This window comes from Antechinus flavipes, chromosome 3, assembly GCF_016432865.1.
Source record: "Antechinus flavipes isolate AdamAnt ecotype Samford, QLD, Australia chromosome 3, AdamAnt_v2, whole genome shotgun sequence".
Lineage (NCBI taxonomy): Eukaryota > Metazoa > Chordata > Mammalia > Dasyuromorphia > Dasyuridae > Antechinus > Antechinus flavipes.
The window spans coordinates 516,479,493-516,767,850 of record NC_067400.1 but is presented as its reverse complement, the minus strand read 5'-3'; the positions used below and the strand labels follow the sequence as shown (position 1 = coordinate 516,767,850).

Here is a 288,358-nt window from a genome sequence, read left to right as displayed (position 1 = left end):
CACATCTCCCAGTGTATGTGTAGGGCACACCCTTCTCAGCACCCTCAGGCTTTCTGTCACAAGGCAATCTGGCCATGAAGGCAGCAGGCTGATGTGGTGGATAGAGTGTTGGGCCTGGGGTCAGGAAAATTTGAGTTCAGATGCAGCCTCGGATACTTACTGGCTATGCAGTTCTAGACAGATAATCACCACTACTGCTGCTTCATTTTTCCTATCTGTAAAATGGGAATAATAACAGCCTCTACCTCCCAGAGTTGCTGTGAGGATCAGAAGAACTAATGATTGCTTAGTACAGGGCCTAGCACGTAATAGGCACTTAATAAATGCTTATTTCCTCCCTTCCATATTTTTTTTGACTAGATCAAAGAGGCCATTCTTTACCTCAATCTCTACCTAATCTTAATCACTGAATGGGTGCGACCTCAGACAAACTGTTAAAAACCTGAGCTTAAAAAGGCCAAGGTATCCAGGGCCATCTCCAGTTATCCTGACCTATATCTGGATCCAATGGCTCTGGAGGACAGTGAGGCAGGTGACCTTACACAGCCTCCCTCACTTAAATCCAAATTCATTTGCAGGTCATGGCACTTAGGAGTTCCCACCATCAATAAAATCACGAATCCTGAGTATTCATCTTTTCTTGCAGCTTTCTCAACCCAGAATATCCCTCTGCCATACTAGTCCCCTTCTCCGATTGGAGAGTTCTTCCTGAGTGTTTTTAGTCCAAGGAGGAAACCAGACCAAATTTCATTCTCCCAGCTCTGCTTCTGACTTTCCCAACTAATACTTAGCACAGTGTCTCATATATAATAAGAACTTATTGTTTTGTTGCCTACCTAGCTGTCCCTTCTTTGTTTTATTTTTTGGTAACAAGTACAACACTCTTCCTATTATATTATTACCATATTACTCAATGTAACCAGTTTCATCTGTTTTTATTCTTTGTTATCCAGACTTAGTTCTTATTTTTTACACATTGTTCCAATGTTCTAAGATTTCATGTTAGAGTGTAATAATGGGAATCACTTGCTCATCTGCAGTTCCAGCAGACACAGGAGTGCATTCCAAATATGCAACACAAGCAGCAAAAAGGCACAAAAAAAAGGCACAAAGACGAAAGATACAGCTTTATATGTAAGGAAGAGTGTGAATAAGAGAGTAATATGTAATTAAGTTTGGAAAGGTGGATTGAAGCTTCTTTGGGGAGGATTTCTTTTCTTTTTTTTTCTTTTTGCTGAGGCAATTGGGGTTAAGTGACTTGCCCAGGGTCACACAGCCAGGAAGTATTAAGTGTCTAAGACCAGATTTGAACTCAGGTCCTCCTTTCTTTAGGGCTGGTATTCTATCGTCTGTGCCACCTAGCTACCCTGTTGTGGAAGATTTAAAAAGCCAAACAGAGAAGTTTATTGTTAAGCCTAGAGGCAATAGGGAAGCACTGGAAGAGATGTCATGGTCAAACCTGCATGTCTGGAAAATCACTTTGATAGCTATAAGAAGGGAATGGATTGGAAAGAGGATAGATGAGTCAGTTAAGAGCTTATAAGTAGGCTGAATACAGGCAGCAACGCAACTGAACTCTCCTAACATTCCCCTCTAAAGTATTTAAAATAATTCCTCAAATCAAATTTTGGAGTAGCAGAGCATTGTTTCTTGATGTCTCACAGAATCATTAGCTTTCACATGCTCAATTTTAATTTTTTGAGGAATTATTTTCTTCTGTGAGTTTTTGTACCTCTTTTTCCATTAGGCAAATGCTACTGTTTAAGGAGTTCTGTTCTTCAGTAAAATGTCAATGTAAGATATGCTTCCAAGGTAAGACAATTTAGGAGGTCCACAGGAGAGATCACTGACACTTGCAGCAGCAACAACTGCTTTGGGAGTTCTCAGCACAGAGATGGTAAAGGGGTTATACAACTTGTCAGAAAAAGATTACCTAAGACTCTTTGAGTGCATTGAGTGTGGCTGGCACTGATGGACAACACTCATGCCCATACACAATTCTGGATCACAGTTCTAAGGCAGAGACTCAAAAGGGAGCAGAGGCTCTATTCACAGTTTCAAAGCAAAAAGGCAGCTCTGGTATTTGTTGCTACAGGAAAGCAAAGAACCTGGTAACAGGTTCCAGGGCCAAGAAGAGTATTAGTATTTGCAGCTGCAAAGGAGCAGAAATCCTCTCTGGGTAAAAACAAGAGTGCAGACCAAGAGCTCATTGATCATTCTTCTGCTTAGATCACAGCACCTTGGAAGCACCAAAAATTCACAGAGCCCTAGAACTGGCTTTGAAAACAGTGGCACAAAAAAAGTCTGAACTTTGTACATTGTCTCCCTATCCCAAAGTGAGCAAAGCTTGAGGACAAGGAGGATGAGGAAGAAATTGACTATTAAAAAGCTACCACAGTGGCAGAAGTCAATACATAAACTCAGAAGAAAACAATAATGTGAAAATAGCTACAAGCAAAGTCTCAAAAAAACTGCCAATTGGAACTACACCAAAGAAGAATTCCTGGAAGACTTCAAGAAGGAGATGAGTGGTACAAGAAAAATAGAGTAATTAAATAAGACTAATTCAAGAAAATTATGTAACAAGATTTAACAAATTACTAAAAGAGGTATAAAAATAAACAAAGAAAATAACACCCTAAAAACAAAGTTAATCTAATGTTATAAGAGTCACAAAATTTTACTGAAGAAAACAACTCCTTAAACAATAGCATTTGCCAAATGGAAAAAGAGGTGCAAAAGCACACCGAAGAAAACAATTAAAATTGAGCATGTGAAAGCTAATGATTCTGTGAGACATCAAGAAACAATAAACCAAATTCAAAAGAATGAAAAAATAGAAGAAAATGTAAACATCACAAAAACAACTGACTTGGAAAAACAGATCAGGGTGAGATAACTTAAGAATTACTTGACTACCTGAAAACCATGACCAAAAAAAGCCAGACATCATTTTTAAAGAAATAATCAAGGAAAACAGCCCTGATATGCTAGAAACAAAGGGTAAAATAAAAATTGAGAAATCCACCAAGCATCTCCTGAAAGAGAACCCAAAATGAAAATTGCCAGGAATATAACAGCCAATTTTCAAAACTCCTAGAGCAAGGAGAAAGTATTTCAAGTAGCCATAAAGAAACAATTCAAATATCATGGGGCCACAGTCAGGTTCATAAAAGATTTAGCAGTTTCCATTATTTGTTGTAGGATTAAATCAATGCTAACCTAGGTTTAATCATTGTCTCCTCAATTCCACTCGGTACCTTGTTTCAAATTCTGGCCCATAACAAGGAGTAAGAAAGAGGGATGTACTAAGAAAAGGCAGAAGGGAGAAATAGAACAGAAATGAGGACAATATTCTCATATAAAAGAGGCATTTAAGGAAGAACTTTTATAATGGGAGGAAAATGATGAAGAGTGAAGCAACACTTGAATCTCATCAGAATTGATTCAAAGTTGGAAGAGTATCTATAAACATTAGTTGGGTATAGAAATCTATCATATCCAATAGGAAAATATGGTGTTCTCTTCTTTTGTATAATATGATAGGTCTCTGTGGGAGCAGATTTTCCGAGGAGGTTCTGGAGGCAGCCTTACTTTTGGTTCAGAGTAATAATCACCTCAAATGCAGCCAGGTGTTAAAAGTTTAAATCCTTTATTGTCTCCTTCAAAATAGCCCGATTAATTTTCTTAGAGGCCTATCTCCCTCCTTGGTTCCAAGAACTTTTACAACTTGTCTTTTAGCTCTTCCGGCTTCTGCCTTTAGCTCAACTCCAACTCATGGTTTCTCAATCTCCAAATGACACTCCCCTCTCAATCTTTTTTCAACCGACTGACTGACTGAAGCTCTAAGAGCTTCTTTATATATGATCTCTTAAAGGTGTGAACCCAAAGGTTGACTCCTCCTCTGAGAGTGGAATTATGGGAGGTGTGAATTCACAAAGTTACAAAGTTTTGTGTATCTCCCACACTTGTAAACTCCAATGTGTGAGCTAATGTGTGAATTCTCAAAGATGTTAACTTAAGCAGTGTTTCTATCAATACTAGTGTCTTAACACTTTGTAAGGATTTGCTCTAATGTGTGAACCAATAAGCATTGTATCAATTCCATTGAGTTAACACTAGGATTCTAACATCTCCCGCTTTCTTTTGATTTAGAATATAGGTGGTCATGACCTCCCTGACTTTTCAAGGAGGTGAGAACCCCAAAAAAGAAGATGGTCACACCCTCCCTGACTTCTCAGGAAGGGAAATAAAAACACCACAAGAAATAGGAAATCAAATCAGATTAGCAGGTTTCAGAAGGGGCTCATTTGAAACAGGTATGCATAAATCCATCAATATGGGAGGCATTACACATAAGTACATAAATTACATAACACATAGCAATATAACACAGGTTAGTAGTAATGTAACAAATAATATGAATCAATATGAGAATTTATACATGTCCATAAATAAGTCCTAGAAATAGTCCAAAAGGAATCCATTGTCCATTAGTTCATGTGCCAGGAATCCAATAATTCCTGCAAACTTTCAAGTACTGCAATAGTGTCATCAACAATTTTTCATCTCAAAGAATCCAATGATTCCTGCTGGTTTTCAAGTCCTTGAAACAGTCTCATCTTGTGTTAGGGAATCCAATGATTCCTGAAGATTTTAAAGTTCTTTTAATGGTTTCATTGTCAGCCCATGCTCTTTCAGTGTCAGATGTTTCTTAAATCTTCTCCTTTGTTTTGAGGTTTTTTCTCTTTTTCTGTTTCTCTCTGATGGACAAGGCGAATATGGCTCATTGGCACCCATCTGATTCCTTCTCCACCTGTAAAAATGCAAGCAAATCCTCTTCCCCAAGCAGTTAGCCTATCTGGTCCCTTCCATTCACCACTTTCTGGATCTCTCCACATCACCTGGCGATTATCTAAAGATAGTGGAGCTGCTCGCACTGGACACTGCCCTTCTGGTGGGTTATAAAACCTGTCTGCTGGAGCCAATGCATCTTTATCAAAAATTTAAAAAATTAATGGTATAGAGAACTAAATTTAGAAGTTCTCTAGTAGAGAAGTTCTCTACTCGTGGTTCCCCCTTTCTTTTGTTTTTGGAGGAATGTCTTAATGTCTCTGTTTCTTCTCTCTACTATTGCCTGACCTTGAGGATTAAAGGATATGCCAGTAGTGTGTAAAATCTTATACTGTGCACAAAAGTGTGCAAAATGTTTAGAAGTATATGCAAGTCCATTATCTGTTTTTATTTCTTGTGGCACACCCATAATTGCAAATGCTTGGATGAGGAATTCAGTGGCCACTTGGGCTGTCTCTTTTGCTGTTGGTATCACAAAAGTGAATCCTGAAAAGGTGTCTATCACAACATGGATAAAAGACAGACAACCAAAAGATTTATAATGGGTCACATCCATTTGCCAGATTTCAGTGGGTCTCAAACCACAAGGGTTCTCTCTGGAGGGAGCTTAGGAGCATGGAAAGGAAGGCAAGCTGTACACCTTTTTACTATGCTCCTAGCTTCCTCTTTTGTTATCCCAAATTGTAAACGTAAAGCTCAAGCAGCCTGATAGTATTTAGAATGAGATTCCTGGGCTTCCTGAAATAAAGGAGTATTGGCTAACATAGTTAAAAGACTATCTGCCTTTGAATTTCCATCAAAAATAGGACTTGGAAGCCCACTATGTGAGTGGACATGCAAGATATAAATCTTACCTGGATGCTTTTTCACTTGCTCTTGAAGCTTAAAGAGCTGATATATATTAGAAGCTGCAAATTTTATTTGGGCTGTGGCAATTCTTTGTATCACACCTACTGAACAGAGAAGAAGTGGATAATAGAAATAGGAGGGAAGGAAGAATAAAAAAAAGAAGGGTGTATTAAGGGAGGCAATGGTCAGAAGCAAAATACGCTTTTGAGGAAATATAGGATAAAAAGAGAGAGGGAAATGCATAGTCATCATAACTATGAATGTGAATGGGATGAGCACACTCAAGTGAAAGCAGATAAAAGAATAAATTAGAAACCAGGATATAACAACATGGTATTTACAAGAGACACTTGAAACAGGAAGACATACAAGGAGCTAAAATAAAGGTCTGAAATAGAATTTATTGTGTTTCAGCTGAAATTTTAAAAAAGCAAGGATTTCTCTGATAAAACCCTCATTTCTCAAATATAGAATTGAATCAAATTTCTGAGTTGCAGAAGTCCTCAGCCTCATTCTCTCTTCCAGAGTCATCAAAGTCTAATGACAATTGGCAATGGCCCAGAATGCAGTGGGTCCTGCATATCTTTGATTTCTGACTAAGTTCTAAGTCCTCTGTAGCAGCTACTTCGGCTGCCTTTATAGCCATTGGAACAAACTATTCTCATCTACCCTTCTGCTAGGGGAAGTCTTCATATACTTGGAGTAGACCCCCCCTCCCCCACTAACCAATGGGTTTGAAGGCTTTTCGTTACCTGGGTTAGCCTGTCTAACAAGATGGTTTACTAAGGTGTGGCTATTGTGTGTGCTACAGCTTCTTGGAGCCACAGGTGAGAGTTGAGTTCCCTCTGTTCCTTAGGTTTCTGCCCTGCACCTGCAATTCAGAGTTTTGCAACGCTGGTGCTGCCAGGTCCTCCCCCCCAGGACCAATTGTTCAGAGTTTAGTAGCACTAGTGCTACAGGGTCATGGTCCCCCAGCAGGTTTTTGTTCCTGAAGGGCTGGGGCTTCTCTGGTTGGCTGACATAGCTTAGGCAAGCTTCCACATCCTGGAGCTGAGTTTTCATTGGCATTACAAAGTGGCAGAGAGACCAGGGTGCAAGGACTGATTTTGTTATAAGCCCAAGCACCAGGTCCTTGAGTCTGCTAGGGCAGCTCACTGCCTTTAACATCAGAAGTGAGTCAATGAGTATCAATTAATAGATTTTCGGTTTTCTCTTTTTTTTAACCTTCTTTTGGATTATGGGTGTCCTAGATCATGGAGACAACTAAAATTGGTTTACATTTAGAGCATAATTTCTACTTCAGAAATATTTTAGAGATCATGAGGATCAAAGAAAATATTTAATCCTTCATCTCATTGGTTGTGTGATCTGAAAGACTAGTGATAATCTTTTAATCATAAAATGTAATGGCATTTTCTTAGCCTCTTCCTTCTTGACTCTTCTAAAAACTGACATCTTCTTCTCCTCCACAGGCTTTTTCCTCTAGGTTTTTGTGATACTGCTTTCTCCTATTTATCCTCCTACCCACCTAATTGTTCTCTCTCTGTCTCTTCTTTGATCTTTATCCAGGTCATGCCCAGGTTTCCCCTAAAACCTTGTCTTGTGCTTTTTTTGCTTTGTATTTTAAACTATTTCTCACATCAGCTTCCAAAGATTCAATTATCCTATCTATGCTGATGATGACCAGGTCTACTTATCCACCTCTCTGCTGACCTCTGGTCTCACATCTCTGACTACTTATTAAACATCTCAAACTGAATACTCTATAGACATATTAAACTCAAAAATTGAACTCATTATCTTCCCCCCAAAAAAAATACCCCTCTTCTTAATTTTTTAATTATTCTCCAAGACACCATCTTCCTCCATCATACAGGTTTACAACCCATATGTCATCCTCAGTTATAAATCTTCTGTTTCCAATCTGGTGACAAATCTCATTGATATTACCTTTGTAACATCTCATATACTTCTTCTCTCCTCTGATATTCCCATCATCACCTCATGTCTGGACTGTTGCAATAGCTTGCTGGTTGGTTTCCATACCTCAAATCTCTTCTCCACCCAGTTGTCAAATTGAGGTTTCTATTCATGTCACTTTCCAATCACTTCCTACTCAATGAATTCCAGGGGCTCCATACTCAAATGTAAAATCCTCTCTTTGGCATTTAAAACTCTTCAAAACCTGACTTCTTCCTGCTTGTCCAATGTTTTTACATCTGACTCCCCCATAACATACTACTCTAAAATCCAGTGACATTAGCTTCCTTTTTTGCCTTACATTTCCCATCTTTTCATTCCATTGCATTTCTCATATGCTTAGTCCCTATATCTAGAATAACCTTCCTCCTCTTCTCTGACTGACTTTTCCAACTTCCTCCAAGTCCCAGTTAAAATCCCACAGCCTTTCCCAATCCTTGTTAATACTAGTGCCGTTCTTCTGTTAATTATCCTATACATATCTTGTTTGTATGTAGTTGTATGCATAGTATCTCCCCCATTAGAATGGGAGCTCCTTCAGAGTAGAGGTTGTCTTTTGTATCTGTATCCCCATAATTTAGCACATAACAGGCCTTTAATAAATGCTTTTTGACTAACTGTAGGTGCTAAGTACATTCTTGTAGAATTGAACTTAATAAACTGGCAGAAATATAAAAAGCTAATTACAGAGGAGCAATGTTGGAGAGTCCCGAGGATCAGTGATGAGAAGATCACCATCAGTCTAATGCTGTTTAAACTTTTAGTAAGGGATTAAAGAGGAAGAGGACGTGAGATAGACCATGGAAGGAACACTGGAAAAAACATTGGACTTATTACAAAGACGTGGTACTACAATTGATTGCTTATATTATCTTGAGTTAGCTACTCCATTCTAGGCCTCAGTTTCCCTCTCTGTGAATTGAAGAGATTCAACAAAATTGCTTTCAATTTCCCTATTGGTTCTAAGTGTCTGTGAGTCTAAGGAAGGTGATAATAAACAGAAGAATTTATCAGAAAATTAGATCATAAGGAAGCAAAGACCCTGAAAGACATTTCTTTCAAAGGGAATGAGTGAATCCATAGTTATTCTGCACCCTGAATAGAAAGTTGGGCAAGAAGTATAAGGAGCCTACAGCAATACTACACTTTGAATAAGTACAGAATGAATAAGAAATGACATTTCATGGGAAAACTGCCTAAAGATTTTAGTTCATCACAAGCTCAATATGAATCATAGTACAATGTGTCTAGAACAATCTTAATTTCATTGATAATTGAAAGAACTGTACATATTTAATCTAGAAAAGAGAAGATTTATAGAGGACTATATGCAGATATTTAATACTGAGCCTCTTCAAATATTTGAAAAGCTACTTACATGGTTCCAAGGAACAGACTTTGTGCCAGTGCTTTAAAAGAAAGTATCTTTCAATGCAATATAAAACCTAAGATAGGAATGAGAATCCAGTGACAGAATGGGATGCTTTGTAAAAAAAAAAAAAGTAAGCTCCCTGGAAAGGTTCAAGCAGAGGCTTGAATAACTATTTGGGTTATTTTTTTAAAAAAAATTTTAAATTGGGTTAAATTTTTAAAATTTAAAGTTAAATTTAAAAATTAATTTTTAAATAGGAACATAGAATGTGTAAAATCAAAAGGGACCAAGACACCATTTAATCTAATCCAAACCTCAATTAATAGAGGAGAATGCTAAGACCCAAGGGATGAAGTGAACTTATCTAATGTCTCACAGCTCATAAATGACAACTGTCTATTCAATGTAGGAGGCTCCACTACAAATAAATTATGTAGGGGCAAGACTACTGGAATCAAGAGTCTCAAGTCTTACTTTTGCCATTTATGAGCTGTCCCTCTAAGGCTCCTTCAGATTTTAGATTATATAACCTTTCTGTTATTTTGAGGAGAGCGTGGGAATTGGAAGGGTGGCTGCAATCAAGGCTAAGTGACTTGCTCAGAATCACACAGCTAGTAAATGCCTGAGGTCAGATTTGAATTTAGATCCTCCAGACTTCAGAGCCAGTGTTCTAGCCACTGCATCTCTATTTAGGTCTATCTAGCTGCCCCTAGACCTTTCTTGTCTATAAAATGAGGAAGGTTGGACTAGAAAGTGACTCTGAGATCCTTCCCAGCTCTACATTGATAACTCTGTGTTGTCCAGTTTCTCAACATCTCTCCTAAAAGGTGATTCAAGAACTAAACAAAATATTACAAGTATATTCAGTCCATGGCAGATGATTGTTACCACCATTGTTCTGGACAGTCTCTCTGTTAAAGCACCCAAGGATTTTTTCTCATGATAAACTTCTAAAATCTATAAAATCTCAGAGTCAGACCCCTTCCTTATAGAAAAGATCTCATTAGTTCCTTCACTTGCCACATCATACTGTTGATTTGCAATGATTTTTAATACTCCTTTAAATCTCCCCCTTCTGGATATCATTTAGATATTGTCTCTCTCCTCTGGACATTCTCTCGGCTCCTTCTCATGTCTGGAATGCACTCCCCCTTTACTTTGACTACTGATCTCCCTGTTTAAGTCCCAACTAAAAATCTAATTCCCACAGGAAGTCTTTCTCAACCCTACCTAATCTCATTGCCTTTCTTCAGTTAATTATTTACTAATGGGAACTCTGGACCAGCTTGTGGGCTTGAATCAACTTCTTCTCAGGAATTGCTAAAAGACAGTCCATGCTGTTTCTTTATTAATCATAATGAGATCAGTTCTCCCAGACTTTCCTGTTTGTGTAGAATGATGTGAAGCTGGAGTCCATCCTATCTCCAATCTTTAAGACAGCCTTGGTGGGAACTTAGTTTTAAAAGAGTCCCAACCTCTCAACACGCATCCTTCTCACTACCTACATCATCAACTACCAAATTCCTTCCTGGTTCCTCCCCTTATTCCCTAATTCTGCCCCCTCCATTCATCCATATCTCCTGAGCTATGAAAAGTTGATTCCCCAAAAGCAAATTGCTCAAATCACCCATGACTTTGCCTTGTTTAGTTCTGGTTGGTTTGAACCAGTGTGCTATTCACATAATAAACAGCAAAATCTCTGTTATCTGTGATGGAGGCCTCTGAAGTATTTTTTTTTATGCCACGAGCCAAATCTCTATTATTTTTATAATATTATATTATAATTATGCTATTCATATTTCTACTCCATATTACCACTCCTGGTATCTTTATTACTGCTTCATTTGCTATTTATTCTATGTATGACTTGGTTTGTATATATTTATTTGCATGCTATTTCTCCCATTTGATTGTAAGCTCCATGAGGGTAGGGACTGCTTTTGCATTTTTGGTATACCCAGAACTTAGCACAGTGCCTGGAACATAGTAGACTCTTACTAAATGTTTATGAAATTGAATTGAATATTGTACAGAAGCCTAAGATGGCATTATCTTTGTAGTATGACTTGTGGAGGAAGTAGGGAAAAGTCTGGTGCATTATGTGATACCCAATGGGTGATATAGTAGGTGGTCCAAGCAGTTTCATAAAAGTACATAAAAGTGCATAAAAGCATAAAAATACAAAAGATTGTATTCAAAGAAGAAAAAGCAAAGAGAAAGGAAATGTAGCATTAAGGAGTTTAGAGGTAGGATCAAGAAGTCTGACTTTCAGTTTTTGTTCTGTCATCTTGTGTGTGTGTGTGTGTGTGTGTGTGTGTGTGTGTGTGTGTGTGTGTTTGTAGTTATTTGTTTCCTGCATCTCTTGTTAGAAGCAATTAAATCAGGAAGACCTGAGTTCAAATCCAGCCTCGCTTATTTACCTGGGCAAATCATTTAACCCTGTTTGCCTCAGTTTCCTCATCTGTAAAATGAGCCATAGAAGGAACTGACAAACCACTCCAGTATCTTTGCCAAGAAAAGCCCAAATGGAGTCACAAAGAGTCAGACAGACTAAACACCGTGCTAGATTCTGGCTTCTCTTTTTAGAAGATGAGCTCCTTAAAATCAAGGGCCATGATTTTGCCTTTCTTAAATCCCCAGTGCTAGGGGAAAGAGAAAGAAGCATGCATTTATTAAGCACTTGCTATGTACACTCTCCCTAAGGGCTTTACAAATATTGTCTCATTAGCTCCTCATAACAACCCTGTGTCTGCCTGGAACGCGGTGAGTGGTTAATGTTTGTTGGTTAATGCTTGTTGACTGCCTCCAATTAGCTCTGTTATTCTGGACAAGCTATTTTCCCTTCCCAGGTTCAGTTTCATCATTCATCATCAGAATGAAGCTAAGGCTTCTTCTCCTAGCTCTGACCACAGGATTCTTTGAAGATCACCAGAGATTAATATTGTTTCCTTCACTATTGTATCCCGTCTTCTGGGGCCCTTGGTAATACTCTTTAAATACAAACTAAAAAGCACTAGGGTTGAAAATCCTGCTTTAGTTTCTTTTTATGTCTGTGCCTATAGTCAAGTCAATTCAATTGCTCTCTGCCTCACTTTCCTAATCTATAAAATGGGGATAATAAGAGCACCTGTCATCCAGAGCTGTGAGGGTCAAATGAGATAACTACATCAAACCTTTAAATTGTTCCTTAAAATGCTGGCTGTACCTAAGTCATGGCATTATAGAACAGGGAAGGAGGGTGCAGGTATAGTACACTGAAGCTGACAAAACATTCCCTTGTTAAGTGATTAATTTTAAGAATGTCTGCATGAAAAATGCTTCTTTTGTCACAATTTCCAGGCCAAAAATACTCATCAGATGGGCCCAGCCCAACCTTCATCTTGTGGAATGGATTTCCACAATGCTTTTCTTTTTGGAATCACAGCTCCCTTGAAGGGAAGCATTACCCCAGTTCTTGAAAGGAACAGGGCTCAGTGGGGAATGATTCTAAGTTGACTCTTCCCCCAGGGGATTCAGATCTGCCTCAAACACTTGACAGGGGGGAAGGCCAGCTCATTAAGGCAGAGCCACGGCTTCTTCTCCAGGCACCAAGGGGTGTTTCCAAAAAGTTGGAGATGTAATACTTTTCTTTCATATGCAGAGAGAGGGAGGAACAAGAAAAAGGGAGGACAGATTTTTAGTTTTGTTTTTGGGAAACCGAAATTTCATTAAAGGCCAGATGCAGTCTGTCACTTTGGGGCTGAGTTTACAAAGTGGATGTGAACAAAGCTCAGTTTCCAAAAGGTGGGGCCCAGGGGTGCCTGGATCATGGCTTTATTGGCAGAGTAGCAAGGCTTCCTGTGAACCCCATGAACTATGGTTCCCTCAAATCATAGCATGTGCTCTGCCATAGACTGAGCTACAACACTGAGCTACAAAGATATCCCAAGAGTCAAAGGTATCTGTGAGCTCATTAACAGTGATGTTCCCTCCAGGAACAGACTACAATCATCCCAGCCTGCTCATCTCGGGACACTTTGGTCCCCTTCCCCACTAGGTTCGCTGCAGGGAGTTCATGTGAGCTCTCTATTGCTCAAGAGGTTGCCTATCACTGGAGCACACGATCAGCTCTCCTTTGCTCCCACTGTGGCTGGCCCATCTTTTTCAATCATACATTTTCTTCAATGACATCCTTTACTGTGAATCACCCTGGTAATTCACTCGTGGTGTGTTATTACAGTCTGCTTGTTCCTGCCTATCATTCCACTTTCCTCTGGGTGCTTTTAACTAGTTTTGCCTAATTTTAACTCTTCACATATAGTATAGTCCCATGATCCAAAGCCATGTAATACTGGTAGAATATTGGTTTCAATAGCTTAGACCTATGATCCAGGGAGAAGTTTGGATCAATAAAAGAATTCTGCCATTTCCCAAAAGCAGTCGAGCCCTAACTCCGCTTTTTGCTTAATTCTGGACCCAATTTATTGTCTATTTGCTATGTTTGTCTAAGACAGGTATACAATGATGGATAAGCTTTATAGGTTGCCTTAACTGCTTCTCATAGGAGCAACAAGGTGGACAGTGATAGAGGGCCAGATCTGGAGACAGAAAGCCCTGAATTCAAATATGCCCTCAGAGGCTTACTAGCTCTGTGACTCTGGGAAAGTCACCTTGTTTGCCCCATTATTTTCCTTATCAGTAAAATGAGCTGGAGAAGATAGAGTACCAGGGGTAGAATGAGCTTTGGAGATAAAGAGCTTTTAAGGGCATGATAGAGTAAGTCCCATGGAGAATCAGGAGTGCAGGCTGGAAAATGAAGCCATGATTAGTCTGCATGGATTTCCTCGATGACTATGACAATCTTGGCTAGCAGGTATCATCATCTTTAGTCATATTGGTGCTCAGAGGGTTCAACAAGCTTATCTCAGTCATATCTTTCAACAATTGTGTGACTTGCTTAAAGAGAAATTTTAAGCTAACTGCTTAATCAAAGGCTTTTTTTCTTTTTTTGTTTTTTTCACATTTCTTTTTAATAACCAACAAACTATAAGCACTGAGATATCTTGTATCCTACACATTTTTCAGTCAATTATGGTAAAAAAAAATATGTGCTCTTATGAACTAGCACTTTAAAAGTCTACTTAATTCCCCACTAGTACTCTTAAGTAGTTTTTCAATGTGGATAAACTTTATAGAGACATTAAAATATGCTTATAGATTAGTAATTGTGTATATTTCCTGAATTAACCCTTTTTATGTCAATAATTTTGGAAGTTTTTTTTTAATACCTTTGCTATTTTCCCTTTTTCAGATACTTTGTAAGCTGATCCTTCCATACCCTTATAAATGTTTGCTAGGATCTCCTTTATGTTCAGTTCTAAATCATCTGCTTGTTTGATCTTTATTCTTTTTAGTACCCTTTCAACGTCCTCTTTCAGCATTTGTAGATTAGTGTTTTAAAGGAATAAATGGTGTGACTTGTTTTTTTAACAGTAAAAAAAATGTTATATAAGCCTTTGCAGATTTGTTCCACATTTCTTCTGTGGGTATCCTTCTGGTTCCATCTGTAAATACCTTTGGGATGACTTTTCTTAGTTGAATCTCTCATCCAAATTTCTTTAGAATAATCTCATCCTTCTATAGAAGCCTATTTTAAAACCCTTCTAGTTCAACTGAAAATATTAAAAAATCATATTTTCTCTAGTGTAAAAATTCTTCCTAGAATTTTCTCTTTATGGAAATTCATAGAGGAGACCTTGGAAAATGGATTAAGAATGGAGTGAAAGTTAGTTCCCACCTACAGAGAGGGAATGCTCTGGCAACATCACAAAATGATCCCACAGAGGCAGATCTCACAGGGGCTAAGACAGTAATTTTGTGTTCCTTCATTGCAGAAGAATAAAATTTCAGAAGAACAGCTTCTCTAAGCCATGTTTCTGTTTCTTAGTATTAATTCCCACAATGTGGAAGGAAGCATTATGATTATGATATTGAGTAGGAGGTCATAGATTTTGAGGAAGCAGCATAAGATGATGTAAACAGTACTCAATCTAGATCCAAAGGACCTACATTCAACTCCTGATTTACAATAACTATCTAGTTAACAATGAGAAAGTGAATTAATCTCTTTTGGCTTCAATTTCCTCATTTATAGAATGATGGGGTCAAACTAAGTGACCTCTACTGTCTCTTCTAGCTCTAAATTTATATCATAATAAAATATGAGCCTATAAAAGGGAGGATGACATGATACAAAAAGCATATGAGGGAAAAGTCAAGGAGTAGGAACAAGGCCTGAATGAACTTGGGATTGTATAAGAAAAGGAAAGAGGGAATTGGAGGGGAAATCAAGTTCAGATTATTGTAATAAAATAAGTCATAAGCCTTAGGATAAACAGAAGATAAAAATACATCCATCAAAAGAATTTAATAGAAAAAATAAACTTAATAATTACAATACTAAATATGAATGGATTAAATTTCCCAATAAAATGAAAGAGAACAAAAAAATAGATTAAAAAAATTCAAGAAACATACTTAACATGGCATATAGCACACAGGGAAAATGAGGAGATGATACCAATTTTAAAATGGCAAAATACATTTTAGTACATAAAGGTAATAGAATATTAATGCACTATAACAAACAATGAATATGAAGAATTTTTAAAAGTATAGGAAAACAGGCTCAGTAGATAGACCACCAGCTCTGAAGTCAGGAGGACTTGAGTTCAAATCTGGTCTCAGATACTTAATGTAGCCTAACTATGTGACCCTGGGCAAGTCACTTAACCCCAATTGCCTCAGAGGAAAAAATAAATAAGAAAGAAGAAAAAAAAGTATAGGAAAAACAAATGAACTGATACAATAAAGAAATATAAACTGAATATGTTATTGGAAAAACTAAATCTGATTAGCATATGACAACTTCTTATTGGGAATATTATAGAACATATCCATTTTTTGTTGTTTTCAGTCATGTATGATTCTTTGTGACTCCATTTGTAGTTTTCTTGGCAAAGATACTGAAGTGATTTGCCACTTCCTTCTCTAGTTCATTTTAAAATAGGAATCTGAGGCAAGCAGGGTTAAGCGACCTGCTCTCAGTCACACAGTAAGTATTTGAGACCATATTTGAATTCACAAAGATAAGTCTTCCTGATTGCAAGTCCAATGCTCTCTCCACTGCAGTCTTAGAGTAGCTCAGCTGCTTATGAAAAGTACTACAAAACAATGAGCTTGCCTCCAAAGCACTTACTGTCTTACCCCCAGCCACTATTTGGCATCAAAGTGCAATTCAGAGATTTCTGTGGGTTTCTGAGGCTCTTTCTGAGTTTTAATCTCTAATGTGGTATCATCAATAAAAACAATCCACATAAACCAAAACTCTTAGGGGGCAGGGAGATGAGGGAGAGGTCCTCAATATTTGTAGAAGTATAAACGGGTCGGGGGAATGTAACCTCATTCAGTCCATTTCATCCTCAGGGAAAAATTTCAAAACTGCCAGCAAGAAGAGCTTAATTGATGTTGTTGTTGTTTTTTTTTTTAACTGAGGAAATCTGAACCCCAAAGCCACTTGGTGGTTATTGGCCAAACGGCCATTCCCCAGTTATGACCTTGTTTGTACTGATAAAAGTTTGGGAAATCCACTGGATGTCATCATATGTTAGAGTGAGGTCTCTCATCAAGGGGGTCCATCCCTGTCAAAAGAAGAGGGTTAAACTTCCATTTTCCCACCTCCTGCCTGATGTTCCAGCAAGTCTCATAAAAGGTAATGGGAGAATGGGACTGGAGATCTTCTTGCTGCTCATCATCTGTTCTTCCTGAAAGAGCAATATTCCAGCTGAGAACTATCAGAGAAGCCTCTCCAGCTGTGCTGAGTCTGAGGGGAGAGCCATTGCAGAGGTGTGAAGGGGAGCCATCATGAAGGCTGGTCCAGACGCAGGGCCCATCCTTTCACTGACTCACAGCAGGGGGCACTGTTAAAAAACAAAACAGATTAACCAAGAAAAAGTAAAGAATCTAGGGAAGAAGGAAGTTTAATGAAGGGGGTAATAAAAAGAATTCTCCTTCCCAGAGAGTGTTTGATGGATGCTCAGGACAGGTTCTGGGAGGGAGACGGGGCTGAGATTATTATCCCCTTTTCACAGAGGAAGAAACGGACTCAGAGGAATGAGGTTCCATCCCCTGAGCCCCTTCAGTCTCCACCAGCTTTCTCTGCTGCTGCCCCCCTCATAGTAACCATGGAAGGTGTGTGAGGGCAATTTTCTAGGACCCCTGGAAACTGGCTGTTATAAAGCCCCAGGGGAGGTCTTTCCTTATCCCTCATTAGCTTGGTGGAAGAAAGGAGAAATTTCTCATCAAATGAAATAATATAATATTTCTAAAATGCTTCGGATAGTGCCTGGCACCTAATAGGCATTTAATAAATGAGTTCTGGAGCAGCTAGGTGGCTCAGTGAATAGAGCACCAGCCTTGAAGTCAGGAGGACCTGAGTTCCAATCTGGTCTCAGATACTGGGTGTGTGACCCTGGGCAAGTCACTTAACCCCAATTGCCTCAGTTAAAAAAAAAAAAAGAAGAACAGATGCTTGTTCCTAGGGCACCTAGGTGGTGCAGTGGATAGAGTTCCATTTCTACAGAGAACCTGATTCAAATCTTGCCTAAGATACTTACTAAGATGACCTTGTACAAGTCATTTAACCCCAAATGCCTCAAAAAAAATTCTTGTTTCCTTCTTTCACTCTCATGCTGAAATAAGTTCTTTGTAAACCTTAAACCACTTTAGAAATATAAGCTATTATTGTATCCTTGGAGCTGAATTCTCCCTCTTTCATCTGTTGGCTATGTCGTATGAGATAACATTTGTAAAGTATTATTTAATTATTTGTAAAGATAATATTTGTAAAATTTATTCTCTTTCCTTTTCCATGTGTGATCCTGGCCAAGTCATCTGACTTTTCTCAGCCTCAGTTTCCACATCTGTAAAATGGGAATAATAATGCCTATCTCCCAGGGTCATAGTAAGGCTCCAGTGAGATAATCTTTCTAAAGTAATTTGCAAACCTTAATAAACTAAATAAACGGTAACTATTGCTGTTCTTACCTCACCATGGCCCAAAGGTGACCCTGGCTCCCTGAAAGCCATGCCAGCAGAGACCAAGTTCCAACAGGTCCCACTGGGCTGCAAAGGTGTCCTACATGAGCCAAGTTAGATAAGTGCACCTGGACTTATCACCAGAGGGTTGGTCACCAGCGAGTCAGTTTTTCCAGCCTCCTAGGGCAGGCAGTGACTGAGGTCTCTGCCAGGGGAAGAAGTCCTTCCATTGTTTTGAAGAATTTCAGTGCTATTTTTTTAATTAGTCATCTCCTCCCCTTTCCCTCCTCCCATTTATTTGCCTGTTGAAATTCTAAGCCCCTGATTCAATGTCACCTCCTTCTCGAAACCTTTCCCGATACCTGAAGCTGGAAATGCTTCTGCCCGGCTCCGAGTCCCCACCCTTCCTTTGACCTCCTCTGCTTTATGTGGAGGATCTGCCATTAGAACCCAGGCTGCAACTCCGGGCTTCTTCTCTTTGTGACTTTCTGTGTAACCCCAGGGCTTATTAGCACAGGCAAGCAATTAATGAATCTCATTGACTGATTAAGTCTTTACCTCTCACAAGGTACTTACAAGTGTATCTTTTCTACTAGACTATGAGCTGCTCACTTATGGGGTAGTTCAACTGATGAGGCCCCACACTGAGACAGAGGAAATCTTTCCTGCATTCATCAGTGAGTCAGTGGAGTTCTTGGTAAAATATTTTGTTTCTTTCCCTCCCTCCTTCCTTCCTTTTTTCTTTCCATTCTTCTTTCCTCCCTCCCTCCTTCCCTCCTTCTTTTTCCTTCCTCCCTCCTTCCTTTTTTCCTTCCTCCCTCCTTCCCTCTCTCCTTCCTTCCTTCCTTCTTTCCTTCCTTCCTTCCTTCCTCTCTTCCTTTCTTCATTCCTTTTTCTAGACTAGAAATGATTTCACTTTTAAAAAGTTTGATTGGTGCGTTTTATTTGAACATTACTACCATATCAAAGGCCACTTATAACAAAGAAGGGGGAAACTGGCTATGAAAAACAACAGATTAGGTAATATTTGACAATGCAGATTGTACCACCATCCCTGCCCTTCAATCCACCTCATCCCCACCCTCACTCCCTTCACCCCACCATTCCATCCAGTTATCCATATTTTCAAGAAAAGGAATGATTTCTTCCTCCTATTGTCTCATAATACTTTGTCTGAAGCTCTTTGTACCTTCCTTTTATTATTTGTTCTTTATTCACATTCCCACCTCCTTTTTTGGTTGTGAGCTCTTTGAAGGCCAGAGCCCCTTATTTTCTATGGCACTGGAGAAAGTGTGGATATGGGGTGATGGGAGATCTGAGTTTGAACCTGCCTCCTCCATTTACTGTATGGATGTCACAGATGGTGTGATGTGGGAAAACTCATCTAAAGCCCTTTGGAAACCTCAGAATGCCATAGAGGCACTCACTGTTTTATTATGGGGTCAGGCTATTTTATACTGAGTGTCAGGCCTTGTATACATGAAGCACTGCTGTGCTGATTCTATGTATTCTGAATGGTAGAGTCCTACACACATAAAACAATGATAGCCAAGATAATGGTAATATTACTAATGGCGTTCTCCCTCTCCCTTTCCCTTTCCCTCTCCCTCTCCCTCCCCCTCTTCCTCTTCCTCTTCCTCTCCCTCTCCCTCTCACTTTCTCTCTCTCTCTCTCTCTGTGCCTATCTCTGTCTCTGTCTCTCTCTCTCTCTCTCTCTCTCTCTCTCTCTGCCTGTCTCTGTCTCTCTCTCTTTCTCTCTCTCTCTCTGTGTGCCTGTCTCTGTCTCTGTCTCTGTCTCTCTCTCTCTCTCTCTGTCTCTGTCTCTGTCTCTCTCCTCTCTTCTTCTCTATATTTCTGTCTCTGTCTCTCTCTTTCTCTGTGTCTCTGTCTCTCTTTGGAGTTTCAAAGGCAGCATTTTATTTATTTCAAAAGGCTAGTCCCTTCCCTAATTCCCATAAATTGTATGTTACAGAATTTACTAGACTTGAATCTCCACCCCACATAGTATAGCCAATTCCTGCTCCCAAGGAGCTTCCCTTCTAGAAAGGGGAAGATAGCAGTGGAAAACTAGGGACAAAAAACAAAAAATTCTTTTCAAATCTCAGGCCCCCAGCCCTGATCACAAAATCCAGGTCCTGCCCCCAAGGAACTTATATGCTTACATTCTTTTGGGGGAAGATAGCCTCCACTCTTGTTTATTCTTTGATATTCTTGTGGACTTCAATTTTCCAATTTAAGTTTCATTTCTCCAATTTAATTTTCATTAACTGTGGAAACCAAATAAATGTCCAACCATTTCTCATGGAAGGAAGGAAGGAAGGAAGGAAGGAAGGAAGGAAGGAAGGAAGGAAGGAAGGAAGGAAGGAGGAAGGAAGGAAGGAAGGAAGGAAGGAAGGAAGGAAGGAAGGAAGGAAGGAAGAAGGAGAGAGGAGGGAGGAAGGCAGAGAGGAAGGGAGGAAAGGAAGGAGGGAGGAAAGGATTAAGGGAGAGACAGAGAGAGGGATAAGGTACTACCTATCTTAGGAGAAATATAACAATAATTCTAAGGTCCCCTAATCTTAGAGTGCTAATGTTCTAACAATCTGCCAATTATTGTAAAAGTCTTCTGGTCTAGAAATATAATATACTTCTTCCCTTAGACTTTAGGGAAGCTATATCAGTGATCCTGAGGCCCTCTGATCTTAGAATGCTATTGTTCTACAATTTTGTCTGTCAATGATTCTAAAGTCTTCTGGCCTTAGAATAGTCCTAAAAACATTATTGACTGTCAGATAGATAATCTGTTGGTCAGTGATAGATAATCAAGTTCCTGAGATAATAGTGAATAGACCACTCCTCAAACTTGCCTGTAAATCATAAAATTAGCAAATATGTAACATAAAACACTTTATTTATAGGACACTTTGTCCTATAAATCTATCTTCTTTCTCTTGATTCTTTGCTAAATTCTTTTGGAACTTAGTCTGCTTCAATTGGCATTACAATTACAATTAACTTTGCCCCTTGACTTGGAGATGGGTTCAAGCCTATAAATTCTTTTCAGACATCTCATGACACCAGTCTGTGACCCCAAGATTTTGGGATCTCCCTCTAAACTATAACAGAAGGAAGGAAGGAGGGAAGGAAGAGAGGGAGGAAAAAAGAAAGAATGGAAGGAGGAAAGAGTGAAGGAAGGAAAGAGGGTGTATGGAATTAACTGAGTGAAGACTCTCTCATGGGACTATGACCTAATTATGATGTGAGACTTTATAATAACAAGTTGAGCTATAGCTAGAAAGCTGCAGGTGTTCCATTGTCTTGAATGAAGATTCTCCTCCTATTTCCCATCACCTCTTAATTAGCATTTAAGTACTTCTTTTAAAGGTGACTGAGGGCTTTGAGTTCTCTAGGGAAATTTAAATTAAGGGTTTATTATTGATTTGTATTATTTTATTTCTGGAATTGATTTCTGGGTTTACGGTATAAGTCTGGACTTGATCTGGGAAAAAAGTCAAGGCGGGGTGGGGTGGGGGGTTCTGGGCTATTTAATCTTATGCTTTGCAGTTTGTACTCTCCACTCCTTTACTGACAAACACCTTGTCAGATGGAAGATGCTCTTTCTCATGAGATAGTAATAAACCTCTTTTTGCTTTTTCTTACTCTGAGAATCTCTGATTGTATTTCTGGTCACTACTGTCCTACGAAGAGGGGAGAGAGGAAGGAAGGAAAAGGGACTAGAAGAAGGGAGGGAGGAAGGAGGAAAGCAAAGAAAGAAGGGGGGAGAGAAGGTGGGAAGACAAAGAAAAGCAAGGAAGGACAAGAGAAGGAAAAAAGGAAAGAAGACAGGCTTTATTAAGCTCTTAGTATGTGTCAGGTACTTTGCTAAGAGTTTTACAAATGTTTCATTTGACCCTTGCCCTGGGAGATAGGTACACCTGGAAAGTAGCCCTTAAGGTGGGACCTTGTACAAAGGGAAGGATTTCAATTGGATTTGTGACAATAATTACACAAACCCTGAAATGTGAGGAGTGTTGGCTGCCAATATCCTCATTTCTCACAAAGTAGCTCACTATAGCCTGTCCTACAAGAGTCTAAGAATTTCCAGGTTTTCTCTTCTTATGATATGGTGGTTATCAGAAATTCTAGAGCAGGACACCTCTATATGCTTCACTGGCTGAGTCTGTAGACAGCTCCAGCCTGGCCTCCCACTTTAACATCTCAGATTGCTGACCACTGACAGCTTTCAACAATAATAACTTCTAAGGTGCCTTCCTCTTTAGGAACTTATGAGCAACCCATCTTATTGACTCAGGTTGAAAAAATTAGGAAAAAGAGGCCTTTGAATAATCCAGAACCTAGGATGCTTTTTCTGCAGTGGGAGAGCAGGTTCCATAGGTAAGAATTACCTGGACACCGAACTGGTTTCTCAAAGGAAAAGATTTGATTGTCCTATAAAGCAGGATGGGATCAAGCAGCATGGGAAGACTGGTTGGTCTAAGGGAATACTTCAGGATAGGTATTTTATAGGGAAAGATAGGGTGGAACAGATAGGAGGAAGAGGGGAAGGTGTTTACTCTTTGCTTATTGTTACTAGTGTTTCTCAAACTTTTGTTTTCAGTATCTTTATCCTATTAAAAATTATTGAGGATCTCTCCAAAGCGTTTTTGTTTATCTGGGTTATATTTATAGACATTTACCATATTGGAAATAAAAACTATTTTTGAATTTATAGACCCTCTAAAAGGGTTTCAGAGATCCCCAGGATTCTCTAGACCATACTTTGAGAACCACTGGGTTAAACCCTCTCAAAGGAGATATTTATTTTTTAACGTTGTCCAAATTTTGAAAAAAACAAGAAATATATATGTAGCAAAACCCACATTTCCTGGCAGCCTGTTTGCTAGGACCCAACCCCCTGATAGGCAACAACAACTTGCTTTTCTTCCCCTACCCTAACTACAACAAAGGCCCTATTGGGGTCTGTTCCCATTTTCAATAGTACTTCCCAGCAAAACCTGCCTTACGCCAATCATTTCCCTTGGCTGCCAAAATGCTCTTACTTAAAGCATAAATCCGACCATGAAACACCACACCCCCCCACTTAATAAACTTCAGTGACTCCCTATTACCTCTGGGATTACTCCTGTTTGACCTTTAAAGCCCTTCACAACCGGGTTTCTTCCTACTTTTCTAAGTCTTCCTCGGCTTTTACTTGCCTCTCCACAGATTCTACAATCCAGTAACTCTGATCCATTTGCTGTGTCTCAAACCCAACCCTCTGTCTCCTGATCCTTGGCACAGGTTACCCCCCAACTAGAAGTCTCTGACCCCTCATCTCTTGGAGCCTCTTGATTTCATATAAAACATCTCAAATTCCTCTTTCTGCAGGAGGAATTTCCAGGTGTCTTTCCCCAATGCCCACACACCCCTAGTGTTTTCCCTCTGAGATCACATTCCATTTACTGTATCTTGTTACTTTATGTACTTTAGGACATGAGCTTCTTGCAATTTGGAACTATATCGAAAAAGTTAGCAAACTATGCATAATCTTTGATCCAGATCCTTTATTCTAACTACCCTTTGATCTACTGACCTATATCCCAAAGAGATCACAAAAAAGGAAAAAGGACCCACCTATGAAAAAATGTTTATAGCCACTCTTTTTGTAGTGTCAAGAACTGGAAATTGAGTGTATTCCCATTAATGGGGGAATGTCTGAATAAGTTATAGTATATTAACATAATGGAATATAATTGTTCTCTAAGAAATCATCAGCAGGATGATTTCAGAGAGACCTGGAGAGACTTACATGGACTGATGCTAAGTGAAGTGAGCAGAAACAGGAGAATATTGTACATAGTAACATAACATAACAGTAACACATAACGATTATGTGATGGTCAACTGTGATGAATGTGGCTCTTCTCAAAAATGTAGTGATTCTAGGCAATTTCAATAGACTTGTGATGGAAAATACCGATCACATCCAAAAAGAACACTATAGAGACTGAATGTAGAACAAACGTGGAAAGTGGAACCTTTTTGCTTGTTTTTCCCCTTTTGTTCTGATTTTTCTTGCCCAACATGATTAATGTGAAAATGTGTTTAGAAAAATTGCACATGTTTAATCTGTGTTGGATTGTTTGCTTTCTAGGGGGAAAGGGGAAAAGAGGGAGAAAAATATGAAACACAAGATTTTGCAAAACTATCTTTGCATGTACTTGGAAAAATAAAATACTATTTTTTTTAAATTAACTCCTTGAGGTCAAAAACTGTGTTTTTGTCTCTTTTGTTGCATTCTCAGTGCTCTCATACAATGCTTCAAATATAGCAAAGTGTTTAATCAATGCTTGTTGAGGACAGCTTCTAGAAGTGGGTATGGGCATTGGAAATCAGGAAGATTTTTGTTGTTGCTGCTATTGTTTTATTTGTTTGTTAAAAAAACCCTTCTGAAGTGCAGAGGTTAAAGTTGATGCTAAGGAGGACTCAGGTAGCCTCAGGAAGTGGGGGGCACCCTTTCCTTCTATTAGTCTTTTCAGAGAATTCTGAGACCCTGCTAAAATGAGTGATGAGATTCTTTATTTGTGTCTCTGCCTGAAGTTGGGAATGATAGTTTCACTAATCAGAAAGTTTTTATTAAGTCCCTACTATATGCAGACACTGAGTATGATTCTGATTTTTTCTCTTCTATTTCTTCTGTACTTGCACATCGAGAAGTTTGTATAGGATCACGCACATGGATGCCAAAAGAACTTGTCAAGTCATGCTTTGTTTGACCAGCTTCTCTAAAACTTATGCCAGATCTCATGGGAGTGAGAGAGGAAGTTGCAGCCTCTTGGCTTAATTATCCATCTTTTGGGGTGAAAGGGGAAAAAAGAAAATGACTAAGTTGTAGCCAGAGAAAACAAAAACTCCTGGACTGAGAGATGATTTCCAGCAGGGAGGTTGGGTTTCCTCTTAACTATCATGTCTGAATTATTTGTAACCTGCCATTTTCTTGTGTCTTTGAAAATACCAGAGGAATTGTGTGCACAAGTCAATAAACATTTTTTTTCATTGCTTACCATTTGCCAGACATTGTGCTAAACTAATCTGAATAGAAAAGGAAGAGACCTGACTTCTTCTTTAAAGCTAACTCAATGTGTTCCTGGCCAAAAATCCCTTCATCGCCCTGAATTTTGGTTTCCCCAACTATAAAATGAGAAGTTCAACAAAGATGACCTAATAAGTCTCTTCCAACTCTAATTTTCTTTGTTTTCTCTGTTCTAAGGCCCTTTTTAGTTCTGACATAGGATCATAATAAGATTTAGAGCAAGAAAGACCTGGAGAGGAAGAAGTATATCATTTTCGATCTTCACATCTCTAGGTCCAACACACATTCTAGCAAAGGACAAGTGCTTAATAAAAATATTTGTGTTGAAAAATTATTCTTTTTCAAGTAACAAGCATTTATTCTCTCTCTTCTACCTCCACCATCCCACCCTGTGAAAAAGCAAAAGAAAGCCTTTGTAACAAATCTGCATAGTCAGGCGAAAGAAATTCCCACATGGGCTATTTCTGAAAATGTAGGTGCCATTGTACATATTGAATCTATCGTTTCTCTGTCAGGAAGTGAGGAATAGGCTTTGTCATCAGTCCTCTGGAATGGTGGTAGCCATCAAGAGCATAACAGTTCTTAAGTCTTTCAGAATTACAAAGTTTACAAGGTTATTGTTATTACACAAATTGTTCTGGTTCCACTCACATTAATGTCAAAGTTGCAGCTTTTACTGACCTTTATATTCCCTGCCTGAAATCTCAAGCAGCTTACAGCAAAATCCAAATACAAACAAGGGGAAAACAAATACAGACCCACAGAGAAAGTCACCCATATTCCCCACAATCCTGCAGCTGCAATATTTGGCCATAAAAGAGTATTTCCTCATTGTCTGCTCAGAACTCTTTGGGTGAGTGTCCCAGCATAAAGAGCCAACCTGAGGAGTATCTGTTTGCAGATTTCTCTCTTTTTTCTGTTGTCTACAAGCAGACTCAAGAGTTCTAAAGACTCAGCATCAGCTGTTGTCTTCCTGCCCCCACAGTTCACTGCCTCTGATTTCAGGGACACGGAGTCCTATCACTATCTTTCAATCACTTAATAGGAATGACAGAAAGCCTTTATCTGACCTTTCTGGAATGTGTAGTTTTTAATGAATTCTGATTTCAGAATAACATTCACTTTGAGTTTTCTCTTCCTTTCAGAAAACAAATTAATAGAACACCATCCTGTGGGTTTTAAATAGTTCCTTATCACCAACGACCTTGATGATGTTGCTGTGCCCAAGAATTTCACATTTTCAATTTTCTTTAAAAGGTTAAATTTCTTTATTGCTTTCTCATTTCCATTTCCATTTCAGATTTTATCTTTTTGATGGCGTCCTTAATTTTATTGGAGTTGATGTGATTTAAAAAAAATAATAATTTTCTAACACTAACTTTTTGAATCTATGTAAGTCATTTCATTTTGCTAAATTTCATTTTCTTCATCTATATACTGGAGATAATCTTTATATACTATACCCCAAAGTGCTATTCTTCATATATTTTAAGGCAATGGAAAAATGTGACCTATTATTGTAATTTGATAATAATAATAATATATGAGTTAATACTGTCACTTTCCATTTCTTACTTTTCAATTACCACCATCATTCTCCTGCTTCTGCTTCTCCTTTGGCTGAATTTAAAGGATAAATATTCCAAAGTAGAAGAAGGCTGGGAACACAGTGTATAGAATGTATGACTAAGAAACCAGGAAGATGTGAGCTTGAATCCTGCCTCAGACACTTGTGAGTGTGGACAAATCATATAACCTCTTTAGGCGGCAGTTTCTTCATGTGTAAAATGGGGAAGATAATAGTACCTACCTCCTCGGGTTATTATGAACACTAATTGAGATGACATGTATCCTCTCCATTAGATTGTAAAAGTGTTCTTACTTTTCTTATTTTTGTCCCCAACACCTGGCAAAGTGTTTTGCTCATAGTAAGCATTTAATAAATGTTTCATTCATATGTAAAACACCTTATGTGTTTTAGAGTGCTTATGTAAATGACTATTTAAAAAAAAGTATTCTAAGGTCAATGTTCTTAGGAAGGGACATGATAATCCATTGAGCCCAACCCCTTCATTTTACAAACAAGGAAATTGAGTGACTTGTCAGACCATTCAGCTAACAAGTATCTATATGAGTCTGGATCATTGAATCCAGATCTCTCTGACTCCAAGTCTAAGATCCTCTTGACTACACTAACCTAAGATGAATCATAAATTCTCTGACCTAGTCCTCCTCACCTGCCTCGTAGAACACAGAGCATCCAAGCCAGAGCTTAAAAGATTATCCTGTCCAACTCCCTTCTTTTTCAGAGAGGAAAATAAGAGGCTCCATATCCAAGACCCAGAAAAGTGAGGTAATTTTTCAAAAATCACCCTAAGAAGTCAGCAGTGAGAAGCAGAGTTCAAACTCAAAATCAGGTCACTACATTTAACTCCTTACTGACTAGCAAGGTCCTGGGCCTCTCCCTCTGTATCTCATTGTCATTCAAGGGCCACTAGAATTTCTCCATCACTAGCCAAATATTCAGAGAATTTAAGAGTCCCTGAGTTGGAGAGGATTCTAGAGGGTAGATAATGCTACTCATAGATTAGACAACAAAAGCAGACGGCATACGTTACCTGGAAATGATTCCCCCAAACTTCTACCACAGAAAGAATACTAAAACTGTCTATTTATCACATTTCTTTATTTAGATATTTTTGGATTAGGAGAAAGAGGAGATTCTTTGCTTCATGTGCTACTTTGCCTTAATCACTAAAGACATAGATAATCAAACTAAGACGATTGAAGACCTTAGCTTGAAAAGGTCAAGGTCTCCCATTTTGTCCAGGGCCATCTCCAGTCCTCCTGCTCTAAATCTGGCCACTGGACTCTGATGTCTCTGGAAGGGAAAATGGGTCAGGGGTCCTTACCCATCCCTCCCTCCCTTAAATCTGATTCACCTGTATGTCATAGCATCTCCTTCCTGATGTCATGGTCCCCTTGGAGAACAAAGGACAAACAACAATCTTTGTAGACTGTTGGGAAATGAGGTACGGGCATGCTAAGTCAGGGAAGGGAAGCAGGGCAGAGTAAAAGGAGAAAGCACCAGGAAAGTAAGTGAGAAGAAGGATAATGTGATGGGGATTCGGTCCATAGCTAGATGCCCAAGATGGCATCCCTTGGCTGGAAGATATTGGGGCCCTGCTTTCAGGAGCCTGGTGTGTGACTAGACCTTGCCCCATGGTTGGGAGCAACCTTTCCCTATGACTGACTAGCCCGGACTGCTTTTTTGCTTTAAAGTGCTCCAACTCAGCAACAGCAGAGGCTTTTGCCATTGGGGTCTGAGGATGACCCTTACTTGGTGATACTATGTGGTGAGGGTGGGACTGAGGATCCCTGCCTTCCTCTTCACCATCTCTCCTCCCGCCCCCTCCTTAGCACCTATGACCTTGAGAAATAGACAGGGTCTTTTTCACTTATTCTTTTCCATTCCAGGTACAGAAAGTGGAGCTTCCAATCCGACCCACCAGGAGTCCCATCTCAGGGGTCCCAGAGGCCAGGAATCTAGGTTAGATGTTGCAGTCACTTAGCAATAATTCTGAGGGTACTCCAACCCAGCAGAAGCCTACGCTGCAGGTTTTGGACTTGAAAATGGTTTTGGGGACTTCCGGTTAAGATGGCGGAGAGGAGGCACACATCTGCATAAGCTCCACGCTTTCTCTCACTATCCATTTCATTACAAGCCTCTGAATTAATGCTTGACTGAAAAAAAACCCACATATAGTTACCAAGAGAAGCCATCCTTGAGATCCGCCACGAAAGGTCTGTCTTTACTGGAGGGCTGGGACGGTTTTAGATCGGGCGCAGGCTGAGGGCAGCGGCAGTGAGAGCACAAGAGCAGACTGGAGAGGGGGTGGAGAGTGATCGCAGCCATCTCTGCGGGGAGAGCTTCGCTACAGGACTGGATACTTTGCTCCGGCAGCAAGTCAGCAGCCCAGCAGAGAAGCTAAAAACATCGGGGCTGAAGAATACAACCCCAAACAGCTGGAGTCTCTCGGGACCTGGCCACCCTCCCCTTCCCCCCCCACAGTGACTCAGCACGCTTTGGGATCTCAGAGCGCAGGCGCAGCACAGTCCTGCTAGTGCCTCACTGCTGCCCCCCGCAGTCTGGAGAGGAAGCTTGATAACACACCCAGCCCCTCCCCAAAGAAAGACTCCAGTTTTTTCTGTTTTTCTTTGCTAGTTTGTCTCTGATTATTAGACAGAATGAGCAAGAAGCTGAAGAGGACTTTAACCCTTGACAGCTTCTATACAGATAGAGAGCAGACTCTAAATCCTGAGGAGACTAAAAACAGACAGTCTCCAGGTGAATCCCCAAAGGAGGAGATCGTCTGTTCCTCAGCACAGATGAACCTCATAGAAGTGATTAAAAAGGCTCTCACAAGGGAGCTAGAAGAAAAATGGGGAAAGCAGAGTGAGGCTTGGCAAAAGGAGAGGGAAGCTTGGGAAAAGGAGAGGGAGCTTGGCAAAAGGAGAGGGAAGCTTGGCAAAAGGAGAAGGAGGCTTGGCAAAAGGAGAGGGAGGCCTGGCAAAAGGAGAGGGAAGCTTGGGAAAAGGAGAGGGAAGCTTGGGAAAAGGAGAGGGAAGCTTGGCAAAAGGAGAGGGAAGCTTGGCAAAAGGAGAGGGAAGCTTGGCAAAAGGAGAGGGAAGCTTGGCAAAAGGAGAGGGAAGCTTGGGAAAAGGAGAGGGAGGCTTGGCAAAAGAGCCTGGAGAAGTCAGTTAAAGAGAGAGTGGATAAAGAAGTAAAATCCTTGAAAAATAGGATTGGTGAACTGGAAAACAAAATTGGCGAAATGGAAAAAAATTCCACAGAACAAAAGAACTCAATTGGACAATTAGAAAAAGATTTTTAAAAAGTGAGTGAAGAAAATACTTCACTGAAAATCAGAATTGAACAAGTGGAATTGAATGACTCGAGGAGACAAGAAGAATCAGTCAAGCAAATCCAAAAAAATCAAACAATGGAGAAAAATGTGAAATACCTTCTGGGGAAGACAACAGACCTGGAAAACAGATCCAGGAGAGACAATCTGAGAATCATTGGACTCCCAGAAAAGAATGATGAAAAAAAGAGCCTGGACACTATTTTCCAGGAAATTATCAAAGAGAACTGCCCAGAAGTCATAGGAACAGAGGAAAAAATAAACATTGAAAGGATTCATCGATCACCCACTGAAAGGGATCCTAAAATCAAAACACCAAGGAATATAGTGGCCAAATGCCAGAACCCTCAGATGAAGGAAAAAATATTGCAAGCGGCTAGAAAAACCCAATTCAAGTATCAAGGAGCCACAATAAGGATCACCCAGGATTTGGCAGCATCCACATTAAAAGATCGAAGGGCCTGGAATATGATATTCCGAAAGGCTAAGGAACTTGGTATGCAACCAAAAATAACTTACCCAGTGAGAATGAGCATCTTTTTTCCAGGGAAGAAGATAAACATTCAACGAAGTAAGCGAATTTCATCTATTTCTGATGAAAAAACCAGAACTTAACAAAAAGTTTGATCTACAAATGTAAAACTCAAGAGAAATCCAAAAAGGTAAAGATTAATCTTGGGAACTATATTTCGGCTATAAAGATGTATAAAGAATACATGTATACCTTGTTCTAGAAATTGATGTGGAAAGGACATTGTACCAGAAAAAGGGAAAGTGGGGGTAGTACATCTCATGAAGAGGCATAGGAAACCTATTATATCTGAGAGAAAGAATGGAGGGGGATGAATATAGTGGGTATCTTACTGCCTTCAGAATTGGCTTTAAGTGAAAAATCTTAAGACATATTCAATCTATGGTGAAACTTCTCCCACCTCATTGAAAAGTGAGAAGGGAAAAGTGAAAAGGGAAGGAATAAGCTAAGCGGAAGGGAATACGGGAACTGGGAGGGAAAGGGGTAAGATAGGGGGAGGAACGCTAAGGCGGGGGGAGGGATACTAAAAAGGGAAGGCTGTGAGAAGCAAGTGGTGCTCACAAACTTAATACTGGGAAGGGGGGGCAAGGGGGAAAGAAGGGAGAAAAGCATAAACCGGGGTTAACAAGATGGCAAGCAATACAGAATTGGTCATTCTAACCATAAATGTGAACGGGGTAAACTCCCCCATAAAGAGGAAGCTGTTAGCAGAATGGATTAAAAGCCAGAATCCTACAATATGTTGTTTACAGGAAACACACCTGAAGCAGGGAGATACATGCAGGTTAAAGGTAAAAGGTTGGAGCAAAATCTACTATGCTTCAGGTGAAGTCAAAAAAGCAGGGGTAGCCATCCTGATCTCAGATCAAGCTAAAGCAAAAATTGCTCTAATTAAAAGAGATAAGGAAGGGCACTATATCTTGCTAAAGGGTAGCATGGATAATGAAGCACTATCTATATTAAACATATATGCACCAAGTGGGGTAGCATCTAAATTCTTAAAAGAGAAACTAAGAGAGCTGCAAGAAGAAATAGACAGTAAAACTATAATAGTGGGAGAGCTTAACCTTGCACTCTCAGAATTAGATAAATCAAACCACAAAATAAATAAGAAAGAAGTCAAAGAGGTAAATAGAATACTAGAAAAGTTAGATATGATAGATCTCTGGAGAAAATGTAATGGAGACAGAAAGGAATACACTTTCTTTTCAGCAGTTCATGGAACCTATACAAAAATTGACCATATATTAGGACATAAAAACCTCAAACTCAAATGCAGTAAGGCAGAAATAGTAAATGCATCCTTTTCAGACCACGATGCAATGAAAATTACATTCAACAAAAAACCAGGGGGAAGTAGACCAAAAAAAATTGGAAACTAAATAATCTCATACTAAAGAATGATTGGGTGAAACAGCAAATCATAGACATAATTAATAACTTCACCCAAGAAAACGATAATAATGAGACATCATACCAAAATGTATGGGATGCAGCCAAAGCGGTAATAAGGGGAAATTTCATATCTCTAGAGGCCTATTTGTATAAAATAGAGAAAGAGAAGGTCAATGAATTGGGTTTGCAACTAAAAATGCTAGAAAAGGAACAAATTAAAAACGCCCAGTCAAACACTAAACTTGAAATTCTAAAAATAAAAGGTGAGATCAATAAAATTGAAAGTAAAAAAACTATTGAATTGATTAATAAAACTAAGAGTTGGTTCTATGAAAAAACCAACAAAATAGACAAACCCTTAGTAAATCTGATTAAAAAAAGGAAAGAGGAAAATCAAATTGTTAGTCTTAAAAATGAAAAGGGAGAACTTGCCACTAACGAAGAGGAAATTAGAGCAATAATTAGGAGTTACTTTGCCCAACTTTATGCCAATAAATTCGACAACTTAAATGAAATAGAAAAATACCTCCAAAAATATAGCTTGCCCAAACTAACAGAGGAAGAAATAAATATCCTAAACAGTCCCATCTCAGAAAAAGAAATAGAACAAACTATCAATCAACTCCCTAAGAAAAAATCCCCAGGACCAGATGGATTTACATGTGAATTCTACCAAACATTTAAAGAACAATTAACTCCAATGTTATAGTTTATATATAAACTATTTGAAAAAATAGGGATTGAAGGAGTCCTACCAAACTCCTTTTATGACACAGACATGGTACTGATACCTAAACCAGGTAGGCTGAAAACAGAGAAAGAAAATTATAGACCAATCTCCCTAATGAATATTGATGCTAAAATCTTAAATAAAATATTAGCAAAAAGATTACAGAAAATCGTCACCAGGATAATACACTATGACCAAGTAGGATTTATACCAGGAATGCAGGGCTGGTTCAATATTAGGAAAACTATTAGCATAATTGACTATATCAATAACCAAACAAACAAAAACCATATGATCATCTCAATAGATGCAGAAAAAGCATTTGATAAAATCCAACATCCATTCCTAATAAAAACACTTGAGAGCATAGGAATAAATGGACTTTTCCTTAAAATAGTCAGGAGCATATATTTAAAACCATCAGTAAGCATCATATGCAATGGGGAAAAACTGGAACCTTTCCCAGTAAGATCTGGAGTGAAGCAAGGTTGCCCACTATCACCATTATTATTTAATATCGTATTAGAAACACTAGCCTCGGCAATAAGAGTCGAGAAAGATATTAAAGGAATTAGAGTAGGCAATGAGGAAACCAAATTATCACTCTTTGCAGATGATATGATGGTATACCTAGAGAACCCCAGAGATTCTACTAAAAAGCTATTGGAAATAATTCATAATTTTAGCAAAGTAGCTGGCTACAAAATAAATCCCCATAAATCCTCAGCATTTTTATACATCACCAACAAAACCCAACAGCAAGAGATACAAAGAGAAATTCCATTCAGAATAACTGTTGATACCATAAAATATTTGGGAATCTATCTACCAAAGGAAAGTCAGGAATTATATGAGCAAAATTATAAAAAAGTCTCCACACAAATAAAGTCAGACTTAAATAATTGGAAAAATATTAAGTGCTCTTGGATCGGCCAAGCGAACATAATAAAGATGACAATACTCCCTAAACTATTTAGTTTTATTTATTTAGTGCTATACCAATCAGACTTCCAAGAAAATATTTTAATGATCTAGAAAAAATAACAACAAAATTCATATGGAACAATAAAAAGTCGAGAATCTCAAGGGAATTAATGAAAAAAAAATCAAATGAAGGTGGCCTAGCTGTACCTGATCTAAAATTATATTATAAAGCAGCAGTCACCAAAACCATTTGGTATTGGCTAAGAAATAGATTAGTGGATCAGTGGAAAAGGCTAGGTTCACAAGACAGAATAGTGAACTATAGCAATCTAGTGTTTGACAAACCCAAAGCCCCTAACTTCTGGGAAAAGAATTCATTATTTGATAAAAACTGCTGGGATAATTGGAAATTAGTATGGCAGAAATTAGGCATGGACCCACACTTAACACCATATACCAAGATAAGATCAAAATGGGTCCATGACCTAGGCATAAAGAATGAGATTATAAATAAATTAGAGGAACATAGAATAGTTTATCTCTCAGACTTGTGGAGGAGAAAGAAATTTGTGACCAAAGATGAACTAGAGACCATTACTGATCACAAAATAGAAAATTTTGATTACATCAAATTAAAAAGCCTTTGTACAAACAAAACTAATGCAAACAAGATTAGAAGGGAAGCAACAAACTGGGAAAACATCTTCACAGTTAAAGGTTCTGATAAAGGCCTCATTTCCAAAATATATAGAGAACTGACTCAAATTTATAAGAAATCAAGCCATTCTCCAATTGATAAATGGTCAAAGGATATGAACAGACAATTTTCAGAGGATGAAATTGAAACTATTACCACTCATATGAAAGAGTGTTCCAAATCATTATTGATCAGAGAAATGCAAATTAAGACAACTCTGAGAAACCACTACACACCTGTCAGATTGGCTAAGATGACAGGAAAAAATAATGATGAATGTTGGAGGGGATGCGGGAAAACTGGGACACTAATGCATTGTTGGTGGAGTTGTGAACGAATCCAACCATTCTGGAGAGCAATCTGGAATTATGCCCAAAAAATTATCAAATTGTGCATACTCTTTGATCCAGCAGTGTTTCTATTGGGCTTATATCCCAAAGAAATACTAAAGAAGGGAAAGGGACCTCTAAGTGCCAAAATGTTTGTAGCAGCCCTATTTATAGTGGCTAGAAACTGGAAAATGAATGGATGCTCATCAATTGGAGAATGGCTGGGTAAATTGTGGTATATGAATGCTATGGAATATTATTGTTCTGTAAGAAATGACCAGCAGGATGAATACAGAGAGGACTGGCGAGACTTACATGAACTGATGCTAAGTGAAATGAGCAGAACCAGGAGATCATTATACACTTCGACAACGATATTGTATGAGGACATATTTTGATGGAAGTGGATTTCTTTGACAAAGAGACCTGAGTTTCAATTGATAAATGACGGACAAAAGCAGCTACACCCAAAGAACGAACACTGGGAAATGAATGTGAACTATCTGCATTTTTGTTTTTCTTCCCGGGTTATTTATACCTTCTGAATCCAATTCTCCCTGTGCAACAAAAGAACTGTGTGGTTCTGCAAACATATATTGTATCTAGGATATACTGCAACATATCCAACATATAAAGGACTGCTTGCCATCTAGGGGAGGGGGTGGAGGGAGGGAGGGAAAAAAAAATCGGAACAGAAACGAGTGTCAATATAAAGTAATTATTAAATAAAAATTTAAAAAAAAGAAAAAAAGAAAAAAAAAGAAAAAAATTAAAAAAAAAAAAAAGAAAAAGAAAATGGTTTTGTAGGCATTGAATTAAATTGAGAGCTTAATCCAATTGGAGGGAGAGACCCAGGTTCCAAGGGTGCTTCCAATACCTTTTTTACACCTTCCAGACCCTTTATTACACATGCAAAAGATCCCATGTACCTGTGGGGGTAACCCAATCTTGCCAAGCCCCATAGTTTCAAAGAGCACGGAAATGTTTACAGACTCAATTCTGGACAATGAGGAATGAAATATGACTCATGATTATTAAAATATGGAAATCTCTATGGCTCAACCCTTGGCACGCACATCTGGGAAATTTTCCTACTCTCTGCTGACCAGCAACCACATTCATAAGAGTCAGGCAAATAGCATCCAATATAGCCTTGGGGGATATTTTTCTGCAGACTATGTTCTGATTCCTCTCCCAAACTTTCTTTCCAAAAGTCCCAGAAATCTTTCCATCCTGGAAGCTCAGTCTAGCCCCAACTTCATACTTTAGAAGTGAAATACCTTTGCAGTGGGTATAGTGCTGGTCCCGAGTCAGGAAAACTCAACTTCCTGAGTTCAAATCCGGTCTCAAGCACTTACTAGTTGTATGACCCTGGACAAATCACTTTACCCTGTTTGCCTCAGTTTCCTCAGCTGTAAAATCAGCTGGAGAAGGCAATGGCAAACCACTGCAATATCTTTGTCAAGAAAACCTCAAATGGGATCATGAAGAATTGAACACGACTGAACAACAGCATAGATATCCAAGCAGAGGCTGGATGACCAGTACAGAACTAGATGTGAAGTAGAGAGGACTCTTTCTGAGGTATAGGTAGATGGCCTCTGAGCTCAGACATTCTGTGACTCTAACTCAATATTTTTGAGTGGACAGACATTTCCTATCCCTTGGCTCTTACCCTACGGGTAGCCCCCTACTCTGCTTAAGTGCAGAGCCAACCATAATCAGAAATAGTCACAAAAGGCAGAATCTCCTCTTTATTCGTATTAATCCACCAAGCCTAAGAAATGTCTTTCCTCTTTCTGACTTTTTATCCCTCAGCATTTACCAAATACTGTCCATTCCGTCTCAGCATCACGTCTCATATCTGTTCCCAGCTCTATTTTTATGATCATTTTCCTGATTCAGGACTTCTTTAGCAATCCATTGTCTCCCCCTTCTAAATGTCCTTCACCAGAAGTATATTTCTAATTGATGTGATTTCATAACTCTTCTGCCAGAAATACTCAATGGCTTTCTAATGCTACATGAGTAAAGTTCAAACTTCTTTACCAGCTACCCAAGCACCTCTATAATTTCATCCGCTCATCTTTCTGGTCTTCTTTCAGATTACTCTTCCTCATGCACTTTATAATCCAGACAAACTGGTCTAATCTCTGATCCTTGAAAAGAGACAATACTTTCCTTCCTCCAAGAGAAAGTGAGGCAGGTGATCTTTCCCAGCCCTCCTTCATTTAAATCCAATTCACTTGCACATCATGGCATCCCCTCCCTGATATCATGGTCCTCTTCAAGAAGGAAGGACAAAAAACAACCTTTGCACAGGATGATAACTATGTCTAAAATATCTTCCCACAAAACTCAGCTCTTTATTTGTTAAATTCCTCTCTATCCTTCAAAGCTGAGACTCATTCAAGAAACCTTCCCAGATTCTATATCCTTCCCCTTAGGAATGGATTTTCCTAGACAAGAATTCTCTATAAAATATTCTCAATGAGTTAATCATTCAGTCTTCACTTAAATACCTCTAAGTGACAGAGAATCTACCAGACAACGCCATTCCACTTTTGCATAGCTCTGATAGTTAATAGGTAAGTAGGGAGACGGATAGAGATAGAAGAGAGAGACAGGGAGAAGAGGAAAGAAGAGAAAAGGAGGAAGAGAGAGTGGGGAGGAGGAGAGGAGAAGAAAAAGGGAGAAAGAAGGAGACAGAGAATGGAGAGGGAATATTGGAATAAGCTGCCAGTGATATAAATATGAGCTAATAAAAAAGTCCCTTCCATCAAGGAGCTTACATTCTATGGAGGAAATCACAGAGAAAAGGGGTTGGAAAAAGAAGAAGGAAAGATACCTACCTATAATTCTGAAGGGCTGGATAGTAAGAACACCACACTGCAGTAGACAAGTAGAGGGGTCAGACCTTTTCTTTATATCAAACTGGAATTTACATCTCTGCAACCTCCAATCCAGTTACTTCTAGTTCTGTGCTCTCGGCCGAGGGGAACACTCCAAATTCCTCTATTACCAAAATAACTCTTCAAATACTCAAAAACAGCAATTTTGTTTCTAAGTCTTATCTTGTTCAGACTAAATTTTCCTTTTCCTTTTCTCTTCAAAAGATTCTAGTTTAACATAATATCCAGTCTTCTCTCACCATCTTGTCCATCCTCCTCTGAATGCTCACTGACATTGTTCCTACAATGAGGTGCCTGGAACATAACACTCACTTAGAAGGTGATCAGAGCTAGAACAGGATCAGCACCTCTTGGGATGTTGTCCCTGGGCCTGTTCACTGACCACAAACATCAGTAGGCGCAGCCCTCCATTTCCTTCCTTCCATTAAGGGCCAAGAACCTAACATTCTGCATTCCCCATTCCCAGCTCTAAAAGTGATCTCGAAACTCTTGAACCAAAGCTCAGTGAAGGAAAAAATAAAAAACAAAACCTTGGCTTGCCTTCTTGAAGGATTAAATCTCATAGTTCTTGATTATTTCTGTCCACTGGAAGTTTGAGGCCTTCACTTGACAGCTACAGAATAAATTGCCTATGGATAAAATAATTTTCTAACATGAAAAAACAAAGTACTTCAAGGGATCCATGACCTCATTTTTGTGAGTTCTCTATCCATTAATTCTTTTATTATTTTTGCCAATTTTCTGCTTTAAGTGTTTAACATTACATAGATTTTTTTTTTTTGGCCAATTCAGCTATCTAAATGGAACACCATTTTTCTGGCTCAATACTTCATGCTACATACTTACTTCGTACCTACTATTTATTTCAACAAAAGCCTAAAGTTAGCGCCACACCAACTAATGATTAAGAAATGAAGATGAGAAAGTATAATAAGTAACTTCTTCCAGTCCAGAATTGTACCAAAAAATCAGCTAAATTCTCCCAGACAATAGGAAAGGGGGTCTGCTAGCCAAGTCAGCATCAGAGTAGGGTAACCTCCTAATATAAAATGATGAGCCAAGGACACACGTAAACTGGAAGGTTCTGTGTCTAAAAGCAGCAAGAATAGATATCTCCAATAAGAAGACTCCATTAAGGCCTAAAAGCTCCCTGGTGGGAACATTTAAGGGCCTAGAAGTGTGAGTACAGAACCAAGAACATCAACCAGCGTGGCACACAGACTGGAACTACTAAGCATCAGCGACCCTAAGGTTCCTCGAAACCTGTCCTAAGAGACTGAAGTACAGTAGGGAGAAGAGCTTGGCCAGGATCCAATGCCTCAATTCAAGAAATAAAGGTGGAAAAGATAAGTAAGTCAAAGAAAACACTGACCAGTATAAAAAGTCATTGTAAATCTAAATTAAATAAACCTTACAAGTATAAATATCATCTTTGTAAGTCAAAATTAAACAACCAAAAATTAAATTAATTAAAACAATTAAGTAACATAATTATTAATATGATTAAATCAAACAAATGCTGAGATTTCATTTCATGTTCAGCAAATTGGTAAAGACAGGAATATTCAGTGAAGGAGGGATTATGGGAAAATGGGAAGAATAATTCATTGTTAGCAAAGCTCTGAATCAGTATAACCATTCTGGAAAGCAATATAGAAAATCCTGCAAATAAAGTGGCTAAAAGGTTCTTACCCTTTGACCCAATGATTTCGCTTCGAGGCATATACCTAATGCAGGTAACTAATAAAAAAAAAGTCATCACACACTCTAAAATATTAATAAAAGCACTTTTGTGGCAGCAAAAAATAGAAAATAAAATAGATGCTCTTTGATGGGGAGATGGTTAAGCAAGTTGCAGCACAGAATATAATGGAATATTGCTTTGCTTCAAGAAATAACAAATCTGATGATTACTGAGAAGCATTTTAAGACTTATATGAATTGAGGCAGAGTGAAATAAGCACAGCCAAGAAAACAATATACACAATGACTAAGTGGAAAGAATAATCATAAAATCATTTTAAATGAATATTGCAAAATTACAAATAAATTTGATTCCTAAAAAGAGATATTAGAAGATAATTCCTTCTGCTTCCTTACAGAGTTTAGAGGGTAGGCAGATAATGGGCGTATAACCTTATATATATTATAAATTTTTTTTTCCTTTGCATTGATTTTTTCTTCTTTCTTTTTTCTTAGAAAAATTCTTTGTTAAAAGGATGGTTCTCAGAGACTGGACAGGGATTCAGGAAAAACTTAAATGATGTAAAAACAAAAGATATCAATTTAAATTCTCTCAAAAACAAGAGCAAGTAAATCCATAACTATAAGCAAATCAAAGAAACAAATATAAAAATCAAAGACATACATAGAACAAAAATAAAGGGTTCCAATAACATTTCCTAAACATTAGGGGAATACAAAAAGAGGGGGGGGAGGGAGGAGAGAGAGAAGTTACAATTATTCTCAGACTAAGAAAAATCAAATATCAAAATAAAGATAAATAAAACAATGATAGTTTTCTAAAAGGAAATGTGATAACAAAACTATTAAACTTTTATGGTCCAAGTACCATAGTATCAAAATTCACAAATGAAAAATTAATAGAATTTCAAGAAGACTGTAACACAGTAATAGTAGAAAACTTTAATGTCTCCTTTTCCAATCTGGACAAATCTAACAGAAAAATAAATAAATGAGAGATAGACTTGAACAAATTTCTGGAGAAAGTAGGACTAAAAGACTTATGGTGTCTTCTAAATAGGACTGCTAAAACATATATTTATTTCTTATCATATGGGAATTTACAAAAATTGATAGTATATTAAGGAACAGAAACATTGCAAATAATTGTTAAAAAAGATAAAAATAGTAAAGAAATCTTTTACATATCATAACACAATAAAAAATAATTAGTTGAGGAAATACAAGCGAAAGTTGCAGACCCAAAAGAAGACTTCCCAATGAAACCCTAAAAGTGACAGGCTAAGTATGTAAAATAAATAGCATTTTTGAACACAGTATCATGCATTGTTACACTGTTTTGTCTTTTGGGGACTGGAAGAGAGAAAAAACAAATGATAATTGAAAAAGTAAAATTAATTTCAAAAGAGTTCATTATTACATTTTGGGTTACTCAGTTTCCTAACTTCTTTCTTTCCTTATATTATTTACTTTTTCAGATACTGTTCCTTAGCATCTCAACCAGGAACTGGCCATGTCATTCAATTCTTCTATGCTTACAGGAACTTTGATAAAATATCTGGTCAGAGGAAGGACTGATAAAATATATATAAAAGAAGTTTGGATATTACCTATGGAATTAAATCACTCATACAATTCTGGAAAAAAATTATAGTTCTATATTAGAGAAACCCATGTTGATTTTTCTCAAATGTTAGTCATGTGTATTAGAATTGGAGGGAATGATATTTTCCACTATTTGAATTAAATGAGATAAAAACTTTTGTCATTTCCCTATTTCTCTTTTGGAGAAATATTCTTCAAGCTATTCATCCATACTTTCTAATAAGAGACTCTGAACCAAAACGTAAAAATACAATTGAAGTATGGCTGAATAACTCAACAACTTCTCTCAGTTCCTCAAATCTAAATCCAGCTATGTATAGCTCATAAAAACTACAAGTTACAAAGGAATTAGAGTGAGAAATTAGAATATAAACTCTGCCAACTGGGACTATTTTTGCACTTTTTTGTATTACCAGAAATTAGAATAGTGATTGTCACATAGCAATGCCTATTGAATGAATGCCTATTGGTGGCTTGATTGACTGTATACACACCAGAACATAAAGACTAGGAGGGTGAGCTGGAATAAATGGGAACTAGCAGCATGGGCTTTCTAGGGTTTACCATAATTGACCACGGTGAGAAACAGGATACCCTTACCTAGAATAAAAAAGACTAGAGTGAGCTAGACTTTTAGTACTTAAAGGTGGGACAAGTAGAATTCAGTTATGTGAGACCTAGTTAGGTAATGACCTGTGACATTTTGTCACCTCCAGAGTATGTCTAGGAGCTAGTAGTAAGCATTCTTCTTCCCATTAAGAAAGTTCTGACATCTGGTCCAAAATAACGGTTGATCCTTTCATGCAGACAAGGTGGCCCAAACTCAATGATCAGGATTTACAATGCTTAATTACAGTAAACTGATGGATGGAAGTTTCTCAGTGGGGACAACTGAAAGTGAAATATCTTCCCACTAGACCCTCTTTGGGCTGAGGAAGCCAATAAGTGCTGGAAGGCCCATTCAAGGGCTCCATGTTTGGCCCATTCCTGGCCAAGAAGGAGGTAGGAGGGAAGGAAAAGTGACAGGGAGGTAGGAAATTGTAGGCTACAGCTACAACGGCTTCATCATCACTCTCTCCTATTATGATGGTATATGCTATATCTGCTGTACAAATCATACTCCACACCAACAAAGATACTCATGAATTTCTCATAGGAGTCACAATGAAGCTACAAGGAGGAGTAAACATCAGGAACCCCAACACCCAAACACAGCGGCTACCCTTTCTCCCAGTCCCTCCATATTCTCATCACAAGTGCTCCCTTTCTTACGCATTTGCTAGTCTGCAATGACACAGTGGCTTTGCTCACTGCTAAATACCCTAGTTTGCTGCAACCATTAGTAGAATCACCAGTGAAAGAAAACAACCTCTGATTTATCAAATGGACAATTCAGGGGAAGAGTTCTTAGGAAATCTCCTTCCGTTAGTCAGTCAACTAGCACTTATGAAGTACCTACTATGTGCCAGGCACAGTGCTAAGGACTGGACATTACTTAGGATCATAAAAGAGTGTAGACCAACAAGTGAAAGGGACCTTAAGAATAAACATGATTGAATTCTACTTGTTCCACTTTTAATTCAAGCTTCTTTTATTTAGTCTTTTATTGTTCCTAGTGACCATGGCTCAATTTATTGTTGCTCAGTTATGTCTGGCTCTTTGGACTCTATTTAGGATTTTTTTTGGCAAAGATACTGAAGTGATTGGCTCTTTCCTTCTCCAGCTCATTTTATAAACGAGGAAACAGGATAAAATCATTTGTTCAGAGTTACATAGCTATGTCTGAGGGTGAGTTTCAACTTAGGAAGACGAGACTTCTTGACTCCAGGCCCAGCATTCTATCCACTGCCCCACCTAGGAAGTCAAGAAGAGGCAGGTACCTAACTGCATGATACCTTGCCCTTTCCCCCATAGCCACTAAAGCTTCATGTACACCTGTGTGACCTTAGGCAGTTGTAAATATGAAATGAAATAGAGAACCAGGACAGAAGTCAGCAACCCAGAATAAGGACATCAGTCAGGTGTACAATGAATGAGTAAAGTTTTTTCTTGAATACCTCTAATGAATGCCAACCAATTTCCTACTAATTCAATATGTATCACTTTTGATAGCTTTAACTGTTTTTGGTTTGGAATTTGGGTTTTTTGGTGCTGTTGTATTGTTTTAATGTTATTTTATCTTTAAATAATACAAAATTTATTTTCTTTCTCTTCTCCCCTCCCTCATCCCCACTAAAAAAAAAAAGAAGAAAAACTCTTGGAAGTGTTTTAATTTTTAAAAAAATTATTATACAAATTTAATTTAAAGTTAATTCCTTCATTGTCCACATTCACAAATTGTCACACTTCTAGAGAATATATCTGGCAAAAATATACCTCCCTCCCCTAGACTTGGATGGTCAACTCTCCCTTCATAAAACCCCACACTTAGGTGTAGTTTTCTCTCTGTCATGAGATGTCATGGTGTCTCTAGTACCTACTGACTTCAAATAGAACATATATCCTCTTTCTTCATTCATCTGTAGCTATTTCCACTGCCACTGGCCATTATCACTCCACAGTCCACGGCTGCTACTACTCCCTACCAATGCAGTCTATTCAGCTCCAAATGCTCATAGGACCTATGAATCTTTTCTATTCAATTCAATTTTCCTACCAGCTCTCTATCATGGATCCTCATATTCAGAATACTCATTCACGGAGGTGAGAGATAAGGAGGACACTCCCATACCTGACAGCTCTAAATAGTCCTGTCTCCTTGCAGCTACAAAGGAAAGCAGAGTGATCCAGTGTGGACTGTCCTATTTCTACTGCCATCAGTTCTGATTTGGTCATCAATTCTTGGCTCCAAAGCCAATTACAATTTTTTTTAATAGGTAGTATAGTAGATAAGAGCAATAGACCTGAAGTTAGGAAGACTGGAATTCGAATCCAATCTCAGACACTCATTGACTAAATAATCTTCAGCAAATCATTTAACCTTACCTCAGTTTGTACTTATGTAAAATAAGGATAATAGTAACACTTTCTTCCCTGGACTGTTGTGAGGATCAAATGAGAACATATTTATAAAATACTTTGCAGTCTTTAAAGTACTATATAAATGCTGTTTTGTTGTTGTTGTTAGTATTACTAATAATAATAAGATTTTTTTGTTGCCACACAATACAAACTTCTGAGTCATCGTGGCTGGAGGTGGCTCACCTTAAACTTCCATAGGGCCAGTTGCACTGGACTAAGGCATTAGTATCCCTATTTTTCCATAGCATTTTCCTCAGAAATTTTAAGAGTTTTGGACCATTTTGGGACTGACTCCCATTGTAGAATTTCATCAGTAAGATTACCTATCTTTTCTCTGCACCTTTTAAAATCTACTCTGTCCAAATTTAGATACCTGTCAGACTGTATCCAACTTTGCTCTAAAACTATCACTAACTTTGAGATGAAGTGGTCACTTTTCCCACAAGCTCCCTATCATTTCCATTCCAACAGCCAGTTCCTTCTCGCTGGTGAGAATTCAACCCAAAATAGAAGTTCCTTTTATTGATTCTTCCTCTTTTGGAGAAATGAAATTTTTATCCAAGCAAAATAAGAAATAACTTGATTGCTTTGTTCTTGGCAGGGGAAAAATGTCTAGAAAACATTCAGATAATCTCATCACTACTATAATATCATGCTTCAGTGTAAGGTTATTATCTGTTTCCTGAATTCCTCATCTAATCTCTTTTTACCTAGGTGGTTTGTAATATACTCCAATGCACACCCTGTTCATGGATCAGTACATACCTAAGACAACAGCAACTCTCTTTCTATTGCTATTCATCTCAATCCAAATGCTTTCTGCTATATTTCCTCTGGGGTTGCTAGACTTTTTATATAAATGAATGAATGAATAAATGAGGGGAAAATTTTATTAAGCTATTACTATGTGCCAAACACTATGGAAAAATGCAAAAGTAAATAGTCTTGGTCCTCATACAGTATACATACTAATAGAGAGACAATTCCTATAGGTAAGATGTGTTTTTGTGTATGTACACAGACACACATGTCTATATATAAGTACCCATGCATTATATACATACATGCGTATACATATATGTGTACGTCGACATACCTCTGTGTGTGGATATAAACACACTCATACATAGTTAAGTAGCACATCTTTGTTGGTTTACTTACAGGCAGATACAAGATTGGAGGTTGTAGATTTTATTGCTGGCTCCTTTCTTGAATTCTATTTCCTGACTCTCCTGTTATTTCTCTTTTCCATTTACTTCTCCATAATATCTATCTTAGTGGATATGCACTAGCATATCCCTTTCCTTTTACAGTTTAAAATACTTTCTATTTTTCAATTTTCAACCCTCATTAAGGCCATTCCATTCCTTGCCAAGAAAATGTCATCCCTATATTTGTGCAGGGAACAGAAATCAGATTTGCAGTTAGGTCCTAAGTCTGTCACTACTTAACTCTTTAACCTGGGCAAATCATGTGAGTTCTTAGTATCCAGGCCTGTAAAAAGAAGAATTTTGATGGCCTCCAAGGTGCCTCCAGATCCTAAAATCTATGCAGCTAAACCATTGTTTTAAATTCACCAAATGGCAGCTCTAAGAAGTTAGAGCTGTGTCTTTGCATAGTATTTAACATTATCTATTTTTACCAGATTGTAGACTAAGTGAAGAAAAGGGTTCCTCATTCAAATTTTGTAATATTTAGATCCCCAAAAAAGCAAGTATTTAATCAGTGTATGCTGATTTGTACTGAATTAGAGAATTAAAAAAAAAATCCTCAAGGACAAAATTGTTGATTTAATATCTTCAATTTAAAGTTCAGCTAAATTTACAAGTACAACAAGTTCAAGGTCAAGAAGCATTTTGCATTCATGGAAAGAACACTGATTTTGGAATCAAAAAAATCCTGAGATTTAAATTGTGGCTCCAACAGGTTACAGATTAAGTGACTTAACTTGACACTTAACCACTCTTGAGTCTCAGTCTCCTTGTCTATAAAATGAGAATAATAATACACTTTTCTATCTCAAGGGATTATTCTGAGGATCCAATGTGAAAATATTTGTTAATCCCTTTTTAAACTTTGGCATGATTTAAGGGTTGGGCTAAATTATCTCTAAATTCCCTTCTACCTCAGATTTTATGAACTCTAAAGTTTATCCCTTGAGAAAAGTCAAGCCTAATTCAGCAAACCCTAGCTGGAAAAACAGCTCCCTCCCTTCCTTTGTTTTCCTTGATAGCACCCTAATCCAGATTAGCTAGTTTGCCTCTAAATCTCTCCGTGACTCCCAACCCAAGGGACATGTTTCTTCCTTCAACATTGCTTTAATCATATGATCCCACTAAAATTTATAAGAGGTCCCCTATTGTCTCCTGCATCTAATTTAATGTTCCATACCTACCTTGCCTTATTGAACCTGAGAGTGGTAGGAAGATTTAGTAGAAAGAACCCTACTGGAGCTAGTTAGGGGGTATATGTTTCATTTCTGGCTCTGCTCCTTATTAGCTGTATGACTGAAAGTGAATTTCTTCAATTTTCTGAGCCGTAGTTATCTTATCCATCAAATGAGAAAGTTACAATGTGCACTAGGTTCTTTGGGAAGTTGTCCAAAACCAAAAAAAAAAAAAAAAAAAAAAAAAAAAAAAAAAAAAAAAAAGGTACAACAATTTAGAACAAAAATTCTTTCCTGGGGTTCATGAACCTCTTTCTTTTCTTTTTAAGAATATTTTATTTTTCCCAATTACATGTAAAAACAATTCTAACATATTTAAAAACATGAAATTTTTAAAAATTTTTAAATAAAATTTCATAACTTATTTATTTGATAATTTATTTCAATATAATTTGTTTTCTTTTTATTTCTTTGCATTTAGTTCATTTAAAAACATTATTATAGGAAGATATCCGTCACACACACACACACACACACACACACACACACTTACATACATATACAAACATACATACACACACACACACACACACACACAAAGAAGTTTTACAAAATCTTATCTAAATAAATGACTTATTACCAAATCTGTCTTATCATGAACTGTAATTCTGCTTCTCAAAAGATACCCTTGGCTAGTTGATCTCCTCTGTCATTCCAGGGCAAAGACCTATTTATTTTGATCCCTCTTCTGTTTTCTAACCTCCAATGGTTTCCCTTCTCCCTTCATCTCTCTAGGTTCTCTCTACCCCTTCTCTAAGTCCACTCACTTTCACCACGCAGCCCACATGCATCTCCCATTTCTCCACCCTACCCACTCCCACTGAACTGTTCCTGGATATGTGTTTTTTTTCAGAGTAAAGAGATAGTTCCGTGTTGAGAGAGGAAACTCCTTGTTTCGAAGCAGATTTGCAGCTAGTCTGAAAGCTGGAGTCTACCAAGGGACATTTGGATATTTATATTCCAGCTGAGATTATAAAAATGGAGGAGTCCACTGTTAATTCAAAAGCTGCCTGAAATTTTTGAGATCATTTGGCAAGAAGAGGTTATACCCTAGGAGTTCAAGGATGTCCATCTCTATAAAAATAAAGGGAACAGATTGTCCTGTGACAATCCTGGGGAAAAGGAGGGAAGGACAGGGGAAGAGCTTCTTTCTTAGTCATTGCTGGGAAGATTCTTGCCAGAGTCCTCCTACTCTGGCTCATCCTACACCTGGAAGAAAGTCACCCATCTGAGAGTCAGTGTGGCTTCAGGTGTTGGAGTCCAGCTCCAGTAGTGAATTAAGGGTGTGGAAACATATAGGAGCCAGGTGAAGTAGTCCAGATTATGAACTTTTCAAAGTTTTTTGATCAAAGAGACAAATATATATACCTCAAATGCTCATAGACTTAATACAAAGTATACTCTTACAAGATCTACTGAGACGTAAATGATTAAACTTGGTTAATTAGAGATGCAAATAGTTGAGATACACATCAGGATAAAGTTTATCACACCACTGTCTCAAATATCTTTCTCCCAGATGCCTTTAGTCTCTGTTGTGGATCTTTTTCCTGTCCTAATTTCAAAGGATTACCTTTAATCCAAGGAGAGGCGTTTGCATTTTGCTTCAGTCGCTAGATTATTAATTTATTTATTATATTGACAAGCAGTCTCTTACCTCCTGGCCTTCTACAAGAAGGAGTTGAGGAATAGTCAATAAATATGGGGTTTGCTGCCCAACAACTCCGGGAAAAATTCCAGGAGCAGAACAGAGGCATGAAAACATTTGTAGATCTGAGCAAGGCCTTTATTGTCAGTCAAGAAGGTTTACATAAAATTGTCAGAATTTGGCTGCCCAGAGAAGTTCCTCAGTATAGTATGTGGATTTCTGCCTGGGTTCTGGACAATGGACCGTGCTCTCCAGCTTTCCCAGTCACTAGTGGAGAGAAACAAGGCTGAGTGCTTGCTGCCATGCTTTTTAACATGATTTTTCAGCCACGTTTTCAAATGCTCTCAATGAGAGTAAACATGGTGTCAAAGTCAGCAGAAATGGTGAATTCTTCAACTTGCAAAGGCTACAAGCCAAAACTGATGTAGGAGGAGTGTTGATGGGCACATAATTTTTGTTTGCAGATGATTGTGCACTCAGTGAAGCCTCTGAAACTGAGATGCAATAAAGTATGGATCAATTCTCCGCTGCTTGTGCTAATTTTGGCCCAGTGATTAACACCAAGAAAACACAGGTCCTCCATCAGCCAGCAGCACACCATCCATCTGTGGAACCATTGGTCCAGCAAATGATGAAGGTTTTTTTTTTTTAATTAATATTTTATTTTATTTTATTTTATAATAATTTTATATTGACAGAATCCATGCCAGGGTAATTTTTTTTACAACATTATCCCTTGCACTCGTTTCTGTTCCGATTTTTCCCCTCCCTCCCTCCACCCCCCTGCCCTAGATGGCAAGCAGTCCTATACATGTTAGATATGTTACAGTATATCCTAGATACAATATATGTTTGCAGAACCGAACAGTTCTCTTGTTGCACAGGGAGAATTGGATTCAGAAGGTAAAAGTAACCTGGGAAGAAAAACAAAAATGCAGATAGTTCACATTCGTTTCCCAGTGTTCGTTCTTTGGGTGTAGCTGCTTCTGTCCATCATTTATCAATTGAAGTTCAGTTAGGTTTCTTTGAAATGACGAAGATTTGAATGCTGTGGAAAAATTCACTTGCCTCGACAGTATTCTTTCTGAGGACGCACACATTGATAATGAGGTGGACACCAGAGCTGGCTCAGGGCTGGGAGGCTCTGAAGGAAAGTGCGGGAGAGGAGAGGGATCAGACTGACTCTCAAACTGCGGGTCTGCAGAGCCAGTGTGCCCACCTCACTGTTGTGGGCCTGTAAAACCTGGGCAATGTGCCAGCACCACGCCAGGAGCCCAAATCGCTCCCATTTCAATTTTCTTAGGAAGATTCTGAAGATCACCTGGCAGAATGAGAGACCAGATACTAAGATAACTTTCTCCCACTACACTGCCAGGTTTTCAAACTCTACTGCAGAGAGCACAAGCCCATCAGGCTGACCACACTGTCTGAATGTCAAATGTATGATTGCCAAAAAGAGTATTTTATGGAAAACTCACACCAGTGCTCACACAAACATTGACAAGGTGTCAGAAAAAGTCACCAGGACATTCTCAAGGTCTCTCTCAAGAACTTTAGAATTGATTATATAGCCCAGGACCGCCCAGCCCTCATCAGAGAAGGTGCTGTGCTCTGTGAACAAAGCAGAAATGAAGTGGTTCCAATCTTTTCCACTTCATTTCTTGGTCACTTCCCCCTTCTCTCATTTTAGCCAAACAGGAGAGAAAGGCAAAAGAGAGAAGGCAGGGAGAGGGAAAAGGAGAAAAAGGGAGGAGAAGAGAGGAGAAGGAAGAAGAATTTGGGGGAGGAAAGGGGAGAAGAAAAGAAGGAACTGTATTGCCCAACTGGCCAGTTCCAGTTGGGTCCCCAGTGGGGCAGTCTCTCCTCTTACTCACAGAGGTTGTTGCTTGTCCTTCGTTGTCCAAGAGGACCATGACATGAGGAAGATGATACCTATGTCATGCAAGTGAGTTGGATTTAAATGAGGGCTGTGCAAGGTTACCTGACTCATTTCCCCTCTAGAACCATCTGGGTCCAGTGATAAGATTTGGATCAAGAAGACTGGAGATGGCCCTGGATGAAAGAGGAGACCTTGGTCTTTAATAGGTCTTAGTTTGATCAAGTCTGTACCCATTCAGTAATTAAGGCTCAGTGAGCAATGGGAACCCATTGTTGGTCAATCACTGAGAGCCAGAATAATTGGGTTTAAGCCCTGGTCCTAATCCACAAAACCTGAGATATCTTGAGACAATTCAGTGAACAGAATTTACATTCCTCTGGTCAAAGAACCAGCAAGTAAGGTTATGATATCTTATGTTGACAGAAGGCAGGGAAGGGAAAAGAAGAGAAGAAAAAAACAAAAGAAAGGAAAAGACAAAAGCTGTTGAAGATCTTAGCTTAAAAAGGCAAAGGTTTCCCACTGCATCCAGGGCCATCTCTAGCCTTCCTGATCTATACCCAGGTGGCTCTGGAGGACAAAGAGAGTATTGTCCAAGCCTCTCTTACTTAAATCAGGTCACTTGCATGTCATAATATCTCCTTCCTTGACATCATGGTCCTCTTGGAGAATGAAGGGAAAATAGTAACAACAACCAAGACTTAATGATCTTTTAATTTAGAAGCTGCTAGGTCTTGTTAAATTGGTTTTCTGAAGTATTTTAATTGTTTTTTTTCCCCTGTTGCTTGAAATATTTTCTTTCTAATGTGGGAATTTCAAAGCCAAATTTTGAAAGTTCAAAATATTCAAAGTTTTTTGTTTATATAGTTAGCTTATACATAATGTATAAGGAGTCTCTGAACTCCATGAAAGTGTTTGTTCTTCATTCATTTTCAGTTGTGTCCTATTCTTCATGTTTCTTTTAGAGTTTTCTCGGCAAAGATACTGGGATATTTTGCCATTTCCTTCTCCAGATCATTTTACAGATGAGCAAATTGAGGCAAACAGGGTGAAGTGACTTGCCCAGGGTACACAGCTGTTAATCACTGAAGTCAGATTTTGACTCAACAAGATGAGTCTTCCTGACTGCACACTTTGCACTCTGATCACTGGGCAACTCAGCTGCTCTTCCTATATTTTTTACCTTTCTTTGTATCCTCAACACTTAGCACAATTCTAGGCACATAGTAAATACTTAATAAATGTTTAATGACTCACTAATTGACAGCCAAAAGGTATCAAAAATGGGACTGGAACCTGTCAGTTCTCCATTCAATATACAATGGTGAATAGTGGGAGCCAAGATTTCTAGGAGGCAGCATGACTTAATGAAGCTTATAATTTAGATGGGGGAGACATATAAACTTCATAAGGTCATTTAATATTTATTTATTAAGCATTTCAGTATATAAAAGACACTGAGCTAAGTGCTGTGAATTCAAAGAAAGGCAAAAAGGCAATTAGGGGAAAGAACATGAAAATCACTTTGCATATATAAGATATGTACAGTGTATATGGAGGATAGGGATTAGCTTTTGGAGGGGGACTAGAAAATTGTTCTGGCAAAAGGTAGACAAGAGCCAGGGAGGTCAGGAGGAAAAAGGTGAGGGCTAGCATCCCAGGCATAGGAAAGAGCCATTGGAAAGGCACCAAATTAGCAGATGGATCATGTCTGTGTGAGAAGAGAAACAAAGAGGTATGTGTGTCTGGATTGAAGAGTACGTAGAGAGAATAAAATGTAAGATTTGAAAGGGACAGACTATGAAAAACTTTAAATGCCAGAGGACCTCCTATCTGATCCTAGAGGTAATAGAGAGCCACTGTAGTTTATAAAGGGAAAGAGTGACATAGTAGGACCTGCACTTGGAGAAAATTACTTTGGTGGCTGGGTGGAGGATGGTTTGAAGTGGAGAAATGGAGGCAGGGAGACCAGTTAGGAGACTACTGTAGAGGTCCAAAAGAGAATGATATACTCAGATGTTTTGAGTGGATGTTTAAGAGAAAGAGTTATGAAGTTAGAAATGACAATGTCAATGAGAGATTAGATCTTGGGGCAAGGAGTTATTCATCAATTGGAGAATGGCTGAACAAATTATGGTATATGAAAGTAATGGAATATGATTGTTCTGTAAGGAATGATGACCAAGCCTATTTCAGAAAATCCTGGAAAGATTTACATGAACTGATGCTGAGTGAAGTGAAAAGAACCACAATAACAGCAACATTGTGTGATGATCAATTATGATAGACTTAGCTCTTCTCAAAAATGCAATAATCTAAAACTCAAAATCTTATAAAAATAAATGTTGATAATTATCTTTACACGTAATTGGAAAATAAAATACTGTTGAGAAAAATGTATATATACTTTTTATATATGTATTATTGTAGACTTGGGATAGAAAATGCTATCTAATTCAGAGAAAAAACTATGGAGACTAAATGGTGGATCAAAGCATACTATTTTCACTTTTTTCTTTTTTTGTTGTTTCTTCTTTCTCTTGGTTTTCCCCTTTTGTTCTGTTTCTTCTTTCACACTATGACTAATGTGGAAATGTGTTTCCTGTGATTATATATGGATAACCTATATCAGATTGTTTACCATCTTGGGAAAGGAGAAAGGAAGAAAAAGTGGAAATCAAAATATTATAAAAGGAAATGTTTAAAACTAAAAAAATAAAAAGAATGATTTAAAAAATGTGAGGTAAGTGTAAGTGAGTTTTTGAAAATGATTTTTTAAAAACATCTCTGGCCAGTCTTCAGAGAGCTCCACAATGTGATATAGCTAGCTCCAACTACATTCAGACATCATGGTTCAAAGAAAGGAGGGGTAGATTTGAAGTCAAAGAATATGGATGTGAAGTCTGGCTCTACCACTTGGTGTGGGGCCTTAGATAATGCATTTCTTTTGATTGGAGAATGGGAGGACCCTGAGTGCAGACTGTCAGACACAATCATTGTATCAGTTGGTTTTGTTTTAACTTTTTCTTTCTTTCTTATTATTTATTTTATACTTATAGATATATTTTAGTTTTATTACAAGTTTGTTGGATGGCAACCTGGTTTCTCTGTATGTGACAGGGATACAAGAATAGAGGACTTTGATAAAACTTTACTTTAAGAAAAATAAATGGATTTGACCAGGTGACCTCTAAGGTCATTTTTATGACTGTTTTATGACTCTGTTTTACCCTTCCATGTATCCTATGCATAAATAAAAATGGATTGCTCATTACTCCAAATTATGAATCTGGAAATAGCATAGTAGATAGCGTACCAAGGTTGGACCCAGGAAGGATTGAGTTCAAATCCAGCCTCAGATACTTGCTAGCAATGTGACCTTGGATAACCTGTTTGCCTCAGTCTCCTTAACTGTAAAATGGGGACAATAAATAGTAGCATCTAAGTCACAAACTTAGCAAGATGCCTATGGCCTTTACTTAAGCTTTTTCTCTTCTCTAAATGCCAATTTAAATGTTACTTTCTACATTTAATCCACTCTAAGAATTTTCTTCCTATAAATTCACATCACTATTTGCTTCTCCATCAATCCACAAATCTTTATTTAGAATTGGGCCAGTGATTCTCTTGGTAATCCTGGAAAAATCACTGTTCTCCTATGTAGGCATCAAGTTCTTTGCTTATAACACCTCTCATTCCACCCCCCCTCACATTACCTCCACCCTTACAAATGCCCCAACCATTTTTGGGGGGTTGGGTTTTTTTTTTTTTGGCTGAGGCAATTGGGGTTAAGTGATTTGCCCAGAATCACACAGCCTGGAAGTGTTAAGTGTTTAAGGCCATATTTAAACTCAAGTCCTCCTGACTTCAGGGCTGGTGCTGTATCCACTACACTAACTAGCTACCCGGGTTTGGTGTTTTTTTTTGTGTGTGCATTATAGTTACTAAGTCTGTATCTTATTGGCCAATAATGTACCAAGACTTCAAGAGCCTGATTTTATCTAAACTTTGTACCTCTTATCTGAATACAGTGTGTGCTTATTTAATCTTTGCTCAACTAAACTAGATGAAATAATTTAATTTCCTTAAAGCCCACATTGTCATCAAGCTTTTAGTAACTTCTACAGGAGTCAGCCCAAGAAGAGTTCAAGCAGGTTACATCATAGAATGTTTAAGTGGGAAGTGGGCTCAGAAAACATTAACCCTCTCCTTTTACAGAAGATGATAAGGTCAAGAGAATGGGAAGGGAACTTGCCCATGGTCGGAGAAGCTACCCGTCAAATTTTATTTATTTATTTATTTATTTTTATTATTATAACTCTGTATTGACAGAACATATGCCAGGGTAATTTTTTACAACATTATCCCTTGCACTCACTTCTGTTTCAACTTTTCCCTTTCCTCCCTCCACCTCCTCCCCTAAATGGCAAGCAGTCTTATACATGTTAAATCTGTTATAGTATAGCCTAGATAAAATATATGTGTGCAAAACCAAGTAGTTCTCTTGTTTCACAGCGCTGGGTGTAACTGATTCTGTTCATCCTTGATTAATTGGAACTGAGTTAGATCTCTTTGTTAAAGAAATCCACTTCCATCAGAATACATCCTCATACAATAATATCGTTGTCAAAGTGTATAATGATCTTCTGGTTCTGCTTATTTCACTCAGCATCAGTTCATGTAAGTCTCTCCAAGCCTCTCTGTATTCATCCAGCTGGTCATTTCTTACAGAACAATAATATTCCATAACATTCATATACCACAATTTACCCAACCATTCTCCAATAATAGGCATCCATTTATTTTCCAATTTCTAGCCACTACAAACAGGTGGCACATACAGGTCCCTTTCCCTTCTTTGGCCTATAAGCCCAGTAGTAGCACAGTTTGATAACTTTTGGGTCATAATTCCAGATTGCTCTCCAGAATGGTTGGATTTGTTTACAACTCCACCAACAATGTATCAATGTCCCAGTTTTCCTGCATCCCCTCCAACATTTGTCATTATTTTTTCCTGTCATCTTAGCCAGTCAAATTTAAAACAAAAATTTGTCAGCTGCTGGAAAAACAACCTTAGTAATAGTTCAAATTTCTGTAGTACTTTGAAATTTTTCCCTTTTCTAGATGAGAAAGCTGAGTTCCAGAAGTAAAGGTATTTTTTCCAAAGTCACACACTTATTAATAATAAATGATAAGTGGCCTAATAAAACAAGAATTTGAATATAGACCTTTTGACTCTAAAAGTCTGTATTATTTCAGCTATGCTATAGCTGTCTCTGAAAATTTTAGTAACCCACAATTCACATAGCATTTTCTTGTAGCAACCTTAAGAGGGTAATAGTAACCCCATTTGTATAATGTTTTAAGGTTTGCAATGCAATTCCCTCAGGATAACCCATTGAAGTAGGGGTTATTATTCCCATTTTACAGATAAGGAAATAGAAGCTCCTAACAGTTGAAATATTCACAGGTCCTAAAGGTAAGGTTTGCCCAATGTATAATATTACATTCAAACAATCAAAGTTTATTTCCACCATTCCATATATTTAGGAGGCCAAGGGTATGGAGAGGGATTCCCTGAGAACCCCCCAATGAATTAACTTAAGTCAACTTCCTGAGCATCTGCTACACTTCTTGGTTGTTTTTGTTATTGATATGGTCAATTATGGTTATGGTTCTCCTGATATTGACCCAGCCCAGCATTCCTGGTATAAGTTCATTCTGGTCACAGGATACTCTTTGTGCTAATATTTTATTTAATTTTTTGCATTATATTCATTAGGGACTTTGTTCTATTGTTTTCTCTTTTTTGACTTTCCCTGGTTTAGATAGAAAGGCTATATTGTGGTATAGAAGAAATTTGGTTAGACTTTTTATTTTTCTGTTTTTTCAGATAGTCTATGTAATATTAGAATTAGTCATTCTTTAAATATTCAAATAGAATGAATAAATAGAATTCACTTCTAAATCCATCTGGTTCTGGCTTTTATTTTTTCCCTTTGGGAATTCATTTATGGCTTGTTTAATTTATTTTTCTAAGATAAGGTTATTTAAAACCTCTACTTCCTATTCTGTTAATCTGGAAAATTTATATTTTTGTAAATATGCATCCATCTCATTTAGAGTGTCAGTTTTATTGTCACATAATTGGGCAAAATAGCTTCTAATTTTCTTTTATTTCTTCTTCACTGGTTGTGAATTCATCTTTGTCATTTTTATAATGGTAATTTAGTTTTCTTCTTTTTTTTAAATCAAGTTAGCCAATAGCTTATTTATTCCTGCCTTCCCCCCAAAAGAAGAAAAACCCAGTTCCTTGTTTCATTCTTTTAAAAAATTACTTTTGCTTTCAGTTTTGTTATAACTTCTCTTCTTGGAACAGATTCATGGGATTTTTACTGTCATCCTCAGAGTTTTCATCTTTCAGGAAGTTTTAAATTTTCTTGATCCCTCAGAAGCCCTCAAGTTATTATTTGTTAAGAAAATAGGTAACTGATGAGAAATAGAAATAGTTCATTTATCAGGGTCCAAGAGAAAGCTCACAATCAAAGTTCTCAAGCATATGAGAAGGGGAAGGACAAAAGGAAGGAAGTGAGAGATACAAGAATTCTAAGGATGAGTTTATATCTCGTTTCTAACATCAGTGCTGAGGGATTTGCCAACTTTGCAGTGACAATATGGATGTGAGGATAGCAAAGCAAGGGTAGAGATAGAAGTAGAGAGCCTCTATTTGAACCTGATTAGCTCCCTGTATTCAGAGTTCTGCTGCCCCAGATCCCTCCTTGCCACTTTTCTCTGCTTGTAAGGGTCTGAAACTCTGAGTTGATGCACTGGAATCAAACAAGCAAGCACTTAAGGCTAATTACCAATTGAACAATACTCTATTAGCATATGCTTAGAAAATGGCCCTTCCCACTACTCTGTGCTGGCTAGATCTTTTGCTGTATACAGAGAATTGTAGAAGGGATTAGGGGGTGGAGTGAGACAAACCAGAGTCACTTTGGCAGTAAACAAGAAGAAGGGAGGTGGTGGAGATCCTGCATCCATCCAATTCACTTCTATCCCTAAAGACCAAGAATAAAGACCAAGGACTTTTGCTTATCCTGACTCCAGTTGATTCTAAGGTATCCAGGGTGCTAACTCGGTATTTACAATTAGTACCCACACTGCATTCTTTCACGTTCTTTCCCATCTCCCCCAACCTTGACACTATTTAGTCCCAGCTAGGTGAACAGTGGATAGAGTGCTATAGAGTGGATAGAGTGCCTACTATTAGCTAGACCCATGTTCAAATCCAGCTTCAAATATTTTCTAGCTGTGTAATCTGAGTAAATCACTTTATCTCTCTCTACTTCAGTTTCCTCCATTGTAAAATGGCTATAATATTAGCTATTATTATATGACTCAGGATTGTTGTGAAGTTCAAATAACAATAATATTTGTAAAGTGCTTAGCACAATGCCTGTCATAGTAGATGTTTAGTAAATGTTTATTTCCTTCCTTTTATACCACAAGAATGAATTTTCTTGGATTCATTCACGAGAGAAAGAAAAATAAATAAATACAAAAATAATATTACAAAAGTAAATTAATTAGGTGTTCCTATTCAAAATGAAAGCATTTAACTCAATCCCAGACTGGCTTTTTCTCTTAATCTTTTACTAAAATTAAATCCTAACCTTATACACTGTGTTCCATAGGCCAAGATCAAAATACTTAGGATCTTTCCCTCTAAACATACTCAAACCAAATCTGAAATTTGACATTCTCAGTTCCTGAGGTCAAGTCCATTAGAACCATTCTGCCAATTCTGTTATCTTTCTCAATCAATGCTTTTCAAATCTTGCCCATAAGATCATGAGTGGCTATCATAGAATCATACTTAAGAGCTCAAAGACATCTTTGAAATCATCTAATTGATACCTCTCTATTCCCTATTGTGCCTATCTCTCCCCACATTTTATAATTGAGAAAACTAAGACACAGAGGAGTAAAGTGGATTATTTGATATATATCTATCAGTCACTATTGTAAATGGCTAAGCCAGGTTTAAAACTCAAGTACTTGGATGCCAAATCCAGACTTCTTTCCATTACTACCTACGACATCAGTCTTCCAGTTCTAGACAAGTCCAAATATTTTTTCCATTACAATATATCACGGCTGGCAACTACCCCAAAGGGACTATGATCATCTCTGGGTACCCAAATTTATTAAACAACAAGGTCTCTTTCAGTATGTCTTGGGTCAGTATGAGTTCACTGTTGCTCTTATCATGTGAGAGTATTTTCTTGGAAAGGCGAATTATTGAAACAGAACCATAGAACTCCAGAATGAAAATAATCTTGAGAGTAGAAGCATACCTTGATGAGAACCATAGTTCATTGAACTTATGGTGTCAAATTTAAGTGATATTCACAGTGCTTGCAATACTTAGTTAGTAAGCATGTTTTATTGCATACTTCAGTGAGTCCATGAGTTCATCAATATGTATATTTCCTGCATTGCTAATGATCAAAACCCAACAATTCCTGCCCACCCAGAACAACTTACTCATGTTCCCCACAGGAAGTCCATGCACTATTTCAGAGGCCTGCTTTGTGTGCTCCTGACATCATGAGGTTACTGATAGACCCTATGCACTGACTTTTATCTTGTGTTCTCACCATATGGCCCAGCTTCATTAAATTAGGAAGCTAGTAAACGGCAGATTAAGATGAGCTTCTCCACTTCCCCCTTTCATTCTATGCTAGGAAACTTTCCCAGCAGTGATCTATCACCTACCTCTCCTGTCCCCTCACATGAGGGAGCTTATTCAGACCAAGACATATCTTGTGGTGCTTGACTCCAGTTGAAAATGGTTTTATTTATTTTATAAATGTATTTATTTGTATGTATAAATTTATTTATATGAGGAAAATGAATTGTTCATAGTTATACAATGAGCTAAAATGAAGCTAGGTCTTTTGAGCCCAAGTGTGACTACATTGTGCCATGAGGAAGCTGTACAACAATAGCTTTACTCTGTGCTCCTTCCATTCCCATAGCTTTTCTTCTGTCTTATTTGAAGCAGACATTAGCACAAGTATTCATTTTTTTTTAAATTTTTTTTTATTGATAGAACGCATGTCAGGGTAATTTTTTACAGCATTATCCCTTGCATTCATTTCTGTTCTGATTTTTCCCCTCCCTCCCTCCACCCCTTCCCCCAGATGGCAAGAGTCCTTTACATGTTGAATGGGTTATAGTATATCCTAGATACAATATATGTGTGTAGAACCGAACAGTTTTCTTGTTGCACAGGAAGAATTGAATTCAGAAGGTATAAATAACCCAGGAGGAAAAACATAAATGCAAGCAGTTTATATTCATTTCCAGTGTTCTTTCTCTGGGTGTAGCTGCTTCTGTCCATCTTTGATCAATTAAGGCTCTCTTTATCAAAGAGGTCCACTTCCATCAGAATACATCCTCAAACAGTATCATTGTTGAGGTATATAATGATCTCCTGGTTCTGCTCATTTCACTCAGCATCAGTTCATGTAAGCCTCGCCAGTCCTCTCTGTATTCATCCTGCTGGTCGTTCCTTACAGAACAATAATATTCCATAACGTTCATATACCACAATTTACTCAACCATTCTCCAATTGATGGACATCCTTTCATTTTCCAGCTTCTAGCCACTACAAACAGGGCTGCCACAAACATTTTGGCACATACAGGTCCCTTTCCCTTCTTTAGTATCTCTTTGGGGTATAAGCCCAGTAGAAACACTGCTGGATCAAAGGGTATGCACAGCTTGATAACTTTTTGAGCATAGTTCCAAATTAGCCCAAGTATTCATGAGCAATAGTAGGAAGAACTGAGTTTGGAAGGAAAAATTGGGGAGACAAAAATTTATTTTAAAATACATTTTTTCTAATGGAATAGTCTGTCTTAAGGGAGATTTGGGGGTTTAATCTTACTAAAATTTCACAAAGCTAAAGTTTAACTTGTGGATTCATATTTAGAAGCAATTATATTTTTTCCTTGAATCCTAGGGTCATCCAAATCAGAAAAAAATCCCACACTGGAAGAGATCCCCAAGTCCATTCAGTTTAACTCGTGCCTTAACAAAAATCTCATGCAACATTCTCCGTTGAGTGGTAACCCAACTTCTACTTATAAACCCTTAGTGAAGGAGAGCTCAGGTGGCAGTGTGTAGTGTGGTGAATAGGTTGAAGAACTGTGTGTTTAGGGCATTTGAAAGTGAGTCAATATGATAAATCCTCTACCATGAGAGCAGGAGTTGGGGAGGAGAGAAAAATTCATTAAGGAAGGAAGAGGAATGACCCGGAAGCTTGTAGACAACGGTTACCACAATTTTGATTGGGTGATAGATATAAATAGCATGAATCTCAAAGAAAAAGAAGTTACTAAATAGAGTTAGGGGTAGAACCTGGAAGTTGAAATGGGGAGCAAGGAGTATCTCAACTTTCCCACTTCAACAACTGAGTTGAAGGAACAAATGAGTGAAGATGAAGCCAGCACTAGAAAAGATGCAGGAGAGACTGTGTCATGGGAGGAGCCAGGTTTCAGTCATAGCTAGAAGGTGGAAGGAGTGGGAAAAGAAAAGATTTAAGATGAAGGAAATCTTGTTGTCTGTGGAAACTAAGTTTAATTTTTATGGCCTAAGACAAGACTGTTTATATGTCAAAAATTATTTCTCTGTCTCTCTGATATAATTTTTGTTTATAAAAAGTCTAGTTAGAATCTTAATCTCTATTCAGGGTTGTTTTTCTACCTCCTGAATCTGTGCTTAAGAAAAATAAATCCTAGATTTTTACCTCTATCATTTATAACAACAAAGGAATTAGTTTGTCTGGAAGATAATGCATATGAAAGAGAAGGACATTCAGTAAACCAAGAGTGTCATTCAGATAGGAGTCAGATTGTGAAGGGTTTTAAGGAAAATGAGACTCAGAGAGGCTGAGGATTTTTGCCAAAAGTCAAACACTACTATATCAGCCAGAATTCAAGAGCAAAATCTTTTGACTTCCAGTGCTCTTTCCTTTGCATATGCCCTTTAAGCTACTGAGGATAAGCCACTAGAGAAAGCAGAGTGGGCCTGGATTCCAGAAAATCTGAGTCAAATGAAATCTCAGGCATTCACTAGTTTATGACCTGAGCAAGTCACTTTGGTTCTGTCTGCCTCAGTTACCTCACCTGTAAAATGGAGATAATTACAGGACCCACCTTACAGGATTATTATGAGGATCAAATGAGGTAGTTCAGGTTTTTTGTTCATGCATCATCTCATTTAATCTTGTAAAGAAAGGCTAGAAAAGACAATTAAAATATCTAGGTGACTCTGTATATGATATAGTCAGGAAGACCTGGGTTCAAATCTAGCTTCAAACATTTACCATCTCTGTCACTAAACAGTTTCCTTATCTGAAAATAGGTATAACAATAGTACCTACTTCCTAGGGATGTTATGAAGATCAAATAAGACAATATTGGTAAAGCACTTTGCAGATTTTAAAGCACCATCTAAATGCTTTGGCTAGTAGTAGTAGTAGTCATAGTAGTAGTAGGAGTAGCAGTATTAGTACTAATACTAGTAGTAGGAGTAGTAATAGCAGTAATAGTAGAGGTAGCAGTAGCATCAGTAGTAGTAGTATCAGTATCAGTAACAACAGTAATAGTAGTAGTAGTAGCAGTAGTAGTTATAGTAGTAGCAGCAGCAGCAGTAGCAAAAATAGTTATAGTAGTAGCAGCAGCAATAGTAGTAGTAGTAATAATAGAAGTAGTAGTAGTAGCTATAGTAGTTATAGTAGTAGCAACAGCAACAGTAGTAGTAGTAGAAGAAGTAGCATCAGCAGTAGAAGCAATAGTAGTAGCACAATAGTAATAGTAGTAGCAGCAGCAGCAAAAGAAATAGTAGTAGCAGCAACAACAGTAATAGTAGTAGTAGTAGAAGCAGTAGTAGTTATAGTAGTAGTAGCAGCAGCAGTTGTAGTAGTAGTAGTAGAAATAGCAGTAGCGGTTGTAGTAGTAGTAGTAGAAGTAGCAGCAGCAGCAGTAGCAGCAGCAGCAGCACTAGTAGTAGTAGTAGCAATAGTAGCAGCCGCAGCAATAGTAGTAGTAGCAGCAATAATAGTAACATTAGTAGTAGTAGTAACACTCATAGTAGTAGTAGAAGTAGCAGCAGCAGCAACAGCTACTATCAGTAGTAGAAGTAGTAGCAGTAGCAGCAGCAGCAGTAGTAGTTGTAAAAACTGAGTTAGCTCCCTGGATAACTTAGAATCAGCCAGAGTCAGGATAAGCAAAAGTTCTTGATCTTTATTCTTTGTCGAAGTGAGAGGAATGGACACAGGAATCTCCACACTTTCTGCTCTTCCTCCTCCTGCCAGAAGTCACTCTGGCTTGTCTTACTCCACCTTCTAATACCTCCTACAATTCTCTGTATACACCAACAGATCAAGCCAACACAGAATACTGAGAAGGGCCATTTACCAAGCATATGCTAATAGAGTATTGTCCAATAAGTCCAATAAGATGTCCAAATGCATCTACTCAGTTTCAGCCCATTACATCTCTTGCTTTCTTTTGTTTTAGAACACAGGTAATTATGACCCCCCTTTATTCCTCCCCCCCCCCGACTTCTAAGGAAAGGAGGTGAAAGCACTAAAAAGGAGATGATCACACCCTCCCTGACATCTCAGGAAGAGAGATGAAAAGCACCAAAGGGAAGTGGGGGTTGCTAGTGGGTTTCTGGGCTGAAGGGTCTTATTAGAAACAGGTATGCACAAACCCATCAGCATGGGAGGTATTGCACGAGCACATAGCAATAATGCATAGGCTATTAGTGATGACTCTCCCCACAGCCAGTTCAGGCTCCATGTGGTACAACAGACATGAATTGTTCATGCAAGTAGTGATATAAGAAACAATATGAATCAACATGGTGTTGTAAAAGATTTCCAGAAGTCTTAGAAGGAGGGTATGTAAACCACAGTCATATATATGCCTTCTTCAGCAGCCAAGAGATAGTCCAAAACCAATCTATTGTCCATTGCTTTACGTGTCAGGGAATCCAATGATACCCGCAAGTTTTTGAAGTCCTGCAAGTCTTTTTATATGTTAGGGAATCCAATGATTCCTGAAGATTTTGAAGTCTTGCAACAGTCTTATAATTTCTAAGAAAATTCAATGATTCCTGAGGGCTTTCAAATTCTGCAACAATCTTATCATATCTCAGAGAATCCAATGATTCTTGAGGGTTTTCAAGTCCTACAACAATCTTATCATGTCTCAGAGAATCCAGTGATTCCTGAGGGTTTTGAAGTCCAACAATTTTTGATGTCCATGAGTCAAACGCCATAACTGCCATGCTCTTTCGGTGGTGAGCACAGTCAGCAATGGAACCATGCAATGTTTCTTGGGTCTTCTTGTTCATTTCAAGGGTCTGCTCCATCTCTCTCCGATGGACAAGGTGAATACAGCTCATTGACACCCATCTGATTCCTTCTCCACCTGTAGAAATACAAGCAAACCCTCTCCCCCAAGCAGTTAGCCTATCTGGTCCCTTCCATTCATCACTTTCTGGGTCTCTCCACATCACTTGGTAATTATCTAAAGATAGTGGAGCTGCTCGCACTGGACACTGCCCTTCCAGTGGGTTATAAAACCTGTCTGCCAGAGCCAGTGCATCTTTGTCAAAAATCAAGAAGTTAATAGTATAAAGTGCTAGATTTAGTAGTTCTCTAAGGTTACCTGTGGCTCCCCCTTTCTTTTGTTTTTGGAGGAGCGTCTTAATGTCTCTGTTTCTCCTCTCTACTATTGCCTGTCCTTGAGGATTAAACGGTATGCCAGTGGTGTGTAAAATTTTATACTGTGCACAAAAGTGTGCAAAATGTTTGGAGGTATATGCAGGTCCATTATCTGTTTTTATTGCTTGTGGCACACCCATAATTGCAAATGCTTGGATAAAGAATTCAATGACCACTCGGGCTGTCTCTTTTGCTGCTGGTATTGCAAAAGTGAATCCTGAAAATGTGTCTACCACAACATGGATAAAAGACAGACGACCGAAAGATTTATAATGGGTCACATCCATTTGCCAGATTTCATTGGGTCTCAAACCATGAGGGTTCTTCCCTGGAGGCAGTATAGGAGCATGGAAAGGAAGGCAGGCTGTACATGCTTTTACTATGCTCCTTGCTTCCTCTCTTGTTATTCCAAAATGTAAACGTAAACCTCGGGCAGCCTAATGATATTTAAAATGAGATTTTTGGGCTTCTTGAAATAAAGGAGTATTGGCCAACATAGTTAGTAGGCTATCTGCCTTTGAATTATGATCAAAAATAGAACTTGGAAGTCCACTATGAGAGTGAACATGAAAGATATAAATCTTACCTGCATGCTTACTCACTTGCTCTTGAAGATCCTTAAAGAGCTGATATATATTAGAGCCTACATATTTTATTTGGGCTGTGGCAATTCTTTGTACCACACCTAGTGAATAGGCTGAATCAGATATTATATTTATGTCTCCTGGATAATAAGTAAGATCTAGAATAATTGCATACAATTCATTCTGCTGAGTGGACTGAAAAGGAGTTTAGACTACTCTCTTTATAGTTAAGTCACAAGAGTATATAGCACAAATATTATGTTTGGATGCATCTGTAAAGATAGTTGGTCCTTTAAGAGGAATTTTAGAAACCTTTTCTTCAAGAATCCATCGCCAATTATGTAATAGTCTGATTATCTTTAATGGAGGTCCGTGTGTAAAATTTAGAGCTGTGGCCAATAAAATTTGCCACTCTGGGATGGTTTCATAGCATACATTAATTTGTGCATTAGTATAAAAGGTGTATATCTTGCCAGGTTTTATCCCAGATAATTGTACTGCTCGTTTAATGGCCTTTAATAAAATTCTAGCTACAAGCACTGGGTAAGGAGTAAAGCTTTGTTCTTGTTGTGCTGGAAGGTTCACTCACTCTATCACACTGTCTCCTTGATGAAGGACTGCTGTGGATGCCTCTTGTGTAGCAAAAACTGATATTTCCAAAGGTTTTTGAGTGGCTCTTTCAACCACACTGGATAAAGCCAGTTCAACTTCTCTCAAAGCCTCTTGATCTTCTTTTGTAAGCTGGCATGGTGAGTTCAAAGCACTGTCTCCTCTTAAAATGTCATATAATGGTTGCAATTGATAGGTAGTCAAGCCTAACACTGAACACATCCATTGGATATCTCCTATCAATTTCTGAAAGTCATTTAAGGTGTTTAGCTTCTCTGTTCTTAAGGACAGTTTTTGTATTGTAAGCACCTTAGGGTATACTTCATATCCTAAATATTGAAAAGGAGCATGTCTTTGAATTTTTTCTGCAGCTATGTACAATTATAGTTCCTTAGTGTTTCCATGGTCTTTTGTAGACATGCTTCTAACATTTGTTCCTCAAGTGCACATCCCAATATATCATCCATGTAATGTAATAACATCACTTTTGGAAATGCTTTTCTTACTGGAGTAAGAGCAGCAGCAACATACATTTGACACATAGTAGGGCTGTTTTTCATTCCCTGTGGCAAAATTATCCATTCATATCTTTTATAAGGCTCAGCTAAGTTAACGCTGGGCCCTGAAAAGGCAAATCTTTTCATATCCTCCTTATCTACAAGGATAGAATAGAAACAATCCTTAATATTTATAACTCAAAGAGGCCATTCACTACACAATTGAGTAGGAGATGAAAGCCCAAGCTGAAGAGTTCCCAGAGTTTCCATCTGTTCATTTACCTTTCTTAAATCAGTCAACATCCTCCATTTTCCAGATTTCTTTCTTACAACAAATACTGGGGAATTCCAAGGACTTAGAGAAGGTTATAAGTATCCTTGGTCAAGTTGCTCCTGTACTACATCTAATAAGGCCTGAATTTTATCACTGCCTAAGGGCCACTGTTCTACCCACACTGGTGCATCCGTTTTTCATTGGATAGAAACAGGTGAAAGTGTTGGCAGGCCTTTAACAGCAGCCCTGCCTAAGAAACCGAAGTACTCATTTTTAACCCTAATTGTTGCAAAATGTCTCTTCCCCACAGATTGATGGGGATTTTTTCAACTATAAAAGGAGTAAAAACTCCTGTTTCACCTTCAAATATCCATCTCAAAGGGGCAGCACTAACTTCAGCCACTATTAATCCTCCTCCTATGCCAGACATGTAGGTGTCTGCCTTAATCTTTGGCCAGTGACTGGGCCAGTTGGCACCTCTAATGACTGTATGATGTGCACCTGTGTCTACCAACTCTTCTAATGGTAGGCCATTTATATAGATCATGAACATAGGTCAGTCAGCTGTCACAGCTGCTGTCCAGTATATTCCTGGATTTTTTCTCTTGGAGTCAGAATCTGGGTGACGATCACCAGGTTGCTTATTAGGAGTCTATATCAGTAAACCTGATGCTACTACTTTTCCTGGGTGATAAGTCACACATATTCTACCTGTGTTAATGACTAGAATATTATCTACACATTTCCCAGTTTCCCATATCCATGTGTGGATGGACAGTTTTGTAAGTGCTCTCAGGAAGTGAAATGGTCAAGCCTACTGTGCCTGGAGGCAAGGGATCCATAGGCTGGAGAAGAACAGATTTCATCTCTCCAGGGGGTATCTCAGTTGTCCCAGCTGCATACAACTCTATTCTCCCCAATTGTAATCCCTCTCTCCCATCAGGTTGCTTCCTGGTTGATTGATTGTGTAATCCTTTTCTCCCATCAGATGACTTCCTGGCTGATTGGTAATGTCTGGGTACTGGACTTCTAGGCACTCTTTGGATGCACCATTGGCTGCCATCATCCCCCAAGTGTTTTTTGTCTTGGGCCCCTCATCCCGTTTCCCTGAATCAGTCTACATTCTGAGGCCCAATGGAAGCCTCTGTTACATTTTGGACAAGGGTATCAGGTCTTGTTCTCCCACCCTGTTTTCTCACTCTGTCTCTATGCCAACACTGAGCTTTCAGAAGCCCTACTTTACCACACTGAAAGCATTGACGAGTCTCTCTGGAAGTCCCTTGCCAAAAGGGACCCAGTCTCCCCATGTTGGGATCTTGAGAAGTCTGCATCATAGCCTGGCTATAAAAGGCATTTGTGCGCACTGTGGCACAGCATCTTATGATCTCCTCTAAAGGAGCATCCTTGCACAGTCCTAGTATAATTCTTCTACAAACCTCATTAGCATTTTCTTTAGCAAGTTGCCTTAACAAAATGTCTGTTACTGCATTTTCACCATTAGTTCGTACAACAGCTGTCTGAAACATCCCACAGAATCAGCAAAGGGTTCATTTGGCCCTTGTGCTATTTTTGTGAAGGCTTCACCCTTGTCATTTTTATTGGGAAGTGAAGTCCATGCTTTGATAGTAGCAGCAATTTGCTCATATGCTGCTATGGAGTAATTAATCTGTACTGGATGCCTGCATAAGAAACTACACCTGTTAGTTGATCACAGGTGATTGGAGGACTAACTCCAGTTTGACTGTTTCATTGGACTTGTATCCTATAGAGCTCATTATATTTAGAAAGCCACAACAAGTTTTGTCTGGGTTTTAAGCATGTCCTTGCTATAGATTTCCAGTCCCTAGGGGTTAAGACTTCATAAGCCAAATTCTGTAATAACATCTTAACCTAAGCTGATATAGCCTCATAAAGAGTGCAAGCCTTTTTCAAGTCTTTGAGGATTTCTATATCAAAAGCAGTGTATCTTCTACTTTCTTGACCAGAAGAATTAAACCATTGAATCACAGGATACATTTATATTTTCAAACCACCTAAATCCTGCCCTTCTTCTGTGGCTTTAAGTAATGTCTTTTGCAATCTAGTCATAGGAGGGGGTGATTGCTGGGGGAGGGAGGGAGGTGCTGGTGGTATCACTGCCCCTCCTCCTACTCCTCCCCACTCCATCCCAGAAGGTGGAGTTGATGGGGGCGTGTCAGGGATCTGCTCTGTAGGCATGGACAGAGTTGAAACTGCCTTGGGAGAAAGAGAATCATCACACCCTTGACCCTGACTTAACTCCTCATGCCCTCTGGAGATGTCATTAATCCCTCTTTTGTCCTCCTCTTTTTCTTCACACTTCCTCATCTGGCTGTTGTGAAAATTTTTCTTTTTTCTATAACTTGCAGGATTACTTAAGGCCAATTGTATTATGTTGTATATATAAAATGTTTCCTTGGAAATTGAATCAAGACCTCTATCATTGTAATATTCACATAGTTAATTTCCTACCAGCTTCCAATTATCTGGCCCTATCTCCTCTTTCTCCATGTCCAAGGGGATGTGAGTTCTAATGTACCCAAGATTCTAGTGATCTGCTCCCAAGTTACAATTAAGCCTTGTCCCTTGATCAACTTAAGTATGCTTTCTATAGTGCCCCTTCGGGGTGGGGGTGGGGGTGGGGGAGAATTGTTTCCTAATATCTGCCCCAATTTCAGCTAGAAAAGGTTACTAATTTAGCCCTTAACAAAGTAAGTTCCCTGTTTGTCTATTAAAATACACATCCCATTTCTTAGTCACTGGAGACTTCTTCAGTGAAAGGAGGGTCCTTGGTTCCACTTGGGCACCAAATGTGATGACCACATTAGCGCCCTGGATACCTTAGAATCAGCCAGAGTCAGGATAAGCAAAAGTCTTTATTCTTTGTCGAAGTGAGAGAAATGGACACAGGAACCTCTACCTTTCTGCTCTTCCTCCCCCAGCCAGAAGTCACTCTGGCTTGTCTTACTCCATCTTCTAATCCCTCCCACAATTCTCTGTATGCACCAACAGATAGAGCCAGCACAGGATAGTGGGAAGGGCCATTTTCCAAGCATATGCTAATGGAGTATTGTCCAATCAGTAATTAGCCTTAAGTGCTCGGCTGTCCAAGTGCATCTGCTCAGTTTCAGCCCATTACAAGTAACAGCAGCAGTAATAGTAACACTGGTAGTAGTAATAACACTTGGAGTAGTAGTAGAAGTAGCAGCAACAGCTGCTATCAGTAGTAGGAGTAGGAGCAGCAGCAGTAGTAGTAGTAACACTAATAGCAGCAGCAGCAAGTCCCTGCTCTTGAGAATCTTACCTCAGACACTTTATGGTGTGTGAGCCTGAGCAAGTCACTAAACTTCTCTGAAGTTGTTTCCTTATTTGCAAAGTATGGGAAACATCTTCTGTGGTCAGGAGGATCAAATGAGTTAATGAAGGCAAAGTGCTTCACAAAACTCCAAGTTCTCTAAAAAATTATTATCCTCACAACAATTCTGAGAGGTAAACAGAGCAGGGATTTTCAATTTTCTCTTCGTATTTTCAGAACCTAAGATACAGTCCCTGAAACACAATAGACACTTAAAAATGTCTATTGAATGAATGAATGAATGAAATTTAATACCCATTTCACAGATAAAAGTTTGGCAACCTGCTAAGACTTATCCAAAGTTGCACAATAAAGGAACTGATACTAGAACTCAGGACTTCTTACTTTTAATCATAGTTTTCAAGTTCAAGATCTGACTCTTACAGTGACAATATGGCCCTCACTATCCCTCAGTTTCTTGCATTTGGGGATAACAGATTCGGCTAGATGGCATACTAGACAGAGGGCTAGAATTGAAATTCTGCCTCCGATAATAAATAAGCAAGCTAGTAAGCTCCTTGGACCTGAGCCTGTTTTCTCATCTGTAAAATGGGGATAATAGCACCCACTTCATAGGAGGATTGGGAGGATCACATGGAACAATATGGAACTTTTGAAGTACTCTACAAATTCTTGCTTTTATTATTATATTCATGTCTTACCTAATAGGGTTAAAGTACTTTGTAAGCCTCAAAAAGCTAAGGAAATGTGATGTATTATTCTAAGGAACTGAATGCCTCATTTCTATGGATGGCAAACAAGACTGCCATCCTCCCACTTAATATAAAGAGATGTTCTGCCATTTTTATATTTAGCTGGATTGACAGCATTGGCAAATGCTTATATTAGTAGGCTACCTCTTTCTAAGGAGCTAAAGGGCTGGGTGGATTCCTTTCCTAGATGTGAGAATAAATAGCCTGGGCCTTTTCCCTCAATGTAGAGGCAGGAGGCCAGAAAAGGGCATGTAAGGATATGCTAGGACTGCCTCAGCACTTTGTCCTCCAGCCTAAGGGAGAAGTTGTAGGCACAGTTCAATTGGGTGGCAAAAAAAAAACAAAAAACCCTGGACTCATAGAAATTTAGATTGCAAAATCCTAGAATTATGGATTCACAGAGAGCTTGAAGGTCAGCTAGATGGGAAGATGTTTAAGCTGATTAAGGCTAGATTGGGCCAGATGCACACCAAGGATTCTTCTATCCATGAAATTCCCTCATCATTTCAGTGTGTCCCATATCTGGTTATTCAGCCTAAATCTAAAGATTTCATCAGGCAGAATCTATTCACTCCAGAGAAAGAGTATTACTTTGGGGAATCACTTGAATTTCCCCAATCTCATTCCTTTCTTCAACTTCTGATGCTTGTTACTAATTCTTCTCTCTGGGGCCCAACAGGATAAGTCTAACCTTTCTGCCATCTAACAACCTCACAAATACTGGAAGATGTCTATCAATCATGTCCCTCTGACATCCTTCTCCTGTCCATCCTATATTTTATTATTTTCTCCAACTACTCATCACTCGCCTTGATTTTTTTAGTGCTTTTACAATCTTGGGCTCTCTTCTCTGACAGGTAGGCAGCCAGAAAGCAAGCATTTATGTGCTAGATACTGGGCTAAGTGCCAGGGATACAAATATGAGCAAGCATGTCCCTGCCTTCAAGGAGCTAATGCCATGATCAGGGAAGACAATATACAAAAGGGAACTGGAGAGGGAGAAAGAAGAGAATCTAGGAAATCTGACACAGAGACAAAAATGAAATGGATAGTGTGTGGGCTGGGTAGCTTCCCAAAATGTAGGCCTTGGGAGAGAGTGACAAGAGGGAGAAAGAAGAGAATCTAGGAAATCTGACACAGAGACAAAAATGAAATGGATAGTGTGTGGGCTGGGTAGCTTCCCAAAATGTAGGCCTTGGGAGAGAGTGACAAATAGCAGAAGATAACTGCCACTGAGAAGGGATTTTCTAGTGTGAGAAGACCACAGAGAAGGTTGGATATTCCAGGATAAAAAGAGCTGAGGTACCCGAGAAAATTCAGGGGTAAAACAACAACTAGGACAGCAAAGTTGGGAAAGTCAGAAACACAGCTTGGAGGGAACTCATTTAAGCTTCTTAACCTCCTTAAAAGATGGTGCCCAGAATAGAACATAAGATTTTGGCTGGGATATGACCCAGGGACAGGGTAGCTTTAAAATATCTCCCCAATTCTGGAAGTTTGGTTTCTGTCATTGCAGCCCAAGACTGGATTAACTTTTAAGTTTTAAGTTCAAGATTAACTCATTCAGTTCAATTTACAGAATGAGAAGCACAGAATTCGAGTTAGAAAAGACCTCAGAAGCCTTCTAGTCCAACCCATACATGAAGCCAATTTCCAATGTAATGTATCCCATAACCAGTCCACTAGTTCCTTCTTGAAAATACTCAAGGAGAGAGAACCCAAGGAAGCAATGTAGTCTAGTAGAAAGACTATTGAACTAGTGCCACTAGTCAGGAAGACTTAAGTTCAAATTCAACAACAAACATTTAGCACTTAAGCTATATTGATCCTAGGCAAGTCACTTAACCCCAATTGCCTTACCAAAAAAAAACAAAAAACAAACAACAACAAAAAAAAAAACTACTGTACTTGGAACTACAAGTTCCCAATTCAAATTCCCACTGTGTTACCACCAGTGTGATCATTTAATCATTCTGCACCTTAGTTTCCTCAGTTGTAAAATGAAAGAAGTAGACCAGTGAACTTCTAAGATCCTAAGCTAAGTCTACTATTTATGTCGACCTCCAAGTCATTGTTAAAAAACATTAAGTAGATCAAGATCAAGGGCAAACTTCTATGGCACTCCCACCAGAGCCTTAATGTAACGACATCATTGCATTAATCACTACTCTGAGTCTTGTCAGTCAAGCACTTCTTAATACATTATACCTGTATGATTGCCTAGATTCTATTTTTTTAATTAGGGTAGCGTAAGAGACTTTGTAAAATGTTTTCCTGAAATTCTGGTTTAGTCAAGTCAACAAGCATCTATTAAATATTATTAACAATTTATTAAGTATTATTAAGTATTATATGCTAGGCCTATATGTGTTAATGATAGAATACAGATGCAAGCAATACAAAAAACAATTCTTGTACTAAATGCTAGGAATACAGATGCAAGCAACACAAAAAGCAATCCCTGGAATCAATGAGTTTAACAAATAGATTTTCAAAAAGTTACTCCTGGACTTGGTACATGGTTGTGTGAAGCTCTTGATTCCTTTAACTTTCTTTACTTTATCAGAGTATATCAGGTATTTTATAGAGAAGGGGTGGAAAAATTTAATTGTTTTCCCACTCACTGAAATCACAAGCAAAGAAGTCAATTGGCTAGAAATTGTGTGCTTGGATTTTCTAAGCATATAAGATTCCAGTTCTGAGCTAGGGGAGAATAGGTTGAGCCAATAAAGGAGCAGGAGAAAGTGGATTATCAGACAGCAGGAAGAGGCTTGTTGGATAAAGACTAGACCCAAGCTAGAATTTCCACTCTACATATTCATTGCCTTAGTAGAGAAATCAGAAACACCAATCCTAAAACTCCAGTCCTGAAAAATACTAACTTAAAATTAGTTAAATTCTCTTTCTCTTATGATCATTCTCTCTACTCTGAACAATGGCTTGAAGTTTATTTTCACAGAATCAGGGGACCAGACTAAACAGTTTCTAAGACTTCTTTTATCTCTAGAACAGAGGTAGTTAACCATTTTTTGTGTTATGAACTAGTTGAAACCTTATGAGCCTCTTTTCAAAATAAATGAGTTAGAACTTAGTAAAAATAATGATGTAATCTTTTCTTCTCATACAAGTTCATGGATGCTATAAAACCTAATCTTAAGTGAAATCTAACTTGAAATCTAGTATCAGCTTAAATAGCTCCCCAGGTGGTGTGTCTGGACTAGCTCTCTGGAGACTCTCAGGACCAACCTGAGTCCTTGATCTTAGGAGAGGAATGAAGATGCAGGCCCTCCTTGGATGGTGAAACATGGAACCCCTTTATTCCAAATTCTCTCGGCCTTCTATAGCGCAATACCCTTATATAAGCACAGCACCACTGTGCATGTGCTAACTATATACTGCATGTGGGACTTCATAAACAACTTGCTATTATGTGTAGATGACTCTTTGCCACCTGGTATCACTCTGCTTTAATTATAACACAGGTTGTCACCACCCCCTGACTTCTCAGGAAGGCTGAGAGCTCTTAGGAGAGATGGGGAGCTGAACCAGACATTATCAGAAGGTTCTCTTTGGGCTGAAGGGTCTTATACTTCTCCCAGAGTTCCCCCATTGTCTGTGGCCCTCTATATCCAGGGAAAAATTCCTTCTCCAAAAACTATGACACTTGGTATAATTTCTCAGGTTTTCAATATAGTATGCCCATAATTTCCTGCCTTATCTATCATGAATTTTAAAATGAAATGTTTTCTTCCTCTTAACAATCCCATGAGTTCTTCTGTGGCAATTAATTTCTCTTTATTGACCAAAATCAGATTCAAATTACTTATTACTTCCTCCACCTGAAGAATTTATTAACTTCTGTATTTTTGGCAAAGAGAAACGGACAAGATAAGAGATGTGTTGGGGAGGTGGGGGAAGGGAAGAAGAGGGAGGGAAGTAGGAGAGTAAGAGGTGGGAAGTGAGAAAGAGAGACAGAAACAGAGAGACAGGGACAGAGAGAGAGAGGGAGATGGGAAAGGGGTGAGGAGGGGAAGAGGGGAGAAGGCACTTCCATGCCAGCTTTATAATCTGCTTCAAGAATTTATCATCCAGTACTTCCTTCTAGCCAGGCAATCTATAATATGTTCCTACAACAATATATATATATATATATTCTTAATATGCCATACTGTTCTACCATCTCTTTTATCTTATCCCTTCCTTTTGAGTAAGACATAACATTTTAAAAATAGCTAGCATCATAAAGTTCTTTCACATTTGCAAGGCAATATTTACATGTACACATACACATGTCTACATTCATATATACAGAATATGGAAAGCCAAAATTCGCCAGCCCTGCCCTCAAGGAAGTGTGATGGTAGACGAGGGAGACTAGATGTACATCCATCAAAGGATAGTCGATGATACAAATGTTATATACAGAGTGAGGTATGGGAACAATTTGCTTTTAATTGGAGATGTTCAGAAAGAAATTGTCTTATTTGAAGAGGAGGATTCTAAACAGAGGAATTTATATTTGAACCTTAGCATAATAGGAAAGTACTAGAGATTACTGGAGTGTGGGATGATGTATAACATGTTCATCATGGAAGCATTTAAGTAGAGCCTGTTTGATCCCCTTCCAGGGAGTTGGAGAAGGGATTTTTGCATTGAGATTCCTTCCATTTCTAGGTTCTAATGGTTTAAACTATGGCAGGAGGGTCAAACTCAATTAGAAAAAGAAGCCACTAACTGTTTTTAAGGGAGGGCCACAAACTCAAAAAACCATATATTAATACAATGTGTTTATTGTCTTTTTTTTATTTTGTTATTTTGTTAAATATTTTCAAATTACATTTTAATCTGGTTCAGCCACACATTGAATACCTCTGATTTATGGCTCTTCAGATCAATCTAGACTCATTGACTGCTAGACACAGATGGTACCACCTGGTTCCACATCCTCTTTTTACACATGGAAAAAATGAAGCCCCCAAAAGTGAGGTGATTTGTTCAATAGTAATTAGAAAAACTGGGTTTAAACTCAGGTTTTCTGAATTGACATCCAATATTCTTTGCCAGAGACCACATAGCTTCTCTTTTTCCAATTTGTGTCATAGGTACCTGTGAATGTTGTCTTCCTCCAGCACTAAACTGTATTCTCCTGCTCAGCTAGGATTATTCTGTGTTCCCAATACCAAATACGGGACTATGTACATAGAAGGTGCTTACTTAATGCTTTTTAATAGAATTTAAGAGAAAAGTTGTGAGATAGTAGAATGAAAAGATTATGGATTCTGTAGGTAGAGAGAACCTGGGTTCAAATCCAAACCCCTACCTGTATGCCTTCAAGCAAAAAAGTATAGATCTGAACAAGTCACCCTACCACCTCCAATTCAATAAAGTCTAGTAGTCTCCATTACCTCAAGAATAAATAAACTCTTCTTTTTGACCTTTTGAGTTCTGCACAACCTGACCTACTTTTCAGCCTTCTTAGATAGTTTTCTCTATCTACTCTATGGTTTGGCCACACTGGCCGACTTGCTGTTCTTCACCCATGATGTTCCATTTCCCATCTTTGTGTCTTTTTATTTGCTATCCCCCATGCCTAGAATGCTTTTCCTTCTCACCTCTAAAGCTTGGAATCCATGGTTTCCTTCAAGATTAAATTCACGTGTAATCTTCAACTTTAAGTACCTCCTGGTACCTCAAGTTGCTCAACCTCTTCCTGATTTTGTTGTAAAGTTTAATCCTATAATTTTATTTGGTTAACCTAAAATAAAAAATTAAAAAAACTTTTGACACACTTTGGTTTTTTGAAACAAATTACATTTACTATGTATATATGAATGACAAGCTTCATGAATAATATATAAATACAAAATGCAAAACTAAATTCAAAGAGGGAAAGGATGTTCAAACAATGTAGAATTTGATCCTCTAGTTTAATTGTAAAACTTTAAATATTTTTCATAGAAAAAATGTATAGAAAAAAGGAAAATAAATCCCAAATAAACATGTTCATAATATGTTCATTTATATGCCCTTAATTAAGGCAAGCAAAGTAGAGAGATTGTACATTAAGAATACAAGTTTATCTGACATCTGCTTTAAAATCATTTTTATCTGTATATTATGTGTTGTCTCTGTAGTTAGAATATAAACTTTAGCCTTTGTCTTTTTATTGCTAGTTCTTACCAAGGCATGTAGAACATAGTAAACATTTTCTTTTTAAATTCTGAACTTAATAAAACAAGATTTTTTCCATAACATAGTAGAATTTCCCTTTCTAAACAGTTTCAATGTTGTTGCCTTGTAGGTATTGTTCTCTTCTTCCTTTTTTCTTTTTTTGCCTTATTTTTAGAAATACAAATTTTTTAGTACAAAAATATTACATGGGTTTTTTCCTATGATTTGTTCCATTACATGTAATTTTCCTCTTTCTCTTCTTCATTGCTACCTTTTGCTCTCCCCATGATTAATTTCCCCCTTTTTTCCACAAAATCTTTCTGGACCCATGCTCTACCTCTTTTTGGGTGTCCATTGCCTCAAAGAGCTCTAATTTCCCTTCTGAGTCAGGATGCTGTTCATCATTTCTTTCTGAAGTTGGTCGGTGCCCTTTGTTCTCAGAAAGGACCCACATGACATCAGTGCATCGGTCTGTGACTGATCTGACCAATATGAGTTCTGAATGCTCCACCACAGGATGGGAACGTATGGTCCACACCAAGATTTGGAGTGGGGGTGTCTCTAAATTTGCACAACTCAGGTCTCCTTTGAGCTGCTATAATTCTGTGTAGCTGATAGAGCACGGTGCCTCTTTGATTCAGGCACACCGTGCTGTGTGGTCCTTTGCCAGTGTCTCCCACGTAGCAATCTTCTCTAAGCACCAAATTCCTGCAGATTATAACCATCGTCAAGTTCCCCATTGCAGAATCTCTCTCTCTTCTCATGAAAGAGTTCTTCTGAACGGCCTTTACTGAATCAAAATGTCTCTTTCTTTTATGGCCCCATTCCAATCCTTCCCTTTGCTACCTCATCTATTTTCCGGTATGCTCTCTTATCCTGAGAGACTCAAGATTGATCTTCCTCTCAGGGTTAACCATTGACTGATGAGGGTACAACTTACATTCCTTTCCATCTTCTTCCTTCTCTTTCCCCTTTTATATATCTTCCCATTCTCCAGTTTGGACTCATATTAAAAACCCACTAATTCACTTATAATTCAATTTGGGTGTTGGGGGGTTAGTCTGTTGTGTTTCAGGCCTCCTTCTCCACCACCACTTCTATTTAATGTCAGCTCTAACCCTTATCTGTGAGAGACAACATAACATAGTAATAGGGCCCCTGGATTTAGAGTAAGAAAGAGCAGGGAACACATTACTTGTGTGATTCTGGGCAAGTCCCTTCATCTCCCAAAATTTTCTCATCTATAGAATGGGGAGGGGAATAGATATAAGGCCTTCTAATGTCACCTTAGAGGTAAATCAACATAATCTGTATCTTCCTCTATTCTCTCATCCCATCGTACCCTCTGATACCTCTACTCTATTGTTAATCTCATTCTTTCTTCTACAATTCACATAATGGTTTATTATTGTGGTCTAAGAAAAACCTGGAGTAATTTATATGAACTGATTCAAAGTGAAATGAGCAGAACCAGAACATTATATACAGCAAAAAACAATTATTGTATGATGATCAATTGTGAAAGACTTGGCTATTCTTAGCAATACAGTGATACAATTCTGAAAAACATGATGAAAAATGGTAGCTCTCTCTAGAGAAAAAACTGATGGAATCTAAATGAAGATTGAATCATGCTTTTTCTTTATTTTTTCTTAGAGGTTTTTTGGTCTGTGTTTTTTTTCACAACATGATTAACATGGACATATTTTTTGCATGACTGCACACCCATAACTTATATCAAATTGCTTTCTTTCTCAATAAAGGAGAGATTAGAGGGAGGGAGAAAGAAAATTTGGAAGTGAAAAAAATTAGCTAATGTTAAAATTTGTTTTACATGTAATTTGGGAAAATAAAATATAAAATTTAAAATACATGTAGCAGAACCCTCAAAACAATCTGGCCTCTATGTTCATCAACTTCCTAAACTTTTGTAACATATCTTTTGGCTGAACTGTAGCCATTCACAAGGGTAATAATACCTTAGCTCTCACTGTTACCTATAACCCTTTCACTGCTGTGCTTTCAAACACTTGAATTTCTGATGAGGGTACAACTCTGATGGCAATTTCCTATCTCTCCATCTTTTCTACTATCTCACTTTTCCTAAGCCTGTTGTTCATTTGCTATGGCCTCTGTTCCCTCTATCTTTTTGTGCCCTCCCAATATTTCACTTCTGCTCTGGCTTCCCTTCCTTCTCTTTGGAGTCTTGGCCCTGTAATTCAACTGTATTACTATATTCTGTCTTCTGATTACTTTCCCCTGAATCTTAGTGCCATTCATACCATGTCAATTTTCACCTTGACTCGCCTCTGCCATCCATTTTCTCCACTCCTGTTTCCATATAATAGAACACAACTACACAGACCGGGTACACGACAAATTCCTATTATTTATTTTCCACAAGCACTCTGCTATCACCTGGCCAGTTAGTGCAAACTAGACATGAAAAATAATCAACTCTACAATTACTTGACAAATATTAACCCAACCTTTGCCTGTAGGAGAGAGAATATAATTCTCTCTTGAGGCATACTATTCTAATTTTTGATAGCTCTGGTTATCAGGAAATTTTTTCCTTATTTTAAGTCTAAATTTTCCTCTTTGCAACTCCCACTCACTCCTCCTAGGTTTGCTCTCTGGAGTCAAGCAAAGCAGGCTAACTGCTTTTTCCACTTACAAGCCTTCAAATACATGAAGACAGCTATTCCTTTTTCTGCCAAGCTCCTAGAGCAAGCTATCCATTCTCACCACTTCCACTTTCTTACCACCCACTCAATTTTTTTCACCCATTCACTTTTTAATTCTTAACAACCCCAACACCTACTGAAAATTCTCTAACTGCTTCCTTAACTGCTAAATCCATGATTTTTTTGTTCCTCATTGACACTATGGCACTGTGGAATAAGCACCAGATTAAGGCTGAAATGAGGTGATCAGTGTAAGTCATTTTATAAATCTTAAAGCTATATAAAATCCAGTTGTTATCATTATCATTACTATTATTTTTATTAGCCTCCAGTCACCAAGCCTGCAATCTGGGATGACTTCATTCTCCTGCCTCCTGCTGAGCACAAGTAATGTCTATTAAATAGCAATACAGGACTGTGCTGGTAAATGTTTAACAACTGGCCTCTCAAAAAAAACAAACATAAATGCTTTAAAATTTAATATATATTTTTAAAAACTTTCTTAAGTCTAGACAATAATAAAATAATAAATCAATCTTAAATTTGTAGCATTGCCAATTTCTGAGAAAATGCTCACACTGAAAATGGAAAGCTGATTAGAATCCTTATTTAGACCATAATGACCTGAAGATATATCCTGGCGCTACCATCTTTTCTGGGTGTTCTTGATCCAAGTTATTTAAACTCTTTAAACTCCAGTTTTCTCATCTATAAAATGAGGGAGTTCAGTTAGATGAATTTTAAAGTTCCTTTCAGTTCTAGCTCTAAAAACCCACCTCTCCCTATCTTTTGACAATGATGACCACATCCTATCTTGGGCACTCATTTCCCTTGGCTTCCATGACAAAGTTGCCTGCCGATTCTCCTAAAAATGCCACAGTTCCTTTTCTCTTTCCTTTGCTAACTCTCCATCTATACCCAGATGCCTAAATACAGGTGTCTCTCAATGCTCTCTCTTGGACCCTTTTTTCCCCCTCTCCCTAATGTCTCTTTTCCCCTGGGGATATTATGGATTCTCATAGGTTTAATCATCTCTAGGCAGGTTGCTCCCCATTATATATACTCAGCCCTAATCTCCTAAATTGGTCTAATTGGTCTCCCTACTTCTAGTCTTTCCTTTTCTAGCCCCTTTTCCAAACAAGGGCCAAAGTCATCTTCCTAAAACACAGGTTCACTGATTATTCATTCTCTTACCTAAGCCCCTTCGATGTACCTAGAAATATTAACTTCTCATCCTAATACTTAAAGACTTCCATAACTATAACCATTGACTTCAGCTTAGCTTTCCTGTCCTATTACACAGTATTCCTTTCATATACTCTACATTCAATCTACCTGATTCACTTCTTCTGAGTTGTTCCATTTCTATCTCAATCCATTTGCACAAGCCATTTTCCATGCATAAAAGCCATTCTTCTTCTTCTACAATTCTCAAAATCCTTAATTTCCTTCAAAGTTTAGTTCAGGGATCATTTCCTATGGGAAGTATTCCCTAATCCCTCCTGTCCTTAATGCTTTTTTCATTCTTCAAATTATCTCATACTGATTTATGAAATATCTATTACTTCCTACTAGAATATATGCTCATTAAGGGCAGAGACTGGCTTATTTTTCTCATTGTATATCCAGTATCTATTCCCTGACTAAAATAGATAAATAATAAATATTGTTGAAAACTTGAATTCTGAAAGCACACTATACATTCTACTTTACCCATGACAATGAAAAGAATTCAGATCAATAAGATTGTTGCTGAAATATCTCAAACTTTATTCTGAATTCAACATGAAATAGTTAATTTTTTCTCCTATTGTGGCTCAGAATGCCACAATAATTCATCTTGTACAATGATTATTTCACATTAACTTTGAAAGAGGTAGAGTCTTATCTAGTCCAGTTTTACAGATTCGGCAGCAGCATGATGCATTTGCCAGTGATCCAGGGGTTTGAGTTAAGATTTCTTGTGTCAGCAAGTCCCATACTTTTCACTCCAATACCCAGTTTTTCAGGGATCCTATTAGTAGTTTCTTCCTTCCAAATGGATGCTAGACAAGGAAATAGGAAGACTGTAACAGTCCTCTACTAGCTTGCATTATAAAATTCCATGGAGCTCACTGCTTCAAGCAGCAGCTTATTCTGTTGTTGAAGAGCTGTAATGTTAGAAAATTGTTCCTTACAAAATCTTCTTCTCTTCAGTATGTTGATGAAAGGGCAGCTGAGTGCACAGTGGATAGAGTACTGGATTTGTCAGGAAGAGACATTTTCCTGAGTTCAAACCCAGTCTCAGACACTTACTAGATGTGTGATCCTATTTGCTTCAGTTTTCTCATCTGCAGAATGAGCTGAAGAAGGAAATGGCCAAGAAAACCCCAAATGCGATCATGAATAGTCCGACACCACTGAAAAGAACAACAAAAAACAAGTTTGATGGAGCTAAGTATTACATATATTTGAAGGCAATCTGCAAATCTTTTCTAGGTTAAATATACTGTTTCACTGACTATCCAAACAACCTAAGATTGCTCTAGCCATGTTCTCCATGATTTGCGTCAAGGTTGTGTAAACTAAAATCTTTAGGTTGCTTTTTTTTTTTTTTTTTTCCCAAATAATATGTTACTAAGTCGGTTCTGCCACATCCTATATTTGCTCAGATAATAAAAGATTGCTGCAGGCTTACTATAGTAAGTCCTTTCCTAGTCTTCTATTCAAAGGCTGAAGCTACCTATCAATTCATTTTCCTAGAAGTTCTTTACTTTCTTTAATTCCTTTACTACTACATATTGAATCAATGAATAAAATCTGCCATTGATTGCTTCCCAGATAATATTCAGAGACTTTTTTTTACAACTGGAAAAGATTTTAAGATGATCTAATCTAATCTCCTAATTTTACAGATGGAAACTGAATGGAAGTAACTAGCCTAAGGCCATATAAGCAACCACCTGCAGAATTAAGATAGAGGTCCAAGGTTCCTAAGTCTCTTGTTCCTTCCACTGCATCATTCACACTTGCTCCCCCCTTTCTTTCCTATCTCTAACTAAAGGTCTGTACACTTTAACATTGGAACCTGGTAGAGCTCTCGTCCTCCCTGGGTTTCTGGCACTAATACTGAAATTAAGTCATGTTTCTACCTCCTGATCTGATCCGTTTTCAGGGTAATGTCCTTGGCTCCTATGTAAAATACTGTGCTGAGTACTATGGGAGTTATTTTGATGAGCAGGGAGCAGGATGTCCTCAGGGAGTTTGCATTCTGGTGAAGATAATGAAAAGTAAATAGGCTCTTAAGCCTATGCTTGCCAAGGGCAACAGGACAGATCCTTCTGGTCTGGAAAGTCTCTAGCCATTGGGCTAGCAAAACATCTTGATTTATTCATCATTCAAAGACCAACCAAACTAAGTGCACAGAGACTCATCACCACGTCAGTCACTAATTGAGGAACTGGTTTTGGGCCAGACAAACTCCTGAGAGAGGTTTCTGGTGGTGTTGGTGGAGAGAGTTGACCTACTGTGTAAATCACAAGTCACCATGAGTAATATTCCCTGAGCCTCAGTAAAGAATCACTAGGATAAGGACCTGGGAAAATGGAAAATGGATTAGAAGATGCAAATTAGATCAAATTAGTTTCAACATCATCTGTATGACTTGGACTATTCTCCATAGTAAAAGATCCATTAAGGTTAAGACAGAAACATTAAACTCTATAAAGCTAATCATAATAATGTGCACATTGGAGTGTAGGTCAAGGGTGGGGAACCTTTCTTCTGCCACCTCATTTGGGTATTTATAACATCATCATTCTCAGGCCTTACAAAATTGTCAACTTAAAGAACTCAAGCAGTTAGATTATTGTTGCCATATGGAGAATTTCACAGAAGACCAGGGCTCCAAATGCAGCTTCTCATGCAGAGAGATGTTGGACAGGTCATGTAGAAATGATAATGGACAACAAACTGACCATACAACTTCCAGAATGGATCTCATAACTCCATTCATAAGGAGATTTAAACTCAATGGGATAAATCACTGAAACATCTGGTTGTAGTGGATAGAAAAAGGAAAGGCTAGTACAGGATCATCAGTTTTGCTATTTGATGGCTCTGCATCATTATCAATTAATTTCGATAATTGTGAAATATATTAAGCACCTTCTTGCACATAACACCCTCCAGTTTTTGCTCACTCACATCATTTACTCAAGCAAAGAATTATCCTAAGTACAAATGAAGTAAAGAATTTAGATAAGGCATAACAATGAATCATGAAAAGAGTACTGGCTTTTGGATCTGAGGTCCTCTTGAATTTTCTAGTGTCATGGACTCCTGTAAAAGTTCTAAGTTCATGACTTCCCTAGTCACTCTCTATTTCTTTGTGGAGTTTAGCTGGAAGTCAGAGCTCCCTGTTAAAATATGGAATCCTGTTAGAATCTTAGTGTTAACTCAATGGAATTGATACAATGCATATTGGTTCACACATTAGAGCAAATCCTTTTACAAGGTGTTAAGTCACTAATGTTGGTAGAAACAATGCTTACACCTTTGGGAGAATTCACACATTAGAGCTCAAACCTTTGAGAGTTCACACATTAGCTCACACATTGGAGCTCACAAGTTCGGGAGATTCACAAGTCAGAAACCCACAATCCCACTCTCTCAGAGGAGGAGTCAACCTTTGGGTCCACACCTTTAAGAGATCATATATAAGACGCTCTTAGAGCTTCAGTCAGTCAGTTTGGAAGATTGCCAGGAGTTGGGAAAACTAACCAGGCCCAAGGAAAGAGACAAGACTTGGAAGGAGAAAATAAACGTTTGGATTTTATCAGCTGGCTGCATTTGAAGTGATTATTGATCAGAACTGAAACTAAGGCTGCCTCCAGAAAACGTCCCAAGAAACCTGCTCACAGAGAACCATTATATTATACAAAAGAAGAACACCACGGAATCCTATCAGATTTTCTTAAGATTTTTTTAATAATAGAATTTTTTGCTCTCCCACAATGCTAGGAAAACTCTCATAAGGATTATGTTCAGTCCTGGGAAGTCTGATTTCTAAAGAGAGGGATCAGAACCTTTGGTTTCCCATTGTCTCTGACTTTATCCACTTTAATTTGGGAGCTCTGAGAGAAATCACAAAGTTTAAAGATTCACCCCAAATCTCAGAGTCATATCTATAGCCTAAAAAGACTTAGAATGATACTCAATTTAAAATGTAAAACAGCTATTTATTTCAAAAGAAACCTATAAAACACAAGATGCACTAACAACACGACACAGAACCTCTTAAATCCTATTATATTTCCCTAGGAGATTGATATTCCAAAGATTAAAACATGAACACTTTGTTGATTTTTTTTTCACTTTTGAAAATATTTTTATTTTTAATAGTATTATATTTTCCCAAATATATAGTTTTCCACATTCATCTTTGTAAAACTTTGTGTCCTAAATTTTTCTCCCTCCCTCCTTTACCATTCCTCTCCCCAAGACAGCAAGTACTCTGATAAAGGTTAAATATGTGCAGTTCTTTTGAACACATTTCCATATTTGTCATATTGTGCAAGAAAAATCAGACCAAAAGGAAAAAAAACCACAAGAAAGAAAACAAACAATTAAAAAGGCAAAAATATTATGCTTCTATCCACATTCAGTCTCCATAGTTCTCTCTCTGAATGCAGATGGCATTTTCCATCTCAAGATAACTGGAATTAACTTGAATCACTGTACTGTTGAATAGAGTCATATTCATCACAGTTGATTATCACATAATCTTATTGTTATTGAATACAATGTTCTCCTGGTTTTGGTTATTTCATTCATCATCGATTCATGTAGGTCTTTGCAGGTTTTTCTGAAATCAGCCTGTTCATCATTTCTTATAGAATGATAATATTCCATTACCTTCATGTACCATAATTATTTAGCCATTTCCCAGTTGATGGGCATCCATTCAGTTTCCATAAACATGAGACATTTTGTAGGACTCCTGAATAGTTCAGTCTTTCTCCAGTTGTCATCTTCCCCATGTAGTTGTAGTTACATAATCCTCCTCCTATTTCGTGGGAGTCCTGAGGACAGACTCAGAAGTTAATGACCTCTCAAATTTAGGCAGTTATCTCCAAACAACATATTCTATGATACCCATAAAGTCTTAGGTTGGAGACTAGAATTGGATAATTCTCTATGTTACAACGTTTAGGTCTAGATATGAAATTTGTATTATTTTGTCAGCTCTGATTTGTTTCATGGAGTGACTATTTGTTTCTACAGCTCATAGAGAAATCACATATACACTAATTCTAGACAAAAATGCAGTATTTACTATTCACAGATTTTATTTCTCCTTCCCTTTAATTTAAGTATACTTTTGTTTAGAGATCAAAAAGGTAACTCAGTTATCATTGTTGGGTCACTCATGTCGTGACTTTTTGTTTATATAAGTTGTTGATGTTGCCATAATGGAGCAGCGATTTATTGTTTTAGGAAAGGCTAAGGCAGATTTCCTGATCCAATGTGTCACCATTCTGAGGCTGCCTTATGACCGAACTAGAAAGGCAGAGCAAATCAAGCCTTCTAAGCAGTTTTTTATTATCTGGTCAGTTAACTAACCGGTATTAGAAAAACAAAAGAACCAGGTGAGACACTTATGTGAGAAGTCCAGTACCTGGTTGCTTTCCCTACATGTCTGTGTAATCAGTTCCTACTCCTGTACATCCATGCCAGACTACTTATCTCCCTGGATTGTCCTCTGACGAAGGCAATGGCACTTGGGAATAGAGACGGGAATAGTGAGCTTTTCACTTATTATACCAATTAATTAATTCTATAATATGATAAACTCTACAGCAGTGGTTCTCAAAGTATGGTCTAGAGAATCCTGGGGATCTCTGAAACCCTTTTAAAGGGTCTACAAATTAAACAATAGTTTTTATTTCCAATATGGTAAATGTCTATAAATATAATCTAGATAAACAAAAACGCTTTGGAGAGATCCTCAATAATTTTTAATAGGATAAAGATACTGAAAACAAAAGTTTGAGAACCACTTGCTCTACAGTGATAATTAACTGAATATAAAAACCAATATAATAATAAGAATTATACTAAAAGGCCAGGAGATAATCCCATAACTATCTATGTATGACTGGGGGGGGGGAATTCTTAACTAAACAAGACAGGGATGGTGATTATAGAAGATTTATGTTTTATCCATTTAACCATTTTAATAGACAATTTTAATTACATAAAATCAAAAAGATTTTGTAAAAGCAGAATCAATGCAATTAAAATTCAAAGAGAAATATTGGGGGTAAATATAGCAAATTTCTCTGCTAAAGGTCTGATAGTCTACACATGCATGAATATATGGATGCATGTATGTACAAATACACATGTGCATGTATATGAAGTTGTTAGTATTTGAACCCAGATACTTTAATTCCAAATTCAACACTTTTAAGATTGTATTATGCTGTCTTCCAAAATATCTAACAACAGTTCTCTATAATAGACTTTAAAGTGTCTAAGAAAAGCCATCATGGTTTTCATCCCCACCTCACAAGCACAGTATCCTCCAGATTTAGATCTCTCTAATTTCGTCAGATGATTCTTAAGAACATACTTTATGGTCCCCTTTCTGTCTTCCTTTAGAAACATTCTAGATTGTCAGTGTCCTTTTGAAAATCAAGTACCTAGAACTGAATACCACTTCAAATTAATATAATCAAAATTGCTTAAGACTGCAATGTAAGGACAAGAGGAAAATTGCCTTATAGTTTTCAAAGGTATCAAAAGAAAAGAAGTAGAGAGGCACCTGGAAATTCATAGGAGATAAAATCCAAGTAAGAAATTCATAATTAAAATTATGTCCTCCAATATCTATAGGAATTATGAGAATTGAGGGAACCACATTGACTTCATTTTGTGACTCCATTCTGGATCTAGCTCATTTTCCTTTCTATTCAATTATGAGGATAGTCCAATTTCTGTGTTGTGAGAAAAATTTATCCAATTTTGACAATTATGAGAAAACTATTACATTATTTGAATCTAGCCCTCTATAGCTAGGAAGCTGAACCATCTGTTGCTTAAAGAACCTGAACTAAGGATCTAGGTTATACTAACCAAAAATCCAGTCAAATCCTAAGAGTAATAAAAGGAGTTTCCTCACAATTATAAATCTCAAGCAACCCAAACGTGTTATTTGAAAATTGGCCCTATACTGGTCAATCAGTTACTATTTCCATGTTCCTTGATTGAATACAGATACTTGATGGCAAGGGAGTAAGACATCTTTTTTTTTTCTTTCTAATTTCAGGGAATTGTATCTTTTTGCTCTATCCCTTTCAACCTGGGAAATCTTTAATCTTTCTTCCAATTAGAAATCAAATTACCCAGTCTTGTATTCTAGTTTATATCATGTTAATTGTTTTTCTTTCATACATAAAAACCTTTCCCTTATATTCAATGTCCCGTATCAAGTTAAGGAGATCTGGTCCTGATTTGTTATGCAATTGTCATGCATTGCTTTATAAATGTATATGATCAGAACCTTTGTTTTCTTAATTATTTCATACCTATATACAAATGTCCAAAATATGTGAAGCAAACAATATGAATTGAAGATTCTAATGCAAGGGAGAAAATATAATCTCATAAGTATTATTGAGACTTAATGGAATGAGACCTATGGCTGGATTATTGCACTGAAAAGATATACCTAATTCAAAAGAAACAGGATAGGCAAGGGAAGGGAGAGGGAGTGAAATAACATTTTATGTTTAAAAAAAGATATACTTACATGAGGAAATATAAGAATGAAAGGGAAAGAAGAATAGCAAAAAAATATCTAAATAAAGATCAATGAAAACATAAACAGAAGCCATATTATCATTAGTATATATTCCAGATCATCTGGACAGAAAGTAATTATATAAGGAGATTGGGAAACATCACAAATCTGGCAGCAAAGCATTATAGTATGGTAATGATCAAGTATCCAAACATTTACAAAAGTCAACTGACTAATATTTTCTTGACTTGTCTTAATTATAATTTCATCTATTTAACAAGAATGAGGGACAGCTCAGTACAGTGGATAGGGCCCTGCATTTGGAGTAAAAAAGACTACAACCCACCCACGCCATCTCCCCCTACAACAACACAATCCTAGACAGGTACTGGGTAAAGCTGTTCAAGTCAGGTAACTCTGTGCCTCAATTACTTCATCTATAAAACAAAGGGGTTAAATGGTTCAGCACCTTCTGAGATTTTTTCCAGCTCTAAATTTATACAAATTTGAAGAACGTCTATTTTGGATCCAATTCTCACCAACAAGGATGACTGACTCCTGGGAAAATTATGGCATCTTTGGAAGAACATATCCAATCTATTCATTTTGGAATTTATGGTGGAGAGGGAAAAACATGGGAATAACCTGATATATATATATATAGCATAAATTTCAAAACATTCAGAAGGAATCAAAGATTCTGTGTTCTAAAATTTTGCAGAGGAAGTTAGCCTAGGAGGCATGGGAAACTCTCAAGAATGAAAGTGAAAATACACAGGAAAAACTCATTAAAAGAGGAGAAAGAAGAGATGTTTAAAGAGACCAACATGTGCAGAATTCACTAATCAACTTAGATTTTTAAAAGATGAATAGAAGCTAAAAACAGTGACAGTAGAGGAGATTGAATATAAGATCATGGCATGGTCTTGTAAGAATAATATCACAAGTGCTAAAATTCCTAAGTGCTGGACTTTGCAAGGAAAATTAAGAATAATCACACATGCTTTCCTCCATACCCCTCCATTGCCAAGTTTCATTTTGATTTTATCAATACTTATAAGTAGACTGAAATGATAAATTAGTTGACAAACTAAAATCTTCCTATTTTGCATGATGATTGGATAAAGCAACAGAAGTAAAGACGCTCACTTGATCTCATATGTACTACATGTTGCTGAAACTGTTTAGTGAAGATTTGTTGCTTTAGAAATCTTGAATGTAGAGCCATTTCAAAATAAATTTTCAATAAAATTGGCAAGTTTTTTTTTCCTGCAAATTATGAATTGTGGGAGAATTGTAAAGTACTTTGTACCAAAGAAGTGAAATTGATATCAATGCAGATAAAAAATATGGTCCTTATACAATATGAACACATTATTTGCTGAACAAGCCATCACTTACACGGAGAAATATGAGTAAAGAGGTAGACAAAGTTTTTCAAGTTACTACAAAAATAATCAATTTTATGAGAAAATTCATTAAAGTGAAGACTCATTGAAAAATTCTATGACAATATTTTGAATCATACTAGCTTTCTTGTGCCAAAATCTATCAAAGATTATTTTTATTTAAAAGTAAAAATTGTCATTTTCCTATTAGTATTATGAAAATGAAACAAATTCATTCTGATTAAAAAATTTCCTTCTAATACATGTGGATTAAAAAAACTTGAGTACTATAAATAAATCACTCAAGCTCCTCAAATTCATACTCTCATTAGTAAAAATAAAAAAGGTTCATTTGCAATAAAAAGTTAAAGCCATATAGTTCTGATCTTGGAGTTCCCAAAATCACATTTCTACATAAACCCATACTAGGAAAAAACCTGCATTCATCAAGGCTTTCATCTATGACCCTTAATTTCATCCTCATAACCAATGTAAGAATATAAGATTATCTAAAAGAGGAATTCTTAACATTTTTGGTATGTGTTTTGGGGCCTCTTTGATGAAATTTGATGAAGTCTTCAGATCCCTCTCCAGAATAATTTTTTCAGCATAAAATAAAATACATAGGTTTATAAAGAAAACAACCATATTGCAAAGCAATTACTGAAATACGTTTTTAAAAATTCACAGATCTCGGATTAAGAACCTCTAGTATAAATTCTGGTTGAACTTTTTTCAAGTTATCTATTTATTTATTTGGAAATAAATATAAACATCGCTTAAGACTCAGGATTTAGACATTGAAAGTTATTTAATCTCATTTCACAGATGAATAAACTATGGTTGAATAAACTGAGATTTAGCTAAATTAAGTGATTTCCTGGAGATCATTCAGTTTAGCAAGTAGCAAAGCTCCTATTCATATTTAGATCTTTTGACTACAAATCTTCTGATTTGGGTTTTTTCCCTATAGCATATCAAACCTTTGAATTTTCTTAGAAGGAAAACTTTTAACAAGCTTTGATGATGATATAACTTTCCAGACTTATTTTCTACTCCATGCTATAAGAGAACACTGATTTGTAGTCAGAAAACTACAGATTAATGCTGTTAGCTGCTACTTGTTCAAAGTTAGGTAAGCAATTCCCTGAACCTTTCTGGGCTTTGAAGGATTATACCAGATGATTCTAACATCCCTTCCAACTCAAAACAATTTTAGGTAAAAATGCATGGCACCTTGGGTCCGGAGGATTGGTCGATCATGTAGCAAGTGAAGCAGTGGGTGCAGAGTGACCCACACTACCTCAGCTCAAACCTTTCTGGGCAGCTCTAATTGTTGGGAGAATTTCCCTGATCTCAAGCCTAAATTTACCACTTTATAATTTCCAATCCTAATTCCTGAGAAGGTAGGTGCTTTGAATGGAGACTAACAATGGGGTATTGATGCTTCTACAGCCTCTCTTGCTTACCACTCTTCCTATAAAAAGAACTCTGGTGGAGGTGGCTGGAGCACATGGTCTGCTAACCTGTCCAGTTAAGAGCTGGAGAAAAGCTACACAAGGTTTAACTTCTCTAAATCCCTATCTTGTGCCTTTTGCTGGCCAGTTTCCTGAGTTCGTTTCATATATTTAAAAGTATGATCCTAACTTCTTTATGTTGCGTGTCTATAATTTTTTGGGGAAGCACAACGGAAAATTACAGTGAGTATCTGGAAATACAAATAACTTAGGAGTCCAGCACCTCAGTTCCATTTAACTACTTAACAGGATGGCAGTATCTCTGGGTTCAGAACCAAGGATGCACTGAAGTTGCATGGTGCAACAGGGGCAAATGCTGTCAGAAGCACCTCAGATTCATTACCTATTGATTTTTAATTAATTGTTTTGATATTTTATCCTGAGTGGAGGTTCTAAACAATAAAGATTTTTATAGTTTTGATATAACTGAAATAACATTCATAGCACTTTGTAAATCTACAAATACTACCTATTATAAAGTCACTATAAAGATAAGTTTTGTGAATTCCTAAACAGCAAAATTAAGAGTTTTATATGAATCTCTAATATAGGGGCCCCTATAACCTTAGGCTGAAAAAAACAAGTCCCAGTTGAACTAGATTCAAGGATCTAGAGCAGAAGTATCAAATAGAAAGTTTACAGGCTATACCTGGACCACAAGACTTCCATAATGCTGCACAAAGCAGATTAAAATGTAATCGGGAAATAGCAAAACGAAACTACAACCAAACATAGATATTTTAAAACTAAGTATGAATACTGCAGGAATCCTTATGTATGGTTTCGTGGCACCCGTTCCTACTTGAATTGGACGCTACTGGTCTAAAGCAGGGCTTCTTAAACTTTTCCCACTCTAGAACCCCTTTTGACCTGAGAAATTCTTAATTGACCCCATCTTGAATCTGAGCCAAGGTGTTTCTGGCAGCGTTTGTGCATGTACAGTACAAAGTGCATTTACTCTGTGTTCAGAACCAAGGCTGCAGTGAATTTGCATGGTGCAACAGGGGCAAATGCTACCAGAAACATCTCAGATTCATTACCTGATATTTAATTAATTTTTTTTGTCATTGTGCGTTCAGAAACCTTTTACTATTGGCAAATTTTTCTTGCCCCCCTCATTCAGTCATGTGACCTTATATGGAGTCTCAACCCACAATTTAAGAAGCGTTGGTCTAAAGAACCATCCTCAGAGAATCTATAGACACTGTGTAAGGAGTGGGAAATAAGGAAGATCATGCCTTTAAAACTACTTAATGGGAAGAAAAAAAAAGTGATTTGGGAAAGTCTTCATATAGACAAATCTTGCCTTTCACCAACACTCAGGAATTCTATTTCACCATCCTTCAGGGAGATGGTACCTTTCCTCTGCCATTGGTTTAAGTTCCTATTCATTTGTTTTCCTTCTCTTTTGGAGGTCCAAGCACCCCAGTTCCATTTTTGTCACTTAGGAGTAAGATTAGCTTTTACAAAGAAATATTTACTTCAAAGATATAGCAAGAACTTACAAATATTTCCCCAACTCCTAGGCAGCATAATCGCTTCTAAAGCCCCACTTTCTCTATGGAGAGGTGGAAGAGGATTAGGCTCACAATTTAGTTCAATTCCTTTGAAGCATTAATCCCACCAAATTCAAAATCCAAAGCCTTCCTGGGCTTGTCTCCCAGAACTTGACTACTCCGGGCTTCTTTACTGGGCCGGCAGGAGCATTGCACCTGGAAAATTAGTCCCAGGTCTGGGACTCCCCTCCCCGAATCTAGAACTGAAAAGTACAAATGAAACAGGAGCAAAACATCAGGCCAGTTTCATAGGGCCGGAGGAGAAAGGAAATGACCTTTCCCTCACCCAGTTTACTACCCGGTTGGTACCCATGCTATGGGATGGACAAAATCTTCACCTGTAAATGCCATCAGAAAATAAGAGCAAGACTGTTCCAGTACGGATATTTAAAAAAAAATACATTTAATTGCTGCTATTTAGATAAAGAATGAAAGCTCCCCAAATGTCTTCTCCCTGATTTAGGTCCCAGAATCCTCGGTGCTGCTATCTTAAGTGATCTGGCACATGTCAAAATCCCGTTTTACACCCATATACGTGCATGTACACGCACACATGTAAGTATGTATATACATATGATATATGTATATGTGTGTGTATGCATACTTAATAGCTTAACACTGCAATAAGAGTGTTTCCTATATATACTCAGCTCAATTTCTTTCCTGAACACTAGTCACCTAACTTGAATTGTCCATTAGAGATTTAAAACCATTTGAGCTGTGCACATATCCAAACAAACACATCCAGAACAAATTCATTCCTCCTCCCCCAAGTGCACCCACCTCTCTCACAGATTTTCCTGTTTCTGTTGCCGGGACTCTGATTTCTGGCTTTGGGGCTATCCTTGAAACCCCCCCCCTGTCTTACTCCCGCATACCCAGTGAGTTGCCATGGCCGAGGGGCTTGTCCCTCGTCCCTCTCCCTGCTGGGGGCTGGACGGGGTGGGACAGGAGAGACAAAGATCAATCTGGCTTTCTTCTAGTTGGCTTTCTTCACCAGACAGACGTCCCTGACTGACAGAAGACTTTCTTTTACAGAGACTCATGCCTAAAGGCTCCTAGAGATAGAGTTGATCCTTCAGGAAGGAAGAGAATAGACATTTCTGAAGCACCTACTATGTGCTAGGCCCTGTATGTTCCTAAGGGTTTGCTATTATGCAATCGTGTCCTACTCTTCTTGACGCCATTTGGGGTGTTCCTGGTAAAGTTTCTGGAATAATTTGCCATTTTTTCTCCAGCTCATTTTATAGATGAAGAAATGAAGGCAAAATTAAGTTAGTTGTCCAGAGACACATAGGTTGGATTTAAATTCAGATCTTCCTAACTACAGGCCTGGTACACTATCCACAATAGCACTTAGCTGCCACCCCCAAAATCTAATGAAGTCTTAACACTTCTTTTATAATTTTGTTAAGACTTAACACTTTTTTTTCCTGTTACTTGCCACTTCTATCTTCCACTTCTGTGGTGTCAAACTCAAATGAAAACAGGAGGTACCAAGTGTACTCAAATACTTAGAAAACTACATATTAACATTTCAATGCTTTATGGTAATTTCTTTTGTTAAATATTTCCCAACTTATCTGTTTAGGGTTGAACAACACTCCACACCTCACTAAAATTGTTTTATTGATCAGCCTAATCTTTTAATCTCATTTCTGAACCTTTCCCTTACCCCAAAGGGAAACTTACTTTCAAATTTAAAAGAGGTATTAAAGAAAACACCTACACACTGACCACAGCTGAAAGTATATGCAGCATTCCATAATCCTCATTTCTCCCAAAGGTTCCATCCTTCTGTTAGCCTTAACAGGCCTTCCCTAGACAGACCGAGATACACTTTTCTAGTCATCTATCTTCTCTTCATGAATTCTGTATTTCAGCCACACTGATCTACCAACTGTTCCAGAACTCTATTCCCTTGCTAGCCATCCTTTGTATTTGTAATTAATCTACTCCCCTCTGTATTTTTGTCACTTAGAAACCTTGCTTTTCATCAAGACTCTTTAGGTGGCCACCTCTTCTAGAAGTAAAGCTTTCTCTGATTTCTTCCCTCTCTGGGACTTTCTAAAATTACTTTGTATTTATTTATCATAGATAGTACAGCAGCTAGGTGGTCCAAAGTAACAACCCTCCTCCCCCCACCTGGCATTGAATAGACTCGAGTTATAAATATGGCCTCAAATGCACTCACTAGCTGAAGAGGGAGATGGCAAATCACTCCAGTATCTTTGCCAAGAAAATCGTAAATGGGGTCAAGAAGAGTTGTACACAACAAAAAAGGAGGGTGTTGGGACTACATTGATCTGTATAGACCCTATAAAAATTGGCAGTCTGTGTGATGAGCCATTATTCTTTGAAAGAGTGGAAAGAACCCTGATTTTTGAGCCCAAAGCCTCAAATTGAGTTCATAGCTCAGTTGTGCTCTCTGACCTAGAGCTATGTCATCTCTGCTTGTTTCAGGCAAATCACTTAATCTCAATTTTCTTAACTAAAATGGAGATAATAACAGTACTTATCTTCTCAGCTGATTGTGAGGATCAAATGAGGTAATAATTATTAAGCCCTAAGCATAGGATCTAGCAAATAAGCATTATCTAAATGTTAATTAGTATTAATTTATTATAGATCTTAATCTAGAAAAGAGAATTTTTAATCTTATCCTTTTTTTGTGTGAAAGACCCCATTGGCAGTCAGGTGAAATCTACTGGACCCTTCTTAGAAGAATGTCTTTAAATATATAAGACATAGGATCACAAAAGAAATTAATTATATTAAAATTATCAAATTATTTTTAAAAACCAAATTCACTCCTTACTTTTTCAGTGAGGACATAGGGAAGAGAGGGAAGAAGAAAATTTGGAACTCAAAAATTTAAAACACAAATGTTATATAGTTTTTATATGTAACTGGAAAAAGATAAAATAAAGTTTCACATTAAATAAACAAAATTCACACGTTTACAGATCCCAGGTTAAGAACCCCTGTGCTAATTCAATCCCTTCTTTTTACAATTGGGGAAATTAAATACTAGAGAGGTTAAATGAATTTCTCTAAAAGTTCCTGAGGTAGTAATACCCAGAGGAAAGTTTTGAACACAGGTCCCCAGACTCCATTAGTGATCCTTCCATTTCACCAAGCTTCTTTGTATGTGTTCTCACTGTCCCCTATATATTCCAGTAGAAGAGTTGGTTCTCCAAGACAGAAGCTGCCGTCTTTGTAGTTCCCATACGCTAATGCCCGAGAAACTGAAGCAAGGTAGAGATTAGAGAGTATTGAATATTTTATTTGAAAGGGAGGGGTTTACTGGGACCAAATGGATCCATGGTTTGGTCCCAGAGCTGAATGAGACTGTCATCTCCAAGAATCCATCCAACAGTGGGAGTTCTCAATGACATATATAGGCACATGGCTCCAAGCTACCAGGGGGTAGACTGAGGCAGGGGCGGAGTTAAAGCACTGAGAGCAGGAAGGGACCATCAATCTGTTCTGACAGGATGTGTGTGGGGACATCGGACATTCTGCTAAATTGGGATCAAGAAGAACAATGACAGAATGGGGGGAGGCACTTGACATTCTGATAAGTAGGGAAGGTCTGGGGTCAGGATTTCTAAAATAGAAGGTGTTTCTCCTAATCTGGATCATGATGATTAGGAGGGAGGGTTAGTGTTGCAGGATTGAGCAGAACAATTAGGAATTGAGGCAGAACAATTCAGAGAAACCCAGGCAAGACAATTAGGGAAACTGAGTCAAGACAATAAAAGGGAACTGTGGCACAACAAAACCTAATACAGGGCCTGGGCTTTTGGGTGTTGAATATAAATGTATTGAATTTCTTGTTTTGGTCCTCTATTTTGTCATTTGTCTTGTATGCATGAGACCCTGGATTTGAACCCTGACATCAAGAAAAGAGTATGTTTGGGGTAGCTAACTGTTGGGCCTCAAATCAGGAAGATGAGTTCAAATCTGGACTTAGACACTTGCTAGCTGTGTGATCTTATGCCAGCCTTCCTCAGTTTCCTCAGTATAAAATGAGTTGAAGGAGGAAATGGCAAATCACTCCCCTGACTTTGCCAAGAAAATTGCAAATAGGGTCAGGAAGACGCACACACAATAAAAAAGGCACATAGAAATTGGCATTCTGTGTGATGAGCCATTATTCTTTGAAAGAGTGGAAAGAACCCAGATTTTGAGCCTGAAGACTCAAACTGAGTACATAGTTCTATGACTAGAGCAGGGTTCTTAACCTGTGGGTCACAGCCCCAAATGGGGTTACCTCGCTGAATGTGGGGGATCCTCAGATTATGATTTATTATCAGTAAATGTTTGATTTGGATACCTGTTGTACATACCTATCATATAGCCCGAGAAAAGGGGAAAGTTTAAGCAGCCTTTACCCAGAGAATTTTTTTAAAATTCCGGGTTCCTTCCACGACTCAATCCACTGAGTCTACTGACAGAAATTAAATGAACTCCAAGCGTAGATGATTTATGAATGAACTCCAAGCGTAGATATTTTATGATCAAATTAATTGGTATTCTCTCTCTCCTGGGCCATTTTCCCCTTTTACTTCCCCCCAAAAAAGGAGCTGGGTGGGTCAGGAAGGGGCAAAATCAAGGGAACCTCTATTCTTGGGACCTCCTCTCATTCGGGGATCTTCTCCTTGATTTACTACGGTCTCTGCAGACCACTTTCCTTCTTTAGCCCGCCCCCGCTAGCCCTGGCACTGGGGCACAACAGCCCTAGTGCCCTTCGCCTCTTCCAGACAAGGTCTTTTAGCGCTTTATCCTCAATACTCTGGCCCCACCCACCATCCAGTTACCACGGCAACCCCGGTACCCACCCCTTGCCCACGCCCCTCCCTGTGTTCGCTTAGGCTCCACCCCCGGACTCAGGGTCGCCATGACGACAGCCCCCTTTAACCCTCCCTCCCCGGGATCGCGGTGACATCGCCCAGTCCCCGCCCTCGGCTCCTCCCGCGGGCCGGTCTGAGGGCCCCCGGCCGTCCTCGCGGCTACCCCGCCTTTTTTCCCGGGGCGGAGCTGGGCTGTGGCTGCGGCGGCAGCTGCGGCGGCTGAGGCGGGGCCGCCGAGGAGGCCGAGGAGGCGGAGCCGGCCGGAGCTGCCTGAGTGACGGCTGCGGCCAAGCGGGCTCAGCTCAGAGGGGAGGCAGCAGCGCCATGGCCCCGGTGGGGGCGGACCGAGTGGGCTACTGGGGCCCCACCACGTCCACCCTGGACTGGTGCGAGGAGAACTACGCCGTCTCCTTCTACGTGGCCGAGTTCTGTGAGTGTCCGCGGGCGCGGGAGCGCAGGGGGTGCGGGGACCCCGGCACTGCGGCCCCGGCGAGAGCGAGCGCGGGCGGACGGGGAGACTGCGGGGACCCCCATAGCGCCTCAGTGCAGGGGGGCTGAGGAGTATGGGGACCGCCATCTCTCCTCAATGCAGAGGGACCGCGGAGTGTGGGAACCCCATCTCTCCTCAGTGCCGGGGGGCTGGGGAGTGTGGGGACCCCCGTTTTTCCTCAGTGCAGTGAGATATGGAGAGTTTGGAGCTTCCCCTCCCGTTAGGACAGGGGATATGGATTGTGGAGACGCCTTTCCTAGGCAGAGGATAGGGATGGAGAGACCCCCCTCTAAGGCAGGAGATGAGGCGTGTAGAAACCTACCTCCCTTAAAGTTAGGGGATTGGCCGTGTGGAGGCCTGTCTCCACAAGTCAGGTGATAGGAGACTGTGGAGACCCACTTCCTTCCTCCAAGACAGGGGAAGGGGAGATGTGAAGACTCAATTCCTCCCCATCCTCAAAACAGGGAGGGAGGGAGTGTGGAGGCCTATTTTAGGAGGAAAAGAAGTGGGGGACTCTCCCCCAAACAAGAGGATCGGGGGCATTCTTGTCACACAGGAGACTAGTAGCTGGAGCCTAGATTTGCTGGCCTTAAAAAAAGAGGAATGGGTGAATCTTCTGATTTGCAGGGCTTTGGGGAAGGATCCCTGGGACCAGGATAAGCAGGGAGGGGGGCACCTGGTAGGGGGGAGTAAATGCCACTGCCCCACATCACCCCCTGGGTCAGGAGGAGCAAGGACCCAGGTGGTGGGGAAATGATGGGGAGATCTGGGAGTGGGGGAAGAGGGAGGGAACTGCCTGGAACTGAGAAGTAGGGGATCCCTCAAGGACACCCTCAGATCCTGGCAATCAGGTTAATGTGGGGCATTTTGCCAGTCATAACCCCCTGGAAACCCCCTAGAGGAATATGTATCCATCTCCACCCTCCGGGACAAACAAAAGCCAGCTCCCTGCCTATTTCTACAAGGTGCTGACTCTCTTGCCACCCTACCCTCTTAGCCAGTTACCAGGCCCCAGGGGCTAGAGATGTGGTTTTCTCTCTGCTCTTCCCCAGGAACCTCAAGCCCTATTCCTCTTTCCTTTTCTCTGTTTTCTCAGTATCATGTACTGTCTGCTCCTGCCAGGCTCAGCACTGATCTTTCCCTGCCCTCCCCAAGCCTTGCTGTTTGTGCCAAACTTGACCCCAGCTGTCTCTCAGTGCCTGGGGGTTATTTCTCATACCCATGAAAACCAGACCCCCAGCCTCCTCCTTCCACTCATCTTCCAGTAATTCTTGAATTCTGCCACGAGCTTATTGTACATTTCTCTCCTTGCATGCCTACCTTAGGTACTGCTTGTCCCCATTCTTGAAGCTTGCAGGGGAAAATTCTTTACTCCATAATATAAACTCATAGCTGTCCTCATTCCTCAACCCTTCTCTGCCAGCAGTTCAGTTTGTGGGCACGATACATTCTGCTCATTTCAGTTATCTGTTTTGATCAGGCCCTTTGGTCCCTGGGGAAGAGTACTTACGGGTTGTCTGTGTTCCTACACCTGGCTCTGCTGTGTGCTCCTGATATTTTCCTCACGCCACGTTTCCGCTTGCCAAATACCATTATCTTAATGCCCTACTTGGTCCAGGTCCTGAGTTAGCCCAGAGACTTAACTCATTTTGCTGGCTTTCCTCCCAATTCACTATAGTTTCCTATTTATTTTAATTCCCTTCACTACCTCCTCCCCCCACCCAAAAAAATCAGGTTACAGGGGAACCATTCCTAACTCTGCTTCTTGCTCCTCTCTGGCCCCTAAGAACACAGTGGCCACCTGAGGATACAACCTCACTTTTCTGTACTTTCCTGGGGAAGTCATAATCTTCAAGATATCACTGTCAGACCATGCTTTTAAATGGGGTAGAAAGCTGTATCAGATCCAAGAAAGCCAAGGAAAAATCTTCCTGAACTACTTCTATGCTCCAGAGCATTGGACACATATATATGTTGCTTTCTTTGCTTATCCTTTTCCATCAGGCTTTTATCAGAATAAGAGATACTCCTGCAGATTTGCCTGATTATGGACACTCTCCATTCCGGAACAAAACTGTAACCCCTAGTTTATTCCTGATATACTTCTCCCCAAGGCATCTGCTCCCAGTAGAAGAGCAAACATTCCAGGCAATTATTATCATGTCTGACCCCAACTGAAAAGAGAAGAAAAAAAAAAGTGCCTTTCTGGATCTTCTAGTTTTTAGTCTCTTGCCTTAAAGGACTATTTTTATGCTGAAAGTTATTTATGTTTTTTTAAAAGTGTTATGCTATTTGTATCACTTGGTTTTTTAAAAAAATGTGCAGTATTGGAGAACTTACACTTTGTACAGCAGAGAAAACTTAAACGAATTCCGTTGCGAAATTCAGCATTTGTCAGAGGAAGACCTCACAAATTATAGTAACAAAGGCCATGGAGTCATGGGCAAAGCAGATTGCATTTCATAAGGGACACAAAAGAGGGAGAGAGAATGTCAAAGTTCACCCTTTGAAATGGGAAATGGCCTTATTTCTCTGCACAATTAGTAAAGGAAACACTACACAGACAACCATTGGATTTTCAATCAGAAGATAAGGAGAAGGATTGGCAGTCACTTTTGTCCAGATATTCTGGAGGAATTACTTAATTTGGAGAATGTTTCATGAAAAGCCATTGGGAAATAGCATGGTAGGGTGAAAAAGAGGTCGGACCTAGAAAACCTGCATTTGAGTCTTGGGTTTGAGTCATACTTCTCTCTGAATTCACTTCAGTTTCCTTCTTTAAAATAACAGTAATTACCATTTACAGTACTGATCTCCCATTGTCATGTTGTATGAAATAAGGGGAGTGTTGTGATGGAAGGACCCTGGACTTGGGCTTGAGAATTGAAATTTTGTTACAGGTCTGCTCCTGGCTGCCTTTTGATAAGGTTCTCAATTCCTCTTCTGTAAAGTGATAGTATTGGATTATATCATCTTTAGGGTCTGCTCCAGTTCTAACACTTTAAAGCTCTGTGAGATCATGGTAAGTGCTGTACAAATCTGAAATATTAGTATTCTCAAAAAGAAATTCAAGTTTGTATTGTTGAAATAACTAGAAAGATGTAAGAGTTGGAATAAGAGTAGAAAAGTAGGAGTAGTAAAACAAATTGTGATATGAGCCTAGGGTGTCTACATTTTCAGAATTGAAAGTGACCTTAAATATTATCTAGTTTAATCTTTCATTCAGGCCCACGGGCCCCTCTGGGGATCCATAACAAGAAACCTGTCAGGCCTCTATTGGAACATTATCATATAGTCCTTTGTGACACAATATTCATATTGCAAAATTACGTTATGTATTTTAGATAATAAAATATCATGTTTCCAATTTCCTTTTTCACAAAAAGAAATTTGGACAGATAAGTTTTTTTTTTTTTTTTTACAAATGTTGACTGCCTTAGAGATCACACTTTTTTTTTTTTTTTTTTTTTTTTGAGGTCATATATCTTGATATTGGATTGAAAAAATGAACTTAGAACATCAGAACTACTGAGATTTGAACTCTGCTTCTTCCACTATCTGATTATATGGTCTCAGAACCTTCTCCTTACGTTTTTGGACCTTCCTCTTCCTCATTTATAAGTAGGGATAATAATACTTATCTTGGCTGCCTAATACTCTACAAGGCTCCTGAGCTCAGTTTGAGAAGTACTAAGGAAAAATTAGCTAGGAAAAAAGGAAAACAACCCCAAAGATACCCCACTTCTTAGCGTATTCATGAGGGAAGTGAGATTTCAGGTCCTAGGCAAATGATAGAAGAATAAGAAGTTAACAGGATTGGAACAAAACTTTATAGAAGTTCTAAGGATAAATCTTTGGACTAAATAAAGTAGGGTGGGCATATTCAATATATACCCATGGCCATAAATACCAATTTCATATTACTTCTTTAAAGATGATTTTTGAGTACTTGCCACAAAAAAAAGCAATGACAAATCCTTAAAGTGTTATTGAGTTAGGATGCTGTTTATTAGGAGTCAGAAAAGCCAGCTCAAATCCTGCCTTCTTTACTTGATGCACTTGGGGCCTTGGGCAAAACATTTTCCTTCTCTAGGCCTCTTAGTTTCCTCTTCTGCAAAATGAAGACTAGTTGAATTCCAGTGTTCTTTTCAGCTATTCCAACCCTTTCAATTTATCTCATCTACTTTTTAATGAGATTTTCTTGAGATAATAGTTCTTCTAACAAATATGGAAAAAAATGTGAGCAACTTTCACTTATCTTCTTGCTACCTGTTTAATCACCATATCCCTCCCATTTTTAATTATCATTCTGCAATCCTCCTAACCATTGCAAATATAAGTCTTATTCAAGTCCTAGACTACATACATGCCATTGAGAAGGTTTGGCTTTCTGGGCAAACCTAAAAGTAGTATGATCATGGTAACAAATAACTTTTCTAAAATGCTTTATAATTTATAAATGCTTTCCTTATGGTTTTACAAAGCATTCCTACTTTATAAAGATACTGAGATGAAATGATTTGCCTAAAAGGCTACACTTTTCCTTCCTTATCTCTTAATTAGATCACTTTTTGCTTTTCCTTTATTTGAGATCAGGATCTCTACCTCTGCTTTTTTTACTTTACCTGAAGTATAATAGATTCTGCTCCAACCTTTTACCTTTACTCTGTATATATCGCTCTGCTTTAACTGTGTTTCTTGTAAACAATATAATTACAGGATTCTGGCTTTTAATGCAGTCTGCTATCTGTTTCTATTTTATGGGAGAGTTCATCCCATTCACATTCACAGTTAAAATGATTAATTCTGTATTTCCTGCCATCCTATTTTTCTCAAGTTATTCTTTCTCTTTCTTTCCCCCTTAAGACTACACTTTTCTAAGGCAATATTTGAATATAATACAATAATATATATATTGAATATAATAAAAGTACAAGAGGTTTGAGTGACAGTATCCCAGATGGTACAAGCATTGAGCAATCATCTTGCAGTTTAGAAAATTGAGGTGCAGAGAAAAGACAAGGGATTTGTCCAAGATCATACAGCTGTGAAGTGACAGATTGCAACCTCATCTGCTTGTAGAGATTATGTCATTCTTTGGATTTGGATTCTCTGTGTTTAAGTGCCTGTCACATAGTAGGTATTTAATAAGTACTTTGATTGAAGCATCAGAACTCAAATTGCAGTTAAAAGGTTGCTTCTGTGGAGTCTTTTGGGATTCAGAGATTCTGTGATTCAAATATGAATAGTTTCAGGAGCTACAGGGGTAAAAGGAATCTCAGATTATTGGCCAGACCTAACCTATACTACTTGATTTAGATCTGAATATCTGGCTTCACATGCTACTAATTGTATGACTCTAGGCAAGTGACTATCCTGTGCCTCAGTTTCTTTATCTGTAAAAAGGAAATATTATTGTGAAGACCATGTGCCTTACACATAGTATAAATGATAATTTACACTTCACTCCCTCTGTCCCTCTCTCCCTTCCTTCCTTCCTTCCTTCACATAATCAGCCTTACAAGTCCATGATGGAACTAGCTAGACAGTATAGTTCCTGTGAAAAAGATCCAGTGATTTTAATGGACTGTCAGCTCCATGTGAATCTCCAGCATGTTATCTTAAATTGTATTTAATTAATTTACCCGCTTTCTTATTTGTGGTAGTGATTTCGTTGCTCAACTCACTTGCTTTTTAATTTTGTAAATGACTTTTGTTTTTTATATCATTTACTAATTATATTCTTCTCTCCTGATCTTCACACTGTCCATACTTCCCCTTATTAACTTGTTAAAGAAAAAAGAGCTATGCAAAAACCCCAACCTATATACTGATGGTATTTGATAGCACATGCAGCATTCTATCTTTAGTCTCCACCTTTCTAAAGAAAGGAAGAAGGTATATTTTTGTACTGCTTCTCCAGGTCTTTAGAACTAAACAACATTCCATTTTCCTTGATTGTTCTTGCCAAATGTTTTTTTGTTATTGTGTATTTTTGTTTTTCCTGGTTCTACCTACTTCACTGTCACCTTCTTTCTGTATCTCTTTGAATTCATGTTGGTCATTTTTTATGTTCATGTACTATAATTTGTTTAGTCATTTCCCAATCTACTTTGTTTTTCTAGTTCTTTGCTGTCACAGAATGTGCTGATAAGAATATTTTGGCATATATGGGATTTTTCTTTCTGTTTTTGACCTTTTTGAGATGTTTACACCTAACAGTGGGATCTCTGGGTCAAAATTATGGACATTTTAGTCGCTTTTGAAGGTGGTGTAATTCCAAAATACATTCCTAAGCTGTTTCTATAGAGATAGTGGGGGGGGGGGGCGGAGATTAGTCATTTAGATGTTGAGCAGCACATCTTGGGAAGGGCATTGACCTACTGTAACCAGTTCAAAAGAAGGTAAACAGCAAGGGAGAGAGGGAACTGAAGAATGTAACAATTGGCTTAAGGAATTGGGAAGAGAAGACTTAAGGGATAATGTGATTGATATCTTCAAGTATTTGAAAGAGTTATCATCAACCAGTTAATTTCTCTATATATTTAAGTGCCTACTGTGTGACAGACTCTCTGCTAGGCTCTGAGAAAACAAAAAGAAAAAAATCCTACTCTCAAGGAAAAAGCCTTACTCTATTATATAGAAGATGTTTAAACTGTGGTTCTATAGAATATCCTACTTGACCTCAGAGGCTATAAATAGGAGCAATGGAGTTGTACATTTTAATTCCATATGGAAGAGCTTGGATTTGATTTCAGTAAGGAGGACCAAAGTTCAAACTTACTTTTTAAATGGTTAGATTATAGACAAATAATTCAGCCTCTCTGGGCCTATTTCTTCATCTGTGAAATAAATAATATCTGTTATTTACCTCACATGATTTTATGAGGCTTAAATAAGGTAACATGTAAAATTGACATTTTAAAAAGCTGTTGGTTATCCCAACAGTTATCCAAAAGTGAAATAATTTAGTTGAGGAAAATTGTAGGCCTTTTTTTAGATCACCTGAAGTTTTTGCATCCAGGCTAGATGACACAGTACAACCTAAAGCTGTAGGTGAGTGGATGGATTCTGGTTGCACTTTATGACCTTTCAAACCTTTATTCCTTGCAAACTATTACATTCTGAGATTTTTTATTTTTTGTTAAGAGTGATTGCTCTCTGTAATACCTAACATCCCAAAAGTGCTCATCTGCCTGCTGCTCACAGACCTTCAGGAGCCAAGAGTCTTGAAGCTTACAGTTCTAATTGTTGGGAAGCAAAAATTTGTCTTCCCTTAATTTATACCAATTGCTCCTAGTTCTGCCCTCTGAGACTAGTCAGAACAGTTCTATTTTTTAAATTATGCCATCCTTTCAAATATTTGAAAATAGTACCCTCCCACTCCCTACTGTCCCTTCAAGTCTGATTTATTAGCATTTCCATTTTCTTCCACTAGACAGAAATGGGTACTTACTAAATAGTGACTGTTTCCTAGTTGTCTTTCCCTCTGCCATTTGTCCACCTGATCAGTACTTAACTAGTACTGATACTCAAAAGAAGTGATTCTTTTATTGATGCAGATTGCAGTCTCTCCTACTTAGCAGATAGACTGAGAGCTACCGTGGTGGCCAGCTGGTGAGGAGCTTCTCTATGTTTTGGAGGCTTTGTCCTTGGACAGCAGAAACAGAGTTCACCGCCTGCCGATGAGGAGTCTCCCAGACTCACCTAGGCAGGCAGATAAATGCCCAGCACTGGAAACCTTCCTAACTTGGTAGATTCTGGCTCTATGCTGTCATAGGCCCTGAGAAACCAGCAGGGTGTAGTGGAGAGAATGCTAGAATGTTGGATGTTATAGGTGGCAATTCCAGCTCCCCTGCTTGTGACTTAGGTATTCTGAGGTTCTGGGTCTGTCTCCTCATCTGTAAGCAGAAGGCTTGATTGTTTCCTAAAATCCTCTGGAGCATTGGAGGGCAGAGTGTATCGTTCTGTCAATCCTTCACCTCAAATAGTGTTTCCAGAATTGAACATAGTAACCCAGACTTCCTGGGACAAAGTACTCATGATTGCTTTTGTAAACTTCATATTTCCATTATTCATCAAAAGCTCTATCTGTACATGGAGGGCTCATGCACATATGAACTGGGACTTACATCCAGAAGAAGGCTTGATTTTGTTTTCAGATCTCCCTGAACTTGAGTACTGGACCAGATCAAAATACTTAACTGATGTGTGAACCATGGTTCTTGTAGTAAAATCAGGGAGAGGGGATGTTTAGGGTTCTTTTGACTAAAGAAAGAATGGGCCTTTGGTGAATTAGAATTTGAAAATAAGAACTTAATTGTGTTCAAAGTACTAGATAGGTGCTTTAGGAAGTACAAGACTTGTCCTTTATGATTAGGTGAAAAATATGGAATTCCATTGTAGCTCATGTGAAGCCACAGAGTTAAAATAGAAAATTTTGCTCAGCGCATAACAATGTGCTCTCAAGTAATGATACTGTTTTTTCTACCCAGGGTTCTTCTCTGACTGTTTTATCAACTACCTTCTAATTAAATGTGGAGTTTTAGTGAGGGACAAGGGATCTTTATTTTCCTTTTTTTTTTTTTTTTTTTCTTTAAGGAAAAGCATGGAGAAAGTTGTACACAATTCAATAGGCTGCTAAATAGCAAATGAAGCAATATAGAAACATGGATGGGTAAGAGAGTCAGAAGTCACTCTTTGACATACTTTTCTGCCTCTCCCTGAATTGTGAACATTTCCTAATAGTGGTAGGGAAACTGGACTTCCCACCAAAGCAAGCTCCCAAGCCTAATTCACCATTTCATAACTGGGTAACCACGTTTTAGGAAAGATAGGATAGCTGGAAAGGAATATGCCAAATTCAAATTCTACAAATCTTATTAAGTGTCTCCAAAGTACAAGGGAGGATGATTAAAAGCAGGGAATAACAAAGATTAAAAATTGACATCTTTGTCTCAATTATCTTCCAGCCTAAAATGGAGGGCCATAAAATGGGCCCAACAGTTAACTACAGTACCAGGTGGAGGGAGAGAGGAGGCAAATAGAGAACCAAACACTTTGAAGAGACAGAACTTTCTTATTCTGAGGATTTCAGAGGATAGTTTCTAAGTTGCTGAGAGAACGGTACATCATACTATAGCAAGACAGTGAAATGTGGGAGCATAAACACTTGTCAGATATTTTAACACCTTTCATGTGCAAGGAAGATAATATTTATTCTGATTGATCAGAGAGGGGAGATTAAAGAAAAATGAGTAGAAATGGAGGTAGAATTCAATTGGATATAAGAAAGAACTTGCTCGTCATCTGAGCTCTCCAAATATGAAGTGCATTGTTGCATTCTATAGTTAAGTTCTTCATCATTAGGGATTTCAAGTTGAGAAATGAGGTGAGGCTACTTGTTCAGATTGGGGTCAAGTGTTTACTTGACTAAATAGTCAAGTAAATAGGGTGCGGCTTCTTGTTCAGGTTGGGGATATGGACTAAATGACTTCCAAGTCTGGCAGAGTTTCATAGACTTATTTTTTATGTGCAGTAGGCTAAATTAACCTATAAGGGAACCAAAATGTGAACTATACAGTTCCTGTTCCTCAGGGAACTTATAATCTGTTTCTCTGCTGGGGGGAGAGGAGTAGAGAAAAAGAGAAGAGATAAATGAAATACAAATGAAATATTACAATTGTATAAAAGGGAAGTACAAAGTGGTATGAGGGTATGAAGTTCACAAGTCTTTAAAAATCTCCTATGCTCTAGACCACAAGCTAGGTGTGTCTCTGGGGGTGGAGAGGCAGAGAAGGCAGGAGCACAAAGATAAGGAGGCCAGTTTGGCTGACTCCTGGAGTATATGAGTGCCAATGGGAATAATGGGGAATAATCCTGGAAAATCAGGCTAGAGCCAAGTCGACAAAGGCTTTAAATGCTGAACAGAGGTATTCATTCGTATTTGATGCTGGCCATAGTAGAGTTTTAGTAAAGACTAAGGCCACTTCATCAGGTCAGAACAGGGGTAAAGGGGGAAAGAGTGGTAGAAGGCACTGGAGGGATAGGAGATGAGGGAGAGTGGAGATGAGGGAGCTTATGGCAAATGATCTTAATTTTTGCTGTAAAATAAGACCCAAGGTTTTCAGCTGAAGGGAGGGGAAGAATTGTTAGGGGAGGTTTGAGGAGAAATGAAAAGATTTGGAAGAGCTATTGTGAGGAGAGTAGGTGGTTAGTGAGTTGATGAAGGAAAGTTTAGTAGGATTGCTCAAAAGCTCTCTGGAACACACTTTGACAGCCTAGTGCTGAGATTGCAACACTGAAGAAGGAAAAAGGGGAAAGGGGAAAGGGGGTATAGGAATGTTTTTACCTAAGCCTTTGTTGTGCCATATGACTTGGAAGTTCCTTTACTCTTATTCTCCTTCATAATACTTCCTACATTGTTTTGTACTATTTCTTAAAATCTTAGTCACATTTTATTTTTTCCTAACTGATGGGGTAAAATTATTTTTTTTCCTTTCAACTTGATTTTTGAAAGATACTTTTGAAAGTGGAGAGATTTGCTGTTTTTCTTCAGTACAATTTTATTATACTGTAATTAAAGATTATATGACTGACAACTCATTGGGAATTTAAAGGATAGGAATTCAAATTATGATTACCACTGAATCTCTCTTAGGTTTTTAAAATTCATTTCTGTAGTGTCTTGCAAAATTTAAAAAATTTGTACAGTTGAAAATACTAAAACTTGAGTGAAATGATTTTGGCTGTATTACTAGTAAGTATCATAGCTACAAGTGAAACCAGATATACTTACTCCAAATTCAGCCTCTTTCCATGAAACTGTGTGTATCCTAGAATTATCCTCCCAGTATTGCTTATGAACCCCTCCCGATATATTTGTTGAAATATGTTATCAACCTAGAGCAAAAACCTTTACTGAAATGGCATAGGACATTTCCATCATCAACTTAGGGAGCACTATCGCACAAATATAACACACTATCAGCAGGGAGAATGCATAATTCCGTGCGAGAAATTGTGTGGAGGGCGGCCTTACAAAGCCACTGCAGGAGCCTCCGTGTCCCCATGGTTGGGCATGCTGTGGATTTACTGAAGAACTCATCTTTGCAGAGCTTGGAGCTGTAAATCCTGCACTAGGTTTCTGTAGGTGATCTGTTTTTCCAGTTTGCTGTAGTCTCTCTTAGTTGCAGCTTCTGGTCCAGCTTAAGTACTTGGTTTAGGGTGTGGCTGAACAATTTTGAACAGAAGGGGCCCTTGCCTGTCTTATTGGAGCCTCCCCAGCTCGGTTCCCTCAGTCTTATCTGGGAAGTCCATCATCTCCTGAGCAGGAGGACTCCATCTCCTGGCACCGAGCTGTCTCTCCACAGAAGATACATGAGTGCTTCTGCAGGGGCCATTATCTTGCTGGGGGAAGGAAGAAGGAAATACCCTTCCTACCCTGCTGCACTCTGAAAGAATTCAGTCTTGCATACACTAAGCTCATCCCTAACTGTCTATTGATTCAGAGATGCTCCTTGGCTTTTTAAATCTGCAGCCAGCCAGTCTCTGGAGATCCCTGTGTTCCATCAGTTGTCTTATTCAGTGGCCAGTATATTATGATAATATCAGTTTGTTGAGATATCTCCTTTATATTATGTTATTGGGTCTATTTAGGAAAAATAACCAATTTGATCAATGACTATCTTTATTCATCTCCTCACTGTCAGAAAAGGAAATTAGATTATGACAAAACATACTTAAATCAATGTTAGTTTATAGTAAATACTTTTTATGGGCTCACAAGCTATTCTATTAAAATTTGTTCTTTGCTTTTTCCAGATCAGAAAGGTAAGTTTGAAGAATCTTTCTTCTCCCCCCGCTCCCCCTTTTTTGAAAATTTCAACAATATTTTCTCATCTTTAGTCCGGAAGAATTTTCAGTTTTCCATATTTCTAAAATCATTGTCATTGTTTCAGCAATTACATCTGCCCATTCTTTAGTACCCTGGGATTTAATTTGGCCATATCTGGTAATTTGAATTAATTGGTACTTCTTGATATCATATTCATCATTATTTAAGTTAACTGTAAACCATTTAGGGTTTTATCTTTCCAAGATCCTTTGAAGAAAAAAGGCATTTATTCTTTAAAAGACAGGTCGGTGGCATAGTAGACAAGTCACGCCAGAACTCAGGAAGTTGTTTAGTCCTTTCAGTCATGGTCCTACTCTGAGATCTCACTGGAGTTTTTCTTGATAAAGATACTGGAGTGATTTGCTGTTTTTCTTCAGTTCATTTTATAGATGAAAAACTGAGGCAAGCAGGGTAGTAATGTGAGGATCAAATGAGATATCTATAAAAGTGCTTAGCATGATATATAAAATAGTATAAAAATTATAAAATAATAATTATGGTAGCTAACATTTATATAGCACTTACTACATGTCGGGCAGTTGTGCTAAGCACTTTACAAATATTTTCTCATTGATCTATCCTTACTACTAGACGATGGGTACTATTTTATTATCACTCTCATTTTACAGGAAACTGATATAGAGAGGTTGAGTGATTTGCCCCCAGGGTCATCACACAACTAGAAAGTTTCTGAGGGCAGACTTGAATTTGGGTCACATGATTATGATTATGATGAGAAAGCAGAAGCTAAATAAAATGTTCAATAATTATAGTTTCACTTTGTCATCTGTATCCCCTAATGATGATAAGATGATAAGAACATCCAGCAATGTTCTTATCTTCTATTTTGATCTTGCTAACACAAATCTTATTTGAAAAACTGTTTTTTTAAATTTTGAGTTCCAAATTCATTCCCTTTCTCCAGCCCCTCACTTGAGAAGGCAAATAATAATCGGTTATAAATGTGAAAGCATGTAAAATGTATTTGCATATTAACTATGTTGCAGGAAAAAAAGCAAGAAAAGAAAAAGTAGAAAAATGTGCTTCAATTTTCATTCATAGTTCATCACTTCTCTTTTTGGAGGTGTGGATAGCATTTTTTCATTATGAATCCTTTGGAAATATCTTGGAGCATTGTAGTCTTTCATAGTTGATTATCATTGTAATATTGCTGTTACTGTGTACAATGTTCTCTGGTTCTGCTCATTTCAGTTTACATCAGTTCATATAACTCTCCTCATGTTTTTCTAAATCCATCTCGTTGTCATTCTTATATCATAATATTATTTCATCATATTCACAAAGCACAATTTATGTAGCCATTCCTTAATTGATGGTCATCCCTTCAATTTCTAATTCTTTGCCACCACAAAAATAGCTGCTATAAATATTTTGTTTATATAAGTTCTTTTCTTTAAAAAAAGCTGTTTTTAAAAATAGAAGTAATAAGTCCTCATTTTTTTCATCTCCAAATGTTATTAAGATATGAGAACCAATATAAAAATACTTTTTAAATGGTTAAGGGAGGCAGTGTTTCACAGTGACTAATTAGGAGTTATTTCATATCTCCTTTGCTGTCACACTTTTGCCTGTTATTCACTATTTGTGACTAGCCTCAACCTATTCATTACAATACTATGATACTCATTTCTTTTCTATCTTAGTTATTGGATATTCTTTGGTATTCTTTGTAATCTTGTACAGAATCCTAGTTGGTTGAGGAGTTTACTATAAAGCCATGTTGAATTTTTATTCAACCTTTTTGTTTTTCATTAGGATAATTTCTATTTATGTTTTCAGAATTCTATTGAGAGCCTACCATCCCTCTTGAGCCAGCTTCTCCAAAAGAATGTTAGGGCATCGGATCTCATTTTTCTACACTCTTTGAAATTATTTCTTCAAAAATTAAGTTTGCATGCCGTTATGCTAAGCTTTACTCTTTTAGCTATCAGAAACTCTTAGGAATGTTTGATGATTTTCTATATTTCAGCATTTCCACTTTATTCATCAGTCCTTTTTTAAAAAAAATTGGTCCTTTCTTATTGGTCATAAGCAGATTCAAAATAGAAGCTTCCTGTGTTTTCCAGCAGCTTATAGCTAAAATTGTGAACAAAACCTAGAAAGAATTGATCAGTTACTTTGATTTTAGTTTAAAAAAAAAGAAAAGAAAAAACCCTCAGCAGGTGTCTAAGTAGTTGAAATTTCTCCTAAATTCTGTGTTTCATTTCAGTGCCAGTCTTGTGAGTTTCTTTCAGAACTGATTAACCAGTTCTTTTGGCCAGGTGGCTAGTAATATAGCCCTGATGTCATTAGCCTTGTGTTTTTCTTTTCTTTGATCATCCTCATTTAAAATTTTTCCTTTATTTCTTCCTCTCCCATTCTCCTACTTTGATAGGTTTCCTTAAAAGAGGAATGTTTAATTGTAACATTTTGTTGATGCTGCTCTACAAACCGTCTAATGTCTCTTGAATAAAGTTTTAAAAAGATAGCCCTTCCATTCTCCTTTTCTTGTCACAAATTATATCCCCTTTAAGCCTCATTGATGAGTGGGATTGATGAGTGTGGAGATGAATTTATCTTAGTGTTCCTGACTGTATTCATGTAGACCTTTTGCTAACCAATGGGTCTCTTAATACACATTGTGCTCCGTTTTCCTTAGTTATTTTCAGTTAGCACATAGTATGAGGTTAATTTCCTGTTTAAAGATGCTTCCTTCTCTTTTATCTGCATTAGGTAATTGGTTTTTCTTATATTTGTTTCCTTTTTTTAAGAATAAAAACTAAAGAAATTAAGACATCTTTAAAGAAAACATACTTATTAACTCTCTGATTTTTTCCCCGTATCTCTCCTATGTTAGTTTTGTCCACCTCAGGATGCTCAATCTAAGCCAAGATAAGCAATTCTTAAGGTTCAAATCCAGACTCTCAGATTGTGTCATATAGCTTCTTTATCTGTGAGCAGAATATAGATCCCTCTCAATGTCATTGTCTCCCCTAAACAATTGCTATCTTTCATTGAGGGTCTCTAAGATTCCCAGAAGAGTGTGGCAGATTTGAAATACTATCTGTGTTCTATTTAATAGAATTTTGATTTGGGGCAGATTATACATCTTCTAGTATTAAGTTTGGCATCTGTAAAATGGAAGTAATGATTTTCTACTTTCTGGTATTAAGATCATATAAGAGATAATCAATATAAAGTACTTTGTAAATTGGTAAAAGAAGGCAGTGTAGTATAGTGGAAAGAATTAGGAGATCCCATTTCAAATCTTCTATTATTAGTTATGAGTTGAAAAGCGTATCATAAAATCTCTTTGAGCCTCAGCTTCTTGATCTATAAAATGAGCTTAATGATATTTGCACCCACCTGCCAAACAAAATTGTTGAGAGGAAGGTATTTCATAAGTCTAAAGTACTCTGGAATCACGACTTACTTTTCTTTCTCCTCCTCCTTCTTCTCTTAGAGCCCTAACAAATTCAGATATAGTTTGTTATTAAGAACTACATTCATATTTTGTCTTTGGTTCTTCCATTCTTGTCTCCAGTCATTTTTTTCTATTTTTCTCATCACTCTTTGATATTTCTCTTTTACCTTACCTGCTTTCCAAACTTGTTCATTTTTATTCCTCCCAGGATGGCCTCACAGATTCACTCTCTGCAAAGCCAACTAGGATAAAGTGAAACTAATGAGGAATGGATAATGGGGAGTGCTCTCTTTCTGCTCAACTAAGCACAATAGCTTGTGAATCAACTTTATTTCTAGTTCAGGAGTTTGCAAATTTTATTTGTAAAGAGATAGATAAAAATTTTAGGCTTTAAAGGCAAAAGATAAGGATATAATGTAGATTATGACAAATAATCCACCTTTTATTGACAACATTCAAAATATATAATACAATACAGCTTTTTATGATATAGAATTCTTTTTATGGATAACATTTCATTTAATTGGGTTCAAAGTTACAGTTTTTATCATCAAAATAAATTGTAAATGTTCATCTGTTACTGCTAAAATCTGTAATGAGATTTTACATTTTTCATCTTTGAAATGCCTTTTCACATAATAATAATAACCTCATTGGGACTCAGTTTGTTCATCTGTAAATTGAGTAGGGCTAGATAGTCTATAAAATCTCCTCTAGAAACAAATCTGTAATTTTATGATTATATTTATTTAGCTCTTTAAGCATTATGAAATGTTTTCTTCACACCCTGAAAGGATTGGTATTTTAAGGATTACTTATCTCTGTTTACACATGAACAAATAAGGTTCAGAGAAGTGGCTTCCTCTCGGTTCCAAGGCTTTTCAGTGGAAAAGTTGTCTAGCAGGGTCTTGCACAGTCTCCAGTGCAATTTATTTCCTTTTGTAGGGGCTCATTTTCTTCATCTGCAAAATGAGGGAATTGGACTACAGAATTCTTGGGATTCTCTGTGGCATTCATTAACATTCTGAGTCTGTGAAATGAAAAACATCTATTGAGAGACAGAGGATTTAGAAATAATGCTAAGATGTTTTTAGTTCCTAATCTAATAGTTTCATTACTGGATTACAAAGATTAATTATTAGTCTCAACCCATCATTTAATTATCTTTGAAGATGCTGGCATTTAGTGTTTTAGGGCCCAGTTTCTTAAACTTTGGGTCACAACCTCATATGGGGTCTTTTGATTGAATATGGGGATTGCAGAATTATGATTTATTATCAGTAAATGTTTGATTTGTATCCTATTTTATATACCTGTGTACCTGGGGCCACATAAAAATTTTCTTGAGTTAAAAGGGATTGCGAATGGAAAAAGGTTAAAAATGCCCTGTTTTAAGGCAGTGTTTTCTACATTTAAATCTTTGAAAGGTGTAAGAATATCTTGCCATTTTTCTTCTTTACAAGGAAATGAGAAATAATTGATAATGAGATTCTACAACATTGTTTTAGGACAGAATTTCCTGTCTTCTGGGGTTGAGTTAAAAATCTCTTTCTTTGTAACAACATGATAACCAAAGAGTTATTTTCACACTTGATTTACACGTGTGTTTTCATTCTTAACTTTATCTCTGTATTTGAGAATGAAAAAGAGGGGGAGAAAGGTTTGGGGGGGAAAGGAATGGGGAGAGAGATATTTAATGGGCTGAAACTTACATTCTCTGAGCCTTAGTTTTTCATGTATAAAAAGAGATAAATAATCCTTATAATACCAATCCTTTAAGGCAGTGGTTCTCAAAGTCTGGTCCAGAGCATCCTCGGAATCTCTGAAATCCTTTCAGAGAGTCTACAAATTCATAATTGGTTTTTATTTTTAATGTGATCAATATCTATAACTATAATGCACATAAACAGAAACTCTTTGGACAGATCCTCAATAATTTTTAATAGGATAAAGATATTGAGAATAAAAGTTGGAGGACCACTGCTCTAAGGGTTGTGAAGACAACATTTCACAATGCTTAAAGAGCTAAATAAATATGGCTATAGAATTATAGATTTGTTGCTAGAGGAGATTTTATAGACCATCTGGTTCTATACAATTTAGATTAACAAACTGAGGCCCAGTGAGGTTATCTGTGTTTTTCACACATTTTTATGTTTTTAATGACATTTTTAATGACATTAAAGATCACTGTTCACATATCACCACGCCAGATATAATTATAGTGAAAAAGTTTGGAGAATTACAAGAATTATCAAGATGTGACAGAGACATAATATGAGCATATGCTTTTAGAAAAATGATGCTGATAGATTTGTTCAACATAGAGTTGCTGCAAACCTTCAATTTATAAAAATAGAAAAAACAAAAAATTAGGATGGGCTCTGAAGGATTAAAATTGAAGAGTGCCCAAAGGGTAATGGGGCCATCAGCTGGCTGTAATTCCTTACAGACTTAATTAAGATCATCTTCAGAGTACTTGCCAACTGTAATTCATTACAGATATAACTAAGATACTCCATAGAGTACTTGCAAGGGATTGTAATGACCAAGGTGTTTGCCTTATAGCAGGGCACACTCCCCAGTGTTCTTGAGCTCCCTGTTGTCTTCTAGGAAGAAGGCAAAAACTACAAGTCAGTACCATTATCATCACTTTTCCAGGGCAACAACTTTGTGGGCAGGGAAAATCCAGATTAGACAAATACAGAATGATTGAGAAAGAAGCTGAAAAAGCCTCTGTCCTAATTTAAGCTTCATTGGTTTTGTTTGTGCAAATCAAGATTGCTCATTTTCTTTTCTGTAACCATTTCTTTCTTTTGTCTAATCATTAATTCTAACCTGAACCAGAGAGCTAAGAGGTAATTTCTTCTTTGTTCTTTTAATTTATTCATAATGCTAATCTTTGTGTTTGTTTGGCCCTTATTTTGGTTAATAGTGTGAAATGTTGGTCTAAATCTTATTTCTGAAAGACTTATTTTCAGAGTTGTTTTTTTAAACAATTTTTGTTAGATATTGAGCTATTTTACCCAAATAGCTGGGATCTTTAGATTTATTGCTAGGCTAGTGTGCTTGTTTGCTTCTGTATATTGTGTTACTAGTCTTTTGCAGTAATCATCCTATTTCTTAATCAGTACCATATTATTTTTATGATTATGCTTTGTAGTATAACTTAAAATTTATACTAGTGGGCTCCTTTCCTTTCTACTTTTGTTGTTAATTTCCTTGTGATTATGATTATGCTTTTAGTGTAATTTGAAATTTGTACTTGTAGGCTCCTTTTCTTCCTTGTCTTTTTTGTTTTGTTGCTGTTAATTTTCTGGTGATTCAAGATCTTTTGTACCTCCAGATGAATTTTTTTATTATTTGTTCTAGTTCTATAAAGTAATAAAATAATGGTTTGATTTGTATGACATCCAATAAATGAATTAATTTAGATAGTATTGTAATTTTTATTATTTTAGTTCAGCCTACCCATGAGCAGTTAATATTTCTCCAATTATTTATATGCTTATATTTATGTAAAGAATGCTTTGTTAAAAATTGTGTTCAATAGTTCCTCTGTGTGTCTCAATTAGTATATTCCCAAGTATGTTTCTTTTCTGTCGTTATTATAAGTGGAATTTTTTCTATCTTCCTAAAGATTTTGTTAGGGATAACAGAAATATAAATGATTAGTGAGTCTAGTTTATCCTACAACTTTGCTTAAGTTGTTAATTGTTTCAGTTAATTTTTAGTTGATTTTTATAGGGTTCTCACTTACAAAAAGTTATTTGTGTAATTTTTTTTACAAAATTTTTACAAAAAACAAAAATTTCTTTTTCCTATCTTATTCCCATACTAGGATTTCTTAAAACTGTATTGAATAGAAATAGTAATAATGGATATTCTTGCTTTATACTTGATCTTATTGGGAAGGATCTTATTTATTTCCATTATATATAACAGTTTTGCTTCAGCCTTTTATTTTGAACTCCATGTGCATCTTAAGTGTGTTCAATATATTGTTTCATTCTGGGTTCTGATACACTCTTTCATTTTATGTGCATGCTCATTCCATTCACATTCACAATTATGATTGTTAATCATGTATTTCCTTCAGTTCTTTTCTCATAGTTTTTCTTCTTCTTTTCCTTCCCTTCTTCTTTATAAAGAAGAAGAGTGATGAGAGTTCAGCAATAGTGCTTCTGTTCTCCTCTGTTTTTTCTTTCACTCATCTAGAACTTGATGACAGATTCTTATCCTTTCTTTTTTTAAAAGCCCTTTTTCAAAATCCACCCTCTTTAAAGTTTCTTTTGCTTAAGAATAATCCCTTACTTAAACTGTTCTCCCTCTAATTTCCTCCTTTCCCTTCTCCATTTTTTTTTTGCTGGTGAATGAAATGTAGTTCTATACCCAACTCTGTGCGTGTACATTTTTCCCAGATGAGAAGAGGTTTAAATGTTGCCTGTTCCCTCTACATATTCTTCCTTGTTTATAAAGACTTCCACTTGTACATTTTAGTTATGTGAGATAATTTTCCCTATACTTTTCCCTTTCTTCTTCCCTCTTCCTGGTATTTTACTTTCCCTCTCCTTTCCATTCTCCCTTTGTAATGCTTGATAATGATGAAGTGGGACTGAGGGACATTCAAGTATCATGTGTAATATAATATAAATAGTTTATCCATGTTTAGTCCTTTGATTTGCTCACTCATGTTTACCTGTTTATCTCTCTCATGACTCCTGTATTCTCATGATTCCTAACTTTCTATGAAGCTTTGTCCTTTTCATTGGAAATGCTTGAAAAGCCTAAATTTCATTGAGCTTATACCAAAAATACAGGTTTGGTTCAATATTAGAAAAACTACAAACCTAGTAGACCCATTTAAGTAATGAGAACAACAAAATCATATGATTATATTAGTAGGTGTAGAAAAATATTCCTATTAAAATTAGTAGAAAACATGGGACTACATTAATCTTTCCTTGATAAAAGTACTATCTGAAATTAGGAGTTTTTATATATATATATATATCTATATATCTATATGCAGATAGATGCATATATATGCATATAATCCCTATGGATGAACTAGAGGTCTTCACACTAAGATCAGGTTCAATAAAAAAAAATTCTCTACTTTTTGTACAGAATTACTTTTTTGTAATAGTGCCTTCTCCACTGTTTGAGATCTTAGAAATGCTAGCTATACTAATAAGACAAGAAAAAGAAATGGAATAAGCACAAAGAGAAAACAAAATTATCAATTTTTGTAGATAGTATGATAATTTTACTTAAATCTAGAGTGTTAAATAAAAATAATTCAAAAATATCTTTAACAAATCAGCAGCATATAAAAGAAATCCACATAAATTATTATCATCTATATGCACATTACTAACAAAACCCAATTGGAAGAGACAGCATTTCATTCAGAATAATTACAAGATTTATAAACACTTGTGAATTAATATTCTGAGACACATAGAGTTGCTACATGAATGTAACTACAGAGTATTTTATGGGAATGAAGATTGAGGTAAATGATTGTTGAAATAGTAATTATTCATGTAGCTCAATTCAGGAGGAATTAGTTGGTACAGCGGATAGAACACTGGGCCTGTATCTTTGCTAAAAAGTACCCCCAATAGAGTCACTAAAAGTCAGACATGACTGAAATTGATTCAACAATAACAAAGGTCAATTCAGTATCATAAAAATGGAACTATTATCTAAACTAGTTTATTGATTTATTTAATTCCACAATGAATAAATTCCACTTTCAAATTTTACCAAAAAACTAATTAGTAAAGTAAAGAGAGGTGCTGGACTCAGGATGCAGAATGAGACACATTTTGGACAGGTCCAAGGTGGAAATTTGTTTTGCTTAACTGTACATGTTTGTTACAAGGATTTCTTTCTTTCTTTCTTTTAATTTTTCCAATTGCAGGGAGGAGATTAAAGAGAAGTAGATTTTTGTTCATTGGAAAGCATTTTTTAAAAAAATAGAATGGCATCAGTATAGAAATAAAAAATAATTGTTACTAATAAAATGAGGTGGGGAAGACTTCTAGAATAGTTTTCAGCCCTGGCCCAAAAGTATAAGTGACTGTTTCAAGGGGGTAATGTGGTGGGTAGACAGCTACTTGACTTGAAACTTTAGATATTGGAATATCACCAAAGATGTCTTTTTAGTAGAACAGAGTGCAAAACAGCAGATTCCTAACAATTAGATCTGTCTTGTCAATTAGGTTACTTTCGTAGGCAGTAAATTTCCCACCATTGAGGCAGTCATGACTATGATAAAAAGTATTCCTGTTCAAATATATCCCATTAATTACCTCTGAGATGCCTGGAGTCCTGATCTCCTGCTGCCATGTGTCCCATGATGAGCTCGGTGGAGGAAAATGGTGAGAGTGACCCGATGGTGATGTCATCGAGGCTCTCATCAACTGCCTATTGCACAAGAGAAACCAGCTCGGAATTGTGAACAATACAAAAATGGAAAGAGCTGGCTGCCCTGGTGGAAGGATCACTGACATGGTCTCAAGATTGAGTCAGGGGCTAGATCTACCAGGACTAGCAGAAGACAGTGGGCAAGTTGCTTGATATCTCTGGGCCTCTATTTCCTCATCTGTAAAATTACGAGTATATTATAAAGGGTTGCACGAGGTGGGCCTTCAAGCCCTCTTCCTGCTCTAAACACTCAATTTCTATAGTTTTGAAGGAATGCTTTTTAAGTTCTGAAGAATTCTAAAGATATAGCCCTTTTATATAAAAATGATATCCTATGACATACTTAAATGCTTTGGATCTGATGCTTTGCTTGCTTCCTCCCCTCCTCCCAGCATACACATTATTTTGTCATAAAGAGAGTATTCAGAGGCCTTCCAACCATCCAATCGGATATTTCACACCCATCAGGGATTTATCATCATTATTCTTAAATGTTAGGATTGCTTCAGAGTGATTAACCCTAGAATTTAAGAGATACTCAGGTGCATTATGCAATTGAAGTCTGGGTGAACTATTTCTTCATTTTACCTTAATTTCCGCTGTCCCCAAAGATCTGTGAAGCAGCATGGCAGTGCAGAGAATTGAAGTCAGGGCCTGGGCTTGACTTTTGGCTTTATTTTTCTAGTCTAGATGCACACTGGTCATTTTGGTGAAATTGAGTCAGCCAGGCAGTTAGAAAACAACAGTAACAATAAACTGTTTTACCCAGGAAATAAGAATGAAGATACAAGCAACTACCAAAGTTATGCATTGACAAGTCATCTCATCATGGGTTCTATTCTATATACTCTATTCTGTAGATCAGTGGCAGCAACAGTTTCCAGGGAAAATAGAAATCCACTGTATTCAGAGAGATACTTTTCTTTCTTTAGTAACCTTCAGATTTTTAAAAAAAATGAGCAAGATTTTGACAGCACAACCATAACATTTACTTAGTTTCTTTAAAATTATAAACATGTGACTGTGCTAATGTGCATTATATAGAACTTGTACAAAAACCAAAATTTATAATAAGAGATAAAGATAAAGTATTATTTGATCCTAGAGTCTATATAGATTCACTTTAGTTTAATGAGTAGGGAAGTGACATAGTCAGAATGGTCTTTTAGAAATAATATTTGACAACTGTGTGGAGGATGGATTTGAAAAGAGAATGCCTAGAGTCAGGGAAGTAGGAGGTTATTGCAGTAGTCCATGTTAGAGGTGATGTGACTTTAGGGATGGTGATTATGAGTAGAAAGCAGAGGAAGAGATATGAAAATGACGAGGTTTGAGAGAGAATGAGCAATGACTCGAAATACAAAATAGGAAAGATTGAAACAGAAAAGATCTCATTAATGTATTGAGATCTACTGTCTGATGACACTGACCCATCCTACTTATCCTACCTGACTCATTCCATCCTATCTAAAATGAAAAGGGGAAAGGAACAGGCTTCTTACTTACTGACCACTGCCTTAAGGTAGAGACTGGGACTTTTTGTCTTGGCCATGAGAGGGTCTGGGAGGTGGGGAATTCTGCCAGCTTACCCCTCCCTCTTGTGAGGCCTCTTTGGTCAGTAATAGGAAGTTGTTGTTTATCTCTTGTTCTAGAAGAGGACCATGACATCAGGGAGGTGATGCCATGATATGCAGGTGACCTGGATTTAAGTGAGGGAGGCTGGGCGAGGTCACCTCCAGAATCATTCAGTAGCCACAGGCAGCTCAGGACCACTAGAAGTGGCCCTGGATAACAGTGGGAGACCTTGGCTTTTTTAAGCTAAGGTCTTCAAGAGCTCTCAATTTGACCATATCCATTTAGTGATTAAAGCTAGGTAGAGATTGAAGCAAAGAATGGCCTTTTTAACCTAGTCAAAAAAAAATCCATCCATCTACCAATCAATCAATAAATCTGTGACAGGAAGACTCACAGGGTTTCTGATCAAAATAAAAGTGACTGCTATTTGCATTCACTCTTGAATCTATCAGGACCAAACCATGGCCACGTGGGCTTGGCCTGGAACCTGTTGTTGGCCAGTCTGAGAGAGTGGTTTTGGTTTAAGGGCTGCTCCTTAAATTAACCTAGAACAGTAGACCCCAAGATCTGAGGACAGTGGAAGGAGAGAGTAAAGTGCCAGTGTTGAACTATAAGATGAAGGGGATGGTATATCTATGTTGGAGACAAGCCCACAATTGGGTATCATGGGGAGAGAGTAGGGATGTGACTTACCCTTCCCTCCCACCAATTGGTTTGTCATTCATCCCTCACAATCATACTGCAGTCCTGCTTTGGAGGCCTCTACTGTTCTTGATACTTTGCTTATAAGATGTTTGTGGCTTTTATGGAATTTGTCATTATCAAAAGCACAGTGTATTTCAGTCAGTCAGCTTAAGAACAGTTCCCTGTTATGGAGCTATCTGTATCTTTTTTCTGGGATTCAGTTACTAAGGGTTGTACGTGTGACTGTCAAACCATAGGACCTAAAACCTGGGCAGAACATGGGGTGCCAATGATTTCTGCTGACTGACTTTGTGCCTGTAGGCCACAGAATTCTCTTGGCCCATTTCCTCATCTGTAAAGTGACGAGCTTGGACTAAGTCAAAGCTGCTTAAAATTTTTCCCCTTGTGACCCCTTTTCACCTGAGAAATTAAGTGACTAAAACAGGCATACAAATAAACATTTACTGGATAATAAATCTTAATTTTGTGACCTTCATATTCCGTTACAAGATCCCGTGCAGGATCATGAACCACATAGAAAGCTGGGGCACTAGATGATATCTTAAGTCTCCTTCCATTTTAAATCTATGATTTCTTAATCTCAAATAGAGGTCCAGCAGAAGGGGGATAACTTAAACTTTTAGGTAAGCCACACCTGAATGTATGAAACACCCCATTAAATTGCTTGGGGACCACACCAACCTCTGTTTATGTGCCCCTGACTCAACATTCCCTCAGCCTCTGCGTTACTAATTACTCTCTCTGACTCAAACCACTAATCACCCAGCTGAACACTAAGTCTCCCTTCATACTCTGTTCTTCATGCTCTATACTCCCTATTTCTCAACACTTATATTACAAATACCTAAGGGCTAACTTTCTAAAACACCCACTCCACTGATTACTAGTGCCAAGAGAAGGTTTTGATGCTCATTTATAGTCCATAGGGTAAATTAATGCTTGCAGACAACTGCACCAGTGGTCAGTCTTTTCCATACATTGGTTTGTCCTTGTCCTGGGGTTCTTAAGTCTAACAAACAAATCACATAGCTATGCAGAAGGCAGACTGTTCATAGGGAAGGACACACATAGGAAAGCACACAAACATAAAACACACACATCTATCTATATCTATATATCTATATTTATACATATATATATATACATATATATTTTAGAGTTGAGAGAAGGAAGCATCATGACCCTAGAAAATCATAGAGGAGTTAACATTTGAGTCTTGAAGAGTAGCAATTTTCTCAAGTGTCATTTTGGAAAGAGGCAGAGCAGAGAGAAGATCAAGGAGAAAGCACATGGAATTTTTGGGAATAGCTGGAGCATATAGTAATATATGTGGGGGTGTAATGGAAAATATGCCTGGAAAAATACATTGGGGCCAATGAATTCCAGGATTTCTGAGGCCTCAGTGGCCATCTAGCTAGTTCAAATGATATTTTTAAAAGAATTTCCATTTTAATGGATCCAGCCAGTAGTCAGCCTCTGCTTAAAGATGTCCAGTGAAGTGGAACCTACTGCCTCACAGAGCATTCCAGTTTTGTATGGCTCTGTGTATCTGGGAGTGTTTCCTGACATCACATCTAAATTTTCCTCTGCTATTGCCATCCCTGTGGCTCCTGGTTCTGTCCACTGAGCTCAAATAGAACAAATCGAATCTCTCCTCCTTGTCACAGAGTTCAGCTATTCGAAGAGAACTATTATATTCTTCTCTGAACTTTTTCTTCTTCAGATATTGCTGTTCATGCTGCCTCCTCATCTAAAGGGTGTGTTCTTTAGGGGCAGGACTTAAAAAAAAATTCCTCTGTATCCCTCTACAACACAATGACTGGCATATAGTAGGTACTTAACAAATGCTTGTGCACTGATTGAAGGAACATCCCAGGTTCCTTTAAGTTCCATGCCTGGATTTTCTTTTTTCTCTTCCCTGGATATCATCCAGTTTACCAGTATCCTCCCTAAGCTGTGGTGCCACGCACTGAGCATGGTACTCCAAGTGAGGGCAGAGGGCAGCAGAATGATGCCCTCCTTATTTTGTGAAGCCCAGTCCCACACTGGTGGTGGTTAAGATACTGCTTCTCATTAGCTTTGGTCTGCTAAGAGGTCCCAGGCTGCATTCTTAACTCTAGTCACCTGTCTGGCCATTTGTCTGCCACTTGTCCTAAGATACACTAGGTAATAAAATGGGGGTCTGTAAAATGAGGGGATTGGACTAGGTGATTTTCAGTCCTGTCTTGCATCTCCACATCCTGTGATCTCATGATTTATTTTAATTCCACTACACGCTGGGAACACAGTTCAGTGTAACAGACTTCATCCCTGTCATGGACCAGAGTTTATTTTCATAATTGTGATTTCGTCGATATCAGGAACTCCCAGACTAGTGCATGCTGTTGTCTTCTCTGCATCTCATCACCATGGTGAGCTGCCTAAGAAGTCTTTAGAGGATCAAGGATGTGCCTAGTGTCATGCACTCTGAATGTGTCAAAAATAAGAATAGAAGCCAGATTTTCTGAGAGACTATGCAAGATGCCATATTGTGTTTATTTTCACATTCAGAGGAAATTTCGAGTTGTTAGTATAAGGTCAAATGAGATAATGTATATAAATTTCTTTATAAATGTCAAGTGCTCCATAAATTAACTTTTTATTATTATAGTATACCATCAGTATTATGCATTGCTTTATGTATTTTGATTTTAAAAGATAGTGTTTCAGGATTCTACTGGAGTTTCATTTAATGCAAAGATATGCTACCTGTATTAATATTGATTATCCTTGGTTTAGCTAATAGTCTGCATAAGAAAATTGTCTCAATTTTGAGAAATCTAAAATGGAAATTTCAGAGTACAAATTAGCATCATTGATTTTGCTATCAATTGGTTTCAGTATCAAACTTTTGACTAGAGCAAGAATGGGAGAAAATAAATTTCCTTTGCTTATCCTACAGTTAAAAATTATCATAGCTAATAATGACAGTAGCACTTATATAGCACTTTTTAAGGTTTGCAAAGGAATAACCACTTGTTAACTCATTTTATGCTCACAACAACTTTGAGAGATAGGTGCTATTGTAATCCTCATTTTACAGATGAGGCAACTGAAGCATGGAGGTTAAATAACTGATCCACAGTCATACTGTCTGAAACAGGATTCAGACTTAGGTGAATCTTCAAGTTCATTGCTCTTCTCTCTTGAACCTCCTAGTTGACTTTTTTTTTAATAATGAAGTAATGAGCTTTCTAGTACTTTTGGTGGAAATTATCTGTTACTGTTACTTTTATACAAAAAATGTTTTTTGACTTATCCACTTGGAGTGAGAAAAGAAGAATGAGTCATCAGAGTAATGTGGGGAAGTGGTTAGAGCATAGAAAGGCAGGCTGACTCACTGAACTCAGGACCTGTCCATATCAAACAAAGGCATCCTTCAAAAAGGAAACAGCAACTTAATGGGGAGTCCAAAAGAGGATGAAAGCTTGGAAACAGGAAGGGACAAGATGACTATTTCTGGCTTTGGAAGTAACTGATATGATTCAGGCATACTAAAAGAAAGAAATGCCATTACGGCCACATACAGATAATCAGCCTGTATAAGTGATAGGTGAAATAGCTGAACTACTCCAAAGACTAGATCACTAATCAGCTACTGAACTAATACTCCTTTTTTATTAAAGCTTTTTATTTTCAAAACATATGCATGGATGATTTTTCAACATTGACTCTTATAAAACCTTGTGTTCCAAAATTTCCCATTTTTCCCCTCACTTCCTTCCCTAGATGGCAGATAGTCCAATATATGTTAAATATGGTAAAATATATATGTTAAATCTAATGTAGGCATATATTTTATACAATTATCTTGCTGCATGATAAAATATATATGTTAAATCTAATATAGGCATATATTTTATACAATTATCTTGCTGCATGATAAAATATATATGTTAAATCTAATATAGGCATATATTTTATACAATTATCTTGCTGCATGAGAAAAATCAGATCAAAAAGTAAAAAATAAAATTGAAGCAAACCATAATAAAAAGAATGAAAATGATATGTTATGACCCACACTCAGTTCTTACTCTCCCAGTTCCTCTCTCTGGGTGAAGGTGGCTCTGTTCATCACAAGATCATTGGAATTGGCCTGAATCACCTCATTGTTGGAAAGAGTCCTATTCATCAGAATTGATCATCATATAATATTGATATCACTGTGTACAATGATAATCTGGTTCTGCTCACTTCACTTAGCATCAGTTCATATAAGTCTCTCTAGATCTCTCTGAAATCATCCTGCTGGTCATTTCTTACAGAACAATAATATTCCATAACATTCATATATCATAACTTCTTCAGCCATTCTCCCACTGATGGGCATCCACTCAATGGAACTAGTACTCTTAAAACCAATAAAATAGGACATCCAAAATTTAGGCTTAATGTGAAGAAAAACTTCCTAACAATTAGAGCTTTCCAAAAAAAAGGGCATGGACTGCCTCTTGGAGGTAGAATTTTTCCACCAGGAGGCAATGGATTGATTCCCCCTCAATGAGATCTTCAAGAAAAGTTGGGTGACTACCTTGTCAGGTGCTCTTTAGAATAGATCCACATCTTCACATATATGGAAGGCAGCATGGTATTTTATTTGGAGCCAGGCTCAGAGTCAAGAAGTCTAGGTTTCAATTCCTACCTCTTGCATGTGGTAGCTTTCTGACACTGGGCTATAACTTCACAGTGCTTCCAAGTAGCTCAAACACTATCAATGGAAACAATTGGAGATCTGGGTTGGAAGAGGGTTATATAGATGAAGTCACAGGTCCCTATTCCCTGAAAGGACTTGGGAAGGGGAACCAGTAAATACCCTAATGAGAATGCATCTGTATCTTAGAATCTTAAGAGTTGGTTGCATTGGGACACAAAGGAGTTGAGTTGACTTGTCCATGGGCATTCAGTCCTGTATGTGTCAGTGGCAGGACTTAAATCTGTGGATTCCTGAATTAAATGCCACTTCCCTTTCTACTGTTCCCTAAGATCAACTATACTACCCACCATTCCATGATGGATTTCTGTGATAAGAAAACCTGAATGCTCAGAAATGTATAAGTGATATATTATAAATGAAATCAATAAACAAAATATTTACTGTTATTTGTAGAGGGAGATTGAGATGTGACCCAAGAGAGAAAAATAAGGAATGGAATTAGTATCATATTGTAGCTTATTAGGGTCTCTAGTGATTTAATCAGTTGGTTAATAACAAAGAGAAGGGATTAATATTATTAATCATAAGAATTTTGAATTCTGACTAAAGGATATCTGAGAAGGCCTTCAGAGGGCAGCTAGATGGCGCTGTGGATAGAGCACTGGGCTTGGAATCAGAAAGACTCATCTTCCTAAATTCAAATGTGGCTTCAGACAATAACTAGCTTTGTTACCCTGGATAAGTCATTTCACCGTGTTTGACTCAGTTTCCTCATGTGTAAAATGAATTAGAGAAGGAAATGGCAAACCACTCCAGTGTCTTTGCCAAGAAAATCCCAAATGGATTTGTGAAGAATTGGATACTAAATTGGAAAATATGTGCAATATATCTGTGGGCTTCCTATTTACAAAGGCATTCTAATCTTTTCTTTGGAGCCATACTGGTTCTTATAATTTTGTAACATGCATTTTTAGTATTGTTTTTTCTGTTTATATTATTGTAGTCATGGTTTTTTGTTTTACTCTATTTACTTTTTCTTTTCATTGGTTCACAAAAATCTTCCCATACTTCTATATTTTTTCTTATCAGTGTCCTACTTGGAATATAAATCTAGTAGTGGAATCTAAGAATCAAAGTCTATGAACATTTTTAATAATTTTATTTACATAATTTCAAATTGTTTTCCAAAATGGTTGTTTTGATTCACAGTCCCACCAATAGTACACCGGTGTGCCTCTCTTCATACAACCACTTGATCATTGAACTTCTTTCGTCATCCTTGATAACTTGCAATTGTGAGGTGAAGCTCCAAGGTTGTTTTGTTTTGTATTTTTTTCTTTATTAGTTATTTGGATCATTCTTTCTTGTGATTTTTAATAATTAGCTGATACTCATTTGAGAAATGTTTCCTTATGTTCTTTGTCCATTTATTGTGGAATGGATTTTGGTCTTACATATTTGTTAACTGTTTATATCTCTTGGATTTCAAATTCTTATCAAAGAAATTTGATACAAAATTTTTTCCTATTCAGTTTCTTCCCTTGTTCTAATTTTGTTTTTACAAAAACGTTTCAGTTTCATATAATCACTTAATATTTAGGAGGTGGCTTAAGAATACATTTTCAACCCATATCCATGAAAGGCATGTGATCTGCTAATTTTTTTGATCTGACATTTAATAGTGAAGTCATGTGTCCATTTGGAATATATTTTGGAATATGTTATAAGATGTTTGTTCTATATAAACTGCTTGCATTTTTGTTTTTCTTCCCGAATTATTTATACCTTCTGAATCCAATTCTCCCTGTGCAACAAGAAAACTGTTTGGTTCTGCACATATATTGTATCTAGGATATACTGTAACCTATTCAACATGTAAAGGACTGCTTGCCATCTGGGGGAGAAGATGGAGGGGGGGCGGAAATCGGAACAGAAGTGAGTGCAAGGGATAATGCTGTAAAAAATTACCCTGGCATGGGTTCTGTCAATAAAAAGTTATTAAAAAAAAAAGGTGGTGTTCCAGTTTTCCTAGTAGTCATTATCATATAGGAAATTTTTTCCTAAGTAATTTATATCTTCCACTTTATCAAAAACTAAGTTATCAAGTTCCATTGGTTCTAATTCTTTGTTGCCTAGTCTACTCCAGTGATCCACCTCTCTTTTTTAATCAGTGCCAAATGGTTTTAATAACCATTGATTTATAATATAATTTGAGGTCTATGAAAATATTATATCTCCTTCATCCTTACCTCTTTTCATTATTTCTGTAATATTTTTATTTTTTCTAATGAATTTTTGATACTATTTTGTCAAATTCTGTAGAGAATCCCTGTGAAAATTTGTTTGGCATTAAAATTGTAAATTAACTTCTGTAACATTGTCATCTTTATTGCATCATTTTATTGCCTATTCATGAGCACTAAATATTCTTCTAGATATTTAAGTTATTATTGATTTCTTTAAAATAGTACTTTGCAATTGAAATTACATAAGCATTTTATGACCTCTGGTGGATTAATCCCAAAATATTTTCTGCATTTGTAATTACTTAGGATAGGGTTTCCATTTCTAATATTGTATCTTGGGTTTTATCATTATTATATAGAAATGCTATTGATTTTTAAAAGTTTTGTGTCCTGAAATTATGCTAAAGCTAGTAATTCTTATTTAGCATCTTTACTTATTCCCTAGGATTTTCTAGAAAGGCATATTTAATTTCATAATCCTTTCCTTTTTTAGCTTATTAATGTATACTTATAGAGATGTTTTCTCTCCCAGGACTGTTTTCCTGTATCCCATAAATTTTGGTCTGCTGTTTTATCATCATCATTTTCTTTCAGATAATGTTTCTATTATTTGTTCTTTGACTTGATTATTATTTAGGATTTCATGGATAAATCTGCATTTGGATCTGTATCTTTAATAGCTATAACAATGTTAGTAAAGCACGCAGGCTTTTTGTTTTTAGTGCAATTTCTCCAAATATGGTGTAATTGATAACATTTCCATTTTTTTTCAACCACTAATGAAATTGAAATTTTGTCTCTATGGCAGAAAACCTCATTTCATTCAAATGATATATTAAAGATGGTTTGTATCAATTTTTTAAATGAAAGAATTCTTTGCTTCCCCAAAGCCAAAACTTAATAAAACCTTCAGATTCTAAGACTTGCTTCAAGTATTATTATAATACTTGAATTATTATAAGATCAGTATATTAATCATCATTATTCAGATTAAATTAGACCATATTTATCATATCCAAGCAAATGGGTTTCTTATATATTAAAAATTAGAAAATGTAGGTCTTTCAAATGAGTTATTTCACAAGTCTGTGCTTGTGAAGTGATTAACTGTAGAGAGTTTTATTTGCTAAATGGTTATTTTTTAAATTGGGAAACATTTAAGAGATATTATTTTTTAAATGTATTATCTATAACTCTAAATACAGAAATACATTTATTAAGAATGTATAAGGAAATGTATTAGGAAATACATTTATTTTCTAAATATTTGGGGATGGATCAGAATATGAATTTGAAGGATCTTAGCATGAGTTGACTAGAACACTCAGCTTTTTCAAATATCTATAAAATATTTTTAAGAGAAAGTTTTTGTTATAAAATGAATTTGCCTTATCTTGATTATCACTAAAAACAAAAGGTCTAAATGGGAAAAAGGAAAGAGTAAAAATTTCTTTTAAATACTTTCACATCAGAAATAATATGGCAATACACTTTGCTTTGCCCATATTGTCATATAATTTTTAGTTTTCCTTCTAATTTACTTTATATAAATTTGATTGCTTTTGCAAAAACTTAAAAACTCTAAATAGTGTCTGTATTCACATTTGTCAAACTCCATCTAACCTAGGGCTTCTTAACCTTTTTTTTTTTTTTTTGTATCATGGTTCCCTTTGTTCAGGGATAATAGTTTAAATGCATAAAATAAAACATATAGGATTATAAAAGGAAGTCAGTTATACTGAAATGCAGTTATTAATTTTTTTTAATTCATGGGCCCCAGGTTAAAAATCCTTGATCTAATTGTTATAGTTCAGGGAATAGGCATCATTCATTCATTTGTTTTTTCTTATGTGAATGGCCCAGGTCTGACTCCTGAATGTTTACAGATCTCTTCCAAGAGGCTTTATATCCTTTTGGGGCTTTGATACTACTCAGTTGTCCATAAACAGAACATCTTGCAGGACTTCACCATTTGTAGGAAATCTATTTTCAACTCGGACTCTGCTCAACCAGCATAGATAGTGCATGGCGCATAATAAATACCTAATAAATACTTTATTTCCTCAGTCATGGTGGTAAACATCTAGCAAACATCCATATCCTTGTTTTATGCCTCACCTGATATTAATGATTTGAGGATCCTCAAATAGGGTTATAAATATTGTTATATGTTTCAGGGAATTTTGAACAATTTTGTGAATAGAAAAAACTTTGTAGAACATGAACCTTTAAGAGGAAGCATTTTGCTTTATTGTAAAACAATGCTTTTTGTAATCAACAAAATATACACAGTAGTAGTACCTTTCAGTTACTTCTGTGATGATAAAGATGTGATCTATTGTGGAATATTTTTTCAAAAGCTCCTACTTCATGGTTAGGTGATTCTCACAAAAAATTTTATATAGATATAAGGTAGGCTTTATATCTGTAGTTGTTGATGCTCTCTTAATCAGCCCTTTTCAGTATTGATAAGGTTTGAAATTTTTTTCATGCCTTTAAAATTTCTATTCTTACTCCATTTTGCACCAATAATAACTTGCTTAAGTAGGTCAGGATGGAGTTATATAATTGCATGCTATATACTTTTTCTTTTTCATTTTAGTTTTGCACAACCTTTAATCTTTTCTCTAACCATACATAGATAGCTAATTCAGGACTGACTCCTGCATCAGTAAAAAGTAATTTCTCAATTTATTAAAACATAAATAATTTTTGAAGTTAGTCAGCACTTAACAAATCTAGTGTTTTGATTCTTTTCTTGAAGAAGAAATTCATGATACATTGGCTTAAAGTTTCTGTGCCATCTAAATATTTTTGGTCCATTCTCTACCTTTGTTTGAAATCACTTGAATTGACTTTGAAAGGGTTCTTTTAAGTTTTTCATAGAATTGTTCTGCCTTTTCACCCCTGCAATATGTGTTGATGTGTAAGTTTATAGTAGTGGGATCCTTTGTGAATACTTACCATAAGCATTGTGATGCCAAATGATTAATGATGTTTCCATGAAATGATGTTTGTTATTACTCCTGAATATGGTATTCCACGACCTTTATTGTAAAAGCCGCTAGATTCTGGGTAATCCTGACTATTGTTCCTTAATATTTACATTGCTTTTGTCTGGCAGCTTGCAATATTTTTTCCTTGAAATTTTAGTTCTGGAGTTTTGCAACAATGTTCCTTGGGGTTTTCCTTGTGGGATCTCTTTCTAGAGGTGTGATTGATGTACTTTTTCAATGACTCTTTCCCCCTCTGTTTCTAGAATATTGGGCCAGTTTATCTTGATGATCTCTCATTTTAAAATTAATTTTTTATTATTAACATATTTATTAACAAAGCCATAACATTATTAAGAAAGCTATAACATTCATATACCACAAACTTATTTATAAAACATATGCATGGGTAATTTTTCAACACTGATCCTTGCAAAGCCTTCTGTTCCAAATTATCCCCTCCTTACCCCCATCCCCTCCCCAGATGGCATGTAGTGCAATACATGTTAAAATATATGTTAAGTCCAATACATATTTATACAATTACCATGCTGAACAAGAAAAATAGAATCAAGAAAAAAGGGAAAAAAAGACTGGGAAAGAAAACAAAATGCAAGCAAACAACAACAGAGAGAGTGAGAATGCTGTCTTACCTTTATGATCTCTTGAAGAATGCTATCTAGGCTCGTTTTTTGGTCATGACGTTCAAATAGACCAATAATTTTTAAATTGTCTCTTCTGGATCTATTTTCCAGATCAGCAGTTTTTCCATTGACGTATTTTACATTTTCTTCCATATTTTTCATTCTTTTTAGTTTGTTTGATGGATTCTTGGTGTCTTATAGAGTCATTAGTCTCCATTTTTTCCATTCTAGTTTTTAATGTGTGATTTTCTTCAGTTAGCTTTTGTAACTCTTTTTTTCATTTGATTAATTGTATTTTTGAAGGTGTTAACTAACCTTCCTCAATGGATTTTTTTTTTTTTTGCATTTAGTCAATTGTATTTTTTAAGGAATTGCCTTTCTTTTTCAAATTGTTGACTCTTTTGTATATGCCTCATTTCTTTTCTCATTTTTTTTCTACCTCTCTTATTTGTCTTAAAAAAGTGTCTCTTAAGAGCACTCCCAATGCATCCACTGGAAACTGAGTGGATGTTCCTTTACTGAGTCAGGACCAAGGATCTCAGTTGCTGATCTACTGTTATTAAGACCCTCGCATTGGTTTTCCCAGAGTCTGTTTGAGCTGGACTGAGCACCCCTTTAACTCCAGTAAGACTGACCTTTCCTATTTTTTTCAGTTCATGTAAGTCACTCCAGGCCTTTCTGAAATCATCCTGCTGTCATTTCTTACAAAACAATAATATTCCATAACATTCATATACCACAACTTATTCAGGCATTCTCCAATCGATGGAACAGACCTGTGGGGCAGCCTCCAGTCCCAGCTCAGAAGGCAAATTCTGGAAAACCAGGCTATTTCTTGGAAAAAGCAGATAAAGCTACCCCCTGCAAACACAAGGGGCCCCTGTGCTCAAAGCTAAAGCTCAGAGCTGCATAGGAAGTTTGGAACAAAGCCCCCTTCTATCTCAGTAGCAGAGCTCAACCATATAAGTGAAAAAAAGAGAAAATACCAAAAGAAAAGGAAAGAAATTGAGCAAGAAACAGCTAAGTATCTTTACCATATAAAGCTTCTATGGTGACAGAAAAGACCAAAACACCAATTCCAGAAAAGGACAAAATGTCCATAGAGGAAATCTCAAAGAGTGATATGAATTTGTCTCAAGCCCAAAAGGGCTTCTTGACATTAATATAAATTAAATATTTAATTTATTTAATAATTAAATAAGAGGCTTTAAAAGACAAGAGAGGTAGAAGAAAAAATGAGAAAAGAAATGAGGCATCCACTCAATTCCTAGTTTCTGGCTACTACAAAGATAGTGGATAATTTCAGAAAGGCCTGGAGAGACTTATATGAAAGCCAGTGAGAGGAGGGTCTTAATCACAGCATTCATGCACAAATAGGTCCCTTTCCCTTCTTTAAGATCTCTTTGGGATATATGGGATATAAGCCCAGTAGAAATAACTTTTTGAGCATAGTTCCAAATTGCTCTCCAGAATGGCTGGATTTGTTCACAATTCCACCAACAATGTATTAGTGTCCCTGTTTTCCCACATCCCCTCCAACATTCATCATTATCTTTTCCTGTCATTCTAGCCAATCTGATAGGTATGTAGTGGTATCTCAGAGTTGTCTTAATTTTCATTTCTCTGATCAATAATGATTTGGAGCATATTTTCATATGGCTAGAAATAGTTTCAATTTCTTCATCTGAGAATTGTCTGTTCATATCTTTTGACCATTTATCAATTGGAGAATGGCTTGATTTCTTATAAATTAGAGTCAGTTCTCTATATATTTTAGAAATGAGGCCTTTATCAGAATTTGACTGTAAGAATGTTTTCCCAGTTTATTGCTTCCCTTCTAATCTTGTCTGCATTAGTTTTGTTTGTATAAAAACTTTTCAATTTGATATAATCAAAGTTTTCTATGTTGTGATTAATAATGACCTCTAGTTCTTCTTTGGTCATAAATTCCTTCTTTCTCCACAGGTCTGAGAGGTAAATTATCCTATGTTCTTCTAATTTATTTATAATCTCATTCTTTATGTGCCTAAGTCATGAACCCATTTTGACCTTATCTTGGTGTACGGCGTTTAAGTGTGGGTCAATGCCTAGTTTCTGCCATACTAATTTCCAATTTTCCCAGCAGTTTTTTATCAAAAAGTGAATTCTTATTCCAAAAGCTGGGGTCTTTGGGTTTATCAAACACTATATTATTAAAGTTATTGTCTATTTTGTCCTTTGAACCTAACCTATTCCATTGATCCAACTACTCAGTTTCTTAACCAATACCAAATGGTTTTGGTAATGGCTGCTTTATAATATAATTTTAGATCTGGTACAGCTAGGCCACCTTCAGTTGATTTTTTTTTTTTCATTAGTTCCCTTGGAGAGTTCCCTTTCTTGAAAATTTTCCTATGTGTGTTGATTCGGAGAGGGGTTTCATTCCATCAAACTCTGTTCAGGGGCTTGGTTTCAAGTGGTTTTCAAGGGAAACTGGGAGAACTCAGATAGCTTCCTGGCTTCAAATCTTGACTCCATCCCCAGAAAAATTATTACTCCTATACAAGCAACCCAGAAATGCCTACTCTATTATATATCTTTCCAAGCAGGACCTATGAGCTGTCCTTTTATTTAGATCTTTTTTATCTTCTGGTTTTATTTTTAGCAAAAATGTCAACATTAATATGATTTGGTTCTTCATTAGTATATCTACTTATTGGTCATTGAATCAAGGATATCACATTTAGAGAACCAGCAGCTAAACTAAAATTTATAGGTGATCCAAAAGTAATGTGATTTTTATCATAATCTGCCCATTTTTTTTTACTATTTTTTTTTTTTTTTTTACTATTCTCACTTTCAATATAGAAGCAAAAGAGACAGAGCTGAGGACTATTGTGTATTTTTCTTTATTTCATGAGTTACTATGGAAAGAATTTATCACTAAGCAGTTAGGCTAGCATGAGCTTCTTTATACTGATTGAACTAATCTTCAGAGAGCAGATCTGATGTCTATCTGGGGCTTTTGCTTGAAATCACTTGTGCGCTACTTGTGTTTAACTTCTATAACCCAAGTCACCACTATGCCATGATGAGACCATGAGTAAGACTTTGTGGAGGATAAGAAAACATGTGAGTTATCTTAGAAAAAATATTTAAGCTTGCATAAAAATTGTGAAATGTTAAATGCCAATCAAAACAACCAGATTAACTCAAGAATGATTATTAATTGATATTTAATTAAATCAATGAATTACAAGAGATTCATTTCATGGTTGACCAATGAAACAGACAATAGGTGTTGTTGTTGAAGGAGTTTAATAGTCAGAAATATATGGGATGCTTGTTACTTAAAAACTGAGTACTTGTCATAAACTCATTGTTCATTCCCTATATGTCTCTCTTGCCTTTGATTTACTTTTATATGTTGCTCTTTCCTTTTCTTGTCCATTCTGCATTCTCTGATTTCCTTCTTTCATTTCTCATTTAGATTACTTCTTTTAATGTTGTTGGTAGATTTAATTATTTAAAATTCTATGCCTCATTTTTTAGTTGTATGATTGATGGTTAAAAAAAAAATCACAGCTGCTGCAATGACTATGGGTGCCCCACCCTACCGCAATGTGGGGTTAGTTGTATGGGCTTAACAGCAGCACAGCTGCCATAATTGGATCACAGAGAAGTCTCTGTTTGTTCCCTAGCATACACCCTTTGGCTGCCCTACTCCACTCCCTCTGGCCTTCTTTTAAGTAGTTTCTCTCAGCCACTTGAAAGCCAACTCTCAGACAATAAATAACCTAGAAAAATACATCCCCTGTTCTTGGGAACTTGACCCAAAGATTCTGGCATACCCAGAGAATTGCTCATTTGAGAACTACAAGAATAGGACACAAACAAAAGATAGAAAGTTTTGATCTTGTGTTCCATTCATAGGTTTTTCCCTTTTGTGTATGCTTTAAATTGGGAGGTGTGGGATTTTTAAAAATTTAATCTAAAATTTAAAATTTTATAATTTTAATCTAAAGAGGCAGTATGAGAGCAGAAAGAATCCTAGACAGGTTACTTGTGTTCAAGCCCTGGCTTTACCACTTATTATAATTATGTGATCACTGACATTTCATATTAGCTCTCTTGTGTTTACTTTCCTTATATTGTTTATCTTAATTTATTTGTTAAATAAAGATGTTAGCTGGTCTTTTTAAGTAATATTTTATTTTATTTTCAGTTCCAAATTCTTTGTCTTCCTTCTCTCCTCACTACCCATTTAGAAGGCAAGAAAAATAAAACTTATTATAAACACATATAGACACATAAAACAAACGTCCACATTAGCCATATTTAAAAAACAAAACATTTAAAAGAAAAACATGGAAGAAAATATGCCTAAATCTTCACTCTGAATCCATCAGTTCTCTTTCTGAAGGTGATAACTGTTTTTTTCATGAGTCCTTTGGGACTCATTGTATTGATCAGAGTTTAGTAACTTTAGTCTTTCAGATTTGATTATTTTTTACATTACTGCTATTCCTTTTTACAGGGTTCTCCTGGTCTCTTCATTTTGCATCAGTTCAAAGCAGTCTTCTCATGTATTGGTGAAACCACTATTATCATTTCTAATAGCACAGTAGTATTTCACCACAATCATATACCATTCTTGTTTAGTCATTCCGCAGTTGATGAGCATGCCCTCAGTTTCCACTTTGTTGACATTACAAAAAAAGAGCTGTTATAAATATTTCTGTACACATAGTCCCTTTCTCTCTCTCTCCCTCTCTCTCTTTCTCTCTCTCTCTCTCTCTCTCTCTCTCTCTCTCTCTCTCTCTTCTCTCTCTCTCTCTCTCTCTCTTTTTTTTTTTTTTTGATTTTTTGGGTCATAGACCTAAAAGTGGTATCATACTAGATCGAAGAATAATAAAGTTTAATGATTGGTTGGGCATAGCCCCAAATTGTTTTTCAGAATGGTTAGTTTAGTAGACAGCTTCAGCAACAATATATTGGTGTGTGTCTATATTTCCACATCCAGTTTTTGCCATTTTCCTTTTCTATCATCTTAGTCAATCTAATGGGTATGAAGTGTTGCCTCAGAGTTGTTTTAATTTTTGTTTCTCTAATTACTAGTAATTCAGAGCTTTTTTTTTTTTAAACATGGTTGTTATAGCTTTGATTTCTTTCTCTGAAAAATTCCTCTTCATAGCCTATATAAACCCAACACATAGACTGTGTATCAATTAGAGAATGACTATTAGATGAATTTAAAGTGCTTTCCAGCTCTCTTAATTCTGTAGGTCACAATCCAGTCATAGCAAAGGTGCACAAATAATGTTTGATTATTTTGTTTATCAAAACTAAAGCAGGAATTCAAAGTCATTGTGACGCCAGTGATCTACAATCTATTAGCTATTAATGGGCCCTTTTTGTTACTACATACCTTGAATACAACCATAACCAATTAAATATATCTGTTGTTTTAGTTAACATTTCCTCAAATTTTAATTAGCTTAAAAATCAGCAGACATACTCAAAATATTTTACTATTAGGTTCATTCACTCATTTAATAAATAAATAAATCAATCTGTTATAACCTATTTAACAAAGCCTCATACTGTTCTTTTTTAAAAAAAATTAGAAATATGTTTTAAAACAAAAAAATCATAATTTGGGAAATTAAGATGGCAAAGTAAAGGCAGAAACTCATCTGAGCTCTCCCCTAAACTCCACCATATACCTTCAATTAATGACTCTAAACAAGTTTTAGAGTTTCAGAAGCCACAAAAACATGAAGTAAATTTTCCAGGCCAGGACAACTTGAAAGGTCTTTAGGAAAGTTCTGTCTCACCAGGTGTGAGTGGAGTTCACTGGACCAGCACAGCCTGGCCTCAGCAAACCAGGAACAAGCCTTGAGGCAATTGAATCAGGGACAACAATGATGGCTTCCAGACTTGTCAGACTACAGATGCCAAAGACAATTTAGAAGATCACCAGGAAAGGTTTGTCACACCTGGGAGAGTGGAGCACAGTCCAGCTCAGGCTGTGTCAGCACAGCCCCAGCAAACCAAGAATGGGTTTTGGGAGCTGCTGATCAGCAGCAAGAAGGAGATCACAGTTGTCTCTGAGGCAGGACTCGGTTGCTTGCCCATACTTGGATCTGGGTCACAATCCTGCGTGGAGTACCAAGATGAGGAGGAGCCTTAGCATATACCATAGCTTGTAGCCATAGGGAGCAGGGGCCCCTCCTCACATTCAGGGGCAGAAAAACAAATGCTTTTTTGTTGCTTGTAGGCTAGAAGAGTAATAAACTTGAAAAAACAGAAAACTTACAAGTCCCTAAAAGTTTTCTCAAAAACCTGCACCAAAACCCTGAAGTTTGGGACAGTACACCTTTCACCCTAGATGCAGGGAGGCCCTACTTTAGCCAAGAATTAAAAGTCAAGTATAGTTTGGGAAAATAAGCAAAAAACAGAAAAATATTCTGACTATAGAAAGTTACTATGGTTACAAGAAAGGTAAAAAACACACTCAGAAGATAACAAAGTCAAAGCTGCTACAACTAGAATGCCTCAGAAAAATATGAATTGGTTTTAGACCATGAAAGAACTTAAAAAGGATTTTGAAAATCAAGTAATAAAGGAAAAGTTGGGAAGAGAAATGAGAGTGATGAAAGAATTTTGTGAAAAACAAGTCAGTACCTTGGTAAAGGAGACCAAAAATAATACTAAGGAAAATAACAGCTTAAAAAACAGACTAAGCCAAATGAAAGGGAAGTACAAAAATCCAATGAGGAGAAGAATGCCTTAAAGAGTAGATTTAGCCAAATGGAAGGAGAGTCATAAAAATTTACTGAAGAGAGCAATTCCTTTAAAGTTGGATTGGACAAAAAGAAAAAGGGGACTATAAAAGCTCACTGAAGAAAAATCATTCCCTAAAAATTAAAATTGAGAAAATGGAAGCTAGTGACTTCAAGAAACAATAAAACCAAACCAAAAGAATGAAACAATTAGATGACAGTGTGGAATATCTTATTGGAAAAACAACTGATCTGGAAAATAGATCCAGGAGAGATCATTTAAAAACTATTAAACTGTCTGAAAGCCATGATCCAAAAAAAAAAAAAAGAGCCTTGACATCTTCTTTCAAGAAATTATCAAGAAAAACTGCCCTGATATTCTAGAACCAGTGGGTAAAATAAAAATTGAAAGACTCTTCACCAGTCAGCTCCTGAAAGCATTCTCAAAATGAAAACTCCCATGAATATTATAACCAAATTCCAGAGTTCCCAGATCAAGGGAAAAAATTGCAAGCAACCAGAAAAAAAACAGTTCAGGTATCATAGAACCACATCAGGACAACACAAGATTTACCAGTTTCTACGTTAAAATATCAGAAGGCTTGGAATATGATATTCTGGAGGTAAAGGATCTAGGATTATAACCAAGAATCACCTACCCAGCAAAAGTGAATCTAATCCTTGGGGTGGGGTGGAGGGGGGAGGATGGACATTCAATGAAATAGAGGATTTTCAAGCATTCTTGATTTTAAAAAAAATGATCTGAGTAGAAAATTTTGACTTTCAAATTCAAGATTCAAAAAAAAGCAAAAAATAGTAAATAGGAAAGGGAAATCATAAAGGTTTTAATAAAAGTTAGTACACAGGAAAGGGAAATCATAAGGGTTTTAATAAAGGTTAAACTGTTTACATTTCTACATGGGAAGATAGTACTTCTAACTCGAACTTTCTTATTTGTGTAGTTAGAAGGATAATATATAGATAGCATAGGTATGAGTTGACTATGAAGCTTTGGTTTCTAAAAAAATAAAATTGAAGGGTGAGAGAGGAATTACTAGGGAAAAGGGAAAAGGACAGATGGAAAGGAGTAAATTATCTAACTTAAAAGAGACAAGAAAAAGCTTTTATAGTGGAGGGGAAGAAAAGGGAGAACAAGGGGAGTGAGTGAACCTTACTTTCATCATAATTGACACAAAGTAGGAATAATACAAGCTTAATTGGGTAGAAGAAAAGGAAAGTAGGAGGGGAAAGTGATGGGAGAAAGGATGGTGGGGGAGGTAAAGGGAGTGATACGAATAGAAAGGAGCACAGATTGGGGAGAGGGTAGTCAGAAGCAAAGAAGAAAGGGACAAGGTGAAAAGAGAAAGAATAGAATTAATGGGAGGGGACAATATAACTAGCAATAGTAACTGAAAAGTATTTTGAAGCAAGTTTCTCTGACAAAAGTCTTATTTATTTCTCAAACATAGAACTGAATCAAATTTATAAAAGTGAAAGCCATTTTCTCATTGATAATCAAAAGATAGGAAGTTTCCAGATGGAAGGTAGTCAAAGTTATCTATAGCTCTATGAAAAAAATGGTCCAATTCATTATGAATTGGAGAGAAGCAAATTAAAACAATTCTGGGGGTACATCTCATTTGGATTGGATTGGCTAATAGGATAGAAAAGGAAAATGACAAATGTTGGAGGGAATGTAGGGAAAATGAGACATTGATATAAATCATTGGTGGAATTGTGAACTGATTCAGTCATACAAAGCAATCTGGAACTATGCCCAAAGAACATGATCTTTGACCTAGCAGTACCACCAACTAGGTCTGTATCCAAAAAGGGGGGTAAAAAGCAAAAAGAAAAAGGATCTATGTGGACAAAAATATTTTATAACAAGATTTTCTGGGGGCAAAGAATTGGAAATTGAGGGGATGCTTATCAATTAGAGGAATGACTAAACAAATAATAGTATTTAATTATGATGAAATATTGTCCTATAAGACCTCTCTTCTTAAACTGTGGTTCCTGACCCTATATAAGGTCTCATAACTGAAATGTGGGAGTTGCAAGATTATGATTTATTATCAGTAAATGTTTGATTTGCATATATATTTATATATGTACGTGTGTGTGTATACATATATATGTATATACCGTGTTTCCCCGATAATAAGACCTATCCCGAAAATAAGCCCTCCCCTTACTGTGTAAGATTCCTCTAAAATAAGCCCTCCCCCGAAAATAAGCCCTATTGAGATTGCTACTGTAGTGAAGGTGATCCCCTGTGCTACACGCTACATTACGGTACCCTCTGTATGCACCATCTCCCCCTCCCCCTGGGTGAAACGCACGCCGCACTCTGAGCTGCATCCAATCAGAGCTGCAGCAGTGAGTGCGTCATCCTGTTCTTCCCCAGTGATTTGCTTGCTGGCACCATTGAGAGCAGTGCTGCGGAGGAGAGCTGAGGCAGGACAACATAAAAACCCTGTATGTAAATGGGAGTGAGGGGGCATGATGGAGGATAAAAGGGGCATGATGGAGGATAAAAGAAGAACTCAGGGGGCATGATGGAGGATAAAAGAAGAACTTAGGGGGCATGATGGAGGATAAAAGAAGAACTCAGCCAGCACTCACCGCGCTAAAGAAATGAAGAACTTCCTTGCAGAGAGAAGAATAGATCAAGTAATGATTCCTGCAGGAATGACTGCCTATCTCCAGACCCTTGATATTGCAATAAACAAGCCATTCAAGGACCATTTGCGCATGGAAGTCAATGACTACATTGAAAATAGAATGGAAAGAAATCAGCGTGGAAACTTCGTGAAGCCCTGTCTGCAAGAAGTCGTGACTTGGGTGAAGAAGTCATGGGATAAAATTACTGACAGCTGTGTTGCCAAGGCACTATGAGCAGGTTACCTGGACAAGACATGTTCATTTAAAGAGAGCTATATTGCTGGACATGGCAGATTGGGTCCACTTCTTCTGAAGGAAATAGAGGCGCAAGACATCCAGGACGGAATTCAGAGTATGGACACTTATGACGATGTTGTTGAAGAAGATGACATGATCATTACTGAATAAAGGTACTTTTTTTTGTTCACATTTACCTGTTTATTAAAATTGCTGTCAATGTTCATTAAAATAAGCCCTCCCCTGAAAATAAGCCCTCTGGTGTTTTTCTGTCCAAAAAAATAATAAGACAGTGTCTTATTATTTATATATATATGTTTACACACACACAATTCTATATACCTAGAGTCATGTAAAAATTTCTCAGGCAAAAAAGAATTTGTGAGTAGGAAAAAGTTTAAGAAGTCCAATTGATGAGGAGGATGCTCAAAGAAAAAAAATGGGAAAATTTCCATGAGCTGATGCAAAGTGAAATGTACTATGTATACAGTAACAGAAAAATGATCAATTGTGAATGGCTTAGCCATTTTCAGCAATACAGTGATCCAAGACAGCTTTAAAGGATTTTTGATGAAAAATACCATCCATATGGAGGGAGGGAGAGAAGGAAGGAAAAAGAGAGGAAGAGAAGGAAGGGAACAAAGGAAGGAATCTTATCTTCCTACTGAACATCTTTATTCACAGAGCTTATTTGTTGCTTCGTTCTTGAGGAGGACCATGACATCAGGGAGGGGATGCCATGAGATGAATTGGATTTAAGTGAGGAAGAGATGTGCAAGGACACCTGCCTTACTTTCCCCTCCAGAAAGTTCTGTGAACTATCTGAGTTCTGTGGCCAAATATAGATCAGGACGACTGGAGAGCATTTTTTCTCTTTTGCACCTCTGCACCCTCCCAACATATCTTGGGGTTACTGGCTAGATTTCTTTCTTAAGGACCAGGCCTTAAACCAAAACCAATCTGATTCAAATTGGCCACCAACAGATCCTAGGCCAAGACCCATTTGGTTATTGTTTGGATCCATATTGGCTCAGATTGAATGTAAATAGCAGTCATTTCTGTTGTGGCCAGAAATCCTCAGGGTCTTCTCCCAGATTTATTTATTTAGATTTTTTGGACTATATTTGCCTCAATTGCTGCCTACTCTTAGTCACTGAATGGGTGCAGCCTCATCAAACTGAGGCTTGTTGAAGACCTTAGCTTAAAAAAGGCCAAGGCCTCCCACTTTTCCAGGGCCATCTCCAGTCATCTTGTTCTCTATATCTGACCACTGGACTCAGATGGTTCTAGAAGGGTTAGTGAGGCCGGTGACCTTACATAGCCCTCCCTCACTTAAATCCAACTCACTTGCAGGTCATGGCGTCACCACGATGTCATGGTCATCTTCAAGAATGAAGGACAAGCAACAACAATCCATAACCAGAGAAGAACTAATGTTGCCTGAATGCAGATTGAAGCATAATTTTTTTTTACTTTATTTTTCATAAGACTTTTTTTGGGAAGGGGAGAGGACTGTGTTTTTTTTTTACAATATGACTTTTATGGAAATGCAAAAGCATGACTACATGTGTATAATCTATATCAAATTGCTTGCTTTCTCTAGTGGGGAATGGGAGAGGGGTGAAGGAAGAGAATTTGGACATCAAAGTTTTTTTAAAATGTCAAAAAAATTGTTTTTACCAAAAAAAATCCAAAATGAAGAGTGAGACATAATTGAAAACAATTGAACAACAATAACAAATGATATAAAATGTGAGAACTTGATCTAAACCTGATTTTTGTCAGTCTGCTTTCCAAGTTTTTCCAGAATTTTTTGCTTTCATTTTTGTTTTCCAAATAATGAGTCCTGTGCCCAGTATTTATTAAGATCTTTGAGTTTATCAAACCTTATGTAATTATGTTCCGTCACTTCTATATGTCGTATACCTAATTATTCTATTAATTGATTTTTCTGCTTTTTAGCCACTGTCAAATATTTTGATGATTATTGCTATGTTGTATAATTTAAGACCTAGTCCTGTTTGGCTTTCTCCATTCCATTAAAAAAATTTCCTTTAAGAATCTTGAGCATTTTTTCCTCCTGAAAAATAGTTATTGTTGGTTTTATTTTTTCTAGCTCCATAAAGTAATCCTTGGGTAGTTTAATTGGTATGGAAATTAATAAGCAAATTAAGTAGCATTTTTAATTTATTGTCATATCTACTTTATTACTTAATAAAGTGAATGTTTACTTTTAAAAATTGTTTTTACATGTAGTTGGGGGGAAATACTAAATTTATTTGGTAGTTTGGTAGAACCATAACTACTAAGAGTGGTTATTGAGTGATCAATGTCTGCTTGGCAGCTTGGCCCATGAATCTTCCCTTGACCTTGTGCTATTTAACATTTTTATCAATGAGGAAGACAGTTATTCCAGTGACTCAAAGACCTTTTTAGGAAGTCAACCTTAAGACAGAGGGGAGACAGTCTGCAGCAGGAGGAGTTCCTAAGTCTTGGGGGAGTAGATTCAGAATTCTGATATGGTTCCAAATTGGTGCAAATCCTTTTCTGTGCTAACACATGGCTGCAGAAATAGAATGTTGTTTGTGCCAGTGGGCACTTGGCACTAGGATATGGCTGTCAGTAAAGTAGTAGCTTTCGCTCTTATGAAATCTACTCAACTAAGTACATACTGTGGCATCCCTCTTGCTGTGATTAAGGGATCCTGATTGTACTAATTTGGTCATCTCTAGAGAAAGGGGCCTTTGGGAACTCTCTACATAGCTGAGAAAGATATGAATGGTTTAGAAGGTGAGGTTGCAAAGTCTAAAGGAAGTAGAGTCCAATTAGAGATAGGGATTGCAAGAGCTGAATGGCTATAGTTAAACAAGATTCTCTTGAATCTAGTCTCTGCTAATTTTTACTTACCTTAAAAATCAGGGTTTTAGTCCTATTTCTCTACTATTCTAGCACGACTGTTTGCAGCCTGTATAGAAACTGACTTTCTAATATTCTTTCTTTTCTTTTGATACAATAGGGTACTGTATACTGATACAGTTGCACTGAAATGCTTCATTTTGGTATTCAGCAGTGTTAATAAATTTTTAAAAAAAGAAAATTTTCTGTTGGCTTATGTTGCCTGGAGTGCATGGCCTTTCCACTCCTGCCTTGGAATCCCTAGCACCCTTCAAAGTTCATTTCAGGTACCACCCCTTCTGTGAAACCATTTCTTCATAGCCCTACTTTTTAGTGCTTTCTCCACAAATTGTACAATTTGTTTATGTTTGTCTGTGTACAAATTTCTTGAAGGCAGGATAATTTTCATTTTTGCCTTTGTATCCCCATAACCCAGAATGGTGTTTTACAGCTATTAAGTGCTTACTAAATGCTTGTTGAATTGAATTGTTCAACATCTCTCTAACTCCTGTCTACATCCTGTCCCCTTCTTCATGTAGGTTCAGAGTTAGAAATTCCAAGTTCATGCTTTCTATAGCTTTCTATATTTACTGTGTGACTTTGAACAAATGGCACATAAACTTCTCAGCCTCATTTTTCTTCCTCTGTAAAATGAGTATAACAATTTTTACTCGAATTCCCTCATAGGAATATGGAATAAGGATCAAATGGAATAAAGTTGTGAACATATTCTTTAAAATGTAAATGATCATGTAAACCATAAAGGGATTAGGAATAATAATAATCTCAGGCATTTTTTTCCTGCTTTTCTCAGGATTCCTTCTCTTGGTGAGCATCAACTCAGCAGTTTAGCATGTTAAACTTTGTATGAGCATCAGATCTAACAGTACAAGGTCTAATCCAAACTCCTTCATTTAAAAAATATTATTGCTGTCTTTTGTCTTTACATCTTTTATTGCTTTATTATTTTTAATTGCTGAACATTTCCTTACTCTTTTCCTCTCTCTAGGAAGCTATTCCTGTTAATAGTACATCAGCGAGGCTAGAAGTCTGTGTTCTCTACCCAGAGTTCCCCATCTTTGCATAGAAGGGAAGTTTATTTTCACATGTTTCTTTAGGTCCATTTCAGTTGGCAGTATTCAGTTTGAATTTTAATGTTATTTCTATAGTCACTATGTCCATTATTTCCTTAGGCCTCTTTGTTTTACTTTGTACCGGTTCCTATAAGTCTTATGAAGCTTCTTACTGTTCTTCATATTCACTGATTCCTGCAGCACAGTAATATTCCTTTGCATGCATGTCTGGCCAATCTTCAGGTAACAGATATCTGTCTCCCGACCCTTTATTTTTACAAGTGAGGAAAAGGAATCCCAAAGTAGTGTAAAGTGAGAAACATAGGAGAAGGAAGGAAGAGAGAGAGGAAGGGAGGGACGGTAGGAAGAAGGGAGGAAAGAATGAAGGGAAGGTTAAGGAGGGAGGGAAGAAGGGTTAGGAAAGGAGGAAGGGAGGGAGGGAAGGAGAGAAGGAAATGAAGAAAGGAGGAAGGGAGGGAGAGAGTGTGGTGGTTGTGTTAAGAGCTAAAAAGGGAGAATAGTTGTTTAACTCATAGGGATGCTTAACAAGCTGAAGTTCAGCTACTGTTATTGTCAGGTCAGAGAAAGAATCTTAGGCTTGAGGAACCTCTCTAGCTTCCCATATATCCCTAGGAAATCATAGAATCTCAAAGTTGGAAACGACTTCAGATTATTTAGCCTCCACAGCCATCTAAATTATTATTTATTCTCTAATATCCTTGATGAGCAACTATGCAATCTTCATTTAAAGAACTCCAAATACAGAGTTTACTCTGCCTGTTCTCTTTTTGTACAACTCTAATTATTAACTTTGAGTTGAATTCTGCTTCACCACACTGGTCTCCCTCTCTACCAAACACATTGTTTGTCAATGTCTTTCCTAGTATGTGGAGCCCAGAAGTGGGCAGTGTATTTCAGATGAGGTCATAGAATTGGCAGTTATGATAATCTAAATTACTTCTGTGAAAAAAGCAGGCTAGACAGAGAGCAGTGGGGATCTCCCTTGTTCGGTACACTAGATTTTTATTAATGAAGCCTCAGAGCACATTAGCACTTTGACTAACTCATTTGACTATTCAATTCAAGTAACAAACGATTACTTTTACCTAAAGGTCGGAATGTTTCCCCTCAGAATCAGCCCAAGCCTGCTGTGTGTAGAGGAAAGTAGTTTCCAGTTGTGACTCTGCTTTCTTTCTTAATTATTGAAGGATTTCCCCACAGTGTCTGGTGGGCAGTGGAAAACCATTTCTTGTGGCTAAGAAATCAAGAGTAATGTACTTTGAAACTCTCAGGAACAGTGAAGTAGGGGAAAGGTTGCAGAGTGGCAAAGTTTGCCAGGCTTAGGAGCAAAGTAGCCTGGGAGCCAGTGTCCAAACAATAATGAAGAATTAGAGAAATTATACATTAGCAGAAAGCATTTTTTAAAAGTTTCTTTTTGTGAAAAACTAAAATAAATTTAATTTCTAGTCGTTCTCCATCATTTTCATGGTATAAAATTGAAGTAAAACAGTGAGATTGAAATATGATTGATAAAAAATAGTCTTCTTTTTGAGATAGTCTTATAATATGAAATTTTTTTTTGTTCTTGTTAAGTAAGTTTGTCATGGCATTTTATTATTTTCTTTTCTTCTCCCTTCCTCTTTCTTAGAACTATTTCTAGTTGTTAGCCCTATGGAAAAGAATGTATCTTTATATATACTCATAAAGTCATAAAACTTTAGAATGTTAAAACATAGATTCGAGTTGGAAGGAACCTTAGGATGGAGAATGTTAGAAGATAAAATATGGAATGTTAGAGCTGTAAAGGGACCTTAGAACATAATAATTCATATGCATATAATTCCTTTTAGTTTATAGAGTACTTTTCTCACAACAGCTGTAATATGAGAGTCAAAAAGATGCCATAACATAGGATTGTAGAGCATAATAACTCACACAAATGGCTTTTAAGGTTTACAGAGCACTCTATACATATACCATCTCATTTGATTGAATGTTTGAACTGGAAAGAACTTCAGATCCCATATAATTTAATTGTTCTGTGTCTTAGATGAAGCAGTTGTGACCCTAAAGAGAGAAACAATTTGCCTGAAATCACTTGACAAATTATCAATAGAGTCAGAATTAGTACACATTTCTTTTGACTCTCCTTGTCAGTTCTTTCCCTCTAACAGGATAGCTAATTTTACAGAGTTGTCTTTTAGTCCATTTAATGGTTTTTCCAGGAATGTAATCAAGCTTACTGACTTGAGATTTTTAGATGCCACTTTCTCCTTTTTGAAAATTAGGACTTTTGTCTATCAGTTCTGAGGGTACACCCCACATTCATAAGGACGCATGGAAGAGGCCTTAAAAGTTGTCTAGTCTTAATGCTTTTATTTTACAGAAAACAGAAGCCCATACTGGTTAACTGACACAACCTAGATCAAAAATGCAGTGAATAGTTTGCAAAGGATAAGATTCAGTCTTGGGGCCTCTGACTCTAAATTCAGCCCAACTTCATCTAGGCAGCCTCCTGCCATTCTTCCTACTGTCTCATAGTGTAGCATTGAATGTGTGATCCCTTAACCTCCCTGGACATCAGTTTCCTCTTCCAGGAAATGTAGGGACTAGATTTGATGAGCTCTAAGGTTCAAAGCAGCATTAACATTTAGAGACTAACTTCTTAGTCACCTCAATTCCAGGTGACTCTGTTCATGTACTTTTCTGCCACTGAATTATTCAGCATGATTTTTTTCTGTTTTCATTTTTATTTGTCATTGTCTTCTCTAAAGGTAGCTGTGTCTTAGCAAATAAAAGCTATGTTTGTTTCAATGAACAGATGCAATGTTTGGGCTTCCTGAGATTGGTAACAGTTGTATCTCTAAGAGGAATTAGTATGATTTACCCAAAGTGTTTTGTGTGACACAGTTGTTTAAACTGGACCAAAATAAAATCCCCCTTGCAAACTTGGATGGTGTACAGAGCTGAACAGTCTGTTCTGCAGGCCACATCACTTTCCTAATCTTTCTTCACAGCTCCTCCCCAAATAAGCTGCCTGTCTTTATGTAACCCCTAAAATGTGGGGGTTTACGAGAAACATTCTCAGAAATGCTGTGCAGGAAAAGAGAAACACAAGGATAGTCTTTGATTTTAAAATAATTAGGGACATATTAGCTTGTCCTATCAAAAATAATGTAGATATATAGGCAGTAAGGTAGGTAGATAGATAGATTTTTCCATTTGTGGAATCAAGTGATAATTATAGAGAGTACCAAGTGTTGAGTCAGGAAAACTCATCTGGACTCCGTTCAAATCTGGCCTCAAACTACCAGTTGTTTGACCCTGGACAAGTCACTTAACCCTATTTCTCTCAATTTTCCTCATTCCTAGAATGAGCTGGAGAAGGAAATACCAAACCATTCTCATATTTTTGCTAAGAAAACCCCAAAAAGAGTCACAAAGAATTAGGCATGAAAGACAATTATTCTGTTTATTGAATCTAAATACCTACAATTGTCAGGCTGCACAATGAGACCACATTGTATGGAAATATGTACTTTAAAAGAGCTGAACAAAAAAGCCTCTAATCAATCTGCTGTGGAGCCAGCTATAACCAAAGATTTTTCTACATTTATGACTTTGCAAAATATAGTCAAAAATTAGACCAAAACTTTTAATGAATAGAAGAAATAAACAGATCCTCCCATGTTAATAGGCCTATCAAAATGTTAAATCTAAATACATAAGTTTTTTTTTTCATTTGACAAACAACCTGTAATTTAAAAATTCCAAATACTGGGGAGCTGAAGCTGGACCACCTTGGACCACACAAAGTCAAATACTAGCTAATCAATCTGTAATTAAAAATTTACTTCAGTTTTATCAGATTTACCTCAGACCTACCTAAATTATGAAAGGGGTGGAGGGTCAGGGTAATTGTTTTATTCCTATCAATAGTGGAGATTTCAAGGGTAGTTGAAATGGACTGACCCTACAAGGAACCATTATTTTAGGTCAGTCAGTGAGGATCCTACTCCCTGGTGACACTTCCCAGTGACAAGTGAAACAGGTCACCTAGAAAGGAAGAATCTCCCTAAAGAGAGCAATCTTTTTTTTCTGACCTTCTAGCTAATTCCAAATTGGAATCTGAAAGAAAACAAATTCTCAGAGGTTACACATAAAACTTGTGTAATAAGGACCCTGACCACATGATTTCTTTTTTAAAAGAAATTACTTTTAAAGGAAATTTACTTTTTAAAAAGAAATTTAAAAGAAATTTTACTATCTTACTGGAGACTAGGATAAGCCAAATTGAATTTGGCTGAGAAGAGATTTCAATTGCAATTAGGGAAAGCTTGCTTATAAACATATTGTCTAGAACATGAAGCTTGAAATTCCCAAACTCTAAAGTATTGTTACATTCAACACTACACATTTCTAAATTATCCAGAATAAAAATGAAATCTCTCCCTTAATTAAGGATTACAGTACTACTTGGAGTTTCACAAAGTCTTGGAAACTAAGTTTCAATAGATAGTTGGTAATGAACAATTCCTTTTTAAAATAGAATTATGCCAGGGTTCTATAAAATAAAAGCAGGTGAAATGCATATCATACATAAGATTAGGTTTCAGAAGATAGAGACTACATTTATTTTATTTTAAAAATAATAACAGCAAAATTAGTTTTTTATTTTTCAAAATTAGTTTTCAACATTCACCCCTGCAAAACTTGTATTTGAAATTTTTCTTTCTCCCGCTCCTCTGCCTCCCTCCCTTCCTCAAAAAACAAGCAATCCAATATAGATCAAACATGTGCAGTTCTCTTCCAAACATATTTCCACATTTATCATGCCGCACAAGAAAAATCAGATCAAGGAGGGAAAAAAAAGAGAAAAAAAAACCAAGCAAACAACAAATAGATGAAAATACTATGCTGTGATCAACATTCAGTCTCCATAGTCCTCCCTCTGGATGGCTCTTTCCATCACAAATCTATCATAGGCTATAATATTTGAAGGAAAAGGAAAACTATACAAGAGCAAATAGAGCTTAAATTTGGGGGTACTACAATGGAAAAGAGCTGAAATGACAAAAAATTGTGGGAAAAAGCCTCAAAGTAGTAAAACTTTAAAATAAGGATTTGAGCAGATAGAGACCTTGAGCAGAGTGCTCTCTAGGCCAGGCATCCATGGTATAGTGGAAAGATCATGATTTTTGAATTTGGAAAACTTGAAGTCGTACTCCTGGGTACTATGCCTGCCTTCCTTGGTGATGATCATGGTTAAGTCAAATCTCCCCCTTCCCAGCCTTCAGTTTCTTCAACTTTATAATTAAAGGAATAGACTAGATGATATTATGGATTTATCTAGAATAAGGAAAAATAGACTATTCCAAAAAGGAATATAGAATGTTAAAGCTAGAAGGGACCTTAGAAAATAGAATATAATTCAAAGAACAGAGAATGTTAAATCCATCTTGTGGTTCAATTGTTTCAAACCTGTATGACTTTTTGGGATCCCATCGGTGTTTTCAAAAATATTGGAGTGGTTTGCCACTTCCTTTTCCAGTTCATTTTATAGGTGAAGTTAAACAATTAAGTGACTTGCACCAACTAGCTGCCTCTTAAAAGGAACCCTTGACCCATTCTGTTTCTGACCTGGGCAGGACGCAGGTTCACCCCTTCAGGGGACTTAGTATATTGGTGTGGGACCCCTGGGAGGTTCAGAACTACCAAGCTTAAGAGAGCTTCCAGCTTTACCCTCCTAGATGATAAGCACATCAACATGCACCATGTACCTGGTCTCTTTCTCCTAGTAATCTTGGGCTTCTGCCATGTGCAGAAAGGCATCTGTTATCCAGGGCCTTAATTCATTTTTCAGTTGTTCAGAAGAACTCTGGGGAACATTCCAGGTGACACTCAGTAACCATTTATTAAGTGCCTGCTATCTGCCAGGCACTGTGCTCAGTGTTGGGGATACAAATAAGAAAAGGAAAAACAGTCTCTATGATCAAAGAGCTGAAAGTTGTCCCTTTCAGAGTCAGCTTTTTTGGCTGCCATATCACATTACTGATTCATTACTGAGCTTTGTCCACTCAGACTCCTAAATCTTTTACAGACTGCTATTAGACGTCTATTTGTGGAATCAACTTTTTGAACCCAAGTATAAGATATTACATTTATCCCTTTTAAATTTCATTGTATTAGATTTGACCCAAGTATTCTAACCTGTCAGGATCTTTTTGTATTCTATTACCCAGTGAGTAGCTGTACTCCTCAGTTTTGTGTTTCCTACTCATAAACTCTGAAGACCATTGAAGCCCTTCACAACCTGGCCCCACTCTATCTTAGCAGGCTCATTAAATATTACTCCTTGCTGTACTCTAGAAACTTGTACAATTAACTTTCTCCATGTTTCTCACTCATGGTATTCCACCTCCATTCTCCGTGCTTTTGTGCTAATTGTGTTGGATTTCTAGAAATTACTCCCTTTTCATCTGGACTTCATAGAATTTCTTTCTTCCTTCAGGATGACACTTCAGAAAGCCTTTTCTCATCTCCCCAACTGTTAATGTTCCCCTTCCTAACTACTTACTTTTTAATTCCTTTGTATTTAAAAAAATTATTCTGAATGCAGTATGGGTACACATAGGATAGAGATAGTTTTATTTTTGTGTTTGTGGCCCATTAGTTGTGTCATCTGTAGATTTTAACCATGTCTTTTATTAATAAAAAATAAGCCAAGCACACATTCCTGGGATATGTCATTCGAGAGCTCCTTCCAATTTGATGTTGAACTATTAATTACTTGTGGGTTCTGGCTATTCCATCTACTACTAAATCCAGTGTACTATCACTAAACTGACATCTTGCCATATTTTCCACAAGAATATGATCAAATACCTCACTAAGATTTAGGTTAAATTCTATAGCATTTTTCTGACCTATCAGTTTAGTAATCTTGTCAAAAGGAAATAATTGCCTGGCAATACCTGATCTTTCATTATATACTCCTCTCTTTCACTCTTGAATCCCCTAATCCCCTTTAAAAGCAGTAGCAAGGAGGGGGAAAAACCCTAATAAACTACTCATATTCACTGATATAGTAATTACACTTGAAATCAAAGAGTTTATCTAATGTATTATTTTGACTAGCTGCTAAATTTTAAGCCTTTAATCATGGAATCATGTTGTAAGAGAATTCCACGATTAAAGTACAAAGATATTGGGGGTGGGGAGGTCAAGGAGGTCATGAAATCACACCTGTCGTTAAATGAGAAGCAAGCCTGATAATCATTATACCTTACTTAGTTCTTTTAGAGACTCTGGTGGATGCATGAATAGATGAACCCAGTTAGAAGAAATAACTTCATTATAGTAAAAAAGAACATTGAATTGGGAAGCAACTTTGATTCCAGTCTATGAAACCTCTCCTGTGGGGCTCACTTTCCCTATCTGTCACAGGAGGAAGTTGATTTCCAAAGTCTCTGCTTCTGTGAATCTAACCCTTCATTCTATTAAGTGACCTCTGGTGCTAGAGATACTTTAACACGAGTAGTATTTTTTTTTTTACTCTAGTTCCTTTTCTTTGGCATTCTGGCATATGATAATTAACTTGTACCAGATTTGAAATCAGATGACATGGATTAGGAACCATTCTTCACATTTTAGGTGTTTAATAAGTATTTGTGGAATTGAATTGTTACTCATCTTTGCAACCCTAACATCGGCTATACAAACTTTCACATAGCATGCAATTAATATATTTCTGCTGAATTGAATTGTGTCAAGTAAGATGTGATTTCCTAACTTTGTGTTCAAAGCCTAATTTGAAAGACCTGACACTAACAAAAAGATGCATAATGGTACAAAATAGAAACTATGCATTGTGAAGAGAGATGCAAAAAGACTGGAACAGGGATTTCAACAAAACATCTAATGTAATTTCCTTAGTAAATGTTAAGCACGTCTCATTTTTTAAAAAGTATTTATTAAGCACCTGATAATGTGGTACAGGTACTATGTTTTAACTTCTTAATACATTATCTCATTTAACTCTCACAACAACACATTGTGAAGTAGGTGCTATTATTATTGCCATTTTACAGTTGAAACTGAGGCAATGTCTCATTTTCTAATAAATTTCTCAGTGACAACTCTTACCAGTGCTGAAGTTTAGGGGAAAAGATGTGATTCAGTTCAATTCAGATATTTATTAAACATCTGTTACATTGAGGATACACAGTTAAAAAGGGAACCATTCTTGTCATCAAGAAAGAAGCTCACATTCTACTTGCTGGTGGGGAGGGGGAGGAATCAGAGTAAGTAAAAACACAAAGTGTAATGCAAAGCATTTTCAGAAGGGAGAGCATGCTAATAACTGGGTACCAGAAGTGACTTTGTGTAGGAGTTTGCATTTTAGCACTGCTTTGGAGCTGAGAAGGGGTAATGCATGTTAGGCATGGGGCCACACTTAGAGAGTGGCAAAGTATTTGTTATGGGAAATAGGTCATAGGCTAGTTTAACTGAAATGGAGAATATGTGAATAATAATAATAACAACAACAACAGCTCACACATATGTAGGTTTTCAAAACCTTTTACAAATATTATCTATCCTCACAACCACCCTGGGAATTCAATTGCTATTATTATCCTCATTTTACACATGAGAAAACTGATGTCCCACAGTAAATAAACATAAAAGATAGCATTTGAAGACAGGTCTCCTTACTCCATGTTCGGGTAGCATATAAATGGAAGCAGGTGATAGGAATGAGGGAAACTGACAACAGAGACAAAAAAAATGCAAAGGTAACTAGAGTGAGTTAAGTTAACTTGTTAGATTGTAGGCTCAGATAAGTTCACATTAATATCTTAGTTTCTACTTTCTTAATAATCTGCCGAATTGTGATTTGAAACTCATTGTAGGCCATTTTAAGTGGCTTCCTTATACAGCCTTTGCCTCTTATATTATGAAGGAACGTTACAATCCCTTCATTCTTTGGTTAGATCACTTGTCCCTTTGCCACTGCTTGCCTCTTGCACGTGTTGGTAACAGATTTAACTATGAAACCATTGTCATGTTTCCATGATATATGTGCACTTGACTGCTGAATGTTCTGATTTATTTTTATATTACATTTACTTCTCAAATTTACGATTTGAGTTTTTAGTTCCAGAAAACAAGACCGTTAGCTTGTGTAAGTTTTGATACTTAGGCTTTTAACAAATGAGTACATTATCTTTTCCATACAGCTTCTAGTCTCAATAAATTTCTTTTATTTGAGTGTTCCATAGATGTAAAACTACAGAACTAAAAAGACATTTAGGGATTTTCTGGCAAAGAGATACTTCACCCAGAATCTGTCTACCCAATGCTGAATTTTATTTTATTTTTTATTTTTAGCCATAGTAACTCAAGAAACAAGGAAACATTTCCAAGTGGCCCCTATAGTGCTGTATAGTTACAGTTAGATCCATTTAGAATGGTTTATTGTTTCTCCTTGGAGAGACAAAAAAAGAAGTTGATAAACTGGGTTTTATTATATGCAAAACGACAAAAAAAATTTCATGTGGTCACTCAGCATTTAGTATTAATGATGAGTGTTTGCAAAAAGATTATCATGGAAATTAGTGGCTTCTATGTACTCATACCAGTTGCTAACGAAGAAATTGATTAGAAATTCCACAACAACTTGAATGAGACTCTTCAGATCAAATCAGCATACAATCTGTTATTTGGTGATGTCATTGAAAAGATGAGGCTATATAGAGAGGGAAAAAATGGGAAAATAATGTTCAGGAAAAAAAAAAGAGACCAGAGAACTTGAAGATTATCCAGAAGCCCCAGGCTTCTGTTTCATGGATATTTTATTTGAAAAAACAATGAGTAGGCAATACACATACAAAGCATTGAATAATGCCACAGAAGATGAAGTACATAGTATTTTAAAGGGCAGGAAAGGACTTGTATTGTTTCTATAGCAGTTATCTATGAGTCAGGTATCTTATACAATTAGAGGAATGCCCCAGAAGTAAGGTCAGATTTGTGTAAAGACCAGAGAAGAGAATTCATAGTGGACACATATAGCATACAATTAAAATAATTTAACTCTGAATTATGTAAACAAGTAATTAAAAATCAAAAATGGTAAATGAGCTACAGAAATGACATTGACATACACTAATAATTTCATTCAAAAGTTTAACCAATATAAATTAGTTACCCCAAAAAAGAGAACAAAAGATCCCAGAATGTACCAGCAAACATCTGACTTACTTGCTAGACAAAGTGAGATGCTTGCCCATGCCCAAGGCAGTCCTAAGTTAGAATATAACCTCATCTATAATATCTTATGAAGAAGGACGATGGACAATTATGAGTAATATTGTCTCATAAAATAGAAAAATAGGGGGCAAAACTCGTTTAAAGAAACCTTGGCAAAATATTCAATTAAGCAAAGTCATTCTACAGGCATTTAAGGATGAAAATGGGAGGACTAAAAATAGAACAAAAATGGAAAATATTTATCAAAATCATTTTAATGAGCTATTTTTTTCATCAAGGATAATATAATAATGTAATTACAACATTTGGAGCCTAACATTACAAACCTTGAGCAGCACATAGAGGAAGTAGAAATATAGTGTCAAAGAGAACAAAGACAAGAAAAGTAGCCAGACTGGATCATATTAAATATAAAGGAAATCCATGCTAGAGACGATGCATTGAGCGACCAATAATTAGGATACCTTAAAAAAGTGAAGTTATTAATCATATAGAAAAATAATCTTGGGCCTTATTAATTCACCCCCCAAAAGAAATGACCAAAAAAGTAACAGTACCTACTGACCTATCTAGAAATCTTTATGGAAGTCATCTATTTATGAATCTTTGGCAGCTATCTCATTCTGTGGCATCTTTGATGAAAATATTAGTGAATTTTACACTTTGGTATTTTTGGAGGGTTTTTTTGCACTATTCTGCAGAAGAAAGCTTTTGAAACTGATGTTTAGCAATTATGAAGGAGCGGAAAAGCAGTGCAAAAACAAACAAACAAATAGGAAAATATATCTTTGCCAAAGTTTATTTGTCACTGTAATCAAGGAGATCTAGTATAGTGTCTAGATTGAGAAGGTTGATGGTGAGGTCTTCCAGATATTTGTGGATGACAATATGCTGATTACATGACAATCCAGGACCTTGCAGAACCTTCTAAAAAGATCTATAATCATTCAAAGGAATTTGATCCATCCATCCACACAGGAAAGATCAAATGGATAAAAATGTCTGTTGCCTAGATTTCAACATACTTTATAGTGCTTGTCCAATAATGTGTGTGTGTGTGTGTGTGTGTGTGTGTGTGTGCGTGTATAAAACATATTATATATATTACATATATATGTATCTGGAATAGGCATTATAGATGGACACTGAGCTGGGCTGATTGTTTTAGGGAAATTGCAAAGTTTTTTTTTTTTTAATTTTTACTGATCCCATGCTTTTTGTGGAAGAAAACGCCTACCCTTTTTCTTTGATAGTAACATGTTATAGGTGCTACTTAATGGCAGCAAGAAGTAGAACATTCTTAAATGCCTAAAGAGTATCACATAGAGAAGGCAGGGGAAAGCCACGTGGTTTGTATGAGCAGTGTGCAATATATAGTAAGGATCTAGAAGGAGTAATAGGTACCAAATGCATAAGGAAAGGATGGTATAATGGGATAAAAAGATGGACCAGTAACCTGGCAAGAGAGAGAAATGAAATCCAGAATGCTCTGCTAGTACCCCCCGATTCTGAGAGAAGAGGCAGAAACCTCCAGCCTCTCCAGAAATCTCCTATTGCAAACTTTTTGGAAAGCACAGACAAGAATCACGTAGAATGGCCAAACATTAATGAGCTATAATTTATATAACTGGAAGAGTGAGTGTATGAGGGAACTTACAGGTGGAAAAGCTCCCTCTACCCATGTGAGCTATCCCCTTCTTTGCACCTTATGGTTTTAGAATTGTTAGGTGGCTTGCCCACCTAACCTGCCACCTGTCTAGTGTGTCAGAGATGAGGTCTGAATCTTTTTACAACGTTTAGACTTTCTCTTACAACTATAGACATTCACATAGCCCTTTAAGAACTTTACTTATATTGGACAATTTGAGCTCATAACAACCTTGTGAGATATAAGAGAGCAGACTGGATTGTTTCATCAAATCAGTCTACATACCTCTTTAAAGTACTTACTATATTCTAGACACTATCCCAGGTCTGAGATACAAAACCAAAAACATACTGCCCCTAGTTTTAAAATGCTATTTTCTATCATAGGAAATACCACATAAGTAAAGAAAAAACCTATCTGGGGTAAATATTAAATACCTATCTGGGGTAAATATTAAGTACCTATCTGGAGTAAATACTTTTTTTGGGTGAGGGCAGGAGCTTGGTGAAGGGAGAAGGAATAGTCCAGTGAGCTTCACTAGGAAGGTGACACCTGAATTGAACTTTGAAATTTTACAGAAAGGTAGAGTTTCTGAGATGTCAGTGAAGAGAAAGGGTATTTCCAGCCTGAAGGCCAGGCTGTAAAAAGATCTAGAGTTGATGGATTTTAAATGAAAAGCAAGAAAGTCTATATTGGACCCCAGAGTTACTTGTGAACCCTTAGAGCTTCTTAAGGAATGAAGTAACATGGTAAGACTTGTGTATTAGGAATACCACTTTGAGGAGCAGCTAGGTGGGGCAGTGGATAAAGCACTAGCCCTAAAGTCAGGAGGACTTGAGTTCAAATCGGATCTTAGACACTTAACACTTCCTAGCTGTGGGACTCTGGTCAAGTCATTTAACCCCAATTGCCTCAGGAAAAAAAAAAAAAAAGGAATACTACCTTGGCTTCTATGTGCAGAATTGATTGGAGGTGAGAAACTTTAAGCAGGGGGACAAATTAGGAAATTATTACAGTGGTGAAAGGAAGAGGTATCCTTCTGAACTAGAGTGATGGCCGTCTGAGGAGACAGAAGGGGAAATGTATGCAAGGATGTTGTAGAGGTACAATCAATAATTTAGGGCATCTGATTTGAATATGGATGCTGCAGAAAAATGAACATAAATAATGATATTTTTATTTCCACTTTACATATGAAGAAACTGATACTTAGAAATAAAATGTTGAAATGTTAAATAAAAGCTTTATGACAAGGGTCTATATTGGACCCCAGAGGTACTTGTGAACCCTTGGAGCTTCTTGAGGAATGGAGTAACATGATCAGACTTGTATATTAGGAATATCACCTTGAGGGGCTTGTCATAAAGCTTATGTCAGAGGTAAGAATTAAACCCAAGTTCTTCCTAAATTCACATTTGATATTCTGTTTATTATAACATTCCATCCAGTATGTGAGAAACAGCAAAGTATAGGGGAAAGTTCATTGAATTGGGAATCAGGAAATATAGGTTTAATGGATCTCTGTCACTAACTATGATTATTAAAGAACAAATTATCGATGTTTTGAAGTCTCCTCATTTATAAAATGTTGATGTTCTCTGTTCACTTTCTCAGCATGATTCCAAATTGCTTTCGAGTATTATTGGACCAGTTCTTAGCTCTAGCATTTGATAAATATGTGTGTCTCGTAATCATCCCTTCACTGTTGGCTATTCCCTTTTGCCATCTTTGCCATTTTGCTGGATGTGAGTAAAATATGAGTTGTTTTGATTTTCATTTCTCTTTATTTTTAGTGATTTGGAAGAATCTTTCATAAAATTGTTAGTTATTTGCAACTCTTTTGAAAAAAAGTATTTTTAAATCATAAATCACTTTGGAAGTATGAACCATTATTATTATCTTGTCCAGGACTTCTTGACTCATGATCTATGAATTTATTTAATATTTGAATAATTGTATTTCAGGACAGCTTGTTTCCTTTTCTTATGAATTTTGTTTATGCATTTAAAAATAATTCTGAGAAAGGGTCCCTTGCCTTCTCTAGAGAACTTCTGAGTTCCCAAGAAAGCCAAGAATCCTCAATATATTCTAATCTCATTATGTAGATAAGGAAACTGAATTCCAAAATGTCAAAGAGAAAAGAGCAGAAAAAGAACTCGAATCCTATCTCCTTCCTCTTTAAGTGTTGCTCAGTGAAAATTCTGATTTATCCTGGAGTCTCAGCCACTAAGTTTGAATTCCAGCTCTGTTTCTTAAACATCTACCACCTAGATGGGCAAATTATTCTTTATGTAAAGAGAATTGTAGAAAAGACATGTGGAGCATAGGGGAAGGGGAAAAGAAAGGGGAAGTGAAAAGGGAAGGGGAAGTGAAAAGGGAAGGGGGGAAGGAGAAAGGGCAGGGACAGGGACAGAGGCAGGGGCAGGGGCCCAATGGTTCAGTGCTGATTATCATGTTTTAGTGCTACCCAGGAGCAGGGAGGGAAGAGTGAGAAAGCATTCCTTCAGCAGTGACCCAGGTCCCCAAGATCTGCCAGAGAAATCCCAGGATAATCGAGAAGAGAGAGTACCAGAGATTTAAAGGAGGAAGGAACCTTAGCAGACTTCAGACAGGCCCTCTCATTGAACAAATGAGGAGACCAATGCTTAGAGAAGTCACAAACGTAGGCAATCACAGAGCTCTTCTGGCTCCAAAGACTGTTTTTGACTCTTGGTGCAGCATCCCTCAACAAAGATAGTCAAGGGTTAGAAGCAGAGATCTGCTCCAGGAAATCTGCTGCTGAAGTCAGCCCATGAGGGACCAGGGTGAACCCTGGTGCCTCGCACATTGGTGATGATACAAATCAGTGCTTGAGTTATTGTTTTGTTGATTGCCTAGACTTAGAAAGTGATGGAGAAAATGTAAAGGGCATAAATTAAACTTAAAAGTATGTCCAGAGAGAGCCAATTGTTGAATATTTGCCAGAAAGGCTCCAGTTAAGACAACTTTGTGATATCTCTTGTAGTTAGCATAATAGTGACTCTGTTAACTCCTGTGCTTATAACCAGTGTGTTAACTGGTGATAAAAGTAACAATATTCCCTATCTCTATAACACTTTTTTCACAGCAGCCTGATGAGGTGTCAGGAGTGTGCTATTCCTGTTTTATAAATGAGAAAACTGAGACTCAGAGGTCAGATGGCTTTCCCCAAAGTCACATAACTAATATCTGATAAGTACTTCACACCTCTCAGATTGGCTAAGATGACAAGAAAAGATAATTATGAATGATGGAGGGGATGTGGGAAATTGGGACACTGATACATTGTTGGTGGAACTGTGAATGGATTCAACCATTCTGAAGAGCAATTTGAAACTATGTCCAAAGGACTATCCAATTGTGCATGCCCTTTGATTCAGCAGTGGTTCTACCGGACTTATATCCCAAAGAGATCTTAAAGGAGGGAAAGGGACCCACATGTGCAAAAATATTTGTGGCAGAAACTGGACCCTGAGTGGATGCCCATCAGTTGGCGAATGGCTGCCTAAATTGTGGCATATGAATGTTATTGAATATTATTGTTCTGTAAGAAATGACCAGCAGGATGATTTCAGAGAGGCCTGGAGAGACTTATAGGAACTGATGCTGAGTGAAATGAGCAGAACTGGGAGATCATTGTACATGGCAACAGCAATATTATACAATGATCAGCTGTGATAGACTTGGCTCTTTTCAACAATGAGATGATTTAGGACAATTCCAGTGGTCTTGTGATGGAGAGATCCATCTCCATCCAGAGAGAGGACTCTGGGGACTTGAGTATGTATCACAAACATCATAGTATTTTGTTGTTGTTGTTGTTGTTGTTGTTGTTTGCTTGTTTGATTTTTTTTCTAATTTTTTTCTTTCTGATCTGATTTTTCTTGTGCAGCCTGATAAATGTAGAAATATGTATAGAAGAATTGCACATATTTAATCTATGTTGTATTACTTGCTCTCAAGAGGAGAGGGGAGGTGGGTATGGAGGGAGAAACATTTGGAACACAAGATTTTTTGCAAGGGTGAATGTTGAAAACTACCTTTGCATGTATTTTGAAAAATGAAAAGCTATAATTTAAAAAAAACTTAATACCTGGTAGAGAAGCTAGAATTTGAGGTCACAACTTCTGATTCCAAGTTCAGGTTCTTTCCATCACATCCTGCTACTTCTCTAAATAATAACAATAATTATTATTACACTTCTGTAGCACTTCACTATTTGCATGGTGTTTTCCTCATAACAGCTTTGAGAAATAGATATTGTGATTATTATTATTATTTTATGTATAAGGAAATTGAAGCTTGAAGAGCACTACTTGTCACTAGGAACAGAATCAATAGAACCAGACATTGACCCGGTGCTCTTTGAAGTATTTCTCAGCTTTGGAAGACCCATCTTGAAATTTACTATCTCCACAGTTCTTAGCTGTGTGACTAAGAAAGTCCCTCATCTCTGAGTCTCAGCTGTGACAACACTAGTCAAATGTCACAGAGCCCCAGAGCTGTTAGGAAGATCATATAAAGATGCAGACATAAAGGCACTTTACAAAGCTACAGAACTACAGATATCACCTGTGATTCTGAGTTCCTGCCCCAGACCTGATGTGGATAGCAGCACAGTGAAATCGAATATGTTTTTCCTATTTATTCGTCATTGAAAATACTGCAGGAGATCAGTATTATTTGCCTATAGGCAGATATTACTTTTCTTCTAAAATATGGGAAACTCTGGGAGGATGTGTTGGTAGCTACAAAAAATTAAGTGCCTTGATTAGTTTGAAAAAGACCAATGCAGATTTTGTGAGAGGTTAATGATTTTTTAAAAAAACAGTTTGTAGAACTGAACTATATTCCCTAACTGGCAGGTTATTGCTACCTACCACACTGTTCAATCAAAGCAGATGCATCAATTATTATAAAATGGCAAAGATGGAAGTGATTTTAGAATATGAAATATCAGAGCCAGAAGGACCCTCATGGATTAGGTAGTTCAGCTCCTTCAGTTTACAGATAAGAAACTGCCACCAAACCAGAGCCAAAACTTGGTTTTAAAACCTAGGACAAGACAAATCTCTTAACTCCTTTTTCAGCTACACCATGCAATCTTATGGCAAGCTTCTCACCCTTGTTACTTGCTTCCTATTTATTCATTTCTATAAATACCTCTACTTTACCATGTATGGGACTCAAGAAGAGGATGTTTGTGTCAGTGAGGTATCAGTATTTGGAACTAAGCCAACAGTTGTATAATAAATATACATGTAGGGGCCTCCCATCCTTGAAGGCATAGTTCAGATGCTACCTAATTCATCTGTCCCTGATCCACCACCCTCTTTTCACTGAAGGATCAGACTGACTTTTTTCATTCTTGTGAACTTTGAGGTAATTATAATTATTGTTAGAGCATCTATTTGGCATTGTAAGATTTGCAAAGCATTCTATTAATAATACATATTAATGAATATTATATATGTATATGAAATCTCCTTTGATCATAGAACTTTATATACTAAAGTTCTCCCATGATGTCTCATGAACACATTTTAATCAAGCTTTATGGCATATGGAGACAAATCCTGAATTTTTTTTTTTTTGCTGAGACAACTGGGATTAACTGACTTGCCCAGGGTCACACAGCTAGGAAGTATTAAGTGTCTGAGGCCAGATTTGAACTCAGGTCCTTCTAACTTCAGGGCTAGTGCTCTCTCCGCTGCGTTACCTTGTTGCCCCTAAATCACGAATTTTTTTTCTTTTTTTTAATATTTTATTTTTTTCTTTTATTTAATAATAACTTTATATTGACAGAATTCATGCCAGGGTAATTTTTTTTTACAACATTATCCCTTGCACTCATTTCTGTTCCAATTTTTCCCCTCCCTCCCTCCACCCCCTCCCCTAGATGGCAAGCAGTCCTATATATGTTAGATATGTTGCAGTATATCCTAGATACAATATATGTTTGCAGAACCCAACAGTTCTCTTGTTGCACAGGGAGAATTGGATTCAGAAGGTATAAATAACCCGGGAAGAAAAACAAAAATGCAAATAGTTCACATTCGTTTCCCAGTGTTCTTTCTTTGGGTGTAGCTGCTTCTGTCCATCATTTATCAATTGAAACTCAGGTCTCTTTGTCAAAGAAATCCATTTCCATCAGAATACATCCTCATACAATATCGTTGTTGAAGTGTATAATGATCTCCTGGTTCTGCTCATTTCACTCAGCATCAGTTCATGTAAGTCTCTCCAAGCCTCTCTGTATTCATCCTGCTGGTCATTTCTTACAGAACAATAATATTCCATAACATTTATATACCACAATTTACCCAGTCATTCTCCAATTGATGGGCATCCATTCATTTTCCAGCTTCTAGCTACTACAAACAGAGCTGCCACAAACATTTTGGCACATACAGGTCCCTTTCCCTTCTTTAGTATGTCTTTGGGATATAAGCCCAGAAGTAACACTACTGGATCAAAGGGTATGCACAGTTTGATAACTTTTTGGGCATAATTCCAGATTGCTCTCCAGAATGGTTGGATTTGTTCACAACTCCACCAACAATGCATCAGTGTCCCAGTTTTCCCACATCCCCTCCAACATTCATCATTATTTTTCCTGTCATCTTAGCCAATCTGACAGGTGTGTAATGGTATCTCAGAGTTGTCTTAATTTGCATTTCTCTGATCAATAATGATTTGGAACACTCTTTCATATGAGTGGTAATAGTTTCAATTTCATCATCTGAAAATTGTTCATATCCTTTGACCATTTATCAATGGAGAATGGCTTGATTTCTTATAAATTTGAGTCAGTTCTCTATATATTTTGGAAATGAGGCCTTTATCAGAACCTTTAACTGTGAAGATGTTTTCCCAGTTTGTTGCTTCCCTTCTAATCTTGTTTGCATTAGTTTTGTTTGTATAAAGGCCTTTTAATTTGATATAATCAAAATTTTCTATTTTGTGATCAGTAATGGTCTCTAGTTCATCTTTGGTCACAAATTTCTTTCTCCTCCACAAGTCTGAGAGATAAACTATCCTATGTTCCTCTAATTTATTTATAATCTCGTTCTTTATGCCTAGGCCATGGACCATTTTGATCTTATCTTGGTATGTGGTGTTAAGTGTGGGTGCATGCCTAATTTCTGCCATACTAATTTCCAATTATCCCAGCAGTTTTTGTCAAATAATGAATTCTTATCCCAAAAGTTAGGATCTTTGGGTTTGTCAAACACTAGATTGCTATAGTTGACTATTCTGTCTTGTGAACCTATCCTTTTCCACTGATCAACTAATCTATTTCTTAGCTAATACCAAATGGTTTTGGTGACTGCTGCTTTATAATATAGTTTTAGATCAGGTACAGCTGCGCCACCTTCATTTGTAAATCATGAATTTCCAAAGGGTATTCCAGGAAGACAAAAGTTCTAGCAGGTCCTATTAAATTATAAGATGCATCGGACACTTGAAGGCCAATGGCCTGCCTTTTGTCTAAGGACCTGCTTCACTGGGAGCAGAGAGTGTCACACTACCAAGTAATTTTTTTTTTCAGCTATGGCATCTCACTAAAAAAGCAGAATTGTGCCTGCATCAGTAGAGGGAATACCTTCAACAATGAGATCACAGATTGTTTAGTATGAAAGCATGGCATGTTTTTACAGCGGTTTTCTATCAGAAAGTGGTTTTGCTTATATCATGTAGACAGAACCACTGTTGGTTCCTGGCGCCCCTTTTCTATTAAGGGGTCCTTAGCTCTGGGCCTACAAACATAAATTGGGCTCAGTCCTGAGGGAGTTTAGCCTTTGAAGAGAAAGATGGGGTTTGTTTTCTTACATTTTTGTCAGTCATCATTGGGAAAGTGAGATGGGGAAGGTGGGGACCAAGAGATGGCTTGCTGTATCATTCTATAACACCAAGGTCTTTGTTATTGAGCCAGAACATTACTATGAACTACCAAAACGTGGCCCAAAGTTCAGTGAATGAGGCAAGAAGGAAGCTCACATATTTGACCTCTTTTACACATAAACTATTTCATTTTATCCTCAACTAATCTGTAAAGTTGGTGTATAAGTAATACTATCGCCCTTTTGCAGATGAGAAAGGTGAGACTTAAAAATAAGCGACATACTCAAATTCCTACATCTTATAAAAGGTAAAGACTTGAATCCCAGCCTCATGTCTCTAAATCTGTGTGGCTTCTGCTATACCATCCTGTCCTGTGTTGGACTTTAAATGAGTTAAGTAATCTGTTCTCTGTTTTTGGTGTGGTCTGGAGATGAAGAACTTTGTACTTAAAAGATATAGAAATATAGTTTACCCTCAGAGGGGATTAAAATAGTTGTTCTTGGCTCTAGAGAATAGGACTAGAATCAATAGGTAGAAGGTGTGGGGAGATAGATTTCAGTTTAGTATCAGGAAAATCTTTTGAGCCATCACAGAGCTGTGCAGAAATGTAATGAAGTACTTCAAGCTGTTAATGTTGGGACTGCATGACTTCAGAGCGATTGGAGGGAAAATCCATGCTTCAGCTTGGGGCTGAAGGAGATAAGCTCAGAGAACCCTGCCAACTTTGTTTTTGGGCGCCTTTCTTCTTTTTGGAACAGTTCTATCATCAGTAACCAACTTTGACAACTTGATGTGGGTAAAGTGCATTCTATGTCATTTTCAGGCACAAAACACCTTAGTGCTTCTTCCCGGCTCATTGACTTTTTCCCCCATGGCATTGCAGGAGCACACATGTCTTGTTTGACATCAGTGGGATTTAGGGTGCTATTTTTGGTCTTCAGCTTTGGGTGGTGGTTTTGCATTTATAAATACAACTGAAGAGTGTAGATCACAACATAGCGTTTTCACTCTTTTTGTTGTTGTTTGTTTGCATTTTTTCTCTTTTTTTTCCTTTATGATCTGATTTTTCTTATGCAGCAAGATAATTATATAATTATGTATGTATATATTGGCTTACTTGCCGTCGAGGAGAGAGGGGATGAAGGGAGGGAATTGAAAAATTATCCATGCATATGTTTTGAAAATAAAAAGCTTTGATAAAAAAAATAAACATAACTGAATTCAGTGCTATCTTGGTGCCTCAGGGCACTGCTCTGCACAGCATTGACGGGTGAACTGCTTCTTCCAATGCCTCTCACAGAAGGAGCATCTTGACACTGCAACTGGCAGTCTTAGTATTAATAGTAATCCCTTCTTCCACTTTATTCCCCATTCCCACTTCACTCCTGTCCTGATAGGGAATCCAGATGCCTAAGTTTTCAGTTTCTGGCCACTACAAAGAGGGCTGCCACAAACATTCTTGCACATACAGTCCCTTTCCCTTCTTTAAGATTTCTTTGGGATATAGGCCCAGTAGAAACACTGCTGGATCAAAGGGTATGCAGAGTTTGTTATCTCTTTTTTCTATCACTTTTTTCCACATCCCATGTTTTCTGTATGTTTCCCCATTTCTAAGTTGCCTTCCATGTTGCTAACCCCGCCTCTTCAAACCTGCCCCCTACCTTGTACCTGCACATTTGTATAAACCCACAAAACCCAAACCAAATGCTATTTCCACCATGAAGCTTTCCCTTGGTGGCCCTTCTAGAAGCAGTTTCTCCCATTTCTTTTAAAAGCTCTTTTAGTCCTTTTAATGGATTATTATATACTGATAAAACTTGTTTTTATATACTAGATTGCAAGCTCTATGAGATCAAAAATCATGTTATTTATAGAACTATTATTTTGTACTCTTTCATGTAATTGTAAAAATTCTGTTTTATTTTATTTTATTTTCAATTCAGTGTTCTCTCCCTCCTACTTTCTCTTCCCCTGCCCATTGAGAATGCAAGAAAAACAAAACCTCTTAACAAATATGTAGTCAATATTTAACATATATAGGACTGCTTGCCATCTGGGGGGGGTGGAGGGAGAAAGGGGAAAAATTGGAACAGAAGTGACTGCAAGGGATAATGTTGTAAAAAATTACCCTGGCATGGGTTCTGTCAATAAAAAGTTATTATTAAAAAAATGTAGTCAAGCAACTCAAATTCCCATATTATCTTTGTCTCTTCCCTTCCTCTCCTCCCCAAAAGGAAGAAAATATGCTTCCCTCTTCGTTCTGTATCCAGCTCTTCTTTCTTTGGAGTTGGCTAATGTATTTTCTCATGAGTCCTTTGGAATTGTGGTTATCTAGTCATTGTATTCATCCAACTTCCTAAATTATTCAAAATTGTTTATCTTTATAGCATTGTTGATATTGTATAAGTTGTTCTCCTGGTTCTGTTCACTTTACTCTATGTTAGTTTATATACATCTTCCCAGGTTTTTCTGAAACCATTTCCTTCATCATTCCTTATAGTACAGTAGTATTCTATCACATTTTTATCATAATTTGTTCATCCATTTCTCAATTGATAGAGTTCCCCCAATTTCCATTTCTTTGCCCTATAAAAAGAATTGTTCTAAATATTTTTGCATGAGTCCTTTTTTCCTTTCTTTTATCTCTTTGGGATATATTATCTATTAACATCACTGGGTTAAAGAGAATATTCAGTTTTTTAGTTTTGGGGGCATAATTCCAAATTGCTTTCCAGAATGGCTAAATGGTTCACAGTGCTACCAATAAGTAATTAATATTCTTATTTTCCCACCGCCCCTATAGCATTTATCATTTTCTGTGTTTGTCAGTTTTGCCAATCTGATAGCTGTGAAGTAGAACCTCAGAGTTGTTTTAATTTATTTCTCTAATTTTTAGCGATTTAGAGCATTTTTACATGATTATTGATAGCTCGGGGTTTTTTTTCTGACAACAGTTTGTTTCTTTTGTTTTGACAGTTTCTCACTTGGGAAACAAATGTAATTTTATAAGAGGTATCATAGTAGATATAGAATTGTTTCAAATTTAAAATAATCAAAAGGATTATTCTGTACTTTAACAGAATTCATAAAGATCAGGAGTTTGATAATCCAAGTTCAGTCTTAGTCTTCTAGAAAGTAAGTTCCCTTAAGACAGAGACTTCATTTTTTCTTTTCTATTCCAAGCATGTAGCATAGTACCTGGCATAAAAATTAGTCAGTAGACATTTATTAAGTGACTACTGTGGACCAGGTGCTGTGCTGAATTCTGGTAATTAAAAAAAGAGGAGCTTATGATAAAATGGGGATAAAACAAATATATGCAGGATAAATAATAAATAATTAACTGAAGGAAGGCAGTAGAATTAAAGGGGGTTGCGGAAAATGAGATTTTAGTTGAGACTTAAAGGAAGGCAGAGATCAGTACTTGGAATGGAGGAGGGACAATGTCCCAGGAAGAGAAAATGCCTGTAGTTGAGAGATGGAGAGACTAGTGCACTGGATCAGACTATGGCGTAAGGAGCCTGGAAAGGCAGGAGGGGACTAGATTGTGGAGGGTTTTGATTATTAAATTTAGTGAGAAAGAAATTCCAGAAAGCCTGCTAGTCCAGCTCATTATTAAACAAGCTTCTGGGACTTACTCAACTAAGTAGTTATATAGCCTTTTCATGAAGATATATAGTGAAAATAAATCCACTACTTCCTAAGGCAACCCATTTTATATAGCTGTAATCATTAGTAAGTTTTTTGGTGTGTCAAAAGCCTAAATTGCTTCTCTTTCCAGGCTGTTTTCTCAGCAGAGTGGAACACCCATCTTAACATCTGGCCTAAAGTTATCCATGCCATATAGAATGATCAATAGTAGGGGCAGCAAGCACTAGTGACTGTGCTCTTCCCTTTCTCTCCCCACCTCTCAACAGATATTAGACTTTTCAAATATTTCATATCCTTTCTTTGATTTCAGTAACATCAAGCATGGTCCTCTTACATAGAATAAACAGCCAAATATTTGTTGATATTTTTTCTTTAAATAGTATTTTTTTCCAATTATATGTTAAAAACAGTTTCAGCATGCATTTAAAATAGATATAATTTTTTTAGTTTTCTCCAATTATATGTTGAAACAATTTTTAAACATTTTTTAAAGTTCTGAGTTCCAAATTCATTTATTCTTCCCCTCTTTTCTTCCCCTCCTCCCTTTCTGTGATGGTAAGCAATTAGATATAGATTATATATGCACAATCATGTAAAATATTTCCACATTAGTCACTTTATATAAGAAGCCTCAAAAACGAATAAAAAAATAAAGAAAAGAAAAGAAAAATGTAATGTTTCAATCTATATTCAGACAATATCAATTTTTTTCTTTGGAGGAGCATAGCATGTTTCATCATTAGTCCTTTGGGATTCTTTTAGATCATTATATTGATCAGAATAGTTAAGTCATTCACAGTTCTTCATACAGTAGGGCTGTTAATGTGTACAGCATTCTTCTGGTTTTTCTTACTTTAGTTTGCATCAATTCATGTAAGTCTTTTCAGGTTTTTCTAAAATTAACCTGCTTGTCTTATAGCATAATACTATTTCATCACAATCATATACCACAGCCTGTTCAGCCATACTCTAATTGATAGGCATCCCTTTAATTTCCAATTCTTTACTACCTCAAAAAAAACCCTGCTATGAATATTTTTATTCAAATAAGTTATAGAGGGGACAGTTGACCCTCTTTTTAATGTCTTTGGGATATAGATCTAGTAATGGTGTTGCTGGATCAAAGAGTATGCAGTTTCATAGTTCTTTAGGCATAATTTCAAATTACTCTTCAGAATGGTTAGACCAGTTCACAGCTTCACCAGTCGTGCATTAAATGTTCTAGTCTTCCCACATCCCCTCCCTGTTGATATTTATAGTGGCAATTGATATATTAAAGAACTAATATTTACCTTCTCTTCCCCATACCATTTTTACCAGAACTTCATGATTGATTTAGCTTTTCTGTATTTGGTGGTGGTACTCATGTATTTTACCTAAAAAATGGCTCCATCCTATTCTTCAAAGTCCTGTGATTCAGAACTGGAACAGAACTCCTTTTTTTTGTTTCATCTTTGTTACTGTCCAGTCCCTTTCCTCCTCTGCCTTCCTATCCACTATTCCCCTGGCAACCTTCTCTATTATTAACCAACTTCCCTTCCTCCCACATTCTTTGTGTCATTGAATCCCAACTTTCTTTGGAAGTCATCATTTCTCTTTGAACTGTTTCCAAGGCTATATGCCTCTTCTTTTACACCCTTTGATACATAGGGCCAGGAACATGCCTTTATTGGGCCATTACTCCAAGTATTGGTTCATGACCAATGTCATGAACCTTGTTCATGAACTCCAAAGTACTTATCATAATCTTTTACCATTTCTCTTTGACTCCTGTTACTCCTAATCTGTTCTTTGTCCTCACCATAACTTATAGGCTCTCCACTTCTTTTCTTAAGGCTATCAAGTCTGATAGCTCATGACCTGCCAACCCTCTATCTTATCAGTCTTTTACACCTCATTCTCTCCCCACCCCTCACACTTTTAGGGCCTGTGATATTCTCCTTTGCTACTCTGTGAACAAAACCCTTCATCTGTTTCTCTTTCTCCTTGTCTTATATGTTATTCACATTTTTCCCTCCACTATCTCTTCCTTCATTGCTGCCTCACATGAAGACATGGCTCTTTTCTTTGCTAAGAAAATTCTGTGAAAATGCTTACTTGATTCCAAACTCTCCCATGTTCTCCAGAAAATTATCCCATCTATAATCTTCAGTCTCTATTGGCTGCTTCCCTGCTAACTATAAACACAATCATGGTGCCCTTATCCTTAAAAAACTTTCACTTTATCTGTATATTCCTGTTAACTATTATGCGCCCTATTCTTTGCTAAAAAAACAAACAAACAAACAAACCTTTCACTTTTTCTATATATCCCTATTAACTATTATGCCCCAATTTTTGCTAAAAACAAAACAAAACAAACAAACAAAAACACCTTTCACTTTATCTGTATATCCTTGTTAACTATTATGCCCTATTCTTTGCTAAGTTCCGAGAATAGCTGTCTACACTCCCACTTTATCCATTCTTTAAACCCTTTAAAATCTGCTCCTTAAAAATCTTAACAAGTCTAAATAATAAGTGAAGTGATTTTTACCTCTATCCCCAAGGTTCACATCATTTGTACTCCAACAATCTGGTATCCTTGTTGGTAAGAATTTGGTCCAGAAATGAAATTTTCCCTCATTGGTACATCCACCTATTGAAAAACGAAATAATAATCAATATGCTAGTAAAATTTTACCTGTTCTGCTTTTGTCAGAGCAGAAGCTCCAACAGATAAAGTCTTTGATCATTACTGAATCATGCTTTTATACCAAGCTTGTGATATGTTTGTCTTCATCTACTACCTCTTTCTGTCCAGTGAAAGTGTAGTTTAATTAGAAAATTTCTTATTTTTCAGCCTCCTTTGAACTCTACAAATATGTTCCACTATATTTCTTCTTTTTAATTCTATTATTTACTTACATGACTAGTTTTTGATAATACATGTTGCTGTCTATAATACATGTTGCTGTCTTCCATTTCCATCATGCTACTTATGGTTTTTTTTTTTTAAATAAAAATATATCCTTCCAAAGGCTATGGTAATAGTCAAGGTACTGTACTGATAAATCTCACTGAAATTCTGTACTGATAAATCTCACTGAAATTGGTATCAAATTTATCTTCTTGCTAAGGATCTCTAATTTATCTTGCTTGTTACCCTTTTTGCAATTTTGTATAGACTCCATGATTTTCTTATTTATTGAGTTTTTAATTTTTGGTTATCTCTACTGCTATTCTTCTATCATAGATACTTTGTGATAGCTTGCTTAGTGATTATTGTACACACTCATCTTTCTCATTCCCTCTTTCCTCTTCAATTTAAAGTGCTTTTGATTAGATTTGATTAGATTTAGCTCAAAAAATATATATCCTAAACAATCCTTGATAAATGCATTCTATCTGGTTAGGAATTCTTCATTCTTATAATGTAAGCTATAGTTTTAACTCAAATTCTTATCTCAGATACTATTTCTTCTTCAGCTATTCAGTTTCCAAATCTGTCTTTTTCTTTTGAAGCCCTTGCTTTTTGATACTACAGCAGTAATGAATATATCACCTGTGCCCCTAAGCTCATTTGATTCTTGGTCAGGATTGGAATCTATTTCGCATTAATTGTCCATACATACAAATTTGCACATAAGTATTTGTTGGAATATTCTCCTTCCTTTGTTACATTTGTGTCTCTAGTTGTACTGAATAAATAATGCTCTCCATTAGGAATTTATTGCGATTGTTGCAGTGTTGTGAACATTTTTCTGCAGAAAATAAAAGTATAGTTAAGTATTAAATGTAGGAAAAATAAATTTGAAGGGTAAAGCATTTCAAAAGTATTCTCACCTTTTTTTAAATTAAAAATTGATTGGAAATTTTATTTTGATTTTTTATTACAATGCTTTCATTCCATCCCTAAATTATATTAGAGTATTTACTCATTCATTTGGCAAATATTTATTAAGCAATACTTTGTACTAGATTCTGTATTAGGCCTTGACTATAGATGAAAATGACATCATTCTTCCTTTCAAATAATTAGCTTATCAGAGGTGATAAGCATAGTAATTAAGTAATGTGGGAGGAGGACATTCAGCCAGAATTGTTATCTGGGAAATCTAGACTCCATAGAAGAGGTGACACCTAAATTAAGGGGGAAAATCTCCATGTAGGCATAATGTCAAAGAGAGTACATTGCATTCAGAAAACATGGCTTATTTCAGTGATACAGGTAGAAAGTCAGAATGAGATCATAGAGTAGTTCAAACTCCAGTTTGATTGAATGAAGAGTAGAAGGGAATTTCATGAAATAAGGCCTAGTAACTTAGAGCTATATTGGAGAAGTTCTTGAATATCCAGTTAAAGAAATTGCATTTGTTTTGTGGATAATAAGGAACCTTTGAAGATTTTTGAGGTGGGAAATAAGTGATATTCACTTTGCTGATAAGTGTGAATATTACACAACTCATAACTGTATAAAATTACTATGACAATAATTGCTTGAAGAAACTGAGGATATATTACCTGGAGAAAGCAAGATGTGGCAGGGATAAGAGCATTAAGTTTATTTGCCTTGGCTCCTAAGAAAAGAACTAGACTAGCAGTTAGAACTTACTGCAAGGCTCATTTCAGTTTTATACAGAGAAACTTTTTAATGATCAGAATTGTCCAAAAGTGAAAAGGACTGAGAAGAGAATGAATTTTTTATTGGAAAACTTTAAACAGAGACCAGATTATTATTAACCAATTGACTGATTATTTGTCAGGGATTTTTGAAAAGAAGCTATTAGTTGGGTCTAGTTTCAAATTCTATGACACCTAATTTCTCTTCTGACTTGAAGTGAGATTCTGTAATTGTGTGTGTCTAAGATTACATAGCTAATAAGGAGTAGACTCAGAGCTTGAAACCCTAATCATTTGATTCTAATAAATGTTCTTTAAAATTTATAAAGTTGCCCAAAAAGATGATCATTTATTCTTTTTGTGGAAGAGTCAGTGATGATATATCTATCTAGGTTATCCAGTCAAATGCTTAATTATCATCCTACTAGTCAAAGATTGAGGGAAAAACACCTTGATTTAATTTGAACCCATTTATTCCTTTCCAGTCTTTCATGAACAAGTTCTTGCTTATTAAAAAACAAAAATGAAAACAAAGTCTATGTATTTGGATAATCTTGCTTTAACCTTTATTAAGAGTTAAATAACCACAGTTTCTTCTTACATTCTTTTCTTCACTTTGATACCTTATAACGCGCACAGTCTATTAGATGCAGAAGGAGCCTTCCAGCAAAAGTTCATAGACTTAATGCTTGAAAGGGATATTAGAAGTCAAATCCAAACTTCCACTATGTCTTAGATCAGGAAACTGAGGGCTGGAGAGGTTAAGAAACTTACCTAATTAGATTCACAAAATAAGTAGCAGAGCCAGAATTCAACTCAAAAGATCTCTGTATTAAAATAGAGTGTTCCTTCTACTACACAAAATATTATAACTGGAAGTGATCTCTCATGTCTTTTATTTTACAGATTAGGAAAATGAGTCCCATAATTGGGGAGTAATTGTCACAACATCACACAATGAGTCAGTAGCAGAGCTGAAACTCAAAACCAGTTCTCCTTTCTCCTAGCCCAGGGCTTCTCTTGCTATGTCACACTGCCACCCCTATTCTCTGAAATCATCCCAGCTTCCCTTTCTTTCTTTTGAAAACGTAATACCTTTTAAAAAAGTAGCACATAACTAAAAACAAATTAGATGCCCAATCAATTAATGACTGGTTAAGCAAATTATGGTACATGAGCATAATGGAATCATTTCATATTAGGATCCATCCAGACCACATAGCTATGTCCCTGCTTCAGCTGCCTCATCATTTTGGTTTCGACGTAATTAAATAAAAATAACATAAGGCCTTGAATTGGATGGACAAGTCCTCTGAATGAAATCTGAACAAAAATGCAGAGTGTACCAGAAAAGTTGTCACTTATTTTAATATAGAAGTATGTTAGCTGAAGGATCTTGTTGAATATTTGTTTTCCCAAAGAAATATATATATGTTTCTGATGTATAAACAGCTTGTTATGAAGTATAATCCTCATGTATTATTTTGCTATGTAATCTTATGCTCTTATTTGTTCCTATTTACTTTCTTTCTATCATGTATTTCTTATACTGATTTTCTCCCATTTTGTAGGACCATGTTTCCAAAGTATTTGCAAATGCATTTATCTTTCTCACAGGATCAGGAACCTTATCTAATTTAGTTTCATCTGTTGATTTGAGAATATTTTCAGTTCCCTGATCTGTGTCAGCTGAAGATCTTTCAGTAATTCAACCTTTGGGTTGATCCCTGGAGAATAACATTCTATACATTCCCTTCAAAATTGACTTGTTGGTGACTACCTTTGGAGTCAAGTTGATCCCCTTTATCCTGGTGATCATAAAATAGCTCACCAGCTCTATTGCTATCACTATCATCTCCACTGTCATTCAAACTAAAAATCTCTAGTCATGTTTGATTTGTTTTCCTTCCCCATCCTCCACAAGCAGTTAGTTCTAAGTCTTATATTTTCTCCTCCTGCAATATTTCTGTATTCCCACAGGCTTGACCATAGTTCAGAACTTTATTGCTTCTTAACTAAACTATTTTAATAGTTCCCCCCCCACCATGGTCTTCCTGCCTTTGTGTGGTCTTTGCACTCTCTGCTTTGTTCACATTCCTACCAAAGTAACCTTCCCTGGACACAGGTCTAATTGCACCATCTCTCAGAGACCTTTAGTACCTTTCTCAGTGTGTACTGAATTAAGTGCCAGCTTCTCCATGCAAGGCCTCTAACAATCTGGCTCTGATCTGCCTTTCTCTTCATAGGTGGTCTTTGCCTTGCCAAGGCAAGTTTTTCCACGCACAGTTCACAGAGGCACAAGTGATCCCATGCCATTGTAAGCTGTTCCTTCTATCATCCTTAGGCTCTCAATAATCCTCAGAGACGAACTGGCTACTGCTTCCTTCTGCCTGCAGATATGGCCCTGTCTCCACATGCTCAAAAAGCCCTTACTTAATCTGGCCATCTCTTGTCTTAGACCTCTCCTTTTCATGGCTACCCTTCTTAAGGCATCTTTACCTCCCCTTATCCTTTTTGTCTAAACCAGGGGTGGGGAGTATCGTTGCCTGTGTCTGCCTTAATAAATGATTTGTCAGGCCTGCAAAATCATTTGTCAAGGCAGACACAGGCGACGATGAGCACCTTGCCACTGCTTGAGCTCTATAAGTTATATATTGCTAGGTCAAAGGGCATGCATGGTTTTATAACCATTTGGTCCTAGTTCCAAATTGCTCTACAAAATGGTTGAATCAGCTTACAACTCTACCAACAATTAATGTCTCATTTTCCCCACATTCCCTCCAACATTTGTCATTTTCCTTTTCTGTCCTTTTAGACAGTCTAATAGGTATGAAATAGTACCTCAGAATTGTTTTAATTTGCATTTCTTAAATTAGTAGTGAGTTTAGAGCATTTTTTCATATGACTATAAATAGCTTTGATTATTTCCTCTGAAAACTGCTCATAGCTTTTGATCATTTATCAACTGAGGAATAGCTCTTATTTTTATAAATTGGATTCACTTTTCAATTTGTGTGAGAAATAAGGCCTTTACTTCATTTTTTTTCACTATTACTATTGCTAACTGTATTCTTCTCCCTTTTTATTTTATTCTGTCCTTTCATCTTGTCCTTCCTCAAAAGTGATATGCTTCTGATTACTACCTCCCTCTTTCTGTCCTCCCTTCAGTTACTTCTACTGCTCATAATCCCTTTTGCTCCTATTTTCCTATAGGATAAGAGAGGCTTTTTTATAACTGGTTGAGTGTGGTATATTATTCCCTCTTTGAGCCAATTCTAAGTAAAGTTTACTCACTCCCTTTTACCTCCCACCTATTTCTCTCCATTATAAAGCCTTTTCTTGCCTCTTTTATTTAAGATAATTTACCCCATTTCTACTTTTCTCTTTCCCCTTCCTCCAAGCACATTCCACTCTCATCCCTTAATTTTATTTTTTTTTAGATATCATCTCTTTATATTCAACTCATACCTGTTTGTCTTTATGTGTATTCCTTCTAATTATTCTAATAATGAATAAGTTATTATGATTTACAAGTATCTTCCCATGTAGGAATGTAAACAATTTAAACTTTATTAAGACCTTTATAATTTCCTTATCCTGTTTACTTTTTTATGTCTCTCGAGTCTTGTATTTGAAAGTCAAATTTTCTATTTAGCGCTAGTCTTTCATCAAGAATGCTTAAAAGTTGTCTATTTCATTGAATATTCATTTTTCCTCCTGAAGGATTAGACTCAGTTTTGCTGAGTAGATGATTCTTGGTTGTAATCCTAATTCCTTTGCCCTCTGGTATATCATATTCCAAATCCTCCAATCCTTTAATCTTGTGTAATCGTGATTGTGGCACTATGATATTTGTATTATTTCTTTCTGGCTACTTGCAATATTTTTCTTTGATCCTGGAGCTCTGGAATTCAGCTAAAATATAATATAACAATACATAATATTATAATATAATATAATCAAGCTTTCCTTGATAATTTATTGAAGGATGATATCTAGGTTCTTTTGTCATCATGGCTTTGTAGCATTACAATAATTTTTAAGTCATCTTTCCTGGATCTGTTTTCCAGGTCAGTTGTTTTTCTAATGAGATATTTCACGTTGTCTTCTATTTTTTCATTCTTTTTGTTTTGTTTTGTTTCTTGATTTTTCATAAAGTCATTAGCTTCCATTTGCTCAATTCTAACTTTTTTTTTTTTTTTTTTTTGGCTGAGGCAATTGGGATTAAGTGACTTGAACTCAGGTCCTCCTGACTTCAGTGCTGATGCTCTATCCACTATACCACCTAGCTGTCCCTCAATTCTAATTTTTAAGGAATGATTTTCTTCAGTGAGCTTTTGTACTTCCTTTTTCATTTGGACATTTTATCTTTTAAGGAGTTTTTTTTCTCTCTCTCTTTTCAATTTGACCTGCTTTTTGCAGTATTTTTCTGCTTATTGATTTTTTTGTATTTCATTTACCATTTGGCCTAGTTTGATTATTAAGATATTATTTTCTTCAGATTTTTTTTTGTTTCCTTTAGCAAGATTTTGACTTGTTTTTCTTTTTTTCTCTCCCTTAATAGCTTTTTCTTTTTCAAAATACATGCAAAGATAGTTTTCAACATTCACCCATGCAAAACCTTGTGTTCCAAATTTTTTTCCTTCCTTCCTTCACCTTCTCCTTCCTAAAATGGCAAGTAATCCAATGTATTTTAAACATATGCAATTCTACTATATTTATTTCTACTTTCATCATGCTACACAAGAAAAATCAGATATAAAAAAAGGGAAAAAATAAGAAAAAAGCAATCAAACAACAACAAAGGTGAAAATACTATGTTGTGATCCATCCTCAGTTCCAACTGCCCCCTCTCTGGATGCAGATGGCTTTCTCCATCACAAGTGTATTGTAATTGGCCTGAAGCACCTCATTATTGAAAAGAGCTGTGTGTTGACTTGTTTTTTTTGTGACTTTCCTGCGTCATTCTCATTCCTCTTCCCAGTTTTTCCTTTACCTCTCTCACTAGATTTTTCAGAGTCTTTTTTGAGTTCTTCCATGGCCTGAGACCATTTCAGTTTTTCTTGAAGGCTTTGGATGTGTGTTTTGATCTTCCTTGTTATCATAGTAACTTTGCATGGTCAGAATTTTTTCTGTTTGCTCATTTTACCATCTTGTTTCTTGACTTTTAGCTCTTTGCTAAGGTAGGGTACAGTTGAAGGATCCTGGCCTGGTCTCTGAGTGACCATAAGCACTCCTTTCCACCCTGGAACTGTGAGGAAGACCCCTACTCCTTGGGGCTGCAAGCTGTGATGTGCTAGTGTTTCTCCTCCCTCTAGGGATGCTACCCAGGCCTGAGGTGCTGATTGTGTGAGCAAAGCCACAGAGCCCACCTGAGGGCTAGCCAAGAGACCTCTGTCACCTGCCTCCTCATCACCTTCAGGCTGAGAGTGGCTGATTCAGGGCTCCCAAGGCCTGGTCTGTGCTGGTGCAGCCTGCACTATTACACAGATGACAGACCTTTCCTGTCTTGGGAGGGAAAATTGTTTTACTCTGACTTTTTGTGGATTCTGAAGCTCTACATTTGTGTAGAGTCATTATTTAAAGATACTTGGAAGGCTTTAGGGTAGAGCTGCCTTATACCTCCTCCCTGTTTGGCTTTTAAAGCTCTTTATAACTTGGGCCTTTTTACCTTTTTAATCTTCTTATACTTTAATCCCCTCCATACTTTGCAATCAGTGCCACTGGTCTCTTTGCTGCCCCTCCACACTCCCTTTCCTCACTCTGCCTTTTCAGTGCTGATCCCCACGCCTGGAATTCTCTCTAGCTCCCTTGGCTTCAGCCTTAGCTAAAATCCTACCTTTTGTAAGACTTTAAGGGCAAGTGCCTTCCTCTTGAGATAGCTCCAATGCTTTCTGTCTGTAACTTGTCAGTGCCTTGCTGTTTCTCACTGTTAGATGGTGAGCTCCTTGATGGCAGAGCCTTTCTCTGTACCCTAAATCTTAGCACAATGCCACCCTTTAGGGACTTGGCAAAAGCCTTACAGAACAATTATTTCCTGGTCACACCTTTGCTCATGCAGTTCCCTGCTCATCTCTTTCCCCTAATACTATCTAAATCTGTACTGGGTAGCAGTACAGATTTTCTTGAAAAATCAAGAAACAAACAAAACAAAAAGAATGAAAAAATAGAAGACAACGTGAAATATCTCATTGGAAAAACAACTGACCTAGAAAATAGATCCAGGAGAGATGACTTAAAAATTATTGTAATGCTAGAAAGCCATGATGAAAAAAGCCAGTCCTGCTTTCAGGAAGACCTGAATTCAGATTTGGCCTCAGACACTATTTCTGTGTGACTTGGACAAGTCACTTAAGCCTGTTAGGCTCAGTTTATTCATCTATAAAATGAGCTGGAGAAGGAAATGGTGAACCATTCCAGTATCTTTGCCAAGAAAACACCAAGTTTGGGGTCATTATGAAGGGTTGGATGTGACTGAAAATAACTGAAAATAATAACAGCAGTCTATATCTGTTCCTATTCACAAAGTCTTACTAATTTTCTTATATATTTATTTAGCATTTCTAGCATATATTTAATTTAGCAAACACTCATTAAATGTTTACTTGTATAACTTGGAAAGGAAACCCCTAGCATCTTAGTCTGATAATATATATCCTCCCACTTAAAAGCTTCTCTCAGGTGCTACCACTTCCATGATGCCTTCCCTGATTTTCCAAGCTGAAAATGATCGATTCCTCTATTCCCATTCTCTCCCATACCTTCCTTAAATCTTCCCTATCCATGTTATTGTGCTGTGAGCTCTCTTATATTGATTTGTGTCCATTTCTCACCTATCTTACCCACTTAAAGTTCAAGTTTTTATGGATTAGGTCTTGTTCATTTTTTTAATCTATGTATTTTTTACACAGAATTAGTAGTTGATGCATATTTGTTGAATTGAATTAGGAGCATTTGTCCCTTTGTTCAGAAGAAAATGTAATGTTTCTGAAACTTTGTGAAGAGAAGCAGATTTTGATATTATTAGTGAAAATATCTGGATTAGATAAATTTCCAATTAATGTATAATATAAATTTGAAACTCTTGCTGTGCTTCCCTAAACTCTTTAGCCAGATTGGTCTCCTAACTGCTTTCCTCCCAGCCTAAAAAAAACAAAACTATTCCTTTATTTACTCTCTTCCTCCTCCCAAGAATGTCTTCTTTTCTCCTCATCTAAAATTCACCAGTCTTTTAGATGTCCAGCCACAGTTTACTTCTTCTGTGAAGCTTTCCCAAACTGTCCCAGTCCATCACACTTTCTTTTGTAAATTTTTGGAACACTTATTCTGTATGGTGTTTCACCTTTACTGTATATTGTCTTGTAATGTTACTTATCTTTATCCATGTACACTGGAGAATCTGTTTGAGAAGGGACCTTAGAGGGCCTGCCTCCTGTCCAGTGCAGAAACCCCCTTCCTCAGCTAGTTTGTAACCTCTCCAGAATAAGCAGACATCTGCATTTAGCTGAGATATAAGAACCAGAGAGAACACTTCAGCCCTTTAGACTGAGCTCCCAGGTTCTAGGAACCTTCCTGGCCCTGCTTCTCAGGAAGGGTGGGACAAAATTACCGCAGAGGTCCCTTCCAGTTCCTGAGATTCTGGTGGCAGTTCCAGATTCCCTTCCGGGAATCAGCCACTTGTCCTGCTTGTTCTCCAAAGGCAGCACCTACTATATGCCAAGTACTGAGTGTGGGGATAGAAAGAAAGGTAGAGAATGGTCAGTGCCCTCAAGGAATAGAAGAATATCTCCATGGGGGAAACGTATAAATATCTAGATATATCAAAGACATGAACAGGGAGAGAATCTGGAAGAGAAAGGTGTCAGAAGCTGGAGGAGGACTGGGAAAGGCCTCTTAGGAAAGGCAGAATTTGAACAAAGCCTTGAGAGAGACCAGAGAAAGTAAGACTCGGTGGTGAGGGATCACAGCCTTTTAGGCACAGGCAGACAATGTGAAGATGCACCCGGAGATGAATGCCAGAGATGGAAGGTTGTATTTGATGAATTGCATAATAAGCGCTTGATTTTGAAGCCTTGTTTCCACTCTTTTGTCAAAATTCCCAATTGTCACCTGTTCATGTTTTGCTTTTCCCTTTGCCAAAGCCAGGTCTTTCTCCTTCCATACTGGGGAATGGCCTGTAACTTGACTTAAGTAGCCACCAATCATAGATTCTCTGCTTCCCAGAGCTGGATTTTGCTGCCCTCTGCTGACTGATTTAAGAAAACCCACCATCACCAAATAATGGCCATTGAACTAAATTCAAACAAAATAAAAATTGTTCAATGCCTAATTTATAAGAGATCCTTTGTTAGGCATTGGGGAAATGGAGAGCAAAGAAATAAAATTTTTAAAAGAAATCAGAGCATCTTCCCTCAAAGAAGTCTAAAAGATGATGAAAGACATAACATAAAAATCAAACATTTACTATACATTTATGTGTTCAGACAGATTGACTTGCTCAGAATCACACAGCTATTAAATATGTGAGGCCATATTTGAACTCAGATCTTCCTGACTTTATAGTGTTTTATCTACTTTATTACCTAATTTTCCTTTTTTAAAATAAACTCTCATGTAAGAGATAATTGAAAATTGTACTAAAGTTGAAAGTACATTCATTCATCACTTCATCCTTAGATATGTGACCTGTCATTTTGTCACAGAAGAAAATTAAACTTGCTCTTCCCCAAATCCTGCCTATTTTTTTTAAAGCGCAGGATAGATTGAATAACTTTTTTCAAGTAATATCTTCCCAGATTTCTATATTAAATTGACTTGTCTATAAATACTAAGGTCGATTCTCAATCTCTTTTGCATTCCCATGTCTGGGCTGTGATGACAGCTTCCTAATTCCTGGGTCTGTCAGCTTCTTATTTATCCTTCATACATATATCCTTCATAGCACTGTCCATGTAATCTTAGTTATACTCTTGCATATCCCTCTCCAGCTCAAAAATCTACAAGGCTTTCCCCATGATCAACTGATAGATTATAATTTCATTAGTGCTACTTTTAAGGCCTTCCCTAGGCTGGACCCACTCTGTCTTTCTGGCCTAATCTCACTTCATTTAGTACATTCTTTGTTACTCAGTTTACTGATTGGCCCTGCGCATCTTTCTGCAATGAATTCTCAACACCTGAATTCTTTTGAAATATTTTCCTTCCATGAAGATGCAAGGTCAGATATAACTTCCTACAGAAAATCTTCCCTGACTTCCTTTTTCAGCTGGGAGTAATCACGCTCTTTCCTTCAATCTCTTATAATACTTTTGGTTACTTTTGTGATTATCACATTCTGATTTCCTTGTTTGCTCAAGGCTTCTATTGATCACTTAATTTGTCTTGTGGAATCTTAACTTTCCTTAACCTCTCACATTCTGAAAACCTCTTGGTCAGTGGTAGCTACCCACTATCCCACACTACCCTGAAACTTGTGATACTGGAAACCCAACTTCTGAGCCTTCTTCACAGTGGCTAACACATTAAATGCTTGTTCCTCTTTCCTTCCCTTCCTTTATGAGGTAGTCAGCTCCCAGGCCTTGGAGATAGCTCAAACTGTGTGGTCAGTTGTTAAGGATGTTCTAAAGAGGGGTCACACTTCAGATGTGGGTTTCACTGGAGCACCCGTGTCAGAGCTGTGATTAGAAAGGAGCATAAAATGATGGCAAGCTAGCTTGGTAAAGAAGAAATGAGCAGAGCGGATAGTGGTAGCCTTGCACTCAGGGAAACTCGGATTCAGGTTCTGCATCTCTCCTTTATTGACTGGTGACCACGGACAAATCACTTCCTCTCAGGATGCCTCTTAACTCCCTAAGATAAAAACTACAAAAGAGCTGCTGATCTGCACTGGTACAGAGAAATTCCATACCACGATTTCCCTAACTTTATGAAGTTCCATGACCAAACCAAAACTGTGAAGAAGAGAGCTCTTATTGGATGTTGTCAAGCAGAGATCAGATAGATTAATAATCATTTTGCTGAAAGGATTCATGCTTCATTGAGGACTGAGTTAGATGAACTCTTGACAGGTTCCTTTCATTTCTAAGACAGCTACTGAAATGACCATTAGATCCCTTTTCCTGTAGAATATAGGAAACATTTGGTGAAGGAATGAACATCTTTATTTAGTGTTTTACTAATTAATTCTAAATCTCTTTTTTGGTCTTTGTGCCACAGGGAACACACTGAGTAACCTGATTATGATTCTACCTCCAATCTATGGTGCCATTCAGACAGTCAAAGATGGATTGGAAAAGCGATACACAGCTTCCTATTTGGCTATTACAGGTAAGTTTGGATATTATGGGTGGAACTTCATAAGAAATAAATCATCTCTAGCATTGGCATGTTCTTTTGGTTTTTCTCTCTATAAAAGTGAATAGTTACCTTCTGGCATTGAGAGCCTATTAATAAAAACTTGACTCATTTTCAGACGCTTAAATGAAAATCCTGATATAGATTTCCAAGTGGGTTGGTATCCTTTTTGTTGTTGTTGTTGTTTAAGTAGATGGATTTCTATATTCTCATGTACTTTCTAAAGTTGTAAAATGAAAATTTTCTGATTTTCATTCCCTGACCCAGCACAATATGAGTTTAGAAGACTATAAATAAGTTTCTTTATGCAGATTTACATACGCCTTCTTGAGAAGTTCTCAGTCACTATCAAATAGCTTAATACCATTTCAGTTTTGAAACTGTGGCATATACTCAAATAAACAAACAAGGAGATGAAAATCCCAGAGGAATTGAGTCAACAAGACTTTTTTTCCTACCTACTTTCTCTTTCCCCTTATGGTTCAGACACATAATCATATACTCTGAACTACAAGAGTCTCAGGGACATCAGTCAACAACCATATACCTACCATGTACCAGGCACTGATTTGCCGGGTCTGGGAGGTACAGTGCCAAAAGTCAAACAACCCCCTAATCTCAAGGACTTTATGTTTTATTTGGGAAAACAACATGTGTTCATATAAATAAATTCAGATGGGTGCATTAGTACACCCTGTATGAGGTAGGGGAGGATAGGGATGGGAAGTGAGGCTAAAGAAAGGTCTTATGTGGGAGATAGCATGGTAGCACTTAAGATGACATTTGAAAAGGGAGCTTTGATGATGAGAGAGAGTGCATTGCCAACACAAAACACAGAGAGATAGAAGATGAGTGATGTCTGCAAAGAGAACAGCAAGGAGACCAATTTGGTTAGAGCGCAGCAAGGAGAATAGTGTATAATGTATCCTGGAGCCAGTTTGGGAAATTACATCCTTCGCATTATAGGGAGTCATCTTTCTTTTGAGAAAGAAAGAGATAAGGCCAGACCTGTGCCTGAGGAATATCATATCAGTAGCTTTGTGGAGAATGTATTAGAGAAGAAGAGAGACTTCAGGCAGAGGTTATTTCAGTAATCCGATCTGTTTCAAGAAAGGGGTCCCCAACACAATACAACATCTTCCCAACGTGGCCATCTAGACTAAAAACATAATCATGGTTCTTTCTGCCACCATCTCCTTCTTTATTGCTGATTCATGTGAAGAGGAAACCTTTCTCCTTTCCAAAGCCAACCTTATTACATCCACAAGTGATCCCATTCTATCCCATTTTCTCTCAAAGATTTCCCTCACTATACTTCTTACTCTTTCACTAATCTGGAATTGTTTCTTTTCTACTGGCTGCTTCCTTACTTCCCAACAAACATGGCCTTATTTCCCTATCCTCAAAAAAACCCTCATTTAATCTTTCCTTTTCCTTTTAATATTCCCTGAGCAATAATAACTATCATCCTATATTTCTATTCTCTTTGCTGACAAAATTCATTGAGAAGGTTACCTACAATAGATATTTCCCTGACCTTTCCTCTCCGTCTCCACTTTTTGCACCATGACTTCTAATCTCATTATTCAACAGAAATTACTCTCTCTATAATTACTAATGTTCTCTTAATTACTCAAAAAACCCTCATTTAATCTTTCCCTGTAGTTATCATCCTATATCTCTCTTCTCTTTGCTGACAAAATTCATTGAGAAGGTTACTTACAATAGTATTTCCCTGACCTTTCCTCTCCATCTCCACTTTTTGCAACATGACTTCTGATCTCATCATTCAACAGAAATTATTCTCTAGAATTACTAATGTTCTATTAATTACCAATCTAAAGGACTTTTCTCATTCCTCATCCTTCTTGATCTCTTTGCAGCCTTTGACATTTTTGATCATACTCTTCTCCTGGATAATCTCTTCTAAGTTTTCATGACATACCCCATATTGGACTGTGAACCTCCTGTCTGAGGAATAGCCTGACTCAGTTCAGAAAGGCTCCTCACCAGAAGAGTGACCAAGAATTGTTTCTAGTCTAGATGGTCATTTTAGGAGATCCATCTTTTGATGGACCTTCATGTCATGCTGGCTAGTAGTGGTGATCTTCTCAGAACTCTGTGCTGGACCTGCTTCCCTTTTTCCTCTATATTGTTTCACTTAATGATTCCATCAGCTTCCATAGTTTCAGTGAACTCTATTCAGATGATTCTCAGATCTTGTCTATCACTAGTCTTCTGAATTCCAAATCTTTTAGTTATCTTGAACACGTTTTAAAGTGAACTTCATATCTTCCCCCCAAACTGTCACCTTTTTCCATCTTGCCTCTGACACCCAAGGTTACCACTATCCTCCCAGTCACTTAGTCTTTTCTACTCTCTCTCTCTAACCACCCCCATCCAATCAGTGCTCAGATGCTGTCATTTCTGTATCTGTGAAAGATTTCTGAAATATGAGCCTCTTTTCCCCTCTGACCCTGTGGTCACCTCCTCAGGTCTTAAATATTGCAGTGGCTTGCTGGTTGGTGTCCCTGCCACAAGTCTCTTCCTAACTCCAACTCAGCTATCAAATTAATCTGCTGAAAATGCAAGTCTGACTACATCACCTCCTTTTTCAGTAAACTCCAATGGGTCTCCCTGCTACTTCCAGAATCAAATATAAAATCCTCTTTGGCTTACAAAGCCCTTTATAACCTGGCCTTTTCCTATCTCTCCAGTCTTCTTTTATCTTATTCCATATACTCTCTAATCCAATGACACTGGCCCCAGTGACTGATGCACTATCTCTTGACTAAGTATTTTCACAGTCCCATGACTGCCATGTCCTTGCACAACTTTGCTTCTCTGGCTTTTTTCAAGTCTTAATTAAAGTCCCACCTCCTAAGAAAAAAGTTTTTACCAATTCTCCTTAATTTTAATGTCTTTCCTCTGATATAATAAGGTCAACAGCAACATTCACAAACATTTATTAAGTATGATTTGTCCTAAAGTCCTAAAGTCATACAAATGTAGGTATGGATTTAATGTAGGGATAAATTTTAAAAAAGACATTTGGGCTTTCTTTTAAAGGCTTTAAAGCCTTGTTTTGAGTAAGTAGCCTCTTATTTTCCCCAACAGGCTTGAAAGTCAAGAGATTCAGGCTCTTGTCTCTGCTGTGCCACCACCTAGATGGGTGTGACTTCTCTCTGGATTGGTTCTCTGTGAAAATCAAGAGTTGTATGAAGCCATCTCTAATGCTCCTTCCTCTTCTAATATTCTTTTTCTGTGTCCTAATTCTCTTTAATCTAGGTTCCCTTCCAAGTTAGAAATTCTATAATCAGTGATCCTTTTTAACTTCAATTCCAACACCCCTTCAGTGAATAAATGAAATTGACAAAGAAAATAAACTAATAAATAAATGAAACAAATCTAAAAAATAAAAGAAACATAGAAAAAACTTTGGTGCTTTTTCACAATTCAAAACTAAAGTAAGAAGGCACTGGGAAAGGGGTAAAAGAAAACAAATAGACTCATTGGAAATTCTTTAGAGGAAGTTTAATTAATTTTAATGGGATAGTACCTGAGTGCCTGTTTTGATATATCATACTATTATAATACTAATCAGAAATTATTTGAATGTGCTATACCCTTTCTATCCAGAGAAGTTGTTGAAGAAGCTTTAATGTAGAGCAGAAAAGACTAAAAACCTTCTAAGTTTCAGCATTGACTGTTAGTAATGAAAGAAAAAATCAGTGTGTCTTGGTGGCAAGGGCCTTCTGTAATAGTTTGTGAAGCTTCCTAACTTAATTCCTTTTTTATTGTTCTGACCATTGAATACTGAATCAGTGAACAACAGTTCTCTCATTAGCAACTAAAGAAAGATGTAAGAAGAAATAATCATAAAATCTTATAGCTGCCAAGACCTTAAGAATAGATCATTTGTCACAGAATCTCAGTGGTTAAAGGACCTTTCAAGGTTCTCTTTATGATCCATATTTGAACAAGAATATGTGCCATTTACGTATCTGAAAAGTGGTCATATAGCATGTACTTGTGTACATTGCTTCCCATTGCACTTTTATACAGCTTTAATTATTAAGAATTTTTTTCTCATAGCAAGCCAAAATTTACCTCTTTGTAGATTCCACTCATTTTCACCACACCTGCTATCTATAGCCAAACAGAATAAATCTAATTCCTATTCCATATGGTAGTCTTTCAGACACTTTCTTGTTGTCTTCCACATCTCAACTCTTCTTTTTTCTAAGCTAAGCATTCCTAGTTTCTTCCACTGTTAGTATTATCTTAAGTTCTGGTTCAAAAAAAGGATAAGAAGTCTCACTGACCAAATTCTTCAAAGTCAGTCCCAAAGTGGTCAAAAGCTCCTAAGAATCCCAGGGAAAAGGATATGGGAAAATAGTGATGCTAATGAAATGTTGGTGGAACTGTGAACTAGTCTAGTCATTCTGGAGAACAAGTTGGAACAATTTCCATAAAGCTGTGTGTGTACCCTTTGACCCAGCAATACAACTACTAGTCTGTATTCCAGAGAGATGAAAGAAAATGGAAAGGGACCTATTCATAGAAAAATATTTATATCAGTTCTTTTTATGACAACAAAGGATTGAACCTTAAAGGGAATGCCCATCAATTGGGAAATGATTGAACAAGTTCTAATATATGATTATAAAATACTCTTGTGCTATAAGAAATGAGAAGGGAGGTGGTTACAGAAAAACAGTGCAAAATTTATATAAACTCATGCAAAATTAAGTGAGTAAAACCTAGAAGTATGTTATACATAGTAACAAGGGTATTTTTAAGATTTTTAATCTTTTATTTTTTCCAGTTTGATGCAAGAAGTTATACATGTGCAGTCATGCAAAATATTTCCATATTAGTCATGTTAAGAAAGAAAACACAGGCAAAAAATCCAGGAAAAATAAAGAAAGCTTTTTAAAAATATTTTTTGATCTACATTCAGTTTTCATCAGTTCTTCTTCTGGAGGTATATAGCATTTTTCATCTTAAGTCCTTCAGAATTGTCTTGAATCTTGGTATTGCCAAGTTGACAATATTACTGTGAATAATATTCTCCTGGACAGTAACAGCAATATTGTAAGATGATTAACTGTGTAAGATTTAGCTACTCTGATCAAGAAAATGCACTGTTTTTCTGTAACCACCCCCCTTCTCATTTCTTATAGCACAATAGTATTTTACAATCATACATTAGAACTTGTTCAGTCATTCCCCAATTGATGTTCACCTCTAGGGAAAAAACTGATGACTCCTAAATGCAGATTAAAACATGCTTTTTTAAAAAAAACTCTCCATATCTTTAAATTTTGTTTGTGTTTTCTTTTGTAACATGACTAATATGGAAATCGCTTTTGTATGACTTTACATATATAATCAATATCAAAGTGCTTGTCTTCTCAAGAGAAGAAGGGCAAAGGAGGGTCAGAAAGAATTTAGAGATCAAAATTTTTTTAAATGATTGTTAATTTTTTTACATGTAACTGGGAAATATTTAACAAAATCAATACAAATATTGTTAAGTTTAAAAAACACTATTAGATCTGTATCCCAAAGAGATCAAAGGAAAAGGACCTATATGTACAAAAAATGTATTAATTATTTTTGTGGTGGCAAAGAACTGGAAATGGAAGAGATGCTTCATCAGTTGGAGAATAGCTGAACAAGTTGTGGAATGTGATTGTAATGGAGTACTACTGTGCTATAAGAAATGAGGAAAAGTGTGGTTTCAGAAAAACACAGCAACTCCTATATAAATTAATGCAAAGTGAAATGAGAAGAACCCAAACCATACCAGCAATACTATAATGATCAACTGTAAAAGACTCAGCTACTCCAATACAGTGAATCAAGACAATTCCAAAAGACTCGTGATGAAAAAAAGTTACTCACATCTAGATGGATTTAACTACAAATTGAAGAATAATTTTCTCACTTTCTTTTTGCTTTTTTTTTTTTTTTTTGGCAACATGGTCAATATGGAAATGTTTTCGTGATTTCATATGTATAATTGATATCATTATTTGCCTTTTCAGTAAAGTGAAGAGGTGGGAGGGAAGGAGAGAATTTGGAAATTAAAAATTAAATCAACATCAAAATCAAAAAAAGAAAGAAAGAAAAACATGTTAAAAAATAAGTTAAAAAAAAAAAAAGAAATTGAAGTTCCAGGAGAGGGGGAGTGATTGTGCCTTATTCTTGGCTCCAGATCAGTGCTTTTAGTATATAAAAACAGTTTTAATGTGGCATAATAGGTAGAGAACTGGCCTAGAAGAATAATGAAATAACTAACATTAATAATAATATTGAAAGTAAAAAAACTATTGAACTAATAAATAAAACTAAGAGTTGGTTTTATGAAAAAACCAATAAAATTGATAAACCTTTGGTAAATCTGATTAGAAAAAGGAGAGAGGAAAATCAAATTAGTAGTCTTAAAAATGAAAAGGGAGAACTATCCACCAATGAAGAGGAAATTAAAGAAATAATAAGGGGTTACTTTGCCCAACTTTATGCCAATAAATTTGATACTATAAGTGAAATATGGATGACTACCTCCAAAAATATAGGCTTCCCAGATTAACAGAGGAGGAAGTAAATTGCTTAAATAGTCCCATTTCAGAAAAAGAAATAGAACAAGCTACTAATCAACTCCCTAAAAAAAATCCCCAGGACCAGATGGATTTACATGTGAATTCTACCAAACATTTAAAGAATTTTTTTAATCAGCAAAAATCTTCCTTCTCTCCCATCCATTCCTTCCTCCCAGTTAAGGATGAAATTAAAATAAGACCCCTATTATACACATGTAAATCATACAAATAAATCATTACATTGGTTTTTTTAGACATAGAAATTTGGTAGGACTCCTTCATACCCTATTTTTTCAAATAGTTTATATAGCATTGGGGCTAATTATTGTTTAAAAAAAATTAAAATGTTTCTCTATTTTTGTGAATAAATAAGGATTCAAATTCTTTAAAAAAAAGAAAGAACTATCATATAGTGCTTGCTATGTGACATATACTGTGCTAAGCACTTTACAATTATTATCTCATTTGATCTTCACAATAACCATGTGCCATAGACTGTAAGACTTGCCTAAATGGAGGGAGAACTAGATGGCTCTTGAGCAACAGTATCTTATCTAAACTGTATGGCTCTCCTAGCACTAAAGCTCTCACTATAGGGGATGCCTAAATGATTGCTGAAATGGAAAAACAAACTTAAATTAAATTCTGATTTCTTTGTCCTTAACACTCTACTCTCTCCATCTCTTTTTGTCCATAATCCATTGTTTCAAAGCTGACTCAGAGCCTCTCTTCAGAAAAATCTTCCCTGACTTAAATGGGACCTGCTACCTCCACCCCTATTTAAGCTTCCTCTAGTACTTGCACATACAATTATCTTATATCTAATCTTTAATATCTATTCTAAATTGTATTATTCATATTCTTCTTAATTGATCTGTGGTTTTAGAATTAGAAATTGCTCCTGTAACATTACCGACAGGTGGTAATTTGACCTCCATTTGAAAAGATATTCAGAGATTAGTCTGAGTATACTGAGAAGTATACTCCCTCCCAAGGCAACACATTCCACTTTTTTAGAAAACTTTAACTGTTAGGAAGTTTTTCTTGATATTAAGGGAAAATTGTGTAGCTTGTTTCCCTAGGTTTTAATTCTTTCCCCTAGGGATGAGCAGAGCTAGTCTAATTAAACCTGTGACAGTTTTTCAAATAGTAATTGCTTACTTTTCACTTGGGTATGCTTAATTTTCACTTGGGTAATCTGTTAAATAGAGCCACTGTTCTTGGAGTCAAGAAGAGTTAAATTCAAATCCTACCTAAGGCATTTACTAGCTATGTGACCCTGGTCAGTTAACCTCCTTCAGCCTCACAATGATCTTCTGAAAAATGAGGAATGATGGACTCAGTGATCTTGGAGGTCTGTTCGACTAGAAATTTGTGGTTTAAAACTGTGAGTTCCCTTGACTGACCCATTTATGATGTAATTTCATGTCACCCCATCATCCTAGTTAATTTTTAGTGTCCCTCCTAAAATATGGCACCAAGAACAAAGCACAATACTTACAATGTGATCTTACCAGAGTGAAAAAACAGTTGATACTCTTACTCTTTTCTGTGGATGCTCATATTTTCAAGGTCATACCCACTTTTATTAGTTGCCCAGTCATACTCTTGACTTGCCTTGATCTTAAAATCTACCATCACTTTTAGATCTTTATCAAGTAACTGATGAAAAACTATGTTATCTGCATCATGTACTTGTGCCTTTGATAATTTTTAGCTTCACAAGTTGTAGAGAGGAGTGTTTGGACTCAACATAGAAGAGGCATGAGAGGACTTCCTGACAAATCCCTCACAATGAAATGGGCTGTCTTGATGAAATAGTTTCCCTTCATTGGATAATCATGTATGAACTCTTGTTTATGAGTTAAAGTGGATAATAACTGGAATTCTGTGATCTATCCAAAGACGTTGATTGCCTTAACTGTTAACCCTACAATAAAAAGTCAATCTGGTTCATATCTCAATTTAAGAAGAATTAAATCTACTTAAAAAAAAATAAGTATCTACTATGTATAAGCCATTGGGTCCAAAATACATAGTAATAACTAATATAAGGGAGTACAAAATAACTGCAAATGGCAGTTATTTATACTATCTATATTATGTTATCTATAGTATGGGAAATGTGAGAAGAGAAGATATTTTCATCTAAAGGGAAATGGGAGTAATGGAGATAGAAAGATCAAAGATAACTCTAAATAGTAAGCCTTAATGACTATGAGAATAGTGTTGAATTAGAAAAATTAGAAGAAAATTAGAATCAATAGAATTAGAAGAGTTGGGTTGACTGGTAGATTTAGGTGAGAATATGGGGATTTAATTTTGGATATGTTGAATTTGAATCAGCTACTTACTAAATAAACATTTATTAAGAATCTGGTATGTGCCAGACAGTGTGCTAAGAAATAGGAGTACAAAGAAAAGCAAAAGTCAGTCCCTGCTTTCAAGGAGCTTACAAATCTAATGGGGGAAACAGTATACAAATAACTATGTACAAATAAACTGTATATACAGGATAAATTAGAATAGTCAATAGAAGGAAGATACTAGAATTAAGGTAAATTGGAAAAGGCTTCTTATAGATAGAATATATGATTTTAATTGGGACTTGAAGGAAGATAGGGTAGGTAGGAGGCAGAAATGAGGGGAGGAGAGCATTTCAGAAATACCTAGAAATATGAGTAAAAATACCTAGAAATGAGAGAACTGCAAGAAGGCCAGTGTCACTGTATTTCAGAGTATATGGTGTAGTGTAAGGTGTAAAAAGACTGAAAAGGTGAGAGGGAGAAGCAGATTGAAAAAGGCTTTGAAAGCAAAACAGAAGCTTTTATATTGGATCCTAGAGTTGAAAGGGAGCCACTGCAGGTTGTTGTATAGGGGAAGGGGAGGATAACATGGTACTAATTTAGGAAGATCACTGGATAGCTAAGTGGAGGACAGACTGGTATAGGGAGACAACCAAAAGGCTAATACAGTAGGTGAGGTGTGAGAGTATGAAGGCCTTTGTCAGAGGAGAGAAAGGGGCAAGTGTAAGGGAAGGTAAAATAGACAGGCCTTGGCCACAGAGTGGATAGATGGGCATGGGGAGAGGAAGAGAGACTGAGGAGTCTGAGATCCAGGTTTTAACCTGAGTAGCAGTACCCACAAGAGTTATTGGAAATCAGGAGGAAGAGCAGGTTTCAGAAGGAAAGATAATGAATTGTTTTGAACATATTGAGGTTAAAATATCTGTGTATAGGACATCTAACTTGAGATATCCAATCGGCAGTTGGAGATGTGACACTAGAAGTTAAAAGGTTAGGTCTGGTTTAGGAGATTTAAGAATCATTTGAATAGAGATGATAATTGAAACAATAGAAACAGATGATCATCAAGCAAAATAGTGTAGAGGGAGAAGATCAGAAGGCAATTCCAATAGACTTGAGATGGAAAGTTCCATTCACAGCCAGAGAAAGACTTAATATAGCTCAAACCTAGTATTTTCACTTTTTGTTGTTATAGTTGTCAGGTTTTTTCCCCTTTCTCGTGTTTTTTTTTCCCTTTTGTTCTGATTTTTTTCGCAGCCTGATGAATATGGAAATATGTTTAGAAGAATTGCAGATGTTTAACCTATATCAGATTGCTTGCTGTTTTGGGGAGTGAGTAGAAAAGGGAGAAAAATTTGGAACACAAGATTTTGCAAAGGTGAATGTTGAAAACTATCTTTGCATGTATTTGGAAAAATAAAACGCTATTAAAAAGAAGTGATAAGATTATTATTGAGGTAGCAGATGATGTGGTTTGTTGGCACCAGATGATGTAATTTAGGAGGAAAAAAAGAGTTAGCTATAAGGAGAAGAAAGACATCATGAAACACAGTGGGAATTGAGAGGAGAGACACCATAAGGCATGGTGGGGTGAGAAGGGAGACCCCCGTGAAGAATGATGGGGGTGAGGGAGAAATGAGAGGAGAAATAACGTGGCATGGGAGAGGCGTGAGGGGAAGGACACTATGAGGCAGAGTGTTGTGGTGGACTGACCCAAATGAGTTCAGCAAAGATGGTGTGGCCACAGGCAAATTTATAGGGGAAACTTAACCCCAGGGATGTGACTGGGGATTCTGACTGGACCCAGCAAGATGGGGCCTCCACAGGGTGGGGGACCCTTCAAAGGCTGGGAGCAAGAAGCTAAATCAATTCCTATCAGTGCCCTACCCCAGAGAGCAATTCCATCAATATTTCATTCTTTCTCTGCCAATCCGGACTTAAGATCACAAGTGACCATAGGGTAGACTAGTCCAGAACAATTGTGGAAACAAGAGTGTGGAGAGCTGAGGAATGAGTTTTGACAAAGAAGTAGAAGCAGTCAGTTTGGATCACTTTTGTAGTTGGCAATGAAAGGGAAGAAACAGGCTGATAGCTTGGAGGGGTAGAAGGGTCAAGGAAAGGCTGTGTTTTTTCAGGATAGTGAAGAATTAAGTTTATGAACAGGAGGAGAGATAGAAAGAACATCAAAGGACCCATAAGACAAAAGAGTTGACGGAATAGTGTCATGGAGGAGGCAAAGCACTGAGCTCATGGGGAGTAACAGGAGAGTGATAAGTCCTTAAAAATAGTGAGAAACACAATTATTTGGAGCCAGATAATTCTTTTATATAGGTTAAATGTGATGTGGTTGGAACTTGATAAGGATGATACCATATAGTCTTGAAATATAGAGATAGCACTTTACATTTAAAAGACCATTGGGTAAAGATCTGAGTTGGAATATCTGCTCCACTGCTTTATTATCTTATAGCTCTGGGCAAGTTCCTTAACCAAAATGGGCCTCTCTTTCTTCATATTTAAAATAAGGGCACTAGAGATTGGAGGATTGTTCCCCTTGGATCTCTTATAGCTCTAATTCTATCATCTGATGCATAAAACAAGCTAATACTAAAGCTTACAAGTTATTAGAGTGTCTTGTATATTTAACTAAAAAAAAACTGGATTTTAATTGGAAGGTATTGAGAAGCTATTTTTAGAGCAAGTGTGTTTGGAGAAGATGTTTTACCCTTGGTGAAAAATCAAGATTAATATTTTAAAATGGTTTTTAATGTGTATGTTTAGTTTTTGTCTTTCTGCCTTTGGCTAAGATCATGGACGTTTAGAAGTTTGCTGTTGAAAAGGATCTTAGAGAACATGTAGTCCAAATCTATTTACATCTCCATCCCGTCCTTTCCCAAATTAAAATGATTTTTCAAGATTACATATCTTCTTTATGATTGAAACAGTGCCCCTAACTCTTTTGGGTAGGAGCAGATTTTGGAGGAAGGATAATGATTAGTTTTAGATATGTTGAGCTTACGGTGCTTGTGGGACATTTAGATGGAGTTGCCTAACAGTCTTTGGGAAATGCAGGTTTGGAGTTCATGGCAAAATATGTAATTTGGGATGCATATGTTATCAGCAGTTATTTCTGCACACCTAATTTTGACAAGTTTGTACATACAGATTTGTAGCTTCCCCCAACCATTGAAAGAACTGATGAGGATTTGTGCTCCACATATTCCTTATGATGGGCACAGTACTTTATATGTGTTTCAAATTAAAAGAGATTGCAGCTATTAAATTCAATAGCTATAAAGAAAATTTGAAAGTAGTGAAGCAGTGTATAACAGAGGCATAAGGTCTCATTCCATTTCCCTCAGAGTGGCCAAGATCCAACTCTGTTCTTTTTTTCTTAATTTGTATACTTTCTACTTTTTTATTATTATGGCTTTTTATTTACAAAACATATGCATGAGTAATTTTTTAACACTGACCCTTGCAAAACCTTCCGTTCCAAATTTTTCTCTTCTTCCCCCACCACTTCCCCTAGATGGCATGTAGTCCAATAAATTACACCTTTTACTTTTGAATGTCATAAAATATCTTTACTTTTTTCAATTGAAATCATATACTTTCTTTCTTTCTATCTTTTTGTGGTTTCTCCAATTAAAATCATCATCTTGTGATTAAAAAACTATAATTTATTCTACTTCTTTATTTTCCAAATGAACACTGATCCTCTCTTCTGAAATTCAGTAATACCAGTTGTCTCACTTCCTTTATTCTCCAGTCACAGCAAGACACAATAGTCCTGTTTCTTTTTTTCTGTAAGTGGAAAAAATATGCCAACATATTTCTTTCACTGCACAGTTAAATCAGTACATTATAATCTGCTTCCTAATTTTTCCAGTTAGACTATATACTAATCATTTCCCTGTAAATCATTGAGGATGAAAGTTTATTGTATATCTTACAAACCAGCTGAAGGTATCTCATGTCAAAAAGGTCAAAACTGTTTCTTCATTGGTTCTGTTTACATAGTCTGTCTTCTCTGTATTAGGACTTGCTCAGGAATATAACTTAATGAGGTAGTATTTTGTTTGCTAAAATTCTATTAATGAATTATTAATTATATTAGAAATTTTAAATTCTCTCTGAATTTTGTTTCCTTTGAAAATAACTAACACTGGTAATGATGTCCTGCTTTGCTCCTAAGTCCCTCTGTATACTTTTCTCGTCCAACCCAAATTCTGTGCTAATTGTTGTTTTTTTGTTTCAATTTCAGTGGTAGGATTGGGATCGTGGTGCTTCCATATGACTCTGCAGTATGAAATGCAGGTCAGTAACACCAGGTAGCTCTGAACAGGCATGTATTTCCCTTAATGCATAGCAGTGGTGAGTCTTGGAAAAAACAAAGAAAAGCATCTCCATACACTCTCCCCCTGCTCCATTATCCCCTACCCTACTCCCAACACCCAAGTTTTCCTGTCAGTTGAAACTTGTTTGGGGAATTTGTGTGCCTGGAAGAAGTGAGACTGAGAGAGTGGAAGGGATGAAGAGCAAATAAAGTCCATACTTATGTAATTCCACAAACTCATTTGTGGTACTGTTATGAATTAGAGCCCTGGGCTGCAAATCAAAAAAAAAATCTTGTCCCTTTCCCTCCCTGTGCCTCAATGTCTCTATTTATGAAATTAGTGGGGAGGGGAGAGGTGAAGTTTCAATTAGATCTAGATTACTTAGTATTTATTTGGTATGTTCCTACAAAATAAAAAAACACACCTCCTCAGATTAGACTATAAACTCCTTGAAGTCAGGGACTGTTTTTCACTTTTGTCTTTGTGTTCCTCATATATAGCCACAGTGCCTACCACATGGTAGAAGAAATGCTTTTTGATTGAGATTGGTTGAGTCTAATGGTCTTCCCAACTCTGTTATTCTGTATTGAAGTTCTAAAGGCCTACCCAATTCTGATACTCTCTGTGTTAGATTCCATCAAGTTCTCACTTTTATGTTCTATGTTCTAAGGTTCCTTCTAGCCCTACACAGCTGCCAACGTAATTTTCCTTAAGCCCAGATTTATGTCACTCCCTCACTCAGTAAACATCAGTGCTCATTTTTATGTATATAGGATAAATACACCCACACGTATGGATGGATGAATGGATGGATATGGATATGGATATATAAAGTCTCCAGTAAATCCTCTCTTTGATTTTTTAAATCCTTCACAATTTGGCCCCAGTTTTTCTTTTCTTTTCTTTTTTTTTTAATAGCTTTTTATTTACAAGATATATGCATGGATAATTTTTCAGCATTGACAATTGCAAGATCTTTTGTTCCAACTTTTCCCCTTCTTCCCTCCACCGGCTCCCCCAGATGGCAGGTTGACCAATACATATTAAATATGTTAAATTATAAGTTAGATACAATATATGTATACATGTCCAAAAAGTTATTTTGCTGTACAAAAAGAATTGGACTTTGAAATAGTGTACAATTAACCTGTGAAGGAAATAAAAAATGCAGGTGGACAAAAATAGAAGGATTGGGAATCTATCTAGTGGTTCATAGTCATCTCCCAGAGTTCTTTCGCTGGGTGTAGTTGGTTCAATTCATTATTGCTCTGTTGGAACTGATTTGGTTCATCTCATTGTTGAAGAGGGCCATATCCATCAGAATTGATTATCATATAGTATTGTTGAAGTATATAATGATCTCCTGGTCCTGCTCATTTCACTCAGCATCAGTTCATGTAAGTCTTTCCAGGCCTCTCTGAAATCATCCTGCTGGTCATTTCTTACAGAACAATAATATTCCATAATATTAATATACCACAATTTATTCAGCCATTCTCCAATCAATGGGTGGCCCCAATTTTTCTTTGCAGCTTATTTTACATTACTCCCCTTTCCGCACCAGATTTTATATTACTCCCCTTTCCACACCACATGGGTAAGCCCAACCTGTCTTCTCTCTGTTTCTCAGCTACAGCACTCTTAACTCTTCTCTGTGCTATTGGACCTGCTGTCCCTCATGCCTGAAGTGCACTCCTTTCTCACCTCTCTCATGAGAACTCATCACTAAATCCATCCCTGCCTTTTGTTTTTAAGTCATTTGACATTAGCATTTAAAAAATTACTCCAAATCTTTATTTCTGTGCCCAGTCTTTCTCAAAAGCTCCAGTCCTATAGCATCAACTGTCTGCTGGATATATCCACCTGGCTGTTCTATTAACATGTGGAATTCAGAATTTCCAAATTAAAATTCCATGTTTTTTTTCTTGAACTCTTCCTCCTCCATACTTCCCACTTTATCCTCCTGATCAACCTCATTCATAACCTCAAATGATCATTTACTCTGTCATTTACCTTACTCCATATCCCAACAATGACCAAACACTGTTGTTCTTCTGATAGAACATCTTTTGCATCTATCCCGTTCCTTCTACCAATGTAGCTACCTATTACTGTGGTTCAGGTTCCTTATTTTTGATCTGAACTATTATAATAATCTCCTAATTGATTTTTCTGAATCCATGTTCCCTCTTCTTAAATCTATCTTCCACATAGTCTTCCTTGATTCTTCCTCAACTTACCTTTTATTTCCTTATCTAAGTATATGTTGCATTCCTTAGTAGCAACATGGTCCTTCATAAGGGCAAGAGCTGCAGTTTTTACCTTTATGGTCCCAGCACTTAGAACATTGCTTGGTACATTATATGCACTTAATAAATGTTTATTGAATTGACAGCATCCAAATGTGAATTTCACTTTTAACATCCTTATTACAAGTACTCAAAATTATATAAATTTTTTCTCATCTATAAAATACTCAAAGAATTTCTGTGAACAAAATGACATATATAAAGCACTATATTAATCATTAGTATATAAATGTGAACTTTTATCAATGTTATTATAATTATTGTTAGAAGCTCATTAAATGCTTTATTATTTAAATTAATTGAATGAATTTCACAGGATCTTAACTATAGTTCCTATCAACTCTTACATATTTATCATTCTACTCCCTAAATTATTTTAATTATTATTTTTCAAAACTGAAAAGAGAAAGGGAATTTTTAAAAAGCATATGATAGATATACCAATTTAGATACCATAGAAGGAATTAACAATGGAATAAAAAAATTGTCCAGTAATTCATATGATGGAATCTAAGAAAAGAATATGAGACTCCGTGGCTTCAGATATCAGTCCATAAAAGCGCAGAAATTGTAACAAACAAGATAAAGTAGAAATCCTATTATGTTCTCATACTCAATACATGGGAGCTGAACAGTTGGATGGGTGTCCCTTCAATGATGCAGATTATTGCAAAGATTCTTGTATTTCATGTTCTTATGTCACACAACAACATGAGTAGAGTGATGGCATAAAAAAATAGGCCTTACTTCTGTGGGAAGCTTAAGATCCTTAAAGGAGCCTTGTAATTTTCCTACTCACTACTTCCTTTTCAACTCTAGACTATCTTCACCTCCATCATTATTGTGTGTCTTCAGTATTAATTTTGATGGACAAGCTATACAGTTTTTCCACCCAAATTATCACCCAAAGTGATAATCCAGGCAATTGATATCCATTTGGATTTTTTCTTAGTGGATGATCAAGCCAGACTTTTTTTGAATGCTTGTAGATTTCTTCCAGAATGATGTGCTATGTTTTTAGGACACAACAGAATCAGCATAATGTCATCTACAAATAGGAATATATAGAGGACTTACTGTATGCAGAATAAACCCTTTTAAACTTTGCCTCTGAACAGGATTTTTTTCCGTCTCTTTGTAGTGTTTGCCACAAAGATGGAAAAAATCATGGCTATCATATGATTCTCTTTTTTATTTTTTATCTTATATTTAAAATCAAAGAGTCATTGAAAAAATGTTAATGATTTTCAAGTATATGGACAGGAAATACACTTAGAAAATAGCCTTATTTAAAACAGCATTTTGTGCTACTGAATCAAGTACTTTTTTTCATAATCAAACAAATAAACAGTGTGATCTTATGTACTCAACATCTTTCAGATTTAGAGTCTAGTGTGTACCAGATTCTATCCTAAGTACTGAAGAGACAAAGAAAAAAAGCAATTTATGTGGTTAAAAAAAAAGTAGTTCATTGGTGAATATCACTTTGAAAGCCACCTTGTGCCCTGTTAATACTCCAACAAGAATACCCTAAATTTATATGTAGATGATTCACATAAAGATATTATAAAGTTGGGAGAATTACGTGGATGTAATTAAGTAGTTGCTGATCTTTTCAGTTTTCTCTTTTTTGATATTAATATGTGTGCTGTTCTTCTTCTTTAAAATAATGGTTCTCTCTGGGGGAGAGCAGGTTTCTCAGGCAGGTTTTCTGGAGGCAGCCTTAGTTTCAATTACAAGTAATAATCACTCCAATGCAGCTAGGTGCTAAAAGTTCAAATCTTTTATTGTCTCAAAATAGCCCAGTTAGTCTTTCTTAGAGGCCTCGCTCTCTCCTTGGTTCTAAGAGCTCTCTCCGAATGTCTCCAGATCCAAAGATTTGTCCTTCAGCCTCCAGCCAGCACAAAGGTAGAAGATGCAATGAATCTCTCTTGTCTCAGAGAGAGGGGTTGTGGGCTTTCTCCCAGAGTGCTCCTCTCCGACCCCAGTCAATGTTCCAAAGTACCTCCTGGCTCTAGCTCAACTCCTACTTGTGACTTCTTCTGAACTGATGCTCCTCCACTCTGAATCTTTTCAGCTGAACTCCCTTAACTGGGCTCACTGAAGCTCTATTTATGCTCCTTCTCCAAGAGAGGGATTATGGGTTTCTCCCATAGTGCTCTCTGGCCCTAAGAGCTTCAAGGGAGGTGTGAATTCACAGTTACAGTTACAGTACAGTTACAGTATAATCTCCTATACTTGTGAATTCCAGTGAGTACTTAAATACTTCTTGCTTACATGAGCTCTCTAAAGGTGTGAACATAAACATTATTGTCTATCAATTCTACTTAGTACCTTGTTTCTTCTGATCTATAACATCTCCTTGTAGGATCAGATCACTCATACTGAACCATGCTAAATTAGATAATTATTGTCTCTATCAACTCTAATGACTTTACACTTTGTAAAGATTCCAACAAATATGATCCAGAATTTTTTCTACTCCTTTAGTATCTTCTCCCCATAGATTCATTGCATATTAATGCTTTAAAAAAAAAAAAACCTTTTCTTGCTGGAAGAAGAGTCAAGATGATAGTGGATTTGGTAGCACTATAGCATACTACTCCTCTAAATCTCTTCCATAAAGATTTAGAAAATTCATGAGACCTTAATTCTGATGAAGACAATCAAGAAAATTATATAATGAATAACTTCTCTAACCCAGGGAGACTTAAGGAAACAAAAAGAGAGGTCTTTGGATACAGGACAGGATTTGACCAAAGCATAATATCCACAGAGCATTTCAACACCTAGGAACTAAAAGAGGGTTGAATCTGGATTCCATATTTCAAAACAAAGATAATAAAGAAAAACAAATTTCAAAACTATATTTTTAAAGTGTGTTTCTGATCCCAAGAACAGAATAGGAATTCATTGCTATAGTTGAATTCATTGTTGAGACCTGTAGTGGAATAACCAGAAGACTGCCACATTAAAGGGGGGCCCGCAGTACAATCACTCTTTGGACTTGCAGAGCCCCACAGTTAGCCTAGTAGTGGCTCAGTCCACCTCAGATCACATCACTTTGGTTGCACTAAAAGCTTGCAGACTTTCAGCCTGAATATGAAAACAGCAAAAGCTTAAGCCAGACATTTCCTTTTCTACCTCAATCACTCCTAGCACTAACCCAGCACTGACATAAAAGTCCACAGTCAAGAAGTAGACTAGAAGAATGAGAACTTAAAAAAATAAACCCACCATAAAGGCTCAAGACATACATCCAAAAGAAGAAAATGACTGAAAAACATCTATAAGCAAATGAAAGCATTAAGGTAGAAAACAAAAAAGATATGAGACTAAGAAAAAGATATAAAAAGTGAATTAATACCCTGGAATAAGAGGTAGAAAAATCTAGCTGAAGGAAAAAACTCATTGAAAATTAGAATTGATTAAATAGAAATTAATGACTCCAAGAGACATCAAGAAATAATAAAACAAAGTTTAAAAATTGAAAAAAGATGGGTAATATCATGGGAAAAGCAACTTGCATGGAAAAGAGATCAAGGGGAGATTATTTTAGAATCATTAAACTACCTTGAAAAGTCATGACCAAAAAAAGAACCTAAATATCATATTTTCCCCCAAAAAATCATAAAAGAAAACTGTCGGGATTTCTTTGAACTAGAAGATGAAATAGAAATTGAAAGAATTCACCAGTCACTTCCCAAAAGAAACTCCAAAATGGAAATTCTCTATACTATAGCCAAAAAGAAAATACTGTAAGCAACCAGAAAAAAATGAATTAAAGTACTATGGAGCCTTAGTCAGTATTATACAAGATTTAGCAGTCACTAGATAAAGGATTAGAAAACTTGATAATGATAATCCAGTAGGCAAAAATATCTAAGCTTATAACTAAGAATAACCCATAATTTGAGGAAAAAAATGCACCTTTAATTATATAGAGCTCCCAAGCATTCCTGATGAAAAGACCAAAGATGCACAGAAAATTTGACATAAAAATTCAGGAATCAAAAAAAGGATAAAAAGATAAAGGAACCACTATTTACATTTTTATATGGAAGATGTAGCTCAATTGCATCTTTTCAGCAGTATGATTCTCCTCAATATACATATAGTCAAACCTAGCTGCATTTCCTGTCTTCATTTTTTAAATATTGTTTCTACTACCACATAAACACAATCAGGAGCCAAGTATGGTAGTTCTACTGCCCTTTATTGGTGAAATCAATGTATTTCTTTGCACATCTTTTCCATTTTTCTTTTTGTTGACTTTCTTCCATTTTCATCCTTCAGTGCTCTTGAATTTACCTTCCACTGCTTTTTGAGATAATACTACTTACAATCATCCTTCATTATAAAATTTTACAAACAAATTTATCCTAAACCTGCTTTGCCTTTGGCCACCATTTCTCTTCACTTGGCAAGCAAGTCAGATTTTTCCTCTTTCCAGGCAGCAAGATGGTGCAATGGATAAAGATCTAAGTCTGTATTCAGGAAAACCTGAATTCAAATCTGTCATTAGAAACTTCCTAGTTGTGTGACTTCTGGCCAAGTCACTTAACCTCTGTCACAATTTCCTCAGTTATAAAATGGAGATGAAAATAATTCCTGCTTCCTGGGATTGCTATGAAGGCCAAATGAGATAATTTTTCTAAGCACTTAGCACAGTGCTTGGCACACAGTAGACCCCTATATAAATACCTTTTCTTTTCTTCCTTTTCTTCCCTCTTTCCTTCCTTTCTTTCTAGACGCTTTCACTTTTGTTGTGGCAATATGTTTATATCATTTAGATTTTATAAAAGTATTTTAATTGATACATTGTAAACTTTGGAGATCATTTCACATTTCTTTATTGCTACTTATTATCTAAATATAATCCAGTATTGTTGTTTTGATAACATACTGCATATTTTTTCATTCTTCTTTCTTTTTTATGAATTGTTGATATTTGCCCTGAAAAGTTAGTGTTCTAACTATACACAGACAGCTGATTCAGAATTGCACCCATATAAATAACAAATCTTTTCCTGTCAGTTGAAATATCCATTTCATTTTTTATAATATCATTTGGTACTTACCATTTTGAATGTTCATCACTTTTTTTTAAAGTTCATGATTTAAAAGGTTTCTTTGTAACTTACAAGTCTTTAACTTCTCTTATTTTTCTTAAACCATGCTTTTCTCTCTATTTCTCATAATTCTTATCTTTTCCCTCCATAATTAAGTCACTAAGCATCAGAGTATACTTTGATTTAACTTGGAGATATTACCAATTTCATCTTAAAATTTTTCTACTTTTCTGTCCACAGCAACTGATGCTGGTACTTACACATTATTTTCATAGCCTTATATAATTTCTTGTCATTTATGCTACATCACAGTATCACAAGAAATCCCATGAAATATTGTTTCTTTTTGCCTTTGAATATATGAAAAAAATGTGGCTCTTCCTTCCATCCAGCTGTTACTTCTTTGTTCTGGTTTTGTTTATACCATGAACATCATAATTACTAAAATTTATTTCCTCCAGAAGCATAATCACTCCTCAGTCATTGTACAAGAGCCTCACATTTAAGTATCATAGTTTATGTATAGTATACAAACCATGTGATTCTTCTTTTCTACCACTTTACCTCTATAACTATGAAGCTGAAGGGAGTGCTGTACAGAACTAAGGATGAGGCAAATGACTGGAAAATTGCTTTGAAAATGGTATATTTCATTCAATGAATCCATGATTTAACACTCCAGATACTTTCTACTATGATACTGATTGCAATCCATCTATACCCTTTTATATTGTGAAATCTTTGCCCATATTGTCCCTAAAATTCCACAAAGAATATGCCCCATTCATTGGAAAAATAGATTCCAGAGCTTTAAATATCATAATACAGTCAGCACTCTAGTTTGTCTATCTGTTACCATTTACCTGAATGATCTCACATTTTTGATGCACAATTAACTTTTACAGCCAATTTATACCCATTCTAGATCTCTATATTGCACTTGGGTCACCCACCCACATTTTGGTTTTTAGAGATAATGGTATACCTTGACTCGTAGAGCTCTATATTAGATGTAAAAAGTATTGGTATCAAAAAAAATTTTTGTTTAAAAGAGAAGCTCAGAATAATTTTAAAAAATAGAATACAGTGTTCCAAATTGAGTTTTACCTTCTCTCTTATTCAGGTCTCAGCCCTTCTTTTTCTACCTGGGTGATGAATTGATTATTTAGTTGTCCATCCCACTGCATATCTGGTTTCCTTCAAGAGGAATCTCAAATGCCTAGAGTCTGCTCTTTAGAATTACTTTGTATCTATTCATTCTGTCTTGTATATAACTACACATATACTTGCTTTATCCTCTATTTAAGTTTGTTGAAGGCAGAAAAGGTTCACTTTTATGTTTGTATCCCTACATAGGAAGGATTTAATGAATGTTATTAGAATTATTAGAATGTGGACAATAGGCATACTTTACCTACTTGTTTAGGTTTTATTTTTCCTGTAAGGTAAGCTAAATCCTTCAAGTAATTACAGATCTCTGTAAAGAATTTCTACAGTGTTGTTTGATTTGATGCAAGAGAGTTGATTAGAATGTCATTCACAAATAGGACAATTTAGAGTGCCTCACCTTCTACAGGAAATCTCTCTTCCATTTCTAATTCCTGCTGGACATTACTCATAATAGTAGCAAATACTTTACCAGAATACATCTCACTATTCTATACTTTGCTTGATATTAATAATCATTGGCCCATCAAACAAAAATTTTCATCTTATCAATGAATCTTATATCATCTTGATATGCATAGTAGAAGCATTTTGTTAAAAATCCTTTAAGACTCTATTTGCTCTATCCAGTCAAAATGATATAGGATGTTATTAAAGTCAGCAAACAATAAACACAATAATATATTCTTTTCACCTTTCCAATCATCAATGTGACAGAAAAGATGTCTGTAATAAGAAGTCATTCATACCCAATGAATGTATATGTGTATGTACATATGCATATATGTCATTCATGTAATAGTTTTATAGATATAGGTATGTGGGTTAGTAGTTATATCCTCTCTAATGCCTATTTCAGTAATAATGTCATCTATAATTTTTTCCAAAATTTCAGTATCAGGCTCTCAGACAATCTTGAAAGCTAGTTCCTTGATATTTTCACTTGAACATGGATTTCTTATGTGTTTTTGCTTGATCCGTCTTCCTATCTCTTTTTCTCTTTAAGCCATTTCATTTTCCTCATGCAGCATATCAGAGTGCTTTTAGAGTTTAAAAGTAGGTGTTTTCCTGATGTAGAACTACATGTAGAACACGTATCAATGATGACATAAATACTAATGTAATTATTCTATTTCATGTCTATTGCCCTTCACCCAGTGTCATCATTTAGTGCTCTTCATTAAATTTTGAGAATTATTTTGCATTCTAAAGCAGCATTTATTATTGGATTCCATGTCCTCCTCCTCTGCTACACAAGAGTGTTTTACATCAAGGAAGTTTATATATTCTCTATATTCATCTTTGTGTCAGTGGCTAATAATTTGTATTTCATAGGAAATGATAGTAAGCTATATTGATATGTTAGTATTTATTTCTTCTTTTTCTAAAGCAACTAGGTGGTTGGTACAGTGGATAGAGTTCTGAGCATAGGGTCAAGAAGACCTGAGTTCAAATCAGGGCTCAGATATTCACTAGCTTGTGTGATCCTGGACAATGCCTTTGTTTCTTCTTCAAAGGAATCTTGAAGGCTGGTGAGTAGAGCATGAGCTATGGCAAGTTCTACCGTCCTGGAAGGACTTTAATATGGTCCTCAGAACAAATTGTTTGATCCTATTGTTTGAGGACTCACTTTGCTGAATATAAAAAGGAACTTTACCAGCAAATTGGTCATTAGATGATGAATCATCTTTCTTGGTCAACCCATGAAATAGAAAAATATAAACTAGTCCTTAATTCTTTATGTGACCTCTTTCTGTTTCTTTATCGGGGGTAGAGTGAAAGATAAAAAGAACCATGTGATATTCAAAATCAGGCCGATCTGTTCATTCTAAGGCATCCTGTGTTGTTTTCTCAGCCACCCAGAATGGGCTTTTTAATGATATAAATCCTAATGACTGAGGCTACACTAGGTTTTACTTGGAAGATTCTGTACCATCACTGAGATTATCTGGAAGATACTAGATGTCTGTTGTTTGTCTTGCGTTTTCAAAGAGGACCAATGACATCACAGCGTGATGTCTTCACTGTTCATGAATTGGATTTAAGTGGATTTAAGAGTTGTACAGAATCTTCAATCTTACTCTTTTGGTGTTATCTAAGCCCAGTGGCAAGACAGTGGTTAGGAGGGCTGGCAGTGGCCGGGGAGGCAGTGGATGACTTAGGTATCTTTGATGTCTGACCAAGTGTTCCCCAGAGCCTGCTGTAGTTGCCTTCCTGGCCATTGGAACAATTCATTCTGTAGTTGAAGAATCATACTCGAGGTAGAATTCACCATACAAGTCTGAGGCTCACTGGAGTCTCTCACCCTGGCTTAGTCCATCTGCCAAGATAATTTTACTGGGGTGTGACTGCTGCACGTGCTACAGCTTCTGGGAGTCACCACTGAGAGTTAAATGCTAGGCAGGCTTCAAAGGTGGATGAGCGGCCCTGAAAAGGGCTTGCTTAGTCCTCTCTGAACACATCGTAGGCTCTACTGGATCTCTAATGGCAGAAGATCTAATATGAGTCACGATGACAACTGGCCATATTGCTCAATGGTCAGACTTTGCATCATCTTTCCTTTTACAAAAAGCCTTTCCATTTTCTTGTGTCCAGAAGATCCACCCCTTTACAGGAAAACACAAAAGACTGGTACCTTGAAAAATAGCATTTTAGAGAAATACACATAATTATTTCAAAATAACTCACGATAACTCTCCCAGTGTAGATTTTCAGTAGCATTACAAGATCTTTGTATAGATGAGTTATTGTGACCAGAACAAAACAACAAAAAAAAAAACCTCACTTTTTTGTGTTAAACAAATGTCTGCTTTTTGTTTTAATTTTAGAAAATGGGAATAAATTTCCCTGGTGGAATTTGAAGGAAAATCTGCTGTTGGCTGACTAAAGATTAATTACATTCTGGTGGCCTTTAAAAACCTAAATTTGCCAGTCTTGGGGGAGGGTTAAGGCAGAGTTAAGGCCAATATGTGACTTCTGCATTTCTACAAAAAAACAGCAGATGTGCTGAGTTGTTCATATTTGCTGTTAATTATTAATTTCATAATAAAAATAACTTCTTTTAATAAAATTAAAAGATCCTATCATTTTAATTTTAAATCTCATTCTATGGACCATGATTACAGGATATCTCAAAATCTTAAGTGTACTTTTCAACTATTTGGTATACTCTGTATAAATCATGGAAGAATAAAATAAAGAGAAAGGGAAATTCTCTTTATTGTTTTTTAGAATGTTATTTTAATGTAATTTTATGGGTCTTTCTTAAGAGGCACTATTCCAAAACAATTTTATTTAATACCCTTCTTGTTAAGACATGCATATTAATATTGCCATTAAATTAAGAAAATTATCTTTTTGCCTCCCTGGAATAAAAAATTTATTCAATTTTCATTGTAGCTTTCAAATGACTCATTATAAAAAGCTTTAATTTGACTTTCATAAACATTTTTCTAGTAACTGAAGCATATAATAAGGAAAGAATAAATTGTGAATCTATTTTTTCCTTATATTAAACAGCTTTTAATTTGACAAAGGTTCAGGTATTTTTATTCTACTGACTTCCTAGATTATCTCTTCATTTCTGTTTCATTTTAATAATTAAAGAAGCTTTGGAGTGTTGTGTCTACACAATTGCGATTTAGATAATATTTAAACTATTATTTAAAAAGTTGCTTTTTACAGCTAATTATTTCTATTTCTTTTTTACTGACACAGTTAACAAGATATTTAATCATCAAATTAAACTAGAACCAGCAGCTATTAAACTGGCCTTAGTTTGACTTAGGAAACCATAAATTCATTTTCTGTGTTTTAGTAATGTTTTTGTAAAATATTTTGCAATTGTGTTTTAATCTGGTTCTGGAGTTTTGCCAGGGTCATATCTCAGAAGTAGAGAACAGTTTTTCTTAAGGATTACCCTATTTCCCTACATCCAGTCATTTGGCCAGGTCCACAAAATTAATACTGTAAACTAATGCTATAATTACTCCCTTTCTAATCTATAGTCATCACCCTTGGGTAGACTTTCATTACCATATAATTAACTGTTCTCCTTGGGCTACAGTTGATTTCTAAATTCCCTTTCAAATCTATTATGATAGTGTTTCAGGAGCTTTTTAATAGTTCTGCCTGACTCCATTTTCTCACTACTCCAATTCATCCATAACATCTAATGACTAATCTTTCTTGTGTATAGCTCAAAATACTTCTAGTAGTTCCTTTTTGCTTATTGAATTAAAGTCTTGCTCCCTCCCCTGGCACTCTAGGTCATTACAGCAAGATATAATGTATATATCACTAAATTTAAAGTCAAAAAACCTGAGCTCAAATCTCATTATTACTCCTTGCTATGAAAATAATTTTAACCACCCCCAGCCCCACCACCAAAAGGATCTTTAGGCACAGGGCACACTGAGAGCAAAGTCTAGAATTTAGATTCTAGATCATGGTGTCAAACCTAAATAAAAACAGGGGTCATGTATCCAGTTGAATATTGACTTAGAAAAACACATTAATATAATCTGTGTTCCTGTGCATATTTACTTATTTTATTAAATATTTACTAATTACATGTTTATCTGATTCTGCACTCAAGTATTATGAGCAATATCTTTGACATCTCTGCTCTGGATGAATCTTTTAAGTTCCCTTCCAACTATAAAGTCTTTGACAATCAAGTATTAGCCTACTTTTCTAGTCATTAACTGTTCCTCTCTATGTGCTCAAAGTTTCAAAGTGGTCTACTTTTCTTTTCTCCATATATTCCCCGTGTTCTCCTAACATTATATTTTTGCTCAGGTTTTTTCCCTCCATTCCACTCCCACCAATTCAAATCTTAAACATCTTCTAAGACCCAGGTCAAATGGGACATCCTCTATAAAGTTTTCCTTGATTTTCCCAGTAAAAATCTTTTTTTCCTCTGACTTGCATAGCATTTTTTGCCTCTCATGTCCTTATGTTTCATTTGTATTGCAGTTATTTGTGTATCATATATCTATCTTTTACATTGTAATTCTTTGAGAGCAGGAGATTTTCTAATACTTAGCACAGGGCTCTATATGTAATAGCTGCATAATTTTATTTGCTGAACTGTTAAAAGAGCTTTTCAAGCCTTAGCTTTACTTTAAAAAATAAACAAAGTACAAATGGTCAGGGAAAAGTGATACATACTTTCTTCAGAGCAATAGGCATATGTGCCATCTTCCCCTAAAGTGGCCTTCCATCTGCTACACACACACACACACATATACACGATGTTTTTCTGTATTGTTATGTTCATTTTGATGTGAACAGTTATTCAAATTTTGTGTCTTTTCCTTTTGTAGCTATTGGATGAATTACCCATGATCTACAGCTGTTGTATATTTGTCTACTGCATGTAAGTACTTGCATTTCAGAAGAGATGAACCAGCAGTTTGAGTTGCAATAAGATATTCCAAAGCCTTTCTTTTTTGATGTCTGGAGTGCAAGAATTATCATCCAGATGCTATACATGAAAGATGTAACTTGCCTCCGGTCACACAGTCACATGTGTAAGATCCATACTCAAATATTGGTGTTTTATGTCTTAAGAGACCAGTGCACTTCCCACTATACAGTGCTTCCTCTCAAAGCTTTAATTCAGCTCTGAGGTTGATAAATAATAGTTAATTTATATCAGATAAAGTCATATAACTTTAAATAGTTTGAAAAACATAAGTGTTACATACACTCCATGATTTCATTGGTGTCCTTGTTCTTTCTACTAATACAGATTTTAATACCTCTGCACCTGAAAAAATATTTCTAAAAAGTTTCTAGCATAGTTTATGTGATCCAAAAATGCATCTCCTGATGTCTTAACTTCTTAGTAATGAGCCTCTCTTTCTGTAGGCATTCAGACACATAGTCAGTCTTCATCTCTACATCATGATGAAGAGTTGAAGGAGAAATTTATTGGCAAAAGAATTATTCATGTTGAATATAAACTTATATTATCTCAGAACCAAAGTTCCAGTTTAGAAAGGAGCTGACATAATTGGTTTAAAATTGATTGTCCTCAGAATCAGTGTCTCTTTATACCAGGAGTGCCTGGCCACACATAATTGACCCTTGTCTTCCTACTTTAAAACACTGCATCTGGATGATATTGGCAATATCTAACATTTTACTTTCTAAAGCTATTTTACCTTTTCTCTTTACTTTGAAGACATTACTTCTCGGAATTTCACTGGATTTTTAATCTCTCTCTCTCTCTCTCTCTCTCTCTCTCTCTCTCTCTTTCTCTCTCCTTTCTCCTCTCTCCTTTCTTCTCTCTCCTCTCTCCTCTCTCCTCTCTCCTCTCTCCTCTCTCTCTCTCTTTAAACCTATTATCTCCCCCCCAATTGAGATCTCCAGCCCCTGTTCCCTTTAATCCTTTTTTCAGATCATTGTTCCTGCTTTGGAGATATATGGGTATTTAGGGAAGACTAATATCTCTGGAATAAGGGCTGTCTGTCAAGCTCTCTTTAGGGCTGCTTTCCCCCTTGGTTATCCATCTGCTATCCAACTCTTACGCTTTCACCAAGAAGCTATAGAATGAGCAGTGGACACTCCCTGAGCTAACCCAGATGGCTAACCCAGACTGAAGATAATTGAGGAGTCTGAAACCTGTCAGTGAATCAGGGCATATCTACCCCAAGCACACAAAGACTTCCCCCAACAGAATGGATAAGAATGATTTGTTCCAGAGATCATAAAGGTGGCTGAAGAAGGTGCTGTGGGGTCCTTAGAGCTTGGTTAAACATCAGAGAAGCCAAAATCACTTTTTGCATCTTGGCCCATTGCCAATCATCTTGACTTTTGTCTTGTACTGGACTTTGATGACTGGAAGAGATAATGAGACTGACAACTTGACACAACTCTGTCTCTCTTAACCAAGTTACGTTCAAGTCAAAAGACATTCCCCATGCCTTTTTATCTACCTCAAAGTCCTGTGGCAACAGGCAAGAGGCAAAGCAGCAGGTGTGTGTGGATACCAAGGGACCTGTAGTCAGAACCCTGCACACAGGCAGCCCAGGCCTTAGGGTCATTTCCTCGCTGGACTGAAGCAGTGGTGGGATTTGGTAGACTCCTGAGCACCTTTTTAAATACTGATTACCTGCTAGAATGAGGTAAGGACTAGAAGAAGCACTCTACCCAAAGGGATCATCAAAATAGGAAAAGGACCCACATGTACAAAAATTGTTATAGCCACTCTTTTTGTGGTGGCAAAGAATTGGAAATGGAGGAGATGCTCATTAATTAGAGAATGGCTAAGCCAGTTGTATTATATGAATGTAATGGAATACTGTTATGCTAAAAAACGAATGATGAGCCAACAAGTTTCAGAAAAAATCCAGAAAGTCTTTTATATACTATTACTGACTGAAGGGAGCAGAATCAGGAGAATGCTGTGCAAAGTATCAGCAGCATTGTGTGATAATCAACTTTGATAGTCTTAGCTCTTCTCAATAATAAAATGATTCAAGAAAATTTTTTAAAATTCATCATGAGAAATGCTATCCACATCCCAAGAACTATGGAGTCTGAATACAGATCAAAATATATTATTTTCACTTTTTTGCTTTTTCCTTTTGTTCTGATTCTTCTTTCACAACATGACTAATGTGGAAATATATTTTAATGTGATTGTACATGCTTAACATATCAGATTGCTTGCTATCTTGGGAGGGAGAGAAAGAAGGTAGAAAAATTTGAACTTAAAATCTTACAAAAATATATGTTGAAATATTTAAAAATAAAATACTGTTAAATGAGAAAAAAACAAAAGGTACCCTAAAAATTGTTGCCTCACCTAACCAAACCTTGGCCTGCTTACTTCAGCAGATGGGGATCCTACCCTGCAGTTGAAATACACAAAAAAGTACAAAAAAACTTGCAAAGATGATTCCACTCACTATTGGTCAAAGGAATGTGTGCACACTTATGGGCAGCTTGAAAGCCATTAGATCTGAAAGATGACCAGCTCTTGTTGCGGGAACAACTGCTATTTAAATAGCAGTCCCGAGTGAAACAAAGCTGACAAATGAAGAACAGCTTACTGAAGTAGGAGCTAGATACATGCCTTTCTGGAGTGACTAGAGTGATGAGAAACACCATGAAGCTGGCATAAGTTTTAAAATCAAAAGTAATTTAATCAACAAGCTTATATGCGTCTCAAAAGGAGTGAATGACAGGCTTATTTATGACAATGCAGTTGCTACTTTCAGGAAAGCATCATGTTGGTGCATATGCTCCCACTGTGATGAATCCTAAAGAGGTCTAAGAAAATGTTTATGAAGACCTGGAGACCCCTCAGCATCAGTGTGCCAAAAGAGGACAAACTTGTAATTATGACTTTACTAGATGGAATAGACACAGACACAGATATGTCTGGAAGTCCTTGGGAAGAATGGAGTCAGAAACAAAAACAGCAGTGGTCACCCACTACTAAAGCCTTGCAGGTGTCTTATGGCCATTTCACCATTAACAATGGCTTCCATTTACCTAAGTGCCATAAAATGTCATAGATGTACCCTCACAGCAAACATTGGCATTATTAATAGACACGAGATATGTGAGTTGTTGAAGGTGATGTGTGGTACAGAGTACTGCATAGATTATCCTCTCCAAATTAAACGTTCACGTTCAATGAAAGTGTAATCCCCAAAACAAGGTAACTACCAGAATACTTAATGTCAGCAGGATAGAGCACTTCCAGTGTGAACAGTTTGTTACTAATTTGGAGGGAAAGCTGAGCCAACACAGCAACAGTGGAGCAGAAAAGGAGTGGGCAGCTTTCAGACGTGGTGTACAGCACCATATTTATTCATCTGGCTCAGAACAATTGCAAATATCAGAATTGGTTTGATGAAAATGATGAAGACATTCATAAACTGCTAAATGAAAAAAGAACTCCACAGGGTTACTAGCAGGTTAGTTTGTCCATCTCTAAGAAGCCAGTGTTTAATACCATCAAAAATCAAAGCAAGGTTTAGAGAGTTGCAGGATTCTTGACTCAGTAAAAAGACATGTGCAATTCAACTTTATGCTGACAGTAATAATCCTAAGCACTTCTATGATGCTCTGAGATAATGATGGACTAAAAACTTAGGGTGCATCTCAGCTACTCAGCACTAATAGAGCCATGCTAATGTGTAATAAAGGCATGATCTTGAAGAGAAGGGCCAAACACTTCCATAGCATTCTCAGTAAATTGTCATCAGCCATATGCCTTAGGTGGAGGTATGACTGTGCACTTCAGGTAGAGGTTGATTTCAGCCAAACTTCCAATTCAAGAAGAGGTTTTAAGTGTCATTAGGCTCTTTTTGTGTCACAATGCACCTGGTTGTGTTCCAGGTGACTTACAAGTCATGGGTTCCACTGCTAATATGAAATCTGACTGAAATCTTCTGGGTTATGTGGCAAGAGGAAATTATTCCCCAGGAGTTCAAGGATGGCTTCCATTGTTCATCTCTATAATGGAAAAGGAAATAGGTTTCCTATGACAATCACAGGGATGTCTTTCTCTTAGTCATTGCCAACAAGAGTCTTAACAGAGTCTTCCTGAACAGGCTGATTCTTCACCTATGGTCATCTACCTAAGAGCCAGTATGGCTTCAGAAAGGACTGGAGAACTTTGCTTCCTGACAACTCCACGTGAAATGACAGGAGCAGAACAGAGGTCTGTACACAGTATTCATCAGTCTGGTCAAGGCCTTTGTACTGTCAGTCATCAGAAGCAAAAATATGGTCACCTAAAAAAGTTCCTCAGTACTTTATGACAGTTTCATGACTATGCTTACACTGGCTCTGGGTAATAATGGTGTTCTTATACTTTCCCAATCAGCAACAGAATGAAATAGGTCTTTGTGTATGCTCCTGTGATTTTTAGCATGATGTTTTCAGAAATGTTACCAGACATTCAGTGAGATGTCTTCAATGGTGCCATTATCAAGATCAGCTACTATACTGATGGTAAATTATTTTTCTTTTTTACAATAGCTTTTTATTTTTCAAAATACACGCAAAGATAATTTTAAACATTCAGCTTTGCAAAACCTTGTGTCCAAATTTTTCTCCCTCTCTTCCTCCTCACCTCCTTTCCTAGATAGCAAGTAATGCAATATAGAGTAGCATGAGCAATTCTTCTAAACATTTCCACATTTGTCATGCTGCACCAAAAAAAAAAATCTCATCAGAAAGGGAAAAATGAGAAAGAAAAAAGCAAGCAAGCAAACAACAAAAAAAGGGAAAATACTATGTTGTGATCCACTTTTAGTCCTGATACACTTCTCTCTGGATGCAGATGGCATTCTCCTTCACAAGTTTATTGGAACTGGCCTGAATCACCTAATTGCTGAGAAAAGCCAAGTTTCTGATGGTATATTATTTAACCTGAAAAGGCTACAAGCCAAGACTACTGTGGAGGGAAGAATTGGTGCTCAACTTCTTGTTAATAGACACATTGCAGCTTCTAAGGCTGAGATGCAAGAGAGTATTGATTGATTCACTGCTATTTGTGCTCATTTTGGCCTAACAGTTAACACCAAAAAAACTTAGGTTCTTCACCAGCTAGCAACAAACCATCTATATGTGGAACCATCTGTTACAGCAAATTGAGAAATTTTTTGATACTGTAGATAGGTACACTTAACCTTGGCAATATACTTTCCAGGGATATATAGTTAGATGATGAGGTTGACTCCATGTATTGCCAGAGCTAGCCTAGTGTTTGGGAGGCATGAAAAGAAAGTGTGAGAGAGAAGAAGGTATTAGACTGACTACTGAATTGAAAATCTACAGAGGCATTATGCCTGCCTCATTGCCTGTGAAACCTGGAAATACTTTTAATATGGAAACTGATCACCTAGAGCATGAGAAGAGGACAGAGGAGAGTGACCAAAATATTGCCTGGGAGGAAAGAATTTGATACCATGCCATACAAAGATTTGTTTGGGAGAAGCTCCTAGATTTTATAGTCACTTCTGGGGAAAGGAAGTAATTTTTGATCAACATCATTGATTGCCTTGATATAGACATGGAATTATCATATAGTAAAAAGAGTAATGAGTTTGGAATCAGAGAACCTGTATTTAGATCCCATAACTACTAGCAACACCTCTATCACATTGAGCAAGGCTCTTACTCTGTCTATTTGAAAAAAAGTGTTAGGAAAGGGATCTTAGTCAGCCAATTAATCTATCTAAATCTGTACTCTCAATAATAGTGAAGACCCATTTTTATTGATATCTGGTAAAAAATGTGAAATAAATTATCTGTGGAGCTTTAGAAGAAGTATCTCCCTATAAGGCACCTCTAGTCATTGGAGTAACTTTTGTATTTTTCTGTCATATATATTTCCCATCATCACTTCCATTTTCTTTACCCATAATTTTGAAAAGAAAATATTTTTATTTCTGTCTTTTAGGATAAGGAAATTCTATGCCCAAAGGACAATCAAGATGTGCATACCCTTTGATCTAGCAGTGTTTCTACTGGGCTTATATCCCAAAGAGATTGTAAAGGAGGGAGAGGGACTCACATGTGCAAAAATGTTTGTGGCAGTTTGTAGTGGCAAAAAACTGGAAATTGAATGGATGCCCATCAATTGTAAAATGGCTGAATAAATTATGGTATATGAATATTATGGGATATTATTATTCTATAAATAATAATCAGCAGAATGAGTTCAGAGAGGCCTGGAGAGACTTACATGAACTGATGCTAAGTGAAATGAGCAGAACCAGGAGATCATTGTACATGGCAGCAAGAAGATTATATGATAATCAATTTTGATGGACGTGGCTCTTTTCCACAATGAAATGATTTAGGTCAGTTCCAATGATCTTGTGATGAAGAGAGCTATTTACACCCAAAGAGAGGGCTGTGGGAACTGAGTGTGGATCACTACGCAGCATTTTCACTTTTGTTGTTCACTTGCATTTTGTTTTCTTTCTCTTTTCCCTTTTTGATCTGATTTTTCTTGTGTGTCAAGATAATTACATAAATATGTGTATATATGTGTGTGTATATATATATATATATGTGTGTGTATGTGTGTAAGTATGTATATGTATGTGTGTATATATATATATATTACATATATATATATATATATATATATATATTGGATTTGACATATATTTTAGCATGTTTAACATATATTGGATTACTTGCCATCTACGGGAGTGGGTAGAGAAAAGGGGAAATTTGGGACAAAAAGTTTTGCAAGAGTCAGTGTTGAAAAATTATCCATGCATATGTTTTGAAAATAAAAAGCTTTAATTTAAAAAATAGGAAATTTTAAATAGGAACAGATGAAAAAAATAATGGTTTGAAATTGTTGACTCCAATTATATATAATATTGATCCTGCCACTAGCTATGTAATAGTCACTTGGGCCAGTCACTTCTCTCTCAAGTCCTGTCTTTTAAGTAAAATTGAGAGATTTGAATAGTTGATAAGTAACAGCTTTTCTAACACTAAATGCAAAAAAAGATTTTTTTTCAAAGACTTCTTCTCGTATGTTTTTTTTTTTTTTTTTGCTGAGGCAATTAGGGTTAAGTGACTTGCCCAGGGTCACACAGCTAGGAAGTGTCAAAGTGTCTGAGACCAGATTTGAACTCAGGTCCTCCTGAATCCAGGGCTGGTGTTCTATCCACTGCGCCATAACAATTATGTTGTTAATAATAGGAAATATTTCAAAGTTTGTTATAATAGCACTGCATAATGAATTATAACAAAATAGCTTATTATATATTATTATATATTTTCTTATAACCAAAAATACAATTCCTATAGCACTTTATTGTTTATAAAGTGCTTTGGGCTCAACAACCCTCTGAAGTAAATTGTACAGGCATTATTATCCCCTTTTTTTTACTAATGAGAAAATTGAAACTCAAGCAAGATTTAAGTGATGTGTCTTGCCTATTCTCATACAATCATTAAGTATTGAAATTTAGAATTTGAGTTCAGATATCCTGACTTCAGGTTTAGTGTTTCCTTCTTTGAGAGATGTGAAAATTTTTATTTCTAGAAAGTAAGAATCCTTAAGCACGTTATATACCTTTTCAGGTGGTGTTGCCACACCTCAAGATGGGAATAATGGAGGAGATTTATGCTCCAAGCTGCAGCTGTATCTTGAATTCCTATTAGTTCATTTACCAGTAACTGCAGCAGTAATTATAGACCTTGAAACTTCCCACTCCTCCTTTCCCTTTTTACCATGATATACTAAACATCATCATTTTGTTAGTATGGAAACATTACCATTTTCTATGAGATATCAACTTTCTTTTATAGATAACTTAGTAGATAAACTTTTCAGGGTTGTCTGAGATTATTAATGGTCATGACCTTGCCCATAGTTACACACATAGTAACTGTCAGAGAATAGGATGGCATAGGGCACCAACCATCCAGCAGTGCCTCAAGCTCAATTCAAGCATTTATTAATCACCACCTCTCTGCCAGGCACTCTACTAGACTCTGAAAATACAAAGAATGAGACAACCTCTCTCTTTGAGGAGCTTGAGATCCTCCATCCGGTATTCTTTTTTGAACTATACCTAGGTAGCAATTTGTTTTTCTTTTATTTTAAATGTAGCTGTAACATCAATTTTCTGGTATGTTTGGAAATCAGAACAAGTTTCCAGTACATATAAAATAAATCTAGGGTAATTTTATAATGGAGAGCTCTTAGGAAAAACATCATATAGAAGGTAGTGTTTGAATTGAGTTTTAAAGATGACAAGGGATTCAGAGTCAGAGTAAGAAGGTAATGCATTCTCAACATGCCAGGTTGAGGGATGGCCGAAACAAAGGCAAAGTGAGGGTAAATGCAGTATTATGTGTAAGGAATAAGAAGCAGCCCAATTTCTGGATTATTGAGTACAAGAAGCATCAGGAGAATACTCTATACTGAGACTAGAGAGATAGGCCACTTGTGAAGGCTTTAAAAGTCAATAGAGGGGTTAAGATGGCGGCGAGGAGGCTCACAGCTGCATAAGCTCCGCGCTTTCTCTCACTATCCACTTCATTACAAGCCTCTGAATCAATGCTTGACTGAAAAAAAACCCACATATAGTTACCAAGAGAAGCCATCCTTGAGATCCGCCAAGAAAGGTCTGTCTTTACTTGAAGGCTGGGACGGTTTCGGATCGGGCGCAGGCTGAGGGCAGCGGCAGTGAGAGCACGGGAACAGACTGGAGAGGGGGTGGGGAGTGATCGCAGCTGTCTCTGCGGGGAGAGCTTCGCTACAGGTTTGGTTACTTTGCTCCAGCAGCAAGTCAGCAGCCCAGCAGGGAAGCTAAAAACACCGGGGCTGAAGAATACAACCCCAAACAGCTGGAGTCTCTCGGGAACTGGCCGTCCCCGCCTTCCCCCCCCACAGTGACTCAGCACGCTCTGGGCTCAGGTGCACACAGTCCTGCTAGCAGGACTGTGTGCCTCACTGCTGCCCCCTGCAGTCTGTAGAGGAAGCTCGATAACATACCCAACCCCTCCCCCAAAGAAAGAATCCAGTTTTTTCTGTTTTTCTTTGGTAGTTTGTCACTGATTAATAGACAGAATGAGCAAGAAGCTGAAGAGGACTTTAACCCTTGACAGCTTCTACACAGATAGAGAGCAGACTCTAAATCCTGAGGAGACTAAAAACAGGCAGTCCCCAGGTGAATCCCCAAAGGAGGAGATCGTCTGTTCCTCAGCACAGATGGACCTCATAGAAGTGATTAAAAAGGCTCTCACAAGGGAGCTAGAAGAAAAATGGGGAAAGCAGAGTGAGGCTTGGCAAAAGGAGAGGGAAGCTTGGGAAAAAGAGAGGGAGGCTTGGCAAAAGAGCCTGGAGAAAGTTAAAGAGAGAGTGGATAAAGAAGTAAAATCCTTGAAAAACAGGATTGGTGAACTGGAAAACAAAATTGGCGAAATGGAAAAAAATTCCACAGAACAAAAGAACTCAATTGGACTATTAGAAAAAGATTTTAAAAAAGTGAGTGAAGAGAATACTTCACTGAAAATCAGACTTGAACAAGTGGAATTGAATGACTCGAGGAGACAAGAAGAATCAGTCAAGCAAATCCAAAAAAATCAAACAATGGAGAAAAATGTGAAATACCTTCTGGGGAAGACAACAGACCTGGAAAACAGATCCAGGAGAGACAATCTGAGAATCATTGGACTTCCAGAAAAACATGATGAAAAAAAGAGCCTGGACACTATTTTCCAGGAAATTATCAAAGAGAACTGCCCAGAAGTCATAGGAACAGAGGAAAAAATAAACATTGAAAGGATTCATCGATCACCCACTGAAAGGGATCCTAAAATCAAAACACCAAGGAATATAGTGGCCAAATGCCAGAACCCTCAGATGAAGGAAAAAATATTGCAAGCGGCCAGAAAAACCCAATTCAAGTATCAAGGAGCCACAATAAGGATCACCCAGGATCTGGCAGCATCCACATTAAAAGATCAAAGGGCCTGGAATATGATATTCCGAAAGGCTAAGGAACTTGGTATGCAACCAAAAATAACTTACCCAGCGAGAATGAGCATCTTTTTCCAGGGAAGAAGATGGACATTCAACGAAGTGAGCGAATTTCATCTATTTCTGATGAAAAAACCAGAACTTAACAAAAAGTTTGATCTACAAATATAGAACTCAAGAGAAATCTAAAAAGGTAAAGATTAATCTTGGGAACTATATTTTGACTATATAGATGTATAAAGAATACATGTATACCTTGTTCTAGAAATTGATGTGGAAAGGACATTGTACCAGAAAAAGGGGAAAGTGGGGGTAGTACATCTCATGAAGAGGCATAGGAAACCTATTATATCTGAGAGAAAGAATGGAGGGGGATGAATATAGTGGGTATCTTACTACCTTCAGAATTGGCTTTAAGTGAAAAATCTTAAGACATATTCAATCTATGGTGAAACTTCTCCCACCTCATTGAAAAGTAAGAAGGGAAAAGTGAAAAGGGAAGGAATAAGCTAAGAGGAAGGGAATACGGGAACTGGGAGGGAAAGGGGTAAGATAGGGGGAGGAACTCTAAGGCGGGGGGAGGGATACTAAAAAGGGAGGGCTGTGAGAAGCAAGTGGTGCTCACAAGCTTAATACTGGGAAGGGGGGGAAAGGGGAAAGAAGGGAGAAAAGCATAAACCGGGGTTAACAAGATGGCAAGTAATACAGAATTGGTCATTCTAACCATAAATGTGAATGGGGTAAACTCCCCCATAAAGAGGAAGCGGTTAGCAGAATGGATTAAAAGCCAGAATCCTACAATATGTTGTTTACAGGAAACACACCTGAAGCGGGGAGATACATGCAGGTTAAAGGTAAAAGGTTGGAGCAAAATCTACTATGCTTCAGGTGAAGTCAAAAAAGCAGGGGTAGCCATCCTGATCTCAGATCAAACTAAAGCAAAAATTGACCTAATTAAAAGAGATAAGGAAGGACACTATATCTTGCTAAAGGGTAGCATGGATAATGAAGCACTATCTATATTAAACATATATGCACCAAGTGGGGTAGCATCTAAATTCTTAAAAGAGAAACTAAGAGAGCTGCAAGAAGAAATAGACAGTAAAACTATAATAGTGGGAGATCTCAACCTTGCACTCTCAGAATTAGATAAATCAAACCACAAAATAAATAAGAAAGAAGTCAAAGAGGTAAATAGAATACTAGAAAAGTTAGATATGATAGATCTCTGGAGAAAATGTAATGGAGACAGAAAGGAATACACTTTCTTTTCAGCAGTTCATGGAACCTATACAAAAATTGACCATACATTAGGACATAAAAACCTCAAACTCAAATGCAGTAAGGCAGAAATAGTAAATGCATCCTTTTCAGACCACGATGCAATGAAAATTACATTCAACAAAAAACCAGGGGGAAGTAGACCAAAAAATAATTGGAAACTAAATAATCTCATACTAAAGAATGATTGGGTGAAACAGCAAATCATAGACATAATTAATAACTTCACCCAAGAAAACGATAATAATGAGACATCATACCAAAATGTATGGGATGCAGCCAAAGCGGTAATAAGGGGAAATTTCATATCTCTAGAGGCCTATTTGTATAAAATAGAGAAAGAGAAGATCAATGAATTGGGTTTGCAATTAAAAATGCTAGAAAAGGAACAAATTAAAAACCCCCAGTCAAACACTAAACTTGAAATTCTAAAAATAAAAGGTGAGATCAATAAAATTGAAAGTAAAAAAACTATTGAATTGATTAATAAAACTAAGAGTTGGTTCTATGAAAAAACCAACAAAATAGACAAACCCTTAGTAAATCTGATTAAAAAAAGGAAAGAGGAAAATCAAATTGTTAGTCTTAAAAATGAAAAGGGAGAACTCGCCACTAACGAAGAGGAAATTAGAGCAATAATTAGGAGTTACTTTGCCCAACTTTATGCCAATAAATTCGACAACTTAAATGAAATAGAAAAATACCTCCAAAAATATAGCTTGCCCAAACTAACAGAGGAAGAAGTAAATATCCTAAACAGTCCCATCTCAGAAAAAGAAATAGAACAAACTATCAATCAACTCCCTAAGAAAAAATCCCCAGGACCAGATGGATTTACATGTGAATTCTACCAAACATTTAAAGAACAATTAACTCCAATGTTATATAAACTATTTGAAAAAATAGGGATTGAAGGAGTTCTACCAAACTCCTTTTATGACACAGACATGGTACTGATACCTAAACCAGGTAGGCTGAAAACAGAGAAAGAAAATTATAGACCAATCTCCCTAATGAATATTGATGCTAAAATCTTAAATAAAATATTAGCAAAAAGATTACAGAAAATCATCCCCAGGATAATACACTACGACCAAGTAGGATTTATACCAGGAATGCAGGGCTGGTTCAATATTAGGAAAACTATTAGCATAATTGACTATATCAATAACCAAACAAACAAAAACCATATGATCATCTCAATAGATGCAGAAAAAGCATTTGATAAAATCCAACATCCATTCCTAATAAAAACACTTGAGAGCATAGGAATAAATGGACTTTTCCTTAAAATAGTCAGGAGCATATATTTAAAACCATCAGTAAGCATCATATGCAATGGGGAAAAACTGGAACCTTTCCCAGTAAGATCTGGAGTGAAGCAAGGTTGCCCACTATCACCATTATTATTTAATATCGTATTAGAAACACTAGCCTCGGCAATAAGAGTCGAGAAAGAAATTAAAGGAATTAGAGTAGGCAATGAGGAAACCAAACTATCACTCTTTGCAGATGATATGATGGTATACCTAGAGAACCCCAGAGATTCTACTAAAAAGCTATTGGAAATAATTCATAATTTTAGCAAAGTAGCTGGCTACAAAATAAATCCCCATAAATCCTCAGCATTTTTATACATCACCAACAAAACCCAACAGCAAGAGATACAAAGAGAAATTCCATTCAGAATAACTGTTGATACCATAAAATATTTGGGAATCTATCTACCAAAGGAAAGTCAGGAATTATATGAGCAAAATTATAAAAAAGTCTCCACACAAATAAAGTCAGACTTAAATAATTGGAAAAATATTAAGTGCTCTTGGATCGGCCGAGCGAACATAATAAAGATGACAATACTCCCTAAACTAATCTATTTATTTAGTGCTATACCAATCAGACTTCCAAGAAAATATTTTATTGATCTAGAAAAAATAACAACAAAATTCATATGGAACAATAAAAAGTCGAGAATCTCAAGGGAATTAATGAAAAAAAAATCAAATGAAGGTGGCCTAGCTGTACCTGATCTAAAATTATATTATAAAGCAGCAGTCACCAAAACCATTTGGTATTGGCTAAGAAATAGATTAGTGGATCAGTGGAAAAGGCTAGGCTCACAAGACAGAATAGTCAATTATAGCAATCTAGTGTTTGACAAACCCAAAGCCCCTAACTTCTGGGAAAAGAATTCATTATTTGATAAAAACTGCTGGGATAATTGGAAATTAGTATGGCAGAAATTAGGCATGGACCCACACTTAACACCATATACCAAGATAAGATCAAAATGGGTCTATGACCTAGGCATAAAGAACAAGATTATAAATAAATTAGAGGAACATAGAATAGTTTATCTCTCAGACTTGTGGAGGAGAAAGAAATTTGTGACCAAAGATGAACTAGAGACCATTACTGATCACAAAATAGAAAATTTCGATTACATCAAATTAAAAAGCCTTTGTACAAATAAAACTAATGCAAACAAGATTAGAAGGGAAGCAACAAACTGGGAAAACATTTTCACAGTTAAAGGTTCTGATAAAGGCCTCATTTCCAAAATATATAGAGAACTGACTCAAATTTATAAGAAATCAAGCCATTCTCCAATTGATAAATGGTCAAAGGATATGAACAGACAATTTTCAGAGGATGAAATTGAAACTATTACCACTCATATGAAAGAGTGTTCCAAATCATTATTGATCAGAGAAATGCAAATTAAGACAACTCTGAGATACCACTACACACCTGTCAGATTGGCTAAGATGACAGGAAAAAATAATGATGAATGTTGGAGGGGATGCGGGAAAACTGGGACACTATTGCATTGTTGGTGGAGTTGTGAACGAATCCAACCATTCTGGAGAGCAATCTGGAATTATGCCCAAAAAATTATCAAATTGTGCATACCCTTTGATCCAGCAGTGTTTCTATTGGGCTTATATCCCAAAGAAATACTGAAGAAGGGAAAGGGACCTGTATGTGCCAAAATGTTTGTAGCAGCCCTGTTTGTAGTGGCTAGAAACTGGAAAATGAATGGATGCCCATCAATTGGAGAATGGCTGGGTAAATTATGGTATATGAATGTTATGGAATATTATTGTTCTGTAAGAAATGACCAGCAGGATGAATACAGAGAGGACTGGCGAGACTTACATGAACTGATGCTAAGTGAAATGAGCAGAACCAGGAGATCATTATACACTTCGACAACGATATTGTATGAGGACATATTTTGATGGAAGTGGATTTCTTTGACAAAGAGACCTGAGTTTCAATTGATAAATGACGGACAAAAGCAGCTACACCCAAAGAAAGAACACTGGGAAACGAATGTGAACTATCTGCATTTTTGTTTTTCTTCCCGGGTTATTTATACCTTCTGAATCCAATTCTCCCTATGCAACAAGAGAACTGTTCGGTTCTGCAAACATATATTGTATCTAGGATATACTGCAACATATCCAACATATAAAGGACTGCTTGCCATCTAGGGGAGGGGGTGGAGGGAGGGAGGGAAAAAAAATTGGAACAGAAACAAGTGTCAATATAAAGTAATTATTAAATAAAAATTAAAAAAAAAATAAAAGTCAATAGAGTTTATATTTGCCTCTAGACAGAAGAGGAATCACTGGAATTCATTGAGTAAAGGAATTACTTTTCATGTTGAGAATGGATTAAAGTGCAGGGAGGCTTGATCCCAGCAGCCAATTAGAAAGCTGTTGCAATAGTCCAGTTAATAGGTGTGAATAGAAAATAAATCAGCTGTATGATCCCTCAGCAAGATAATTACCTTCTCTCAGACTCAGTTTCATTCATACACTTACCTATAAATGGAAATAACTGCTCTTCATCTTTGCTTATATGTGATCTTCACTGTTAGTCTGTAAGCTGCTTGAGGGAAGGGATCTTTTGCCTTGTTCTGTACCCTTAGCACAGAGCCTAACTTGTAGCAGGCATTTAATAAATATTCATTGATTGTTCTTAAAAAGTAAGATGCATGCTTTCAAAGGACAAATAGTATAAGTAGTATAGTAGAAGTAGCACTCAAAATTCACAGTGCCTATACACAAGGTATGGTATAGAATACCGTAGTGGATCCATGATCTCATTTGTATACATGAGCACTCCCGGTTCCCACAGGGTCTCTCCTGTGTTTCTCTTATCCATGCCCTTCTTGCAGTCCCCCCAAAAGTTCACCCAGTGTTCTTAAAGCCAAGACAATGTATCATCAGCCTGTTAATCCTTCCTCAAGTAAATATAACAGTCTGTAATGGAATCAAGAGATTTTTGTTTGAATTGCAGGCCTCCCTCTTCTTAATCTGTGGACTTGGGCATATTGTACTCCCTCTTTGGGACATTGTTTATAAAGAGGTTCCATGACCCTTAGTTTGAGAAAAGAGTCAAATACATCTCTTCTCATTCCAAATCTAATTAGACTTTACTCCCTATTGGAGGACCAAACAACTATAGTTGTCCAGGAGGAAGCTACAAGTTTCTTGCCATCTCCATAAGTTCTTATGAAATGTTCTAACAGTTCTTCTTACCTTTCATAGAGCAGCCCTCCTCATACATAGATCTACATATGGTAACAGAAGTCCCCTTATGCCTCTCACCTTGTCACTTTTCATAGAGAGATCAATGATGAGACATCTCAGTATAATAAAAGGAGCTAGAAGCAGGTATTGCTTCTACCTCTTATTAGCTAGGAGAACTAGGAGAATCACCCAACTTCCCTTACCTTCCAATTTCTAGCCTCTTATTTACTCATCTGTACAGTGACTATAGTATATATAGTAATAAATATAAGTTACATTTACATGATACTTTAAAGTTTGCAAAGCACTTACATATATAATTTTATTTAAGACTGAAAGCAACCACATAGTAAGAAAACTGAGGATAAGAGACATTAAATGAATTGCCCCTGGTCACACAGGATTTGGACTTAGGTCTCCCTACTCCACATCTGGCACATTACTTACTGCAGTGATGAAAAGCTATCCTAGAAATGTTAGGGCTTTCGGAATGCCTTCCTTTCAGGCTGCCTTGAAGATGACCCTGAACTTTTAATGTCTGTGCTTAGCATTGTTAGAACTGTTAGTTCTGTTAGACTAGAACAGCTTTGGCATGGGCCTAATGATAGAGGGCTGTGTTCTCTGGCATCCTAGGACCAACTTAGTGAAGTCTGAGGATTGTCATCTCTCAGTTGCAGAATACAGAGCAAGGAAACTTTGAGGGCACAGCAGCTCACAAAGACAATCCACTAAATTGTTGAGGGTCTGAGTTAATGGCTCATCCTTACATGACTTACATGATGCTAAGTGAAGGAAGCAGAACAGGAGAACATTGTATGCATTAACAGCAAAATTGTGTGGATGATCAACTTTGATAGACTTTGCTCTTCTCAGCAATACAGTGATCTAAGACAATTCTAAAAGACTCATGTTGGAAAATGCTATCCATATCCAGAGAGAAAACTATGGAGCCTGAATATAGATCAAAACATATAATTTTCAATAATGCTGAATGTTGGAAGAGATGTGAGAAAACTGGGACACTGATACATTGTTGGTAAGAGTTGTGAACTGATCCAACCATTCTGGAGAGCAATATGGAATTATGCCCAAAGGGCTGTAAAACTGTGCATACCCTTTGACCCAGGATTGTTTTTACTGGGCTTATATCCCAAAGAGCTCTTAAAGGAGAAAAAGGAATCTGTATGTGCAAAAATGTTTGTAGTAGCACTCTTTGTAGTGGCAAGAAACTTTGTAAACTGAATGTGGATGCCCATTAATTGGATAATGGCTGAATAAATTATGGTATATGAATGTTATGGAATATTAATGTTCTATAAGAAATGACCAACAAAATGATTTCAGAGAGGCCTGAGAGACCTACATGAATTGATGCTAAGTGAAGCGAACAGAACCAGGAGATCATGGTACCTGGCAACAGTAATATTAAATGATAATCAATTCTGATGGACGTGGCTCTCTTCAACAATAAAGTGAAAAGGGGAAAAAATGAGAAAAAAGCACAAGCAAACTACAACAAAAAAAAATGAAAAATACCATGTTGTGATCCACTTTCAATCCTCAGAGTCCTCTCTGGGTACAGATGGCTCTCTCTATCACAAGACTATTGGAACTGGCCTGAATCATCTCACTGTTGAGTGAACCACCTGCACATATATTGGATTATTTGCCATCTAAAGGAGAGGGAGGGTGAAGGAAGGGAGAAAAAAATTTGGAACAAGATTTTGCAGGGGTGAATGTTGAAAACTATATGCATGTGTTTTGAAAATAAAAAGCTTTATAAAAAACATACTATTTTCACTTTTTTTTGTTTTTTTCTTATGGTTTTTCCCTTTTCTGATTCTTCTTTCACATTATGACTAATGTGGAAATATGTTTAATATGATTGTACACATATGGCCCATATCATATTGATTGCTGTCCTTGAGGAGGAGAGAGAGGAAAGGGGAAATTTGAAATCAAAATCTTATGAAAAGATGTTGAAAACTAATAAAAAAATTTTTTTTGCCTTTTTGGTTTTTTATTTAAACATATAAAAACAAAAATAATTTGTCTATGTTAAACATTTTTTCTCATTCAGAATTATAATTTTGCTGGATATGGTATTTTTGACTGCAGGCCAAGTTCTTTTGATTGTTTGTAGATATAATTCCAGGACATATGGTCTTTTATTGTAGCTGCTGTTAAGTCTTGTACAATTCAAATTGTAGCTCCAGCTTATTTGAATTGTTTTTTTTTCCTTGTTTCTTTCAAAATTTTCTCTTTGATCTGGAGATTTCGAAATTTGATAATAATATTCCTATGTGTTTTCCACACAGGATCTCTTTGAAGTGGTAGTCAGTGGATTTTTTCTATTTCTGCCTTCCCCTCCTGTCTCTATCACTCCAGGACAATTTTCTTGGATTATTTCCTGCATTATTGTATCAAGGTTCTCTTTTTGGTCAAAACTTTCTGGCAGTTCAATTCTTATATTTTTTCTCTTGATCTATTCTCTAGAGCTATCATTTTTCTTATAAAATGTTTCACATTCTTTTCTTTTTTTCCCTGAGGCAATTAGGGTTAAGTGACTTGGCCAGGGTCACACAGCTAGGAAGTGTTAAGTGTCTGAGGCCAAATTTGAACTCAGGTCCTCTTGACTTCACAGCTGGTGCTCTATCCACTGTGCCACCTATTTTCTTATTCTTTAAAATCTGTTTTGTTATTTCTTGGTCTCTTATAGCTTCACTGACTTCCCCAATTCTAATTGTCATCTTTGATACTCTGTACCTCTTTTTCTAGTTAACTTTTTAAATAAGCTTCTTGTTTTTCTTGGATGATTTTATTTATTTATTTTTGTTTTTCCTCAATGTCTCTCATTTGGTTTTTGAATTCTTTTTTGAGTTCTTCTATAAATTCTCTCTGCGCAGGGAGCCATTTCACATTACTCTTTGAGATAGCTTTAAAAAAAAAAAGTGACTTCCTCTGAAGATGAATTCTGGTCTTCCCTGTTCCATAATATGTTTCAGTGATGGGTTCTTTCTTCTTTGATGGTTCTTTTTTTTAAATAAGAGGTAATAGTATAAGCATCTCAAATTGTGGAGTGCGGGGGGGGGGGGGGGGGGTGATAATGCTTCAAGCTTCCCTTCAGCTTTACATTCTGATCAGGAGCCTCAAACCAATAGCTCCCCCTTCCTGCAGCTGGCAGCATTCCAGCCCCATTGCCTCTGCACTCACCAGGTGCTGGTTCCTTCTCTCCCAGGGCCACCTCTCTATAGTACAGCTGGCCCCCCACATTCCCACTCAGCCGAGGTTCCCTCAGTCTTCCTGGACTCAAACCCCGACCCTACTGTCTGGTTCCTGCTGAGGCTCCAGCCAAACCCAGCTAGCGCAGGGATCCCAGGTGGTGTTTCTATGGAGCTAGCAGTTCAGACAGGTCATACCCAGCCCTGGGCCTTTCTTCAGATCTTCTCAGGTTGTATCTGAAGGACCCCTGTTCTGCCCCAAGTTTTCTTGATTTTTCACTAGTCTGTGTTCACTCAGAGGTGCAAATTTGTTCTACTTGTGGGGGCAATTGGGAGGACTTGAAATTTACCAACCTATTCCACCATCTTGCCAGAATCCTCCCCACTAAAAAACATTTTTAAGTGAAAAAAACAGATGTTAGGCAGACCAAAAAAAAAGTTTCACCATAATGAAATCACCAGTCCTTTTAGAGGGATAATGGACATATTTTAGGATTTAGAAAGGAAACTGAGAGATCTTGTCATTTAATAGCTTTATTTGGCAACCCAGGAAACCAAGGACTCTCAAGTTCCTCATGGTCAGTGATGAAGCTGAAAAGTAGGACCCTGGTCTCTTGATCCTAAGCCTAATTTGTCAATGTCTTGTGCCTTGTGACACAGGATTTTACTAAGAATTAAAATTAGTATTTATCGAGTACTGTGTGCCAGACTATGGTAAGTGCTTGGGATACACAGAAAGACAGAACTTCCACAGATCCCATAGCCTAATGGGGAAGAAAACATGCAGGGATGGACACAAAGTAGACTGAAGTAGCCTGAGAGGGGAAAGCATCATGAGCCTGGAATGTGGGCCAAGACTGAATTCCTGTAGTGGATGAGAATTTGAGCTAAGAATTCTCACTGACCTTGTGACATGGTCATTTCTGCCCAATCCTTTGACATTCTCCATTCCTGAGAGCTCCAGGGATATATATAACACAGGAGAAAATGCAGACACCTCACTAACTAGACTTTTTGGAACTACATAAAGGATTCTTCCACAAAGGGATCTCTTCAGGTTCTCCTGCAGGTCCTTTTGCTAACATTCTTGGTTCTATGGTCACAAACATTGTCAGTGATCACTGACAGCACATCCTCCCAGAATTCTGGGCTGCTTTTTTCTTTTTCTTTCCTATCTCCAGAGCTTACTGAGAATGAGAGAGATCATTGTCTTTATAAAGCCAACAAGTGCTGCTTTTCTGCTCTCAAAATTCAATTCACTGACTTCCTGATTGTCTGCTAACCCAATATATCTAGTGTATTTTATCAGTGGTTATAAAGCCCAATTTATTCAAAAGCTATGGTTTTCTGAAGAGTTATTCTTTAATATTCACAAATTATATCAAATGCAGTATGAGAAAAAGAACAAAATTTTTGTTAGATGATTCTGCTTTTTGAAATGTTTTTTTTTTCTGTTTTAGGTTTGAAAGTTTCAAGACTAAGAGCACAGTCAATTATCACCTGATTTTTATATTAGTGCTATTCAGCTTAATAGTAACCACGGTAAGTCCTATTTTGTGTCCAATAGAGCTTTGGATGTGGATGAGTAATTTTGTTGCCATTTAGGGTGGGCACATTGTCATTTCCCAAGTTTTGACTCATAGTGGGCTGTAATGGGCTGAGGCTTGAGTTGATGCACTGAGGTCCCAAGCACATGAGGCTAAATAGTAATTGGACCATACTCTATTAATATATAAGCTTGGAGAAAGAATGGCCCCCACCCACTCTTTGTGCAAGTCCTGATGTGTTGTATAGGAAATGATGATTTTGGTGGGTGGAGGCAGGGGAGTGGAAAAGGAAGGGAAGGAGAGACTTTTGGGATTGCTATTGCAAAGGCTTTTCTGGAGGAGAGGAGATGGCTCAGTGGGTAGAGCACCAGCCCTGAAGTCAGGAGGACCTGAGTTCAAATCCAGCCTCAGACACTTAACAATTCCTGGTTGTGTGACCATGGGCAAGTTACTTAACCCCAACTGCCTCAGCAAAAAGCAAAAAACAAAAAGAAGAAGAAAAAATAAACAGAAAAGCCTTTGCAATAGCAATCCCAAAAGTCTCTCCTTCCCTTCCTTTTCCACTCCCCTGCCTCCACCCACCAAAATCATCATTTCCTATACAACACATCAGGACTTGCACAAAGAGTGGGTGGGGGCCATTCTTTCTCCAAGCTTATATATTAATAGAGTATGGTCCAATTACTATTTAGCCTCATGTGCTTGGGACCTCAGTGCATCAACTCAAGCCTCAGCCCATTACAGTGGGCCAACAGAACACCTCTTTCTGATCAAAGATAGAGACCTAGCTTAGAGAGATTATAGCCAGAAAAACTATTTTCTGTACAGATGTCAGTTCTTGTTTTAAATGAAAGGACTTATAAAAGTACTTCAGATTTTTTTTTATTAAGAAAGTGAATGTAAATTTTTGTTAGCAAGAAAAAGAATCATCTTAAATTTTGTGAAGTAGGGGGAAAAGCATTGGATTTGGAGTCAAAAGAATTTAGACTCCAGTACTAAGTGGAAACCCTATCAGCATCATAAGATTTAAAGCTGGACAGAATCTTAGAAATCAAATTCAATTCCCTCATTTAACAGAGGAGAAAACCAAGACTCAGAAAGGCAAAGTCACCAAAGTTGCTAGAAGTGGAGAGGGGATTGAGACATAAAAAATAAACAACTTTTGATTTCATAAAACCAAAAGGTTTCTGAATAAATGAGAAGAGAAGTAGTAGAGCAGAAAAAATAATTGCATTAAATATCTGTGATAATAGTCTGATATACAAAGTATATAGGGATCTGAAACAATTTCTTAAACCATAGTAAGTAATCAGAAAATATGAAGTTTTCAAAACAGTTACAAACTATTAATGACAACACAAAAATGTGTTACAAAATATATTATTAGTGAATTAAAATTTAAGACAAGTCTTCTGAGATTTCATCTCACACTAAGTACAGTTAACAAAAATGGGATCAGTGAATGTTTACAAAGTTAGGAAAGGTGAAGTGTCTATTACACTTTTGGTGGAGCGATTGGACCATTCTGGATTTCAGCTTGAAATTATTCAAGAAAAGTAATTAACTTGCTTACAAACTCTGACCCTGTAATCTTTTTGGTCAGCATATGACCCAACAAAGTTAAAGATGATGGAAATGACATGATAGATTTGTAAAATGCTTTGCCAAGCACTTTACAACTATTTCATTTGATCCTCATAATAACTCTGGAAAATTGAAGCTGTTGTTTTTTCACTTTACATTTGTGGAAACTGAATCATATAGATGTTGAATGACTTGCCCAGATGTACCCAGCTAGTAAGTGTCTGAGACTAAATTTCAACTCAGATCTTTTTGATTCTAGGACCTTTGCTCTGTCCCATGTGCCACCTATGTTATCATTTTATAAGAATTTACCTTTTTTTTCTTCTTTACCATGCTAAAAGAAAGGATTGAGATAAAAATGATGAAAAGACAGAAGACATCAATAAAATATGATGATTTTATTTTTTTAAATAATTTTTATCAATTAAACTTAAAATTCAGACCCCCAGTCGAGGCCACTGTTCATCAGTACATGCTGCTCTGCTGTGTTCTATCTCTGTGACCCTTTTCTTAACCTCAGTTTGTAAAAATTAAGATAATAATACATGTCTTGTCAGCCTCAGAAAGTATAAGAATCTAAGGTGCTATATAAATGTGTCACCATGTTTTTAGTGACATTTAAATATAAAATAGTAATGTATTTTATTTCAGCAAGATGAAGATGTGGCAGTTGTTTTCTAAGACCTTGGGTCTTTGTCTTCCAATAATAAGCATGTTGCAAATAAGCATCTTGTGTTGAGAAAATGTTTTCTATTTCCTTCATAAAGTCCTCTAGTACCTTCTATAATCGTTGGCACAAAGGTGGTAAGACAGAATATCAGATGATAGTGGCTTTTTTCTCCTCAGGTATTCTCAGTTCACTTTGTTTCAACCTTTCCTTTGTCCCTTTTTTCCCCTACCTTGCTCATATTTGCCCTTGTGTGTGCCATCTATCCCCCAGAACACTGTAGGTTCATTGAAAGCAGGTACTTTTCTGTTTTTTTTTTTTTTTTTGTCTTTATGTATCCTGTATCTAATTTAATGCATTGTACAAAGCAGGCACTTAATAAATGTTTCTTGAACATGTTTATAAAATCTATATTTAATTCTGTAGTGCTTCACATTTCTATCAGTTATTTGGGTAAAAACATAAATAATAGAGTCATCAGAATTGCAGATTATATAAAGCTAGAGGGCCATTTAACACATTGCATAATACTTTGTAGCTAGAATCCACTGGCTAGAAAATTGGACTGAAATCACTAAAGTGAATTTTAATTAGGGATACACAAAAAGTCTTATACTTGGGTTCATCGAAATCAGTTTCTTAAGTACAAAATGGGAAAAGAGTAACTAGCAACCAGTTTGTCTGAAAGGTTCTAAATGAGTTTAGGAATAGATTTTTTGTTCATTTTAATTTAACTTTTATTTTTATAACATCTAGATGTTCCCCTATATTCCTCTCTTTTCCTCCCTCCCAGAAAGCTATTCGTTATAATAATTAAAATTTTTAAAGAGGAAAAAGAAAAAAATTAGAAAAATCAATCAACATATTGAAAAAAGTCTACTGTATAATGTTTCATATCCATGTATTCCCCACTCCCTGCAGAGAAATTGGGGGGAATTTTCTTTCTCTGTTTTTAATGGCAATCTTGTTTGGATATTTGGTTCTACTTGTTTGTGGGTATTGTTCTTTCATTTATATTGTTGTAATTGTTGTGAACGTTGTCTTTCTTATTACTTGTAACTTTATCTTACTTGTCTTCTTACTTTACTCTGCAGCAGTTCATATAAGTCTCCCCACACTTTTCCATATTCATCATGATATAGTACAGTACTATTTCATGATGCTATCATTTCATGGGCCACAATTTCTTTAGTCATTCCCCAATCAATGGGCATCTGATCCTGAGGGATTGTAATAGATTGCAAAATTAATATGAGTCAATAGTATGATGTGACAATCAAAAAAGAGAATGCAATCTTAGGCCATGTCGATTGATAAGATACAGTTTGGTGGCACAGGAATAGAACATTCTGAAATCAGAAAATCAAGACTAGCTTTGTGACCTTGGGCAAGACCTTTAACCTGTTTCCTCAGTTTTCTCAATTGTAAAATAGGAAAAATAATAGTACCTGCTTCTCAGTTTTGTTATGAAGATAAAATAAGATATTTGCAAAGTGCTTAGCACAGTGCCTGGCACAAAATAGACATGATGCTTGTTTCCTTTCTCTTTTCCTTCCCCCCCCTTCTTCCTGTTAGATAGACATATTAGTTGTATAATTAGCTCTTGTCAGAAAGCATTTGAGCGAGACAGTTTTAGTACATGCCAAGCTTTTTATGAACCAAGTGTGTGCTATGGCAGCCAAAAAAAGCTCATAGATAGGATCTTAATGTCCAGAATAAGTTAAACAGTAGTTCTACTCTATTCAGTGCTGGTCATGTGACATCTAGAGTAAGATCTCATTAACCTTAATTTAAAGCACACATTTTAGGAGAGACATTGACAAATTTTTGTTTGTCCAAATGAGAGTGACCAAGTTGGTGAGGTAATTAAAATCAAGTATGCTATGAATGGATTTTAGTTATTCAGTCACTTCAGTTCTTGCTAATTCTTTATGTCTACATTTGAGGTTTTCTTGGCAAGACTAGAGAAGTTTACCATTTCCTGCTCCAGCTCATTTTACAGATGAGGAAACTGAGACAAATAAGGTGAAATAATTTGCCCAGCATTACACAGCTGATAAATGTTTAAGGTCAGATATAATCTAAGGAAGATGAGTCTTTAAGATTCCAGGCACAGCATTCTACCCTCTGTACTATCTAGCTGCTCCATAAATGGATTTACCATTTACCATGGAGACCATAGTATCAGGCAGCTTATACTTGATATAAAAACTCTGTTGAACCAAATTTCTTAAAGTCATTGATGCTGAGCTGAAAGATCATCTCATCTAAGCCCCCCCTTTTTTAATATTTTATTTTATTTTATAATAACTTTATATTGACAGAATCCATGCCAGGGTAATTTTTTTACAACATTATCCCTTGTACTCGCTTCTGTTCCGATTTTTCCCCTCCCTCCCTCTCCTAGGCAAGCAGTCCTATATATGTTAGATATGTTGCAGTATATCCTAGATGCAATATATGTTTGCAGAATCGAGCAGTTCTCTTGTTGCACAGGGAGAATTGGATTCAGAAGGTAAAAACAACTCGGAAAGAAAAACAAAAATGTAAATAGTTCACATTCGTTTCCCAGTGTTCTTTCTTTGGGTGTAGCTGCTCTGTCCATCATTTATCAATTGAAACTGAGTCTTTGTCAAAGAAATCCACTTCCATCAGAATACATCCTCATACAATATCGTTGTCGAAGTGTAAAGTGATCTCCTGGTTCTGCTCATTTCACTCAGCGTCAGTTCATGTAAGTCTCTCCAAGCCTCTCTGTATTCATCCTGCTGGTCATTCCTTACAGAACAATAATATTCCATAACATTCATATACCACAATTTACCCAGCCATTCTCCAACTGATGGGCATCCATTCAATTTCCAGTTTCTAGCCACTACAAACAGGGCTGCCACCAACATTTTGGCACATACCGGTCCCTTTCCCTTCTTTAGTATTTCTTTGGGTTATAAGCCCAATAGAAACACTGCTGGATCAAAGGGTATGCACAGTTTGATAACTTTTTGGGCATAATTCCAGATTGCTCTCCAGAATGGTTGGGTTCGTTCACAGTTCCACCAACAATGCATCAGTGTCCCAGTTTTCCCGCATCCCCTCCAACATTCATCATTATTTTTTCCTGTCATCTTAGCCAATCTGACAGGTGTGTGGTGGTATCTCAGAGTTGTCTTAATTTGCATTTCTCTGATCAATAATGATTTGGAACACTCTTTCATATGATAAGCCCCTTATTTTTAAAGAAGAATTATTTGCTCAGGGTCACACAGTAAATTAATGGCAGGACAAAAGACTAAATCCTAGGTTGCCAGACTTCTACCCATTCTTTGATTCAAAAGAAAACAATCCTTCTCCTTTATTGTGGAGCTGATAAAATTAGGTTCTAAAGAAGAGAAGTGCTTTCTTTAACAAGGTCATACATTAAATCATGGAGTCTAAACGCAACTCTTTTTACTGATCTGGATTTTTTAGCTGATCAGGATTACCCACAGAGAGGGACTAAAGTAAGAATTGAGAAACAAATAGCATTTGTAAGATAGAATATGGAGTGGCTTATGAAGAATTGTTGGGCTTTTTATGATGGGCTACATTGATGCATTTTTTTTTTTTTACTCTTTGTAGGTTTACCTAAAAGTTAACCTATATTCGATCAGGTAAGCCTTTTTTTTTTTTCTAAGATTAATGCATTTTTTTTTTTTACCCTTTGCAGGTTTACTTAAAAGTTAAAGAACCTATATTCCATCAGGTAAGCCTTTTCTTCTCTCTTTGATTATTTAAGAATCTGAATTATCTTTTTCAGCCATTACATCTACATACATATGTATAAATACACTGATTGAGATTCACAATGTTGGTGTCATCTGTGACTTCTGTCTTTACTCATCCTACATATCAGTCTGTTGCCAAGTCTAGTCATTTTTCCCTTTACAACAAGTCTTTGCTTATGCCTTTTTAAAGATTACCTCCAGTTTACCCTGGACATATCTTGTTTTAGTACATAATTATTTACATATTGTCTCCCCCTTGGGAGACGAAACCTTTCAAATATTTGCAGGACTTTCTAGTGGAAAAAAATTAGATTGAATTGCTTGAGCTAAGTGGACATTTCTAGAAAAGAAGACTTCAGGTTAATGTAAAGAAAAACTTAAACAGTTAATGTTGCCCAAAAGTGCAGTGGACTGCCTAAATTCCTTGTCAAAAAAAGTCTTTCATTACTTGTTGGAATTATAGCTTTGAAAAACACTGGATAGTGTCTGCCTTCTAAGCTCTGAAATTCCCAGATTCTATGACTTACGTTGTATAGATGATGAAACTGAGTTTTAGAGGAGGAAAAGTGAATTGTCCAAGAGCACCTAGCAAGTAAATGGTAGAACCAAGTAATCATAATCTTGCATCCAATCCCATTTCTCCATCTGCTGCAATATGTAGAGTAGACAGAGATTTGTACACAGAGTGTACACAGAGGCAGGAAGACCAAAAATCATAGAATCACAGATCTATATGTGGAAAAGACTAATGTGGCCATCTGTTCCAGACCCCTCATTTTTCAGATGAGGAAACTAAAGTCTTGGGCAGTTAAATAATTTGGCCATAGTCACATAGGTAGTAAGTGCCAAGAGGTTAGATATGAATCCACTTCCTCTGACTCCAGCTCTCTGTTGCTGAACAAATCACATAAGTATAATTAGCCATGGAAGTTAAATGAGATTTCAGCTCAGTTTCAAAAGAAAGAAAAAACTTTGTTGCAATCAAAGCTTATCCAACAAGGAAATGGACTATATGACAATCACATTACCTTAAGAAGGTATTCCTAGAAGCCAATTCCAATAGACTTGTGATGTATGCCATCTGCATCCAGAGAGAGGATTATGGGGAGTGAATGTGGATCACAACATAGTAGTTTCACCTTTGTTGTTGTTTATTAGCTTATTTTTTTCTTCCTTATTTTTCCCTCTTTTGATGTGCAGCATGATAAATGTCGAAATGTTTGGAAGAATTACACATTGGATATATATTGGATTATTTGCTGTCCATGGCGGGGGGGGGGGGGGAAGGAGGGAGAAAAATTTGGAACACAAGGTTTTGCAAGGGTCAGTTTTGAGAACTATCTTTGCATATATTTTGAAAAAATAAAAAGCTATTATTATTATTTTTTAAAAAGAATGTAGTCCTAGAGTAGGAAGGAACCTTTAAGGTCATTTTCTCTAACCTTTTCATTGTACAGATGAGGAATTAGAGGCTCTTTGCGACCTTTGTAAAATCTCACAGGTAGGCAATATAGAGGAGTCTTCCTGAAATAATAGGAAACCCCTGGGGCTTCCAGTCCAGCTTCTCCTTGAAGATGTGAATCACCTATAAATAAGCTTAATCAGGGGCATTAATGGGACCTGCAGTGATAATACTCATTGCCTGCTTAGACAGTCTTTTCTAGGGTGGAGTAGCTTTGTTAGCTTTTTCTTTCCTTCTAACTAACATTTGCTTCCCTGTATATTCATATGTTTCATAAGATTCTTACTCACTGTTCCTAATTCCAGCCTCTGGGGTCAAGCAGAACAGATCTAATCCCTCTTCCACACCACAGCCCTTCAGACACCTGGGGGCAGCTATGTTGTTGCCCCAAACCTTCCCTCCCTCTGGTGACTTAAGCTGCTTTTCCTACAGTCTGACCTACCTAGTTATTCTTCACCCTCTGGAGAAATGTGACCTTGGCATATGTACATTACTTAAATATAGCATCCAGAAATAGCAAAATATTCTACATGTGGTCTAGCACGGGCAGAGTATAGAGAGAGGATCACCTCTTCCCCTTCAATCTTGTTCTAAATACTTAAAATTTTAGGTATTTATTACTATAGCTCATGCTTCATTGCCCTGTCAAAGGTTAAATTCCCTAGGGAAGGAAGGTTGAAAAGATGGAAGATGGACTTATTAAGAGTCTGCTATATGCCAGTCACTGTACTAAGCACTTTACAAATATCTCACTGGATATTCCCAGTAGCCTTGGAAAGTGAATGTTATTTTTACAGCAGGAAAAAAAAAACTGAGCACACAAAGGTTTAACTGACTTGTGCCTACAGCTAGTAAGTGTATGCCTAAGATCTGATTTGAGCTTAGGTCTTCCTGACTCCAGGTCCAGTGCTCCTAAGAGAAGAGACCTTAGAGATCATCTCCACCACTCTCATTTTACAGAGGGAAATGACCAAGGTCACAGAATGGAGTTAGGAGCAGGAGAAGGGGCAGAGCTAGAACCCAGTTCCAATGCTAAGGGCCCTCTTCATTACCTCTAAACTAATTTAAAGTGCTATTTAATGACAAAACAAAGAAGGAAATATTTTAAAACACAGATAGAGGAGGAGAAGGGAATCCACTTCCTGTGGAGTAATGTTCAATTGTCTAAATTTTTTCTATACTTATGTGTGCTGATCTGTTCCATGACTTGCTAGAGCCAAGTTTCCCTGTATGCTAGAGTCCTTCTGTCCCTTACCCAGGTCAGACCCTAGCTAGTTTGTATTCAGGGCTACGCATCACACATTTTGAAGAATATTGACAAACTAGAGCAAGACTCGGTCTTGAACTCACGCCTTAGTAGGATCAGTGGAGGAATAGGAAATCTTTACTCCTAAAAAAAAAAAAAAAAAAACTTTGGCCAGCAAAAAAAAAAAGTGTTTGAAGAATTCTTGTGGGGAAAAGATGTTTCATTTGTTCCTCCGCCTTGGAGCAAGCACTACAAGCAATAAGTTGTTGAGAGCTGGCTTTGGATAGATATAGAAGCTTTTTTACAATTAGAACTGTCCAGTAATGGACTTGGCAATGTAGGCAGTTAGTGGGGTCCCATCATAAGATGCTTTCAAGCAGTGACTGGATGATTCCCCTTTTTAAACTAGATAACCATTTGTATCGGGAGTGGGGGGAGGGAGAAATAAATTACAGATATGGGCCTTGGACTAGATGACTTTTGGGAGCAGCTCAGATTCTGATTTTAATGTAAAATAATTTCTTTCATTATAGCAGCCAAAATTAGAAAAGGAAATACTAGGAGATCTGTTTTAGATCCTGCACAGATTCATTGAATACTAAAAGTTAAGAAGGACATTAGAAGCCATTTAGTCCAATCCCTTCATTTTAGGAGGGTGGGAATGCTAAATGATTTGCCTGTGGTCCTATTATAAAGTGGCAGAGCCAAGACTTTGGATTTTCCTATTTTAAAACATGTGGCCTGCAATTCAAAATCTTTGTAGATCTAGGATCCGAAAGACCTGAAAGCAGTTCATTTTAATGCCTTGAAAATTGGTTTTACCCATTTTAAACATTTGAGTGAGTTATTGAGCTGAGAAGTTATTAACAAGTAAGGAAACAAAGGCAGGCAGCCATGCCTTCAAAAAGTCTTTGGGATTTGCCCCTTTATTCTGCTTCAGCACAATATTATGTAGCACAGTTACCTTTCAGGACAAGATTTAAGAATCATGACTTTATGGGAAAGAGATTTAGAAGTATTTTGTGGTGGCTCCTAAGGTCAGTATTAGATCCAATAGGGAAGATGTTTCAAGAAAGCAGATGCTAGTTCATTATAAAGAATAATTAGCTCTCATTTCTATGGCCCTTTATAATTTGAAAAATGCTTTTCTCACAAGAATCCTATGTTATGTACATTTTACAGATGAGCACATTGAGTTTGGGTGACATATACTAAGTCACACTAATAGAGCCAAGATTTTTTTTAGTCTTTTGCTTGAAATTTGTCTTTCTTTTTGCTCTGTTAAAATAGTATCCTAACAATTAGAAAAATGTATGGAAGTGGAGTAAGATAGCTTCAAGAAGTGATTAGATTACTACCCTCTTTTTGAAAGAGGAGCCTCAGATATAGACTAAACTATATGATCTTTCAAGTACAGGGATTATTATTAATTGGGGTTGGATTCGTTCAATGATTTCATACTTTTAATATTTAAATCTGATTTTTTATGATTATGACTTGGATCCCAAATCTTGGATGACTTGAGTTATCTAGACTAGATAGATGCCTATTCAGGTCCCCTTCAAGGATTCTATTATTCATCCTATGAAAATGTTAATGGGTCTCATGCATTTTCTTTAGTCTTATTTCTATACTGTTAGAATCCATTTAAGATGCATAGAATCATAAGATTTGTTTTAGAGTTGAGAAGGATCTTGGGGATCATGCAGTCCCATCCTGGCATTCTGTAGATTAAGAAACAGAGAACAAATAAAGGAAATTACCTTAGATTCAGTGATATTAAATTGAAGAACTATAATGTAAATTCAGTCCAATTATCATTCCAAATCCCTTACCCTTTCCATTAACTGTAGTGTCAAAAATATGAATGTAGAAGTGTTAGGGAGTAAGAAACAAGTGTTTATTAAAGGCTTACTATATCCTGGACACTGCTAAATGGAGTATAGATATCTTATTTGATCCTCACAACACCATGCAGCTAGACAATAATTTGTTTTATTATCCCTGTTTGACAGTTGAAGAAACTGAAGCAAACAGAAATTGCTTACCCAGGATCAGTAGTAGCTGCATTTGAACTCTCTATTCCAATCCCACTTCTACATGGTTACTGAACAAATCTTACAGGTGTGACCATGTCATTCCCCTACTCAATAAGCTACAATGATTCCCTAATTGAAGTCTAAATCCAAGGTTCTTTCCATTACTATTCTAATAAAAGAGAATATTAGAACAGGAAGTGGTTTGAGAGCATACAAAGTTAGTGTGCAAAATATAAAGCTAGTGCTGGAAAAGAACCTTGGACTTAGACTCAAAAGACTTGAGTTTGAGTCCTAGTTCTAGTACTACTCTGTGACTTTACTTACATTAACTTCCTCTCTTTGAACTTTATTTGTAAAGCAAGGGTATTAAACACTTTTTGCAGGGCTTTATTTTTTTGTGCTATTTTATTTTTTCTCAATTACATTTAAAGAAGATTTTTTAGCATTCAATTTTTTTTCTTAATTTTGAGTTCCAAGTTTTTCCCTCTCTGCTTCCCCTCTCCCCTTCTGATATGGTAAATAAATTGAAATAGGTTACATATGGTCAGTTGTGTAAAATATATTTCCATATCAGTCATGTTGTGAAAGAAACATAAGAAAAAATAAGGTGAAAAATGAGATTATGCTAAGCTTCAAAAGCAAAACAGAGGACTTTCTATTTGATCGTGGAGATAATAGGGAGCCACTGTAGCTTATTGAGTAGAGGAATGACATGGTCACACCTGTAAGAAGATCTGTTCAGTAACCATGTAGAAGTGGAACTGGAATAGGAGAGACTTGAGGTAAGGACACCAATTATCAGGCAATTACAGTAGTCTAAATATCAGGTGCCCAGGGATAATAGCAGCCTCACTGGAGAGAAAAGGGCTATTACAAGAGAATGTAGTGTGATGTTGATTAGAAAAGACTTGGGAAGAGATTGGCTCTGTAAAGATGATGGAGAATCAAAAATGTGTATCTGTCCAGCCTGGATGGCGGAGCGTGGCACCTTGGGCACTCCAGGGAACTCTGGAAGAGGGGAGGGGATTCTTTGGGGAAGATAATAGATGCAATTCTCTATGGAACAGCCAGCTGGTTACTTTCTGGGCATTTGGAGATGGGATTTGATCCTGTGCAGAGAGAGAATAATTGATTCCATGGGAGCTAATAAGGTTACCAATCAAAATAGTTTGGAAGGAGAAGAGAAAGAGAGGGCCAGGACAGAGCCTTGGCAGACGTTCATGTCGGCAGGTGAGACATGGCTAATGGTCCTGCACAGGTAGGAGGTGAACCAGAATAGAGCAGTCTCATGAAAAGATAGAGTGAGGTTATCAGCAGTGTCACAAACGAGAACTCACCTGACTTTTGTACCTGATCTGTTCCACTGATCAGCCTCTCTGTTTTGTAACCAGTACTTTACAACTTCAGTATTCTGCAATTCTATTGTGTAAATCTATAGAAATGAATATATTTCCTCTGATTTGTTGAAGTGAAGGTTCACACTCCACTTCTCTATGGGGACAAGGCAACGGATTGTGACAGATCTTAACTCCTCAATAAAGTAATTGAAGCTGCGAACATCACTTCAATAGAACAAAGAAAAAATGGCTGGAAGACATGCCTATACACACACACACAGAGCTGTGATGTACTGGAAAGAACACGGACTAGTCAGGAGATCTGAGCCTGTAAAGCCTCTCAAGGCTTTAATTTCTTCTTTTGTAAAATAAATGAGTTGGATTAAATGTTTTCTAAGACTCTTTACCAATCTGAAATGCTGGTTTATAAATGACATAATTATCTAATAGATTCTGTTCCAAAAATAGTTATGGGGAAATTGAAGTAAACTTAGCAGTTTACTGCCAAGTCCTTGCAGATAAAAGAACCATATCTTTTTTTCCCTAAATTTCAGTGACACACCAAAGATAGCCCCAGTGTGGACATTTTGCTTTGCTTTTATAGGCTTCTTACTACTAACTTCCAAGCTTGTTTTAACATGTGCTAGCTTCTGTGCTAAGTTTGGAATATAAAAAATAACACTATTAGGTGGCCCCACCCTTAGGATAAATACCCCTTCTTAAGTTGTCAAAATGTTTTCAAATGATAAATGCTCTATTCTTTGTGCATGTATCACATATATCCAATATTTATAACATGACCTACTCCCTTCTCTGTGGGTGGAAGATTGGAAATAAATCAGTTGATGGTTTTCAGATATTTACCAGGCAAAAAGAAAGGTATTCCAGGATATTTCAGACATAGGAAATATCAGGAACAGAGGACAAGCTAGGAAAACACAGGACCCATTTGAAAAGGAATAGGGTAATAATATAATTTACCCTAGAATACTGAATATGAAGAAAGGGAGCCTTGAATCCCAAAGGTGTTTGAACTAAAAACAAAACTTAAGTTGACCCTCTTATTCCCTTAAGTTATCATCTCTGTACTTCTTGTAGCCAAACTCCTAGATTTGTTTATACTCCTTGCCTCCATTTCTTTATTTCAGACTAAATTCTCAATATTTTTCTACTCTTCTAACCTAATTGAGAATGCTTTCTCCAAGTTTAATAATGCTTAGTTGTGAGATCCAATGAACTTTTCTCATTCCTCATCTGTCTGGTCTTTCCAAAGCTCCCCATTTTGATGCTGTTGATCACAACCTCTTCCTGGATACTCTTCTATAACACTTTTCTTTCCTAGTTCTTCCTTTGTCTAGCTGTTCCTTCTCAGTGTTCTTTGCTAAATCATTATTCTTTCCCGTACCTCAAGTATGGGCATCTATCAAAATCTGTCCTTACATCTCTCATTTTCTCTTCTTCATATTGGCTTCCATGCGTTCACTGATCATCTCTTTGCAGATGATTCCTGTACATATATTATTTATATATTATTTATGTTACTGACAAAACAATATATTTAGAAATCATCTGCATAACTATAATAAGGAATTCATTATTTAGAACTAGAACTCGGGGGGAAATTATATGTCATATGTATATGACATATATCTTAATATATTGACATACTAGAAAGAGAGATCAGATTCCCATAATTATGCCCTTACTTTCTCTCTCCTAAACCACAGTTGCAAATCACCAACTATAAGATATGTCTACCTATATTCTTATCTCAAGGCCCTAAAATTTCCCTTTCTTCAAACTTTGCTTTCTGTTGATGGCTTCCAGTTAACCTAGATTTACAACCTTAAGAGTCATAATGTCATAGATTTAAAGCTGAAGGAACCTTAAAGGTCATTAGTCCAATATTCTCATTTTAAAGCAAGAGAACTGAGACCCAGAAATTATAGCCTCCCCAGGTTATAAAATTTGAGCGCAGGTCCCCTGATTCCAAATCCAGCCATTTGACAAATTTCTGCTAGTGTCTTGGACTTCTCCCTCAATCACACACCTCCCACATCTAATCAGTTGTAAAGTCTTAGCTATTATAATGTTTTGTCTTCACATTCACCCACTTGCTATGGGGTAATCCCCATACCTGGACTGCATTGCCTACCCTCCTCCACCTCTTAGAACCCTACCTCCCTTCAGGGCTTAATTCATCTTTTCTTTGCCATCTTTTCTGTGAATCCTTTCCTAGTCCTCTCAGATGTTAGTGCATCCTTCCTCCAGTGACCTCCTGTTTACTTATCAGTCAACAAGCTATAACCTGCCAGGAGAAGGTAAGTCTCTTGAGGACACAAACTGTTTTCTTGTATGGGTATACCCAGGACCTAGCCTAGAGCCTGGTGGTAATGGCACTAAATAAATGCTCTGAAATCTGCAGAAATAAGGAGAAAGATGGAAAGATGATGTGATTACAATGCTTCCAAATCAATGAGGATTTATTTGGTTAGCAGAAGTGAAGAAATACTTAAGTTTTTTCTTTTCTGAAAAAAAAAAACAAACATTATACATAGTGCTTATTTGTTACACAATCTCAAAAACATTTGTTTCAGACGAGATGAGAAGGTACAATGATCAGCCAGGTTGTTTGTTTCAGAAATTAGCAGAGGAGGCATTCTCTTTTAAATACTGGCCCAGTGGTTGCCAAGTGGAGGACTTTTTGGGTGTTAGAGAGCTTCTCCTCTACAATATTTCTGAAAAGATGATCATTCAGTCTCTGCTGAAAGTTTGCAATGAAAGAAAACTCTCTCATTTGAAGATAGTTCCTTTAGTTTATTCCATTTTTGGAAAACCCTCATTATTTAGCATATTTTTACTTATAGAAAGTTGTCTCTGCCTCTGCTCTCTAGGACCAAGGCAAGGTAGGTCAGATGGGAGTGATTATCACTAGCTTTCCTCTACCACACCTCCATTTTCTTATCTTCTCAATCTCTACATTTCCTTCCACCAATCCTCTTATGGTAGTTTCCCATTCCCTTCCATCTTGAACATGCTCTTTTGTGTTCTTAGTAAAGTAGGGAAGAGAGCCAGGTGGTGGTGTGTAAAACATGGGAGAGGTTTCCACTGGATGCTGTCTTTACTGAGAGGAACAGCTGGTAGAGTATTTTCATCCCTTTATCCACTAAAATATTCCTTCCATGCCTTGGGTTTTTGGAGCATATGCCAGTAAATCTCTGGCAGGTCCTTCCAGCCTGGAAAAGCTTCAAGTCTGTGCATGGTAATGGTATGGTTGTCATCTGTCATATGAGGACTAGCCTCACTAAGTACATCAGAGCTCATTACCAGAAAGATTGTCATCAGGTGATAAAGGCTTTTAATCCTAGCAACTCATGAAACGGATTAAAAAGTACAAAGCTGTCTTTAATCCTATGTGATCCCCTTCTTCATCTGCCACAAAGGAGGCGGAGTGGTAGAAAGGGGGATCAAAAGCACTAAGACACAATATTAAGCTATTCATTACTAGTAAAGTATTACTACAATCAGCAGGAAAACTTTGCTAACTCTACATACAGGATGACACACTGCTAAAGGCACTGAGATACATTCATTTTGACATTTTCCATATAAATGAAACCAGATGATGTAAAGAAACTACAGCTAAATGAAAAACTGAAAGCTTTTCTTGAATTCAGTCAAAGAGCTGGCAAAGTAGCATTCTCCATTGTATAAATTTCTTATTGGAGAATGGCAAACTTTAACACTGCTTGCTTGTTTTATACTTGGATATATTCGTAGAATTAGACCAAAGCAAATATGGATCAATCCTTAGCTCTCCTGACAAGAATAAATATTTCTGGCAAGTAGCAGAATATGCATTTCTAGATTAACAACTTCAAAGCCTATTGTCCCATTTTGGATGTGCGAGTAATTTAGTTTAGATTTTGAAATGCAGTTTGTAAGAATTGTCCATGACTGTCTGTTGTTGTAGGACACTAAAATAGTAGGAAGAGTCAAAACAGTCACATAAAAGTCATTTGAAAGAAATGCATATGTTACCCTGAAGAAGAAAAGAGGGATCAGACTAAATTCTATTTTTCTATAAAGAAGAAAAACAAAACCTTCCAGTTAGCATCCAAGTATGAAAGGACTGAAACACATCTGTCTTCCTTGAAGCCAAAGGATGAAAATTTTGGAGATAAATGTCACTAGAAATACTTTATGACTGTAAAGAAACAGATTTTCTGATGAACTTTGAAGAGCTCTTAGAGAATTCTTTACTTCATCTTGTCAGATTCTTTAATTTTTTGAGAATAAATGACTTCTTATTTCCTGTACTTTTTCAGTCATCCCAACTGTTACTGGTTAAATTAATAATTAAATAGTTTTAGCCAAATGAAAATATATCACAAATGAATAAAGAAACCAGCTAATTAGACTTTTTTTCTTTTTTATCATTTTTATTATTGTTCTTAAGGGAAGCCAAGTTGGTTAATAGAATAAAGAAAGGAGGAAAGGAGAACATGTCAGACATTGGGGGGTAAAGGGGAGAGAAGAGTTATTAAGAGAAAATGCCCAGAGCCAAGAGGTGCAGTGTCTATTTGTGCCACAAGCAGGAGACCAGAGTCCAGGATTGAAGAGTATGTCTGAAAGTAAGATGTAAGAAGCCTAGGAAGGTAGAGGAGGCTAAGTTTAAAAGGGCTTTGAATGATAAATGGAGCATATTTTGTATTTGATTTGAATTTAATGCCAAGCCATTGGAGTTTATTACAGGAGAAGGGGGGAGATAGACATGACCTAATCAGAGGATCACTGTTTAAATCTCATTGCTGCTTCATACTGCCTTTATGACCTTTGGCAGATTTTAATTACCCTACTCTAGGTCTCCATTTTCTCATCTCTGTAATAAGGGGTTATGTCTCAGTGGTCTCTTGTAGCTCTAAATCTGTGATCTTAAATCTGAAATGTCACCTGGCTGGAATGGAGAGGGAAAGAGGGGAGACAATGGGGGCAAGGTCAACAGTTGGGCAACTGTGACGACTGTTGATGGAAGAAATAGAAAGGTAAGAATGGATAAGGAGGACACTTGAAGAAAAGACTTGCTTGCCAAATCTTGGTGATTAATTTGATATAAAAGATGAGGGACAATTGCAGGGGTTTCATTCAACAGGAAAATGGACTGCCAGAGAAGAGAGGTAATGACCAGTTATAGATACTAACTTGCCTACAAAAGGATAACATGACATCCTCAAGGGCATTTTTGTGAAACATAGCCAAATTTAACTTTCTCCCCTCTCCTCTGTACTTCCTTCTCCTTTCAAGAACTTCTGCGCTTTTTAAAGCCTCCCAACAGTTAAAAGGATCGAGAAGAGGCTAAGCACCTCATTTTATAAAAGAAACTAACACTAGGGAAGAGGAATCCCTAGGACTATTGTCCTGAGCAAGTTGTCTGTCACTTTCACCTCTCAGGGCCTCATTTCCTTCCTCTATAAAATGAAGAAGTTGAATACTTCCTGGCATTCTCACTAGTAATGGCCTTGGGGCATCCATTTTTGCTCTCTGAAAATGTTTAATCATCTATTAAAAAAATCATCATATATAAAAAAATATATTGCCCACCCTACCATCCCACAGAGATAGTATGTGAATTAAATAAAATAATGTGCAAAGTGACTTACGCAATTATAATTGTAATCTTTGTACAATTATACAAAGAGCTATGAAACTGTATATCTTTTGATCCAGCAGTGTGTCTCCTGAGTCTATATTCCAAAGGGGTCATAAAAAAGAGAAAAGCACCTACATGTGCAAAAGTATTTATAGCACCTTTTTTGTAGTGGCAAGGAACTAGGAACTTGAGTAGATGCCCATCAGTTGGGGAATGGCTGAGTAAGTTATGGTATGTGATTGTAATGAAATATTATTATTCTGTAAGAAATAATAATCAGGATTATTTCAGAAAGGCCTGGAGAGACTTACATGAACTGATGCTGAGTAAAGTGAGTGAGTAGAACCAGGAGATCATTGTACACAGCAACAAGATTATATAACCCTGATAGACTTGGGCTTTTTCAGCAATGAGGTGATTCAGGCCAATTCCAATAACTTATGATGGAGAAAGCCATCCACTTTCAGAGAGAGGACTATGGGAACGGAATGTAGATCACAACAAAGTATTTTCTTTTTTCTTTTTTTATTATAGCTTTTTATTTACAAAACATATGCATGGGTAATTTTTCTTTTTTTCTTTTTTTTTTTAATAACTTTTTATTGATAGACCTCATGCCAGGGTAATTTTTTACAACATTATCCCTTTCATTCACTTCTGTTCCGATTTTTTCCCTCCCTTCCCTCCACCCCCTCCCCAAGATGGCAAACAGTCCTTTATATGTTAAATAGGTTACAGTATATCCTAGATATAATATACATGTGCAGAACCAAACAGTTTTCTTGTTGCGGAGGGAAAATTGCATTCAGAAAGTATACATAATCCAGGAAGAAAAATAAAAATGCAAGCAGTTTATATTCATCTCCCAGTGTTCTTTCTTTGGGTGTAGCTGCTTCTGCCCATCTTTGATCAATTGAAACTGAATTAGCTCTCTTTATCGAAGAAATCCACTTCCATCAGAATACATCCTCAAACAGTATCATTGTTGAGGTATATAATGATCTCCTGGTTCTGCTCATTTCACTTAGCATCAGTTCATGTAAGTCTCGCCAGTTCTCTCTGTATTCATCCTGCTGGTCATTCCTTACAGAACAATAATATTCCATAACATTCATATACCACAATTTACTCAACCATTCTCTCAACCCATTGATGGGCATCCACATGGGTAATTTTTCAACATTGACCCTTGCAAAACGTTTTCTTCTGTTCCAAATTTTCCTCTCCTTCCCCTATCTCCTCCCCTAGATGGCAGGTAGTCCCTTACATGTTAAAATATGTTAAAATATATGTTAAATCTAATATATGTGTACATATTTTTACAGTAACATAATATTTTCACCTTTTTGTTGTTTGCTTGCATGTTTTTTCTCTTTTTACCCTTTTGATCTGATTTTTCTTGTACAGCATGATAAAGGTGGAAATATGTTTAGAAGGATTGCACATGTTTAACCTATATTGGATTATTTGCTGTCTAGGGAAGGAAGAAGAGGAGAGGAGGAAGGGAGAAAAATTTGAAACACTAGGTTTTGCAGGAGTGAATGTTGAAAATTATCTTAGCAATCAAGCCATTCTCCAATTGATAAATGGTCAAAGGATATGAACAGACAATTCATCCAGAGGATGAAATTGAAACTATTACCACTCATATGAAAGAGTGTTCCAAATCATTATTGATCAGAGAAATGCAAATTAAGACAACTCTGAGATACCACTATACACCTGTCAGATTGGCTAAGATGACAGGAAAAAATAATGATGAATGTTGGAGGGGATGCGGGAAAACTGGGACACTAATGCATTGTTGGTGGAGTTGTGAACAAATCCAACCATTCTGGAGAGCAATCTGGAATTATGCCCAAAAAATTATCAAATTGTACATACCCTTTGATCCAGCAGTGTTTCTATTGGGCTTATATCCCAAGAAATACTAAAGAAGGGAAAGGGACCTGTATGTGCCAAAATGTTTGTAGCAGCCCTATTTGTAGTGCTAGAAACTGGAAAATGAATGGATGCCCATCAATTGGAGAATGGCTGGGTAAATTGTGGTATATGAATGTTATGGAATATTATTGTTCTGTAAGAAATGACCAGCAGGATAAATACAGAGAGGATTGGCGAGACTTACATGAACTGATGCTAAGTGAAATGAGCAGAACCAGGAGATCATTGTACACTGATGGAAGTGGCTATCTTCAGCAATGAGAGGATCCAATTCAGTTTCAATTAATTAGTGATGAACAGAACCAGCTACACCTAGCGAAAGTATGCTGGGAAATGAGTGTGGACTGCTTACATTTTTATTTTTCTTCCCAGGTTATTTTTACCTTTCTAAATCCGATTTTTCTCGTGCAACGAGAACTGTATAAATATGTACACATATAAAAAAGAAAGAGTTAAGTCTACCAAAGCATCATTTTGGTCCTGTGGGCAAGGCAGTTGGTAAGAGGATGGATTAAGAGTAAGGGAAATACAACTGGAGCTTGATCTACATATAGAGGGCAAAATGAGGCACTGATTACTTTGTGTTTAGGTTATATTGTAATTATTTATGTCCTGGTGTTAATCCTATATTAGATTTTAAGCCCCATTTGGCCCAGGACCATGACTTATTCTTTTCAGTGCCTAGCATAGAATTTTTTACATAGTAATCATTTAACTTATAATGGCTAACAAATCCTTTTGGTGAGTCCACAAGAATACATTGAGCCTGTGGGTAGTGAACTTTCTATCACTGGAGCTCTTCAAAAGACGGCTAAATGGATCTTGAAAAGGAAATTCTGGAAGAGATTAATTCTTAAGTATCACTTGAACCAGATACCCTCCGAAGTTGCTTCTAACTCTGCAGTTTCATGATTCTACCAGTTAAACTGAATGGAATTTCTTGAGCAAAATCCCAGGTATCAGAGGAAATGGTTTTTGTATGAGAACTCATGGACTAGTTCTTGGTTGTATCCCAACTCTGTATATCTCTGCATATCTTAGTGGTAGAGCCTTCTAGAAATTTCCTTTTCTCTAACTGAGAAAAAAGACTTAGAACTGATAGGATTCAATCAACTTACACAAATATTAGGTAACAATTGCTAAATTGCAGCAGTTTCACTTTGGGCCATTTGAAAAAAAATCTGTTTCTAGTTCATGCTGTATTATTTGAATCTCTTGGAGAAAAAAAATTGCTTTCCTATAATTGCAGCCAGTCAGGCAAGCTCCAATTTTCCTTTGGAGATGCTGTATGGTTCTTCCTTTTAGCTTTTCCACGTTCCCTTAAGTGCACAGTCCAAGGGAATGATTCTCAGAGTTGCCTGGTTCTGCTGTGAATATGTGTTTGACTCTCAGGAGGTGAGTCACTTCCTTCCCAAAACTCAGTTTCCTCATCTGTGAAATTAATGCACATGAAAGTCCTTTGTTGTTCCAATAAAGGGATATACAGATAAAATAAGACAGCTTAGATTGATTCAAGACATAAGTAGGTAGAAGGCATATTGAACTTTCTTGGCCACCAAGAGCAAATATGAGTTCTCTTAAGGCTATAGCTGCTTGTCATATTAATTATAGTTTTGAATTTTGACAGCAATGTGGAATTAGCATGGAAATCCAGTTTACTCACCAGCACTCAAAATTCTTCCAAGTCATCTGGCCTTGTGATGTAAGAAAATAGTCCTGCAGGGCCCTCTATTGTTGAAAGACTGAAATTATCCCTCAAATCCAGAAATCCAATGGAGTCACTCACAAAGATCAGAGTTGTAAAGATCCTTAGAATATGATGTAAGAGCTGATTTGAGTCCTTAGAACAGAGAATAGGAAAATGGGAAAAGCCCTTTTATGACCAAAGATCAGAATTGTAAGGGCCCTTTGAAGCCATTTAGACCAATTCCCCAGTTTTATAGATGAGGGGAGGAAAGGAGAGGAAGAAGAGGGAAAAGGAGGGGGGGAAGAGGCTGTATTGCCCAACTGCCAGTTCATATGGGTCCCGGACAGTGTCTACTCCTATCATAGAGGTTGTTGTTTGTCCTTCATTCTGGAGGAGAACCATGGCATCAAGGAAGGTAATACCACAATATGCAGGTGAATTGGGTTTCAATGAGGGAAGCTGTGCAAGGTCCCATGCCTCACTTTTCCTCTCCAGAACTATCTGGGTCCAGTGGCTGGAGAATGATCTTCAACAAGTTGAAGTTTGTTTGTTTGTTTGTTTTTAATATAGTTCATTGAATTTTTTTTTTGAGGCAATTGGGATTAAGTGACTTGCCCAGGGTCACACAGCCAGGAAGTGTTAGGTATCTGAGGCCAAATTTGAACTCAGGTCCTCCTGATTTCAGGGTTGGTGCTTTATCCACTGCACCATCTAGCTGCCCTATAACAAGTTGAAGTTTGAAGCAACAACGCCCATTCAGTGATTAAGACCAGAAAAGAACTGTGGCAAAGAATGGCCTCTCTTATCTAGTCAAAAGGACTAGATAGACTTTCTGGGAAGGAAAGACTTTCAGAAGGGTTTCTGGCCAAAGCAGAAATGACTGCTATTTACATTCACTCCGAATCCATCAGGGCCTGAACAATGACCAACTGAACTGAACCCAGGCTTGGCCTGGGACTTATTGTGGCCAATCAATGACAATAGGACAGATTTAGATTTAAGACATGATCCTTAAGAAATCTAGCTGGTAATTCTCAAGATGTCTTGGGAATTTCAGTGATGAAAAAGAAAAATTACTTTTCTTTGGGCAGAGCACCCACTAGTAAGAGTATAATACTCTCTGTAGACAGAAGGAAGGAAAAGGTGAAGGGAAGGAAGGGAGCTATGTTGCCCAACTGACCAGTTACATTTGGGTCCCCAGTGGGAGAGCTCTACTCACAGTTTTTATCTGTCCTTTGTTCTCAAAGAGAACCATAACATCATAGAAAATGATGCTATGACCTGCAAAGTGGACTTAATTGAGGGTATATTGAGCAAAGTCTCTAACCTTATTTTCTCCTCCAGAACCATCTGATTCCAGGGGCAAGATATCAATCAGGATTGCTTGACTAAAGATGGCTCTGGTGTAATGGATAGAGCATTAGGCTTTGAGTCAAGAGGACCTGAGTTCAAATCCAGCCAAATCACTTAATCCCAATTGCCTAAAAACAAAAAAAATCCACACATTCTTTAATTTTGCACACAACAGATGCTTAATAAATGCTTGTTTCTTTTCCTTTCTTCCTCTGATTCCCAGAAAAATGTTCTTTCTACTACTACATAATAATACTACCTCATCAATTACAAGATAAAATTAGGAAAATTCTTTGTAATCTAAAAATTTGTGTAAATGTGAAGGACTTTTGTTTTCATTCTCCATTTGAGTTCTCCACCCCCCCAAAAAAAACACCTTTCATTTGGGTTGGCACCCCATAAAAGTTAAGCAAGAGAGAAGGTCATGTAATGTAATGGAAAGAGCCTAAGATTGTAAATAGGGAGCACTAAGCTCTAATTTCATTTCTGCTATTAGCTCTGTGTGTAACTGAGAAATAATACTATGAACCCCAAAAGGGGCTCAGTGAATGAACAGACCCAGGATAAGTGAAGCACTCTTTAATAACACTCCTGCAGAAATGGGTGTGAAAACTCCCATCATTGACCCACACAACTCACAGGTATCAGAACCCACAATTATACTTTGTAATCCCACCCTAACCTCACCTCTGCCTGTGTTAAGGGACAGATCAATTCTCCGAGAGCCTCCACTACTGTGAATCATAGCATCTGAAGAAGTTGCAAGGCAGCCTTTGCTGACACAGGTGTTACAGACTGGGAATAAGATAAATTGGAGGCAGAGGGAAGAGGAGAGATGTCAGACAATGCAACGGCCTCTCAGTGAGGGTCAAAGAAAAGCAACTGCCTTTCAGTCTCCTTGTATCATCCTCTCACAAGAGGAGATCCATTCTGGGTTGGATCTCCAGCAGCCACTGTCAGGTGGCTCCCGTGTATTCCCACAGCTCTGATGTATTTCACACTCCTGCTTCCCAGATATTGCAGGAGACTGTTCAGAAGTTTCACATGTTATTCCACTCCCATTACATAACACTTCTTACTTAATATATTCCCCCTTCCTGATGATCTCATGTTCAAAGATGGCAACTAATCTCACCCTTGGGCATGTGCCAGTTACTAGCATGAGGTTCATTAAGCATGCTTGTTGGCAAAAGGCTTGTATCCTATAACTGACCTCAGCTGGTTTTAGCCAATTTTAGGCCTGAGCCCCCTTATCAGAATGTTATGTTTGGTCAGTCCCTTGACTCCAAGGTGTTTGGTTGGAAATACCTTAATAGGATGTTTTAACCTTTCCCTTCTTCCTATGTTTGAATAAATTCTTTTGTTATTACAAGCCCTTTGACTGACCAAGATATTATAGACCACTGATTTAACTCCCCCTCTAATTCCTTATCTTTATAGCTAAGTTACAACATCTGTGGGAACAAAACATTGTCCTCCCATTATTTCTCACAGTAAATTTGGGCAAACTCTGTAGGTCACTAGATGGTTCAGTGGATAGAGTGAGTGAGTGACTCGGGATCAAGAAAGACTTGAATTTGAATTAATTAGCTACTTGACTTTTGGAGATCAGATAACTTCACTATGTCTCAGTTTTCCTATTTGTGAAATGAGATGATAATAGTGTCTATCTCCCAGAATTGTTGTGAAAATTAAATGAGATCATGTTTGTAAAATGGTTTTGTAAACCTTAAAATGCTGTATGAATGTGCTGTATGAATGTGTAATAATAATTAGAATTAAGAAAAATTGTCTTGATAATCCTTTTTAGTCCTTACTAACCCTCCCCCCCCAAAAAAAAAGAAAAATGAGAAAATTGAAAACTATATGTAATTGGGAAAAAATACTATTAAATGGTGGGGCAGGAAAGAAGAAGACAAAGATAAAATAAAAGTGGCATATTGTAGAATATAATGTCAGTAATTAACCCATCGTGGCATAGAGAAGAATCTTCCAGAGGTGTGTTTTTAGCCTGAAATGTCATTAAGTCAAGTGGCAAACACCCTATTTTGTTCTGCACCTGTGTCAACTTTAAGCACCTCGTTATTGTTGCTCATTGTTGTCTCAGAAACTCTGTTATCACTGTTATCTGACAGCAGCAATATCTGTAGCCATAGCATCCTGGTCAGAGAGAAGTACATCATCTTTAACTAAGTCACTCCCAGGGCCAAGTGGCGTTAGGTTATTGCTACATTCTCCTAAGGGCTGCACCACATCATAACTATGTAATAGAATACATGGGAAAAGGAGTAAAGTGTCATCATCTTCTGGAAATGGCATTGATCAGACCTGGAGAGTGGCCAGAAGGTTCAACCAAAATGGTGAAGGACTTCACCTTCTGGCCATTTGGGGGTCAGTTGAAGAAATTGAAGATATTTGCCTGGAAAAAAGAAGACTTACTGGGAATATGGTGTCTATCTTCAAATGTTTAGAGAAGATTCATAAGGAAGAGGCATTAGGCTTAGGCTTTTGCCATAAAATAGAGCCAAAGGCAGCTGCAGTAACACCAAATTTAAGTATTCTGTCAAGAAAAACCTCCAAAAGATTAGAAGTCAAAAAGCACCTTCCCCACTTAAGAGAACTTGGTGACTCGCTCCCTAAAGGGCTAAAAGGAGGGAATGTATGACCAATTGTCAGTATTCTCATCTGTTAAATTGGGACAAGAATGATACCTACTTTTCAAGTTGTGAGGATCAAAGGAGAAAATACTTGCAAAGCACTTAAAATGTTCATTGTCATCATCATCATCATCATGAATATGAATTGAATTAGAAAGTTTCTACTGTCCTTTTTCACTCTGAAATTCTGTGAATTCTGTAACTCATTCATCATCACACAGGTAATAAGTATCTGAGACAGAATTTACCCTTAGATACCTTGACTCTATTATTCTTGAGCCACTGTGTCATTCTTGCTTTCATAAAGCAAAATATTAGAACTAAATGTGACCTTCAGTAGATCTTCTTATCCAGTTCCATGATTTTGCAGAAGAGAAAGGTCTGACTTAATTTCATTCAAGAGAAATTTATTAAGGGGTTATTTGTTCAGGGCACTATGCTTAGCATGGACAAGAAAATCCTGACCCTTCCCTTTCAAGAGCTTCCATCTGGTAGAGCTGATAGGACAGACATACAAATAAATAGTTTATGCATTACACATGATGTGGGATTTTTTTGTTTTTTGCTAAATCTGCTTGTAATTTCATTGGTGTAGGTGGCCTTAAGTGAGAAGCTTCTTTTATTAATGAAAGTTAATAATTGCTCTTTAACTCCTAGTTTTAAGAGAGTTGCCTGGGGACTGTGAGAGGTTAAATGACTTTGCCCCAAGGCTACACAGCCAATATCTGAGGGACTCTGAGGTCAGCTGTCTGTCTACTGTAATCATATACAAATTATAGTATGATCAGTGTGCTATTAAATTCTGAGATCATTTGAAAGGGGCACTTTTGCTTGGAAACATCGGAGAAGGTTTCTAGAAAGAAAAGACACAACCAGGTGTGATGTGAGTCCAGGAAAGATGTAAACAAGAGACACCAAACAGTAAAATGAAAGACATAGTTAAAGGGTGGAAAATAGTTGAATTTATTGGGAGATGTTGGGAAAAAACTGCCAAAGGTCGCTGAGCATTTTAGTCTGGCAACCCATACTGGAAGAATTGAAGGGAAAAAGATGAGAGTTGAAAAGATTGGTTAGACTGTGGGCAAAAATTCAGGATGATGTTAACTGTGTTCAGTTGGATGTCATCTGAATAACATATATTCTGCATTTATGTTTTTCCTGTGTAAATGACATAGCTGATCTTTTTAATATCAAAAAACTTATTGAAGAAGACTTTCAGCCCAAAGTGACCCACAAATACCATATTCTGCAGCCCTCACTCTCCATCTATAAGGAATCCCTCTCTAGTTTGGACTTTGTACAGACTATCCTATATGATACTGGCAAACTTTCTTTTCTTCTCAATATCATTTTATTTTTCCAAATATCTGTAAAGATAAATTTCAAAATTCATTTCTGTGAAATTTTGTGTGCCAAATTTTTTTCTCCCTCCTTCTCCTACCACACTCCTTTCCGAAACAGCAAGCAATCCAATATAGATTAAAACATATACAATCCTTCTAAATATATTTCCATATTTGTATTGTTGTATAAGAAGAAATCAGAACAAAAGGGCAAAAACCCCAAGAAAGAAAAATCAAACAAAACAAAACAAAAAGTAAAAATAGTATACTTTGATCCATACTCATTCTCCATAGTGCTCTCTCTGGATATAGATGGCATTTTCCATTCCAAGTCTATTGGAATTGTCTTGGATCACTAAATTGCCAAGAGCTAAAGCTATCATAATTGATCATCATATAGTCTTGCTCTTACTTTGTACAATGTTTTCCTGGTTCTGCTAGCTTCATTTAGCATCAGTTCATGTAAGTCTTTCCAGGATTTTCTGAAATCAGCCTGGCATACATTTTTAATGAGCATATTCTTCCTATTTGATGTCAATACTTAATAGATTATTGAATTCAGTTAACTGTGTTGGCTTTTCTGTTCATTCACTTTGGCAGAATCAGGATTCATCCCCAGATCTTCTCTTTTGAAAGACTTTGTTCTTTTTCCTTTATTACAATAACTCTTCTGTGTGGCTTATCAGATATGAACTCATTAATGGGAGTGTTATTTTTGGTATTGCAAGACAGAGATTGTTAATAAGATGCTTTTTTTTAGCTGGCTATATGAAATAATGCAAGTTTTGATCTCCTTTCACAAAGTCTTGCCTATTGATATTGGTCTCAGAATGGTTTAGCCCACTTACAAGTTGACAACCTACTATACCTTATTCAGTTTTCAGACTGTAAAGTACAATTTAATTTGACAACCTTTGAGTCATATTACAACCAGGAACATCATTCAGTCTAGCACTAGGTGACATGAAAAGAAAGCACAAATAAAAGTTGGTAACAGATTTATAGAAGACTGGTAAGGCCTCTTATGAAGAGCCCTTCTTCAAATCAGTAATTGAATGTCTCAATAGGGAACTCATCTGGCCCAGGGAAAAGTAACACCATTGAAAAATACATCTTCATGCCTTTCTGAGCCACTGTGTCTCTAGAAGGTGGTTTCAAAATATTATGCTACAATTTATTATTTCCCCTCTATTTATTATGCCTTCTAATTTTCTCTCAGATGTTTGCAGAAATGACACAGAGTGCATGGAAACACTTTAGGAAGGAGTAACTCAGAGTGTTTAGATTCTGAGTGTATATCTGTATACATAACCTCACATACATACCAACATGTTACATATCAAGGAAGTAAAGAAACCACAATCCTCAAAGACTAAGAGGATTTGCCATTCAAAAGGTAGTGTAAGAAGGATAAAATTGTTTGATTTCAGTTCAGTTCAGTTTTTCTCCAAGTTGGTTACCTTCTCTGGTTTCCTGTTCTGCAAAATGAGGGCCGTGGTTCACTTAAAGATAGGCATTTGACATCAACTTAGATAAAAGTCTGTGGTAGAGTATCACAGAAACCTGTATTTTGCTCTGCTACACTGTCAACTCTATAATGTCCTCAAATCCATTGCTCCCTAATCCTTTCAAAGATATTATCCTGCAGAACTGGATCACTCCTACCCACTAGGTACAAGAGAAAATTATGAAAATGACCTGTGTTCACTACAAATTTATATTACATAACCTCAACTTGGCCCTCATTGCCATAAGGCAATCCTTTTATATATCCCTAGTTGATTAACTATTCCATTCACCCCAGCAGCTTTTCCACACCTTTTCATCCCTCCCTCTTCCCCTATCCTTTCTGCTGAGAACTTTGCCTCATATTTCATTGAAAAAAAAATGATGTTATTCATCAAGAGCTCCCTTTTCTCCCATCCTTTTCATTTCACTTTCAGGTACCTTTAGCTGTTATTTCTGTAATCACTCCAGTTTCACATGAAGAAGAGCCCCTTCTTGCTAAGTCATTTACCCTTCTACATGGGCAAATAATCTTATTTTGTTCCATCTTCTCTAGAAGAGTGTCTCTTGTTATCCATCCTTTCTCAGTAATCTTTGATCTCTCCCTATCTACTGACTGCTTTTCTCCTGCCTACAAATATCTCCCATTCTCAAAAACCATCATTTGATCCATTCATTATCATTCCATCTCTCTTCCTTTTTGTGGCTTAACTTCTTACAAAGCTTTATCTGCTGTCTATACCGACAGTTCCTTTCCTCTTACTTCTTAATTCAGCATTCTAACTTCTGACCTCATTATTCTATTGAAACTGTCCTGTAGATATTTAAATTCACGTGTCTAAATCTACACTCTTTCTCCCAAACTCCCCTCTTCCCTGCTACCTTATTACTAACATCTTTACCATCTGTCACCATCTTCTCTGTCACTCCCACTCACAATCTTGGTGTCATCCTCAGCTCTTCATTCCCCCTATTCAGTTGTCTCCAGTCTACTCGCCTTATTTAATACTATTCCCCTTCATACATTCTAATGTCTAACCAAACGGGATTAGCTCTATTCTATTCCACCCGCTATTCTTGTTCTGTTCTTTCTGAGCTGTGCGTTCAGCATCCCCTGTGCCTGGGATAAATGCCTCGGTGTCTTTCTGAGTATTCCTTCTCTCAGGACCCAACTCAGATACCACCTTTTCTCTGAAAGTGTCCCTGAACTCTTTCCCTCAGAATTGAAACTGAAATCTCTGTTCTCTAATTCATAAAACTTAGAACCTCTCCTCTACTTATCACAGCTTCTTTTATATTATTGTGTATTTGTCTTTATCTCATTAGGTTGTAAACTAATTAAGAATTATATCTCTGATGAACAAAAAAACATACAAGTGTGTGTGGGGCGGGGTGGAGATAGGTTGGTCAAGGGGAGAAATAAGAAATAACCAGTAGACAGTTTTTTACAAAAAGGCAGTATATAAAAATCTTCTTACAAAACAGACTCTTTGGGATAATTGTGCATGGCACCAATAGATCCTAGTATGGAAAGTGCTTTAGTTTTTTATTTTTGTTGTTGTTTTGTTTTCTCAGTGGTATTTTATTTTTCCAAATACATGTAAAGATAGTTTTCAACATTCATTTTTGTAAAACTTTGTATTCCAGATTTTTCTCCTTACCCCCCCCCCCAAGACAGAAAGCAATCTGATAAAGGTTAAATATGTGCACTCCTTTTAAAACATATTTCCATATTTGTCATTTGTGCAAGAAAAATCAGATCAGAAGGAAAAAAAGAGAAAGAAAAACAAAAAGATGAAAATACTATACTTCAATCCACATTTAGTCTCCAAAGTTCTTTCTCTGGATATGGATGGCTCTTTCTATCCCAAGTCTATGGAAATTGTCTTGAATCGTCACATTGTTGAGAAGAGCCAAGTCCATCATAGTTGATCATCATATAATCTTCTTGTTACTGTGTACAGTAGCCTTCTGGTTCTGTTCACTTCACTCAGCATCAGTTCTTTCCAGGCTTTTCTCATAATTTCTTATAAAACAATTTCTATAACATTCGTACACTATAATTTATTCAGCCATTCTCACTCAGCTTCCAGTTTCTGGCCACTACAAACAGGGCTGCCACAAACATTCTTGCACATACAGGTCCCTTTCCCTCCTTTAAGTTCTCTTTGGGATATAAGCCCAGTAACACTGCTGAGTCAAAGGGTATGCATGGTCTGATAGCTCTTTGGGCTTTCATAGTATGGAAAGAACTTTGTAAAGCATAAGGTCCTTTTGAAATATGAACCCAGTATTACATTGTGTTCCTTCAGGCACAGGTGAAGTTCCACAGGGATGACAATTGCTTTCTGTAAATTTCAGCTATCTCACAGATTTCTCTCCCAACATACCAATGAAGTCAGCAGGGCCAGAATCATAGATCTAGAGCTGGAAGAGATATTGGAAATGATCTAGTCCAGTGAAGTCTTGCCTAAGGTCACCTGAGGAGTAAATGACAGAGCCTGAAACAGACCTGTGCTCTTTTGTGTGCTCTTTCCTTGACACTGAGACTACAAAAGATTTTATGGTGGTCAAATTTTTTTTATAATAAGAGTTTGCCAGCAGACACATTTGCACTATGTTGGAACTAAAGATTAAACAGAGCCAATGAGCAGCATGAATCAGCAGATGGGATGAAATCTTTTTTTTTGGGGGGGGGGAGGGGATGAAATCTTTCAAACAGAGGGAGGCAGTTGATGTGTATTATAAAGAGCATTGTATCTGAATCACAGAACCTGGGGCTGAGTTCCATTTCTCCAGCTTACTAGTTCTCTAAATGTGGATAAACCACTTCACTTCCCTCATCCATAAAATGGGGACAGTAAAGCTTTCAATATCTTCTTCACAGAAGTCTTAGGAGGAAAGTACTTTATAAATCCAAGAATGCCATAGAAATATGAGTGAGCTGCTATTAGGAATAAATTATAGTCTTTTCATTTGATTTCTTGGCTTTTTAGTTGAAAATTAAAGAGTGTCAAATAGAAATAAAATCTGATTGGAAAACTTGATTTTGACATATTTTTATTTTCATATGTTTTTCCTGTTCCTAAGCTTCAACCATTATAAAAATATTTTGTATTTTAACTGCACTCATGGCATGCCAACACATAAACACAGCACTCATCAGTCTGGCCAAAGAGTTTAGAATCTTAGAGGAGACTGTAAAAGAGGGGGAAGATGAGGAACCCATTACCTCGCTCAATGACTGTGAGAAGATCAATTCTCTCTGGGTTTCAGTTTCTTCTGTAACATGGAGTTGCATTGCATGAGCTCTTAAGTCTCCTTCCAGCCCTGCCATTGTTTCTTCTAAAGTCCCTTCCAGCTGATGTTTTTATTATTAAGCAGAGAGTAAACAAATTATATTGATTCTGAGCTTGGCAAAGTGCACAGGTTCTTGAATTAGAGAAAGAGTCCAAATCTTGCCTCACCGGTATCATCTGGGTCATCTTGAGTGAATAACTCTCTGAACCTGTTTCCTCCTTTTTAAAATGAGAGGCTTTGACTTGTTGACTCTGAGCCATTCTAACTCTGACTTTTTGATGCTATTGTCTTTTGAAAGTGGAAAGGATGGAATTTTTCTGTGGGAGGCAGTGCTCCATAGTGAAATAGCAGTTGGCTAAGGAAAAATCATACATTCAATTCAACTAACCAATGTAGAAAACTGTGTGACTGGGGGTTAATTCCCCTCTCATCCAGTTTCCTCATCTGCAAAATGGGGATAACAGCACTTTAAAGTGCCTACCTTTCTCTCTCTACTAGACGATTCTCTAAAGATACTAATTTGCCACAAAAATGCTAATCTATATTGGTAGAGAAAATCTCTTACTGGGAGATCCCTGCACCAGATGACAGAAAGAACACTTTGCTCACAGGGGTGCTTGTGAGGAACAAATGAGATAATGGAGGTAGTAATGGAGGTATAGAATACTGTGCACAGACAAGGAAGCTTGAGAGAGACGGGACCCAAGGAGGACTGAGAAAGTAGCACAGGATTCAACTCTTTAACAGTGCCTTAGAAGATCAGTCATTTGTGATTTTTACTGGAGGTGGTGTGACATCATAGGACTCATCCTAGAATGGCTCCAAAATCCCTGAGTCCTGGTGCAGGAGATACCAGTGAATTGATGTGTGAGCCTGAATAATCACTTTTACTTCCTGGACTGGTTTTCTATCTTATAGGATGAAGAGGTTAGATGGACTGGATGCATTTTAAGGCCCCTTTACAGCTCCAGCTTTCTGCAGTTTTCTGCATGAGCCCTCCTTTATTTTGCACCTGCTAATCCTGGAGGCACTCTTGAAACTGTAGAATTGAATCAGACTTAACTCACTTCCCAGTGCCTGCTTCCCAGCATCAAATACTCAAGATGGAGTGAAAATTACAAGGAACTCTGAATCACAGAAATAGTCCCAGGTGGAGAGGGGACATGGTCAGCAACTACCCTGTACCAACAAGGAAAATTTGCACAAGTCACATAGAATAAATGGCAGGGCCAAGCTAGAGTCAGGACTCCTGATTCCCAGGCCAGATTTTATTGTAATACACCAAACTTCTAGTTTCTTTCACATTTTAGCAAATATTTAACAAAGTCCAAGTGCTTTAAATTGCAGGTGAATATCATCAAACTGACTGACAGAATATTAGTTCTTCCTATTAGTCTCCTAATACAGTATCCACTGTTTAAGCATGGTATCTGGCACAGAAGAAGCACCTAATTGATTTACTAATGGATCAAGAGAGAAGCAAATGTCTGATTTTTAGGAGTATAAGTACAGAAAAACAATTTCATTTTTATTTGGTTTTTAGTGGTAGAGGAAGAGGCAAAACAAGTTCAAATTCATTGTGAATTTCTCCTTGGTAAGTGAAAGTTCCTTTAAAAAAACTGTTGAAGGTGATAAACATCATATTTTCTCTTTCTCCTTCAGGTCATGTATGGACTATTGGTTTTTGCTCTAGTTCTGCGGTCTATTTATATTGTTACATGGTAAGTCTTACAACATCAACTCTATATTGTTAGGGAGACTAAAGTATGACAATTACATATACAAGACTGCTCTTTAACAATTTTTCTTTTTTAATCCAATAATGAACATCATGAATTGTTCTTAAAGCCTGTAACAATACTAAAAAAAGACATTTGTTTAAAAAATGCACCTGTTTGCCCACCAGCAACTTTAGAACACAGGATATTGAATCCCAAGGGGCTTTAGAATATACAGTGCTATAGCTAGAAAAGGACCTTTCTTTTTACAAATGAGGAAAATTAGTCTCAGAGATGACAATGTCTTAATTTTGTTACTATAAGAGCAATTAGAAGAATATGTAGACAGAGGGTATGGATAAAATATGACATTGATGGACATAAGATGACTCAAAAAACCATGAAGCTTAAACCTTAAACCTCCTCAAAACTGGTTCAAAGACGGAATAGTGCACCTACACAGTTGGATATAAAAATCTATCTTACCTTACTTACTGAGGGGGCACTGATTAAAGAAAAGGCAATGTTCAGAAGTAAAACTCTTATAAGAAGGAAAAAGGTGGGAGGTCAGAGAGAGGAGGGATGAACAAGTAAAAAATAACATGGAGAGAAATACACATTACTATAAATGTGGGATGAATTCACACATAAATTAGAAGTAGATAGCAAAATGGATTAAAAAACAGAATCCTATAATATATTATTTTTAAGAAATACATTTGAAGCAGAGGCACATACACAGGGTAAAAGTAAGGGGCTAGAGCAGAATCTATTATGCTTCACCTGAAGCAAAGAAAGCAGGGATAGCAATCATGATCCTCAGACAAAGCAAAGGTAAAAACAGATCTAATTAAAAGAGATAAAGAAGGAAATTATATCTTACTGAACTATATCACAAACTGCAGTCATCAATACTGAACATATATGTACCAAATTGGGGATAACATTTAAATTTTTGAAGAAGTTGAATTAGTTACAGGAGGAAATATATAATAAAACTAAACTATTGGGGGATCTCAACTTTCCCCTCTCAGAACTAGATAAATCTAAAATAAATAAACAAGAAAGATGTTAAATGGATAAATAAAATTCTGGAAAAATTAAATATGGTAGATTTCTGGAGAAAATAGAGTAGAAATATAAAGGAATATAGCTTTTTCTCAGTAGTACATGGCACCTACACAAAAATTGACCGTGTATTAGAACAGAAAAACCTCACAACCAAATACAAAAAAGCAGAAAAAGTAAATGCATTCTTTTCAGATCAGAAGGCAAATAAAAATTACATTCAGTAATGGACAGTGGAAAGAGATTAAAAAAAATTGGAAATTCTAAAAAGCAAATGGGTCAAAGAACAAATCATAGAAACAGTTGACAATTTCATTGAATAAAATGATAATAATGGGATAATGTAATAAAATTTATGGGATGCATCCAAGGGAGCCCTTTGGGGAAATTTTATTTCTCTAAGTTCTTACATCAATGAAATAGAGAAAGAACAGACAGCTAAAAAGCTAGAAAAAGAACAAATCAAAATCCCCAATTAAACACCAAATTGGAAATCCTAAAAGTCAAAGGAGAGATCAATAAAAATTAAAAATAAGAAAGCCATTGATGTAACAAATAAAACTAGAAGCTGGTTTGTGGAGGGAAAAACCTAGTAAAATAGAAAAATCATTGATTAATTTGATTTTAAAAAAAATAAGAACAGAGCACCAGCCCTATAGTTAGGAAGACCTGAGATCAAATTTGGTCTCAAACACTTAACACTTTCTAGCTGTGTGACCCTGAACAAGTCATTTAACCCCAATGGCCTCAGCAAAAAGAAAAGAAAAGAAAGAAAAAGAAGAAAACCAAATTCCTAGTATCAGAAATGAAAGGGTTGAATTCACCATTAATGACAAAATTAAGATAGTTGTTAGGAGCTATTTTGCCCAATTATATGCCAGTAAATTTGACAGTCTAAATGAAATAGATGATTATCTATAAAAGTGTAAGTTACCCAGATTAACAGAAAAAATAAAATACTTAAATAACCCAATCTTAGAAAAAGAAATTGAACATGCTATCATTGAACTTCCTAAGAAAAAAAGTCTCCAGAACTACATGTATTCATAAATGAATTGTACTAAACATTTAAAGAACAATTAATCCCAATAGTATGTAAATTATCTCCAAAATAATTTTGGAAAAATACATGGAGTTCTACCAAATTCCTACGAAATACAGATATGGTACTGCTACTCAAACCAGGAAGAGCCAAAATGGAGAAAGAAAATGAGATTAATTTCTCTAAGGAATACTGATACAAAAATTTTTAAATAATATGCTACCAAAGAAATCACAGCAATGTATCACAAATATTATACACTATAATCAGGGGAGATTTATACTAAAAATATAAGGTTGGTTCAATATTACAAAAACTATCAGCATAATTAGCTATTAGTAACAAAACAAATTATATGATTATCTCTATAGATGCAGAAAAGGCATTTTACAAAATACAGCACCACTTCCTATCAAAAACGAAGGACAATCAGAATGTCAGTTTGGAATAGACAGTGTATTAAAGGAAGTAATAGAAAATCATGCTGCAGAGATAGGTGTGGGGCACATTGCAGAGAGCTTTAAATGTCTGGCTGAGTAATTTGTATCCTAAAAGCATTAGCAAACACTAAAAGATTTTTTTAGTAAGGTAATGACATAGTCAGAGCTGTGTTTTGCAGGTATCAGTTTGGTAACTTAATGAAATCGGGGAAGAGAGAGACTGTAAGCAGGGAGACTAATTAGGAGGCTATTGACGTAGTCTAGGCAAGAGGTAACGAAGGCCTGAAGGAGAGCAGAAGCTATGTAAGTGAAAAGAAGGGAGTGAATATAATCAGCAAAGCTCAGCAACTGATGGAGGCGGAAAGGGAGGGAGGGGAAGAGTTAAATATGACTCTGTGTTGTAAACCTAGGTGACTAGAAGAGTAGTGTCCACAACAGAAATGGGGAAGTTTGGAGGAGGAGGAGAGGAGCAAGATAGGGAATTGGTTTTATATTGAGTTTTGAGATACATATGGAGCATGTAGTTGGGAGCATTCAGCAATCAGTCCTCGTGGTCAGTATTGGAAGTACAAGTACAAAGAATGAAAACAGTATTCACGGGGAATTTATCTTATGTTAGAATCCTTTCAAGGTGTTAAGTCACTAGAGTTGATAGAAACAATGCTTACACCTTGGAGAGTTCACACATTAGCTCACACATTAAAGTTCACAAGTTCAGGAGATTCACAAGTCACAGCTCCCACAATCCTACTCTCTCAGAGGAGGCATCAACCTTTGGGTTCACACCTTTAAGAGATCATATATAAGGAGCTCCTGGAGTCACTTGGAGATATTGAAAGCCACAAGTCAGTGAAGAGTCAGTTGAAGAGATTGAAAGCCAAAAGTCAGTCAGTTTGGGGAGATTGAAAAGCAGAGACTGCAGTCGGACAGAACAAAGGATGCGGAAGAGGAGAGGCTGAAGCTGAGGCAGAGGCAAAGGACTAGCAACAGGAGCTCTTGGAACCAAGGAAGGAGATAGGCCTCTAAGAAAACTAACCGGACTATTTTGGTAGAAACAATAAAGGATCTGAAACTTTTATCAGCTGGCTGCATTTGAGGTGATTATTATACGGAACTGAAACTAAGGCTACCTCCAGAAGCCCCCCAAGAATTTGCTCCCAGAGAATGATCATATTATACAAAAGAAAAGAACACCACAATCTTGCAATAGGATAGGCAAAACAAGGACATGTATAATGACATATTTCATAAATATAAAGTGAATAAGGACAAATATATGAAAAGTCGTTATGTCCCAAGTTGTTTAGGAGGGAGTATTCAGGGGATCAAAAAAGGTTTCATATAGAAGATGGTCCTGGAGATTCATTTTAAAGGAAGGAGTTGGTGGGGTAAAAGAAAGGGGGCAAAGCTTTCCAGGTTTAGGGAATTACCAACTCACCAGCAGAGATGGGCAATGGAGTGTGAGGGACAGAAAGGAAGCTAGTGTGGCTGGCTCAGAGCCAGGTCCTGTTAGGCTGGAAAGACAGATGCAGTCCAGTTGTCAAGGAGCTTTAAAAGCTAAACACAGGGATTTCTAGTTAGTCCTAGAGATAATAGAAAAGCCAGACTTGAACTTAAGTGAGGAAGATGTAGGATGGCCCAGAGTAGCAAGGAGACCACCTAAGAACTATTAGAATAATCTAGGTGAGAGGGGAGGAGGAACTGAGCTAAAAGGGTAATGAGCTAAGGTGTGAATAGAAAGAAGGGACCATGGGCTCATAAATCATGAACAGCATAAATTACAGGTTTACAGCTAAAAGGAGCCTTGAAGGCCATCAAGTCCAATTTCCTCATTTGAAAGATGGAGTAACCGAGACTAAGAGGTTTAACATTACCCAGAGTCATCTAGTTCCTAAGTGTCTGAAGCAGGAATATAAATGTGGGTATTCTGGATTCTAAGCCTACTGTTCTCTTCACAGCTTTACCTAGCAGCACTATTTAGCAACAACTGCTAAAGCAGAATTGGAGTTCATCTGAGAGATTAGAACTTATATATAGATATATATTTTCTTTAATCTTCACAATAATCATGTGAGATAAAAGCTTTCTTTATTCTCATTTTACAGATGAGGAAACTGACACTTAGGTTAAGGTAATCCATCTAGGCTCACAAAGCTAGTAATTTTCTAAAGTAGAACTCATTCTGGTCTTCCTTACTAGATTTTTAAATTTCTATTTAGTTATTTTTAGAATAATTTCTTTTTAAATTTTGAGTTACAAATTCTCTCCCTCCCTTCTACCCACTGAGAAGGCAAGCAATATAATACATGTGAAATCATACAAAATATATTTCCATATTAGTCATAGTTTTTCAAAAGCAAGAAAAAATTTTAAAATAAGCAAAGTATATGTCAATTATCAATTCTCTTTCTGAAAGTGATTAGAATTTTTTCATCAAGATTCCTTTGACATTATATTGGATCATTGTATTGATCAAAGTAGCCAAGTCTTTCTTAGTTGATTATCATAACATTGTTGGTATTGTATACAATGATTTCCTGGATTTTCTTATTTCACTTTGTATTAGTAGATCTTGGCATGTTTTTTCTGAACTATCACCCTCCACTTTCTCATTATTATAAGTATAATAGTATTTTATAACAATTATATGCCATAACTCATTCAGCCATTCCCTAATTGAGGAGCATCCCCTTAATTTCTAATTCTTTGCTACCACAAAAAGAATTGATAAAAATATTTTTACATGTAAGTCCTTTTTATTTTTCTTTGCTCTCTTTAAAATACAGACCTAGGTCTAGCTGTACCAGATCTAAAATTGTATTATAAAGCAGCAGTTACTAAAACCATCTGGTATTGGCTAAGAAATAGACTAGTTGATCAATGGAATAGGTTAGGTTCAAAGGACAAAACAGTCAATAACTTTAATAAGATAGTATTTGACAAACCCAAAGACCCCAGTTTCTGGGGTAAGAATGCACTATTTGACAAAAATTGCTAGGAAAATTGGAAATTAGTATGGCAGAAACTCGGCATTGACCCACACTTAACACTGTACACCAAGATAAGGTCAAATGGGTTCATGACCTAGGCATAAAGAATGAGATTATAAATAAATTGGAAGAGCATAGGATAGTTTACCTCGCAGACCTGTGGAAGAGGGAGGAATTTATGACCAAAGAAGAACTAGAGATCACTATTGGCCATAAAATAGAAAATTTTGATTATATCAAATTGAAAAGTTTTTGTACAAACAAAACAAATGCAGACAAAATTAGAAGGGAAACAACAAACCGGGAAAACATTTTACAATCAAAGGTTCTGATAAAGGCCTCATTTTCCAAAATATATAGAGAATTGACTCTAATTTATAAGAAATCAAACCATTCTCCAATTGATAAATGGTCAAAGGATATGAACAGACAATTCTCAGACGAAGAAATTGAAACTATTTATAGACATATGAAAATATGCTCTAAATCATTATTAATCAGAGAAATGCAAATTAAGACAACTCTGAGATACCACTGCACACCTGTCAGATTGGCTAGAGTGACAGGGAAAGATAATGTGGAATGTTGGAGGGAATGTGGGAAAATAGGGACACTGATACATTGTTGGTGGAATTGTGAACACATCCAGCCATTCTGGAGAGCAATTTGGAACTATGCTCAAAAAGTTATCAAACTGTGCATACCCTTTGATCCAGCAGTGTTTCTACTGGGCTTATACCCCAAAAAGATACTAAAGAAGGGAAAGGGACCTGTATGTGCCAAAATGTTTGTGGCAGCCCTGTTTGTAGTGGCTAGAAGCTGGAAAATGAATGGATGCCCATCAATTGGAGAATGGTTGAGTAAATTGTGGTATATGAATGTTATGGAATATTATTGTTCTGTAAGGAATGACCAGCAGGATGAATACAGAGAGGACTGGCGAGACTTACATGAACTGATGCTAAGTGAAATGAGCAGAATCAGGAGATCATTATATACCTCAACAACGATACTGTTTGAGGATGTATTCTGATGGAAGTGGATCTCTTCGATAAAGAAAGCTAATTCAGTTTCAGTTGATCAAGGATGGACAGAAGTAGCTACACCCAAAGAAAGAACACTGGGAGATGAATATAAACTGCTTGTATTTTTGTTTTTCTTCCCGAGTTATTTATACCTTCTGAATCCAATTCTCCCTGTGCAATAAGAAAACTGTTCGGTTCTGCACATGTATATTGTATCCAGGATATACTGTAACCTATTCAACATGTAAAGGATTGCTTGCCATCTGGGGGAGGGGGTGGAGGGAGGGAGGGGAAAAATCGGAACAGAAGTGAATGCAAGGGATAATGTTTTAAAAAATTACCCTGGCATTGGTTCTATCAATAAAAAGTTATTTTTAAAAAAATTATATTCCTAAGTAAAATTCAATAAAACCACCAAAATAAAATAAAATAAAATAAAATAAAATACAGACCTAGTAGTGGGATTGCTGAATCAAAGGATATACACAGTTTTATAACTATTTGGACCTAGTTTTAAATTCTTCTCCAGAACGGTTGGTCCACTTCACTGCTCCACCAGTAGTTCATTAGTACTTATTTTTACCATACCTCTTACAGCATTTGTCATTTCTGATAGCTGTGAAGTAGTTCGTTAGAGTTGTTTAATTTGCATTTCTCAAATCAAGTAATTTAGAATATTTTTAATATGATTATTGCTTTATTTTTTAGAAATCTATTAAATTTTCTTTGACCATTTCCCAATTGGGGGTTGATTCTTATTTCATAAATTTGACTCTTTTCTATATTTTCATTTGAGAAATGAAATTTGTTTAATTTTTTAAATATTATTTCATTGTATATGGTACTTTTTAGCAAAATGTAGTATCCACTTTTTCAACCCTGAAGAACTACACTCAGTTTTTTCTGGATAGGTAATTCTTCATTGTAATCCTAGCTCTTTTACCTTCTGCAATATGATATTTTAAGTCTTTTGTCTTTTTTAAAACATGGAAACTGCTAAACTTATGTGATCCTGACAGTGGCTTCATGATGTTGGGATTGTTTCTTTTTGACTTCTTAAAAGTTTTTTTCTTTTTAACCTGGGAGCTCTGGAATTGGCTATAATATTCCTCAGACTTTTCACTTTGGCTTCTCTTCCAGAAAATGATTGGTGGATTCTTTCCATTTCTATTTTACCCTGTAGTTCTTAGATATCAGGGTATTTTTACTTTATAATTTCTTGAAATATGATTTTTATGCTCTTTCTTTAAATACAGCTTTCAGGTAGTCCAATAATTCTTAAATTATCTCTCTCCAATCTGTTTTTAGGTCAGTTATTTTTCTGATGTTCATTCTTTTTAGTAAGTTTTATTGTTTCTTAATGTCTCGTGAAGCCATTAGCTTGCACTTACCTAATTTTAATTTTTAAGGTGTTATTTTTTTCAGTGAGCTTTTGTACCTTCTTTTCCATTTGCTCTATTCTACTTTTTAAGAATTCTTATCTTTTTTTTTCTTTTGCACTCGCAGCAGTACTTTTTTTTAACTTTTTTATTTCAATGGGTATTTTATTTTTCCAATTAATTACAAGTAAAGATAGATTTCAACATTCATTTTTGTAAGATTTTGAGTTCCAATTTTTTTTCTTCTTCCATCTCTTACTTCTCCTCTTTCAAGGACAGCAAGCAATCTGATACAGTTTATACATGTACAGTGATTTTAAACATATTCTCATATTAATCATATTGTGAAAGAAAAATCTAAATGAAAAGGGAAAAATCTTGAGAAAGAGAAAGCAAGCAAGCAGCAAAAAAAGAGATGAAAATAGTATGCTTCAATTTCCACAGTTCTCTCTCTGGATGCAGATGGCATTTTTTATCCCAAGTCTATTGCCTTGGATCACTATATTGTTGAGAAGAGCTGTAATCTTGTTATTGTGTACAATGTTCTTGTGGTTCTGATCATTTTACTCAGCACCAATTCATATAAATCTTTGCAGTTTTTCTGAAATCAGCCTACCCATCATTTCTTATAGAACAACAATATCCCATTATATTTACACGCCATTGCTTATTTAGCTATCCCCCAGTTAATGGGCATCCACTCAATTAAGAAGTTCTTTTCTTCAGTAAATTTTGTGACTTCCTTTTCCAGAAACTCTTTTTTGGGCTTGGGTCCATTTTCTTTGAGGCTTGGTTTTTTTTGGTCATTGTTTTCACATTCACTTCTGAGTTTATACCTTGGGTCTTTCTTGCCATCATAATAACTTTTTATGGTCAACTTTTTTTTTATCTGCTCATTTTTCCAGCCTATTTCTTGTCTTTGAACTTTATGTTAAAGTTGGGCTCTACTTGCCTGTGGATAGAATGAAGCAGGTACTGTGCCAGGCTTTGAGATTGTTAGTATTAAAGTTTTCAGAGCTAGTTCTGGGATCTGTAAAGTTTTGGTGCTTCCAAGGTGCCTTGATTCTGGGAGATCTCTGACCACTGCCCTCCTGGTCTGTGCTTTGATCTTTATCTTATCAAGGAAAGATCCTGGTTTCTGCAGCTACATGCATTAGCATTTTTTTCTGCTTTGGTACTGTGACCAGAGCTTCTGCTTCTATGTGACTGACCACATCTTGTGACTGATTCCTCTCCATCCTAGGACTGAAATTTCTCCTTTTAATGCCTGCTGGATTTTGTTATCTTATTGAAAAGCTATTGATTTTCATGGCTTTATTTTGTACTCTGAAACTCTGCTCAAGCTCTTTACTTCAGTATCTTTACTTATTTCTTAGAATTTTTTAAATAAACCATCATGTCATTACCAAATAGTGATGGGTTCATCTGCTCTTTACCTGCCTTTAAAACCCAATAAATTCAGGACCAAAGCAAAGGTTCCCTCTTCTCAATACTGTTTTATATGGTTCCAGAAATACTATAAGTAGTCTTGTTGCTATTTGTATGTGAATTTCTCATGGAGGATCTACCCAACAGGTTGGAGCCCATTGCATTTTATGATTATGAATGTCTTGGATGTCTTTTGCACTTATCAGGCTTAAGTGATTATTGATCATTACTGCATGAAGTTCTATAAGATCAGAGGAGGAAAAAGCACTTGTGGGGGAGGACGGGGAATTCTAAGGTTTATAGAGAAAGTGGTGTTAGCAATGGACTTGGAAGAATGAGTATAAGGTTACCAGTGGGCTAAGAAAGAAAAGGCATTCTAAGCATAGGAAACAGCATCAGAAAAAAAGGGGGAAGGCAGAAAATCATTAAGACTCGGTGAAAGAACAAAGTCATGTACTTTGAATAAGACATATTGTATAAAGGAAAACTGGAGAAGTAGGTTAGAGCCAAGTTATGGAAAGCTTTAATTGTCTGGCAAAAGAGTTTGGACTATATCTAATAGATGATTGTGAAAGATTTCGGAGTAGATATATAAACATATACAAAGCTTTTAATTGCTAAGTGTGAGCAACAAAAAAGCAAATAAGTAAGACAGTCCTTGCCTTCAAAGAGCATGCATTCTAATGTAGGAAGACAGTACATTAAAGAGAGCTAGGAAGGTTAGAAGGAGAGGATAACACTTGGTATGGAGATGGCCAGGAAGATAGAGCAGGGGAATGACATGATCAAATCGCGTTGGAAATTGTAGAAGACTAGTCTGTCAGTGTGTGCACTATGGATTAGAGGGGGAAGGAAGAGATACTATGTACATAGAGAAGGAGGGGAAGAGCCATAGGGACAAGGCTATAAGGATTAGCCGAGTCCAAATTGCAGAGGGCCATTTATTAAAGGACAGGCTGAAGAATGTATATTTTATCCCATTGAGAGTAGACACGCAAGATTTTTCAACAGTGGATTTAATAGAATTAGATTTTGCTTTTCCTTCTCTCCACAGGGTATATCCATGGCTTAGAGGACTGGGTTATACATCCTTAGGAATATTTTTAATGGGATTTTTCCTTTGGAATGTGGACAACATCTTTTGTGATTCACTGAGGTAAGAAAAACAAACTTAATTACATTTTCCCCCGGAAACAAATATAATAAGTGAGATGTAGTTTTTTAATATTACATATATGTATCTTCTGCCTCATAGAATTGGTTTGAGGAAGGTGCTTTGAAAGCCTCAGAACACTAAAGAAACCTGATCACATGAAGTGTATACATTTCTCACCCTACATATTTGTAATGTAATTTAAAAGTTTTACTCTGAATCCAACAGAAAAATAGTAGCAGAAAAAGCACTGGTTTAATGATAGAAAAACAGAGAGAGAATTCTGATTGACACCAAAATGTAGGAAGTAATCACAGTCACCCTGAGGCACTGGTGCTACAAATATTAGGTTTCCCATTGTGCACAGAACTCTGAGGCCCTAGATCACAGAGTTAGTATGTGAAAGAGATAAAATGCAAACTCAGGCATCCATATTCTAGTCAATATTGCATGTAGTTTGGTCAGAAAACTAAGATTCAGGCCAAAGAATACAAAAGTGTCTGAGTAAATCGAAAGCCTTACTATTCATAGATTTATCCCAGAAAAGTTCCTTTATTTTCCTCAGTTGTGTCATCTATTGAATAAGACTAAAACTGCATTTCTCAATCAGGAGGTGGATTTAAACGGGGCATATGCAAAAAATGTATCCTGAATATTTATTCATCAAATCTATAACAACCCTAAAGAATTACATTCTTTGCCATACATGAAAAACACACACTTAGTAGTAGATGCTATATGCTTTTATGGTTATGCAAAAATTGGTCTGTTCTGTTTTTCTCCTAATAGGAGCTTTCGGACAAAAGTGCCACCTTTTGTGGGCGTTTTTACACAGTTACATGCTTGGTGGCACATTCTTACTGGCCTTGGCTCTTACCTTCACGTCCTTTTCAGGTATGAAGTAGAAATATGGGGAGAGACTGAAAGGGGGAAAAGCATAGCCAATGTAATATAGTCATATGTAGATGGAGGTGTATTTCTTCTGTATTATACTACAAATCCAACACCTAGAAAAGAGATGCTTAGTATGGATTGATTGATTTGCACTATTAGCTGGTCAGAGCTAGCTGTTCCGCTTTCCTTTAATAACCTCATGTGATTAGGGAATTGGATTACTCCTAGCATAATTGAGGACCCTAAGAAGCAGGTAACTACTTTTTTTTTTTTTTTTAGTAGTTACCAAGTATAGATTGGCTCAAAAATCTGAATAAAAGTGGGATGACAGATCCATGTGGGGCACACTAACTGTGAGATGAACCAAGTATTTGGGAGGAAATTGAACCACCAGGAGAAGAGAAGATGATAGCTCTCAATGGGAAAAGGAAAGCTAATGATTACTTCATCTGCTCCACGATTTCCCTTAAAATCAGCTCTGAGCAAAGAAGCAAACTTAGAGGGTCTTGCCTGTTAGAGTCTTATTGATTCAGCTTTATTATTTTTCTCCCCAAACCCCTCCTCCCCGAGATTTTCCTTCTGCTGTAGAGGCTGCCACCATGCTTCAAGTCACTCATACTCACAACTCCTTTGCTGAAACCTAAGTCTGGCTGGGTCGTCCCACATCCTACTTGGTAAACAGGTTTCCTGTTGCCTCCAGGATCACATATAAAGTCTTTTATGTGAAATTTAAAGCTTTTCACCTCCTGGTCTCTTTACAGCCTGATTTCTAGTCTTCTTACATTCTGCCCCTCTCCCCAGCAGTTTCTCACACTCTCATCTCCCATGTTCTTCACGTTAGTACCAGGTGTCCTCCATGCCTGAAAAGCTCTTCCTCCTCACCTCTGTCTCTTAGAATCCCAGGCTTCCTTCAAGATACCCCGCTCTGGACCTTCCCCCTCCAAGTCTAACTTTCCTCTGTCTGTCTGTATCTTGTCTATGCCTATTTATTTAATGTATTAACGAAACTATTTGTTTATTTGTTTGTTTGTTTAAATGTCTCCCCTAGTTAGAAGCAAAATCCCTGGGGACAAGGTCAGTTTTAGCTTTTATTTTTATTCCGAGAACTTGGCACTGAACCTGTTTAACCTGGGGTAGTGAGACTTGCATTGTTTGCCTCATTGAATTTTTGTAAAAAGCTTTATAAAATTATGCAAATGTGAATTATTTAACAAAAAAATTAATCATTCTATTACTATGAATAATATATTTTGGGAATGAGTTTTTCTGACAATTTCAAAAGTTCTAGTTAATCCTAAAATCTATGATTGTGAAAATATTCTTACTTTATTATTTTTCTTATACTCCAATTTTGAAGGATTAGGTTTGGGGCTTGGCTTTTTTGGACCAACTTTCTTCTGAATCCTTAGGAAAAAGAGCCTCAATAGTTCCAGTGTGTTTGAAGGAATAGGATGTACTAGTAAACAGCTCCTACTAGGAAACACAGGTAGTTTCTTTCAGTCTCCTGCTTTGAGTGGCTCATGCCTCAATAACAAGGTTTTCCTGTCTGCCAAAAGGCAACTAGTGCTGACACATACTCCACACTTGAGGCCCAACTTCGAGGAGAAAATAATGGAGGAAACATTTGAAATCAGTTTACAGAACAACTGGTGCATCTCAGCATACTCTTGATGGCCCCAGACACCTTTTCTGTACTAAGGATTTTATGGTTAAAATGGCAGCAGCTTCACCTGGAGAATCCCATCCAGTTCTCTCTTCCTTGTCTCTGGAAGCCTTTACCTCCTCTCTCTCACTTTGCTTTCCCCTATCCTGTATGTCCACATGACCCAACTATGTCCATCCCTTTGAAAAGGGATTCAAAATTAAAAAGTAAAATACATTTTCATTTCTAACCTTTCTCATTCTTTTTCTTCCTCTGTCATTATAATTTCTTATTGATGCTTTTTGTTTTTACACCACGATCATTGCGGGATATGCCTTTCCTGATGCCTCCAGTGAACCGCTCCTTGTGGCAAAGAAAAAAAATATAGTGGGAACAGCCACCAGATCCGCCATTTGTGGTAGCACCCACTGCCCCTCGCGCCCTCATTCCTTGGCTAACGTTAACCACTTTCTGACTGATTTTCAAAAATTGACCATAGTCAGTAAACATTAGATCGGATTTCCGAAGTACACACAGGTGGTCCCCACGCCTGGTCACCTCCCTGTCTACCGAGATAGCCTCTCCACAGCTTCCTTTCGCTGCCCCCTGGCCTTTTCTGTCCCCCTTCTCCACACAATTCCCAGCTCCACGTCCCACAGCTTAAAGCTGCTTTCAGCTCTGGTGGTCTGCGGCCTCGTCCCCAGGAGAGGAACGCATTCCCTTCCCTTGTGGATGTCAGCGTCGCCCCCCCCCCAGACATGTCCTCTCAGTCCTAGTGACCTCAAGGATTTGCAGAAAGGAAAAATAAGTCTTCCTCACAGAAGGGAAGGGGAAGCCCTTCTCTTCTGCAGAGCAGCTGCTCTCCATGCACTGGAACACCGATACTGCAGTCTGATTGTTATGGGGTAAGGTCAGGAGCAGCCTTGCCTTCTGATTGTCATGGTCTGGTTGAATCCGACTCTGGGGGCCCCGTTAGGGGTTTTCTTGGCTAGGACACTGGCGGGGTTGGCCATTTTCTTCTCCTGCTCTCTTTACAGATGAAGAAACTGAGGCAAGCGGGGAGTTAAGAGGCCTGCTCAGGGCCTCAAAGCTTGTGAGTATCTGAGGCCAGATTTGGGCTCGGGAGGACGAGTCTTCTGGAGCCTAGCATTCTGGGCACTATGGCTGCCCCAGAGAAAGCCTGGCATCTTTATTTGCCCCCGGGGCCTTGGCTCCTGGTTTGGATAAGGAGCTAGCTGGCAGAGTGCCTCAACATCCCCTCTTGGGACACTGCTGACCCATGACTCAGGCCTCCTGCGCCCTCAGATTCACAGCCATTCTGGTTCCAGAGCTCACATTCACGGCCCCTCAAAGACAGGGAAGAGAAAGGGCCCAGCATTTACCTTATTGCAGTCATGCTTGGATGTTCATCCTTCAGAGGATGCAACAAGAACACAATGATAAAGGAGATGTGAGGTTGCCCATTGTCCTATAATATTTTTTTTCTCTGAGATAATTGGAGTTAGGTGACTTGCCCAGGGTCACACAGCCAGGGAATGTTAAGTGTCTGAAACCAGATTTGAACTCAGGTCCTCCTGACTTCAGGGCTGGTACTTTATCTACTGCAGCATCTAGCTGCTCCTCATCCTGTAATATTTTTTTTAGTGGACTTCATTCAATTTCATTTTAGCAAGCACACATTAAATACCTCAAGGGGACAAGTCACTGCTCTTTGATAATGAGGGAATCCATAAAGGGTATTGACACCAGCCTGGATGATTGAAATGCTATTGCATGGGTTACATTTATCAGAGAGGTACAGAGTGCTCTGCTACATAAAGTCTAATTTCTTTCCCTTTTCCAAGAGGGGAAAACACTCTTTTTCCTCAGCACTTTCTTAGAAATGACCCCGGCAGCAGCAGTGATGGCTAAGACCTCTTTGAGAATAATTTGAGGCCCTCAGGGTAAGCTTTTTGAGTACAGACTAGATTATTCAATCTCAGGGCACCTTAATTTGATGGCTTGTCATAACAGTTTCTTCAAAACAACCCTAAGAAGTAAAGCGTGACACTTTTTTGACAATTGTAATTTATAGGAAAAATATTCTCAGTGGCTCCACTGTTGTAGCCTGTACTTGATGTTCTGATAAACACTTAGTAAACAGCAAGTATTTAAATCAACTACTTTAAGTAGCCCACACACAAAGCTTAAATTTAAATTGTCTTGCAAAAAGACAATTATTGCCAATAATCATCCCATATATGGGGGCCAACTTTCCAAAGGTTGTGGGCTTTCCAAAGATTTGTGTAGCATAGTGGACTGTGGGGAGGGGAGAGGAACAGGAGAGAAAAAGCTTAAAATCATTCCCAGAAAGACCTGTAATTATTGCCCATTTTTACAGATGAAGGGGACACAGAGTGGTAAAATGCTTTGCCCATAATCACACAGCTTTGTGTCTGTGCCTAGCCTATAACTCAGGTCTCCTAATTCCAATTCCAGTGCTTTAGTCACCTTCTTCATCAAAATCCACAGAGCAACTTGTTCCTTTAAATTCACTTTGATTCATCCATCATTTACTAAGGGCCTACAATCTTCTGGGTTCTGATGATACCAGTCCCTGCGCCTAAGGTGATTCCACTCACAATTATATCTGTGGCTGGCTGGTCGCAGAAGAGAGTTCAGTTGGATTGGAGAGGAGCACTCTGTTGCAGACACAGAGCACTTTGAGAGATTTCACTGGAATGAGATGAAGAGTGGAGCTGGCTGGAGGCAGAAGAAAGCAGAGGCAGAGGCTGAAGGACAAAACCTTTGGATTTGGCGACATTCGGAGGGAGCTCTTGGAACCAAGCAGAGAGATAGGCCTCTAAGCTAACCAGGCTATATTGGAGATAATAAAAGATCTGAACTTTTATCACCTGGCTGCGTTTTGAGAAGAAAAAGCTCACCACATTTTGGCGCCCGAACAGGGACTGATTCAGATCCATCTGAACTAGATCACATTTGAACCCCACATTTGAATTCCAACATTTTGTAACTGCAATGGGGGCAACATCGCGTCAGGCCCCTGGGGCACAGCCCGGGCCCCGGCCTCCCCCTGCCCTCACCAATCCAGCCAGCAGCCGCTCACCAGGGTGATGTCTCGGGAGGCAGCTGCTGCACTCATGTGCATACTCGGCTGCCGAATGGAGCTGCTGCAGTCCAGGGCCCTGGCGAAGGTGCCCACGGTGAGCTTTTTCTTCTCAAAACACAGCCAGGTGATAAAAGTTCAGATCTTTTATTATCTCCAATATAGCCCGGTTAGCTTAGAGGTCTATCTCTCTGCTTGGTTCCAAGAGCTCCCTCCCAATGTCGCCAAATCCAAAGGTTTTGTCCTTCAGCCTCTGTCTCTGCTTTCTTCAGCCTCCAACCAACACAGAGATGGAATGAATCTCTTGTCTCCTTCACTTGGGGCTCAGCTAGCTTTCTGGTGAGTCTTTTGGCTAAGCTACACAAGTGAGATTTCAGTGGAATTATGCCAGAAGCCCTCTCTCCGAGGCAAGGCAGAATATTTTCCACTTGGCTGGCTGGTGGCAGAAGAAGAGTTTTCAGAGGAAGAAGCTACGAGTCGAGAGTTCAGTGGACAACCAGATTCATCTTCATCTCACACCACTGTGGTAGGTGGCTGGGCTTCTGCACGCCCCCCACTGAGACCAAGCTGGTCTGAAAGACTCACCAGAAAGCTAGCCGAGCTCCAAGTGAAGGAGACAAGAGATTTTTTTTTTTTTTGCTAATTGTTTTATAACCACAACAAACTAGTACATAGGATGCCCTGTACAACAACAACACAATAAAGGCTGAAAGCTCGAGGTGTTCCCATGGCAATGCTGAAGATAGTTCAGTCTCTGGTATTTGGAATTTAGGCTGCAGTCCTTGTGATTTAGATGGCTCTCGGGGCAGGAGGCACAGGCCATGCTCTAACCAGACTTGAACAGGAGAATGGCGACCTGGCCCAGGTAGAAGTAGATGAAGTGTTTTGTCTCATGCGTCACGTAGCTGCCGAAGTTTCTCCCCACAATGCAGTGCCAGGTGGGGTTATACTTCTTGTCAAACTCCTTCTTGATATGGGCTGCTATGTCCTTTTCTATGTTATACTTCTCGAGGGGGAATATATTGTCAACAGGGGGATCAGAAAAACCTTGTGCAGGCGATAATGAAAGCCTTGAGGGGGACTAGAGATTCCAGGAGAAAAATGAGAATGAAGAGTGTCCCTGTGTGGAGGATAACCTGGTCAGAACTGAGGATGGGATGTCCTGTATGCAGAATAGCAAGGAGCCCTGTTATGTTGAAATGGAGAATGCATAAGGAGAGAAATATAAAACCATTCTTGAAAGATAAATCGGAATCAGATTGTGTAGCTATTTGAGTCAGTAAATTGTCAGGCATTTATTAAGGACTATATGTTTTGTTCTAAGTCTTGTGTTTATCATTGGAGTTATGAAGAATTCCCAATATAATGCATAAAATGCCTAGTTATAAAGGGCTTTAGATGACAGAATTTGTATTTTAACCTAGAAGCAAAAGCAAATCACTGGAGCTTTAGGAATAGCTTATTTTGTACCTTTGTGATATAATCAAATCACTTAACTCTGTTGACCTCAGTTTCTCATCTGTCAAATTGAGTTGGAAAAGGAAATGACAGACCACTTCTTTGACAAGGAAACCCCATATAGGGTCACAAATGAAAATGACAGAACAACAAAAAAATGTAATCCTATAATCTTTTGTATTCTGTTTATCTGCATTTCTTTCTCATTCCTTGCATGAATTCTGTCAAGAGCACCACCATCCATCTTTCTAGATACCCAAAGTTATAATTTGAGAATGATCCTTGCTTTTTTCCATTTCTACATTTCACATAAATATTCAGCTATGAAGTCTAAATGATTTTTCCTCCCACATCTCCCACTTATCTCCATTCACACAATCACCCTTTTTCTGGTTCAGAGCATTTCTCACCCAGACAATTACAATATTGTTCTAATTAGTTTCCCTTCTTACAGTTTCTCCTCTATCTGGCCCATCCTCCATACAGAGCTTGCTCTTTTGTTTGATAAGCTCTTTCTCGCCTATTCAGCAATCTCCCTTGTGACCTGTAGGATCAAATACAAATCCCTCTCTAATTTAAAGTCTTTAATAACCTGTCTAGAGTGTACCTTTCTGGATGTATTATATATTACTTCCATAATGCACTCTATGATCTAGTCAAACTGGCTTTCTTGCTATTCTTCATGCACAAAATACAATCTTCTCCATACCTTTATAAAAATTATCCCTATATATTTGAATATACTTCTTCCTCACCTCTGCCTCTTAGAATCCCTAGCTATCTTCAAAGCTCAGCACAAATACTACTTTCTACATGAGGCTTCTCCTGACCCCCACTCCTTCTCCCAGCTGCTAACACTTCTCTCAGTGTCTCCTCCCCAAAATCACCTTGAGTTTATTTAGTATATACTTGCTTGCTGAGAAACAGATATCACCTCACTGAAAAGAAAAACTTCCTAATAATCTCAACCATCTGAGGATGGAAAGGATTGTGCTCTATGAGGCAGTTTTTCATCTTTGGAAGTTTTCAAAGACCAAGTGATTATTTGATAGGACTGTTATAGAGGCCCTATTCAGCTGTGGTTTGGATTAGATCAGAAGAGGGGAACAGCTTTGCCCAGAGTCACATAGGAAATAAGTTGCAACACTGACCTCTGAGGTCATTTCCAAAGTGAGATTTTCAATCACTCTGACTCTAAAATGCCCTTTTCTTTCCTTTTCAGCTTATACACAAGGACACTTTTCCTGCGGTACAGACCAAAGGTGAAGGTAAGCCCTAGTCTGAATGCATTTGAATACAAGAATTCCCTGTAGTTTGGCGCCCTAATGTGGCCACTGTCTGATAGATATTGCTCTTAAGCACTGCTTGGTTCTTAAGATTCAGCTAGGAAACCCTGATGTTCTAGACTAGGATGTTCTAACTCAAAGCTTCTTAAATTGTGGGTTGTGAATACGGGGATGATGAAAAATTTGGCTATGGTAAAAGAATTCTGAATGCACTGCCCCAAAATTAATTCAAAGTCAAATGCACAATGAATCCAAGTTACTTCTGACAGTGCTCATCCATCCTGGCTCGCCTGTGCTCACTGCAGCCCGAGTTCTGAATACACAATCTGCGCACTTCGCACGAACCCTGCCAGAAACTTATGAGATAGGAGTGCGGAGAAATCTCTCGTGACAAGGGGTCATGGGTGGTTAGCGAGCCCTGTTCTCCTGCTCTTTTCCTGAGACTTGGACTGAAAGAATGTTCTTTCTCTTTTCTCTCTCCCCAAACCTTGTCTGAATAGTTTCTCCTTGGAATATGGCCCACGATCCTGGTGGAGCCGCCCAAGAAGGACATATGAGAAGAGGGCCCACAGAGAAGCTCAGCCACCCGCTGCTGGCCTGGTTACCTGGGGAGGAGAATCCCAACACTCTCCAAGCTTCCACATTAAATTATGTACCGGCTCTTGTGGTGAAAAGATGCGTCTCTGCCTGTACCACGGGGCCAGAAACACGAGAAGGGCGCGTGGTGGGCCTTTCTCTCATACTGTCTAGAAGAACCCGTATGGTGTTCATGTACATATCCAAGTGCTGCAGAACTCGGGCTTCTCTCATGAGTATTCACTGGTCGTTACCCATCGGTCACAGCAGTGACCTTTCCCTCTTGGATGTGGGCTGAATCTGATCTGTAACTTTTCTCTGTGATTTTGAATGAATATGTAATTGATAATGGACATTGTTGGCTGGGGTGGATCCAGACTAAGTGTCTATCTCACTGCTTAGTAGTGAGCTTACTGTTTAGCCATGTCATTCGGATACCTGTTGAAGGAAACTCAGAAGGTTGTTGCCACGGGGAAAGGGCCCAGCCACAGGGTGGTGGTCTGCTCCACCGGCTGAGCCAGGCGGTTGTGTGCCCTCCGCTGACCCTGGGAGCCAGGCATTCTGGCTCAGGCCCACCACCGGCCCTTCACATCCCTCACTTACCCTCTCAGCCCAGGCACTTGCCTGTGTCTTTGGCCCATACTGGGTCACAGATTCAGCCTATCACAATTCAATCACCATCGAGGGTGCCCATTATCATGTCACTTAGGCCACAAATTGGCCATCCGACATTCCTCTAGCCAGTCCTTGATCCCAGCAATGTTGGGTACCCCCGTGACCCTTGGGAATGTGGTTTACCTTATGGTCTGTTTTCAAGGAACCAATTCATGGTACTGGGCAAGACATTCTCTGTATTCTCTGAGGAGGCCGTGCCAAACAAAGCCCGGTAAATCAAGGTTGGAGCTGAATATTTGGGCTGTGATTTCTTCCTCTTTTTAAGCTAATTAAAGGTGTTATTTCTAACAAGCATTCACACACTGCCTCCAGCTCCTTCTAGTCTTTTGTAGATCCCCTTAGCCTCCCGCTTGTGGTCTAATCAAGCCCGGAGCAAGCTGCCTCTGCTCTGTCCAGTTGTATTCTTGTGCTCACATAATTTTCATCTCCAGAAAATATCAATGAATGACTTACACTAACTTTTCAAATGTTCAGTAATTATAAATTCTCTAAGAAACATGAGACTCCCAGTGAAGTTTGCAACCCCCATATGTCTGCTCCTCTTTGCATCTGAGGGAAGTAGGCCAAAAGCTTGAGAACAGCCTCGGGCAGCTCTGAATTCACCAGAAACTGTTGTCTCAGGCAGTCCTGCTCTATCATCAGACAGCTCATTCTTCTGTGAGTTTGACTATGTGACACCCAGATTCAGCCGAAGGCTCACCGGGTGGCACCTTTGCCTAAAGGGGTGTTAGCAAATGAATGTTGTTAGCGAGCTTACTTCCTAGATGGTAATTCCTTTGTTAGCTCAAGCTGACATTCCCACAGAGAATCTGTTCTAGTTCCTCTTATATGCAATCTCACTGCTAAAGACCTTGACTATTTTTACAGTATTAAATAAGTGACCTTAACACAAATTTAAAATAAACCTGTTTCAGGTTTTTTGGAATTTATTTTAAACGTGTTATTCAATGACCTTTTGTTGCTTTTAAGAGTTTTCCCACTTTTACTCATCCCAATGGCCCTCATTTTCTGCCATTTGGCAAGTCAATGCTGCTTCTGTTCTCTTAGTCCAATTCACCAGCCAGGTTGAGCCCTGCCTAGATTTTGTTGATTTTTCTTCCAAGAGACAAAATGTGAGAAGACACATTGGCTCTGGTTCTCTGTGCCTTAGGATTCTGGGACATTGAAGAATTCTATACACTACAAGTCACTTCTCCGCCTCCTGCCTTGGGAAATCTGAAGATTACCTCTTCCATCCCAATTTCAGCTAAGTAGTTGGTTAACTTTTATAGTCTGTTCTTAAAAAGAGCTTTGGACTTAGAGTCAGAAGACCTGGGTCTGCCATTTATTAGTCGGTTCAGCTTAGATCACATTCCCTTTCTGAGATTCAATATTCATATCTGTTCATGGGAATAATGATCGTACTATTTACTTTGCAGGATTATTGTGAGAAAAACATTTTATAAGTAGTAAAATACCATTTAAATGTGAGCTACTTATATTATTTCTCTACTCTGAACTTTGTTAATACCAATATGCAGCTCTATATCTATGATCAAAGGAACAGAATGAGAGCCCTCCCAAACTTGCTAGGGACATGGTCTACAAGAATTTGAATGTGTTAACTCATCTGTCTGTAGCACTTCACAGTCTATTAGATACCATCTTCCAAGCCTGAAATGGATGGTTCAAACCTAGATCTTTCATATTCAAGTCCTTTAAGGTGCAGCTCAGATGCCACCTCCTCCATGAAACTTTCCCTGAATCATTCAGGGAAAAAAATGATCTCCTCTGTAGACTTTCACAGAGCCCTTTGTTCACCCTCCTTTGCCCCTATCATACACTACTCCTATCATGTTCATGTTATTTCTATTAAGCTGTAAAGCTCCCTGATAACAAGAGCTATGTTGTCATCCTCCGTTGTATCCCTATTGCTCAGCACAATGCACTAAAGCGATCGAATTAAACAAGATAAACAATGTGAATGTCATTTTCCTTGTTTTATAGATAGTGAAATGCCCCATGTTACCCAACTCTGAAGTGGCTCGAATGTCATCACTGCCTTAGTTAGGGTTTGATATAAGAATGATCATAATAAGGCACTCAGAAGTCATTGAACAATTAACACTAAAAGTATTGTGATTTAAGAATATGCCAAAGGACCAAGCTGCTTCAGTTGAGGCAGGGCACTTTTTTTAATGAATAAAACAAAATAAATAGAAATAGGATGGACTTTTTATTTCAAAGTAAAATTATAATAATAAAATATTTGCATCAATTCATGCTCCTGGTCCTCCTAGTATTAACAAAAAGGTTTATGTTTGCCCTAACATAGCAGGGATCTGCAACAAGTATATAGCAGCACTTCACTGGATATAGCTTCCTCATCTTCATGCATCTCTTCAACAGGGCAGAATATGGTGAAGGACCTTATTCTGAAATGCATCAACTCAAAGCGGGCCCCACTGCCTGTGATTGAGTCTTATTTATGCCTTTAGATAACCAGGCTATGTAGGAAAGGCTGGAGCAAATCAGGTCCCATGGGCAATTTTATCTCCTTTTAGGAAAAGCTCATTTTTATTGAAGGAGAGACAAGGAAGGACCTTAATTTAACCTTTGTTGAAGAGGGGATGAGAAAAAAAGAGAAGCAGCTTTGTCAGGGAAATGCTAGTAAACAGAAGCCTTATCATTCTCACCTACTTCTTGGAACCAGCATTCAACTCAGACCTTCTGATTCTTATTATGAGTTGTTTTTAGATACTGTAAGTGATGCCATCTTTTCATTCCAGAAGTGGATATAATATACTTATCACCTCTGATCATGCACAGTGAGACTGTGTTGTCCTTAGGGTTATTTCTTTGTTCTTTCTCTCTTTCCTCTCTCCCTCTCCTTCTTCCTTTCACTCCCCCTTTTTCCCTCTCTCCCTCTCCTTCCCTTCTTTCTCTCTTCCCTTCCCCCTCCCTTTCTTTTCCCTCTTTCCTCCCCTTCTTCCTCCTCCTCCTCCTATCTCTCTCATCCTTCCTTTTAACCTCCTTCCCCCTCCCTCTCTCCTTCTTCCTCTCTTTTTTTCCTCTTTCTTCCCCCTCCCCCTTCCCTCCCTCTCTCGTTTTCTCTTAAATGTCAGATGATTATACATATTAAGGGACTAAAGGATTATTGAAAAGAAAGGAAGAATTAAACCCCTTGC

The 288,358-nt window shown here is 37.0% G+C and overlaps 1 protein-coding gene and 1 long non-coding RNA gene across 3 annotated transcripts; one reads left to right on the top strand and one right to left on the bottom strand.

Annotated features, from left to right (window-relative positions):
* Nucleotides 1-80,420: 80,420 nt before the first annotated feature.
* On the bottom strand, nucleotides 80,421-99,813 carry LOC127555046 (uncharacterized). The gene is made up of 3 exons (XR_007952143.1): nucleotides 98,575-99,813; nucleotides 84,558-84,724; nucleotides 80,421-81,061 (listed from the first exon to the last, which is right to left on the bottom strand). It is a non-coding gene; the product is annotated as an uncharacterized LOC127555046 (long non-coding RNA).
* ACER3 (alkaline ceramidase 3) lies at nucleotides 96,888-287,155 on the top strand. Of its 2 annotated transcripts, XM_051987064.1 has the most exons (11): nucleotides 96,888-97,194; nucleotides 183,756-183,866; nucleotides 197,075-197,127; nucleotides 211,023-211,075; nucleotides 231,686-231,767; nucleotides 237,730-237,765; nucleotides 264,974-265,032; nucleotides 275,456-275,557; nucleotides 276,344-276,448; nucleotides 283,877-283,922; nucleotides 284,441-287,155. In XM_051987064.1, exons 1-11 carry the CDS (start codon nucleotides 97,089-97,091, stop codon nucleotides 284,495-284,497), a joined length of 810 nt encoding a protein of 269 aa, XP_051843024.1. In that variant the 5' UTR covers nucleotides 96,888-97,088; the 3' UTR covers nucleotides 284,498-287,155. The 2 variants fall into 2 exon arrangements, with proteins under 2 accessions (XP_051843024.1, XP_051843025.1); XM_051987065.1 differs by lacking the exons at nucleotides 96,888-97,194; nucleotides 197,075-197,127 and having other exon boundaries at nucleotides 183,773-183,866.
* The last annotated feature ends 1,203 nt before the right edge of the window (nucleotides 287,156-288,358 follow it).

Coding starts and splice junctions, on each gene's coding strand:
- ACER3 (XM_051987064.1), top strand. CDS start 97,089: ATGGCCCCGGTGGGGGCGGACCGAGTGGGCTACTGGGGCCCCACCACG. Junction 237,766..264,973: donor AAGAACCTATATTCCATCAG/GTAAGCCTTTTC, acceptor TTTCTCCTTCAG/GTCATGTATGGACTATTGGT. Junction 276,449..283,876: donor TACCTTCACGTCCTTTTCAG/GTATGAAGTAGA, acceptor TTTCCTTTTCAG/CTTATACACAAGGACACTTT.